Here is a 242,633-nt window from a genome sequence, read left to right as displayed (position 1 = left end):
AAACCTGGGGGCAGCCTGATACCATGTCAAGGTCCAAGGGAATCATGGGGCTGGTGTCCAGGTGGCCAGAGCCATTGGCCCCCCTCCTGGGGACAGACCCACTGCCCTATCTTTTTTTTTTTTTTTTTTTTTTTTTTTTTTTTTTTTTTTTTCTTTTTTTTTTTTTTTTTTTTTTTTTTGAGTGTCAGCTTTCTCATTTTATTTTTTTTTTTTTTTTTATTTTTTATTTTTTTTATTGATTGTTCAAAACATTACAGAGCTCAAGACATATCATCTTTCATACATTTGACTCAATTGGGTTTTGTACTCCCCAAATACATAATACAGACTCACTTCTGTTACATACTCACATTTTTACATAATGGCTTATTAGTGACTGTTGTATTCTGCTACCTTTCCTATCCCCTACTATCCCCCCTCCCCTCCCCTCCCCTCCCATCTTCCCTCTCTACCTCCTCTGCTGTTGTTCAATTCTTTCCCCCTTTTTTTTTTTTCCCCCCACCCCCTTGCCCCTCATAACCTCTTATAATTTTGTGTATCACTGAAGGTCTCCTACCATTTCCATATGTTTTCCCTTCTCTCTTGCTTTCTCTCCCCCCATTCGTCTTAGTTTACTGTTAGTCTTTTCCTCATGCTCTTCCTTCCTGTTCTATTCTTAGTGGCTCTCTTTATATCAAAGAAGACATTTGACATTTGTTTTTTAGGGCTTGGCTAGCTTCACTTAGCATAATCTGCTCTAATGCCATCCATTTCCCTGCAAATTCTATGATTTTGTCGTTTCTTAGTGCTGCATAATACTCCATTGTGTATAGCTGCCACAATTTTTTTATCCACTCATCTATTGAAGGGCATCTAGGTTGGTTCCACAGTCTAGCTATTGTGAATTGTGCTGCTATAATCATTGATGTGGCCGTATCCGTATAGTGTGCTCTTTTAAGGTCCTCAGGGAATAGTCCAAGAAGGGCAATAGCTGGGTCAAATGGTGGATCCATTCCCAGCTTTCCCAGGAATCTCCATACTGCTTTCCAGATTGGCCTCACCATTTTGCAGTCCCACCAGCAGTGAACAAGTGTGCCCTTTTCCCCACATCCTCGCCAACACTTATTGTTGTTTGACTTCATAATGGCTGCCAATCTTACAGGAGTGAAATGGTATCTTAGGGTGGTTTTGATTTGCATTTCTCTGATTGCTAGAGATGGTGAGCATTTTCTCATGTGCTTGTGGATTGATTGTATGTCCTCCTCTGAGAAGTGTCTGTTCAGGTCCTTGGCCCATTTGTTGATTGGATTATTTGTTATCTTATTGTTTAATTTTTTGAGTTCTTTGTACATTCTGGATATTAGGGCTCTATCTGAGGTGTGAGGGGTAAAAATTTGTTCCCAGGATGTAGGCTCTCTATTTACCTCTTTTACTGTTTCTCTTGCTGAGAAAAAACTTTTTAGTTTAAGTAGGTCCCATTTATTTATTCTTGTCATTAACTCTTGGGCTACGGGCGTTCTATTAAGGAATTTGGAGCCCGCCCCCACAATATGTAGATCGTAGCCAACTTTTCCTTCTATCAGACGCAGTGTCTCTGTTTTTATATCTAGCTCCTTGATCCATTTTGAGTTAACTTTTGTGGCTGGCGAGAGAAAGGGATTCAATTTCATTTTGTTGCATATGGATTTCCAATTTTCCCAGCACCATTTGTTGAAGATGCTATCCTTCCTCCATTGCATGTTTTTAGCCCCTTTATCAAATATAAGATAGTTGTAACTTTGTGGATTAGTCTCTGTGTCCTCTATTCTGTACCATTGGTCCACCTGCCTGTTTTGGTACCAGTACCATGCTGTTTTTGTTACTATTGCTTTGTAGTACAGTTTGAGCTCTGGTATCGCTATACCTCCAGATTCACACTTCCTGCTTAGAATTGCTTTTGCTATTCTGGGTCTTTTGTTTTTCCATATGAATTTCATGATTGCTTTATCTATTTCTACAAGAAATGTCTTTGGGATTCTGATTGGCATCGCATTAAACCTGTAGAGAACTTTGGGTAATATCGCCATTTTGATGATGTTAGTTCTGCCTATCCATGAACAGGGTACATTTTTCCATCTTCTGAGATCTTCTTCTATCTCTCTCTTTAAGGTTCTGTAGTTTTCATTGTATAAATCTTTCACCTCTTTTGTTAGGTTGATTCCCAAGTATCTTATTTTCTTTGAGGATATTGTGAATGGAGTGGTTTTCCTTATTTCCATTTCAGAGGTTTTGTTGCTGATATACAGGAATGCCTTTGATTTGTGCGTGTTGATTTTATATCCTGCCACTTTGCTGAATTCATTTATTAACTCTAGTAGCTTCTTTGTAGATCCTTTTGGGTCTGTTAAGTAGATTATCATGTCATCTGCAAATAGCGATAATTTAATTTCTTCTTTTCCTATTTTTATGCCTTTAATTTCTTTTGTCTGTCTAATTGCTCTGGCTAGTACTTCGAGAACTAAATTGAATAGAAGTGGTGATAGAGGACATCCCTGTCTTGTTCCAGATTTTAGAGGGAATGCCTTCAGTTTTTCTCCGTTTAGGATGATGCTAGCCTGAGGTTTAGCATATATAGCTTTTACAATGTTGAGGTAAGTTCCTGATATCCCTAGTTTTTCTAATGTTTTGAACATAAAGGGATGTTGTATTTTGTCAAATGCTTTTTCTGCATCTATCGAGATGATCATATGGTTCTTGTCTTTAAGCCTATTGATGTGGTGAATAGCATGTATTGATTTCCGTATATTGAACCAGCCTTGCATCCCAGGGATGAATCCTACTTGATCATGGTGCACAAGTTTTCTGATATGTTTTTGTATTCGATTCGCCAGAATTTTATTGAGAATTTTTGCATCCAAGTTCATTAGAGATATTGGTCTGTAGTTTTCTTTCTTTGAAGTGTCTTTGTCTGGTTTTGGGATCAGGGTGATGTTGGCCTCATAGAATGAATTTGGAAGAGCTCCTTCTTTTTCTATTTCTTGAAATAGTTTGAAAAGTATTGGTATTAGTTCTTCTTTGAAGGTTTTGTAGAACTCCGCTGTATACCCATCAGGTCCAGGGCTTTTCTTGGTTGGTAGTCTTTTGATGGCTTCTTCTATTTCTTCCTTTGTTATTGGTCTGTTTAAACTGTGTGTGTCTTCCTGTCTCAATCTGGGCAAATCATATGCCTTAAGAAATTTATCGATATCCTCGCTATCTTCTATTTTATTAGAATATAGGGTTTCAAAATACTTTCTAATTATCTTCTGTATTTCTGTAGTGTCTGTTGTGATATTGCCTTTTTCATCCCGTATATTAGTAATTTGAGTTCTCTCTCTTCTTCTTTTTGTTAGCATAGCTAAGGGCTTGTCTATCTTATTTATTTTTTCAAAGAACCAACTTTTAGTTTTATCAATTTTTTCAATGGTTTTTTTTGTTTCAATTTCGTTTATTTCTGCTCTAATTTTAATTATTTCTTGTCTTCTACTACAATTGCTGTTGTTTTGTTCTTCCTTTTCTAGGTTTTTGAGGTGTAGTGTGAGTTCATTTATTTGTTGGTTTTTTCTTTTTTTGATGAAAGAACTCCAGGATATGAATTTCCCTCTTAAAACTGCTTTCATTGTGTCCCATAGATTCCGGTATGTTGTGTCTGTATTATCATTTGACTCTAAGAATTTTTTTATCTCTTCCTTTATGTCTTCTGTAACCCATTGATCATTCAATAACATATTGTTCATTTTCCATGTGGTGTAGGATTTCTCCTTCCTTTTTTTATCATTGATTTCCAATTTCATTCCATTATGGTCAGATATGGTGCATGGTATTATCTCCACACTTTTATATTTACTAAGATTTGCCTTATGGCATAATATATGGTCTATTTTTGAGTAGGATCCATGTGCTGCTGAGAAGAACGTGTATCCACTTGATGATGGTTGGTATATTCTATATATGTCAGTTAGGTCTAGGTTATTGATTGTGCTGTTGAGTTCTATAGTTTCTTTATTCAGTTTTTGTCTAGAGGATCTGTCTAATGGCGAGAGCGGTGTGTTGAAGTCACCCGTAATTATTGTGTTATGGTCTATTTGACTCTTGAACTTGAGGAGCGTTTGTTTTATGTAGATTGCAGCTCCATTGTTTGGTGCATACAAATTGATAATTGTTATGTCTTGTTGGTGGATGGTCCCTTTTAACAGTATATAGTGTCCTTCTTTATCCTTCTTAATTAACTTAGGTTTGAAGTTGATTTTATTTGATATGAGTATGGCCACTCCTGCTTGCTTCCGAGGGCCATGTGAGTGGTATGATTTTTCCCAACCTTTTACCTTCAGCCTGTGTATGTCTTTTCCTATCATATGAGTCTCCTGAAGGCAGCATATTGTTGGATTTGTTTTTTTGATCCAGGTTGCTAGCCTATGTCTCTTGATTGGTGAGTTTAGGCCATTAACATTTAAAGTCACAATTGAGATATGATTTGTACTTCCAGTCATGCTTCTTTATTTATTTATTTTAGTTTGGCTAGTTTTACTTTTTTTGGTTATTTTCCTCCTCCTTTACTGAGATACCTCTTGTTGTTAGTTTTGGGCACTATTTTTCAATTCCTCTTCTTGTAGTATATTGCTCAGAATGCTTTGCAGTGCTGGTTTTCTTGCTGCAAATTCTTTTAGCTTTTGTTTATCGTGAAAGATTTTAATTTCGTTGTCAAATCTGAAGCTCAATTTTGCTGGATACAGTATTCTTGGTTGAAATCCATTATTTTTCAGCGTTTGAAATACATTGTTCCAGGATCTTCTCGCTTTCAAAGTCTGTGCTGAGAAATCAGTCGTTAACCTAATTGGTTTACCCCTGAATGTAATCTGTCTCTTTTCTCTGGTAGCTTTTAATATTCTCTCCTTGTCCTGTATGTTGGCTATCTTCATAATTATGTGTCTTGGAGTTGGTCTATTATAGTTTTGAATGTTTGGGGTCCTGTAGGCTTCCAGGATTTGGCAATCCATTCCATCTTTCATCTCTGGGAAGTTTTCTACAATTATTTCATTTAATATGCTGTCCATTCCTTTGGTTTGAATCTCTGTGCCTTCTTCTATCCCGATGACTCTCAAATTTGGTTTTTTAATGACATCCCATATCTCTTGAATAGATTGCTCATGGGATTTAAGCATCTTTTCTGTGTTGACTATACTCTTTTCAAGTTGATAAACCTTGTCTTCATTATCTGATGTTCTGACTTCTACTTGATCAAGTCTATTTGTAATATTCTCGTTTGAGTTTTTAATTTGGTTTATAGTTTCCTGCAATTCTAGGATTATAGTTTGATTCTTTTTTAAGATCTCTATCTCCTGGTAGAGCTCGTTCTTTGCCATTTGAATTTGTTTGTTTAATTCATTTTCAAAATATATTTTTATTGCTTGGACTTGCTGTCTCATGTCTTCTCTAATATTCCTTTCCATTTGAGTTAGGAATGCCTTGAGTTCTTTCCCTATCCCTGCTTCTGATGTTTCTATGTCCTCTTGTAGAATTAAGTTGTCTTGCATTGTTTGTACTCCTTTTTTCCCTTGTTTTCTCATGCTGTCCCCGTTGCTTTCCAGCTCTATTTGATTGTCGTGTTTCTGTTCTCTTCTATAGATTTGTTTTGGTTCTGTTTTACTCTGATGCCTCTCCTTAGTGTTGTTAAACTATGCCTGCTGACATGGATTCCACTGTGAAGGAAGATCCGACGTCCCAGCTCCAGTGACGACACTACTTTGCTATGACTGGCCCCAGTTCCTTGCCTGGGTGTCCTGATGAGGTGGTGTGACTGCACTGTCTCTGTTTGATTTCAGCTCCCAGTCGCGGCAGGCAGGCGGTCTCTAGCCGCCCAGTATCACAGGCCGCGGGCGGGTGATCGGTCACCTGTGGCCGGGTGTTCTCCTACCACCCAGCTATGCGGGCAGTGGGTGAACTGTCGCCGGCGGGCCTGCAATTTCCAGCTGCCCAGTCTTGAGGGCCTTGCCTCTAGCTTCCTGGTTTCTCCTGCTAGCCTTCTGTAGCCGCAGGGCAGGCCGCATGAATCAGTGGGCCTGGATCTCCGGGGTCCCACAGTTGGCAATTGGGATCCCAGGCACTCTGTCCTTTAGATTTTCCTGCTTGCCCCACCCCCAGCTCTAGCCAGACAGGTTTCCTTTTGGCTGCAGATGGGTGGGGGGGTTGCAGGTCAGGTGCCTCTAGTTCCCCCCTAGTCTTTATGCAGGCTCACTCTGATTCTCCCTCCCCCGGCAAGCCTAGGAGAGAGTTTATGCGAGTTCCCGATGTATGGGGGATGGGCTGAGTGCCACACACCTGTTTTGTTGTTGAGATCTGTCGGAGAATGGGTGGATATATCAGCTGCTCAAGATGCTGACTGCTGATTCCCTTGGTGGAGTGTCCGCTGCGGGGGATGGGACTGTACCGCTTCCTTCCCCGTCTAAACTCCCGTACTCAGCCCGGGGGGTCAGTGCGGGCTTGGCTGGTGGGATTCCACCTGGTCGCAGCCGAGCCTCTCCCTGCTTGCTAATTAATGGCTTCCCTGGGGCGCCACGCCTTCTGTAGCCGCAGGGCAGGCCGCAGGAATCAGTGGGCCTGGATCTCCGGGGTCCCACAGTTGGCAATTGGGATCCCAGGCACTCTGTTCTTTGGATTTTCCTGCTTGCCCCACCCCCAGCTCTAGCCAGACAGGTTTCCTTTTGGCTGCAGATGGGTAGGGGGGGTTGCAGGTCAGGTGCCTCTAGTTCCCCCCTAGTCTTTATGCAGGCTCACTCTGATTCTCCCTCCCCCGGCAAGCCTAGGAGAGAGTTTATGCGAGTTCCCGATGTATGGGGGATGGGCTGAGTGCCACACACCTGTTTTGTTGTTGAGATCTGTCGGAGAATGGGTGGATATATCAGCTGCTCAAGATGCTGACTGCTGATTCCCTTGGTGGAGTGTCCGCTGCGGGGGATGGGACTGTACCGCTTCCTTCCCCGTCTAAACTCCCGTACTCAGCCCGGGGGGTCAGTGCGGGCTTGGCTGGTGGGATTCCACCTGGTCGCAGCCGAGCCTCTCCCTGCTTGCTAATTAATGGCTTCCCTGGGGCGCCACGCCTTCTGTAGCCGCAGGGCAGGCCGCAGGAATCAGTGGGCCTGGATCTCCGGGGTCCCACAGTTGGCAATTGGGATCCCAGGCACTCTGTCCTTTGGATTTTCCTGCTTGCCCCACCCCCAGCTCTAGCCAGACAGGTTTCCTTTTGGCTGCAGATGGGTAGGGGGGGTTGCAGGTCAGGTGCCTCTAGTTCCCCCCTAGTCTTTATGCAGGCTCACTCTGATTCTCCCTCCCCCGGCAAGCCTAGGAGAGAGTTTATGCGAGTTCCCGATGTATGGGGGATGGGCTGAGTGCCACACACCTGTTTTGTTGTTGAGATCTGTCGGAGAATGGGTGGATATATCAGCTGCTCAAGATGCTGACTGCTGATTCCCTTGGTGGAGTGTCCGCTGCGGGGGATGGGACTGTACCGCTTCCTTCCCCGTCTAAACTCCCGTACTCAGCCCGGGGGGTCAGTGCGGGCTTGGCTGGTGGGATTCCACCTGGTCGCAGCCGAGCCTCTCCCTGCTTGCTAATTAATGGCTTCCCTGGGGCGCCACGCCTTCTGTAGCCGCAGGGCAGGCCGCAGGAATCAGTGGGCCTGGATCTCCGGGGTCCCACAGTTGGCAATTGGGATCCCAGGCACTCTGTTCTTTGGATTTTCCTGCTTGCCCCACCCCCAGCTCTAGCCAGACAGGTTTCCTTTTGGCTGCAGATGGGTAGGGGGGGTTGCAGGTCAGGTGCCTCTAGTTCCCCCCTAGTCTTTATGCAGGCTCACTCTGATTCTCCCTCCCCCGGCAAGCCTAGGAGAGAGTTTATGCGAGTTCCCGATGTATGGGGGATGGGCTGAGTGCCACACACCTGTTTTGTTGTTGAGATCTGTCGGAGAATGGGTGGATATATCAGCTGCTCAAGATGCTGACTGCTGATTCCCTTGGTGGAGTGTCCGCTGCGGGGGATGGGACTGTACCGCTTCCTTCCCCGTCTAAACTCCCGTACTCAGCCCGGGGGGTCAGTGCGGGCTTGGCTGGTGGGATTCCACCTGGTCGCAGCCGAGCCTCTCCCTGCTTGCTAATTAATGGCTTCCCTGGGGCGCCACGCCTTCTGTAGCCGCAGGGCAGACCGCAGGAATCAGTGGGCCTGGATCTCCGGGGTCCCACAGTTGGCAATTGGGATCCCAGGCACTCTGTCCTTTGGATTTTCCTGCTTGCCCCACCCCCAGCTCTAGCCAGACAGGTTTCCTTTTGGCTGCAGATGGGTAGGGGGGGTTGCAGGTCAGGTGCCTCTAGTTCCCCCCTAGTCTTTATGCAGGCTCACTCTGATTCTCCCTCCCCCGGCAAGCCTAGGAGAGAGTTTATGCGAGTTCCCGATGTATGGGGGATGGGCTGAGTGCCACACACCTGTTTTGTTGTTGAGATCTGTCGGAGAATGGGTGGATATATCAGCTGCTCAAGATGCTGACTGCTGATTCCCTTGGTGGAGTGTCCGCTGCGGGGGATGGGACTGTACCGCTTCCTTCCCCGTCTAAACTCCCGTACTCAGCCCGGGGGGTCAGTGCGGGCTTGGCTGGTGGGATTCCACCTGGTCGCAGCCGAGCCTCTCCCTGCTTGCTAATTAATGGCTTCCCTGGGGCGCCACGCCTTCTGTAGCCGCAGGGCAGGCCGCAGGAATCAGTGGGCCTGGATCTCCGGGGTCCCACAGTTGGCAATTGGGATCCCAGGCACTCTGTCCTTTGGATTTTCCTGCTTGCCCCACCCCCAGCTCTAGCCAGACAGGTTTCCTTTTGGCTGCAGATGGGTAGGGGGGGTTGCAGGTCAGGTGCCTCTAGTTCCCCCCTAGTCTTTATGCAGGCTCACTCTGATTCTCCCTCCCCCGGCAAGCCTAGGAGAGAGTTTATGCGAGTTCCCGATGTATGGGGGATGGGCTGAGTGCCACACACCTGTTTTGTTGTTGAGATCTGTCGGAGAATGGGTGGATATATCAGCTGCTCAAGATGCTGACTGCTGATTCCCTTGGTGGAGTGTCCGCTGCGGGGGATGGGACTGTACCGCTTCCTTCCCCGTCTAAACTCCCGTACTCAGCCCGGGGGGTCAGTGCGGGCTTGGCTGGTGGGATTCCACCTGGTCGCAGCCGAGCCTCTCCCTGCTTGCTAATTAATGGCTTCCCTGGGGCGCCACGCCTTCTGTAGCCGCAGGGCAGGCCGCAGGAATCAGTGGGCCTGGATCTCCGGGGTCCCACAGTTGGCAATTGGGATCCCAGGCACTCTGTTCTTTGGATTTTCCTGCTTGCCCCACCCCCAGCTCTAGCCAGACAGGTTTCCTTTTGGCTGCAGATGGGTAGGGGGGGTTGCAGGTCAGGTGCCTCTAGTTCCCCCCTAGTCTTTATGCAGGCTCACTCTGATTCTCCCTCCCCCGGCAAGCCTAGGAGAGAGTTTATGCGAGTTCCCGATGTATGGGGGATGGGCTGAGTGCCACACACCTGTTTTGTTGTTGAGATCTGTCGGAGAATGGGTGGATATATCAGCTGCTCAAGATGCTGACTGCTGATTCCCTTGGTGGAGTGTCCGCTGCGGGGGATGGGACTGTACCGCTTCCTTCCCCGTCTAAACTCCCGTACTCAGCCCGGGGGGTCAGTGCGGGCTTGGCTGGTGGGATTCCACCTGGTCGCAGCCGAGCCTCTCCCTGCTTGCTAATTAATGGCTTCCCTGGGGCGCCACGCCTTCTGTAGCCGCAGGGCAGACCGCAGGAATCAGTGGGCCTGGATCTCCGGGGTCCCACAGTTGGCAATTGGGATCCCAGGCACTCTGTCCTTTGGATTTTCCTGCTTGCCCCACCCCCAGCTCTAGCCAGACAGGTTTCCTTTTGGCTGCAGATGGGTAGGGGGGGTTGCAGGTCAGGTGCCTCTAGTTCCCCCCTAGTCTTTATGCAGGCTCACTCTGATTCTCCCTCCCCCGGCAAGCCTAGGAGAGAGTTTATGCGAGTTCCCGTTGTATGGGGGATGGGCTGAGTGCCACACACCTGTTTTGTTGTTGAGATCTGTCGGAGAATGGGTGGATATATCAGCTGCTCAAGATGCTGACTGCTGATTCCCTTGGTGGAGTGTCCGCTGCGGGGGATGGGACTCCACTGCCCTATCTTTACCCAACTCCATCTGCATAGTAACCATCCACCCTCCACTTACAGCTAGTCCAGGCCATGCTACCCTTCCCTGGCCCCTTCCACCTATCCCTGAAAAACTCTCCAGGCCCCTGCCTGGCATGGCCCATGCCCTTCCCACCTGCCAACCATCTGCAGCCTGAGGATGCTGACCACTCCCATCCCCAGAAGGTCCCTTCCCAGAACCTTCCCCAACCCTCCTGAGCCCCTGCCCAGGAGGGGCACCCAAAATGGAGAGGCAGCTCCAGGATGCCCTCTGTGGAGTCAGGGAACCCACCCTCCCCTTCCCCATCCAAGAGGTCAGTGGATCCCTGGGAAGCCTCACAGTTGGAGCTCGGCACAGAGTGGTTCCCACCCCTCTGACAGATGCTAGGTTGTCCTGGGTCACCTCAGCTGGGGACAAAGGGGTAAACCTCTAGATGCCAAGAACTTGGGACCACCATATCACACCCCCACATCACATCTGTCCTGACACTAGCCTCAGCTGCCAGGTAGAGGAAAGCCTGAACTGCTCCTGGTGGGCCAGAGGGACAATTATGGGTGATTCTGGTCATATCATGTGTCCACAGGACCAGCCCCACAGCCCCTGCCTGGGAACAAGACAGGCCCATGTGCTGCCACAGCCCGTCTGGGCACACAGGAGCCAATACAGGGCACCCATGTGGCTCCCAGCTTGACCTTGGAGTGAAGGAACAGGGCAGCTGGTCTAGGCCCAACCAGGGCTATGGGTGGAGGGGATCCCAGGGTACTGAATGCGAGAGCGAGAGGAGCAGAGAGGAGGCGCAGACTGGTTTATTGCTCTATCAGCCAGAATACAGGTGCACTTCCCAACACAGACCCTGTGTCCACCCTGCAGAGCCGCTGGTGGCCACTAGGCCCTGGGTGTGGCTTTGGGGGTCTGGGTCCCATCCCTAGCCTGGGGACAGGCAAGGCTGTGCCCAGTAGGAGCAGGACACAGGCCCAAGTCCACATCTGTTTCCAGAGCCTGGAGGCTCCTGCAGGCCAAAAGGGACAACCCAGAGCTTGGTCTCTGAGCTGCCCCTGGCCAGGGCTCTCTTGAAGGACTTCAGTGCATCCAGCATTGTAGGCATTGTAGGCACTGTGGTCCTCTTTGTTGAGGACCAAAGTCCAGTGAGGTAGGAAGGGCCCAGGACAGAGGGCATGGAAGGCTGAACCCCGAGCTCAGAAGAGCAGGTGCTGCTGCCCAGCAGGGTGCAGGCCCCATGCTGCAAGGACAGCACAGTAAGAGTGCCCTGGCCTCCCTGTCTTGCCAGGGTATGTGGCCTCATCCCTGGGAGGGGCCAGGGGCCTCATCTCCATCTGGGGGAATATGCAGAGTGACAGTCTCTCCCACAGACCCAAGCTGACCATCTGGGTGGAAACCTCCGTCTTGAAGCTGCTCTGCCTGCCATCTGTAGAGTGCTGGACCGGGGTGCAGTAGGAGGTCCAAGGAGCACTGCCCACAGGCCCAGCTCGGACCCCTCGCACGTGAAAGGACAGGTCCTCAGGGCTGTGGACCTGGGATCCCGTCCTGAAGAAGCCAGGTGGACCCACATGTCTGGGTGGGCGCCCCACGTTGAGCAGGATGGGCTGCCCCACGGTGGGCTCACTGATCTCTCTCTGGAGCACGGAGACCTCACAGGGCATGTCGTCGGAGGTGCTGCTTACTGGGCAGCTAAAGGTCTCCCCTGCCTGGGGCACGTAATCTTCCAGGTCAGCCAGGGTCAGCACACGATTATTGTGTGTGAGGATCTTGGGGTCACGGCTGCAAAGGCCATCCGTGTCCTGGGGCTCCTCCACCACAAAAGGGGTCTCCCCATCACCCTCTCCTCCTGCCCACTCCGTGCTGCTGTCCCTGAGGGAAGCCCCAGTCTCCTCTGGCTCAGGGGTGACTGCTCCAGAAGCAGCCCAGTCCACACTGCTCCCAGCATCCACATGGAAGACGAGGGGCTCCCCAATGCAGACCACAGCTAGACCCTGGGCATGGGGCTCCTGGTCCAGCTGCTTGTTGTTGGAGTTGTTGGCGTTGGGGTCCCCACCTGGCGTCCCACCAGGCAGTGTGAAGAGCAGTGCCCCCATGCCTCTGGGCATCTCCCTGGTGGGAGACACAGCCTGAGGACCCGACTTCTTCACTGGGACTTCAACAGTCTCCTCAACCTCCACCCACTTGGGCTGGGGCCCTGTGCCCCCTGGCAGGGCTCCGGAGGGGGCCTCAGCCTCCATCATGTACAGTGTGGGCACAGTGGGCTTCCGGCCTGGCTCTGTCTCAGGCCTGTGAGGTTGCCTGGACCCCGGCAGGAACAGCAGGTCAGGGGCCAACAGAACTGGCCTCTGTGGGCTGGTGGAGCCGCGGGAAGGAGAGCGGGAGGGGAACTTGCTGGGGGATCGTCGTGGGCCACGGGGACTCTTCACCACGGTGGTGATGGTCTCCTCTCTGGTAGGGGAGAGGGCCCAAGAAGAGATGGGCACAGAGATCTGCAGCCTCACCCAGCTCCAAGCCATAAGCACATGCCAGAGACCAAGTTAAGGTACAAACAGGTGAGGAGGGTGAGTGTGCAAACTCCTACACATGCTCTTCAGCCCCACCTGCAGAGCCCCTGGCAGGAAGCCAAGGAAACCAAGCACAGTGTTTCACATGGCTAAGCTCAAGTTCTGCTCTGCTCAAGACATGTGGAGGCACCTAGAAGGCCCATGCTACATCACCCAAGCTGAAGCCTCTGGACACCAGGACTGCACTGTCTCCCCGTCCCCCTCTTCAGCAGGCTTTCTGCTCTGTACCTCAGGCAGGGTGCCCAGACTGCTACCAGGAAGTGCCCGCATGCCGTGAAGTCTTTGGCAAGTGACAGGCTGCTGGCCTGTGGCCTGTGCTCCTGGCCTCTGGATCTAAGGCCAGTGAGGCCCCATCAGGCCAAGGGGAAGATGGCTGAACACTGAGCTCCACATGGCCATGTCCCCCGCCTGGCTGGCATCTCCCAAGGTGGGAGGGGCAGAGCTCAAGGCCAACAGCTCAGGAGTGCATGCTGGGAGGGCCAGCGACTCTGCAGCCCTGGCCTGTCTCAGCAAGGGCCCTCAGTGGTTCTGATCCCCTTTATAGGCATGGACAGGGGGAAAGGCTCAAAAATGCCCAGATCCAAGGGTCAGCAATGCACTGGTTAGCCCAGATCCTCCTCTGCTGCCAGTGATCCTGGCTCTAGCAGGTGCTGAGGTAAAGTGGGCCATGAGCAGGGAGCAGGCTCCAGTTGAGGGAGGCAAGTCCATGGTCAGGACTTGGTGCTTTGACCAAGGCACTGCCTATCTCTCTCTCTCTCTCAGCACTTATTTTTATTTCTTGCTCTAACTTCGGGGCTCCAGGAAGAGTTGCTCCCAGGGACGGGCCCAGAGACACATGGGCACCCTCAAGGTGCACAGCAGTGATGAACCCTACATTCCCTATCCCTTGTCCAGGAGGAAGGGAATCTCCTACTCCACTGACTGGTGGGGAGGTTGAGGCTCCTGGTGGCCTATTGAGGGCCAAAGCTGAGGGGGCACAGCCTTCTCTGCAGGACAAAGGTGGGTACTTCCCAGAATGTTTCTGACCCCCAGTCCCCCTCAGGTTGCCTCTGAAGCTTCCCAAATGGGATCTGGCTCCATCTCTACAATGCTCCCCCTGTGGAGGGAAGGGAGCAATAACCTGTCTGAGGCCCTAGAACACCTGCTTGTACCCAGGATGGCACTCTACCACCCAACTGTTCCCATCTGTTGGGTGGCACAGTAGGAGAAGCCTACTTCTGGGGAGAAGGGAGGTCAGGGAAGAGCTAACCCAGGGCCTCATCAATTCTGATGACAGAATTCTTCTGTAGCACATCTACCTTCAGGCCCTTCTGGCGGCTGCTCAGCCCCTGAGGAATGGAGGTTTCTATCCTGGAGCATCCCAGCCTGTAACTTATAAAATCCTCAGCCAGTCCTGCCTACAGCTCCCCACACCTCCACCTGCATACCTCCTCTGCAAGTCTCCAGGACTGTCCAGGTCATAAGCAAGCCTATGTTCTGTGAGTTCACCCAGCTCTGATCCCCCAAGTCAGCTCACCAACATGCCCAGATTTTCTACAGCATGAAGGTACTGAAGGACAAAGAGCCCACGGGCATGGCTCTGGGGAAATTGGCTCTCAGCTGACTTCTGGGAGCCACCCTAAGCCTCATCACTTCCTTGAACCTTGGTTAGGCTTGGGTTTGGAGACTGCTAAAATTCCTTCATTTAAAAAAATTTTTTTTAGTTGTAAATGGATCTTTTTATTTTATTTATATATTTATGTGCAGTGCTGTAGATCAAACCCAGGGCCTCACACATGCCAGACAAGTGCTCTACCACTGAGCCATAATTCTAGCCCCTAAAATTCATTTCTTAAGCTGCACTAGACACTTCAAGTACTCAACAGACACACGTGGCTAGTGGCTGCCACACTGGGCAGTGTAGAGAGAATACTCTCACCACTGCAGCAAGTTCTGTTGGATGATACCGTCCCAGACCTGGGGTACCAAGGGATAAGAGTCTGTCTCTAGTCTTCTGAGGGAAGTGGCTCAGTTCCAGCCCCACCCTAGTGGTGCAACTCTGGTGAGCCATTGTGTTGTGTGCAGAGCAAGAGAGCCATGACGTGTGGAGGGACCTAAGGCCACGGCTGTGTGAGAAATCTGCAAGGCACTGGTGGCCAGAAGTGAGCCAGGCTGTTAGTGCAGCCACTGCAAGTGGCCAAGACACACCGCAAGGTTCAGGAAGGTTAGTGGCATGCAGGGCACTGCAGTCCGAGATGGGTTAGGAACACGCCTGCACTTACATGATGACGGTTTTCTTGGGGACTTTAGTCACCTGCTCAGTGACTACAAAGAAAACAGTCAGAATAGCAAGGGTTACAGAGAAGCCAGTGCCTGGGGCTTACTCCCTGATGGCACTGCAGTGCAGCCATCTGCTGGGCTTAGGAGCACTGGCCATGTGTCCCTGGGCAGTCTGTTTCAGCTAGGAGGTCCAGTATCCTCAGCTACAGACAGGTGAGAGCATCTGCCCCGAGGGGCTGGGATGTGACAGCAGGCACCACAAGGATAGCCCACTCTCTCTCCTGAGCACCACAGGGGCTGTGGGGAGAACGAGCTGGCATCTGTTGCCTACTCAAAAGGGCCCAGGCTTTTCCTCATGCTGACATAAGCCTGTGAATTCCTCAAACATGTAGCCCAACATAGCCCTGAGGCCTAGGGAAATGGAAGAGTAGCTTGTGGCCATGCAGTGGGCCACCAGCCACAATGGGGCCAGGATGGTTGATACCTTTGCCACAAAACAAGTTCAAGTCCAAAAGGTGTCTCCAGGGGAGAGGGACACAAGAGTCCTGAATGTGGACATCTGAACCCCACGCATGTGGTGAGTGGTCTCCAGGGGAGGGGGCACCAGAGTGCTGCATGTGGCACATCTGAGCCCCCTGCATGTGGTGGGTGCCTGAGGTCTGAGTGTGGAGGTCAGCTGTTTCAACTGCGTGGCCTTTCCTGGTTTTCGCAGCTGTTGCCCTTACCAAAGCCAGCCCATGGGGCCTATGTTTCCATCTTGCTGCTGGGGACTGGAGTTCCAGGGAGGATGAAACTCATCTGGAACCAGGCAGCACCTACTCCCAACCACCTTGAGGCCTCTTCCCTTGACCTCTGGGCAGGCCTGGGCTTGACTACTGCATGCCATCTCCAGGCTCAGCAGCCCTCTCACTGCTCAATGGGAAGGTGGAGGAGGTGGCCAGCAAAGCCAAGTGGCCTGTACTGGGACATGGTCCCACATCTCCTGGACCAGGGGACTTTCTGCTTCACTGCACTGCAACACTGAGATAGGCTTTCCCTAGGCAACTTATGGCATTTCAAGCTTGTCTCAGATGATGAGCATAAGAATTAGACACTGTCTCTGTGTGTGTGCATTGGAGGTCACACTGGCTACATTTGTGTGCCTGCACATGGATGTACCTTGCATACAAATGTGCACACAGGTGTACTTGTCTGCACACATATGCATGCTCAGACATGCTGCACACACATTCACACACACAAGTGTGTATACATGTATGTGCACATCAGCACATGTACATGTGTTTGCTCAGGCTTGTGTTTATATGTGTGCATTGCTTGCACAGGCTGTGTTCAGGAGTGTGTGTGCATTTATATGTGTGCATTGTTTGCACAGGTTGTGCTCAGGCTTGTGTGTGTTTATATGTGTGCATTGTTTGCACAGGCTGTGCTCAGGCATGTGTGTGTTTATATGTGTGCATTGCTTGCACAGGCTGTGCTCATGTGTGTATGCATTTATAAGTGTGCATTGCTTTCACAGGCTGTGCTCAGGCATGTATGCATTTATATGTGTGCATTGCTTGCACAGGCTGTGTTCAGGTGTGTGTGCATTTATATGTGTGCATTGTTTGCACAGGCTGTGCTCAGGCAAGTGTGTTTATATGTGTGCATTGCTTGCACAGGCTATGCTCAGGCTTGTGTTTATATGTGTACATTGCTTGCACAGGCTATGCTCAGGCAAGTGTGTTTATATGTGTACATTGCTTGCACAGGCTGTGCTCAGGCAGTGTGTGTGTGTGTTTATATGTGTGCATTATTTGCACCAGCTGGGCTCAGGCATGTGTGTGTTTATATGTGTACATTATTTGCACAGTCTGCTCACGTGTGTGTATGCATTTATAAGTGTGCATTGCTTGCACAGGCTGTGCTCAGGCATGTGTGCGTTTATATGTGTGCATTGCTTGCACAGGCTGTGTTCAGGTGTGTGTGTGTGTTTATATGTGTTCATTGTTTGCACAGGCATGTGTGCTTATATGTGTGCATTGCTTGTACAGGCTGTGCTCAGGTGTGTGCGTGTTTATGTGTGTGCACTGCTTGCATAGGCTGTGCTCAGGTGTGTGTGTATTTATGTGTGCTTTGCTTCCACAGGCTGTGCTGAGTCATGTGTGCTTATATGTGTGCATTGCTTGCACAGGCTGTGCTGAGGCATGTGTGCATTTATATGTGTGAATTGTTTGCACAGGCTTTTCTACAGGGAAGTGACTGATGGCGGGAATAGGAATCCAGTCAGGAAGCTGTATGTATTTAGACTAAGTTGGGCACAAAGAGGGACAACCTGTGTGCCATCTGCAGGCAAGCTCCTGTGCACAGAAGGACAGGAAAGCCCAGGGCCTCCACCTGGGTCCTCCCTGGCAGGGACCCGGCTTACTGCTCCATCTTGCTGCTCCAGGACACCTTGGGTTGCTAAGCTGGCACTTTATTCATGGTCCCCAACTTCCCCAGACCAGCTGTGGGCCCCAGTGAGTCTGCCGTTACAGGAGGGCTGCAGCCATGCAAAGCAGCATCCTGGCCTGGTGCAGACACTCAAGCCAGGTCAGTGCCACCAACAGGAGACAGCCAGGGCCCCTCTGGCTGCGGAGCCACTGGTTAAGACAAAGCATCAGGACAGGATTAGGAAGCAGGAGGCACAGGGCTCTGATTGCATGGCCTTCAAGAACCAGCGCTCAGTGATGTGCCTGGCCCCAGTGGGCTCTGGAGGCCTGCTCTTCACGCTGACACCTGCCTTCTTCCAGAAAGGGACCCATCGTGACCAACTAGAGAACAGCTGCAGAGGACACTCCTGCCCCAGTGAGAAGGGCACGTCCCCAACCATGAGACACGCAATGCAGAGGAAGTGGACAAGCCGGTGGCGGTAAAAGCATATATGTATGGTGATACTGTCCCCGGGTTGTGGGACAGTATTATGTCACGGGTCCCCAGGAACACAGGTCCAATATGGCAGGTGAGGGTCACAAGCCCTCACACAGGGACTTGCCCTTGGAGAAAGAGTCCATGAGGGCCACAGGGGCTTCGAAGTTCCTAGGGTTGGGATCTAGGGCTTTGGCTGGCCGGGTCCTCTGAAGGTCCAGAGGGACAGAGACCCTGTGTGTTGGTCCCTGGGATGGACAGACTGCAGTGGGAACACTCCACAGGAGCCTGTGCTCAGGAATTGGACGACACATTTTCCAACCACCCTCTTGTGGAAGCTGTGGCTCCACAAACATGGGTCCAGCCTCTGCTCGATGGCCCTAGGTACAAGGATTCCCCACCTGCCAAGGCAGCCCTTCCAGGGGGGCAACTCCACCTGGGAGCCAAGATATATAACAGTGGCCCTCCTCCCATCCTGGTGGCCTGGGCACTGGCTCACCCAGATGGGGCCTTGTAGGAGTGACTTGTGACCCTGGGAGTGACCTAGGCCAGGGCAGGGACACTAAACCACAAATGCTCTGGCCTCTCTAAGGCCAATTCAGCCTGGTGGGAAAGGGCCAGACCAATATCTGACTCTCCACTCATCAGCTTAGCCCTCAGTGGAGACGCCCTTCCCCAGATGTCCTGCTGTCCTGCCCTCTGCCCTCAGTGTAGACGCCCTTCCCCAGACATTCTACTGTCCGCCTGTGCCCTCAGTTTAGACGCCCCTTCCTCAGACATCCTATTGTCCTGCCTCTGCCCACAGTGTAGACACCCCATCCTGAGACGTCCTACTGTCCTGCCCTCTGCCCTCAGTGTAGAGGCCCCTTCCCCAGATGTCCTACTGTCCTTCCCTCTGCCCTCAGTGTAGACGCCCCTTCCCCAGACTTCCTACTGTCCTGCCTCTACCCTCAGTGGAGATGCCTTCCCCAGACGTCCTACTGTGCTGCCTCTACCCAGACGCCCTTCCCCAGACATCCTACTGTCCTGTCGTCTGCCCTCAGTGTATATGTCCCTTCCCCAGACGTGCTACTGTCCTGCCCTCTGCCCTCAGTGGAGATGCCCTTCCCCCGACGTCCTACTGTCCTGCCCTCTGCCCTCAGTGGAGATGCCCTTCCCCAGACGTCCTACTGTCCTGCCCTCTGCCCTCAGTGGATATGCCCTTTCCTCAGATGTCCTACTGTCCTGTCCTCTGTCCTCAGTGTAGACACCCTTCCCCAGACATCCTACTGTCCTGCCTCTGTCCTCAGTTGAGACACCCTTCCCCAGACATCCTACTGTCCTGCCCTCTGCCCTCAGTGTAGACGCCCTTCCCCAGACGTCCTACTGTCCTGCCCTCTGCCCTCAGTGTAGACGCTCTTCCCCAGATGTCCTACTGTCCTGCCTCTGCCCTCAGGGGGAAACCCCCTTCTCTAGAAGTGCAGCCCATCCCAGCTGCTGCCTGCAGGAGGCCTGTGTGACCACTGCCAGGCAGGGTGCCCTGGGTCAGAAGTGACTCTGTGGGTTGTCCTGCAGGCCAGGGTCAGGGCTCACACTTCCCCAACACAGAGCAGCCTTTCCAGCACTCATTCTGGGTTCCTGGCCACCTCTGCCTGCCCCACAGGTGCTGAGACCACGTGGCCTGCAGCCTCTGGGCTCCTCCCCACAGCCTCCTCTTCTAGCCAGGTCATCTGCCCAAGATGCCTGCCCAGCCACCCCTGCAGGAAGTGCACCCGCTCTGAGACATGGTGGGTCTGCTGCCCCCCAGTCCTGGCTGGCTGTGCAGCTGTGACACAAGGCTCAAGCCTGAGGACCCACCTAGGCAGCATGGGCAACAGGCTTGGTGGCACCTACCTTCTATGGCAGCCACAGTCTGCTCCCTGTGGCGCTGCTCCTGGGCCGGCAGCACAGCGCTCTGCATGTACAGCTCCCCACCACCAGGAGTGGAGCCAAGCCGGTTCACCAGCTGCAGGATGGACAGAAACCACTCAGGACCCCTATCCTCAAGGGACATAGCTGTCTCTCGACCACTCTGGCGGTCTTTAGTTTTAGGTCCCCACTGAGACTGTGTCCCTCAAAGGGGACAGGGCTCCCAGCCAGGGCCTCGCCCAGGCATCTTGCACTGTGCAGATGGCTGCTGGCTGTGTGTGGCTCTGAGCCCCTGAAGTGCAGAGCTGGCTGGGTCTCCCTGCTTCCTGGAACTTGCATGTGGGGCCCACATGCAGGAGGCTGGCCTCTAGACAAGAGCCAGAGACTGGAGCCTGGGGCTCTCAAAGGCCCTGTAACGGGCACACACCTGCTCAATGTCACGGTGTGCCAGGACAGGCCCTGAAGACCAGAGGCTCAGACTGGGCCTTGCCTTCAGGAGCCCCAGCCTTGGGCCTCTGGACAATGAATAGGGACAGGGCAGCTCTTCCTTCTGTAGGGTCCCACCTATGTGACACCAGGCAAAGGTGGAAACTAACACTACTTTTTACATAAATGGATGAAAATTGAGGTCAGCACTGGGTTCCCTAGAAAGGCAAAAACCAAAGGGCTTCTTTGAGAGGGTGGGAACAATGGCAGGTGGCAGGGCTCAGCCTCGTGTGGAAGAGGAGCAAGGCCAGACATGGTGTGGTGGGTTGGGGATGATGGGTTACAGTGGCCTGGTGTCTCCGGGCCTGTGCCAAGGGCCCAGGCCCTTCCCTTGTCAAGCCCCAGTGGACAGCTGGCCATGAGGCTCCTTGCCCACCCATCTTACCTCGCATTCATAGTGTCCCAGGTCATCCTTGCCAGCTGCTCTGACCACAAGCACCAGCAGGCCGCTGCGGGGCTCACTCAGCATCTGGTACTTGTTGCCCGTGGTCAGCAGGGCCCCATCTTTGTACCACCTAGAACCCGTCACAAGAGTCCATGAGGCAGGGTGTGACATTTCCTGTGCTGCAGAGCCGCTGCCCTGGCCCAGATGCTATAGTCCTTGGTGAACCCACCCTCTGGATGCCCACATCCAGCTTGGCCATGCTATCTTGTGGCAGAGGCCCCATGCCCAGTGGGTCTCAGCCCCACAATGCCCTCTCTTCAGTGATCAGACAGTCACTGTGCCCAGCCCCGTACAGCTGCACAACCCTTGTGTTGCAGACAGGAGCCTGAAGCCCCTTCCCTGGTGCCCCACCATGTGCTGGCCCACCTGATCTGAGGGTGTGGGGCACCTTCGATGGTGCAGGTGAGCTGGGCATCCTCTCCCTCCACAAAGGGTGAGGCCCGGACCTTGTTCACAAACCGTGGCGGGACTGCAGGGTGGAGAGACACAAAGAGCCACTCTGATGGAGCTGGGGGTGTCCGAGCCCCCACATTCTTCCTGAGCCCTAAGTGAGCCATTGACCACATAGGGCTTCCACCCTCCCATGCCTGCCTGCCTGCCCTTCTCTCCCACCCACACCCAGTCCCTCATCACAGTGAGCAGAGGGATGGAAGGCCCTTCCACCCATCCACCAGAGCCACATGGTGGGCTTGGTCAGGGTGTCTCCCTGCCCCACGGGCCTCCAGGCTCACCTTGCACCAGGATCTTTCCCAGGGTGCTGGCACTGCCAGCGGCGCTGGTCGCAAAGCACATATACTGGCCAGAGTCGACCCCAGTCAGGTTGTCCAGGATGAGGGTGCAGGAACCATCTGGGTCTTCGATGAGGATGTGGTGAGGGTCCACTTCCACTGGCTTCCCATCTAGAAAGGAGGAGTGAGGGCTGTTGTCAGGCAGGGACCTTGTAAGCCTGCCCAGATGGATGAGAGGCTGGGGCTGGTCTGTACCTCTCTGGGTCTGTCTCTGTTTCTCTCTCTTTCTCTCTCTACCCTCTCTACACAGAGGGTGTGGCCCAGACCTCTGTCTCTGTGTCTCTATGTCCACCTTGGACATTAGCTAGAGGCAGGGCCAAATGAAGAGACCTGAACCTGACAGAAGACATCCACATGGACAGCTAAGTCCATGGTCACCCCACCGCCCCAGTGTGACTCCCTGCGGACCTCCCATGTGCTGATCACGCCCAGCTCCCTGGCTATGGGCCCATCCTCACTCAATCCCACCAAGCCTACAGCTACATACATAATCCACTGCCTAACACCCCTTCCCTCCCACCCATACCTCATCCCTCATCACAGCATGCAGAGGGATGGAGGGCCCTTCTACCCATCCAATCTGCAGGGGGCTTCGAGAAGGAACTCAAATTTCCATGGCTGTGCTGGACACAGGCACCAGGCCACCCAGTTGTGGACAGGGACCTCTGGGTGCCATGGCGATGATGTCTGCATCTGAACTCTGGCCTGAAACTGCACGTGACTCTGAGTTCACATAGTGGACCCTTAACACCAGCCTTCTGCTCAGGGGGAGCCAGGCATCCTGCTGGTCTTCCTGAGGCCACTAGTGCAATGTGCCCTTGTTGACCCAGGGGCTGCTGCAAGTGGCATGGCCATTTGGTTTGACAGTTAACCAGCTAAGCTGGGACAGCTCCACGCAAACACCTGGCAGTAAAGCGTGGATGCCACACCCCAACTTTCCAGCCTTTGCGTGGCTGGCAGAGGAAGTGCCAGGCCTTGCTATAGCACAGAGGCAGCCAAGGTAATGAGAAGATGAATCGCAACTTGATATCCTTGTATGGCCATCAGAAATGGTCAAAGAGAGCTGGCTACTAGAGTGGTCACCACCAGCTCTATCTACTTGCTGCCCCCATGGGCCCAGGTTGTAGGCACATACATAGGTCATGCAAGCCCAGCAGCTCCAGATGGGTGGCTCCGAATGGGGTGCCCTGGGAGCGCTCCCCTCCTGAGAGGTGGGGCCCCAGCAGAAGTGAATTCAGTCACTGAGGGCACTGACTGGAAGGGATGGGTGCTGGTCTCCAGAGGTCAGCAAGCTGCTATAAAACCAGCCTGGTCCTGATCCCCTGTCTTCCTGTCACTGCAACTGCTCCTTCCCCCTGGCAAGACTCCCAAGAAGTCATGAGGCCACCAAGGGGAACCCCACCAGATGGCACCATGCCCTTTGGACTTTCAATCTGAAAACAATCTCTTCACTTTATAAGTAACCCAGACTCAGGTGTCTTGTTGGCACATCAGGAAATGGACACGTCGCACGTTCCTGAGACAGACCGTTTCACGGCTAGAGCCCTTGATGAGTGAAGCGTCCCCTGGGTCTGGGACTTATCCCCTGCCAGACATGGCTGTCAGATACCACTTTTGAAAATCAGCTCTCAGCATGCAGTGGGGCTTTGGAGGAAACCAGATGCCCAACCCAGTGAGGCCTTGTGATCTTCCACTCAGGGATAGGCCAATTGGACTCCCTGAGGAACAAGAGATAAGGGCTGCCCAGCATTCATCAAAAGGAAGAGAGCTTTGTGAATGAGTGGATGTCCCCCAAGGGCAGGGTGGGCTCTGCTCTCCACTCCACTCCCTGATGCAAGGCAGCTGACTCCATGAGAATCTGGATCCAAGGGTCTCCACTCATGGGCTTGGGTTCGCATGGTCTAGCTAAACTGAAGCCCACTGACACGGCAGCTCGCTAGCCTCATCACCCAGGAAAGGAAGCTGGACTCATTCATTGTTTTGGGGGCTGGCCAGAGCTCTTGGCACTCCTGGGCCCTCTCTGCCTGGCTGCCCTTCCTCGCTAGCTTTCTGGGGTCCCTCCCATCTCTCTGGCTTGCCGCCCCTTCACTTATGTTCCTCACCTCTCTGACTCTGTGAATCCCAGATCCCAAGCCTTGAAGCCTGCCTTATCTCTTCACACTCATTCCACATTCAAACTGACCTCAGTCTCTCTCTCTCTCTCTCTCTCTCTCTCTCTCTCTCTGGCACCAGGGATTGAACCCAAGGGCCTTAATCACATCCCAGCCCTTTCTACATTTTATTTAGAGACAGGGTCTTACTAAGTTGCTTAGGGCCTTGCTAGGTTTCTGAGGCTGCTTTGAACTTGCATCCTCCTGTCTCAGTCTCCTGAGCTGCTGGGAATGTTTTGAGGGCTGTGCACTAGACCTGACCCATAGTTTCAGACACACTATATGCCAAGGACCTGCCTGCCATCTCTCACCTCCAGCCAGACATCTCTCCTAAGCTCTAGATTTATTCTCAAGCTATCCCCTCCATAACCACCTGGAGCCCAATGGGTACCTGGATTCTTCAAAATCTCACAAATCTGGGTTTCTTTCCTCCCTGCCCAGCTCAGAATGTACCAGCCTGCCTCCCTGTGGGTCTGCCCCACCTCTGTGAATAGGACCAGTGGCCTCTGGTGTCCACAACCCCTGTGCTGCTCCCTGGATGCCATCTCTCTTCCACACACCCCATGCAACCCATCAGCAAATCTGGCTGGCTCTGCCTTCAAAATGCATCCAGGATGCAACCATGGCCACCACCAACATGATGCCATGTCCCTAAGCAGGCCCTTGGCACTACAGCCAAGGTGAAAGATGACAGATCTGAACCATGCCCCGTGCTGCTCACAAGACCATGGGGTTTCCATGTAGTCAATGCTCCATGCTGCCCAAAGGAATCATGTTGATCCCTGGCACCAGCAAGGTGCCTTGGGACCCGAGAACAGTCTGCCAGGGAAGAGCCTCGGATTTTCTGGAACCTTGGGCCACAAAAGATGGGCTAGCCTAGGGGTTTGTGGCTCAGGACCAGACTGGACACTCTATTTTACAATGGCATTCATGGAGGAGGCTCTGGCCCATGCTAGCCTCTATACCAACTAGGAGATTCCTGGTGGGTGACCCGGGCCACGCTGGCATCTATGCCAATGAGGAGATTCTTAGTAGGTGACCTGGACCACACTGGCATCTATGCCAACAATGAAATTCCTGGGGGGATTCTCAGGCCATTCTGAGAATAGGTGACCCAGGCCATGCCAGTGTCTATGCCAACGACGAGATTCCTAGAAGGTGACCCAGGCCATGCTGTGTCTACACCAATGAACAGATTCCTGGAGGATGCTCCAGGCCACGAAGGCTTCTATGCCAATGATGAGATTCCTGGTGGGTGACCAGGGCAATGCTGGCATCTCTACCAATAATGAGATTACTGATGGATGCTCTAGGCCAAGCCAGCACTACGCCAACAAGATTCCTAGTAGGTGACCCAGGCCATGCTGGCATCTACGCCAATGACAAAATACCTGTGGGTGACCTGGGCCATGCTGGTGTCTTCACCTTTGACGAGATTCCCAGTGGATGACTAGGGCCATGCTGGTGTCTATGGCAGTAACGAGATTCCTGGGCCACACTGGCATCTACACCAATGAGGAGATTCCTGATAGATGACCCAGGCCACACTGGCGTCTACACTAACAATGAGCTTCCTAGTGGAGCTCCATGCTGTCTTCTATGCTAACGTGAGATTCATAGTGGGCTTCAGGCCATTAATCTTGACTTCAGGAGGACTAGAGCCTGAGGTCAGCCACATGAGTGGTCAGCCATGCAGGTCTGACAGAGTTCCAGTGACAAATGCTGACGTCAAGTCTCATTAAGCCTCCTGGTTGGCATAGGTCTGTTTGTGTTCTCAGGTGTCACTGGGAGAAGAAGGTGCTCTTCCTCACTGCACTGGGAGCAGGAGGCTGGGAGCTCATAAGTGGTGACACTGGACCCTCCCGAAGTGCTCTTCTTTTTTCTCAGGGGCTGCAGTCTTGTCTTTATGCTGAAGTAAACCCTAACCCTGAGCATAATAGCTCTGAACTCCAAGACCTTCTGGTGAATCACTGAACCTGAAGGCAACCTTGGGGACCAGTGAACTGGACGTCAGAAGTGAGAGTGGTCTCGGGACCCCAAGCCTATGGAGGTGCAGGAAGTGAGGATGGTCTCGGGACCCCAAGCCTGTGGCAGTGTCAAGTGAGACGGGCCTGGGAGACACCTGACTTCCCTTGACCTTGGCAGCTCCCATCCGTGAGCCACGTAAGGCCTGTGCTCTGTGACCCTGAAGGCGCAGTGTGATCAGCACCCTTCCTGGCCCATTAAGTTTACAGGCCTCTCCTGCACCCAGGTGCCTGCCTGTGGCCCCCTCTGTGGTCCTGGTGCTCTCTCGGCTGCCCTCAGGCATGTCTGTCTCGGCCCTGTGCTGACTCCTCACCCTGCTCATTCCCTTGGGTGGCCATGGCACCACCTGACTTACCTGTTCACTGTCCATCCCCAGGATGTTTGCCCTTGAACAGGCCTGGACTGTCTCTTGTTCCCCATGCCCAGCCCACTGACCAGACCCCATGCTGTCCTCAGCCCCCGTGCAGCCCACCCCTGGTAGGGGTTCATGTGAAGGGTCAGTCTGTAGGCCCTAGCAGGTACCCTTGTACCAGCTGACAGTAGGCTTGGGTGTGCCAGTCACGCGGCAAGCCAGCTTTACAGTTTCCCCCAGCTCAGCCGTGCAGTCAGCCAGTTCCTCTTCAAATTCCAGAGGACCTGAGGACACATGTGGGGGTCTGAGGACTTTGAGGGTGGGATGTCAGGCCTATGTCCCCTGGGTGCACCCTGGCAAATTGCCCCCAACAACAGCAGTGGCCTCACATCCAAGGGCCTGGTTACTGACTAAGCTGGGTGTGGCTGCACGAGGCAGGGACAGACCAGGGTACAAGACCATCACACCCAAACATGACCTGGTCAGATACTCCAAGTCTGGAGCTATGCCATGTCCCCACTACATCCCTTGTGTCCCAGGGTCAGCTCAACACCTGCTATGGGGCTCCCTGGGAGGCCAAAGCCATTGGTCCCTCAGCTAGATCTGACGAAGGGGAGAACCAAGCCACCAGTGCAGAAAGCAACCCATGCCCACGTGCCCGGCCTGGATGCAGCCCGCTGGGCATCTAAGTGATGTTCAGGTCCCCACACCAGCACAGCACCAGGGACACTCACGCCACACAGGCAGGGCCAGGCGCTGCTGGATGCTGCTGATCTCCTTCACCCAGGAGTGCTTGATGATGACTGTGCACGCCTGCAGCAGGTACTTGCGCACAGAGTCCTCCCGCTCATGCCACACCTCGAAGGCAAGGTCGTCCCCTTCCACCTGGTCGTTCAGGTCGATGCTGCTTAGCTGTTGAGGGGTGCAACATTAGTGGGAGGACAGAGCTAAGCATCCCTAGACAGACAGGGTCCAGTAGGGCTATGCCCAGGTCATCCCAGAACAATGGCAAGTTCTGCTCCAGTGGCCACCCTGGAGCCCAGGAACAGGGAAACCTCCACTGGCCTGCATGACACCCCCAGCCCCTGGCACCACATACCTTCATCATATTCCAGAACACATAGCTGAAGGTGTCGGTGTGCGAGTTTCGTCGGGGCTTGCAGATCATCAGGTGGTTCCGAAACAGGAAGACATGGCGATTGTGGCCCTTCCAAGGCATTCGGGCTCCTGGTGAGCCCTCCCACACAATGAAGTGGCCCTGGGGTGTGAGTAGATGTGGTTGGACTGTGGTTGCCTGGACCCATCCCTGGGCGCAGACCCCAGGGTCATCTATGAGCCCAGCACCCACAAAAGCCACACCCCACCACATGGCAGCAGACACAAGTCCCCCCACCTGGCGGATGGGCTCCCCCAGGGCCTCCAGGGTGCCGGGGTAGTTCTCCATGAGGGACACGTGCAGCTTGTTCTCAGCACGCTGGGGCAGCGCTGACACGACTGCGTAGGCCTGCTCCAGAAGGGCGCAGTTCTGCTGGTTCCGAGCCTTGTTGTGGATCAGCTCCTGAGGCGGACCAAGGGTCAGGACCCAGACCGCTTCAGCCCCAAGGCCTGGCCTGGACATTCAGGGCTGGGGCAGGACAGGGCTTCCCACCTTGAGCAGAGCCTGGTACTTCTGCACCCGCTCCACCGGCTGCTCCAGGTAGTGCTGCAGTGGTGGTGGCAGTGGCTGCGAGGGGTCCCCAGCAGACAGCATCTCCTCAGTGCATTTCTGTAGGCACCACAGGGCAGGTTTCAGGCAAGAAAGCACAGCTCCAGTTAGGGCATCCTGACAGTAGAGGACATCCCAGGGGCACTCTCACACCTGGCCCTGAACCTGGACAATGGCTGTGTTACCATCTAGCCGGACGCATGCACAGAACTTGGGCAGTGAAGTGGCCAGCCCAGGAGCACAGAGCTACAGGGCTCAAGGGTCACTGGGGACTGTGGGGAAAGAGATCAGGGAATATGAACTAAGGCCATGAGCACAGGACAAGGGCTAAGCCACAGGGGACTTTCAGGTCAGTGAGTTTTCTGGTGGGAGTCAAGGCCAGCACTAGGCCTGGGAGTAGCCAGGGAGGGGTACCGTGGCCAACGCCATGGAGCCAGGCATGGGCACCCTGTAGAACTCCTGGACTGGCGTGCTGACAACCATGGACTCTGCCTGCACACGGCCCACCAGGAACTCCAGGTACTTCTCAAAGGCTTCCTGGTTCTTGATGAAGCACATGGCCACATCATCATCTGTGTCACAGCGATGCAGGTCCTGCAAGAAGCTGCCACAGAGAGGGACAGGGTCAGGGACAGGGTCAGGCACAGCTCACAGCCCAGTCCTGGGCCCTGTCCTTGAGAGGCTATGGTTCTTGCCCAGGAGTGGGTTCTGGGTCTGTGAGACTGAGTATACTAAGCTGGGTGTGCAGACATGTGGGCACGTACAGAAGTGCATGGGTATGTACACTTGCCCACGAGTGTGCAGATGTGTAGTATGTGAGCATGTATATGTGGGTACATGCATGTACATGTGCACGTGTGTGGGTGCATGTGTGTATGCATGTGGCTGTGCATGTATACACAAGTGTGCAGATATGACCATGCATGTGTGGCATGTGTGTATAATATGTGTGCATGTGTTTGCCTGAATGTGTCTGTGGATGTGCACATGGCACACACATGCACTCAAATTCTTGTGTGAGTGTGCAAGAGTACATGTGCATGGAGATCAGCATGCATGTGAGTGCACATATCTATGTGTATCCAGCATGTATGTACATTTTTGTACAGGATTCACATATGTATGTGTGCACACATGTACACTATGTGCACACACATATCAAGCACATGTCCATGCACATTTGAGGCTGGGTGCGTGAGCATATGTGGTGTGCACATGGGACTTCCCGTGTGCCCGTGTACATTCATGTGCATGCACATGGGCCTGTGTGAGTGCTCATGGGTGGCAGGTATTCTTCAGCCTTCAACCCATATGGCGAGCGTCTGTCACTGGGGCATCACACAAGTGGGATGTGCCCATGGGTAAATCGAGTTCCTACCCCAGCTGCTGAGTGTCACCCTCCACGAGGCCTGACCCACAGCTGTGCGTGCACCTCACATGTATGTGTGTGGCCTTGCCTACCTGCTGTGGAAGCGACTGATGTCCTGTACATTGCGAAAAATGACTGCCTTCTGGCTGGCCACGGCTGCTGGTGCTGTATGTAGTGGCTTTGGAGGAACTGAAGCTCACCCACGAAGGTCTGCTCTGAGCTCAGCAGTTCCTGGATGACAGAGCTGGTGGAAGAGTGGCATCAGGGAGTGCCCAGCAGCTGCCCTGCTCCCACTGTCCCTAGTCTCCACATGGGGACTAGGGACACATGGAGAGCTTGCTCCCTTGCACTGCAGTTAAATGGGGTTCCTGTGATCAGGAGCCTGTCACCCAGTTTCAGAAAGTGGGTAGGTGGTGGAGCAAGGGCACCACCTCTTCCCCAGGAAGCCCTCCCGAATGAGGCTCTGGGAGGGCACAGCTGCAGAAACCAGGGGCAGGACCGTGACCCAAGGAGGCTCACACAGCTTCAGCAAGCACAGGTCCCCCATGAAGAAGCACGGCAGAATGCCAGCTGGCCCTTGAGGCCCAGCAGCCAGCTGTGGCTCCACTCTCAACCCTCCCCAACACATACCTCAGCCTGGTCTTGTACTCATCCTCGGACATGGCCTCGGGGAATTCGGGGGCCTCACTGGGCCCCCACTCAGGAGACAGCTATTGAGAAACAGGAGTTTGTTCCAGGGCACCAGTTTGTTCCACCTCCTCTGTGGCCACCGGGCTCCTGTCCCTTACTTCCAGGGTTCTCTGGCGAAGGGCCAGGATCCCAGGGCCTTGGCACCCTCCCCCAGCTCCGGACTACCATACCTTGAGCCTCTTGTCCAGGTAGGCTGGTGACACACAGCCTTGCCTGGAGGGGCTGGACTTGGTGGGCTTGGTGTGCACAAGCCAGTGCAGTGGGTAGGCTGAGTCCAAGACCTCCACATACTGGCCTTCCCGCAGTGTGATGGCATCCTGCTCGGCCCCCAGGGGTAGGTAGTTGGCCGTGGCCACATAGATATCAAAGATCTGATAAAGAGAAATGGGCCTAAGTCTTGGGGCCAGAGGGGTGAGGCCTGCCAAGGCCCCCCATTGCCCCCCACCTCTGAGGAGGGATAGGTTCTCCCAACCCCCTAAAACCCCCAAGAGCACAGAGGGGAGGGTGCTGAGTCCAGGGGTTGAAGAGGTACCCAGTCCAGGGCCACAGGGCAGGAGCCCCCAGGGTCACTCTGCACAGATGGCAGTGAGAGGGCTGGCTCCTGCCAACGTGGATGGGCGCCTAGACTGTGGTTGCTCACAGCACCTTGCTGCCCACTGCCCCCTGCAACCCAAGAGGTGGTGGGCTCTGGAGGCAAAGGTGCACTCTCCACAGATGGCAGTGAGAGTGACATCAGAGGTAGTGCTCTGCAGGAACCCACGTGCAGAGACCCTGCCCTCTGCTCTAACCTCTGGTGTCCCTTGGTGTCTCTGGGGGTGATGCCCCTCCCTTGGTAGCACCAGGCCCTTGCAGCCCCCCATTGTCTCTTCAGCAAGTCAGGCCCCAAGCCCTGTTCCTAAGGGTCCCAGCCCACCCACCTCTCCTTGGGAGTCCCCATCCTCTGACTCTGAGGATGACTCCTGGACGCTGGAGGAGGGCCGCGACCGTTTTGCCGGGGGGAGGTGGACGGAGTCTTGGACTCCTCATCACTGTCACCTCCAGGCACCTGCAGCTTGGCTGGGCGAACACAAGAGTTGTGATGTCCCTGGAAGGCTGTCCCCCTACTGCCTACCACCCAGCCAGTCTCCAGGGCTCCCAGGCACAGAGTCCTAGCTAGGCCCCATGCGAGGACACAGGGTCCCAGCCTCCCCTGTGGTTGGGGAGGTCCCATCCTGGCCCCCTCACCCTGTGTGATCTTGGCCGACACCATCTCAGTGATCTGGGAGGTGAGTTTCTGTAGGAATTCCTCTGTACCCACCTCAGTGAGGGACAGGTGGCTATGGGCCTCCTCAGCCACCAGGGCCTCCCCTGGGGGAACAAACACAACACTGTGGGGTCATGCTTCCCCCAAAAGTTCACTGCAATTCTCCTAGGGGCTGATGGTGAGCAGGAGACCAGGCCCTGGCAGGGAGACCATGAGGTGGTGCCAGCAGGAAGAGACCAGTGAGGTCAGCAGGATGCAGAGCCTGTGACCAGGGATGAGAATGAAGGGAGCGGGTCTGGACAGAAGAGGCAGCAAGTGGCCAGAGAATGGCAAGCACAGCTAAGGGGCAGCAGGTGGCAGGCAGGGCTGCAGGCAGATGGTGAGGGAGCTGAGGACAGGGCTGGGCAGGGTCCAGCCTGGCATCAGGCTTGAGGCAGGGTTGGGGCTGTGGGGGCCAAGGTGACTTTGTGGCTCTTTTTAACATAGCCCACTGGGCATGGGCCCCCTGACCACAGAGGTCAGAAATAGCTCTGACTCCAACCAGAGCTGGGAGCTGGCCATGAGAGGGCAGGAACCTAGAGCCCAGGCTGCTCAGGTCCAAAGGGCGGCCTCCCCTGCACCCAACCCGGGCATACCTTTCCTCTGCCCAGCAAGGTCGGTGAGACCAGCAGACTCTGACATCTGTGCTGAGATGGCTTGGGTGGTCCTGAGGGGAGGAGGGGTGTCCTGCAAGCCCAGCTTGGACCCCACCACTCTGCTCCCCATAGAGGGGGGCCTAGGGGCCAGGACACCACAATCAGTGGCTCCACACCAGAAGGGGCCCATAAAAACTTCATTTGATAGTGTGGAGAAGCTGCACAGGGAAGGGGGTGGCCACCCACAGGGCTACACCACCCTAGCCCACTGGGTAAGTCAGTCAGGGCACCCACTCACCCCTGTAGGAAGGTAGAAATGAGAGCCTCCTTCATCTTCTCCTGCTCCTCCTCCTTGGGCACTGTCCAGAGATCCAGGGGAGCTGTCAGGACCAGTCCTGTACTCTGATACCTTGAGTCCTGGGCTGGGACCCCTACCCAGGACATCTAGACCACCCTGGGGGCCCTGCCTGCACTGTCCCTAAGAAGCCCTGGCAAGGGTCTGTGCCTAAGCGCCCACCTCCCTGTCCACTCTCAGCACTTGGTCACCCATGGGGTTGGGGGACAGGCCTGCCCTCCAAGCACCATCGCTCAGAGGGGCTGAACAGAGGGCTCTGGGCAGGGCCTGCAGGCCATCTGTGCACCATGCAGGCAGGGCTGAGGTTCCAGGCCAAACTGGCCTGCACCACTGGGCCCAGACTGCTCTTGGGCTCTGCAGGAGAAGGATCACAGGTGGGTGAAGGCCATACATCCCAAGCTGGTCCCTCACCACACCCAGGCTCCCTACTCACTGCCTGAGACATGCAGGCTGGCAGAGCAGAGGGCCTGGCCAGCGGCCTTGGTGGCAATGCACGTGTAGGTGCCCTGGTGTTGCCGGCCCACATCTAGCAGGACCAGGCTGTGCTGCTGAGCAGAGCTGGCCATAGTGTAGCCTGGGGTGTTTGGGCCAATCCACAGCACGCCTCTCTCGGCCTCCTCCTTGAGCCAGTGTATGGTGGGGGCCTGGCATCCTGTGGGCAGGAGAGGGCTCAGTGGGTACACAGCCCCACTGGCTATGGGCCTCCAGAAGAGGGTGCTTGGCAAGAGTGATATGAGGGGTGGAGCAGGAGGCCACGCAGGGTGGCATGGGTGGACTGTGGGAGGGTGGCATGGGGACTCTGGGGGGGTGATCTTTCTCCGGGGAGTGAGGATGCCCACCTTCCACCTTCACCGAGAATGTGATGCTGGAGCCCCTCTTCACTTTCTTGGGGGTGAACCTCTCTAGGATGCGGGGTGGCACCAATTGCTCACACACATCTGGGAGAGCAAGGACAGCCATGGAGACACCCGGCACCCCTCCTTCAGCTCCCACGTCCTGATGTCCTTGTTCTGGGAACCCCAGGTAGTTCTCTGCGACCTGTGCCTGTGGCCCCAGAGAGCCCTCTTCCTGCACCTCCACCGCTACCAGGCCCAGGGCTGGTCCACTCTGGCCTCACGCCCACAATCCACCCAGCCTCTGTCTGCCCACAGGGCCATCTCACCTGATGCTGACTTCTCTTCTGGTTCATCAGGACCTGAAAAGTGCAGAGGGAGTCAGATGTGCAGCATGCACAGATTCCCTTGCTTCCCTACATGTGGGAAGGTCCTGGTCCTACTGCCCAGTGGGGGGACCTGGGCATGGCCCCACCCATGGTCAAAGGTCCATTACCCTGCCTGAAACTTTGGCCGGGAGGCCAAAGAACTCACACTCCAGTGTACATCCGTGTGACATCCCCACCCTCCCTGTGCCCACTGGGAATCTGGGGCCCCGCCTAGAACCACATGGGCACTGGGAGATGGCAGCTGGGGCTGCACCCTGAGAGGCAGGAGGAGGACCCAGCAACAGTCTCTCCGCAGGACCAGTATGGGTCAAACTAGGAGTCAGCTCTCAGTGCTCAGAACGTTTGGGAAAATAAAGACACAGGAGTTTTCTTGTCAGAGCTGCCACTGGGGCTTTGTGCAGGTCTGCTGGGCCCAGTGTTCGTCCGCTTCCCCCAAGAGCCTGCTCATCACTCAGGGCGTCCAAGCCCCACTGGGCACCCGCTCCTGTGGGGCAATTCTGCCATCTGTGCCACTGTGCATAGGGCAATGGGCTGGGCCCCGGCCTGATGGGGCCTGGCATGCAGTACATATGGCACTGCTCACTCCTTCAGGGCACACACCTCGGACCAGCAGATGGGCAGATGAGTAGGCAGCACCAACAGCATTGCTGATATAGGCTGCATACTGGCCCACGTCCTCCCGGGTGACAGAGACGATCTCCAGGGTGTGCAGTGTCTTCTTGTCAGCCATGAGAATGTGGGCAGATGTAGACAGGGGCTGGCCATCTTTGAACCAGTACAATCTGGGGACTGGGTAGCCTACCCCATGGAGGAGAGTGGTCAGCACACGACCATTCTCAATGGGCACTATACTCTTTCGATGGGAGACAGACAAAGGCCCAGAAAAGAGGTTGCTCAGAGGCCAGCGAGCCTCTGGTGTGGGGGTGGGGTGGCAGCCTCTTGTTGCCCAGCAGCAGGCACACATGACCTCCTGACCTCCACTGGTCAGGCCCTTCCCACGTGTGACCAATGGGAGACAGCTCCTGGCCTCCCTCCAGCTACGGTGCCCACTCCCCAGCACCTCACCTTTCACTTTGAGATGAAATTTGGCCAGGCGTGTACCAGGGGCCACCTGGAGGTCCCTCAGCTCCTCCACCACCTGGGGCAGCTGCCCCTCATCTGATTCGGTTCCCTCTTGCTCCCGGCTGGCAAAAAAGACAAATAAGGGGGTAGCCATAAAGTGGAGCAGGCTGAGGGTCCAGGCAGGAGGGCCCACGGGGTGAAGGTCAGAGGCAGATAGGTTTGAGGTTCCCTGTATCCTGAGTGGAGGAGCAGAGGGACAGAAACGGACAGGGTCTGACTGAAAGCTGCAGGCTTGGGAAAGTCAATCTAAGCCACCCAGTCCAGATCACCACTTCCCGGGAGGCCCTGGGCTGCTGTCTGTGTGGCCCCACCTAGACAGGTATCCCTGGGCACTGAAGTAGGATGAGGTCTCCGTGGCGTCTGTGGCAGTGTTGTAGTCTGTGCTGGTCACTGGGGAGGAAAAGTGAGTGGAGGAGGCTCAGGACTTTGGGATTTCAGGGGGACGCGCCCTCCTGGGCCTGCCCACCCCTGCTGTTCCCAGCCTCGTTCTTCCACACCAATAACTAACTGCAAGCCTCTTAGGCCCAGCACAAAATGTCATATGACCTGAGTCTCCAGAAACAGCAGACAGGGACAGTGGCAGAACCTTCTGGTTCCATCCCACCAGGGCATGAGAGGTTGGAGACACAAGCCTCAAAACCAAGAGAAAGAGACTTGAATTTCTGGCCAAGAAGGGGCAACAAGCTGGACTTCCACCACTGTGGGCCAAGCGAGAGTCCCCAGAGTGCCCATGCTGAGACGCTACCCCAGCAGGATGGTTGGGAGGTGGGGCTCTGGGCCTGGGGCCAGTGGGAGCTGAATGGCAGCTGCACCTTAGCCAAGGACCCGAGAACCCTGGCCCTTCTTGCCACGTTCTCAGTGACATTCAGGTAAAATTGGGGGACTTTACAAGATTTCTTAGACAATAAAACGGAAGAAAATAGTCTTTTACAAATGGTGTTAAGAAAGAGTGAACTTGGAGCCTTACCTCAAACTCACAAATTCCCTCCAAGGGAACCAAAGACCTCAACTTCAAAGCTACCACCAAGTTTCCAGAAGAAAGCACACATGTGGGTCTTTATGACTCACATCAGGCAGCACTTGCATACGTGTGGCAAAGCCCAAGCAGGCAAGAAAGAGCAGAGACCCTAGCCTTCATCAGGCCAGACACAGTGCCCCCAAAACATGGCCAAGAAAGGGAAAGACCGAGGTCATGCCTCTGATGCAGCCCGGAATCAGAAACACGTGAAGAGCTCTTTCAGCTCTGGAAGGAGACCAGCCATCAGTGCCCACCATGCCACAGCTCCAAGCATGCCTGTATGCAGGGGAGCCTCCACCACGACCCCACACACACCAGCAGCAGTTCTGTGGCCAGGGCACCTGCCAGCTGCATGTCCTCTAGCCCAGCTCAGCTCTGACCCTGTTTGCCTGGGGACAGGCAAGACAACCTGCTTCAGAGGCTAGTAAGAAGCCCAGGCTCCTCGCTGGGGTGGACCCAGTGGATATAAATCAGGACCCATGGTCTCCCTGGGGCAGGATTAACCTGCCAGGGCAGCTCACAGAAGCCAACCAAGGGTCCTGTTGCCTAGGCTGAAGGTGTTTTAAGGACACCTCAGGAGCAGCCAGATGTGAGATCATGTCGGGCAAGCTTTGGTGGGCACAGCCCCTGCTAGCACCTCTGTTTCCATCAGGCCGAAGTTCCCTGAGGCCCACAGCCTGGGCACCCTACTCCAGCTGTGTCACACGCCATCCCCAGTGGATGGGGTGGGGCCCTTTCCAGGCTTCCTGTCAAAGCTTGGTCTTCCTGGCCAGCCTGCCCACCAAGGCTACAGGGACCCTGTAATTAATTGGTGTCTATTTGCTAATTAATTAGACACCAGTGCTACAAGTTCAAGTATGGGGGTCAGGGGTCAGGGCGTGCTGTGAGGGTGGCTCTGCAGTGCCTGGGCTGGGGGCAGTTGCTTGGAGGGTAGAGGGGCCTGCTAGATCCCTGCCTGCTTCAGCCCAGGTTCCCCACCCCTTCTCTTGTGCCACAATGGGGTGGGGGCTGGAGCTCTCCTCCAGGAGAGGCAGGCACTACAGATCCGGTGTCTGCTGGACCCAGTCCTGGAGAGAGCCATCACCCCCTAGCATGTTTTGCCTGCCTTGTCTTGACTGTTCTCGTGACTGCTGGGCCAGCTGAGGGCAAAGCAGGGAGACAGTGGTTGGATGGAAGGAAGAACTTCCCAGTTACCAGGGGGCCCTGTTGCCTGTTGCCCTGGAGTGTACTCAGAGCCTCACTGACCACATGTATGGGCTGTGCAGCCTGGGAATCCCTCCTCATGTCCCCCTTTCCACCTCTTCCCAGGGCCCCCAACCATGCAGGTGACCATTGAGGATGTGCAGGTCCAGGCGAGTGGTACGGCACAGTTTGAGGCTGTCATTGAGGGGCACCCACAGCCCACTGTGACATGGTACAAGGTAAGAGCTGGCCCAAGGAGGCAGGGTGGGACCCTCAGAGGCCGGAGGCACCTGTGTGTGCATGTGTGTACGAAAACCGCACCACACAATCCTAGCTGTGTGGCCCCTCCTGCAATCCCCAAGCCCATCATGGCTGGGCATGGGGCTGGACCTGGGGCCGACACACAGCAGGTGCCAGGGAAGGGCAGGTGGGCCTGATGCTGGGATGGGCTGATGGCGTCCTGGCCTGCTGGTGTTTCAGGACGGTGTCCAAATGGAGGACAGTGCCCAGCTGAGCCAGCAGAAGGATGGCACCACTCACTGCCTGCTACTGAAGGATGTGGCCCAGCAAGATGCAGGCGTCTATACCTGTCTCGCACACAATGCTGCTGGCCAGGTGCTCTGCAAGGCGGAACTGCTGGTCCATGGGGGTAAGCCGCAGAGCCTCCCAGGCCCAGGGCCGCTCGGTCTCCACATGGCATCCCCAGTCCCCACAGGGACCCCAGCTCAAGGTTCCCATGGGCCACAGACCCAGGCCCAGGGAACAGCTTGCCAGCTCCACAGTACTGGGGACGAGGGCCAGGGCAGTGCCTTTGCCGTCCTAACTACCTTCTGTGCTGACCACAGGAGACAGTGAGCCAGATTCAGAAGAGCAGAGCCATTGAAGGAAGCTGCACTCCTTCTACGAGGTCAAGGAGGAGATTGGCAGGTACACTCCAGCCCTTCTGGCCCCGGGGATGCCCAGGACCTGTGGCACAGCGTCACCATCCTGATCCCCCTCCCTCCTCCCCAGAGGCGTGTTTGGCTTTGTAAAAAGGGTACAGCACAAAGGAAATAAGGTATTCTGTGCTGCCATGTTCATCCCCCTGCAGAGCAGAACTCGGGCCCAGGTGTACCAGGAGCGAGATATCCTGGCCACGGTCAGCCACCCACTGGTCACTGGGCTGCTGGACCAGTTTGAGACCCGGAAGACCCTCATCCTCATTTTGGAACTGTATCCTTTCTTCTCCTGACCCCTTGGGGTTTGAGGAGGGGTACAGTGGCCACCAGGCTGGGGATTGGAGGAGCATATGCTCCCTGGGCCTGGCAGGTTGTGACGGCCTCAGCCCACCTTCCTGTGGCCAATGCTGTGTGACAAGCAGCCCTGTTCTTGACACTCCTGATGGTATTGGGCAGGGGGTTCTTTCTCTCTGAGGGTTGTCCATGGGGGTCACCAGGCAGGGTCAGTGGTTGAGCTGCTCCTGAGGGTCCAGATGTCCTCGGTGGAGATGGCCAGGGGTCTCCTCCCATGGGTGACCTCTCAGATGTCAGGCGAGGTGTATCCTACACAGGTTACTCCAGGTCTTTGCCCACTGCCCATAGGTCCCTGACTGGGGTCTCAGTGTGGAGGGCCTTGTGGCTGGATCTGTTCCTGTGTTCTTGTCTCTCCCCTGAGGAGGGATTTGTGCAGACAGGCCAGGTGCCCCCACCCTACCACTGCCCTGTGGCCTCAGTCCCTAGGCAGCCCCCCTCATCTGGGCTGGATGCTGTCTGGGGTTCCAGGGGCCCATGGCACCTCCCCTCAACCTGAGCACCAGTACCCCACCCTTGAGACCGCAGGAACCCTGTCCTGGCCACCTCCTGGTGGGTTCCAGCCTCAGCTGCTTTCCTTGACCAGGCCCCAGGTGCTCATCAGAGGAGCTGCTGGATCGCCTCTTCAAGAAGAGAGTGGTGACAGAAGCCGAGGTGACCCTGCACCTGCCTGCCACTGGCCTGAGCTGCATGCGGGTCCCAGCCCCACCCAGACACAGCTGCCCCAAATGTGGCCCAGGCCCCGCCTCTCTGGATCCCAGGCCCCGTGGCTACCCAGGCTCTGTGCCCAGCTGCACTGCCTGGCTTCCTGCACACCTTGCTTGTTCCTGGGGATTTCTCTGGCTTTGGCACTTAGGGCTCAGGGTGCCACCTACCCTTTGGCACTTAGGGCTCAGGGTGCTACCTCTCCTCAACCCCTTTGGGCTTGTCCCAGGTGCTAGACTGGGGCACTCAAGCAGGATGAGTCAAGGTGGAGGGCCGCGGCCCCTCCCTGAGCACAGCATTTGCCACAGGTCAAGGTCTACCTCCAGCAGCTGGTGGAGGGACTGCACTATCTGCACAGCCACGGGGTCCTCCACCTGGACATAAAGATTCTGTCCCTTGGGCCCCTCCAGAACCTGGGTGGGAGAGGGGAGCCCTGGGCCTACAGGATAGGAAGGGACAGGCCTACCGTGTCCAGTTTCCTTGACAGGACTTGCTATCCTGCAGGGACTGGATGCACTGCTAATTGGCAGCTCATCCGTGGGCTCTGTCTGATCTACAGAACTTCTAGTTTCCCCCTCACCCCCCTCTCCCATTGTGGCTTAGCTTCTACAGATCAGAGAAAATATTTGACCTTGGATTTTTAATCCTAATTTTCAACTCTGTAGAAGAATTTGGCTCCAAACCTTTCCAATCAAAAGGGTGATTATCTCCTCCATGGGACACAGTCTCCCCTTTAGATACAGCTGACTTATGGAACCAGACCAGAAATACCTGTCACTTTCACAAATGGAGGGGGAGAATGGCTCTACCACTGCCTCTGGGTCCAAACCCATCACTTTGGATCCACTTTTAAGAAATCTAATATCCAGTATGCTAATGAATTATTTTCTCAATTAATTCCACTAATTAGTCATCTATTCTTGCTCTGCCAGAATCCCTATCTTTTTACCATCTAATCATTCATTGCCAACAAGCCACATATTCTACCTCCCTAGAGGGATGCATTTACACTGGGTAAATAAATGGTTAGGGTAATCTCATGCTGCCTGTTCCAGCTTCCCAGATCCAGTTCACAGTACCAAACATCAATATTAACCATCAAGGGAAAATATGCTTCTTTAAATAATCAGGAGAGAATCTCCTACTCTATCTGGAAATTTCTCTGTTCTGCTAGTTCAGTATTGGCAGTCAACAGACAATGGCACTCATTACTACTACAATACTAAAAGGCATTTTCCCTATAGCTAAACCATCATCTCTGACACCCAAATAATCAGAATTTTTTAGCAGAATTTAGTGTCCTTGCCTCACCCCCCAACAGCATCTTCTGCTCATTTTTCGCTCAATACTGAGGTTTTATCTGAGTTCCATGGTGATGCCAAGACAGGTAAAGATATTCTTTAAATCTTCCACCTACTCCCTTCTTTTCTGAAACTTACACATAATCAATGTTTTTACTTATTTTGAAAACTCTCATGCACCAGGTATAGTGATAATAGCTTTAAAAAGCATTTACCTACTTCCACCCTTAAATCTTTATGGGTTGGGGTTTGTACCCCCATTTTACAGAGAAGAAAAGCTGAGGCTCGGTCACCTGCCCAAGGTCATCCCGGGCAGGGGCTGGGATCCAGGTTTGACCTGGATGTCCTCTGTCCTCCGCTTGCTGGGTTCTCACAGTGCGTGCGGGCGGGGTGCGCTCCTCGGGACTGTCTTCCTTGGAGGACGAGCCTCTGAGAAGAACCAGTCCCCTTCCCTGTCTTCACCACGCTCCCGCCACTTCCACCTGGCAGCGGTTCCCGGGAGACCCTACTCACAGTCCCTCCTCTGGGGCCAATTCAAACTTCCCCTCCTCCGTCCCTAAAGCAGGCACCGGCTGGCTGACACGAGGAGCCGCCTCCTCCCCGCCCGCAAGGCTGGGAGCCGGCGAGTGGAAGAAAGGAGGGCGCGGATACCCCGCTTCCCTGGGCTCGGACTCGGGGGCCAGAGGCGGTACGACGCTGCGGGGGAGTGGGCAGCGCAGGCGGGCCAGGGGTCGGCGGGACCCGGGGACCGGGGAACCGGAGACCCGGCGCGGGAGCGCGGCTCGGGCGGGCAGGGGGCTCCGGCGCCGGGGGAGGATGCGCGGGCGGCGGGGCGCTGCCGCCGGCGCCAGGTCGGTGCGCCGAATGCCGGGAGCCGCGCCGGGGCGGGGGGGGGGGGGGGGGGAAGGGGTCCGCGGCGCGGGGGGGGGGGGGGAAGGGGTCCGCGGCGCGGGGGAGTGGGAAGGGGTCCGCGGCGCGGCGGGCGGGGCCCCGGGGCCGGGCGCAACGGGCGGGAAGGTGCGGCGGCCTCAGGCGCGCCGGCCCGGGTCGGGGTCGGGTCCCCGGAGGCCCCCTCCTACCTTTGCCGGGCGCCACGTAGACGGAGTAGAGCAGCGAGGACGAGAGCGAGAAGAAGAACAGCGCGGCGAGCAGCGAGCGGCGAGCGGCGAGCGGCGCGGCAGCCACAGCAGCCCCCGGCGGGCGCACATGCTGCAGCCGGGCGGCCGGTCGAGGGCCGGGCCTGCTCCTGCCGCTCCCGTGCGCCGCCGCCTGGGCCTCGGCCGCCGCCTCCCGAGCCTCGCGGACCGCCACCGCCGCCTCGCAGATCCCAGCCGACAGCCGCGGCGGGCCGGGCCACATGAAGTGGGCGGGGCCGCGCGGCCCGGAGCCAGCGCAGCGACGGGGGCGGAGCGGGCGGTCGCACAGGGGCGGAGGGGCGGGACCAGCGCCGCCCGGCACCATCGCAAAAGACCTGCGCTCGCTCGCCACCCGACCCCGTTGCCCCCGCGGCTGAGCAGCGGCTTTAGGAAGCTGTTAGAGGTACAGTAGTGAAGGATAAGTCTAACCTCACTCTTGAGGGTAGTGGGTTAGAAGCACAAATGTACTCCAAGTAGGCCATGTGGTACAGGTGCCATGGACCATATGTAGCTGCCCAGCACCTGAAGTAGTGTTAACTGAGTAGTGTTAAATAGTGTTAACTGAGATATGCTATGAGTATAAAACACTCACTGGAATTACACAAAGGATGTAAAATTCCCAGTGCTATTTTTTTCATGCTGATTGTATCCAATCACATTACTTTGAATATAGTCATCCCTCTGTATCTGAAGGAGATTGGCTCCAGGACTCATCCCAAACTAAAAATCTGGGAATGCTTCTATCTTTTATATAAAAGTATTTGGACATAAACTATGCATATCCTCCTGTATGTTTTAAATTTCCTTTAGATTTATAATACCCATTATAAATTAATATTATGTTATTATATATTTACATATTATATTGCATTGATTAGGGAATAATAATAAGAAAAAAATCTGCACATGTTCAATAAATATGCCATTTTTTCCCTGAATATTTTTTAATCCTAACTTAGTTGCAGAAACCACAAGTATGGAGGGCCAACGCTGTTTGGTCAGACAAGATGTATTGTTAAAACTGATTTTCCCTTCTCCCTTCTGCTTTTCTGCACTTGGCTACAGAGACCTCTGGTCACAGGCTGCTTACATTCCATTTGTACTTGAAAGAGGTACAGCTGTATCTACTCTACAGGATGCTCCGGATGAGTGGGGGTTCCAGCCACGGGGACAGAGAAGGCCTGCAGAAGGATGTGACAACAAAACTGTCATTTGGATGGCAAGTAAGATTTAGGCCAAGAATAGGTCAGTGGTGGGGTTGGAGGATAAACTTGAAGGCAGAACAGGGTATTTAGAGAAGGCCACCATTTGCAAAGTCAAATCATCATGATTTTCATTTATTAAGTAGCAGGTTGCAGCCACTTTTTAAAAGTGGGCTTTCTCTTCTAATGCAAGGCTTTGATGGCCCCTTTATTGGAAGCCTGGCAGCAGAAGGGTGGGCCTCAGTGATGCCAACTTCCCCCACATGGGCTATCCCCCCTCATATCTTAATATGAGATAAAGCTCATTTTAGGAAAGGGTAAATTCTCTTAGACCAGAGGAAGAATAGTGACATTGAATTAGCTAGATAGATGGCAACAAGTAATCTGAGTGATTACCTTGGACTTGGGCTGGGCAGGCACGTCAGCATTGGCTGGAGGACCTCTGATCATGCAATTTATCCTCATCCATGGAAATGAATGTGCACTTAAAAGTTCCAGGAGAATATTTTAGTGAAAAACAATAGAAAATTTTAAGACAGATTAAGGTTTAGTGTCACAGAAGATTATAGTGTGAGCAGACTGTCCTCATAGGGATCAGTTTAACTGTTCACAACAGGAGGAGATGTGAGCTGCAAGGATATTTGACATGAGAAACATGAATTTTCCCTCTGAGTGTTGACTAGCATTTGCAAGTACCAGGAGATGAGATATGAAATGTACTGTCAAGCATTCAGTGTTCAAAATATAATGCATTATTTTAAGTTGAATTTTTTGTTTTCTGAGATCCTCATTCTCAATTTGTCTACCTCTGGGATAGATAGATTGGCCTCATATGGTGCCTTCCCAAACCCTAATGGCAAGCTGCTGCAGCAAAAAAAGGATGGGGCTTTCCAAAGCCACTTACTCCTGCCTGTTCCTTGCCTCCCTGGATTAGAGGCAGAATGGTAAGGCCAGCCCCTCTGTAACAAGTGAGGGTCATTGGCTTACTCTGTCCAGTAAGATTTGGGCATTAGTGTCTAGGGAGAATGTTCTCCCAGACAGAAGAGCCAAAGCGCTACTGGCAGGGAACCCATACCCTTTTCCTCCCTACCTCCTCCAGCCTGGTGTCCAGAAGGAGGACACACATTCAGCAACAATGCAAAATGCTTCCATGAGGTCGGCAAAGGGCAACTTTCCCCAGATGCCCAAGGCACTTTCTTTGTCCCAGTGCATGGACCAAGTTTCTGAACCTCCCTATAATTCTGAAGGGGAAAATCTTGTAACAGCAGGGACCCACAGATCTGAACCTTAGTGAAATAGTTAGGGTGTCACTTGTGGAAGTGCAGAGGACCTGTGACCATGGGCTCTCAAGCTAAAATCAGGATGAAAAGTGCAGTTTTATAGAATCCTGTTTTAGCATGGCCTGTTAAAGCCAAAGTACTTAGAATTTAGAGCCCAAGACTTACTTACTATTGCATGACACAAGCCTCTGTGGTGTGGCTTCCCTTCCCACATCTGAAAAACAATTAATGTTAGTTTTAATACTTAAGCCAAGAGATTCCCCCCGCCCCAGCCTACTCAGACACACCATGTGAGTGTTCACTGCTGCTCTTCCTAGATCTCATGAATGTCTTGCAGCCCTCCTCTCTAAAGTCCAGCTTTCTCTGGTCATGACCAAATATGAGGTTTTGCTCAAACGATATTTATTATATGAATCAATGAATGAAATAAAACAATTGAATGTGAAACACAGAAGAGTTTTTTTTCTGTTTTTTTATTGGTTGTTCACAACATTACAAAGCTCTTGACATATCATATTTCATACATTAGATTGAAGTGGGTTATGAACTCCCAATTTTACCCCAAATGCAGATTGCAGAATCACGTCATTTACACATCCACAATTTTACATAATGCCATATTAGTAATTGTTGTATTCTGCTACCTTTCCTATTCCCTACTATCCCCCCTCCCCTACCCTCCCATCTTCTCTCTCTACCCCATCTACTGTAATTCATTTCTCTCCTTGTTTATTTTCCCATTCCCCTCACAACCTCTTATATGTAATTTTGTATAGCAATGAGGGTCTCCTTTCATTTCCATGCAATTTCCCTTTTCTCTCCCTTTCCCTCCCATCTCATGTCTCTGTTTAATGTTAATCTTTTCTTCCTGCTCTTCCTCCCTGCTCTGTTCATAGTTGTTCTCATTATATCGAAGAAGATATTTGGTATTTGTTTTTTAGGGATTGGCTAGCTTCACTAAGCATAATCTGTTCTAGTGCCATCGATTTCCCTGCAAATTCCATGATTTTGTCATTTTTTAGTGCTGCGTAATATTCCATGGTGTATAAATGCCACATTTTTTTTATCCATTCATCTATTGAAGGGCATCTGGGTTGGTTCCACAGTCTAGTTGTTGTGAATTGTGCTGCTGCTATGAACATCGATGTAGCAGCATCCCTGTAGCATGCTCTTTTAAGGTCTGCAGGGAATAGTCCAAGAAGGGCAATAGCAGGGTCAAATGGTGGTTCCATTCCCAGCTTTCCCAGGAATCTCCATACTGCTTTCCAAATTGGCCGCACCAATTTGCAGTCCCACCAGCAATGTACAAGTGTACCCTTTTCTCCACATCCTCACCAGCACTTGTTGTTGTTTGACTTCATAGTGGCTGCCAATCTTACTGGAGTGAGATGGTGTCTTAGGGTGGTTTTGATTTGCATTTCTCTGACTGCTAGAGATGGTGAGCATTTTTTCATGTACTTGTTGATTGATTGTATATCCTCCTCTGAGAAGTGTCTGTTCAGGTCCTTGGCCCATTTGTTGATTGGGTTATTTGTTATCTTATTGTCTAATTTTTTGAGTTCTTTGTATACTCTGGATATTAGGGCTCTATCTGAAGTGTGAGAAGTAAAAATTTGTTCCCAGGATGTAGGCTCCCTATTTACCTCTCTTATTGTTTCTCTTGCTGAGAAAAAAACTTTTTAGTTTAAGTAAGTCCCATTTGTTGATTCTTGTTATTAAATCTTGTGCTATGGGTGTCCTATTAAGGAATTTGGAGCCCGACCCCACAATATGTAGATCGGAGCCAACTTTTTCTTCTATCAGATCAGAGTCTCTGATTTGATATCAAGCTCCTTGATCCATTTTGAGTTAACTTTTGTGAATGTCAAGAGAAAGGGATTCAGTTTCATTTTGTTGCATATGGATTTCCAGTTTTCCCAACACCATTTGTTGAAGATGCTATCTTTCCTCCATTGCATGCTTTTAGCCCCTTTATCAAATATAAGATAGTTGTAACTTTGTGGATTAGTCTCTGTGTCCTCTATTCTATACCATTGGTCCACCCGCCTGTTTTGGTACCAGTACCATGCTGTTTTTGTCACTGTTGCTCTGTAATATAGTTTGAAATCTGGTATCGCTATACCGCATGATTCACACTTCCTGCTTAGAATTGCTTTTGCTATTCTGGGTCTTTTATTTTTCCATATGAATTTCATGATTGCTTTATCTATTTCTACAAGAAATGCCGTTGGGATTTTGATTGGCATTGCATTAAACCTATAGAGAACTTTTGGTAATATCGCCATTTTGATGATGTTAGTTCTGTCCATGTACAGGGTATATTTTTCCATCTTCTAAGATCTTCTTCTACTTCTCTCTTTAGGGTTCTGTAGTTTTCATTGTATAAATCTTTCACCTCTTTTGTTAGGTTGATTCCCAAGTATTTTATTTTTTTGAGGATATTGTAAATGGAGTGTTTTTCCTCATTTCCGTTTCAGAACTTTTGTCGCTGATATACAGAAATGCCTTTGATTTATGCATGTTGATTTTATATCCTGCCACTTTGCTTAATTCATTTATTAGTTCTAGTAGTTTCTTTGTAGACCCTTTTGGGTCTTTTAGGTATAGAATCATGTCGCCCGCAAATAGTGATAATTTAAGTTCTTCTTTTCCTATTTTTATGCCTTTAATTTATTTTGTCTGTCTAATTGCTCTGGCTAATATTTCAAGGACTAAATTAAATAGGAGTGGCGATAGAAGGCATCCCTGTCTTGTTCCAGATTTTAGAGGGAATGCCTTCAACTTTTCTCCATTCAGAATAATGCTAGCCTGAGGCTTAGCATAGATAGCTTTTACAATGTCAAGGTAAGTTCCTGTTATCCTTAGTTTTTCTAATGTTTTTAACATAAATGGATGCTGAACAAGGGGAATGACAGCCAGGGTTTGTGGCGCTGTCCTCATGGGCTGGGTGCTGTCACTGGCAGTTCACATCATGATCTCACTTAACCCCATGCTGCCCAGGTGCATCCCTTGGCCCTGCTCGCGGGTTCTCCTGCCTCGCGGGGGCTGCACTAGGATCCACTACGTGGGTTTGTTCTGTGGATTCAGCAAGTTCACCCACGAGGTGCCAAGCTCCAGGGAACCGCACAGTGAAGATCGGCTGTCATTTTTTATTACAATCCCTCAATTCTGAAGCCCAAAAAAGACTATGAAAACCAACAGCTTCCACCAAGTCTGATGCTACGACTCATTCTAGGACAAATCCCGGGCTGCTCTGAGGCTACTTGGACTCTCGTGGAGCCCTAGTTTGAATAATCACGAGTCACAGAAATGGTGATGGAACACGGTAGGATCATAAACCTCACCCCCCCCTCTGAAATCTAAACATGTCTAAATTTGGAAACAATGACTTCTGCCCAAAGATTATGGACTTGTGATACCAATCCTCATGACAACCCTTAGGCCAGCCCTAGGAGATCTTTATTTTGTAGACAAGGAAACAGGCTCCTGACAAGGAAACAGTCCTGACATGAATCTTGTTTTTCTTTTGTCATGATGCAATTTGCCCAAAGCCACCAAACTAGGAGATGGATGACTGAGAACTTGAACTTGGGTGGGCTGACTCCATGGGTGTCTAGGTCCTTTTTCTTAGGGGATCGCCTGGTGCCCCCATTCTGAGGATCAGGGAGGCCCTTTGAGCAGGAAAAGGCTTGGTGACTCCTATCCTGCCACCAATGAACTCTGAGTGACCTTGACAAAGCCCTTCCTCCTCCCAGGACCTGTGCCTCCTGACTTGTAAAACAACTGACAACACTGTCTTTGAGGTCCCTTAGCTGCTGGTCACATTTTCTCTACAGCCTTTGAAGAGGAGTCCCGCCTGTCACATTGAAAGTAGGCATTCAGACCCTTGGGGAGGTGCAGTGGCGCCAGGTCCCGTCCTGGAAATCCTTTGAAATGTCAGGCTGGGCTGGGGGAGTCTATGGGATGGGGGGTAAGGAGCAGGCAGAAAGAATTCTGAATGTCCCTTGATTCTGAGATGCAAGTGCCACGTCATTGTCTCCACCCCTTGGTGAGTGAACCTGCCAAGGACACTGCCTTCTTACTTTCCCAGGTTTCTGAGGCTATTTCAGCAAGAGCCAGTCGTGCCAGATTGAATGGATTTCTTTCACACACTTAAAAGAAATGTAAAACCCAATCGTTCCACTGTCTTTTGAAGTTTTATTACCTAGTTTTGAAATGGTGAAAACTGGCCCAAGATAAACAAAATTCAAGGACAATAAAAATATGTAGGAAAAATAAGTTGGTCCCTCTCGGGGACTGATGTCCCCCTCCTCAGAGGCACGCCCAGCTGTACATCTCCTTCCCCGAACACTTTTGGGGTCTGTGAGTGCTGTTGGGATGCTCTGGGCAGCAGGCACAGAGCCACACGTGACCTATATGTGCATGATTTCCACATAAGTACTTGGGCTGTCAAGGAGTCCCCATGGATGCACTCAGGGGCATGTAAATCCAGAGAACCAGATTCTGTCCTTCCTTTGCTCTGGCCATTGTAGCAGTGAGACTTGTGAATCCTGACACTGGGTGAGTGAGCACCATGTGCAGCAGGAGTGTTCTGCAAGTCACCTCTACACCAGGACAATGAACAATACCGAAGAGATCGTGAGCGACATGATCCCCTCCCACGGAACTGAATGAGATGGATTCCCCACTTCAGCTTCCCCTTAGGTGACACTGCCCATGGCCCCCCAGTGCCACCTGACACCTGTCCTGGGAGTGCGGGGCAGTCGGGGAGTGGTCTGCTTGCAGCTGCAGGACCTTACCTCTATGGGGGGCTGGGGGAGCCTATGACCCTGAGGACACTTGACTAGGGCTTTGGCAGCTCTCACCAGTTGAAGTCCTGGCGTAAGCTTGTAAGCTTCGTTTCTTTAGGGTTGATCTACTTCCACATTTGCAGGAAAGCTGGGCCGGCTGAGTGATCGGATGTGAAAAGTGAGTGAAAGAGAGAAATCCAAAGTGATTTGAATGTGGTTTTTCTTTCTTTCTTTTTTTTTTTTTTTTTGGCTTAAGCAACCAGTTGTTTAGAAAATGAAAAAAAATCAGTTTGGGGGAATCAGAAAGCAAAAGTTCAAATAAAAAAATTGAGGTTCCTATTAGACAGCTTCTGGACAGGCAATCCGGGCATCTATTATCTCCTCTCTTGCTGAGAAGTCCATCACACATTTGTAGGTTGTTTTTGTACTTGTAGCCAAAAGCTTCCCAACAAATGCAGTATATGCATATGTGTGTGTGTGCACGCGCGTGCATGTTACACACACATATACATGTAGATGTCTCTCTTTTTTTTAACAGTACTGGAGATTGAACCCAGGGGTGCTTTACCATGGAGATACATCCCCAACCCTTTTTGAAAATTTTATTCTAATTTGTTACATATGATAGCAAGATGCATTACAATTCATATTACACACATATAACACAATTTTTCATATTTCTGGTTGTACACAATGTAGAGTCACACCATTCGTGTCTTCATGCATGTACTTAGAGTATTGATGTCCACCTCATTCCACTGTCTTTCCACCCCCATAATCCCTTCTTTTCCCTCTCTCCCCTTTGCCCTATCTAGAGTTCATCTAATCTACCCATGCTCCCCATTCCAACCCCATTATGAATCAGCCTGCTTATATCAGAGTAAACATTCAGCATCTGTTTTTTTGGGGGGGATTGGCTTACTTAATGCAGCATTATATTCAACTCCATGCATTTACTTGAAAATGCCATGATTTTAATCTCTTTTAATGCAGAGTAATATTCCATTGTGAATATATACCACATTTTCTTTATCCATTCACCTCAAAAGAGCATCTAGGTTGGTTCCACAGTGTAGCTATTGTGAATTGTGCTGCTATAAACATGGATGTGGCTGTGTCCTTGTAGCATGCTGTTTTTAAGTCCTTTGGGTATAGACCTAGGAGTGGGATAGCTGAGTCACATGATGGTTCCATTCCCAGTTTTCCAAGGATTCTCCACACTGCTTTCCATATTGGCTGCACCAATTTGCAGTCCCACCAGCAATGTGTGAGTGTGCCTTTTCTCACATCCTCACCAACACTTATTGTTGTTTGTGTTCTTAATAGCTGCCATTCTGACTGGAATGAGATAAAATCTTAAAGTAGTTTTGATTTGCATTTCTCTAATTGCTAGAGATGTTGAACACTTTTTCATGTATTTGTTGACTGATTGTATATCACCTTCTGAGAAATATCTGTTCAATTCCTTGGCCCATTGATTGGGTTATTTGTTTTTTTGGTGGTAAGATTTTTGAGTTCTTTATATATCCTAGAGGTTAGTGCTCTATCTGATGTGTGTGTGGTGAAAATTTGCTCCCATTCTGTAGGCTCCCTATTCACCTCACTGATTGTTTCTTTTGCAGAGAAGAAAGCATTTTAGTTTGAATTCATCCCATTTATTGAGTCTTGATTGTAATTTTTGCGCTATATGAGTCTTATGTTGATGATTGGGCCTACTTTGAAGTCTCTGGTTTAATTCCTAGGTCCTTGATCCACTTTGAGTTTTGTGCATGGTGAGAGATAGGGGTTTAATCTCATTTTGTTGCATATGGATTTCCAGTTTTCCCAGCACCATTTATTGAAGATGCTATCTTTTCTCCAATGCATGTTTTTGGCGCCTTTATCTAATACAAATGTAATTATGTGGGTTTGTCTCTGGGTCTTCCCCAACCCTTTTTAAAATTTTTATTTTGAAATGGGTTCTCCCTGTGTTGCTCAGGCTGGCCTCGAAGTTGCCTCAGCCTCCTGAGTAGTTGGGTTTACAAGGTGTGTGCCATCGTGTCCAGCTCTACACATCTGTCTATCTGTCTATCTATCTAAATACGCCTGAGACTAGTCAACAGCCTGGCCTCTGGGGCAGAGAGATGGCAGGAGGATGGGGGACGGAGGGACAGTTGGGAGACTTACTTTTTCTAGGAATTTTTATTCTGCTTGAATAAAGAAGCAGCAGAGCCATCTGACCTGAAGCTGGCCTGGCTAGAAGGAGGCCCCCAGGGTCAGTCCTGTCCTCTGCCTCTGCTGGGTGATTCCTCTGTGTCTCACCGTGGCAGCTCTCTCTCTCTCTCTCTCTCTCTCTCTCTCTCTCTCTCTCTCTCTCTCTCTCAATATTTTTTAGTTGTTGATAGACCTTTATTGTATTTATTTGTGTGTGTTACTGAGGATCGAACCCAGGGCCTCACACATGCAAGGCAAGCGCTCTACCACTGAGCCACGATCCCATCCCCCATGGCATCTCTTTTGACTGAGCATCACTAAGATTCCCTTGGCCAAGAAAACTGTGCACTCTTCATTCCCTCCACTATGGAAAGTCCTATGTGGTTAAAGCTGCAAGTCCTGAATGGGGGCCGTGCCGCTTGGGAGCCTGAGGCAGGAGGATCACAAATTCAAAGCTAACCTCAGCAACAGTGAAGTGCTAAGCAACTCAGTGAGATCCTGTCTCTAAATAAAATACAAAATAGGGCTGGGATGTGGCTCAGAGTGTAAATGTCCAGAAGTTCAATCCCCAGTACAAAAAAAGAAAAAAGTAATAGTCCTGGGTGGTCCCCAGACGACACATCTGCCCCACATCTACTTTCTTTTGTAATATCAGATTCGTGGGACCCCATTAGACCTCCAGGAGCTGAATCCGATGCAGTCACACAAGAGTCTTTATTGCAAGCTTGAGCCTGGACTCACAACCGTTCCCAACACAGCAGTCCTAGGGAGTGAGTCCCAGTCCTTTGTTCAGTGAGATTTTATAGGTTTTGAGGGGATACTCTATGCATAACAACAACATACAGCAAATCATTCCAAACTGCGGGAAAATCAAACAACTCTTAACATTGATTAGCACATTCACTGGCGGGAACAAGTTGGGTGGGGTGATTGGTTAGTACAAGAAGGGGATTCCTTTGAACTGGTGGGTTTAGGCCATGAGGGGAGTACGTGCTAAACTACATGGTTTCCCAACATGTTATCAACCACCATAAACTACTGGGGGGTCATCTGGCATCCCAGGTATTTCCCTGTCTCATGCTGTTTGGTGATTGCTAAGAGGTTGCTATGGGTCCTCACCTAACCTGAGTCAGGGACATCTGGCACTGCAGATCTCTCCTGCAAACAACTCAGCAGGGTGGCTATCTGCCTAGAAAAGCTCTATGGATTTTTCCAAGGACAAGGATCATGCCCCCCCTTCCTCAGGACAGGCCTTGGGTACAAGCTGCTGTTATTTATTTTCAAAAAAGGAGTCACATTAGTTTCTCACTTTCACTTAAGGACGAGAGCTGCTTAGGACTCCAGAGAGGTCTGGGTCCTACCCCAGCTCCATTGTCACGTCACTGATGGTAGTGCTGTGTGTCTTTGGGGAGGTTATTTACCCCTCTGTGTTTGGGTTTGCTCCTCTGCAGCAGCTGTCTTGCAGGATGGCTGGAAGTGTCAGCGCTGTCCTTCAGACTGGAACGTCTCCCCAAGGCCTAGGTGTTAAAGTCCTGGTCCCTGGCGTGGTGAAGGTGTGGGTGACTGAAACTTTGTGAGCTCGAGCCTCGCGGGAGGCCTCTGGTCCCTGGGCATGCCCTTGAAGGGGACTGCGGGCCAAGCTCTGCCCTCTTCTCCTGTTTTTCACTTCCTAGCCCTGAGGTGAGGGTTCTGCTCCAGCATCGGCCTCCATCATGATGCGCCGCCTCAACAGCTGAGCCCACTGATCATGAACTGAACCTCCAAAACTGTGACCAAAACAAACCTTTTCCCTTTATAAGCCAGTCATCCCAGTTATTTGTTGCAGTGACAGAAAGCTGATCAACACAGTCGGAGACTTGGTAGGTCTGAACTGTTGGGCTCTCTGCCTCCTGGCAATCCATCAATCAGTCTGCTCCCGTTGCTCCCACTCCCACGCCCCCTCCTCTCACTGGGCCTTCGCATATGATGTTCCCTCTACCGGGAATGTTTTCCCTCCCTCTCTTTGCCTAATTAATGACCACTTATCCGTCAGGATCTCTAACACTTGACTGCAACCTTCATGAAGGCAGGCCTATTTTTGTTTCAATATATAATGCACCTGGCGCTTAGCACCACTGGCATTCAGTCATCATTCACTGTTCACCGTGTGAGGGAACGACTGCATGAGTAAATGAAGGAAGAGATCCATTATTGCTAATCTGCTCAATCAATATCCTGCAAAGGAAGATAGTAGATACCTATCTCCTATCACCATGGGGACTGAGGGCATGCATTTAAAGTGTGTGGGGTGGTGCACACCTGTGATCCCAGCTACTTGGGAGGCTGAGGCAAGAGGCAAGTTTTTAGCCAGCCTCAGCAACTTAGTGGGTCGTTATTACTTATTATTATTTCTGACAGGTATCCAGGTGGCTTCCTGGTGGCTCCAGCTCTCAGCCCTGCTCAGATGGGAGGCCCCTGCAGTCCCTCCACACCTTCACCCTGGCAGCTGGTCCACTCACCCATCCCAGCAGCCTCAGTCACACTCCACAGGAGAGGACTGTGCCAGTCCTGAGGAAGGGAATTCTTTTTTTTTTAAATATTTATTTCTTAGTTCTCGGTGGACACAACATCGTTGTTTGTATGTGGTGCTGAGGATTGAACCCGGGCCGCACGCATGCCAGGTGAGCTCGCTACCACTTGAGCCACACAGGGAACAGGAAAGAGGAGCTAGGCAGGCCAAGAAACCCAAGTACAGGGACGGAGAAGCACCATCCGCTCACTACAAAAGGCTGAGTTCTCCTAGTAGAGAGCATCTTCTTTTCAGAAATAGAAAGAAAAGTGTGCATCCAGTGGGGAAGCGACAGAGAGAATGACCAGAAAAATACACATGGCTCCTGAACATGTCGAAAGAATGCTCACAGAAAACGAAATGCAAACTAAACTACAGAGACGCTGCCTCCCTCAGCGAGGCTGGTGAAATCAGGCACCACGCACTTTGCTGCTGGGGACGTGCATGGTAGGGCCAGTGTGGCACCATCTGGCAGTGTCAATCACCACTACGGAGATGCACCTGTTGATTCAGAAAGTCCATTTCTGGTCATTTATCCTGCAGGATATGCTACAAAGCATAGAACAGCTATGCTTTGTAACATTGTTAAGGTAAAAAGAGGTGGGGTAGAGGCTTGGGGTGGGTTAGAGGCTGGGGGTAGGTTAGAAGCTGGGGGTGGAGTAGAGGCTGGGGGTATAGCTCTGCTGTAGAGCACTAGGCCACCAGTTCTATCCCCAGCACCAGAACAGAGTTTGGAACAACCCAAATGTCTATCCCAAGACTAGTTAAACAAATTACAGTTTATCCATAAAATTGAATGCTACATGGCTATAAGAGGAATCAGGAAAGTGTAAATGCACTGGCACATTATAGGAAGGGCAAAGCAAGATGATGCTTCTTGTGTACCAGGGTGAGAGAGGAGAATCTATATTTATATTTACTTTTTTAAAAAATATTCATTTTTTAGTTGTAGTTGGACACAATACCTTTATTTTATTTATTTATTTTTATGTGGTGCTGAGGATGGAGCCCAGGGCCTCACACGTGCTAGGTGAGAGCTCTACTGCTGAGCCCCAGCCCCAGCTCTTATATTTACTTTTATATGCATGAAAACTCTGGAAAAATCCACAAGAAATGAACAATAGTGGGGTGGGGCTGTGGCTCAGTGGTAGAGTGCTCACTTAGCATATGTGAGCATTGGGTTCGAAACTTAGCACCACATTAAAAAAATGAAATAAAGATATTGTGTCCACCAACAACTAAAAAGAAATTTAAAAAAGAGAAATGAACAATAGTGGTTAGCTGTGTGTGTGTGTGTGTGTGTGTGTGTGTGTGTGTGTGTCATGAGAGACTTGTAGAGATGGGAGTCAGTTCAATAAAAAATAAGTGTGGGATGGGGCAGGAGTTGAAGCTCAGCAATAGCGCACTTGCCTTATACGTGTGAGGCACTGGGTTCGGTTCATAGCACCACACATAAATAAGCAAATAAAATAAAGATCCATCAACAACTAAAACGTAAGTGTGGAAGTTGATTTATTTAAACTGGATTTAACACACACAATCTCTCTCTCTTTTTCTCTATCTATACACACACACACACACACACACACACACACACACACATATATATATATAAATGTTATTGAGAAACATTACCCATAGCATACAATGAATCCATTTAAAATATACAATTAAAAAATAAATAAACATAGGATTCAATGCTTTTTAGTGAATTCACAGAGTTGTGCAACCACCATCAAGTTTAGATCAATCAAGTTTAGAACATTTGCATCACCCCCCCCAAGAAACCCCACACCCGTTAGCAGCCCCCCCCACCTCCCTGCATCCCCCATCCCTAGATGACTACTATCTATAGATTTGCAGATTCTGTACATTGCCTTAAATGGACTCACACAATCTGTGTCTTCTTTCACCCAGCATAAAGCTTCCAAGATCATTCCCATAGTAGCATGTGTCAGTTCTTTCTTTCTTTCTTTCTTTCTTTCTTTCTTTCTTTCTTTCTTTCTTTCTTTCTTTCTTTCTTTTCTTTTCTTTCTTTCTTTCTTTCTTTCTTTCTTTCTTCTTTTTTTTCTTTCTTTCTTTTTCTTTTTGGCTGAATATTATTCCTTTACACTGACATAACACATTTATCTGTTCATCAGTCAATGGATATTTGGTTTTATGTTTTATGTTTTTGTTTTGTTTTTTGGTACTAGGGATTGAACTCAGGGGCACCCCGACCACTGAGCCACACCCCCAGCCCTATTTTGTATTTTATTTAGAGACAGGGTCTCACTGAGTTGCTTAGCACCTTGCTTTTTGCTGAGGCTGGCTTTGAACTTTCAATCCTCCTGCCTCAGCCTCCTGAGTCGCTGGGATCACAGGCCTCGGCCACGGTGCCTGAAGTCAATAGATATTTGACTTGCTTCCACTTTTTGGCTGTGATATCCAATGCTACTCTCAACTCTCATGTATGGTTTTTCTGTGGACGTGAGTTTCCATTTTTCTTGGGTCTACACCTAGGAGCAGAATGGCAGTCAGGGTAGCTGATTTTAACTGTTTGACAAGCACTAGTTTATTTTCCAAAGTAGCTCCATGATGTTGTTACATTTCCCCCCAGCAGGGCAGGAAGGTTCTAATTTTTTGATACTTTTTACTTTAGTTTCTGGTGTCCTGCTGGGGTTGCGGCAGCCCTGGCATGGTAAGCATGAGCTCTACCCCTGAACTGCCTCCCAACCCAGGCCCTGCTTTCCTTTGTGCACAGCATCGCTGTGTGAACAAGGTGTGGAAGAGGTGCAGGCAGGCAAGCCAGGCAAGGCTAGGGCTGGGCCTTCTTTCATTTTTTTTCTCTAATATTGATGGTTTCATTGTTGGTGTGTGCCAGGCCAGCCAATGTCACCCTGCTGTGCATCTCATGTCTCGTTTTGAGCCCCCTCTTTTCTCATAACATTATAAATATCAATTACCGACACACAGGAAGTTCTAATTCATTCATTGTAACTGCTGCATGGTGTGCCACCAAGTGACCAACCCATATTTCATTCACCATTCCCCAGGGATGGGATTTCAGCTGCCTGCAGTTTTTACTGCCGAGCTCAACCCTGTGCGGGGAAGGGGGGGTGGGGGTGGGGGTGGGGTGGGGTGGGGAGGGGGGGCAGCCCTCTATGGCTCTTCTCTGCTCACTTGGCCAGAGTTTCTTTGGAGCACATTTCTAGAAGCAGAGTTTCTGTCAATCTCTAGATGTGAGCTGGTATCTCATTATGTTTTTAAGCACATTTCTCTGAATACTTCTGAGTGGTAGCAACTTTTTATACGATGATGAGCCCTTTGGGTTTCCTAGTCTCAACAAAATGCCTTTTGAAATCCTTTATTATTTGTGATTGGACTGATGCTTTCTCTTCATATCTCTCTCTCTCTCTCTCTCTCTCTTTTTGGAAGGGGTAGGTACTGGAGATTGAATCTATGAGTGCTTTACCACCGAACAACATCCCAGCTCTTTTTATATTTTTTATTTTGGGACAGAGTCTCCCTAAATTACCCAGGCTGGCCTTGAACTTGCGATTCTCCTGCCTCAGCCTCCTGAGTAGCTGTTACAGACTTGTGCCACCTCACCTGGCTGGAATATTGAACTCTGATGTAGGCAAGTGTACTATTCTTCCCCTCATAGTTTATGTTCTTTGTGCCTGGTTTAAGAAATTCCTTTCTTGGAGTGGGGTACAGCTCAGGGGTATAGCACTTGCTTAGCTCCAGCACCACGAACAAACAAAAACAAACAAATTTCTTTCTGTCTCAGTTAATTTAAAGATATTCTGGATTTGCCTTCCTTAAATCATCTCAGAGCTTTTGAAGACAAAATTTTTAAAAGTATAATGTGGTGGGCTTGGTGGTGTGTGTGCCTATAATCCCAGCTACTTGGGAGGCCCAGGCAGGAGGTAAGTTCAAGACTCTCCTGGGCAATTTAGCATAACCCTGGCTAGACAATAAAATCGCATTAATGATGCCAGAGGAATCTGTAAGATGCTCTGAAATGTGCTTCTTTGGCATATGGATATTCTTAGTTAAAGGTCACTGAGAACCATCAGAAAAGCTTAAAAATAGGAACCACATTTTCCTTTTGTAGAGGAAATTTACATCGATAGAGGAAATTTAGTCACTTTCCTTTAAATTGCCTCCCCTCACCCCCCCAGTAGCCCCCAAGCCCTTTGTTCTATGTTTAGCACATGTTGTCACTGAAGCCCAAGTTCCACTCACCCCTGAGGTCAACAGCACTGGGAGCTCCTGCGTACACGTGATGGATGCCCACGTTAATGAACTTGTGTTCCTGCTTCTTGTTAGTTTATCTTGACTGGTCTAGTTTAAAGCGTCCAGTGAGGAGCCTCAGATGGGTAAAGGAAAAGCTTTCTTCTCTACAGACCTCGAGCTAAGGCCAGAATTGTATTCGCTGTCATGTGGGTTTGATGGATGGTGGCTGGGCTCTGGGATGTTAAGACCCTGGACTCGATTCTCTTTCCCTGCCTTTGATCAACAGCCTTCATTCCCGCTTGTGACCCTGGGGCTTAGTTGGGCCATAATTCCCCGCTCTGGCCCCATTTCAATGCTCTGGCTGGCTCAGAGCCCTCCCCTGGGACTCGTGGGACACTTGTGGGGAAAGGGAAAGAGAAGCTGAAACAGCTGTTGCTCCTTCCTGAGACCGTGACAATATCTGATTCCTTCAGACACCTGCCACAGCATACTGTCCTTGGCCAATCGGCTTCCACTGTGGCCACAGGGATGGCCTTTCCTCGAAGCTGGGTGCTATCTGGAGCTCGGTCCATCTCCTGAGAGTCACTCGGTGGTGAATGAACTGGGCTTGGCTTTGGGTTGTCAGCTCTCAGGGACTGGGTTGGAGAAGGGGCCATGGGTGGCTTCAAAATGGGAACTTCCCATGGAAACTTGCCCGCAGCTTCCACCTCTACTGACATTTCAGGATCTTCCTGGGCCCCTTGCATTACTTTTAAGTCCCTACCACATCCTATTAAGCCTAAGAAAATTGCCTCTTCACGTTGTCAATAGGTGCAATTAGATACAATCATCTGAATCCAGAGGCAGTTGATTAATACTACATTTTGTAGACATTTTAATTAAACATTGGTTAGTTTCAATTTTATAGTGTTTTGGTTTTTTTTTTTTTTTTGAGTCAGTCTTGGTCTCCAGGTCTCCCATATCTTTATGTGTCCTTGAAATTTTCACACAGTCAGGCTCTGACTTATGGAGTCTGATGGTGAAACGGTCCAGCCACCAACGTTCATCAGACCAGACTGACCAAGATCCTGATAGCCACAGAAATGCCAAGGATTCCCCAAGCACCTTCCTGGGTTTAAAATCATGGGCTGCTTCCAAAACCCTTTATACAGAGTAAGTGGATATTGCAGAGATTCTTTCTCCCCTTGGCAGAATCAAGGAATCTTGCTGGACCCCTTCATCTGTGTAAGATCTTGGAATGGGGTCTGAACCCCCTTCTACGTACGGATAAAACCACAGGATATTTGCAGACTTTCAGATTGTGAGTACAGCCGTGGCCTGTTGGCTAGCCTCCTCCTCTGGTGAGGGGCATATTTAGAGAATGGCCTCCTATCTCTCACATCCTGAATGCACACAGAGTCCCCCAGGTTCATACCATGGGATCCCAGATCTAAAAGAGTCGAGCAAATGAACACCTTCCTCTTGGCAGAGTTGTTCATTGTGAGGAGTTCTCTCCTGTCTTAGGATTGCCAGTGTGGAATCTGCTTTGACAAAAGGTCTCCACAGCCCGTCTCTGTCTGTAGAAGTATGAAATACAATAAAGCCTCCTCGTTATGAAATCACGAAACACTCCTGAGTACTTCCTGAGGATAGAATTTTGGGGTCATAGAACAACTTCTTCTTGTATATAGAATTTTGAAGAACAGTTAATCATGGGATGTTTGCAGAGCCCCTTCTTGTGCCTTGAGTTTTGTTCTGTTTGCAGACCGCCTCCCTGGGTAGGAAATCATGGAACGTCCACAGAACCGCTTTCCTAATCATGATGGAACATCTGCAGAGCTTCCTCATCTGTGTGGACTTGGAATGTTAGCAGAAACCCCTTCTGTGTGGAATTATGGGAGGCTGATTGAGCTCTCTGCCACATATGTGCTCTGGGAACCCTGACTGAGCCCCCAACCCTGTAGGAACTCCTGAAATGCTGACTGAGTCCCCAACCATGGAGAGACTCCCGAAATGCTGACTGGTCTCCTGGTGGTGTAGAATCACAGGCTGATACTTAAGGACATTCTTCAGTATAAAATCTTGAAGTCCTCAGGAGGGCTGGAAGAAGAGAGCAGACATGGGCCATGGCTGTGCTCTATTACATGTTGGAGAGAAGCAGAGGATACAAAGTGCGTGGCCAGATCATGGAGGGTCTTAAAGACCAAATGAAGGTTAGGAATAGTTCTACAGACTATAAAGAGCCACCAATGTTTTGAGGTAGAAGAATGATGTGATGCAAATTATATTTGAAGAAGCTTGGGGCTGGCTAGCTCCGTTGGTAGAGTGCTAGCCTTGCATGCACAAGGCCTTGGGTTCGATCCCCAGCACCAAAAACAAAACAAACAAATTATATTTGAAGAAGCTTAATCTGGTAAGAGAAATAGATCAAATAAACTGAAGGGTGGTAGTTTATAAAAATAATTTTAAAGACAAAACAGAAAATCGATATTTACTAAGTACAATAACCTATTGTAAATACTTTCATGAAATAAAGGCTCATCCTCTAAAGTGAGGCTCAGCAAACAATCACCTCTGGGCAAATCTGGCCCACCACTTGTCTTTGTAAATAAAATTTTATCAGAACAGTCATGCACATTTGTTCATTTACTGTCTATGGTGGCTTTTATGCTACAATAGCAGATTTAAGTAGTTGTGCCAGGGATTGTACAGCTTGTTAAAACCAACAACATTTACTATCTGCCTTTTACAAAAGAACTTGGCTACAGAGCTATAGAAAACTAAGAACAGGGCTGGGAATGTGGATCAAGCGGTAGTGCGCTTGCCTAGTATGCGTGCGGCCCGGGTTCGATCCTCAGCACCATATACAAACAAAGATGTTGTGTCCGCCGAAAACTAAAAAATAAATATTAAAAAAATTCTCTCTCTTTAAAAAAAAAGAAAACTAAGCAAAAAATTGTAAATGACTTAAATAGACCTCATCAGAAAAATGATTTTTAAAAAAGTGTGACCTAGTTATATGATAAAATATTATATAGAAGTAGAAATAAATAAACTCAATTTTCATGTATCATTATGGATACATGTTACAGAAATGATGTCAAGAGAAAGCAAGTTGCAGAAGAGTATATTTATATTCAGTTAGGATAGGCCAGGTTATGCTGCAGTAACAAACAGCCCTGATATCTAAAGCTTAAAACAATGTTTTCTTTCTTGTTCATGCTATGAGTTCATCGCTAGTCCAAGGCAGTTGGAGGATTCCTTTTCATTCTAGAACTCAGCTGCTCTGTAGAACATGATGGTTATTTGGTAGAGAGAAAAGAATGGCATAGGACCCACTGACTTTTATAGCTGCTGACAGGAAGTGATAAGTGTCCCTTCTGCTCTGAGTCTCATTTCTCCTGAGAGTGACCGATTAGCCATAGCTCAGCTTTAGGCTACCAGGGTGAATCTCAGGGTAAACCACTGCTCAGCCTTCAGGAGTTCTTGGCACTGGGAGCCCTTGATGGCTGCAGTTATATGCATGCTTGTGCTCTTTATCTGCTGCTGCTCCTGGAGTTTGAACTGATGGGATGGACAGAGAGGCTGGGGACAGGGAAGCTCCCTTGGAGGAAAGTCTTGGGAGAGGTAACACTCGAGCAGGAAGCAGAATTCAAGTCTGTTTGACGGAGGGATTGAGCAGTCCAGGGAAGGAATGAATGAAAAACGAATACCCAGGTGAGCTGGAAACTTAACTTGGAGATGAAAAAGGAGCATGATGGGGGGAATTGAGACAGGGACCCCGATATCTTTTTTCTCCCTTCTTCCATTAAAAAAAAAAAGTAACCTGTAATTCTAGCTACTCAGGAGACAGAGGCAGGAGGATTGCAATTTTGAGGCCAGTCAGACCCTGGCTCAAAATAAAATAAAATAAGATAAAAAGAGCTAGGGATACAGTTCAGCTCCTGGATCAGTCCCCAGTACTGCCAAACAGGAAGAAAAAGAGGGAGAGATGTAACAGAGGTTGGTCATCAGTATTTAGTCTGGATGTAGCAAGGCCTCCTTGTCAAGGCCTCCAGAATAGACCAGAAATTATAAGGATATGATACGATTGCTAATTTACTTGTTCTTGCTGCCCCCATTCCCCCACTGGAAATTGAACCCAGGGGCAGGCACTGTACCACCAAGCTTTATCCTTTTTATTTATTTATTTTTAAATTTTGAGACAGGGTCTTGCTAAATTGCCTAGGTTGGCCTCAAATTTGTGATCCTCCTGTCTCAGCCTCCAGACTTGCTGGGATTATAGGCATGTGCCATCACAGCCAGCAAGGATAACAATTGTTGAATTCAGGTGGAGAGTGTACAAATGTGTTGTATTTGTTCTTTTTTTTTCTTTTTTTTTTAAAGAGAGAGAGAGACACACACACACACAGAGAATTTTAATATTTATTTTTTAGTTTTCGGCAGACACAACATCTTTGTTTGTATGTGGTGCTGAGGATCGAACCCGGGCCGAATGCATGCCAGGCGAGCACGCTACCGCTTGAGCCACATCCCCAGCCCTTGTATTGTTCTTAAAAGTTAAAACTTTTCTGTGCATCTAAAAATATTTCTTAGACATGGGTGTTAAAAAGGGTTATTATATTGGCTTAAGAAAAAGTATTCAAAATCAGATTAGTTTAGAGAGTTTGGTTCAGGGCCTTTCCACCCTAACCTCACCTAATCTACATCACATCCCTGTGGGGTAGGTGGCACCGGGTGGGGTGCTTTTCACAAATGAACAGAAACTCAGAGAGATAAGAGGTTTGCTCAAGGTCACACAGTAAAGTTTAGGCCAAGCCGAGAGTTGAACCCACATCTATCCAAATCAAAATTCTCTGCTTCTCTTTTTAAAGCCTCTTCTCTCCCATCCCATTTCCCAGGGCTGTTGGATAAGGTGAGACCCATGTGCATTTACCATGTGTCAGGCATTGCATGTATCAGTCAAATCCTCACAACAATCTCATATGGTCATTACTAATGACATTCCCATTGTATTAAGGTACAGAGAGTTTAACTAACTTGCTTAAGGTCACAAGCTAAGAATGGAAGAGCTGGGAGTTAAAGAACCCCAGCAGTCTGGCTGTATAGCCTCCCCTTAAAAGGGTCAAGTTAACAGTGGAAAAAGTTCAAACTGCTTTAGGAATATAGAGTAGGATTAATTTTGGTTCTCACAGAATCCCTGAAAAGTTCCCCACTCCTGGCTTCTGACATATTCCAAGACAGGGCTCTGGTTTCAGATGTGCCCACATGGGGGACACTTGCCTCTTGGATTCATCTGGGAGCTTCTTGAAGATGGTGGGGTGCTACTGTCACTCCCCATGGGTCTCTAGCTATTGCTCACTGCCTTCTGAGGTGCTCTGGATCAAGGCTGGTCTTTAGATATGGTCCCGTGCTAAAGTGATGGGATAGGGCACCAATTTGCCAACAGAATGAGCTGCAGGGTCCAGAGAGACCACTGAGGCAGTTTACGGCTCAATAGTCAAGGGCCTGCCTTCAGAGTCAGGCCAGTTTTGCGTGGAAGATCGTGACTTGCTTCTCCTTATAGCAATGTCAGTTTCCTCTTTGGTTCCCTGTTCTGTGGGATGTGCACCTGTCTACAGGTCTCCTACTTTACTTGCTGGCCTTGGGTTCAACCTGGGGCCAGGGTGGGCTTTCTCCACTTCAGGGCCTTTGCCCTGCTGTTCCCCCTGGTGGCACTGTTCTGTCCTCACTTGTGGCTGGCTCTTTCTCACCCTTGGTCTCAGCTGATATCAGCTGCTTAGGGAGACCTTCCTTGTCTACTGTAGCCTGCTGCCAACACATCCTCCTGTTTTATTTTGCTCATATCTGTTATTAGTACCAGATAATTATTGATTGACTTGCATTTATTCTCCTCCACATGAATATAAGTTTAAATAAGACAAGAGATTTAATCTGTTTTGTTCTCAGCACCAACAACTGCATCTGGCATCCAATAAATAAATAATGAATTGATTGAATGAATAAATAAACGAATGAATGAAAGCCGAGTCCCCCCAAGAATTACAATCCCAGTTCTTCTGCTGCAGTGGGCTATCAGACGGTCAGACTTTGCAGATGGCCCCTTGGCCCCCTTCTTGAGGAGCCCAAGCGCAAAGCCGGCTGGCTCTTGAGAGACGCTCCCTGCAAGCCTGGGCGGTGGCCCTGCGGGGAGAGGGGCTGTCGTCACTTAGTGACGCTCCCTAAAGCCGCTGTGCGGCCTCGGGGGCGACTGGGGTCGGCTAGCGCGCGGGTCTTTTGCGACGGTGCCCGGTGGCTCTGGCCCCGCCCCTCCGCCCCTGTGCGACCGCCCGCCCCGCCCCCGTCGCTGCGCTTGCTCTGGGCCGCGCGGCCCGCCCGCTTCATGTGGCCCGTCCCACGGCGGCCGTTGGCTGGGATCCGCGAGGCGGCGGCGGCGGCGGCGGCGGCGGCGGCAGCGGCGGCCCGCAAGGCTCCGGAGACGGCGGCTGAGGGCCAGGCAGCGGCGCACGGCAGCGGCAGGAGCAGGCCCGGCCCTCGAGCGGCCGCCCGGCTGCAGCATGTGCGCCCGGCGGGGGGCTGCTGTGGCTGCCGCGCCGCTCGCTGCTCGCTGCGCTCTTCTTCTTCTCGCTCTCGTCCTCGCTGCTCTACTCCGTCTACGTGGCGCCCGGCATAGGTAGGAGGGGGCCTCCGGGACCCAACCCCGACCCGGGCCGGCGCGCCTGAGGCCGCCGCACCTTCCCTCCCGGCGCGCCCGGCCCTAGGGCTCCGCCCGCCGAGCCGCGGACCCCTTCCCCCCCCGCCCCCCCCCGCCCCCCCCCGCCCCCCCGCCCCCCCGCCCCCCCGCCCCCCCGCCCCCCCGCCCCCCCCCGCCCCGCGGACCCCTTCCCCCCCGCCCCCCCGCCCCCCCCCGCCCCGCGGACCCCTTCCCCCCGCCCCCCCGCCCCCCCCCCCGCCCCGCGGACCCCTTCCCCCCCCGCCCCGCGGACCCCTCCCCCCCCCGCCGCCCCGTGGACCCCTTCCCCCCGCCCCGGCGCGGCTCCCGGCATTCCGCGCACCAACCTGGCGCCGGTGGCAGAGCCCCTCTGCCCGCGCATCCTCCCCCTGCGCCGGAGCCCCCTGCCCGCCCAAGCTGCGCTCCCGTGCCGGGTCTCCAGTCCCCAGGTCCCGCCGACCCCTGGCCCGCCCGCGCTGCCCACTCCCCCGCAGCATCGTGCAGCCTCTGGCCCCCGAGTCCGAGCCATTTCATACAGAAAAGTAAAAACTGTAAAGGTCTCATAATACCAAGGTGCTGGTAAGCAACAGAAATTCTCATACCTGTGGGTAGGAATGCATATATTTTCCTCATAAAAGTCTTATGAATCTTTTATGAGATTTATTTCTATATATTTTTCTTATAAATGATATTTCAAAATCTTATATTATGTGTTGTTCTCTGTGAGAATGAAATTGATTTTTTGGTGATTGTTGTACTTATGTTTAGCAACTTACCTGAACTGCTATAATACAACTAATGAATTATCTATAAATTCTTAGGATTTTCTTTATAGATAATTGTATCCCTAGTAGGTAATCCTAAGTTTGTTAGCTTTCTAATGCTTAGTCTTTTAAAAATTTGTATTTATCTTATTTTGCTGCTGGAACCTGTAGCACAATTTTGCTAGAAATAGAGATAGCAGGCATCTTTATGTTGTTATTTGTTGAAATTTTTAATCTGTCCTTTATCTGATTAAAAAAAAAACAATTGTTGAGTGCTTTCCTGCATCATTTGAGATAAATACGTTTGGTTTTTCCCTAGAATTTTCAAATATCATGAATTACATGTTATTCTTTTTGTTGTAGTTTTCAATGCTGGGGATTGAAGGGCCTTGTACACGCTAGGCAATTGCTGTACCAGTGAACTACATTCCCAGCACTTATGCTGATTTTTAAATATAATATATTTGCATACTGAGAATGAACTCAATTTTGACATGTTTTTATACATTATTAAATTTTCTTTAGAAAGGATATACATTTATGCTTCTCACTGGGTTCATAGTTGAGATTGGCTTATGTTCTTCCTTTCTCATGCTGTCCCTGTCATATTTTATATGCATTTTTAGATTTAATTATAATATACAGTGTGCAAGTCATTACAGCTTCACAAAGTGATCACATTTGTGTAACAAGAAAGAAGCAGAACTTTTCTAGGACACCAAGGCCCCTTCATGTTCTCTTCTAATCAGCACTGTTTCCCTGACAGTAACCAAAATCCTAATTTCTAACACTTTAGTTTTACCTTTTACTTTAATGTTATAAAAATGAAATCCTATATTTGAGGCCATTTTAAAAAATAAATGTTCCTTGTTTGAGGCCATTTTAAAGAATAAATGTTCCTTGAAAAGAATGTGTTTGTTAGATTCAGGATTCCTTATAGGTTCGTTGGATCAAATTTTTTTATTACATTGTTCTTACTAATGTCTAAAAATTATTTTTATCAATTATTATTTTATTAAATCTACTGTTTCACTTGCATATTATTACTTTCTTCTTGTAATTTTATATACAGATTTAGAATCACCATAGTTATTAACCCACAGCTAATTTTGAACTTCTTGTCCTAGGTTCATGCTTTGAATATCCTCAGAGCCTTGTTTAGAGATACACCTCTAGGAGAAAATATCATTCCGTATGTTGCCGATGGAGCTAAGGCTGCAATTCTGGGTTTTACCTCACCAGTCTGGGCAGTGAGTGCTTTTGCCATTTACTTTCATTGATTTAATTATACCTCTGATTAAGTTTTAATAAACCTTTCACTGGATGATAAAAAAATATATATTGCATTTTATCAAGGAATTTCTCTAGGGAATAAATTCTTGGATCAGACTATATTTTGATTCTTGATGTTTTATGGCTTCATTTTATCTCTTTTGTTGGTTTATTAGACTTAAGTCTTTTATTTTAGTGCAGTAAGCTATAACTTTAACTTATCACAGTCTACCCTTGAGTGATATTTTGCTGTGCCACTTAAAGTATAAGAACTTAATATTTTGCTTCCCTTTTCTTCTTCTTATCTTGATGCTGCTATTGTTATACATTTTACTTTTTTGTGTGTTGTAAGCCTACCCTAGGTTGTTATTACTTTTGTTTAAAGTCAGTTATCTTTTTTTTTTAAATTTGCCATTTTAACCATTTAACTTGGCATAAGTGTATACAGTATTCATCACATTACACATTTTCAGAACCTTTTTGTCATCCCCAACAAAAGATCTATACTCATTAAGTTTTGACTTCCTGTATTTTCTTATCCCCGGTAACCTCTGTAATACCTTTGGATTCTATGAATTTACCTGACCTAATATCTCTTATAAGTGGAATCATAACAATATTTATTAATTTATATTTGGCTTATTTCGTTTAATATAATGTCTTTAAGTTTCAACCAAGTTGTAACGTGTCAGAATTTTATTCCTTTTTAAGTCTGCATAACATTTCATTGTATGTGTGTACTTTATTTTCTTTATCTACTCATCTGTTGATAGATTGTTTCCACATTTTACTTATTATGGTAATTCAGCAGTGAGCATTAGCATACAAGTTATCTGAGTCCCTGCTTTCAGTTAATTTGGGTGTATTATAGGGTAATTCTATGTTTAACTTTTTGAGGAACCATCAAACTCTTCCATAGACAGTATTATTTTACGTTCATATCAGCAATGCACAAGAGTTCCAATTTGTTTAAGTCTTCACTTAGGATTTTCATTTTTTAAAATGATAGTTCTTCCTGATGGGTGTGAAGTGGTATCCCTTTATGATTTTGCTTTGCATTTCCCTACTGATTAGTAATATTGATCTAGAAGCAGACCAGCTCTTTCTTAGTATCTTAATGTATCTCTTTTTGGATGTTGTAGATTCTGTATATCATATGTTGAGTGAGTGGTACCAATATATTCTATCAAAAGTTGAAAAATCAAGCACAAAACATTAAATAGAAGTCTAAATATTGAATCACTTTTTTTTCAATATAACACTGTCCAGAAACCATTTGACTTAGAACTCTGTAAAGACTGTGAGCAGTACCTAGTGTACTTCTTAGATTTAAGAAAGGAAACTTTCATGTGTCTTTTTTCATGATTCCTTGGAGAAACCCTTATTTTTTTTCTCCTATGTCATTGTGTCTTCTAGAGTAAAGGACAATAACCTATGATTCATAGGCGCTTGACATGTGGCTTTACAAAAATGCTTGGCAAAGGGGAGGGGAGGAGCAAAGAACCTAGGTCTTAAACCCACAGAGTGGTGGGGTGTGGTGGCGCATGCCTGTGATCCCAGCAGCTTCGGAGATCTGAGGCAGGAGGATTATGAGTTCAAAGCCAGCCTCAGCAACAGTGAGGCATAAGCATCTCAGTGAGACCCTGTCTCTAAATAAAATGCAAAGTAGGGCTGGGGATGTGGCTCAAGTGGTTAAGTCCCCCTGAGTTCAATCCTTTGTAACTCCCCACCCACAACTCCCACAAACAAAACAAAATCCACAGAGTGGAGTATTTACTAGACAGGCAGGCTTTCCAATTAGTAGGCTGCACAAACCATTCCGTACCAATATGATAAGCCTCTAATTGAGATTCAGTCTGTTGCAGTGGCTGCCAAAGGCACAGACTCCCAGTGTGAGGAACACTCCTCAAGGTTGCCAACATTTGCCTAGACAATTGGGCATCTTCTTGTAAGAGATGCAGACTTTTGGAATTGTGTCTAGGAGCATTGCATAACTGCCCTTGAAGGCACAGCGTTTACCTTTTACATTTATAGGAAGTAGAACAATACCCGTATACCATCAGTGTAATCAGAGATGTAGGAATGTGGCTTGATCATCAGGAAAATTAGAGATGGTAAAACTGATTGCCAACAATATTAATATTGTTTTCTTCAAGTCTAATCCAGATAATACAAGAAATATTTTCTGTGAAAGGGCTTTAGCAGTGTGAAATGTGGTGATTTTCCCAACTTTTTGCCAAAGCCAAAAGTGTCAGAAACAAATGATTCCTTTGTGGAAGTCCATTTGTGAGACCCAAAACAGTAATGCATATGCCTGAAAATTTTTTTAAAATAAAGGAAAACATAAGAGAAACCTTTAAAATGAGTTACCTGTTAAGCCACCACAGAGTTATCATGATTCTGATGCATATTTTTTATCCTGTGAGTTTTATGCATGAATACTATCAATATCCATATATATATCCACAAAAGCTTGTAATAATATAAATGCTTATGATAATTTTATTAACTGGAATCTTCCTTTTGAACACTGGTTTTATAGGAATATTTTGTTTCTATTTGCTGTTCTTGCTTTGTCAGACAAAGTAACATCATACCTGTGACAATCTATACTGTTGCCATAATTTTTTTTAACTTTATAACAACAGTTTCACAGACTCCAGGCATAGCATTGGCTGTGTTCAGTTCTGGTGATGATCTTCTTGCTTGTAGAGTCCTGAGCAAGCATGGGACTTCATGTGGGGTGGGAGGGAGCTCATGTTGCCATATGCTGATTGCTGTATTTCCTTTCTTATGAAAACCTAATGAAATTATAAGTCAACATAATCACCGGCTATGAAGAAACCTTCATTTTACAGTAACAGTTTACTATAGCATTATTTGTTGAAGTCATTTTAAAGGGTGTTTTTCCCCTAGTGCTTGTGAAATATGGTTTGATTTACAGAAATTTGATTTGTGTGCATCCTCTCAGGAATATATTGTACCTAAAGCTGGCGACATCTGTATTTTTGACTTAATTGTTTTTCGTGATAAGTTGGAGAGGCAAAAACCCAGGTAAAGTGAATTATTTGCAGTAAAGGGCCATTTTTCAGAGAGCATTCATGTATAGATTTAATGTGTTTTTACAGATTACTGGCTATTTGTATTGAGACCTTACAGGTCTTTCAATCTTTGCTACTTGGTTGGAATTTTTTAAATACAGAGAAAATGTACTATTGTAAACATTGTAGGCATTAGGCATACCTACAGTGTAGTAGATGACATATTAAGCACTGGAAATACTAATATAAATAATGTACCTGGCATCATTTATATTACATTGATTAATTTCAGTAAACTTTATTATACTTCATATTTTATATATAAATAAAATAAGGCTAAGAGACGTGAAATACCTTTGTCTAAGAATGTGCAACTATTATCTGTCTGACTTCAGAATCTGAAGTGTGGTAAAGCAGTTTTGTGTGTGATAGGATTGCAGAAAAGGTCATTTTAGCTGATTTGTAGGGCTTGGGCCCTGTGTCCTCAGAAAGCAACTGGAGGTAAGTTTTTATTGAGTGGTACAAACCCAGAGCAGCAAGAATGAAAGAAAACAATAAATAAGGCAAGAAAGGAGGAAAGATGCTACCAAGTAGGCCCTAACCTTGCAAGTAAACTGAGCTGGTTGTCTTGTCACATGGTACATCTTCTACTACGTGAAACTACCACCTCTTAGAAGAGTCCCATTGCTTGTTTCTTGTTGGTCAGAGTTTACCCCTTGGGGCATTAACCCAACTTGAACAAGTGTTGGCATAAACACTTGAAATGCAACTGTGATTCCTTCTGCTATTGAAAAGCCTATTGAAAAATCCTTCACAAGGGGGTTTTATAGCAGGGAATGATGGGTTTTTTATTAATCTAGATAAATGGGGACTTGATTCTAAGGTGGCAAGAAGGAAGGAGGAAGACCAATCAGGAAGCTATTATAATAGTTCTGCCAAAAGGTGATGATGGCCTAGAATAGAGAAATGTTAGTAAAGATGGTAAGAAATGATTATGTTTGACGTACATTTTGTAGATGAAGTTAGTTTAGTCAAAATTTAAGTTACATAAAATGACTTATAGATACATATGCATAGATCCTTAGAGTTTTCTGGGCAGTTGTTCTTTTAAAATAGAATCTGATTCTCTTTATTATGTTTAGTGACTGTTGGACACCTGATTGCCTTTCCCTAGGCAACTCTCAGCCTTTCCAATAGAGCTTGCCAAGCAACCCAACTAGGGTCCTCCTATGACCCATCCTGAGGTTATATTTTCATCTAGAACAGTTTTATCTTGCTTCTCTCAAGTCAGTTCTGATTCACAGCATGCAGGGGATATCAGAGGAATATACAAAAAAGACACTTTCAGATCTTCCTGGCAGCACTGCCACGGTTACTTTGTGTCTTGTTGGCACCAGTGACTCTGCCCTCTGGCAGTTGTGAAGTTGCTATGAAGGTTCCAGGCTTAGGGCTGTGTAGTCTTGAAATCCAGCTGTGCTCCACTCATCATGCTATGTGCCTTGGAATGGAGCTTCATTTACTCAGAGGAAGAGGTACATTTTTCTAATTTACTTATAGATGCTGTATGGATTAGTGGAAACCCTTTCTTTACTTTTGACCTCTCATGGGAGAAGTATCTTACAGCTTTGGAAGACAGTTACCAAGAACTCAAGTATTGCTGGTCTTCTCTCCTTAGAAGCCCAGAAAATATGGCATGGTTTTTCTGGATTATAGGTGTAGGATTTCTTCAAAGTCACATGGCTTAGAACTCAAATCTCATTTAATTTTTTTCAAAAAATGTCTCTTTCTGCTCTAAACCTGTATCACATACCCTGGACAGAATATTAAAATGTTGTATCTTGACCCTATCCTTGACTGCCTACTAGGGGTGTATGGTGTGTCAGTGATCATGCTACATAGCAATTGCACAGGGTGGGCTCCCCTTTCATATTTTTTGAATATTTGTTAAGGGAGTTTATATGTTATGTAATTAAAAAATGAGTGTACATATGTGCTTGTACACACGCATACAACCTGGTGTAACCTAATTTTCTAATAAATTAGAGCTAATAAATTCTTCTCTTATACAAGTCTATATATAGAAGCTTTCTTATGCCAAGAAAGAAAGAAAAAAATTATCTATTCAATGAATAGAAGAGAAATACTTTGGTAACAGTTGTCACTTTGCAGCTGACTACCAAGTCCCTGCCAACCATATGTTGGAGACTCAGTGAAGAAAGAGGTAGAGAGCAGGAAGTATTCTGGTTTTCCCTGATAAAAAGAATTGTTTATAGGTAGAATTACTTGACAGTTGTTCTAATGTCTGCATTTTCAACTTTACCACTAATTCTGTCTTTAATCTTTTTTTAACTTGCATACTCCTTCATTCATTTTTCCCCAAAGGAATTTGCTTTTATTGTATTACTGTTGCTATAGTTTGGATCTAAGAATTTCCCCAGAGGCCCATGTGTGAAAGGCTTGATCACCATCCTGTGGTACTATTGGGAAGTAATAGAACCTTTGGGAGGTGGGGCCTATTGGGAGGAAGTTAGGTCATGGAGGCGTGCTCTCGAAAATCCTTTTGGGACCTACACCCCTCCTCTCTTTTCTTTTGCTTTCTGACTCCCATAAGGTAAACAGTTGTGCTCTACTACATGCTCCCTGCCATGATGTTTTGCCTTGCCACAGTCTCAAAAATAATGGGACCAACTGACCCTTTATAATAACTATTTAGTGGTCTGTTTTTTAACTTCTACAGTTTTAAAACAGTATACATATCAGCATAGGAAATCAGCTAATGTAACATGTAATGAATAAAGGGCAAAAATTAAATGATGTTTAAGCAGATGTAGAAAAAGCATTTGACAATAATCTAATTCCATTTCATGATTAAAAACACTCAATGAACTAGGAATGGAATTTTCTCAACCTGATCAAGAACAGCAGTGGAAAACATAGCATATACTTACTGGTGAAAAACTGAAAGCTCTCCCTTAAGATCAGTAAAAGGTCAAGGGTATACACTCTTGCCACTTATGTTCAGCATTACATTAGAACTCCTAACTAGGGCAATCAGGCCAAAATAAGATGTAATAAAGGAAGGTGTAACTGTTTTTATTTTCTGATGCCATGATCTTTTATGTAGAAAATCCTAAGGAACACACTCACATAAATTAGAGCTAATAAACAAGTTCAATGAGGTGGCTGAATACAAGATAAAAGTATCAAAATCATTTTTACTTGAGCAATGAATAGTTCAAACATTAATTCAAAAAGAATTTTTAAAAAAGAATAAAAGAAGAGAAGAAAATGTATGGCATATGTACACTGCTGAGGGCCATTGCCAAGTAGGAATGACGATTCAAAATCCTTGCCAGCGTACCCCATGTTACATGGACTTCCTTTGAAATCCGCTGTGACCTTGCATGTGTGTTTGAGAAAGGTGACCCTGCTCAAGGTGAACGAGGGTGGATCCAGGTTTGAGGAAGTATCCTGCAGGTTTGAGGAAGTATCGGGGCTTAAGATAATTTGGGTTTAAGGCATTCCCACTTTAAGACAATAGGGGTTTTAGGGAAGTTGGAGGTTGAAGATTATTGCTGCTGGGATTAGGGTGTTCCTGCTGCGTGTTCCCATTGAGATTCAAATTGGATTTGGAAAAAGCCTCTGTGGAGTAGGTGATTGGGGGTGGCGGGAGATTGGAGCAGAATGTGTTAGCTGGAGGCCGGTGTGAGTTCTGGAATAAAGAATTGCTATTTGAATCTACAAAGCTGTGTAGTGGCTCATGATTCAGTGCCAGCCGAGACACTGGCAGTACACAATGGAGTTCTACTCAGCCATCAAGAAGAATGAAATTATATCATTTGCTGATAAATGGATAGAACTAGAGAACAACATGCTAAGTGAATAAGCCAGACTCAGGGAGACGAGGGTCAAATCTTTTCTCTCCTGTGTGGAAGTGAAGAGAAATAAGGAATAATAAAAGGGAATCTGATGAAAACAGAAGGGAGAATAGTATAATAGAAGAAAGTCATTGAGGGGCAGGGTGGAGTGGAGGAAGACTAAATGGACTAAATTATGCTATGTGCTGTATGCATATATCACAATGAGTCACAGTTTTATGTATAATTATAATGTACCTATTAAAAATTAAATAAATAAAGGTAATAAAATAAATAGAAGAAAGATCAGTAGAGAAAGGGGATTCAGGAAAGGAGGAAGGGAGGGAAAGGGGAAATCTAGAGAATGAAATGGAGTAAATTACAATATATGCATGTATGTACATGTCACAAAGAATACCACTATTATGTATAACTATAATGCACTAATAAAAATATAAAGAAGAATAAAATACTTTAGAAATAAATTTAACAGAAGATGAGGCTGGGGTTGTGGCTCAGTGGTAGAGTGCTTGCCCAGCATGTGTGAGAAACTGGTTCTATTCTCAGCACCACATATAAACAAATAAATAAAGGCCCATCAATAACTAATAAAAATATTTTTTAAAAGGAAATTAATTTAACAGAAAAAGTGCAACCTTTCACACTGAAAATCTGAAAACATTATTCAGAGAAATGCAAGAGGACCAGATATCCCATGTTCATTATTGGAAGATGTTCTATCATTAAGATGATAATATTCCCCAAATTGATCTACAGATTCAACATAATTTCTGTTAAAATTCCATCTGAATATTTTTTTGGCATAAATTAATATTTTGGTCCTAATATATGTTAAAAAAAATACAAGGGTCCCATACTAGACAAAACAATCTTGAAAAAAAGTCAAAGGGCTCATAGGCCCCAATTTCAAAAATTACTACTAAGCAGTAGTAAATTTGATTATGGATTTGACATCAGGATAGACATATAAATCATGGAATAGGATTGATTGTCCAGAAATAAATCTCCACAAAAAATTTAAAAAATAGTGCTCAAAGATCAATGGAGAAAGAATAGTTCTTTCAACCAATAGTACTAGTACCATTAGATAGCTGTAATGCAAGGGAATGAATTTCATGTTTGAGGAACTAAAAATGGATCAAAAATCTAAATGTAAGAGCTATAAAAATTTTAGAAGAAAACTTGTGTAAGTTTTTGTACCTTGGAGTGGGTTAACAGTGTCTTAGATACAACACCTAAGGTACAAGCAACAGAAAATAACATAGGTAAATTAGACTTGATCAAAATTAAGAATATACAGAAAACTCTTAGAACTCAATAATAATAAAAAGACAACCCAATTAAAAAAATGGACAATTCATTTGAATATATTTCCCCCAAAAAGATATTCAGATGGTCAATAAGTACATAAAAAGATGTTTAGCATCATTAGGGAAATGCAAATCATAGCCACAATGAGATACCATTTTGTACTCACTAAGATTAAAAAGATGGACAATAAAAGTATTGAGGAAGATGTGCAGAATCACAGAATTGGTGAAATTGAAGCCCTAATATATTGCTAATCAGAATATAAAATGGTACCACCATTTTGGCAGTTCCTACAAGCAGAGTTACTGTAATAATTTACCATACTACTTCTGGATGTATACCTAAGAGAAATGAAAACATGTTGATACAAAAATTTGTGCACAGATGTTTTCAGTAGCATTATCCATAATAGCCAAAAAATGGGAAACAAGCCAAATGTCCCATCAAATGCTGAACAGATTTAAAAAATGTGATATATCTCTATTATGGGATATTACCATAAAAAGGAAGAACATATCAAAAAATGTTAGAATATGGGTGAATCTTGAGGATATTGTGCTGAGTGAAAGAAGGCTTACATAAAAGGCCATCTGTTTCATGATCCTATGTATATGAAATGTCTGGAATAGGCAAATATTTAGAGACAGAAATAGATCAGTGCTTTCCTCCTATGGGTGGAGGGAAAATGATGACTAATGTGTGCAGGGTTTCATTTTGGGGCTGTGAAAATATTGTTGATTTAGTGGTGATAGTCTCCCACTTTAGAAATATAGTAAAAACCACTGACTTGTATACTTCAAAATGGTGAATTTTACAGTATGTGTATTGTATCTCAAAGAAGGGAAAGTCATTTTTAAAATATTAAAACCAAGTATCATCAATTGATTACTTTTGGAGGTTTGCTCTGCCCTGAATGGAAAATTGGTTAATACATGCAAATAATTCTGTATTGAGTGAACAGGGTAACCAAATAGATGATTAGGGAAAGTTTTTAAAATTTTTTCTGGGAATGTTAAGTAATTAATGCAGAAGTTCTGATAGAGTATCACCGTTTTGCTATATGTATCAGAATAGGTATTGATCATAATTGGCTACTAAATGGAGGAATTTTATAATGGATTTCTTGGTCTGTTTGAGCTGGTATAACAAAATGCCACAGAATGGGTGACTTATAAGCAGCAAAAATTTATTTCTCATAGTTCTGGAGGCTGGGAAATCCAAGATCGATGTGCCAGCAGATTCAGTGTCTCATGAGGGCCTGCTTTTTGGTTCATAGAAGGTGCCTTATCTTGTAAAAGGTTAAAAGGGGCAATGGATCTCTCTCTCTCTCTCTCTCTCTCTCTCTCTCTCTCTCTCTCTCTCTCTCTCGTCTCTTTAATATGAGCATTTAATATCCCATTTATAAGGGTAAAGATTTCATAACCTAATCATATCCTAAGTACCCCACCTCCCAAAGCCATCACTTTGAAGGTTAGGATTTCTACATATGTATTTGGGGAAGGAGGCACAAACATTCAGCCTATGCAGGATGGATCAAGCTGATAGTATTGATACCCATTGGTTCATCTTTTTTTTTTTTTTTTTTTTTTTAATTTAGAGACAGGGTCTTACTAAGCTGCTCAGGCCTCAGTAAGTTGCTGAGGCTGGCTTTGAACTTGTGGTCCCCCTGCCTTTCTGGGATTACAGACGTGTGTCACTGCACCCGGCTCCATTTGTCCATATTAATATTACTAAAATGCATTATCTGTCTCCTGCCCTCAGTCTATTGATTAAAAAAAAAGAATTTTATTTCTGTTTTGTGCCTGTTCACTTTGTGAAACAGGCCCCTATGGTTTTGTTTAAAGTGTGTATTCTCAACATCTCCAGATGTTTAACTTTAGTGCATCTGGCAGCCTTTGTCAGAGAGTTTGGTTTAGGGCAAAATGGAATTGTGTTTCTGTTGTGTTTTGTTTATTTTTTTGTTATTACTTGTGGTGCTGGGCAAGCACTCTATCACTGAGCCCTACTTTTAACCTTTCTTTTTGTGTTTTATCATTGTTATGATTTGAGGGAAGTAATGGTGTCCTAAATGTCCTTACCAAGCCTTCTGAGACTGGGTAAGATAATCAAGACCTGTGCTAGGCAGAGGTGATACTGATATTGACAGGATGGATCTATTTGTTACAGTTTGGGCATATTAGGCAGGGCATGTAGTAGGGACTCCATTAATGTTTGCTGACTATTGAATGGACCTAAGTAGATCTGTCCAAGATTAGGGTTTCATTGCAATTTTGGTATGAATTTTATTTGGACTCTATGGTCATTTTTCCACCACCCCTTTTCTTTAATTTGTTGCCAACATTTCAAAATAGTGAGATTTCACATAAAAATCATGTTTCTGGCTTCTGTTAAAAAAGCAGAAGATCTGGCAACATTAGGCTTGCATTCCTTCATGGCAGCTAGTCAGCTGAAGCTGAGCAGGGACTACATTAGACACAGTCCACTGCTGCCTCTGTTGCTCCCTGCTTCTACTGGGCGTTTGAGTTTGTGACCCTTATGCAATGGTTTCAGGAAGTGGTTTTCTAAATCTCAAGTTATTACTTTTAAAAAAAAAATCTTTGTTTATTAATTTATTTTTGTGTGGTGCTGAGGATCAAACCCAGTGCCTCACATGTGTGAGGCAAGAGCTCTACCACTGAGCTATGGCTCCAGCCTGCATTATTACTTTTAATGACTTTTCTGATTATATTGCTACTTAACATACCATATGATCACTTACCTAATTAGAAAATAAGCTCTATGATGGCAGCAATTGTGTGTCTTCTATTTCTAGGTATTCTCTGTGGTGCTGGTATATTGCCTTGCACACCATAAGGAAGGCAAGTACATACTTAAACCTCTCTACTCTGATTTGGCAAGGTGATTGAGGAAGACCAATAATGCTAGAATATTCAAGACATTGTCGTGAAATTCCAAAGTATCTTGATGCATTGGCTTGGAAAACATACTCTGTAGTGTCTTGGAGAAATGATCCAAGTTTATTAACATTATTCTTGCCTCTTGTTTTTATTAATCAGTTCTATCATATAATTTTAGGGTTAATATCCCTTGGCTATATTATTGGCATTGTGAAGTTAATGGCATTTGGAATATTAAGTATTTTCTTGACTATTTATTACATGGATTCTTTGAAATTAAGTCTTACAAGTATTTTCTCACAGGAGGTAAGTACAGAAAAATAAGTGAAAAGAGTTGAGGTCTAGAATAATCGTTGTCAGGAAGGATATGAAAAATAGTTTTTTTTTTCTTAAAGTACTGTTTGATGATTCAATTCAAGGACAAAATGAAATCAATTGATAATATTAGAATAGGAAAAAACTATATTGTGTTTGGAGTTAGGGCTTAATTTAAGAGTTCATTGAGTCAATTACTATTAAGTTTTTTTTTTTTTAAAGTTGTCTCATTTTGTGAAAACAAACCATGTTTTCTTTAGTCCTACACTAGCCAATGGTATAATGATTGGAATACCTAGTTGACCATTATACATGTTGATTTCATGCTATAAATATTCCTTGACCCATATTGTGTGTTTATTTTTATAATAGGTGAGAAATTCATCCACTCTTCTCTTTAGTTCCTTGATCACAAGAATTTTTGGAGTTAAAAGGGGAAAGGACGAACTTTCCAAAACAAATAGGTAAGTAAGCTTCATCTAATGCTAACTTTTCTTTTTACACAAAATTGTCCTGGCCAAAAATAATTGTCGAAATTTTGCTTACTATTACAGATTCATCTGTAGCATAAAACTATAAAAATGGTATAATGAATTAACCTGTGCTGCCAAATTCTAAATCCTTGGGCAAAAATATCAACTGATTACAGTTGACCTTTCAAATCAACAAATATAAAGCAAGGAAGCCAGGGCTGAAATATAGACTTGTTTCTCACTGCAGTAACTATTCTTTTTTCTTTGTGTCTTCTTCAAGTATTCCTGAAATGTCCTACATTCTTTTTTCCTGATGTGTTATCGAGTATTTACTATCTGTGCAGTATCTTTAATCATATAGGCGAAAGTTTAAAAGATTGTGAAACTCTTATCAGAACACCTTCCAGACTACCTGTGCATTCATTACTCTCCTAAACGAAGGGAGAAAGTTGGAGATGTTGACTGTGTGAAATAAATAATGCATTTACTTTTTGGTCTTTAATTTACTCTGTTTTTTTTCAGTAAGGCTTTTTAATGTCTGGAAGGAAATCTATGGAACCATTTTGGTTATTATTATTATTATTTTTTAATATAATGCAGAAGTTCTGTTTGTTCTTAAAGAGAAGCTTTGGATAGTTCTTCAGCATTTGAGGATTTAATAGTAGTGTAGTTGGCTTGCAGCTGTTAACACTAGATGTCACTGTCGCTGCATGTTTAATTACTCCCTTAAACTTTTAGAATCCAATTTGACATACAAGTCATTGTCTTAAGGACCTAAACATGAATTCAAGCCCAGCTTCTCTCTTCCCTAAACAAGTTACTATGCTTTTGCTTCAAATTTAGATTTTAAACTGGTATTTATTAAAATATGTCTTCTTGTGATGAAATTAAGTTTTAAGAACTAAAAGATATGATGAAATAATTTTTTGATATGCTTGTGGTAATTCTAGTGAAACCTGCTGTGGTGGTTCTGGAAATTGCTACTTATCAGCCTGTAAAATTCACCAAATATTTCAAAGAAAGGTAACTGGCTCTAAGTTTGAATCCCCTGAGTAAATGCAGGAATACTAAGAGATTTTTTTTCTCCCCTGAGTTGTATTTTTAAAATAAATATTACTACTTTGGTAGCATGATTATAATTTTTACTTTATAGCCTGTTATTTTTTTTAAATATTTTTAGTTGAAGATGGACACAATACCTTTATTTATTTATTTTTAGGTGGTGCTGAGGATTGAACTCAGTGTCTTACGCATTGTAGGCAACTGCTCTACCACCAAGCCATGACACCAGCCCCTTTAGCTCATTCTTAAAGTAATTTTTCCTGTCATTAACTGAAAATTACTAGTATTTGTTTTTTTTTAACTTTGTCTAATTTGTTAATAATTCTACAGTGTGCTTAAGTTTAAAATAGTTGTATCTTTTTATGAGACCATGATGATGTTTAGTAGTATGAATAAAATATGATATTAAGTAACAATTAAAGTTAATGTTAAAATTGCTCTTCTTGAATGTGTACATAAATTTTACTGTGCACCAGAGAAAAATGATCATTAATTTCATTTAGGTTGCAACTAAAAGAGGATAGAAGAATAAAAGGGCGATGAGATCACACAGTTTTACCCTTTTAGCTAAAGTCACACTGATGGAAATTCATTTCTTTTGAATAGAGAAGATTACAAAATTAATAACTTTCCTAGAAGAAGGGAAATGGAATATTTGTATAATTATTTTGACTAATGGTGGAAAGTGAAATGAAGGAATTAGGAAGTTGATATTTTACTTAAGTGTGGTGAACATTTTTTAGTAAGAGCCTGTATTTCAATAATCAGAAGACTGGCATGTGTCATCTCCTATACAGGGTTCTCTTTTCTATTTAACTCTTGAATTATCAGTTTCTTGGCAGGTCTTCTTAGAAGTTCTGCAAAACATTTAGTTTGTTAAATTTGCAATTGTTTGTGATTATTCTACTTTTGTAGTTTATTTAATTTTGTCACTTTTTGTTGAAATATTTATATACCCATTTTCTACATATTAATTCCCCGAAAAATAGGACCGTTTCCATCTATTCTTTGTATATATAAAGGGCACTTTAAGAATGCTACTTACAATGTCTTGTTGGGTGATTACTCAGTCATCAAATAACTAACCTCAGCTGATGACACCTCACAGCCAGTTAAATTTGCTTTCACAACCACAGGTTGTTCTGCATGCAGTCTTGCAAATGTGTGCTCTTGGTCAGAAAGGAACTGAACATAAAAAGAACATCTGCTTTTTTTCCATCTAGTGTGAAAAGAATGTTTACCTTGGAGTAAATAAACTTGGTTTCTAGGCATTTTGCTGCCACTGGAGATGACCTTAGTAGAGTCCCTTATTCACTCCATACTTCAGTTTCTCAATCTATATGACAGGAGTAGTAAGATCTAGATTTTATCTTCATGGGGTTATTAAGAGTCTACAACAAACTATTACAACTTTATTATTAATTTTTTTAAAAATTGAAGTCCTAAACAATTAGAGATATGGTTTGCTGTTTCTGTCTGTTGCCTTGTTGTTAGACTGTGCCTTTTGAGGACAGCACCAGGGTCAGAATCCTGTGTATCTGGTACCTTGTATACTGTCTGGTGTGTAGGAAGCATATAGAAATACTTGCTTAGTAGAAAAAGTAAATTTTATTACTGGGGAGGGATGGATAAAAAGTTTGTTTTCTACTCCTGCCTTTGTTCTCATAAAGCCACAATAACCAACGAGGTTATCCTTTCTGTGCCTTGAGTTTCTTCTTGCTCAAATAAGAGGTTGGGCCAAGCCTGAGGTGTCTTCCCTCTAAAATATGAAGCTGAGACTTTATTTAATGTTACTAGAATTGCATGTTTGATAAAGTGCCAATGCCTTAGACAGTACCTGACACATAGTAGGGACCAGAAGTTTTCATTTAATATGTGGAGAAAGGACCAGGGGTCTGCCTCTCTCTATGAGTGTGTGGAATGCACTTAAGATTGAGCTTTTGAGCCCATTGGTCTGATCTAGATGTGTTCTTTGGATTATGAACAGTGAGAAAATACAAGGTTTACAGTCATGTTATTACACTGTAATTTTCTAACACTCTTTCCTTTCTGTTTGTTGCCATTTAACTGACTTAGTCTTACAGAATGAATAATGGATTCCATGTAAAATCGGAACATGCATAGCCCTATTTTCTGGGGAAGGTGCTGTGCTTTCTGCTTTTCTATAGTAGCTGCCATCTGTATGTGAATGGACCGTCCTTGATAGCTGCTCATTCTTTATAGGGTAGCAGCTAAACCAATTGCATCTTTAACTCTGGGTCCCTTGTGTGTCTTAACCTTCAACTATGTTAGTTGCAGCTAAGTGGCAAGTGCCAATATATAGTAGTCTGAGAAGCCTTATTTTTGACTTTGTGGAGTGTCTGCTTTGCCAAAACTTCATACAGGTGCTCAGTGTGCAGAGTTAAATAGTATTGCTTTTACATTTTCCTTTTGCTTAAACTCAACCTGTGAGCCAATAAGAACTTAATGATGAATAAGTACTTACCTTGAATTCAGTTTAAACATGAGGGCTCCAAAACTTGGGCTTTTGAGCTTACAGTTCAGCTGGGGAGAAATAAACTGTTACTTGTGAATCAGATGAAAATAGAAGATATCATATACTAATCACCTGCGCAATGTGATTTGGGTAATGAATGCCTTGGACATCTGTAAATGGAAAAAATAGAGTGATGTATTTTGGGGGAAATAGTATTTCTTATAAGGCTTTGGGGATGAGTAGATTTAAGGTCATGAAATAGACTGAAAAAGAGAAATGAATAAATAATTTTGTTTACTGTGTTAAGTGCAATTTCTATTCTGTATTATTAAGAAGAGCTCATATTCAAATTAAGAGCTTAGTACAGTTTACTATAATTTAAGAAGAAAATGGGTTTGTAAAAGCATCACTAGATCCAAATAAAATAATTTCAAATGACTGTATTGGGAGATGTTAGATTTATTTTATTTTCTTGGACATAAATGACAGAATTATTAGAATTATTTTTCTTAGTGGCATAGGTCTGGAGGAACCCTTCAAGGGGCATCTAACTCAGCCCAACTTCTTGCTTATCGGCAGATTTTGAAGCCATTTCCAGACTGACTGGCTTCTTTCCTGTTCTTCGTGTTTTCTAGGAAAAGAGATTCCACAAGTTTCTGTGGTTACCCACTCCATTGTTTAGGAAAGAATTGGTTTTTCAAGACTAAAATTGAGAGCTTTAGGGCAATTGAGTTTTTTATATTTTAGAGAATGTAATTATTAGAATTCAGAATAGCTTATTTGCTTTGAACCACATAGAAGCTTGTAGTAAACACTTACCTATTTGGCCAAACTGAAAATTGGAATTTTCTTTCACTGGGTCTGGTATAATATTAACATCCTCAGACCCAAAGAATTCTCATTTTCCCCATTGAATAACGTTCATTATGTTTTCAATCTGCTGGGTACTAGCATGCAGAGATGAATCAGAAATATTCTGTGCCTAAGGGGAACTGACAGCCCAGTGAAAAATATGGCAGCTATCTGTTGCTTTGGATTCTGTTCAACTTACCTTGAGGGAAGGGAGAAGTTTTGTAAGGCAGATGGCATGTCTTTTAGTGTCTTTTGCCTATTCCATGGTTGGCTTGTGCCAGGCCATTTTTATGTGTCTAATTTAACTTTCACGAGATCCCTGCAAGGTGAATAATATCATCATCACCTTACAGTGGCGTAAAACCACAGGGAGTGAATTTTAGTTATTTGCCTGCTGTCGTATAGCCAGAAAGTGGCAGGACTGGAACACAAATTATTTTCATGTACAGGGCACTTATTTATCAATACATAGAGCCTGTCATGAGTAGTATTTTACTTTTTTGGTGTATGTCTTTAGATTTTACATTGCCCTAACTGTGGGAGACAAGCCACTTCATTCGTTCATTCAAAGTCTGAATGTGGACCAATAATCACACATTTTTAATATGGTATGTTGATTTCAGTGGGGGTGGGGCGCAGGGGAGAAGTTTGCTTGAGTTGACTCTAAGACCCTTTCTGTGGGTGTTGGAAGACAATATGAATTATGTAGTTTTTTTCGTTCGTGGATTTTATGTTTTTGGTGGGGAGGTTATTAGAGCAGTTTATTGCAAGTAAGACAAAGGCAAGAGAAAATACAGTATACCCGATAGAGGGGCAGGCAGGTAGGCTATGGATGAGAATGCCCATAAGTATTCTTTTTTTGAGTGAGCCTCACTGTTTTCATGTATATAAGAGATGAGACAAGAGTAGGCCTTAAAGTTTCTAATATTATGCTGTTAAACCAGAAAGGTAAAAATCATACTTTTCTGGTTGGCAAGTAGGGAATGAATTAAATTAGCCCAGGAGGTTATCAGTTTTACTAATAAGAAATTTACCTTTTTCATAGTTAACTCTGTAAAACTCAATTGTTTGGTGCTATCGAGAGGGGATTTGGGGTTTACAAAAATTCTTGGCTGTGGTTCAATTTCTTTTAGACTTAATGTTTTACAGAATCTTTGGTTACATTTTTCACATCTTTAATTAAAATGACATAAATGAAAACAATTATTATTTGTTTTTATTTTCTAAAGGACCTAAAAAGTCACCCAATCCCATTTTCATTTAACAGATAAGAAAATTAAGGTGCAGAAAATTAAGTGATTTGCTCAAGATCACAAAGCTAGCATTAATATAATTTAATGGTTATTTTTAGCTTATAGGATGACTAGAACATTTGAAAAAAATATTTAGAAATGAAGTTTCTATTAGCAACAATAATATTCATTTGAATTTAAATGATTCTAATGTGGAATATGAGGTTCATTCTCCCAAAGAGGCACTTTACTTGTCAGAGGATTTTAAATAATAATGATTTAAAGTTAAGAGCCCCATGATTTGATATAGTCTGGAGGTGTCATTCATGCATTTACCACAGATCTTTGTAGAACATTCAATCTGTTGCTTTAGCCAGGGTAGATAAATGAGTATTTTTGGAGACTGAGAAGTACAGTACAAGTCTTGTGTAACCTTGTTGAGATGGTCTAGTCAGAATTAAGTCTGTATTGACATTTTTGTTTACTGGAGAGTTTCATATTTCAACGTTTTGTTCATTCATAGGTTCATGGATTATAGGTAGGAAGACCACAAATGAAATTTGTAACCAAAAAGAAGTTCTTGAAAAGAAATATGTTCATGAACTTAAAGCGGGAATTACTCATTGTATGCTTAAATATTGACTCTTGCATGGACCAAGTAATCTTTGTTCCTTAGGACTGCTTCAGGCCATTGCCCTCTCTAATAACTGAGGCATTGTTGCTCTCGTTTGAGCTTGTTCTATGGAGTCTTGGCAATGCATGCATCCTCTTTCTGCATGTAAAAGCATGAGTAAATATTTTTTCTTAGCTTTGATATTTTTGTAGCTTACATTTTATATGAGCCAGACTAATATAATGTAATACCAGGATTACATAATTTAAGACGTCAGGGTTGCTTCCAGGGCTATGAGATAAAGTATTCATTTATCAGGAAGTTTACAAGCTGTATTTGTTGCCCATTCACTACCTGTAGAGAAACACCACAGAGCTGTTTTCCAAATGAGAAAATGGAGTCAAAGAACTTAAGGCCAGAGGGAATGGTTTTCTTAGAACTTAAGTTAACATTTATAATTTGTTCAGAATTCAGTCCTAGTAACTATTGATTTTAGTAACATATAGTTTTGAAATTCCAGAAATTTCCAACAATTGTTGTTACACACAAAACTATTTTTGATAAAAATATGATCAATAAAATTTTTTATGTGTGTCTAATTTAACCTTCACGAGATCCTTGCAAGGTGAGTAATATCATCATCACCTCACAATGGAGTAAAACGACAGGGAGTGAATTTTAGTTATTTGCCTGCTGTCATATAGCTGGAAAGTGGCAGGACTGGAACACAAATTATTTTCATGTACAGAGCATTTATTCACCAGTACACAGAGCCTGTCATGAGCAGCATATTACTTTTTTGGTGTTTGTCTTTACCGTTATTAGAAGAAGATACTTTCCATTTTCCTAAAGTCATGACATGGGGAAAGTAGCACCGCCAGTCTGGATGATGAACTGGTCAGCAGGCTGAGGACCTAATCTGTCAGACTGTGGTATGTGTACTTATGTGTTTGCTTATAAGTGGGGAAGGAGGGGAGGCAAGTAGTGAAGGGGGAATAGAGTAGTAAACACCTTTGAAATATAATAGACTTTAGGATTCACTAGAAGTACTGAGTTCTGTACCTTGGGCTAGATGTCCTAGTAAAAAATTAAGTAGCTATAGGTGGACACAATATCTTTATTTTATATTTGTGTGGTTAAAAAAATTAAGTAGCATACTCTTGTCATTGTCATTTTTCATCCCTCAAATAATAGCTCCATTTTTTAATATTTAAATGTAAGTTTGAAATAGTTCAGACTTAATAGTAGTTAGAATGCTTTTGGATACAACTAATAAAAAACCCAAATCAGAATTTAAACAGGGAAAAGTTATTACATATGTAACCAGGATGTTTTAAGGGGGATTTATTTCTTTCAGGTTGAAGCATGTGTTTTCTCTGTGTTTCTACTGTGCCATCCTAGACGTGAAGGCATGGACCAAGGGGGCTTTCTGGATGGTTACAAGATGGCTGCTATTATGTAGATGTTGGAGCCATCCTCCAGATATTAGAGTTGAAACACAATATTTAGAAGCCGTGTTTCTTATTTCTTTTTGAAAACAATGACACTTCCTCCTGTGTGTGTTTCTATGTCCCCACCTCCACATCCTACAGGTTTTTATTCACATATTATTGACCAAAGTTAATTTTTAACATGTCCCAGCTTAACCCGGGTGGGGGAAATAGATCTGCCATAATTAGCTTAGACAAATCAGGGTTCTTCAGTTGGGCCTGGAATATATGTTAGCTCTTCCTGAAGCACATAACTAGTCTGAGAATGGTAAATTCTAAAAGTCAAGTTCCATTAAAAGGAAGGACAAGGTCGGGGAAAGAGTGTGAATTAAGCAATGTGTGTTACTACATTGATGTCTGATGTTCAAGGTCATCTCAAAAGCATTGAAAATGTTTTCATTAGGAACAGTGATTTAAATATAGGAAGATAATAAATATATTTTAGCCTAATATGAAAATTTATTTCCTTTACATATTTCCTACATGTAGTTGTAAAGAAATATGAAATAGTACAAGGGTCTAGATATTCGGTTCTGTATAATTCATTCTTTTTAATTTTTTTTATTCTTTTTATATGACAGTAGAGTGTATTTTAACACTATACATACATGGTGTATAGCTTATTCTAATTAGGATCCCATTCTTGTGGTTGTACATGATGTGGAATTATACTGGTCATGTATTCGCATATGAACATAGGAAAGTTATGTTCAATTCATTGTACTGTCTTTCTTATTCTCCTCTCCACTCCCTTCTCTTCATTCTCCTTTATCTAATCCAATTGAACTTCTATTCTTCTCCTCTCCACTTTCCTTCACTGTGTGTTAGCATCCACGTATTAGAGATAACATTCAACCATTGGTTTTTTGGGGGACTGGCTTATTTCACTTAGCACGACATTCTTCAGTTCCAACCATTTACCAGCCAATGCCATAATTTCACTCTTCTTTATGGCTTACTAACATTCCATTTTGTATGTATACCACATTTTCTTTATCCATTCATCTGTGGAAAGGTACCTAGGTTGGTTCCATAGCTTAGCTATTTTGAATTGAGCTGCTATAAACACTGATGTGGCTATAATTCATTCTTGTAAATAGCTTGCATTTAAAAAATTTTCATGTAATTTCTTAGTCCATTTCATGTTGCTATAACAGAATACGTGATGCTAGGTAGTGCATAAAGAAAGATTTATTTGGCTCATGATTCTGGTGGTGGAAGGTGGTCCAAACAGCATGGTGCTAGTATTCTGGAAAAGTTCCCTCCCCCACACCCATGGCTATCACAACATGGTCAGGAAGTAGAAAGGAAACCAATGGACTGCGTAGAAGGGCCAATTGCATGGTGTGGCTTTACTTTCCAATAGCCCAGTTTATCAAGAAATAATTCAGTCCCATGAGGTTTGACCTATTCCAAGACATCATTAATCTATTCATGAGGGTATAAGTAACCCTGTAACCTAGTTACCTTCCATGAGGCCCTACCCCTTAAAAGTTTGACTACTCCAACATCATTTTATTGGATACCAATCTTCCAGCATATGTCCTTTTGAGGGATAAACCATATCCAAAACCATAGCACCCAGAAACAAAGTATATGTATGTCTTCACACATGAACCAAGTTTTGTAAAACATTAAAATAGAGATTCTGAATCCAAGCTTGAAAATGCTCTTTGACATTATGAATTATCTTCCTGGTTCACAGCTAATCTCTAATAAGATAACAGTGTTAACATGTTTGTTATCACAAACTCTGGTTTACTTTTGGAATTTGACCATATATTGGTTTTCTTATCATAAGGCCAAATAGTGTGAAGTCAAATGATCTTTCTAAATTTATGGGAATTGGCATTTAATTATTTTTGTTTCTGTGTCAAAAATCCCTGTTCTATTTCAATTGAATGTGGTATTTTGATGTGACTTTTTTGGCCTCTGAACTCAAATTAGGCCAATTGTTCTGAATAATCTCTCTTTCTTTTTCTGTCAAGTTTCTTTCTTTTCTGTCCTCTGAACTCTAACTGCTTTGTTCTCTACAAACTGCCTCTATAGAATTGGAACATGAGGCTGTCTGCGTCAGGGCAAACCAGCTGGGCTTGACAGAAGTTAGGGTTAGATTAGCTTCATTTGACAAGGATCAGTACGTCTGATCCAGTTGCTAAATTTGGAAGACTAGAATTTTCCATTCTATAAGCACAATTCCATGACATCTTGCCTTTCTTTTGCTCTTAAGACATCTTCATCTTAGTTGTATCTATTTCTACAACCTCTCAAATCTGAATAATTGACTTAGATCCATTTAATGGTCAGCTACATACCCCTGTCCCGTAATTCACTTGATCCCCTCTGTCACCCCTTTAATCAAAGCTTTCCTATGCCTGTGGTTCCATTTCTGTGTAACTGGTGTCCAGGTTGGGCATTCTGACATTTTTTTTCTTCATCATTCATTCAGCAAGTATACGAGGTAGGTTCAAGCACTGAGGGGATGAGGGGATGACACACATTTATAAAATAGGATGCAAATCTCTGAAGAACAATGGAAGAGGAGAGGCAAGACTTGGACTCAACTGTAAAGTTACCTATAAAGCAAGGTGGGAAGCTGAAGGTAACTGTGGACTTTGCTCTTCCTCATGGGAAGAGCCTCACTCCCGCTGCACTGTGCAGACGTGGCTGTAACAGAGCTCTTGCTAATGTCTTTTAAACACACTTTCTCCCTGTGTCTCTTCCAGTTCTTCCATTAATGTGGGAAAATCTTCCCTCACCTTTTGTTTATATTGCTGCTAGAAAATGTGGTCAACGCAGAGCAATATTGGTGCTCTGCCTTCCCTACCTGCATTTGGAAATGGAATTATGTGTATTAAAAATATTGTGTCACTGACTTCTAAGGGTCACAAGTGCCTAGTTTCCCCCAGAAACCCAGCACAGGTCATCTCCAACTCCTTAATGCTTTAATTGAGAACTTTCCCTGAAGCTTCTATATTTCAGAGAAAAGAAGTTCTTTTAGTGGTGTTCTCCTTGATTGCTTTCCAATATTTCAATGAACTAGTTTTCAATTATTTATCATTATAAAAGTATATTGTTCCAGTGGTGAAGTAAATAACTTCTGTGGGCTACCTACAATGCCACCATTTATAATATCATGTATTTCATTTGCCATATGACTATAAGTTGTGGCCTTCCACCAAGGAACATACTGTCCCTAAATACTTGATTGTGTATATCCTTCCTGTTTTCAGCCCTGGCTCCATTTAAAATTATGCCCTCATGCATTGCCAAACTGGTTGGCTTGTCCATGAAAATTGAATCCCGTGGAATCCCTGGCATTTTCTGTGGACGTTTCTTCCTGCTCCCCATTAAATAGAATTTTTAATGGTTTTTTAGGGCCTTCTGTATAATAACCCTCTCTTCTTTCTTTCTTTCTTTCTTTCTTTTTTTTTTTTTTTTGGTAGTCCTAAGGACTACACCTGGGCTTCATGCCTGCTAGGCAAGTGCTCTACCACTTAGCTGTATCCCCAGCCTTCTTTATTTTTTATTTTGAGATAAGGTCTTGTTAAGTTGCCAAGGCTGGGATCCTCCTGCCTCAGCCTTCCAAGTAGCTGGGATTACAGTCATGTATAGTGACACCTGGAGTAATGTCACTCTTCATAGAATTATTTTAAAAAATCACAGTAGCAGAAGGAATCATGTTTCTCAATTTACCTTAGTCTGGAATGACTTTGAGCACCTAGCCTGATATCTATCAATAAATATGTATTAACTATCAACTGTATACAGGGCTTAGTACTAGGTGACACCAAAAAAAGATCTAAGAACAGCCTATTCTCACGGAACATATAGTGTGCTTACAATGAAATAAACTAAAACAATCAAGGAACAGGTCAGTCTTATTGTGAAGTGTCAGCAATGATAAAGAAGAAGAGAGAGGAATCAAATATTATACCATTGTTCTGGTATAATCCAAGAGGCGAGCATCTGAGGATTCTTCCCGTTTTTCTCTATGGTATATGTGATATAGCTCATGTGGTAGGAAGTGCTTAGAGGTAGGCCAGCTCTTTAAGGAGATTTCTCAGAGGGACTCCCTGATTTCTAGTGTGTATTCTTTATAATCAGAGGTACTCTGTAATTGGCAATATCTTATTCTCTATGGGGAACAATAAATGATATGTCAGAGTATTTTCTCTTCTCCTTGTTCTGTGTTTTTTGATCCGTTTACTTAGAAAAATCTTGAATCTTCAGAGACCTGGGTGCATTTGTGAATTAAAAGAAAACACTGGTACATTTTCAGTAGGTCTTTGGACTCCCAAATCTTTTCCTACACTCTTTCTTTTCCAACAGTCAGCCTTGTTTTTTGGTCCTTCAGGTACTTCCTGGTTTCAGTGCCATGGCTGAGTTTTCTTATAGTCAAAAGGTTTGCTTTCCAACTAGCATCTCTCCTCTTTGTGGCCAGTGTGTCAATTTGACATGGGGTAGTTAAGTATGGGCAGAACCTTGGTGGGGGGAAGATGATGCTGTGGTTTCCAGGACTTCACTCCTACTCTTCTGTTTCACTCTTCTTCTCTCTTTGTATGCTGAAAGTAATATGTGCTTATTAAGAAAAATATGAAAAAGTTACACAGTTTTATTGTCTTCACCTAGGCTATTGCATTGCAGTTGTCATTTTGCTGTGTTTTCTGGACCTTTTTTTAAATTCATGAGTATTTAGTTTTTATAAAATGTATTTGTAGTTATTCTACACACACCCTTCTTTTTTCACTGGTAGGAATCACTTTTCATTTTTGTTTGATAATTTATAATCCTCCTAGTTTAAAAAAAATTAACAGACTGCTGTGTATCTTTGTTTATAAAGTGTTTTAATGTGTAAGCCTCTTTCTGCAAGTAGAGTCTCCTGTGTGTGATTTCTAGGTCACAGGACACGACTTGTTGTTGCATTCTATACTGTTAGGTTTTACATATTGTCATATTTCTTTTCTTTCTTCCTTTTTTTTCAGAGTTCTTTATTTTATAATTTATTTATTTTTTATGTGGTGCCGAGGATCGAACCCAAGGCCTCACTTGTGCTAGGCAAGGGCTCTGCCACTGAGCCACACCCCAACCCACAAGTTGTCATATTTCTTTTTTTTTCTTAAGAGAGAGTGAGAGAGAGAGAGGGAGGGGAGAGAGAGAGAGAATTTTTAAAAAATTTTTTAGTTTTTGGCGGACACAACATCTTTGTATGTGGTGCTGAGGATCGAATCCGAGCCGCACGCATGCCAGGCAAGCATGCTACCTCTTGAGCCACATCGCCAGCCTGTCATATTTCTTAATAAATTAATTTTCTTGAAAAAACAGGTTCCATTTCACTTCCAGTCACACGTTTCACTTTCCATTTCACATAGTATAAAGTTTATTGCTCTAATTGGCCTTTTTTCTTTTTAAAAGAGTTATTTTTATTTTAATCAACAATCTTGAGCATTTTATCTGATTTTTCCCCACTATAGATAGTGATGCAAGGAATATTCTCTCATGAATTTTATCTTTGTCCTTTTTTTTAAAAAAATTTGTTTTTTTAGTTTGTAGTTAGATACAATACCGTTATTTTATTTATTTATCTTTATGTGGTGCTAAGGATCAAACCTAGGACCTCGCACATGTTAGGTGAGCACTCTACCACTGAGCCATAACCCCAGCCCCTGTCCATGTTTTTATGATTATTGAAAGGGAGATTGCTGGACTGAAGAATATAAACATTCCATGAAACTAATAGCCAAGTTTCTTTTAACTGATACCAATTAACACATTTACCAGCATGTGCAATCTTCCTAGTACTAAGAGTAAGCATTTTTTAAAAATATTTATTTTTTAGTTTTAGGTGGACACAGTATTTTTGTTTCACATTTATGTGGTACTGAGGATCGAACCAGTGCCTCATGCATGCTAGGAGAGCACTCTACCATTGAGCCACAACCCTAGCCCCAGAAATAAGTATTTTTTTTTAGTGCAAATTTCAGGGAATGTGAGAAGGAAAAGACCTTGGTGTTTCAATTTACATTGCTTTTATTACTAGGGAGGCTGAACATTTGCTCAAGTTATTTGTTGGTTAATTGCATTTTCTTCAGCTTTGCTTTCAAGGCCCTTTTCACCTTATCTCGCATTATTCAAACTTACAAATATTTATTAAAGCCTGCCAACTACCTTCTCCCATTCCAAACATATACCCACACACTAATCAAGCTAATCTCCCTATTGTTCCTTTGAATGTTAAGCTTTTACTTTGAGTGCTTTTGTTCATGGTTTTTCTGCTCCTAAATGCCTGCCTCTCCCTTCTTCTTAAACTATGCTGATTTCCATCCTTGGGTTCAGTCCAATGGTCTTCCTAAAACTGGTTTTCTGGAGAGCAGACTCTGGGGCTGCAGCTCTGTAGTAGTCCATACTGCCTTCTTCAGGCTCTGCCCTAGGAGCAGGCAAAGAAGATGAATGTAGAAATAGGCATGTCTACATTTGATTTCTGGTGTAAGTGACTTAGTCCCCTGAGCCTCCATTTCTTTGTCTCAGCATCCTTATAAAATGTGAATGACAATAGAGTCTGCCTCTGGAATTGTGAGGAGCAAATGTGATAAAGCTAAGAGGGCCTAAGGCTGGTGTAGAGGGCCTAAGGCTGGTGCTTAGTATATAGGAAACTCTCCTTTAGTGCCCATTGTTTTAATTGTCATCTCAGCATTTGTTGTTTTTTTTGTTTCATAGGATTCTCCTGTACCACCCCAGAGGCTGTGTACTGTCTCTTTCTTGTAAATTAGTTATGTACTCTCAAGTGAACACAAGGTTCTAAAGGGGAGGGATTGCATTTTAAGTCTTTGCATGTCCTAATGCACTATGCTGCTTGAGTATAGTTGGGTAGCTTTGGTAGTGGTGGAAATTAGAGGAAGGCAGTGATGAGGACCTCATTTTCAGCTTTTCATAAGACCTTTACTAGGAGAACTTTCTCCTAGGGCCTTTTAAAAAATGTTAGCTTTTGTTGCTTATTCAGCCAACTGGAGTTACTCAGTAGAAAATGTTTAAGAGATCCAGATTATACCACCGGATTTCACTTTTCCATATAGTGTTTTAAAGTGTTGTATTCATTAGTATTTGTGAGAGGGCTGGGGATGTGGCTCAAGCGGTAGCGCGCTCTCCTGGCATGCGTGTGGCCCAGGTTGGATCCTCAGCACCACATACCAACAAAGATGTTGTGTCTGCCGAGAACTAAAAAATAAATATTAAAAAAAAATTCTCTCTCTCTCTCTCCTCTCTCACTCTCTCTTTAAAAAAAAATTTGTGAGAAACCTATGGTTAATGTAAAGGGGGTCCAGCGGATCATCGGAGGGAGAGACCACACAAGAGACTTACTCCATGCAATTGACAAAAGGGGATTTATTGGGGATCCATTCCAGTGCGCTGGGGCTCTGTGCTCACTCAAGGAGGGAGAGCAGCCCAGAGCCCAGAGCAAAGGTCAAGCAGAGCTTAAGTACACTTTTTGGAGAGGGCGGTGGGCTTTGCATACATCAGAACAAATCATCATGAGGTGCGGGGAAATTGAACAACAACTCTGAGACGTGATTGGCAAATCCATTGGCGGGAACAGCTCGGGCAGGGGTGATTGGTCATTCCTAAGCGGGGTACACATTCAAACTGATTGGTTCGGGCCCTGTGACAAACTGCACAGGGCCTTAGGCTAAATGGCTAGTAGGGTGTTGTCTTAACTATCTCAGGAAGCTGGGTGTAACAGAGGAACTCAATAATAACCTAATCTTTTACATTTTAATTCAAGCCTTCCAGCTTAGAAATTTTACCCTTTCAGTTAATACCACAAGAAGCCATAAACTAAACCAGATTCTTTCCCCTTTTAACTTTCACATGCCCTGGATTAATGGCAATGTTACTCCCTCATTTACACCTGGTATCTCCTAGCATTCTCAAAAAGCTGAAACAATGATTCATGTTTAGTCACTGTGTAACTGGCTATTTTCATTTATTTAAAATAAAAATAACAAAAAATATCCCGGGTAAAGATCTCCACGTATTTTAGCTAGTGACAGATGCTCTGATCATTATTTCTACTTAAGTCAGGCATTTTTTACATACACCTCAAGCCTTGCAATTAAGCTTTATGTCTTTCCAAGCATAACAGTTAACCAATAAACCAAAATATCAGCCTGGTCTGGCTTAGCTCAGTGGTCTTTTGATTTCTTCCAGTCTGTTTGATGTGGAGGCTTATTGAGATTTATCTACTGAGCTGTTCATAGTTTGTAGGGCTGGGAGCATTGACTATATTATATAAGATTCCATTAGTGACAGAAGAGTGTGGACAGTCTCTGCAGTGTAGATAGTCTAGCCAGTTGTACTGGTCATGATTTTGTTGAAATTTTTAAGACTGTTGTCGAGCTTTTTATTAAATACTCAATGGTTTTTCTTATTTCCCAGTTTATACTCCAAGCCTCAAAGCAGATGTGCTTTGATTGGTTCAATTTAGTAGAAAGTTTCTTAACTTTCAGTATGCAGATTTAAAAACTTTTCCAGTTATTTGGACTAGTTATCATCAAGGGAAGTAAAAATAGAAATATATAGTAATCAATCATAAATATTTCTAGATGGGGAGGTAAACATCATTCCATTATATTGTTCAAGGTGGAAACAGCATTGGCATATCCAACTTTATAACAAAGCCTGCAGAGGGCTTTCTTATACTTATCTTATGTATTCCTAATAGGAATGTTCAATATGGAAAGTATTATTGTTCTCATTCTAGATGACACACTTGGAGTTTAGATGATTAATTTGCTACATGCCTCATACCTAGTGTGAAGCAGAGCTGGTGTTTGAATTCAAATGTGACTCCTAACCCAGTTATTTTTCCATTACATCAAAGTTTTTTTTTGTTCAATAATATACAGTATTTCTAAAAGTAACAAGAGTTTTGCCAAGCAGTTTTCCAGTGGTTTAATCATGTCCTCTTTCCTGAGAAGTTGAGTAGAATTACTCATGTATACCCTGCAGGAGATAAAAAAAAAGTGTCATATTAGAGGAATAATGAAACTTATCCATTTTTTTCTCCTTTAGTTGCTTCATGTACAGAATTGGGAAACTACCTGTAGGGCTTTTGTTTGATTGAGTAAGTTAGGAGTTGGCATGAGCAAATGCATGTTAGCATTCATTTGCTCATGTAGGTTTATTGACGTACTCCTGTGTACCAACAATGTGCTAAGCATTAAAAGGCACATAAGTGGAAAATCTTTGCTCTTAAGCATCTCAGAATCCAGCAGAGCAGATATGTTCCAAAGTACATGACCATAGTACGGTATGGAGATGGCAAGAAGAAATTTAAAAGCTTGAAATGGAGATAAATGGTATCTCTCAGACAGGCTTCCTATAAGAGTCAGGGTCTGAGCTTGAAAGATGAGTAGAGATTAGCTAGATGAAGAAAAACTGTGTGGAGAAAGGGAGCCAGGAGAACAGGTGTGGCATAGATGGGTTGGTGTGAATGTGTATCTTCAACCCAGGCTTTCTTGAGCACTTTAATGTGAGTACTCATTTAAAATATTGAGTCATGGAATTATTCTTGTGGGATATTTTGCAAAGAACTGTGTTTTAAAGAACCCATTTTGGAAAACTGGATGGACCAAGTGGTGAGAAAAGAAAGTTGTGCTTTGGGGAAAATTGAGGCAGGCAAGGAGGATTGAGAGGGATATTGATTACAAGAGAGAGTATAATAGTAGATTTGATAGGACTTGATGGAAAATGAGGGGACCAGGGAAGAGGAAAGATAGTGGAGTTTTGGCTTGGATAGTTTCTGGGACCATTTGTAAAGGTGAAGATTTAGAAAGAACAGATTGTTGAGGGAAGATTTCAAGTTCAGTTTTGCAACTATGTTTTGAGATACTGAGGCATGTGGAGTGGGTCATATCCATTTGGCAGTTAGATATGTGAGTGGAGTCTGGGCTAGATGAAGGAGTCATCTGTGTGGAGATGATATACCGTACCAAGAGTGAATGAGATCACCAGTGGGGTGAGGATAGATGCCAGGAGACATCAGTAAGTAAGTGATGTGTGCAGGAAAAGGATCTGTCAGCTCACAAGCATTTCAATAATCTAAAATTGTTTGGGATATGCTTTTCTGTTTCAAGATCCATCAGTTGTGTTTTATTTTGTTACAGAGTGCCTGAATCCACCCATGAAGGAAGTCTATTCTGTGGATTTGCCCTCTCAAGATTCAGGGTAGTCGTGGAGGAGGTGCTTCACCCACACCCTAAGCTCGCCAAGGAGCACAGTGTGATTCCCACCCAGCCCTTCTGAATTCAGTGGGAAAGGTGGAGCCATCTTGCATTGTTAAGTTTTTGAGTGTTGGGTTCCTTAAATGTAACTGGAGAAATAATGAAAGAGAAGTAAGTATTCCACTGGATTAAATGAATTCAATGGATTTTAATTTTCTCGATAAACTGTTATTAAGAAATTGTTTTGGAGATTTACTCCCTGAGTAGTATTAGCTAACCTACATTTTTCATTTGGATAAGTAGTTCTTTAATTAGAAAGCAAGATTGGAGTAATAGTTTCTCCTTGCTTTAAATAGTGTAGAGAAGATATGTGAAACTGCCAAATGAAGGTTTTCCTCCTCACAGTGGTGTGAAGCAGGGAAAACAAGAGGAAGTTATAATGTTAGGGGAAAGGGTTCTCTTCATCCAGTGTACCTGCCTTTTTTTTTAATTATTATTTATTTATTTATTTATTTATTTATTTTATTGGTTGTTCAAATCATTACAAGGCTCTTGACATATCATATTTCAAACATTAGTTTCAAGTGAGTTATGAACTCCCATTTTTACCCCAACTACAGATTGCAGAATCACATCGGTTACACATACACATTTTTACATAATGCCATACTAGTAACTGTTGTATTCTGCTATCTTTCCTATCCTCTACTATCCCCCCTCCCCCCCATTTTTCTTTTTATCCCGTCTACTGTAATTCGTTTCTCTCCTTGTTTTTTTTCCCCCTTTCCCCTCACAACCTCTTATATGTAGTTTTTTATAACAATGAGAGTCTCTTTCCATTTCCATGCAATTCCCCTTTTCTCTCCCTTTCCCTCCCACCTCGTGTCTCTGTTTAATGTTAATATTTTCTTCCTGCTCTTCCTCCCTACTCTATTCTTAGTTGCTCTCATTATATCAAAGAAGACATCTGGTATTTGTTTTTTAGGGATTGGCTAGCTTCACTAAGCATAATCTGTTCTAGTGCCATCCATTTCCCTGCGAATTCCATGATTTTGTCATTTTTTAATGCAGAATAATACTCCATGGTGTATAAATGCCACATTTTTTTAATCCATTCATCCATTGAAGGGCATCTGGGTTGGTTCCACAGTCTAGCTATTGTGAATTGTGCTGCTGTGAACATCGATGTGGCAGTATCCCTGTAGTACGGTCTTTTAAGGTCTTCAGGGAATAGTCCGAGAAGGGCAATAGCTGGATCAAATGTTGGTTCCATTCCCAGCTTTCCCAGGAATCTCCATACTGCTTTCCAAAGTGGTCGAACCAATTTGCAGTCCCACCAGCAATGTACAAGAGTACCCTTTTCCCCACATCCTCGCCAGCACTTGTTGTTTGACTTCTAATGGCTGCCAATCTTACTGGAGTGAGATGGTATCTTAGGGTGGTTTTGATTTGCATTTCTCTGACTGCTAGAGAAGGTGAGCATTTTTTCATGTACTTGTTGATTGATTGTATGTCCTCCTCTGAGAAGTGTCTGTTCAGGTCATTGGCCCATTTGTTGATTGGGTTATTTGTTGTCTTATTGTCTAATTTTTTGAGTTCTTTGTATACTCTGGATATTAGGGCTCTATCTGAAGTGTGAGGGGTAAATATTTGTTCCCATGATGTAGGCTCCCTATTTACTTCTCTTATTGTTTCTCTTGCTATGAAAAAACTTTTTAGTTTAAGTAAGTCCCATTTGTTGATTCTTGCCATTAACTCTTGTGCTATGGGTGTCCTGTTAAGGAATTTGGAGCCCGACCCCACAATATGTAGATCAGAACCAACTTTTTCTTCTATCATATGCAGAGTCTCTGATTTGATATCCAGGTCCTTGATCCATTTTGAGTTAACTTTTGTGCATGGTGAGAGGAGGGGATTCAGTTTCATTTTGTTGCATATGGATTTCCAGTTTTCCCAACACCATTTGTTGAAGATGCTATCCTTCCTCCATTGCATGCTTTTAGCCCCTTTATCAAATATAAGATAGTTGTAACTTTGTGGATTAGTCTCTGTGTCCTCTATTCTATACCATTGGTCCACCCACCTGTTCTGGTACCAGTACCATGCTGTTTTTGTTACTATTGCTCTGTAATATAGTTTGAAGTCTGGTATTGCTATACCACCTGATTCACACTTCCTGCTTAGAATTGCTTTTGCTATTCTGGGTCTTTTATTTTTCCATATGAATTTCATGATTGCTTTGTCTATTTCTACAAGCAATACCATTGGGATTTTGATTGGCATTGCATTAAACCTATAGAGAACTTTTGGTAATATCGCCATTTTGATGATGTTAGTTCTGCCTATCCATGAACAGGGTATATTTTTCCATCTCCTAAGATCTTCTTCTACTTCTCTTTTTAGAGTTCTGTAGTTTTCATTGTATAAATCTTTCACCTCTTTTGTTAGGTTGATTCCCAAGTATTTTATTTTTTTTTTGAGGATATCGTGAATGGAGTGTTTTCCCTTATTTCCATTTCAGAAGTTTTGTCGCTGATATACAGAAATGCCTTTGATTTGTGTGTGTTGATTTTATATCCTGCCACTTTGCTGAATTCATTTATTAGTTCTAGTAGTTTTTTTGTAGACCCTTTTGGGTCTTCTAGATATATAATCATGTCATCCGCAAATAGTGATAATTTAAGCTCTTCTTTTCCAATTTTTATGCCTTTAATTTCTTTCGTTTGTCTAATTGCTCTGGCCAGTGTTTCGAGAACTATATTGAATAGAAGTGGTGATAGAGGACATCCCTGCCTTGTTCCAGATTTTAGAGGGAATGCCTTCAATTTTTCTCCATTCAGAATGATGCTAGCCTGGGGCTTAGCATAGATAGCTTTTACAATGTCAAGGTAAGTTCCTGTTATCCCTAGTTTTTCTAATGTTTTGAACATAAAGGGATGCTGTATTTTGTCGAATGCTTTTTCTGCGTCTATCGAGATGATCATATGGTTCTTATTTTTAAGTCTATTGATATGGTGAATAATATTTATTGATTTCCGTATATTGAACCATCCTTGCATCCCAGGGATGAATCCTACTTGATCATGGTGCACAATTTTTTTGATGTGCCTTTGTATCCGATTCGCCAGAATTTTATTGAGGATTTTTGCATCTAGGTTCATCAGAGATATTGGTCTGTAGTTTTCTTTCTTTGATGTGTCTTTGTCTGGCTTCGGAATCAATGTGATGTTGGCCTCATAGAATGAATTTGGAAGAGCTCCCTCTTTTTCTATTTCCTGGAATAACTTGAAAAGTATTGGTATTAATTCTTCTTTAAAGGTTTTGTAAAACTCCGCTGTATACCCATCCGGTCCTGGGCTTTTCTTGGTTGGTAATCTTTTGATTGCTTCTTCAATTTCATCCATTGATATTGGTCTGTTCAAATTGTGTGTGTCCTCCTGACTCAGTCTGGGCAAATCGTATGTCTTAAGGAATTTATCGATGTCTTCAGTATCCTCTATTTTATTGGAGTATAGGTTTTCAAAATAATTTCTAATTGTCTTCTGTATTTCTGTAGCATCTGTTGTGATATTGCCTTTTTCATCCCTTATGTTAGTAATTTGATTTCTCTCTCTTCTTCTCTTTGTTAGCATGGCTAAGGGTCTGTCAATCTTGTTTATTTTTTCAAAGAACCAACTTTTAGTTTTGTTAATTTTTTCAATAGTTTCTTTTGTTTCAATTTCGTTGATTTCCGCTCTGATTTTAATTATTTCTTGCTTTCTGCTACATTTGCTATTGTTTTGCTCTTCCTTTTCTAGGGCTTTGAGATGAAGTGTGAGCTCATTTATTTGTTGGTTTTTCCTTTTTTTGAGGAATGACCTCCAGGCGATGAATTTCCCTCTTAAAACTGCTTTCATTGTGTCCCATAGATTCCGATAGGTTGTGTCTGTATTTTCATTTATCTCTAAGAATTTTTTGATTTCCTCCTTTATGTCTTCTGTAACCCTTTGATCGTTCAGTAACATATTGTTCATTTTCCATGTGATATTGAATTTTCCCTTCCTTCTTTTATCATTGATTTCCAGTTTTATTCCATTATGATCAGATAAAATGCATGGTATTATCTCCACCCCTTTATATTTACTGAGGGTTGCCCTATGGCATAATATATGGTCTATTTTTGAGAAGGATCCATGTGCTGCTGAGAAAAAAGTATATCCTCTTGATGATGGTTGATATATTCTATATATGTCGGTTAAGTCTAGGTTATTGATTGTGGTATTGAGTTCTATAGTTTCTTTATTCAACTTTTGTTTGGAGGATCTGTCCAATGGTCAGAGAGGTGTGTTGAAGTCGCCCATAATTATTGTGTTGTGGTCTATTTGATTCTTGAACTTGAGGAGAATTTGTTTTATGAACTTCACAGCACCATTATTAGGTGCATAAATATTGATAATTGTTATATCTTGTTGTTTAATGGTTCCTTTTAACAGAATATAATGTCCTTCCTTATCCCTTTGGATTAATTTAGTCTTGAAGTCGATTTTATTCGATATGAGGATGGCCACACCTGCTTGCTTGCGAGGACCGTGTGCATGATATATTTTTTCCCAACCTTTCACCTTCAGCCTGTGTATGTCTTTTCCAGTCAGGTGAGTCTCCTGGAGGCAGCATATTGTTGGATTTGTTTTTTTAATCCATGTTACCAGCCTATGTCGCTTTATTGGAGTGTTTAAACCATTAATGTTTAGAGTTACTATTGATATATGGTTTGTTCTTCCAGCCATGTTTGATTATTTATCTCTTTTTTTTTCAATTTAGTTTGTTTCTCCATGATTTGCTTTCCCCCCTCTGTCTGTCTTTACTGAGGTACTTCCCACTGTTGGCTTTGGTTATTGTTTTTCATTTCTTCCTCGTGGAGTGTTTTGCTCAAGATGCTTTGCAATGCTGGTTTTCTGGCTGCAAATTCTTTTAGTTTTTGTTTATCGTGAAAGATTTTTATTTCGTTGTCGTACCTGAAGCTTAATTTTGCTGGATACAGGATTCTTGGTTGGCATCCATTGTCTTTCAGTGTTTGGAATACGTTGTTCCAGGATCTTCTTGCTTTCAGCGTCTGTGTTGAAAAATCCGTTGTTAACCTTATTGGTTTACCCCTGAATGTAATCTGTCTCCTTTCTCTTGTAGCTTTTAATATTCTCTCTTTGTTCTGTATATTGGATATCTTCATAACAATGTGTCTTGGCGTTGGTCTACTGTGATTTTGTATGCTCGGTGTCCTGTATGCATCTACAATTTGTATATCTGTTTCCTTTTTTATTTCTGGAAAGTTTTCTGTAATTATTTCATTTAGTAAATTACTCATTCCCCTGGTTTCAATTTCTATCCCTTACTCTATCCCAATGACTCTTAAATTTGGTTTTTTTATATTATCGCATATCTCTTGTATGTTTCTCTCATGATTTTTAACCATCCTGTCTGAGTTGGCTAGACTCTTTTCAAGTTGGTATATTTTGTCTTCATTATCAGATGTTCTGGCTTCTAGTTGCTCCACTCTATTAGTGATACTCTCATATGAGATTTTAATTTGGTTTATAATTTCCTTCATTTCTAAGATTACTGTTTGATTCTTTTTTATAGTCTCTATCTCCTGATATAGATGCTTAACTTCTTCTTTTATCATTTTATGTAATTCCTTCTCAATGTGTTCTTTCGCTGCTTGAATTTGCTGTCTTGTGTCCTCTTTAAGGTTCCATTCCATCTGTCTAAGGTGTTCCTTGAGTTCTTTATATGACCACTTTTCTGATGACTCTATGTCGTTCTGAATATTTGGGCTGTCCTGTGTTGTTTGCACTCCTTTTCTTCCTTGCTTTTTCATACTGCTCATTTTGCTTTTTGTTCTGTTTGACTGTTGAGTTACTGTCTACTCCTATAAATTTATTTGATGCTTGGGAGGAAAGGTATTAGCAGGGAAGGGAAGAAATCACCAAAGAGAATGAGAGTAACCAGGTAGAATTCAAGGAAGGGGGAATAAGAGAATTGAAAAGAAATGGAAAGACAGAGGAAGAGAAGAAAGAGAAAGAAAAAATTGAAGATTTAAAAGAATTAAAAAAAATAACATAGTAATAATAGAGATGAGGATTAAAATTAAAAAATAATATAAAATAAAATAAAATGAATTTTAAAAACACTTTTTTTAAAAAAAACAGCAACAACAACAACAACAACAAAAACCCAACCACAACATCCACAAAAAAAAAGAAAAAAAAATTAATAAATGCAGTCTTAGAGTCCGATTCACTATTCTTCCATTAGGTGAAGCTGTGCCCACCAGGCTAAGCTTCTCTTCTTAGTAGGCGGGAGCCTGTCACTGTGCAGCAGCTTTTCCTCCCGGACTGGGCGGGTCTGCTCACCGGTAATGCTCACCACAATACTGGCTACACGCCAGGTCTGCTGCTCCTGTGTGCCCTGTTTTCATGGCCACCTGGGCACGCTCTCCCTGTTTGCCATTCCCTGGAATCCTAAGTTTGTAGGGCTTGGGGTTGAGGACCCGCGGTGAATTTGCTTGCCCTCTGGTAGTCACGCCCCCGGAAACTGGTGCAAGAGACCTCAGATGTTACCTCTGGTGGGAGTTCCGTGCGGTGGGTCCCGCGCCACCCCTGATTCCCCCGTGCGGGCAGGGCTGTTCGAAGTGCCCAGTGGTCGGGACTATTTGTCCGTTTGCCGTGTGGTCGGGGCCCTTTGCAGAGCCCAGTGGGCAGGAGTTGTTCACAGGAGCGGGGTGGGGGTGGGGGTTGGGGGTCGTGTGGTTTGCAGCTCTGAACCGGCTGGGGGTGGGATGGGGGGGTGGGGGTGTTGTTTGTAGCGTCAAACCGCCAGAGGCATTTCACAGACTCAGGCCTGCGGGGGCCCAGTCCGCCGCGGCCGTACGTTTGCTGCAGTTCACTGCAGTTCGGCCGCGGCCGGCGGGATTGTGTCCCTGATCCGCGTTGCATAGATTCACTCGCCTGAGACAAACTGACCCCTCCCACAGACTTACTAGTTATCCTCAGGTCTCCTTTCAATGGAATATTGTTAGAAGTTCCTCAGCAGGTCCCATGCAACTGTATTTATGTGTCTCTCTGATCCCGTTACTGCGGAGGTACAGAAAATGCTGCCTGCTCGCCGGCCGCCATGTTGGAACCCTCCAGTGTACCTGCTTTTATCTTCAATTCTGGAAGTCTCGATGGAAGGGTTTTTTTACCCCCTTATTCTTGTCATGCTAAGAGTTGCATATTTTCTGGCAAAAAGTTCATTACTGGCTAGGAGTGCACAAGAAATCCTTTACCAGAGAATTAAGTAAGCAGAAGTGTGTCAAAACAAATATTCTAGTTTGAAAATATAGTCCTGCAGGAGGGGCGGGCATGTGTGGGTAGTGGAGGAGGCCAGGGCATGTTCTAAGATTGAGTATTTATTTCATAAGAATTCTGTGTTCTGAAGGACTGTTGTTTGTAGGAACTCTGGAGGAATCAGGATTGTGCTGCATTAAATGTACTGATGAGCACGGATAGTTTTTCTGGGATTTGGGGTTTGCTCTTGTGTTTAGTGTGCAGCTCATATGACAGCCTTTACTATGAGCGAAACATTTTGATAACAAATAGCCTTTTAAATTTAATTCAAGAGGCATTTAACAAAACTTTTGTTTACATGGAAAAACTCTGAGGCTTGAGAATATTAAACACACATAAACAAACATGCACATAAACACCAGTCCACTTCATAAGCATTTATTTGGCTAGGAAATGCCAAATTTATGTAACTCCAATCTTAAAAGTATTTGTTGATTGATTCTAAAAAGCAAAACCTTGTTTTTCCTTCTAACTTTTCCTTCTACCTTTTCCTTGTTACTTTAAAAAAATCATCATATAAATGAATAAGAGCATAGACTGGGTAAATAGAAGTTTTGTATACTTCCTTGCTATATAGTTGCTCAAAACAACTACTAGAGAAGTCACTTTTCAAATTGGAGAAACATTTTTTTAAGTTAGCTGACATTTTCTTTTTTTTGTCAGTACCCACTGGGATGGGTGTGGGCGCTAACCATGTTAAGTAAGTTCAAGATAAAAGTTATTGCTTGCAGAAATGGACTTGAGTTCTTCTACAGGATTTCCTGACTGTATATTTACCTGCAGCTGACATTATTTTCTGAGAGAATTTTTAAAATAAAATATACTGCCTTGTAATATTGCAATAAGTGATCACACATGATAGAATGTATAGATAAAAATAAGCCCTCAAAATAATATTAATAAAATACAGACCCTTCATTCTTTTCTCCTTTTGGCAGATTTTAGGTCTGTTGCCATAAGCAGTTCAAGGAACACATGCTTGCATCCAGAGCACTGGGAGGAAGTCTGCCTGCACTTTGATTCCCTGATTTGATACATGTTAGTTACTGGAAGAAAGATGAATTAATGTAAGTTTCTTTAGTTTTAGTAACTCAGAAGAGTAAAAAATTGTTGAGGGCTTGAAAAGATCATGGTGCACCATTGGAATTTGACTTTAGTAAATGTAACATTTGTTTTCTAAAGAATTATAACAACATACTTAAATTCCAGAACAGTAAGCAAAATAGCTTAAGTTCACTGACTTGAAAAAACATTCTTTTATACTGCACGGTTCTAAAATAAATACTTAAAAGAAACAGAGAACAAGCCATTCTATCTTGGATTTCATTTTCCTTCAGATAGAACAGCTAGAACAAACATTCTTGCTAGTTAACATTGCCTGTGTTTTTATGAAGTTAATAACTGACCTGTCAATCATGCCCTATATAAATATGGTAGTTTAATGCTTTCTGTTTTAGAAGCACTTTTATTTACAAGAGCTGCCAGCCAAGATTTCCAAAGGACTCCATGGGCTTTTTGCTTTGATCTGTTTTGAGGGCTGGTCTCTTTATACCTGTTGGTTTGCTCTTTATGATACCTTTGTGTAATCAGGTATGGGGAGAGCAGATGTGCAGAATAAACACATCTTAAGGAAACCAAAGCTCAAGAAAAATCATGTAATTATGAACCAACAGCTCTAGAAAAGAGAGAGAGAATATTTTCTTAAATCAACTTAGTTGCTATTATGAGAAGAGAACAGATGTCATGATATTCACCCCAGAGAAGCCTCAGCTTTTCTTTTAAATCTCAGCTTCTAATGGATGGAGGTTGTGTGTGTGTCCCTTACCCCTTAAATTTGTAACTTGCCGAGATGTTGCAGCTCTTCTCAGTTGTCTTTTACCTTTGACCTTTTTTCATTTCCCTAGGAAATGTTTACCACATGTCTCTATCCAAATAATCATTGCTCAGTGGGAATCATTACCTTTGAATTTTGAACTGGAAATGCCTTTTAATGTTTAAAGGAGGTTTCAAAACAGGAGAGCTTTGGATTAGTTGTTTTAAGATTTTGATTTTTGACTTCCCCAGCACTTGAGGGTATTGAATGCTTGATTCAATTTTTTTTTTAATCCTTCAGAATGCCATACATATTAGTCAGTGAATGAAAGAATGATGGAAATAAAGAGAAACCAGAGTTCTTGGTTCCAGAATAACATATTCACCTTTCAATTAATTGTAGCCCTAACAATTCCTATGCATTATATTCACATATTACTTTTCTTTAGGAATCTGAATGTTTGGACATGTTAATTTGATTATTTTAGTTTGATTAAAACAGTTTCCCTTACTTTTTTTTTAAACTAGGAATTTTATCATCACTTAACTGAGCTTTAGGAGGAAACGAGATTTCCAGGCATTCAGAGCTCCACTACTTTGGGAGGTTCTCTTTATGCATTTTGTGTTGATTTCGCTGACATTTTTTGGTCAGCACTTTTATCCTTTTGTAATACTGGCATCAATTTTAGATTTCCTGTGGAAGTAAAAAGCAGGTTTTTTATTAATCAGTTTTCTCCCTTCTTGCTCAGAAAACTTTCAAACTCTAGTCTTTTAACAGTTATTGCATTTTATTTTGTTTCTAGTTCATATTTTTTAAATACTGGTATCTCTAGGATAACAAAGTATAAAATGCAGCCCCAAATACCCTTGGTTCAGCAGCTTTCCTCAGATAATCACTTGCCAGAGTCAAAGTATTTGGTGAATGTAGAGGTATGTTAAAGCCAGGTTTTAAACTCTTGTTTCCTCTGCAAAGCCTTTGGGGTCAAAGGTGGGAAAGCTCTGAGGTTGCCTGGAGCCAGTGCACAGGAGCGCAGTCTTAGTTGTGCTGCCTGCATTGAGGCAGAAGGGTATATAAAACTCTAAAGGGTATAAAACTGCCAAAATTATGGTTTAGCATCTTTGGGCCTTTGGTTGCAGAGCCCTTTGTCAGAAATGGTTGTTGTAGGACAGTCAGAGATCAGGCCAGAGAAGCAAATTAGGAGTAAACTAGGGCAGGACATGCTACAGACAACAGGGAAGAAACTGCCTCTACAATGCACCCAGGGACACTCCTGAAGTCGCATGGGTCCACTTAGTTGGCAGATTAGCTGAGAGTCCCCTCCAGTGTTTTTCTTTTGCATTCATCCAAGGTTCAAACCTATAATTAAATTTTCTGAACAAAGACCCTATTAACCCACACCATCCAGACTGATGACTAACAGCTCTTCCTTCCAGGTACATAAAGAAACCTGTAATGCTTAAAGGAAAATAAAGACCCTAGTCAGGTTTGTGGGGGAGGGTGAAGTGATGGAGTAGGTGTAGGAGGATTAGATTTGCCTTTCAGAAGTCATTTTTTAGTGCTGTTTAAAATGGATCTTTCAGTAGTTATAGCTCTTATTCAGATATGTATGATTTACTGCATGATCTAAAACTTAGTCACAGTGATATGACTTTATTTAAATATCTATGAAAATATGTTGGTTTTTCAACTTTTAACACATTAAAAAAAATTTGCTCTACTTCTTTTGTGTGGACAGTGTAGACTTACATGAAACTGTTTAGGGAAGACCCAAACACAGTTCATTGTGATACTTCTGGGCCACATCATCAAGTGTCTTACCAGTAATTGGAAATAATTCATTAGTTTGGAGTTTGAGGTCTCCACAGTCTGGCCTGCTCTACACCAGAGCCTTTTGCTGTAGCCTTCCCCACCATGGCTGCCTTACACATCTCTGCCTTAGCAGTGTGTCAGTCTCTTCCTTCTCCACACATTCTCTTCTTCCTCCTTCAGCCTCGCATGGCCCAGGGAGAGGTGATTCCCATCTGTCCTTCAAGACTGAAGGGCACCTAGAACAGTGTAGGGCTCTTCTCTGCTTTTCTCAGTCTGCACACATCCTGGTGAGTCCCACTCCTTGTGAAACCAGCCTTGCTGAGCGTCCCTCTTTGGGCTCTCCCCAATTGATTTGGCCTCCAGAGCAACAATCTACCACTTCTCTGGCTCTTAGAATGCCAGCCTTTCAATCTGGTTTGCATTTTTTTTGTTTTTCCATTCATTTCTGTCTTATTTTTTAAACTTGATTTAAAGTTCCTTAAGGCCTAGAATTATGTCTTTCTTATATGTGTGACTATGCTTCAGAGCACTTAGCATAGTACATAATACTGGCTTGTCAGTTGGTTGATGGTTTGGTGCGTGTCTCAGTCCCAAGGCTTGATGTATTTGCTGTCTGTAAAGATAGTGAGCTATTTTCAGAACCACGGGTACCTTTGTACCAGGTTTATTTTTTGGCTTTGAACTTGGTAGTGGAGATGTTAGGCCCCAGTTCTGCCCAGAAAATCTGTTTTCCAAATTTTTGCATGAACAGAATGGTGTTACAGTCACATCCTGGAGCAGTTTCACCTGGGCACTGCCAACTCTTACTTATGCTGACTGGCTGACCTGTGTTGAGTGTTCCTCAGATCTTATTTCAGCTTTCTGGGTTATTTTTATTTTTAATTAAAGGAAAGCTTATTTCTAAGACTTTCTTGGACCAAAGGCAAGTGAATATTCATTAAATGTTTACTTTCTTGACTTTAATTTACTTCAGCAGGTGATAACTTAGGTAGGATTAGGCCTTGACAGTGATATGACAGGGTCCTTGTTCATGGTAGTTATTGACTTTTCCAGTATTAACCTTTTATATATAGCACGAAGCCAGCATTCTGGTGTCCAAACCATATAAGGAACTGGCTTTCTTTTAATTTTGTGTTTTGAGTTTGAGGAAGATGCACAGTATGCCAAGTTGGGACTTTCGAGACTTCAGTGCTTAACTCATTTGATGCTGAAAATTACTGGTAAAATTATGACTTTTGCCAACTGTAAAACCAAGTCTAAGTAGTGAATGGCCTGGTATGACTAACACAACATGCTTTAGGCCTCTGAAAGCTTAGACCAGACTCTGAGGTTTTCATAGGCCATACAGTAGACAATACTTCACATTCACATAGCATCTTTTCACACTGCTGTATTTATTCATTCAGTAAGTATTTTTTGAGCACTGGCTAGGAGCGAGGCATTGTCCTAGGTTCCTGGGATATAATGATGAGCAATCACCAAATATTCTACTTCTTTGCTATTATTTTGACGTTAATTTCTAGTCTGCTTCCTCTTACTAGAATGTCATCAGCTCCATGGGGAGGAGTTCTTTGTCTTATTCCCTGTTGTATCTCAAGCACCAAGGGCCGGGTCTGACAGAGCAGAAGCTCAGTATTTGTCAAATGTATGAATGAAGGTCTTCAAGGAAGGATTTAAGTGTTGCCATGAGAGCATGTGGGAATGTATGTTAGAGCACATGGGAATGGTCTGGGGCATCAAGGAAAACACCCAGAGAAAGAAGTAGATAATGGCAGAGAGGAAGGCCAGGAAATGTTTGCCTGGGAGAGAGTGAAGGTGGGGGTGACCGCTTCTGTGTAAAAGCCTGGGGATGAGGTGTGCACAATGCAAGGAGGGACAGCCCGAGGTGAACAGAAGACCTTGTTAGCCAGCTGAGAGCAAAGAAAGTATTTCAAAGCACAGGTATAACAGGATTAGCTTTGTTTAGTATAATAATTTAGACGGCTGCATGGATGATACACTGTAGCTGGATGAGAAGTAAAAGTTGAAGACTGGGGACATCCATTTGTTTACTTGGATGGTTTTGTGTGTTAGAACAGTATTGAGTAAGATACCCAGATTTTGAAATTTTGTGCATCAGTATTTTTTTTTTTAATTTTGAAGATCAACATAGAGAATCTTTTTTCTTTTTGCTTCTCAGACTTAATACTTTCAATTGTCATAACTTCAGTTTCATTGATCTTTCTTCCTCCTATTCAAATATGTCTTTGAATCCCTGTAATGTATTTTTCATTTTGGTTACTATAACTTAGTTAATATTTCCATTTTGTTAGTGTATCATTTTCTTGTCTTTGCTCATGTCTTCCTTTAATTCTTGGAGCATCTTCTTATTTTTTGAGCCACATTCCCAGTCCTTTTAAGATTTTTTTAAAATTTATTTATTTTCTTTAGGTATATATGACAGCAGAATGCATTTTGATTGTATAGAATGCATTGTACACAATTGCAGCACAACTTTCAGTTTTTTGATTGTACATGATATATTGTCACATCATATATATATATATATATATATATATATATATATATTCACATCATATATATATACATGATGTATTGTCACATGTACCTAGGATAATAAAGTCCATCCCATTCTACCATCTTTCCCACCCCCATATTTCCTTCCCACCCTCCCTTCCCTTTTCTTTACCCAAAGTTTCTCCATTTTTACATACCCCCATATGGATCAGCATCCACTTATCAGAGAGTAGATTTAGCCTTTGATTTTTTGAGGATTGGCTTAATTCGCTTAGCAGGATAAACTGATTCTTTGAGCATCTTTTTAATTTTTTTTTGTAGTTGTAGATGGATAGAATGCCTTTATTTATTTTTATGTGGTGCTTAGGATTGAAGCCAGTGCCTCACACATGCTAGGCAAGTAGTCTGCCTGTGAGCTACAGTTCCAGCCCTTCTTTGAGTATCTTTAAGTCAGTTGTTTTAAGGTTTTTCTAGCAAACCCACCATCTATATGGTCTTTCTCAAGGAAAGTTTCTGTTGTGATGATGTTGTTTTCCTTTGAATGGGCCACACTCTCCTGTTTCTTGGGATTTTTCTTTTTTTTTTAAATCTGGACATTTAAATCTAATATTGTAGCTCTAGAAATCAGATTCTATCTCTTCTCCAGAATGTGTTGATTTTTTTTTTTTATTGTTGCTGTGCTGGAGATTAGCCTGAAGTATAAGTTTAAGTTCTTTTCAGTTCTTTTTCAACCTGCACCTTTTATTGGATGTGTGTGGTGACTTTCTAAATTTCCTTGTATATGTAGTTGCTTTTTAAAAAATGTCTGACTTTCAATAGGGCAAGAAGTAAAAAATGAATGGGTAGAAAAAATGAATGGGTAGGTTAATGAAAGAAAGAAAAAGGTCTCTGGCTCATTAAATCTCCTAGATTTTTCTTCAATCAGAGGAGGAGGAACTTGATTAAGTTGGGGGAGGATTACAACAATGGCTGCCTGCCCATGGGTTTGTGTCTCTAAAATCAGAGTTGTATCTGTCAGTAATCAGTATGTAGATCCTCAATTTTTGGACAGAGTTCTTCTTGTCCTATAAATTTGTGCAGGCTCTCACAGAGAAGATCTGTAGGTACCTGTCATGAGACTGGTGCATAGGCAGGTGCTACAATGCTGTGAACTGAAACTGGCCAAAATTTACTACTCTCCAAATCTTAAGGTTGACTCCAGAGTTTCAAAATACTTACATTAGATACATTCTGCCAGTGCATTTGTTGTCTGAGGAAACAAGTTCCTGGTGTTTCTTACTCAGCTATCTTCCCAGAATCCTCTCTTCATTTTTTTAAAGAGTTTTATTTTTTATTTTTATTTTTTTATTATTTCATTTTTGTTTTTAACTATTGGGATTATATTTGAGTAAAGTAGTCTATTGCTTTAAAGCTTTAGAAAACAACAGCCTTGGACTAAACTAGTATGTTCATTCTTGTGCTTAACTCTTGTCTGAGCAGTTGTGACAGGCAGAGTAATGGCCCCTAAAGAGACCAAGTCTTAATTCCTGGAACCTGTAAACGTTACCTTGTATGGAATAGATGGAGTGGGGTGTTTGTTAATGTAACTAACTTAAGGGCCTTGAGATAGGGTGATGTATTAGTCTATTTTTTTTTGTTACTACAAAGAAATACCTAAGGCAGACTAATATTTGGGAGGCTGAAAGTCCAAGTTCAGGTGGCCCAGTTGGTTCCGCTTCTGATGAGGGCTTAATCGTGGACAGCATGAAATGGTAGGGAACATGTGTGGGAGCCAGAGATCACATCACCAAACAGGAAGCCAGAGAGTGATTAGGGGTCTAGAGATTGGGCTTGCTCTTAACAACTCTCAGGAGAGTTCAGGGTTTTATGAATTCTGGGAGCAGCTACTTAATATTAATATCCTTAGGACCTTCCATTAGAGCCCCCACCTCTTAAATAGTGTCTCAGCTCCCACCTTGCCACATTGGGACCAAATCTCCAACACGTGAACCTTTGGAGGGTAATATTTTAAAACTATATCCAAGCCATAGCAGGTGACTCTTTTGAATAATTTGGATGGGCCCTAATGTAATCACTTATAGACATGAGGTAGAGGGAGTCTTCAGAGAGAGAAGAGGAAAAAATGGCATGATTGCAGAGGCAGAGATTGAAACAATGCGACTTCTTATGGTTTGGATATGAGGTGTTCCCCAAAAGCTCGTGATCCTGGAATGTTCAGAGGTAAAATGATCAGATTATGAGAGTTGTGAGCTAATCAATGGATTAATCATTTGAATGGGTTACTAGGTGGTAGCTAAAGGCAGGTAAAGGTTGGAGAGGGTGGGTCACTAGAGGTGTGCCCATAGGGATTATGTATTCTGTCCCTGGCTCCTGCTCTCTCCCTGCTTTCTGGCTGCCATCAGCTGAGCAGTGTCCTTCTGCTACACCTCTCTGCCATAATACTCTGCCTCACCTTGGGCTCAGAACAATTGAGTTGACTGTGGACTAAAACTTTGAAACCATAAGCCAAAAATAAATGTTTTCTCCTGTAAGTTGTTCTGGTTAGGTATTTTGTTCAGGAAATGAAATCTGATTAACATAGCTATAAGCCAAAAAGTGCTGGCAGATACTAGAAGCTGGAAGAGGTAAAGATAAGATTCTCCAGTAGAGCCTCCAGAGGTGTCATGCTGACACCTTGATTTTCATACCATTGACTGCTGGCCTCTGGAGTTGTGTTCCTTATTATCAGCTTTTCTTTTATTTATTATTACTTTTCCCTGAAGTTTAACACAATGCTTTCAGTTTTATGACTATTTCACTTACATATTGCTGCATAACAAACCATCCCTGAGTTTAATGGCTTAAAATAGCAACAATTTATGATTTCTATATTTTTCTTGGCTGACTAGATTCAGCTGGGGGTGGTGGTGGTTTCTTCACTGTGTGATGTCCTATGGAATCACTCAGAAGCTTCATTCATTTGAGACCTCAACCAAGGTTGGAAAGACCAAGATGACTTCACACTTATGTGGCTGCAATTGGAATTGCGGGCATCAGTGACTGGGGACTGACCGGGCTTTAAGAGGATAAACATGGAAGTTGCCATGCTTATTAAGTCCTAAGCCAGAACTAACACAGTGTCACTTCTGCTGCTTTCTGTTGATTAGAGCAGATAACAAGGCATCCCAAGTTGAGGAACAGGGATGAAACAAACATACAGAAAGGAGGATTGTGGGGCTGGGGATATAGCTCAGTTCGCAGAGTGCTTGACTCAAATGCCCAAGGCCCTGGGTTCAATCCCCAACACGAGTAAAAATAATAAATAAATAAATAAGGAGGTTTACACAAGGGAAGGTAGGAATTTGCCAGTCATCTCCAGAAAGTATACAACAGACTGTTTAGAAAATGGACTTCAGCAAGAAACATTTTTTTTTCTTTCTTTTTTTTTAAATATTTTTTGGTAGTTGAACACAATACCTTTCTTCCTTCCTTTCTTTCTTTCTTTCTTTCTTTCTTTCTTTCTTTCTTTCTTTCTTTCTTTCTCTCTTTCTCTCTTTCTCTCTTTCTCTCTTTCTCTCTCTCTTTCTCTCTTTCTTTCTCTCTTTCTTTCTTCCTTTCTCTCTCTTTCTCTCCTTCTCTCTTTTTCTCTCTCTCTCTTTCTTTCTTTCTTTCTTTCTTTCTTTCTTTCTTTCTTTCTTTCTTTCTTTCTTTCTTTCTTTCTTTCTTTCTTTCTTTCTTTCTTTCTATGTGGTGGTGAGCATCGAATACACAGGGCCTTGCACATGTGAGACAAGTGCTCTACCACTGAGCCATAACCCCAGCCCCTTCAGCAAGAAGCATTTTCTAAGAAATAATTTCTGGTGTGAAAACAAATCCATAGAAACTGCCTAAATAGAAACCTGCACACATGAGGCGTTTAAGAGATGCATGTTTTCTCTGGGTTTACCTGTAATCCCTGTGACTTGGAGGCTGAGGCAGGAGGATTACAAAGTTTGAGGCTAGCCTCAGCAATTTAGCAAGAACCTGTGTCAAAATTAACAGCTACCAGTGAAGTGAGTGCAAATATGTTTCTAGGACTGCTTCTGGACCAGTGACTTTCTTGGCAAATGGCGGAGCACTTCCAGAACTAAAACCTTTCACTCCCTCCCTGGATATGGTATTGTGATAGCCAGTTTAGCCATTTGGAAATTCCCTATCTTGAGAGCAGCTTCTGAAAGGGAAGGGTTACAAAAGCATTCACCAAGTCCAGCAATTTCTCAGTCGTCTGCAGAGGATTAGAAGGGAAATGAAGAGACTGGGAGGACAGCTAATCCGTCAGCACTTAGAGACCCTGGGGCAGATCCTTTCCTGGGCTTCCTACATGGTTTTCCTGTAGCTTAATAAAGGGACTTCCTGGTAGAACCACTGCTTGGGTACAAGGGCTTGGTTTTTCGTTTGCTTTTTTGGTGCTAGGGTTGAAACCTAGGACCTTGTGTGCGATGCTCTTTACTCCTGAGCTATGTCTCTAGCCCAAGGGTTTTATTGAGTATGAGATTCTGATTGTGAGACTCCTGATTTCTTTCTAATCATTCTTTTCAGTTTCATTTCATTTCATTTAAAAGAAAATTCTTATGTAATTGTTATTCACTCCTTCTTTTACTCATTGCTGCTCTGGGGAATATGTGATGGTGTTGCCTAGTCAGAGGTAGGGATAGGATTCCAAGAACAGAGTCAGAGATGTTCCTCCTGGAGAGGTTCCAAAGCCAGATTTCTCTTTTATGAGTTGTTTCTATTTTTTTATTTTGCATTTGATCATATCCTTTGAAATGCTTGTGTGTGCTTTGTCTTCCTTTGTAGGTTTGTTTCCACTTGGAGGATGTTGTTTTTCTTAAGATGAGCTTGCTATTTTATCAGCAATCAGTGTGGCAAGGAGACAGGCCCTTTTGCTGATTTCTGTCCTCTGAGTTGGTTTTATTAGCCCAAATCTAGGGAGTTGCTCCGTTTTAATAGTTTATTTGGTTTCTATTTGAAACACCAACTGAAAAGCTCTAGGTTTTTGCCTTTAGCCATTGTTTCCATCTAATGACTAGATTTATAGTGTTTGCTCCATGGCCTGTGAATAAGTCCTGTCCTTTTCAAAGCTGGGCATCACCTATGCCTTTGCTGCTGTTGCCCAGCAGTTCCTCGAGCCTGCAGGGTTTTGTTTGCCTTCTCTAGTTTTTTCCTTTTATATCTTTGTGAGTTGCTCCATTGATCTTGGTTCCTGGGATGATTGAGAATGATGTGGGATGTATATATATATAGGGACTAGGGGTGAAAATACCTTCTTTTTCCTTAACACATTTTGCAAATTCTTTGTTTTTTTCATTGCATAATTGTTTTCATCATAATAATGCTTTTGTTATGAAGCATATACTTCTGGCATTTTAACTTTTTCTGTTTATGGCCAATCTAGGTTCTTTGACTGGGTTATGAATTAAATTTACATAAGACAGATTAGCAGGACAAATGCTATTTTAATTATGTGCATATACATAGGAGAGTCCCACAAAATATGAGACTGGGCCAGATGACCGCAACTTATGAAGTTTCCCAAGCTCCAGAGAGGAACAGGGATCAGGGATTCTGGGGAGATGGGAACAAATATAGCAAGGTGAGAGGAGAAATTATATAGTGAATAAAGACTGTCTTGTGTGCAGATCAGCAGTGTCTCAGGTAATAAAAATTGTCTCTGAGCAGCCCTCTTCCTGAAATAGATCCTTTCACTAACGTAGATTTCCTTTATGGACAGAAATTATTTTATGAAAGCTTTTTAAAGTTATTCCTGTGACTGTAGTTTCTCTGAATAACCAGATGAAAATATGGCAGTGAAGCGTATGTGGTGTGGGGTGTCTGATCTGTCCTCATACGTATAGTCATACTCTTGGGTGGGATTCCCTGGGCCCAGCAGTTCTCCCTCCCGTTGTGCCTGTGTATCCTCCCTGGGGGGCTAGGGGTTTGTGCACCTCTTTCACAGTCTGGCATCCTCAACTTAAAGCTGCCTTATTCTCACCCTGTGTCCTGGCTTGTGTGTTTTCACCTATGTCTGCCTGTTTATCCCATTTACAATTTTTGGTTGTCTTTTCTCTTCCTGGGAGCTTGGACTTACAGAGGTTTAGCTTTTCCCTTTTGGTTATCACTTCTATTGTTTTCATGAAGCTGCTGAACTAGTTTTGACCATATAAATAAACAGGTTTGAAATGGCTGTCACTGGAGTATTCACCCCCAGGGCTTGTTATATCTTGTGGTGGTAACATCAGTCTGTTTGCTTGTTTGGATGAAATCAAATTGAACTGTTTATAAACCTGTGAGACAAGCTTTGTCTATTTGTGTTTAAGAAAATGTCAAGCCCTGGCAGGATACTCAGTTTATTGACCCGAATGATGATTCTGAATGCCATTAGATGTGGCTAATTGTGAGCTTCATGAAATTATTCTGTTCCCATCTTCATCCTAATTTCTTTCTCTTGGTCTGTCTTAAGGACTCTGTCCTTTTGTTTGCTTCATGCAGTAAGTTTGCATTGGATACAGTTGTGAACTGGACATCATACTTAGTATCAGAGAGACTATGGAAAAAACATTAGTTAGAATCTCTGCCTGGGCCCAATTTATCATCTGGTGGGATAAATACACAAACAAAGAGGAAGTTCAGTGTATGACATGCTGCAAGTTCTGTGATGGGGAGAGCACAGGTTGCAGTGCAAAACCAAGGACAGGTACCTAACCCAGATGCTGTGGTTTGGATGTGGTTTGAGCATGTCCTCTAGGGGTTCATGTGTGGGGAGCTTGGACCTCACTGCAGCAGTGTTTACAGGTGGTAGGACCTTTAAGAGGTAGAGCTTAGAGTGAAATCATTTGGGGGTACTGCCCTCAAAAAGGATTGAGGTCATTCTCCAAAGAGTGAGTGTTGTAAGAGTGAATATGACCCCCAAATCACTCTCTGGCTTCCTTCCTGGTGTTTTAGAGAAAGACCTCTTATCACAACAGAGTTAGATTGAAGCCGGTGGTGGGAAGCAAAAAGGGTATTATAGCATCTGGGGCAGTAGCAGTAAGGATCGAGAGAGGTTGACTCAACAGACCTTCTGGAGGTAGAAGCAGCAAGATTTGCTGGTTGATTGTGCATGGGGTGTTTCGTTTCTGACTTGGGGAGTCAGATGGCTACTGGGTGGGTAACAGTCACTGAGAGAAATAAAAGGGCATTGAAGGATAGGTTTGAGATCAACCATATTAGAAAATTTTTCTTCTCTAAGTTTATTTATTCATTTATTGCCAAAATATTTTCTGGCCCAGTGGCATTTATGTAATATTGTGTTGTGTATCAGGAGGGACGTGAAGAAGTGTGAGTTCCAGTCTTCAGAAATTCAGCCATAGTTGAGGTAGCAAGGTAAACATTTAGTGAGTGACTGTTGGGTCAGCAGTTTTCTACGCTCTCTCCCTGCCTTGTCCATCTTCTTTGTTTCTCTGTGTCCTGCTCATAAACTTTTCAGGCCAGGCACAGATTTACATTTAGATAGGAGAAATAAGTCCTGGTATGTGATCGCACAGTAAAATGACTATAGTTAAAATAATGTATACATATTTCAAAATAGCTAGAAGAGAGGATTTGAATGTTTCATCATAAAGAAATAACTTGTTTGGAGTGATGGGTAGATATGCTAATCATCCTGATTCGATCATTACATAGTGTACACATGTAATGAATCATTGCATTGTATCCCATAAATTTGTATAACTCTTGTGTCAACTAGAATTTTTTTTACAAGGGAAACTTTCAAAGCCAGTAAAACATAAGTGAAGCTGCTTAGCTTGGCATTCACATTTTTAAGAAACTTTTGCCAGTCTACCTTTTCTACCTTCTCTTGTCACAAAGTCCTTTTGTCTTACATCCAGCTGGGCCTACCCACTCTGTTTTATCTTGTTTTTAATTCAGTGTTACTAGTATTTCAAGGCTCATCTTGTTTTCCCTCTTTCCCACAAAACTTTCCCTAACCTTTTTACCCCCAATGATATGTTTTCCAACTCTGAACTCTTATTATAAACATCATTCATTTGACCCTGACATATATATCTTGTTTTCTAAACAGATTTTAAGCTCCAAGAGCAGTAACTATCTTATATTGTTAGTTATCTCCCACAGGATCTAGTACAGTGCTCAATAGGAAGCTTGTAGGTACTTTTAAAAAATATTTACTACCTTTGTGAGAAAATTACAATCTAATGATAATTTTAATTAAGTAGCAAGTGAAAAACAACAGTCAGGATTCAGAGGAGAAAGATTCGTATATGACCTAAAATGGTACCGTGATCTTAGCCTTTTAAAGTAAGACTGTATTACAGACCTGTATCCAGGTATGGTCACACTGCCTATAATTCCAGCTTCTCTGGGAGGAAAAGGCAGGAAGATTGCAAGTTTGCAGACAGCCTCAATAACATAGTGATACCTTATCTCAAAATAAAAAATAAAAAGGGGATGAGAATGTCCCTTTGCGGTAATCTTCCCAGGTTTTAATTCCTTGTACAAAAAAAAAGGCAGACTCATAGACACCCCCAAACCTTTGAACTACGTCCACAAAGAAGCACTATTGTAAGTAGTGACTTTGCATTCAGTGTGGCCATAAAAACAAATATAGCCATTGTTACTTGGAATCTGTTATTAGCAGATTATCATTCTAAGCTCTGTATTCAAGGTGCTGTAGACTTTTGGATTTGAAAGTTATAGATGAGTGAAGTTTGAATTAAGTCCCTAAGATAACAATATCTCAGGGCTGGGGATGTGGCTCAAGTGGTAGCGCGCTCACCTGGTATGCGTGCGACCCGGGTTCGATCCTCAGCACCACATACCAACAAAGATGTTGTGTCCTCCGAGAACTGAAAAATAAATATTAAAAATTCAAAAATAAAAAAACAATATCTCCCTGTCCTCTACCTCTTGGGGCTTTTTATAATACACATAACTGTTAATATTACATATCTTTCAGGCACAGTATGTAAATATTTAGCCAAGTCTTTAGGAGCTTTTGGCAGATACAGAGTTGAGATGATGCTCCCTGGCAAGCACACAGAGCTCAGCTCTTTTGTTTGTAGTAAAGTGGAATCCTGGTCTTTCAAGTGAGTCGAATCAGAAATAGGGTCTTACAGGATGGAGGAACCTAAGAATGGTAGTCTTGAAGAACACCTCCTATGTTCTCAGAGTGCTCAGATGAAGTTAAAATTCACTTTAGAAAATAATTTTGGTTTTCCTTAAACACTGATAAGTGCATAGTTAATTCTTGAAAGTCCTATGCCATCTAGCATGGTGACAATGATTTTAACAGTATATAGTCGGTTCTCTGTATATACAAGTTCTGCATTCATGTATTCAACCAAGGATAAAATGAAAATATTTTGGGGAAAAATGCATCTGTGCTGAACATGTTCAGGTTTTTCTTCCTATTAGCCCCTAAACAATACAGTGTAACAACTATTTACATAGCATTTATATTGTATGAGGTATTATTAATCATCTAGAAATGAATTAAAGAATACAGAAAGATGTACATGGGTTATATGTAAATACTATGCCATTTTATATAAGGCATCTATGCATTTGGGACCTGTGGGGGTCCTGAAATAAACCTACCCACCATGAATACTGAGATACAACTGTGTACTTTTGAAAAAATGTTGTCAAAATCCTACTTAGCTTCTAAAATAATTAAAATATCCACCAAATGTTTACCTTTGAGTAATATACCTTCTTTATATATATATATATAATCTTCCAAGATAAACTAGTTGGTAAATATTTGATAAGGTATCTGAATGAAGTAATTTACTATTTGGGACAGTTAGCTTTAATTCAGCTGTTTTAGTTGAGTTAGTTGTTTTAGTTGTTTTAATGACTTCAATCTTCAATAGTAGTTCTGCAGCCCTTTTTCATGGCAGTATTGTGGTCAACAGAGCTAGTTACCTATCAGGACACTTTCTTAATCAAAGTGCGAGAATCATATGATCTGCACATGTACAATTGCTTATTTTTCTCTCTCTCAATCAAGAGATACCAGGCAACTAAGAAGTGGCTTATTCCCTTAGACATTAATAATTGAGTCCTCAAGAGGACATGTCCACTGACCTTTTTAGTTGTATATGAAGAGTTTCTATTGGGCAAGTGCATTTAGAGATCCTTCTGTGAGTTGTGATTTTGATAGGTATGTCCATCTTTACATTGAGTTCATCTTTTGCTTATTGATTCATTAAAGTTCTTTATATATTTTGGGTATTGATTATGTAACTCTTAGATACATTTATTATAAATTATCTCCTTAATTGTGACCTGACTTTTATTTTTAATTAAAAACAGTTTTATTATGAGAATTTTCAACATATGTAAAAATGAAGAGAGTAGTATAATTGACCCTTACATACTCATCACTTGGCTTCAGCAGTTAGCAACATTTTGCCAATCTTATTTCCCCCATTTTTTACCTTCTCATAAAGGAGATTGCAGATCCATGTCATTTTTTTTCCTGTAAATTTACTCATTATGTATTAATGAGTGATAAAGAAGTTTAAGAAGAAATACCACCGTCCTATGATCATGCCTAACGAAGTTAATAATTCCTTAATATTCAAAATTTCCCTTTTGTTCTATAAATATCTTTTTACAGTTGATTTATTGGGTTGAGGAGGAACCGAAACAACTTCCACACATCGCTTTTAGTCTTTAAAATTTTTTTTTCTTTTCTTCACTGTACTGGGGTTTCAACCCAGAGGCATTCTACCACTAAACTATGTCCTCAGCCTTTTAAAAGTTTTTATTTTGAGACAGGGTCTTAATAAATTGCTGAGGATGGCCTTGAACGTGTAGATCTTTCTTTCTCAGCCTCAGGAGCAGCTGGATTACAGATGTGCACCACTGTACCCAAAATATTTTATAGATAGTATGTATGCTTCCTAATTCATGAACCCTTTAGATGCATATGTCATTTTTAGTAATGCTGAGGTTGATCAGTGGATTTATTGCAGATTGTGTCATCTTGATCTTTTTACAAAATTCCTTTCACTTAATAGTTTTAGCGTCCATCATTAATCTCTGCCTAGACTCATTAGTTTGTTTTCTTTCTTTTATCAGGTGTTGTAAAATGATGATTGTATAATTGTATTTTCTCTCAACATGTATTAGCTGGATGCCCCTCTACCCATACCCTCCCAGTACTGGGTGCTCTACCACTGACCTACTTCTGTAGACCTTTTTCATTTTTTCTTTTGAGAATCTCACTAAGTTGTCCAGGCTGGCTTTGGAATTGAAATCCTGCCTCAGTTGCTGGGAATATAGGAATGGGCCACTGCACCTGGCAGAATTCTTTTATAAAGGAACTATTTTTCATCAATTACTTGTTCGTATATAATGCAGGTTTTTTAGGGAATGTAGGAAAATGCTTTTATTACTAATTTTCTTCATTTTAACTTTCATAATATTAAGTTGCTGTCTTAGCAGCCTCTAGTAACCATATGGTCAGCAATTTTATGTTAGTGTCCTGAACTCCAGTAACCACAGGAAGTATGAAGAGAGACAGAAAATACCTGTATGCTCAGTAGGTTACATCACAGGAGTGGATCTCAGAGTTAAGGAACCAAAATCTTTTATAATGGGTAGTATACATGTCTGCCCTTTGCTCCAGATGGAGATATTCTGTCTCCTAAGGCTATTCATTACATAAACATCCTTGAATAGAGTCCAAAACATAAGTAGCCATTGCCTTACTTTTCAAGATGTGTAGTAAGGAGAATTTTCTCTCAATTTTATCCATCCCTCATTTCTATACTATCTTGATTTTTGCAGAATTTTCCCTTGAGTGCGTCATGCTGTCAGCTCTTTTGATTAATTTGACTGACAAATTGGGACTAAGCCCATTTATTTTATCTCATACAACATTTAGTTTAGGTTACTGTCAACAGGGATCCAAGCAGCCGGATAAGTATAACTTTCAGTATAACATCAACCATGCCCACCGGCATCTCAGATCCAATCAGTTGCACAAATTTAATAAGCCAATAGAGTCTTTGGTTTTCTCTTGAATTTTCTGTATTGACCTTTCCACTTAGCCCAAGGCATTAATCTAGATAGCTTAAAATGTATTAGTGATTGCACAGGGTTTGTCTTAACATGTAAATTGGAAGTCAAGGACAGTTTTTCATCCATAAGAACCCTGTTCATGATTTGAAGCAAACCTGAGTGACCTCAGTTGAGGTACAATGAAGACTTCAGTTGAAGTCAGATGACAAATATGTTGTTTTTTAATTTAAAAAAAACATGTTTTTTTAAATTGGAGGACTCTCATAGTAGTATGTGTAAAAATTGAGTGACTTACATCTTTAGAAAGCTTCTGTGAATAACCAGCATGGCCTTGTTTTGAAGTCATCTTCACAATCATTGGAGGGCACATGATCAACTGGTGGCATTCCCTTAAACACTTGAAAGTCTTTTACAACTGCCCCTAAGTGCATATTTTGAGGAGTGAGGCAAGTTAATGCCTGCTTTCAAAAAAGAAATACAATCCCAGGACACACATGATGCCCCTGTAAAAAGATAGCATTTGGACTTTTTGGAGCTCTCCAGGATCCTTCCAACATTACCTAACAACAAGCTCTAAATAACAAAAAACTTTAGAGTTTATCAGTGAGTCCAAGTAATTAATTCTAGTCTTTGGATTTGGAGATACTGCTTGTAGGTGGTATGTCTAAGTTGTTTTGTTATACCACCAGCTGAGAGGCATTCACCTCCCTCAGACAGTGCTTGAGTGGTGGCCTCAGAAAAGGGGAAGACATCCGGAGTTTTTGACAGGTGTTTTGCATAGAAGGGTCAGCCATTGGAGGCAGGGCCACTATGTACAGTTTTTGATAGATTTTTCAGTAAGGTTAAGGGGAAAGGAAGTCAAATTGTGAGCAGATGGAGGATGACAGACCCAGCAGGTGAATTTAAAGTGGTCACAACAGTTTGGGAGAGACATAGCAGAGCATTTTCCTAGGTGAGGAAGACTGTAGGGGCAGTTTCTTTCTTATTTTTTTTTAATTATTAAAGATATTTATGGTCTAGGGTTGTGGCTCAGCTTTAAGACTCTCGCCTAGCATGTGTGAGGCTCGGGTTTGATCCTTAGCACCACATAAAAATAAATAAATAAAATAATATAAAGGTATTATGTTCAATTACAACTAAAAAAAATTAAAAGAGATATTTATTATTCCCGATTGCATAATATAGGTATAAGTGCCAGCTACAGAGTTTCTGTTTTGTGCTCTGAGTTATATGTATGAGAACCCTACACTTTCTTCTCATTACAGTCTGTGTCCGTACCTGCTAATCTAAATCCAGCAAGGAATTTATATGGTGTGACACAGTTGACTTTATAGAGGATGCTTCTTTTTGCTGCTTCTGTTTAAAATTTTTCTTCCACGATATCTGTTTTCTGCTTTTCCTTTTTTTGGAAACTGATTTTTTTTTCCTCCTGTAGCAGTTTCAAATGACACAGAACATTGGCATTCTTCCTTCTGTTGTATCTTCTAGGGTCAGGGATGTTCCCCTCCCAGGTGTCCAAGTTGTTCTCCCTCTACCTCCAGAGAATCAACTGCCCCACTTCGTAGCGTCACCTTTCCCCCATCATTCTCTACTGCAGCAAGGCTTTTTGTCTGGAATGGTCATGTACAAGAGGGGCAAGAAACTTTTATAAAACTCCACTTTATCCCACTAGGGCTACCAAAGGATCAAGGAATGAATCAACAGCGTACTCAAAAAAGTGGTTATTATGATACAAAACTCAGCCTCTGGAGAATTCAGATGTGGTTGAACAGAATGAAGTTTGAGTCTTCTGTACACCCTTTGGCTAGAGTATGCAGAGGATGTACCAACTAGGCTGTCTCAGGATATCCTTACTGGAAAAAAGGAAGCAGGCCAGGAATAATCAGGACAGAGCCATAAATTTCCAAAATAGGGAAAAAACTTTATTTATTATTTGTTATTTTACTTTATGGCTGTTTTTGAGTCTTCAATTCAATGGAATTATATTTTATATATAGTAAGAGGGCAGGATCCAATTTTAATTTTGTTAGATAATCTATTACCATACCATCCTTTTCTATAATCTGCAGTATCAGCTTTTCTGTTAATCAAGTTTCCGTGTATGTGTCTGTCCTTGTGCTCTTGATCCTTTTTTATTGGCTTAATAATTGTCCCCACACTGTCCTAATTACTAAACTTTTCTAATATTTCTGGCTATCTGATTGGTGAGTCTTCCAACCTTGTTTTTTAAAATTATCTTTGCTTTTCTTAATTCTTATCGCTTGGTGTGTCTATATTAATTTTGGAATCTGCTTTTGTTAGATCACTTTCTCTATCTCTCTCTCTTTCTCTCTTTCTCTCTCTCTCTCTTTCTCTCTCTCTCTCTCTCTCTCTCTCTCTCTCTCTACACACACACACACACACACACACACACACACACACACACCCATTACTGTTTTTATTGGAATTGCATTGTCTTTATAATCAACTTGGGGAGAATTTCATCTTTATAATATTAAATCTTTTAAGCCATGAGCACAGCACACCTCTCCTGTTTGAGGAACATCTCCTTAAAAACATGATATACCAGTGCGGGGGGGGGAAGAACCTGACTTCTCTGTCACCCTATACACAAAAGTTAATTTTAGATGGATCATAGACCTCAACATAAAAGCTAAAACCATAAAGCTTCTAGAAGAAAACAAGAAATGTTTTACTTTGAAGTAGCCAGAGATTTCTTAGGCCATGAAAAGCATGAGACATAAAGGAAGGAAAAGAAGGTAAAGTATTAGACTTTACCAAATATCTAAAAACCTCTGCTTATCAAAAGATTTTAGGAAGAAAATAAGTTAGCAAACTACAAACTAGGAGAAAGTATATGCAGTGCATAATTATGACTATATAAGAAAGGAAAGAAGCAACCTGTTTTTAAAATGGTCAAAAATCTTGAATAATGTTAGTCAGCATCTATATATCAGAGAGAACATTTGACATTTGGTTTGGGTGAATTGGCTTATTTCATTTAGCATGATAATATCCATTTCTATCCATATACCAGCAAATGCCATAATTTCATTCTTCTTTATGACTAATATTCCATTGTGTATATGTAACACATTTTCTTTATCCATTCATCTGTTGAAGGATACCTAGGTTGGTTCCATAGCTTAGCTATTATGAATTGAGCTTCTGTAAACATTGATATGGCTGTGTCACTATGGTATGCTGATTTTAAGTCTTTTGGATATATGCTGAAGAGTGGGATGACTGGGTCAAATGGTGGTTCCACTGTAAGTTTTCTGAGGAATCTCCATACTGTTTCCAATAGTGGTTGCACCAATTTGCAGTACCACCAGCAATGTATGAGTGTACCTTTTTCTCTATATCTTCACCAACATTTATTGTTACTTATATTCTTGATAATTGCCATTCAGTCAGGGACCATTTTATTTCACTGACTACATTTGGCAATGTCTGGAAATATTTTGATTGTCATGATTGGAAGGAGGAGTGTCATGCTATTGGCATCTATTTGGTAGAGGCCACAGAGGCTGCAGGGCACAGGACATAAATAGCCTGCAGTGCACAGGATGTTGCTCCGCACTGCCCACCAAAACATAGGGTTATTTGGTCCAAAATGATTAGTACCAAGGTTGGGAAACCTTGTTCTAGAACCTACCCTTATCACCAAAGCTGAGTCAGCATCAATCAGATTTTTGACTGTACACATAGTCCAAATCAATGGCTCAGACTTGGCATTTTCACATGTTAAGTATTTCTTCCTGACAGACTTAGTATCAAATTTTCATAAATATATGTAATCTGGGCTGGGGATGTGGCTCAAGTGGTAGCGCGCTCACCTAGCATGTTTGCGGCCCAGGTTCGATCCTCAACACCACATACAAACAAAGATGTTGTGTCTGCTGATAACTGAAAAATAAATATTAAAAAATTCCCTCCCTCCCTCCCTCCCTCCCTCCCTCCCTCCTTCCTCTCTCTCTCTCTCTCTCTCTCTCTCTCTCTCTCTCTCACACACACACTCTCAAAATAAATAAATAAATAAATAAATAAATAAATAAATAAATAAATAAATGTAATCTTAAATTTGGAGTTAAAAGTCCAGAAATCCAAACATGTCCAAAGTCAAAATTATATGTATCATTTCTGTTAAATTTAAGTTGCTATAGGTTTTGTTTTTAACTTGCATTAAGTATCCAAATAAATGACCTCTGTCACTGTTCTTTAAAGTGTATGTGAGGGGAATGGATCAGGGGAAACACATGATAGTAATTGATCTTTTTTCTTTCTCCACAGAATGACAGGCAGAGAGTTTTTCTCTCATTTCCCAGAACTCTATCCCTTTCTTCTCAAACAGCTGGAAGCTGTAGCCAGTACAGTGGACAGGTAAAAAGTTTTTCAGAAGCCCATGATGATTTCTTCTGTTAAGAGTTATTTTCTGCCAGGTGCGGTGGTACAGGCCTATAATCCCAGCAGCTCAGGAGGCTGAGGCAGGAGGATTTCGAGTTCAAAGCCAGCCTCAGCAAAAGTGAGGTGCTAAGTAACTCAGTGAGACCCTGCCTTTAAATAAAATACAAAACAGGGCTGGGGATGTGGCTCAGTGGTCCAGTGCCCCTGAGTTCAACCCCTAGTACCACCCCCAGAATCCCCCATAAAAGAGGGCTTCCAGTCTCATCAGGGCAGTTAGAGAAGTTCATCGTTGCCCTTTCAACCACACCCTATCACTGGTAGTGGGATTTTTAGTATGGACATTAGAACATGTGCCATTATATTCTGCCAGGGGTATTTGCATATTGTGTGAATATATGTGAATAGTCTGTAATAGGAAAATAAAATTATATCAATGAGTTTTTCTTCTGTTTATGATACATTTCCTCATATTAGTAGTTTGTGCAGACAGACTTTGGCCCTAGTATGTTCATGCCTTAAATACATTTGGACACCAAAAGTTTCACATTTCATACTCAAGAGTAGTAGACTCTGCTTAAGCAAATGACTGACTTTGAGAAGAAAATCATGTGCAAGAGCCCAATCCCTGATTTTTCCTAGAGTTTTTTCCCTTTTGATGAATACTAGGAAGATATGAAATGAATGGAGAAAAAAGTGAAAAAAAAGGAAAACTCAAAAGAGTCTCACTTCATATACAGAATTAATTAATTACTTAATGAGAAAGGGTTTGAAGATAGTGCCTCAATTATTAAAGTTCAGATCTTTTGTGTACATCCACTTTTTTTTCAGTGATCTGGGGCAATTGGACCATCACCCCAGCATGTTCCTGTTACTTTTGGTGCTGGAGAGACTGCACCCCTCCCCGATGGATGGCACCTTTTCTGCTCTCAGCATGGTACCTTTTGTTCCCTTCATTATGAGGTAGTATCATCCTAAGTGAAAATACTGGGGGTGGTCATGGGAATTTTGTGAGGATATTTCAGTTTGTTTTTATTTCAGAAATTATTATATAATAAGAGATGTTAATTAATTAGTTTATGTTTTTCCTTGGGAGGGCTCTTGGATAGACAGGAGCAGGAGGCTTATTGCCCCTGTCCCAGACTACCCTCCAGTGTTTTAGTGGAAGGTTCTTCTCTCATGGGTGCACCCACTGTGTAAGTAGTGTTTTCCTTGGAGACATGCCTGCTAATGGGTGTGTGGTACTGATACAAGGTACTCTTTTGGAAAACATAGCCTGGATATTTGCATTATCCCTGTGTTGAGCTCACCCAGCATGGTGCAGACTTGCTCCTGGCATATAGCCCCTGTTGAGCAGTTCAAGAGGACATCAGGACACCTGGTTCTTCACTTGGAGGAATGTGCTAGGGCATGCAGGGGTGGCTTGTTGATGGCAATGCCATGTAGTACAAGTTCCCACTCATCTCCTTCAAGCTTGGAGTGCCTAAAAAATGAAACATGAACATAGAATATGCATGGAATTCAGAAACAGGCTTTCCTGCTTCGGGAGCCCATGGCCCCAGTTTTCATTTTGGATTAAACACCACAATAAGCAGGCCTTCAAAAAGTATTCACATTTTCTTGAGAAACACTCTGGAAGCCTATAGTACTGGTTAACTTTTACCTTTCTGCTTACTTCTTGACAAAACGGCAACTTCATTTTATTGTATCCACTGAAAATTGAAATGGACTTGGAGCAGAAGGATAAGAATACCAAACTCAAGAGAGTGTGTTTATTATTTATGTGGTGCTCTGGGTTCTACTTCTGGTTTCACAGAGCCGACTTATGCAGTTTATTGTGAGAAACCATTAAACATGAGATTCTGACGTGTGATTGCTGTGGCCATTTGCTTGCAACAAGTCCTGGCTGTGGCTCTGTTATCTTTGATCACAGAGATGACTCACTCAAGCGGTTTTGTTTCCTGATACACAAAGTTACCAGTCTCCTTCATTCAGCATTTGGTGATTCATTTTAGGAATTTGGGTGGTCAGTTTTACTTTCAGGTTCCCTTTTATGACTATCTGGGGGAAAAAACCCAAGATATAGTTTTAGAAAGTTAATGTAAGGGGGAAACGCAGAGAATCCCAGTGTACATTACAAACAAAAATATGCCATGGAGGGCTGGAGATGTGGCTCAAGCGGTAGTGCGCTTGCCTGGCATGCATGTGGCCCGGGTTCGATCCTCAGCACCACATACCAACAAAGATGTTGTGTCCGCCGAGAACTAAAAAATAAATATTAAAAATTCTCTCTCTCTCTCTCTCCCCCCCTCTCTCATTCTCTCTTAAAAAAAATATGCCATGGAACTTGGTCATCAGTCTGTGTTGAAAACATTGTTTGCAGGAGTTTTTTTTTTTTCTTTTTTTTTTTTTTTTTCTATCAGACTATGATGTGTTGGATCCTGGAAGCCACAAATTACTGCATTAAAAATATCTTTCTAAACTTATTTGTTTACATATAATCAGAATGCACATACTACTTATTATCTTAAAAGCAAATATTATATACAACAAAATTGCATTAATATAGAAAATTTAAATACTACTTTGGAGCTACTGTACTTAGTGTGTTTTTTAAAAAAAACAAAAACTAAAAAGACACAAAGTAAGAAGTTTTTAATCATATTGTCCTGATGAAAATGTTGTAGTCAATAGTTGCTTTCTGCCTGAATACAGGTTTATAGTGCACCACCAGAGGAGAAGCTCTGCAGTGGATTCCTTAGTTGGTCAGTAGGCTGGGATTCATTGAGGGTACATGTGTCATAAAGCAATGTTTCTCAAATTTTAAGTTATAAAGATACCACTTGGGAATCTCATGAATTCTGATTCAGTAGAGTCTGGGATGGGCCTGAAAATTGGCCTTTCAAACAGACTTCCGGGTAATATGATCCTGCTGGTCTAAGGACCACACTTTGAGTAGCGGGATTACATTTGGGATATTAAACATCATCAGAGTCATGTACATGAAGACATTTAATAAACTAGACAGGAGTAGGGTCACACTTGGATGTACTTGGTTAGGCTATTTAAGGAGTTTTATAAAAGTAGATTTTGACTCAGGAGTGTAGAATAAGCAAAGATGTATTCTGAGCAGAGAGGTCATTAGAAAAAAGCCTGCTTTTTTTTTTTTTTTTTTGTTTACCATGACTTCTAGCAAATTGCGCATCATTTTGCTTTTCCAGTACTAAAGGTTAGTTGATTGGGTTGATCAGCCATATGTAATCAGACACACATCTGTGGGATGGTGGTCCATGTCCAAATACACTCTTGTCCCTTGACCAACTACTGTGGTAAATGGAAGGAGCCTAGATTAAAATTAGAATATCCAGTTCTGAGTAGCATCAATTTGCTATAGCAACAACCTATGCTACCCCAAAATGTTCACTGGGGAGATGAACTATAAGTGGATCTTTAAAAAATAGCAAATTTGATAAAATTGCACACATTTGATTTAATGACCTCAGAGAACATTACTCATTAAGAATGTAAAAGATTGATTATGAATCCTATTATTCCAAAGCAATGTTTGTGGTTCTGATGAAGACTGAGCAGTTTTGATTTGGGGTAGCTGTTGAAAATATGGATGTACACATGGGAAATAGGTGGAGTTTTATCTTGATAGCATCCTTAATGGGAACATAAGTACTTAGAAGAGCTCTCATTAGACCCAAGGATACTCTGAATCTAGCTAAAGAGAAAATTTTCAGGTAGTGGGAGTTGCACAGTTGCTTTGACCATACTAAAGTGAATCCTACAATGCAAAGTCTATTAAAAGCCTAACAACAGCTTTTATTTCCCTTGATTTATGTATGCTTACCTGCTATTTCTATCCTCTCTGCATTGCTAAATACCATTTGTATTTTTAGTCCTTTGCTCCACATTTAAGAATATATCCAAGATTAAGGTTTTTGTTGTTGTTGACTGAAATCTTAGAAATCTCTGGTTTGGATTTTCTAGTTGCGTGTATGTGCTTGCGTGCACACAGTTATAATTGTTGCAACATCTTAGGGACAGAAATAATAATATTAATCCCAACATTTTGTTTACAAATTTTCTTTAATCCAGTGTATTTTATGTGCCTGATGTTTTGCTGGATCCAGGTCCGCAGTCCTTTAATATACTAATATGATAACTCCGATTTAGGACTATTCACCCTTCAGTTGAAATACCACAGAGCATAGTAATTCATGTTTTCAAAGGAAATGTGTCTGGCTTTTTGACACGCTCACTAGTGCCCACTGTCTGGGGCTTTCTAGACACTAGAAGTCTTTTCAGAGACTAAAATGTCTCCTGACATGCATCTTTGAATTCCTTTTCACAGGCAAGTTTCAAGTTTCCCTTGCAGAACTGTAAGAAACCACATATGCCCCAAACCTAGGATCCTGGAGTCTTGAAAAGAGCAAAGACCCAGGACTCAAAAGACTGGGTTCTGTCCAGGTTCTGACATTTACTAGTTGTGACACTTGGAAAAGGCTCTTTATTCTCTGCAACAGCCTGGTGATCTGTTTGAGGGAGCTGGGGCAGTTGGGAAAGTGGCTCTGTTGCTGAAAACTGAAATTGGAGCATCTGATTAATATCTGTGTAGAAACTCTGTCGTTGCCTTTCATTTGCTTTTGTGGTTGCTTTTAAAAGGTCTTCCCTCCCACCCTCAGCACTACACCTTTGGGCTTATTTTCATTACAAATGACTTTCAGCACCTCTTTTTCCCAATCCATTTTAGTCATTGTTCTCTTAAAGAAGTTTTCAGTGAAATCTACTCTTTTTCTGACAAACACTAAAGTACAAATAGCAATACAGTCTTAAACACATGGTATAGGGATTACCTATAGGGACCTATGTAGTAGAAACTTGTTAAGATGAAATATGAAAATCTAGCTGACAAAGAATGGAAAAATACATGTTTTATGTATTTTTGAAATATTTCATGGAAACTTCCTCTCTTATAAGAGAGGAAGGTGGGAATATAAAAATTGAGAAAAAGGATGGGAGAGGAGGGGAGGAGTAGTGGGGATAGGAAGGGCAGCAGAATAGAATAGACATTATGATTGATGTATGTACATTCCATGTATGTATTATATGTCAAATTACATTCTGCTGTCATGTATGACTAAAAAAAAAATAAAAATGAATCGTATGGTTAAAAAAAAATCCTCTGCAAGATTACAACCCTCCCCCCCCAAAAAAAAAGAGTTGATTTTTTAAAGATTGTGTCATTGGGAAGTAATATTGACTCTTGTTTTGTTTTCTTTGAAAGTTATATAATTCAGGTATTACCACTTTAGTCCTTACCCAGGCTATGAAGTGAAACAGCTCATTTTCCACGGTAGTGTGTTGGGGCTTTTGCAGGAGGCAGTAGCTGACTTCTCCTTCTATTTGTGATTGTAACACTGGAAACTCTCCTTCAAGATTGCACATCACATTTCTATCGGCCATATTCCCAGCATCCTTGTAGATAAATAAAGGACAAGATTTTTTTTTTTTTTAACAGAGAAATAAAGAAGCAGAGTGGCTACAGCACTGCTGAGCTGGAAGTCAGAAAAGTCCTCATTTTCTGTCCATCTCAGCTCCGGATCACCTCCCCTCCTCTATAGCCTTTGTCATTAAACCTCTTTTCTTGCCATTCATCACAACTGTAATGTGCTATCATGCTCAGTCTCCCCAAGTAAATCTTAATCTCTTTGCACACAGAAATAGTTGTGGGGTTTCTATGTTTTTTTGTGGGTTGTAGTACTTTTCTATAATTTGTTCAGGTTTGGATGCAGAGCTAGACAGAGTCACGTAAAAATGAATCAAATTTTGAAATTGTGACTTTTTGTCTGAGCAGTTGTGTATCTCTGAAGTACACAAGGGATTCCTAGTCCTACTATATTAGAGCCACATTTTGTATCCCACTGGTTACTAGTTATGTAGAAAAGAGGCCCTGATAATTTTCATATTTTACCTGGCTTTTGAGGAGTATTATGTTCTAATATAAGCTCTGACATTTTGTTTATATTGTGACTTCCCCTCTTTGACCCTGTTTCCTTTTCTGTCAAATTAAGATATTGGCCTTGTTGTTACCTAGGTCTGCTCTGGCCTCATGAGCCTGTGACCTGAGACCTTCCTGGACTGTAAACTTCTCTCCCCTGATTGCTTTTTAGGTACTCCTGTGGAAGCCCATCTTTCTGTCCCCTGCTGCATGTTTTAGAGCCATATGAGAGAAGCCTGGATTGATAAGAGTAGGAGAGGGGGTATTTTTTCTGTTTAAAATCATAGAATTATAAGTAAGCCAAAACAGGTGGGAAAATCCTCTCAGATTAATGCAGCTTGAATGGAAGACTCATGCAGGAGAGCCCTGTGTGCTTCAGGCTATAGATCAGTGTGATGGGAATAAATAATTCTGCTTATGAAATAGTGCTCCTAAGTTTGCTTATTAAGAAAAATTTTAGAGAGAGGAAGGAGTTGGTAGTATAATGGAGAGAGAGGGCACTTCCTTAAATATATTTCTTCAATATTCAGTTGATAAATGTGTATATGTAATTTACGTAGGGCAACAATGTATCCTTTCAATACATGTATACATGTATACAGAGTTAATAATCAGATCAGGGTAAGTGGCGTATCCACCACCTTATGTTTCTTTGTGTTGGTAACATTCAAAATCTGAGAACAGACTTTTTCATCCTGCTTTGGCATGTCTCTGCTAATAAACTAGAAACTCCTGAGGCCAGATATAGGTAAACTGCTAGAAAAGAGACATCGTGGCCTATGAGTGAGACCACATACCTGTACCCAGATAAATGATGTGCAAGTGAGCCCAGAATCATGTCAGTAATTTGAGGAAAGTGTAGGATGGGAATGTTATGCCTGGGGCCTACAGAAGGATTTTTCACTAGAAAGGAAAATATTTTATTAATGACCAAACCAGTTGTGTTGATATCAGACTGGATCATTAAATGTATCACTTGCAGAGAACTAGTAAGGATTCCCTAAGAGTAAGTCATGCCTGAGTCACCTCATTGTTAATGGGATTACTAGGATGGTGGATATAGACAGTGCAGCTTTATTTAATATTTGATTTACTTAAATGAAAACAGACTAGATTGCATGTTTATCAAATTTGTGTGTGAAGTAAACATTACAGGCAAGGGAATAGAAAATCAAAATAGTTTTCAAGCATAGGCATGACAAACACAATTTCAGCCTTGTGGCCGTTACCTCTGTGTGGCTATTACTTCTGTGTGGCTGGAGGGGAAGGGTTCAGTTGAAAGCCATATACTCTAGTTTCCATTTAATTTGTGATGTGTTGTTTTTGTTTGATTGTTTATATGTCTGATATAGTCCATAATTGAAAAGTAATATTCAAAATAGCTTTAGATTGATGGGCTGAGACTATCAAGATAACATTTAATAGAGATATGTATCATATTCTGATTTTTTCAATTAAAAATCATACACATGCAAAATGAGGGATATCTGGCTTCATGGAAGTTTTTATGAAAAGTAAACAACAAAAAAGTCTTGTGGAATGGGATTTCCTTGTGACCTGTGACAATTGTAGTGTGACAATTGCCACTTTTTGATAGCAGAGGCAATAATCCCCCTGAACTCTGTTGCTTAAACTAAACCCCACATTATTCTGTTTATTATTCTGCTCTGGGATCCCCATTTTAGAAGGGTCATTGATAAACTAATATTTATCCAGGGGAGGTGACCAACATAAGGAGGAAGCTAAACATCTGGAAATCATTAGAATGGAGAAGACTTAGAGGCAACGTGGTGATTGTCTTTACATACTTGATTGTCTTTACATACTTGAGGGCAGAAGGCACACAATTTCTTTCTTTCTTTTTTTTTTCCTTCTCGATAAAATAGTTGGAGATTTCAGCTTTTAATATAAAAAAGAGTTCTGTGAAAGTCAGCCTTCTCCATCAAGGACATAAAAATTTTCCTAATGCTGAGCTGTCCATAGTGTTTGAGGAAAACTGATCATACGTTGAGAATATTTTGTGAAGGGTTTCTGCAGTGTGTCTGTATTTGGGTTAGATGACTATCCAAGGCATCTATTTGGGATGTCTTATTTCAAAACAGTGGAACCACTCGGAATTTAGTAGATTCTAAATGGGCAGTGAATTACATGATAGAATCTTCCTTTAATGGAAGCATATTTGATGCATATTTGCAGATTTTTAAATGGATCTTCAGTTTCCCAAAGAAAGGGGTGCAGTTTTTAACGTGGCCTGCAAGGTTATGGTGATCTGCTCCTAAATGGTGCCCTCCAGGAATTAATTCACCTAAATTTAGCTTCTAAATAACTTCTATAACTTTGTTCTTAAAACATTTTTTGGCCTATGTGATGTTATGTCTGAAAAGCATTCCTTATTAATTTAATTATCTTTTTTTTGTGTGTGTGGTTGCTATATTTTTCTCTATTCCAGATGTTGGCTTAAGCCACATTTGTTTTCTGAGAAGCATAAGAAATATCTGAGTCTTTGAGAAGTTAGAGATGCTTTTCTGAATTGATTGAAATAGATAACTCTTTGTGGTCCAAACTTACCAGAGGAACTTTTTGAACGGAGATCACTGCAGAGAGAGTAGCAGAGTCCTCAAGCCTTGCCCATTACAAAAGTAGAAACACTCAAGAATAGGGCTTTCCCAGTACTGTTAATGTAGAATATCCTCTTCCCCCAGCATAGAATTCCCAGACTCCACCCTTCCTGTGGTTACCACTGATTTCCAGGAGGCTTAGGGAAACAGGGTACAGGAAATGAGTCTCCCTACACCATCCTCATTTGCTAAGAGTTGTTGGTGAAAGAAGGAACCTGCTACCTCATCAGTCTGGAAACCCTGACCTCTGGGTTTAAGTAGTGTGACTGTGTGACACCAGGCCAGGCTTTGGGCCAGATGTCAAGGTGAGATGTTCATTTCTGCTCAAGGGGTTTTCAGTTGCTCACTTTTCCTCTTTGCCTATAGACTAAATTATGCCCACTCTTTTTTTTTTTTCCACAGACATGTCAATGACCCCAGTGTTAGTTTCTTTGAGGCTGATTGTATCACAGGGACATATATTTGAAATAAAGCCATGAGACTTTGGTGATGGCATTTTAGGACTTAAATAAAGAAGACATAGAAGCAGCGTTTGGAAGGTTCTTTCCCAGTGCTGGTGGAATCACACTGGGCAACTGCCTACTCTGCCTCCTTACTGTGGCTCTGCCTAGTTTTTATTTGGAGAGCTGTGCTTGTGGCCTTCCGAGTTCTATGTAGCAGTAGCTGAGGTTCAGCATGTGAAATGAAATCATGTTTTTTGTATTCTATGGCTGTTTGCATAAAAATATATTCTGTTGTCTGACACCAATTTTTTTTCCCCTCTCGGTTCCTAAAGAGGGCCCAGCCAATTTCATCTCTGATGACAGATCTCTTTAAGACCTTTTTCTAAGTATGTCTTTGAGCAAGAGGAATGAGGAGTTCACCTCTTATGGAATGCATTGACAAAGCAAGCTAGAAAAACAAAACTTGTAGGGAAGAGCTTTTCTTAAATGTTATCTGTTACTTTAACAGGCCAATTCAGGTCATGTTAGAACAAGTTATTTGATCTGCAAACAATCTCATTCTTAGGTGAAATTTCTGACAATGATGATAATCTGTGGCCTATTGCTGCCATTCACTCTAAAACTTAGAATCCAATCAGTTGATTGTTGGCTAAACATTCCTTGTGTACTTAGTGGTGTTAGGTCTTGGGCAAAATGCTAAGTAAAGAAAAAGGTCTTCATCCTCAAAAAGAATATCCAGTCTAGCTGGTGAGATAGAACAACAGCCTGTAGGCCTGACCATGTATATTAACCACTTCCTTATAGGATATCTATCCTAAGGATAAGGCTTAGTGGGTTCCAGAAAGTCCAGAAAGCTTCCTCAAGTAGCAGAGCAGGGGAAAAAAGGAAATTCAGCTTGCCATCTCGAGGACTTTTAGAAGTCACTCATGGTGATTTCATGTGAGAACAAAGTCAGGCCATGCACTCTGCAGACAGTGGGGCCCAACAAGGGGGAGATTGTGATAGAGCTTTATGATTCATAACTTGGAAGTCATCATAAAGAGCTTTGCTTCTACTTGAACCATGGGTGACCCAAGAAATTCACAAAAATAAATGGCTTATTGTTTAACAGGAGAAATCATTGATATGGAATAAGAACAGTATTTGCCCCAAAGATGGCATTTTACTCTTGTGGGAATACTGAATAGTAATGGGGGAAAGTTTAAATTTAGTAATATTAAAATTTTTAAATGCTTTAGCAATATTTTTCCAAAAGGAACTGTCATTTTCTTGGCCATAAATATTTTCTCAAAAATAGTAGACAAGGTGCTCAGCAGGCATTTTAAATTCTAACTTAAGAATTTCACAGTACCAAGTTCCAAATGCTGACAATATGCAGTTTTTTATCCTATGTAGTAGGGATCATTTTAAGTCCAGAAGTATATATGTATATTTTTCTTTTCAAACAGATATGAATTAGGGAATAAATAGGCAGACAAAGATTAATTATAGTAGGCTTCAAATGAAGACATGGAAAAATAACATTATAATATGTTTTGGTTATCTTTCCCTGACTGGCATAGTTTTTTTCTACTCTGCTTCTGAGTCTTGACCCTTGCTAGACTATAGTAACCCTCCTGCCCAACCTCATTCTCAGGGGACAAGTTCAAAACCCCCACTGGTGCCTGAAACTATAAAGTACCAGATCCTACGTGTACTATGTTTGTTACTATAATACCACACACTATAGCTGTAACTTGAATTGTGGCAGAAAAACTAGCATGAATTTCTTTTTTCTCTCTTTACAGTTTCACAGGGACTACTTCATTTGTTCTTATAAATCTTACCACCAACCTGATTATTCTCTTTCCTTATTAAGTTGAGAACTTCTACTTTTTAGGAATCATCTTATCTTGGGCATATCTGAATTTCAAGCATCACTGTTGTTATGACTTGAACACAAGCACTCATTACTACCATGGTCAGTCTGATAAGTGAGGTGGCTGGCTGTTCACAGGTGGGTAGCATCTATATTGTGGATATGCTACACAAAGGGCTGACTCATGTCTCTGGTGGAACAGAGCAGGGTTGCATGAGATTTATTCATGCTATTCAAAATGGTACACAAACTAAAACGTATCAATTGTTTATTCCTGGAATTTTCCATGTGGTATTTTTGGGCCATGGGTAACTGAAATTGCAGAAAGCAAAACCTTAGCTAAGCAGGGACTCCTTCATTTATAATCTAGTTAAAACAAGCTTCATTAGTCACATTGGCTGGACTAGATGCATTGTGACCTGCATGCTTTTGCTTGTTCCTCCTTAGCTTATTTTTCTCACTCACCTGGAACATTGAGACATTCCGCTGCTTGTCTCCCTCCAAGCCAGTTACAGACATCCTCTTTTTTATAGTATATGTTCTCTTTTTTATGTTTATGATCAAGAAGTTTATTTATTGGCATTGGAGAATGTTTGCACTATTGCATGACTACATGAATTGAAAATATGTAAAATATATATGAAATTGGATGGACCCCTCTCATGAAAGAGAGAAAAGAGTAAATGGTCATAGGTCAGCATTAATAAGCATTTGTTTTACCATGTGTTCTCATCTCACTTGAATTTGTGACCATTCTTCATCACCATTAAATATATTTACTGAGGGCCTGTTCTGTGCCCTTGTCTAACATCCTGGGTCTCATCTCTTGTTTGAAAGAGAAGAGAGGTCTGCAGTCCATCTTCTGTGGTCAGATGTTAGAAAAAGTTCTGTGTTCATAGGCTCCTACTTCCTCCCCTCCTAATCATTCCTCAGACTACTGCAGCCAACTCCTTCTACCACTGCGCTGAAACTGTATCTAGAAAGGTGAAATTGTAGTGACCTCCTAGTTAAAAAAGCCATTGGATGCTTTGCAGTCATCTTTTTTGGTTTGTATCTGGAGTTGACACTATTGCAAACTTCCTTTCATATGATACTCTTTCCTCAGTGACCTTCTCTGGCCACTTCTTTCTGCTTCCTCCTGTTGCCTTTCAGATATTGATGCACCTCTTTGTCTTGCCCTCAGCCCACTTCTTTTTTGATCTTATGCACTCTGGAGTTGCCACACACCTACACTGATAAGTCAATTCTAGATCTGGAACTCATAGAATCAAATGAAGCTTGCCCACCCCCCTGCCCCCCACCAACTGGGAATTAAACCAGGGGTACTCTACCACTGAACCACATCCCCAGCCCTTTTATTTATTTATTTATTTTTTGGAGACAGGATCTCACTGAGTTGCTTAGGATCTTACAAAGTTGCTGAGGCTGGCCTCAAACTTGAAATCCTATTACCTCAGTCTCCCAAATCACTGGGGTTATAGTGATATACCACCTATTGGACAGCTTCTTCTGCCTGTGCCACAGGCACCCATAAGTTAGCAGTTTCAGTTACCTTGGCACACTGAGGGCTGAACATCCAGTCCTCTCCTCGTCACATGTAATGCCTGACATCACACTCCATCCACCTGGCAGAAGTTCCCTTCTCCAAAGAAAATGATGGAATCTGGACTCACAGAGGCTTCTCCACCGTAACTGACTCCTCATGCTTGCTCGGTTTTCTTTTCTTTTCTTCTCTTCCTTCTCTTCCTCCTCCTTCTTCTTTCTCTTCTTCATTTTTTTGTCCCTCTAGTGCTGGGAATGGAACCCAGACCTGATGCCTGCTAGGCACTGTACCTCTCAGGGCCACTCCACCACTGAGCTACACGCCCACCCCTCCTGCCTACTCAATAACAAAGGAACATTTGTCTTTAAAAATATATATATCACTTTCTTCCCAAAGCCCTTTAGGGAGTGTGAAATGATTTTTTTTCTTATATTGATTATCATCAGTTTGAGGTAGCAAGTGGCAGGCATTGGTAACTTTCTTTGGAGATAAAAAAAAAAAAGATGACACTCCAGAGTCCAGAAGGAATAAATCTAATGTGTCCACAGTGAAAAAATGACTGTGGAAGGAATCAGGGACTATGAGTCACTCACTCAACAGGTATTTATTGGGAACATCAAAGTGTCAGGCACTAGAAAAATGCAGTGTTGAGTCAGACCCAGGGTTCTGTCATGATGTGCTGTGACACTTCTTGTCCCTATCTTTTGTACTCTGATTTTTTTCATCCTAATTAGTGATTAATGATAACAATTAGCAAATGTTTACCATGGGCCAGGCACTGTTTTAGAACCTTACACATACTAACTCATTTAATCATCACAAAAGTCACTGTGAGCTTATTATCATTGTTATTATTACTGAGGGAGGGCAAAGTCTGGGCAGAAGAAAATTAGAAATATGCCCTACCTCAGTCTGCTGGTAAGTGATAAGGCATGGATTTGAATCCAGGTGATCTGACTCTAGAACCCATCTGCCATTGTCTTGGCTATCCTAACTCCTCACCCCATAGCAAGTCCTTCCACTAGCTATCCATGATGCTCTGTGATGTAAGACAAGCTAGTTCTCCACGTGCCAGAGTTAACCTGTGGTTTTAAATAACAAATATTTAGACTTTTCTTTCTTGAAACACTTGCCCCCTTGGGCATTGCATTGGCAGTGGTCTCTTTTTCTATCTGAAATCCACAGAAAAAGAAGAAAAAGTTGCAGTTAGGTCCAAGTGGTTGTGACAGGTTGCTAAATAAAACTGGCTTAACTGAAGTTCTGAGAATTTCTTACAAAAGAAAATTTCCTTAGTATAGGAAATCATGGGTCATTGCAGTTATAAGTGTCTTAGTAAATAGAAAATGTGGCTTGAGGCTAAGAAGCATAAAATCTTAATGAGATTATTTGTGGGTTGCTATTTATGCATACCTTTTAAACCATTAAAAAATGTTTCCTATCTGTCTTCAGTGTGTCATGTTAAGTTTCCACTGTTGAAATCTTACATAATTTTTGAGAATCTCCAGAGTTGCTAAAAGGAAAGAAAAAAGCAATAGTAACAAAAATTTATGTAGAATTTGAATTTACAAAGTACTTTCACATACAGTAACCTTTCTGATCATCCCTGTTTTTATTCTCTTAGAAAATAGAATCACAAGGCTTTCAATGAAAATTTATAAAATTACCTATGTTTTCTTATATGGTAATTCTGAACTGATTTGGAAAAACTCAAATCTGAATCAGTGATGTGTTTAAATTACTAATGTTACTCCAAATTGCAGGTAGTAACTTTGAGGAACTTCTCTGACAGATACATGGCAGGAGCATTTGGCTGACCGTAAGGTCTATGAAGTGGTTAAAACCTCCTTTGGTTCCTTAATTTTGAGTTTTCCTTGTGCTTAGTCCCACTTCCCTCCTTCACCAACTTGAGGTGAGGGCACACTGAGGGCGAGGTAGGCTCCTCTGAGGCTTTTGGCAGCAGGGAGAACACTTGGCTAGGCCATTTTGCCCCGACTACCAGCTACAAGAAATCAAAGATTTCTCTCAGCTGTAGATGAAAACTCTTAGACACATAGGAAAACTTTATATTTCTATATAAATATCGTGTGTGTGTGTGTGTGTGTGTGTGTGTGTGTGTGTGTGTATAGTTGTAGATCGAAACAATGCTTTTGTTTTTATGTGGTGCTGAGGATTAAACCCAGGGCCTCACACTAGGCAAGCACTCTACTACTGAGCCACTACCCCAGCCCCCATAGGGAAACTTTAGTTCAGCCTTAGAATGAAAATTAGGCATGACCCTAGTAGTGAGATTTTCCTGCTCAGTATATAAAGTGAGAGCATTAATAAAGTATATATTTGTATGAAAGGTGCTGCTCTATAAATAAATCTGCTCTTTTTTGATTATTAGAACTGTACAGGAAGAAGTCATCTGTTTTGGCACAAACTATGGAAATATATCTAGGTAGCCAAGGAAAAACTGAATTGTTACTGAAGGATGTGTCACACAGAAAAGAAATAATTTTCAAAGCAGTGGCTGGAAACTATTTTCAAACATGAATCTAGGGAGTCCCTTGAGCTGTCTGTGTGGGTGATGGGTGAGTAGTATTGGTTTGGTTCTTGCCGGGCTACTTATTTATTTATTTTCCCACAAAGACTCCTTCTTTCCTGTGAAATGAGAGTTGAAGGTGCAGCTCCATTTCAGTGTAGATTAAACAAAAAGTAGAATTTATTTATACTTACTATAACTTGTATAAATCTAGTGAAGAGAAACAGGTTTTCTTGTTAAGCTTCAGTATTATATAATTAATATAATACAATTATTTTCTTTAACCTTTTTTTAAAAACTACATGATTTAAGATATTTAAGAATTTAATTCATAAGAGATTGAAACTGGACATAGGAGAAAGACTAGAGAAGGATCAGCATTCTGCTACCTGGTTGAACACATCTCTAAAGTGGCAGCCTTAGAATACCATGTCCTGATAGAACTCCCTATTGAAAGCCAGCCAGCAGAGCCACTTCTTTATGCCCTACTCCTTACCTGAAGCACTGTGAATTGTCACCAGGGCCCTGAGTATGAACATAGGTGACTCCACAGGATTGCTACTCAGCCTGACAGAAGGGAACTAGTGTCACTGGGCAATCCACACTCTGATTTAGAAACCCCAGGCTGTGGGTTTGGAATTGGCCAGATACCCTGGCTCAACCTTGAATAAATATTCCTGAGGCCTAAATAGGATAGGGAATTCAAAGCCCTATTTTTCCCAAGTTCTTCCATAACTGGGAAGAACTTGGCTGCTTGTTGTGAGATTTAAGTGGAGAGGCCATGTTTTGGAGGGGAAACAAGGCATCATTCTTTACTATAAATTAATTCTCCCATAGCAGTTCCCTTTTCTCTTAGAAGTGAAACCATTAGAGGGGCCAGATCAAACCCACTCTAGTCATTGACCAGGGCCAGCTTTATCACACACCCTGCCCAATGTAGTAACAACCTGTGTGAAATGACTTGAGAAATCTTAGGCAGTGCCCTCTCCCCACCCAGATATCTCAAATGCAGCCTTCATCTTAAGCCAGGTCTTAAAGACCCAGGTAGACTTTTATTCTTTTAGTATTTGGATTTCATCCCTTCTAAGAAAATGGACATCACAGTGGGAGGTAAATGACTTTTATGTTATTATAGTCACTTATGCCATGATATAAATTAGTTTAAGTTTCTTTGGTTTTGAAAGAAAGATAATTAGATGACTATGGGGAGAAGGTGCAGAATTGGAACAAAGGCGGGAAGCACAGTCATCACTCTTGTGGCCTGGCTGAGGACTCTGTGACTTCTTTCCCATTAGAACTTGCTTCTATGCTTTCAGGGAAACAGGGCATCCTATTTTCCATTTACTTCTCCCTTCTGTCAAACAAAGACTTGGAGGTCTTTTTACGGCTTTGACTCTTCCTTACCCCTTCTAGATGTAGTTCCATTTCCTTTCCAAGATGAAAGCATGTCTTTGTCCCCTCCCAGAATAGTTCCAGGCAGCAGAACATAGTGAATCCTTCCAGATAAAGAGGATGCTTATAAAATGCCAGATTGTTATCAGAGAAGCAAAGTGAGGGGAGTCAAGTCCCTACCATTAATTACCTCATTACAGCTTTGTTTATATCCTGTTCATTTGGGGCATGTTTTTCTTGGACAGTTTCTTGTCTGTGTTCTGAACTGCAGTCTGAAGTTTGCAAAACTCCCAAAGGTCAGGAAATAGTGGGTTTCTTCTTTGCTTAATGGCAAGGAAGAGAAGATCAAAGTTTCTATCTTCATCTGGAAGGAAATAGACAAATGCTTGGTTTGGGCAGCCTATTCCTCACCTCAGTAGACAACTATACTGTGCTGATTGAGCTCTGGCTCTGAATATTGAGGAGGTTACCTGGAAATAGAATGGCATTTATCTCTGTGAAGCCATGAGCATCAAGCAGTGATTGACTGTATATCCAGACATTGAGGCTGGAGTCCAGTTGAATCTAAAGTAATACTACTTGGTAGTTTTAGTAAATATACTTGATGCCACTGAACTGTATTCCTAAAAATGGCTAAAATGGTTGACAAAGTTATGTTTCTTTACTAAACAAGTTCATATCTGACCTCATGTTGTTTTATTCGGTTTGGTCTGCAGCCAAACCCATCTTTGCTAACAAGACTATGGACATAATTCAACCCACCCTCTCAGCTCACTGGTGATGTGGGCTTCTGAAGACCAGAACATTGTGTTTTTCATAAGACAAAATCCTACAAGCATGTTATCTGGTAATATACCTGCAGTACGAATTTGAAGAATAAAAGAAAGAAAAAGCGAATAAGAGAATATACCTCATTCTAAATCATGAAAGTTAGTACTTATTAACTCCAAAAGCCCTCGCTCAGAGCTCCAATGTAAAGTGTCTTGTTTTTACCTTGTGTGCATGTCTCCTGGTTCATCACTGTCATCACTTGAAGTTAGCTGATAAAGTCAGTTTGATTTTTGCAGGCGCTTGCTCATATTTAAATTTAGTATTTCCTTAGAAGAGGCTAGAAAAATGAGGGACTTAGGGAAAAGTTAAGGTAAATCTTGAAATATATAAAAGCTCACTTTGAGTGAAAACTAATTAAAAACAAGCCCTGGCCTTTTCATAGGCAAGAAAAAATTGGAATGGCGACAGGGGATGTATTCTTTAGGAAATAAAAACTTTGCCAGAAATAGCACGGGTGGTTAAAGGAGTCTGGTGTGAAAGTTGCATCGTTTAAAAAATAATATATCTTTACTTTCTTCTTGACTAATGGTTTTGTCAGAATAACTGTTTAGATAATAAATGAAGTACTTGGAAGTGGATAGGGGAATGAACATTTCTGTGCCTTGTACTAACTGGTGATACAGATTATAAACTAAATGATGCCAAACTTCATCAGTTTATCCCAGATCTGCACACTAGCAAGCTTAGTCAAAGCCGTAGAAATCTACTGAGGAAATCATGAAAATGAATGGAATTGATCCAGAATGTTTTAATTTTCTTCCGAAATGTTATATTTATTAGACCTTAACACCCCAAAGTTAAACAGTATTGAATTTCACACATAGCACTTTATTTGTAATCTTAGGTTAAAGGTTATGGCTTTGGCATGACTGAAGAATAATGACTCATACATTTTACACTGACTTTATTTTATTTCTGATAGGCATAAAGGAGAGCTAGGGAGTAAGATGATAGTGCATTAAGGCTGAATTTATTAGTTGATTGGACACAAATGGAAATACAGAATGTCACTTAATGTTTTTTTGTTTCTGTTGACATTTGTATGTATACTTTGGGTGAAGACTGTGAAATGCTAACTTATACTTAAAATGCAATGTAAAATATCTCTTGACTATTAAAATTAGGAGTGAGAATTAACAGTGATTTTTTCTAATAAATGTCTCAAACTATACATAGCTAAAATCTTATCATGTGGACATTTTGGAGAATGTGACCAGTACTCTGCATTTAAATGTGCCCCATCTTAAAATATAGTCATCATGAAATTAATACATTAAGGCATGGTCACAATCCAGGAAAAGACTTGAAGGTAATATGAGTCTCCCCATAATTAGTAACCTAATTAAATGCTAGATAGCTTCAGCTTTACAATAATGTACCATGCTTCTGAACAAACATAACACCACCACTGAAACTGTATACTTGTAACACTAGTACATTTTAAATTAGTGGCAGGGTACGTGTGTGTGCTCATTTTTGTTTCATCTTTGGACTTTGCACAGCTGTTTCCATTGTGCATTCATTTGGACTATATCCAGTGAGGACAGTCACTGATTTGGCTTGGTTTTTTCAGAATTTGGGATGATTCAAACTGGTTTGAATCAAAGTTACCTTTTTGCTATGGAAAAGGCAACTTTGGGGGGTGTTTAATATATAAAACTGGTTTAATCTACTCAAGAAGAAGAGAAAATCTGTTTTACCTTAATAGCTCACATGGAAAATTGTACCACCAAATGCAGATGAGTTTATTGAAGACGGTCCATCAGATTTGGCATCTCTTGGTTGAATAATTTGAGTTGTATGTACACTTAAAAGTAATACAGCTGAATTTTTTTTAATATATATTATTGCTCAATTCTTTGATGGTAAAAATGCCTTAGAATTGGAGTGCATCAGTTTCAATATTAGTGTAGGCTTTCTTTCTTTCTTTCTTTCTTTAGTTGTACATAATACCTTTATTTTATTTATTTATTTTTGTGTGGTGCTAAGGATGGAAACCAGGGCCTCACATATACTAGGCGGGCGCTCTACCGCTAAGCCACAACCCCAGCTCCTAGTGTAGGCTTTTGAGTTAGAGGCACCTGACTTTGAATCCAGCTTGTTCACTCACTTCCTTTATGAGCTTGGGCAAGTTACTTAATCTCTCTGAGATTGTCTAGAAGAGAGCATGTGGAAGCTTCAGAACATTGTCCTAAAAACATTTTTGGTTTTTAGTTCTTATGTGATTATTAGGACTTAAGTATTTATTGATTTGATTTTTTAAGAGAGCACAAGGAAAAGTTAATTCTGGTTGGAAAAGTTTAAAAGAAATAACTGGACTTGTTTAATCTGAGGGAGAGAAGACAGGATGTTCCAGAGATAGGGCTAGAGGAAGAGAAGAGAAAAGAAGACAGGATTATACCTCAACTTTTCTAGTGGATATGATAGGATTTTCTTTAAGAACAGTTTCAGTGAGGTCTGACATACACTGCACATGTTTAAAATGTATAGTTTGATAAGTTTATATACAACCTAAAACCATCACCATCGTCAAGATAGTGAACATATCCTTCACCCTTTGTAGTCCTTACACAGCCACTCCATTGCTGGCATTGGCTGTTCCAGGTTCTGTCACTCTAAGTTAATTTGCACTTCTTTGTATTTCATGTAAATTAAATCATACAGTACGCGTTCTATTTTGTCTGACTTTTTCACTCAGCCTAATTATTTTGAGATTCAGCCATTTGTTACAAGTACCCATGAATTTTTTTTCTTTTTATCATCAAATAGAATTCCATCATATTGATCTACCATATATTTATTTATGTACTCAACTGTTTATTTATGTACTCAACCATTTTAGACATTTATCTTGTATCCAATTTGGGACCATTATAAATGAGTTGCTATGAAGATTTCATGTACAAGTCATATTCTAGACGTGCTTTCATTTCTCTAGAGTAAACATACAGAAGTGGAATGGGTGAACTATATGGTTGGTGTATGTTTAACTTTTTAAGAAATTGAACAATTTGTTTTCCAAGGTGACTGTATTATTTTACATTCCCACCAACAGAGTATGAGAGTTCCAGTTGTTCCATGTCCTAGCCAACACTTCGTGTGCTCGATGTTTTTCATTTTAGCCTTTCTAGTGAGTATGTAGTTATGTCTACTTGGGGTATTAATTTGAACTTCCCAAACAACTGGGGATCTTGAGCATCTTTTACATGTGTTTATGTTCCATCCATATATCTTCTTTGTTGAAGTGTCTGTTTAGAGCTTTGACCCATTTTTTTTTTTTAAAGAGAGAGTGAGAGAGGAGAGAGAGAGAGAGAATTTTTACTATTTATTTTTCAGTTCTCGGTGGACACAACATCTTTGTTGGTATGTGGTGCTGAGGATTGAACCCGGGCCGCATGCATGCCAGGTGAGCATGCTACCGCTTGAGCCACATCCCCAGCCCCTGACCCATTTTTTTTTTAACTAGGTTGTTTGTTTTGTTATTTTGAGTGTATTCTGGGACCAAGTCTTTTAGGCATAGATTCATTTATTTCTCTGGCATGTAGAACCAGAAAAACAAAATTAAATTATAGCAAGAAGGAGTCTACTTACACAGAAGGAAGTACTTTTTGACTGTGGCAGTCTAAACGTGGGCATGGGTCAACCAAAGGAGGATGTAAAACTTTCCCTGGACTTATTTTAAAAAGGGCTGGCTGTAGTCTATTTGGGATACTGTAGGCATGCAGAAGTATGACTCAGTTTACCTAACTGAAGTTTTCATTTGAGAGAAGATATCTTCCCTGGGATGGGTCTCTTGCTAACATCTTAGTATCCCTTGCTCTTTTGTGCTATTTTTTCCAGGCAAAAGAAAAGTGCAATTTCTTGGGATTTTTCAAGACTTTTCCTGTACTTTATGATTTTTAAAAAGTCATTCTTTCTGATTTTAGCTTGAAGTGTTGCTACGAAATATGAGGAAGGTCATTCGGGGCATTAATTAACTTCAGCAAAAACAATTGCAATCTCTACAGAGCAATCATATTAAAAGAAATGCTCAAATTTCTCTCATCCAGCAGTAGCACTAATCATTGTTTTTGCTGATGGTATTGGACAGATTAATTCAACTCTCTGTAGAGGTAAAATAATTAACTAGATTCTAGAGAGGAGGTTTTCTGTGATTAAAGGACTTGGGTTGTTGTGGCCCTTGGATGGGGAGAGTCAGGGGTGCTTTAATGACAGGATTCCAGTGGAGCTAATGAAAGGTTTTCCTGTATGTAGAAAACACTGGTCATTTGTTCTCCAACTCCACAGATTGCCCAAACTGGAGGATGTTGGCTCCAACTATAAGGAGATTGAGTATGGTTAGTGTTAGGCATAAAATTTTTATTATCAGCATCAACATTATTATGAGATTAAGCAATGGAACAAGTCAAGAGAGACCATGAAGATATGTGAGAATAAAAAAAAAAAAAGATAGCCATCTGCCTGGACTGTTTAAATGCCCATTGATTTATAGGATCTTGTTATTGAAGGAAACTGTAGAGATCACTTCTCCTAAAATAACCTTTTACAGAAGGGAATATGAGAGGACTAATATTTTAATTTTAGGATGTTGCAAAAGTAATCTCACTTAAAAGAGACACAAAGTGAACCATGTGTTTCTGCTTCATGAGAAGGTTTCACATGACCAAAATAGTCCCTTAAAGCTGATGACTTATTATTTTTTCCTAAGCCCATGAAGATTCTGACCTATGTTTATCTTTGCTTTTCATTAAAAATATTAAAGATTTTTATTCAGGCATTTTGAACTTCTCTCTAAATAAATATGATACTTCAAGTGACTGAAGGGTAATTTGACCTGAAGTGATCAATGATGATAGAGGACAGCAGGGGACATTGCCAAATCCTTTGTGGAACCTAGCCCAGTATGATATGGGTTCTATATTTTGAAGAAAGATTACAATTTGGTGGATGCCTTTGGCTCAAAGTCCTGTGACTGATTTGCCTTTTAAAAGGTAGTACTTTATAAAGCTGTAAGGCTTTGTTTTGTTAAAGACTAATTGGATTGGTAGAAAACATATTTAGGCTGTCAATTCATTGTGAATGGGGTCTGCAAATACGAATTCTAACCATTGGAATTAGTGGGCTAAATTGCTTGTAAAGGATTCCACATCCACAGTCATGACAGAAAGAAATCAGTATAAGGCCTTTTATTTGGTTGTGGTTATGTTTTATTTGGACTCATCATTTTGTACATGTTCCCACTAAAGTGAAAAACCAACATATATTTATATAATGTTGTGTACTTGTTGTATAGGGTTTATCTGAGTATAAAAGTGGGATAAAATACTTAAAAGTATCACCCCATGATAACCAATGGATTTATTTTCAAAATTGCATTTGTTGTTGTCTAGGCAAAAAATGATGAAAAATTTAAATGAAACATAATTTTCATACTTCATCTCTGTTTTGATAAGAATAAGTAATAAGGGATTAATATACAGAAATCATGCATCCTTTCATTTATTTAAGAAATATTTGACACAGTGGGCATCATGCTAGGCACATGCCTATAATCTCAGGATCTCTGGAGGTTGAGGTGGGAAGTTCACAAGTACGAGGCCAACCTGGGCTATTTGGTGAGATCTTGTCTCAAAATATAAAGTAAAAAGGAGCAGGGAAGTAGCTCAGAGGTAAGACACACCTGGGTTCAATCTCCCTTACTGCAAAACAACAATAACAACACAACAAAAAGTGTTGGGGATGCAGCTCAGTGGTAGAGTGCCCCTGGGTTCAATTCCCAATTCTGCACAAAGAAAAAGGAAGAAGAAGGAGGAGAAGGAATATTAGTAATTCCGATTTTCTGTGTGTGGGGTGGGTACTGGGGGTTGAAACCAGAGCCTTGGCATACTAGGCAAGTGCTCTTCCACTGAGCTTGAGACAGGTTTCTCTATGTTCCCTCAGCTGCTCTTGAATTTGCTATCCTCCTGCATAATTCTCCTGAATAGATAGGATTACAGGTATGTTTCACTATACCTGGTTGTAATTCTGTTTTGTGGCTTTTTATCCAGCCCCCATACTGGGGATTAAACCCATGGCCTTGCACATACTAGGCAAGTGCTCTACCTCCTGAGCTACACCCCCAGCCCCTGGCTGTAATTCTAAATAATTAAAGCACATTCTTCCAAAAGCTTTTAAAAATAACTACCACACTGTAAACCTTTCCCTTTCTTTGGTGGAAAAATTCCCTTACTTTATTTTCTTGCACTAAAAGGAATGGCATGAATGCTAGCAGCCATTATCTCTGTGACCTTGTGTCCTTGCCACATTATGTGGCTGAGTGTTGTGCCCAGTTCTTGCTACATTATGTATAACCATAGAAATGTGAAGTTGTGTTGCAATTGTGTACAATGAATCCAAATGCATTCTTCTGTCATATATATCTAATTAAAATAAATTAATTAATTTTTAAAAAAGAGAGAGATATATCAAGGTGATGGAAACCACTTCCCAGCTCCTGGCAGCTCCCATTTTCATAGCCTAGAATTTATATTCTGTGGCAGATCAGCCTGGACAAAAGCCTTGGTAACTGAGAGCCAGAGTCAAGGTGGCCTCAAAATCATGCATCTGCTAAGGCCCAGGCTGCTGTTTAGCTTGTCCCAATTGGTCATGCACTGAAGTTTTAAAATATTCTATCATGGCTTATTATTGTCAGCATAAAATGTCACTGCCATAAAAGTATACTTTAGAAAGGTTTTAACATGATGAAGAGTCTTAATTTTTAAAGAGCAGTATTACTTTTGAGCTACTTGGTAGGTCCAGAGATTTACACTAAACATTCTACCTCAAAAGCATAATAGGTTATTTTTTTTGTTTTGTTTTTTAATATTTATTTTTTTAGGTGTAGATGGACACAACACAATGCCTTTATTTTTATGTGATGCTGGGGATTGAACGCAGGTCCTGCCTGTGCTAGGCAAGCGCTCTACCACTGAGACACAATCCCAGCCCCAAAAGCATAATAATTTTTGCTTTATTTTGTTTGTTAGATCTAGAAGGCTTTCCACCCAGACTTCTGGAGATGTACAGTTTTTAGCTCAGTACTCTCTACTGTTCTTACTTTCCCCTTAATACCCAAATGAAGGGCTTTAGAAAATCAAACTTGAAAAGTCCTGAACCCACTGCTTTTCTAAGAAATATATTTAAATAAGGAAATTCATGAGCTGTGCAGAGTGCACAATTACAGTAAATGCAACTTTTTTGAGTTACAGGAAAGGAGCAATTAGTTCAGGTGGTGGTAGATCTTTTGATGACTTGAAAATGGGTATAGGAAGGACAAGTAGAGAATCTGGCAACCTTGACCATTGCTGTATTCTCCAAGAATGCAGAGAATGGTTTTAGGGATGCCCGGAATTGCAACATGGTTAATAGTACCAAAACACAGAGAATGACTGCCTTTTCACATTCACTAGATACAAACTTATTTTTTTTAGTATTTCTCTTTTTTATACATGTATATGTATATACACATGCTTTTAAAAGCACATGCTTTCCTCAATACAAGATTTAAACCACATGAAAAAGAAGTCTGGTGGAATATCACCAGAATCAACAGAAAATAGATTTGGACTCTGAACCCAGAGAATAGTCAGTAGGTGCCAAAGAAACCCCAGCTTCCTGCCCCTTGTTGCAGCTCATTTGGTGAGGAGGGAGAAGGGTAGGTGTAGTAAGCATGAAGAGCCTCTTTGGTACAGGCAGGGCTGTTTCCTGGACAGTTGTTGAGACAGAACACTGGAGAAAAATAGAGAGAGTGTATATATGTTAATGGAGGTTTTAAGTTTTCACATTATTCCACTTACTAGATTTGATAATAGCTACCACTTTTTGATCACTGTCTGATAGGCATTGTGTTTTACATGCTTTATCTCATTTAATTTTTACAAGGCCCTATGTGGTATATGAAGAATTTAGAAAGTTTACTCGCTTGTACAGGGTCACACAGTAGTAAGTGGTAGGACTTGGATTTAAACTTAGGTCTGCTGGATTCCAGAACATGTTCTTGACTCCTGTCCTGTGTGCTCTATGAAGATCCTGTTTCTGCTCTCAAGATTATTTCATTCTAGTAGACATGATGGCCCGAGGGACACTGTGGGAAAGGTAGATGAGTCCTCCCCTGCTCTGAAAGCCAACTGTTCAAGTGCAGTACCTGCACAGTAATTGACTCTGAGGTCATTCCTTAGCAGAATTCAGATGAGATGTTTCCCAAGGATGCAAGGGTGAAAGGACATTCATTGCAAGTGTTCAGGGAATTACAGATTAAACGGTAGTTGGCTTGACAAAATAAATATAGGAAGAAAGTTTTTTTAAAAAACAAACAAAAACCAAAATGAGCAGTATGACCAGGAGGCTGCTTAGTCTTACCCTACCTTCAGCAAAAGGGTCATCCCAATTGTGGGTTGCCAGTGGGTGACCATTTCCCAAAACCAGGCAGCCATACCATATGAGAAATATTAATGATCAGGCATTCTTGAATTCCCTCAGTAGGTATCGTGAGGGTAGTCAGACACAGCTTATTTGAACTCAGCTCAGCTCCCAAAGTGCTAACTTTCATTAAGTCGAGGCTCCTGTCCATGATCATCTGAACTTTGGGGACCTCTACTATATAGAGAGTATAGCCTAAAAATCAAAGCTCAGCACTGGAGGTAGGGTCTTGGATTAAGGAGGAACCAGGGGAGCATTAATAATTATGTTAGTGAGGAAGAGTCGAAGAGGATATTGGCTAGAGCCTGAAACCAACTAAGACTTTCAAAGACTGAGGTTCCTGTGGGTACTTAGCGGATCTCCCTATAGGTTGGGTGGGCAGAAACACTTTTGGTGCTCTGCAGCCACTTAACCTTTGAATTCTTTAGGAAAGGAACAATTCAAAGGGTGAATGTACAAGGGGAAACACCTTATAAGTACTCCGCTGCGCCCTGTGAAAGGGGAAATTAGAATGGTCTCGGCAGAATAGTTCTCCTGTGCTCAGAATACTGCATTCTAAACTTGCCTGGTATCTGAAGTGTTAGGTACAAAGGTTGGAAGCATGATATATACCTTGGTACTCTCTCCTCCAGAAAGCCATTCCAACTCTCTCTCCCACTTCCCTTTGTTATCCTTCTCCATAGCATGTGTGTCTCTGTGGGTACCACAGATTTGTGACCAGCATGTATTCCCTGAGCTAGTGGTTCCCCGTGAGCAGTGTCCTAATTCCATTGTTATATCACATGAAATAGAGCACACACCTGACTGCCACACTGTGTGGCCATCCAGTGTGTGCCAAAGAATCTGGGGATTCTTGACCTGGATAAACTATATGGGAAAGTGTGTGTGTGTGTGTGTGTGTGTGTGTGTGTGTGTGTGTGTGTGTGTGTACATATACATGTTCATAAGTCTCTCTTTTGAGGAAGTCCATAGTTTATATTAGGCTCCAGTGTGTTTTCATAATCCTGAAAATGTTTATAAAAAACTGAACTTATTTGGAGATTTTCCATATTCTTGTAAATGAATGTGTGTGTATGTGTTTGGGAAGGTGGATTGAACTCAGGGGCACTCGACCACTGAGTCACATCCCCAGCCCTATTTTGTATTTTATTTAGAGACAGGGTCTCACTGAGTTGCTTAGTCCCTTGCTGTTGCTGAGGCTGGCTTTGAACTTGGATCCTCCTGCCTCAGCCTCCCAAGCTGCTGGGATTATAGATGAGTGCCACTGCCCCTGGCATGAGCGTGTGTTTTTATATCTGGTAGATACTTTTATGCTTTCTTAACTTCCTGTTGTGAGCAACAGCTTGGGGTAGCCAAGGAACTCTCCCTTGGAGCCATGGATCACAATTCTGTCCTGGGCACTGCTGCTTACACATCCTGGCAGGGGGTCTACCTAACCTTCCTGATTTTTATCTTATTTTTCACCTGTTAATTCCCTCTTGTCCTACAGGAATGTTGCATAGTAAAGAGATTACAGGTATACAGGCATCTCATAAACTGCCAAGAACTATACAATTGCAGAATACAAGTATTGTAATTAAAAATACATCATTTTTCTTGTCACACAATGCCAGGATAACAAATATGTGATTAAAATGAACATTGGGCCAGGTGTGGTTGCACAGGCCTGTGTTCCCGGCTAGAGGCAAGAGGATCACTTGAGCCCAGAAGGTCAAGGCCAAACTGGGCAACATAGCAAAACCACATCTTAAATAAATACATAAAGTGAACATGGAATGAATTTATTGGAGTGAGAGACTAGAAGTTGAAAGGCATTAGTATCTGCATGTCTTGTAGGCTTTGTAGATGCCCAGAACGGTCTTAGAGTACACACAGGGCTATTGAGGAAATGATTTTCAGACAATGATAAAAGTTTATAAGACCTTCAAGACCTCAATTTGTTTGCTTTACTTTACAGAAGAAGTGGAGTCTGGGAGATGGAGGGTATTCTTTTTTTCAGAAAGGCTGTAGATGGGCAGGGGATATAGCTCAGTGGTACTTGCCTGGCAGGTGTGAGGTCCTGAGTTCAACCCCCAGCAGTGCAGCACAAACAGAGGCTGGAAGCTCTTCCTCATCATTGTTAATAGAGGACAAAAAAAGAATCTGTTTGTCTTCATGTCATCAGTTTATTATCATATCTTTTTAAAACAATGTAGAATTACCCCATGATTTTAAATCTCTCTTTGGGGCTACCTAGAGGCCAGCAGTTCAGCAGTGTGTTAGCACTTTGCAAGCCATGGGCACAGTGCATCGAAACAACTTTGTGTTTCCAAAGTACCTTCTTGGAGTGCTTCCTGGAGAGCACATCAAAGGGCTGGATGTAGATTACTGCACGCCTCTCAACTGGACTGAGACTCAGAGGTTACTGGGACTTGCCAACTCAAAAAACTCAGTGTCCAAAGCAGAGTGAAAACCCAGATGTTCCAATTTTTTATCCTGGTAGTCACTAGGTTCTAAATTTTCTCACTACTCCAGCTCCCTCCTCTCAATAGCTTGCAAAATGGTAACCTGGAAATGTGTTTTTGCTTAGTGTATATATATTTATATATGTAAATCCAACTATCATCTAACCTTCCATTTAAACAATTTGTACTAGAAGGAAATTTGAAATTACATTTAATCATTGCTTTATAATTAATGTCATTTAATTAAGTATTACTTTAAAAAATGGCTTCTTTCTTCTTTGGCAATTACATTACCTTTTGAGCAGTTCTGTTTTGCTTTTTAACCAGGTTATGGGGTTTAGAGAGTACCCTAGTATAGGGTATCTGAAAGCAGAAAGTTCTGGCACTTTTCCCACTTTCCATTCTTTCTCCTGTATGGATGCCAGATTCCTTTGGGAAATCATCATTTGCAAAAGGTCAGGAGCAAAAGGAGGGGCATTCTTGAGTGTAGGGTTACTGCTAATTGGAAGCTAAACATCTGTAACCATGTCAGAGTTATTTGTATTTGAAAGGAAACATTTATATATAAGAGCCCTTTCGGTAACATAAAACACACTATAACACAGAGTGTGTGCATTGGAGGGGTGGCGATGGGGTGGGGAAGGACAGCCAGAGAAGCTTCTGACAAATGACTGTGCTGTGCTGAGTGAGGTCACTTGCTAATTAAATCTCAAAGCATTTTCAGAGTATTTTCTTTTCTTTGTCAAATGAAGTTTTCTTCCCCCATAGGCCAAAGCAAACATTTTACTGTGTTTGCCATTTACAAATGAAACATTTCACCATTTTAATGGAAAAATAAGGAGAAAATGCGTGTGTGTTCAGAACCTAGTCAAAGACCAGTGGGAACTCTCTAGTTTTCTTCTAGAACCTTAGCTCTCAGCGTCTTCCCATGGTATGATGTGAGACTGGTTCTTCCCTTCCCTGAAACTGTGTGCCCGTGGGCTTCCTGATACACCTACCCTTTCAGGAAAAAAATCAAACTGTTTTCCACCTGTGCCTCTTTCTCCTTTCTTCCTAGTTTCTTCTTAGAATAAAATTTCTTGAGAATTCCTTTGAAGAAAGTCGAGAATCTACCCCTTTCCCCCGTAGAGTCTACCACCTTCTGTTTTTTCCCACCCTTGCCCTTGGCATCTAAGACATTTCTGTAATTTTTTAAAAATTGGATGAAAGATCACAAAGTCGAGAGAACTTACTTAAGCTAGGACCTATCATATTGTATGAGCTACAACTGCAGCCCCCAGACCTCTTATTTTTGGAGCTGTTTTCTGAAAGAACTTGTATCCTTATTCACAGACTGTTTGAAGCAAAATCCAATCAAGGTTTTCAAACAAATATTAAATGTCTTCGTGCAATTAACTTAAGCATCCTTTTCTTCTGCTTACCTCTCATTCTGTTATATTTGATAATTAAACTTTCCCAGTTCACGCAATGAAAGGTGAGGTAGCACTTTTGACCACTGTAGGGTGGTCAAAACCTGAAGTTTGGGGCAGAAATTTCAGTTTGAAGGATGAAACCAGTCAGGTGGACTGATTTCAGATTTTCAGTAGGACCCAGTCCTGCCTTGTGTGTTTTCTAGTTCCTTATTTGTGTGTTGCTGATCATGCTCCTTTTTTGTATGGTTTTCAGGTGGAGTTGGCATGAACTTAAAAGCAGCAGATACTGTTATTTTTTCTGACAGTGATTTTAATCCTCAAAATGACTTGCGGGCAGCTGCCAGAGCTCACCGAATTGGCCAGAACAAGTGAGTGAGTTAGTCATTGGCACCTTTCTGCTCTGTTGGCTTGCAGCTGTGGATTGGGGAGGAAGGTGGACCGTGTAGTCCTGACAACAGTGCCACGTTGGAGTTAGAGTCCACTGGGTTTGAACCCCGTTGTGCTGCTGGCTTGTAGAGTTATGTTGGGGGATCAGTGGTCCCATGATCAGTTCAGACTCACTTTGTTGAAAAGAACAGTTAAATTCCAAAATGATTAGAAGAAACTTAGAATTTATTTAGTTCAAGTTTCTCATGAACTAAATTTCAGTTTAAAAATGAAGTTAAAGCCAGTGGGTGCACATGCCTGTAATCATTATCAGCATGGGAGACTCAAGCAGGAAGATCAAGTTTAAAGCCAACCTTGCAACTTACCTAAACCCTGTCTCAAAACTTTTTTTTTTTTTAAGGCTAGGATTATAACTTCATGGTAAAGCTCTCCTGGGTTTGATTCACAGTATCACAAAGAGGAAACAAAGTTGTGTTCAGCTACCCTTTGACTTGAGGTAACATGCCTGCCAGGGGTTATCCTGGCTACAGATGAAGGCCCAATAGTGGTCACTTCATCTTCCTTCCTCTTCCTCTTTTGGGGAAAAGTTCAGGAAGAAGTTGAGGCCAGATTTCTCTAACAAATGCTCAGGTCCCAATGAGCAGTGTCCTTTTCATTGTTCCCTGAATGTGGCATTTGGTTTTGCTTCCTTTTGGGTGTATTTTCCTGGCATGCTTTTTTCCCCAGCTTTGCAGACTTCAAACACTGCTCTCATTTGACTCCCGTACAGGGCTGTGAAAGTCATCCGGCTGATTGGCCGAGACACTGTGGAAGAAATAGTTTATAGGAAAGCAGCCTCCAAACTGCAGCTCACCAACACGATCATAGAAAGAGACCATTTTACTCTGGGAGCCCAGAAACCTTTGGCTGATCCTGACCTCCAGGTAAAATGTGTTCTTTTTAGAGTCTCATGATTTATAACCAGTACTATCTTTGGATGAGAATGCAAATAAAAAGGACCAGCATTAACCACCCATTGTTGCAAATTACACATTTTTTTCATTGGCCTAATTCTTACCTAACTACATGCAAGGTGCCATACAAGCTAAAAATGAGGGTGGCATTTAAAGGTGGAGAAAATACAATAAAGAGAATGAGCTTTGAACCATCTAACTTGGATTGAAATTCACATCTTATCCCTTATTGGATGTATGACTTTGAGCATGTAACTGAACATCAAGGATCTAATCTCTTTATGGCTTCTAAAGATGAGTGTGCCACGAGTTACCTCAGAGAGAATTTGTTTAAGTTCTTTTTTTTTCTTCCTTTTTTTTTCAATCAGTGATGATTAGTTCCATAGCTCCTCTTTAATCCCAGACGCTTTGAGTAGTGACTTACAGTACTCATTCCATACTCAGAGATGAGTGAACAAGATTAGGAATTCAAAATTATGCCATAGGATATAGGGATGAAAGCACTAGAGTTAATTTGTTGAAGAAGGAAAAATTAGATGGGAGTCAAATGCTGTCTTAGAATATCCTAGAGAACTCTCTTTTGGTAGGAGGTTTAGAGTTATTCCTTAGCAGCAGCCTTTGAGATAAAATTGAACCTGTATTATAATATACCCCAAGTCCTTCTGAGGGATTAGATGCAGAGAGATCAACCCCTAGTATCTAGTATGATTCAAGCATGAAGAGAGTAATAAATGTCTGAGAAAAGGTAGTAGCTGTGGGAAAGTCTGCTGTAGGAAACTGCAGAGAAATGACAGGAGTTGGCTATTGTTTTGAGGCAGGCAGTGAGAGAGAGCAAGTTCCAAGATGGCTTTAAGCCTTTAAGCCTGAAAGATGAGAGTAGAAAGTAGGAAGATAGGGATAGAAATTAGAAAGATGAAGATAATGTAGGCTTTAGTCAACAGAATTTGTAGTAAAAATCAATATACATTATTGTTAGAGGGAGACTCAGAAAAGAAAGGAATTAGAAAAATTTGCAAGAAAAACCAGGCTTTAAAAGGATCAGCTTATCAAACAAAAAATTCAAGAGGTATATGAAAGGGAAAAAATTACACAGTATTACAAGCAGAATCATCAAATTTACAACTAGCCCAAGCATGAGTTTAAAAATGGCAGTTTTCTCACATCTGTATCTTTACACATCAGCATTGCAGACAGGGAAAGCGCTATTTTTGTTAGGGAGTCACTCACCTGCAGGAAAGGGTCACAGATTTGGGGGTACTAGAACCCGAAAGAAGAACCCTAGGTTTTGTTTGTTTGCTTGACTTTAGTTTATCTTAGAGAGTAACTGGAGTCTTTGGCCTTTTGTGTTTTGAGTCTTCTGCATGCTCATCTGTCATGGTGGCCGGGCAGGCTGTGCATTTTATTTTCACACTATTGAAGAGGCAATTTCAAATGGAAGGTGAAAGCTTGAGAGAGAGGTGCGTGTACACTGTAGGTGTCTAAATATACTTCTTTACAGGACCTTGGGAGAGGAGCTCATCATGGGCTGTTGTGAAGGCACAGGCGTCAGGAGTTAGAGGAGATGCTTCCCCAGTGGAGGGAGCTCCAGGCATTCAGTCAGGGGTTTCCCTGTGGCATTAGCTGCTAGCACATCATTGTGAAATGCACAGGCACAAACTCTGCCATGGGACCAGATCCTGGGGCCAGTACAAACTATGGGCTGGTGGAGAGGACCTCGGTGGGACTTTCTGCCCAAGCCATGGCAAGAAATCACACTCTGGTTCTGTCTTGATTCTTTCCTCCCCACCAGACTGTGAGTTATTTATGGTTGCCAGGAACCATAAATAACTTGTCACTGCCTTGTCTCAAAATACAGCAGGACATTTTTTTAAGTTATTAAAAGAATCTAATAGTAAAAGACGTGGTTCTGGTTTGATAAATCTAAGCAGTATAGAGCAGTGAAGTCCTGAAAAAGGAAAGCAGGTTCCTTGTTTTAGAAGGAGAACACAACAGAAACAGAGAACAGATAAAGATGCGGTGAACACTTATTGAATGCGTACTGTGTGCTAAGCATTGTGTGACGTGCACTTTTTCCAGTTGTTTTAGAAGAAGAATAACAAAAAAATGAGATAGACGTTGTCTTTACCTCCATCTTAAGAAATTTTCCAAACATCAGATTCATGACTCTAATCCGAGCACTCTTTAACTTCCAACTACATGCTCTTAGTTACTATAATAAAGTGGTTTTCATTTAAAAAATGGGTAGTTCCTTAAAGACATGTTGTGAGTGAGCAGTAGCGAGGGAAGCCAGGAGACATAGTCCAAGGAGTGGAAGAGGGAAGGGTCCCAGTATGGACTGAGCCTCATCATAAATACTTGGCTTTCTTCTGTTTTGGGTACTAAATGCCAAAGCCATTTGGCTTGGTTATATATATGTACACCAAAGTTAAATATAAATATAACAGGTATGGTTTTGCTTAGTTTTTGTCATAGTTTTCATCTCGGGTATTTTCAAGCTAAAGTTTCCAAGTTACAGAATAGGCAATCTAGAGATAATTAACCAAATCTAAAAGGGCAAAATGAAAATGAAGTCCCATGATGTGGATCCCAATTGGTTCAGAATTCCTAAGAGATAGTACTTAGGGAGGTGGAGAGTTGCAAGTAGCAAATGAAAGCCAGGTAACACTATCTAAGATTCTGGTTCCTGTAGCCATAGGAAGTAGGCTCCCTAGGGGGAGCAAGAGGGCAGGATGGGGAGTGCCGCAGGATTATCCAGGGAGATTGAAATTGAGAAAGGGCTTTTGGGTCTGGTGATCAGGGTGGTTATGGTTTTGCCAAAGTGGGTCCCATAAACCACTGTAGTATCAAAGCGGCTTGGCAAGGACAGGTGGCAGCTCATGGTGAGATGAGGTATTCAGTGGCACCTTCTCTTTATAAGAGTTTGGCAGTGGGAGAGGTAAGAAGGTAGCCAACAGGTTCTCTGAGTTCTCTTAGGACTGCTGGAAGTGCCTGTAAAAATTGCTGGTGAGAAGTGCTATAGAAGATGCTGGAATCATTTTATCTGCCCCCACTCCTCAAAAAAATTGGAGGCCCAAATTTTTTTTGGTATTGTAAATAATTGTCAAAGTCAACATCTCTGATCATCATTTATCACCTCTCTGCTTATTCCTCATCCAACTTCAAAACAGCCTGGCAGGTGTCATTTGTGATGGAAGAGAAGAAAGTCCATCAGGGAAAGAATTACCTGGGATCATTTAGACACTTAGCAAGTCACACATCCTCATCTGTGTTTTCATGAGAACTAACTGGGTCTCTCGTTTTCTTCATTCAAGTTGAGTGACATACTGAAATTTGGCTTGGATAAACTGCTGTCCTCTGAGGGGAGCACCCTGGAGGAGGTAGACCTGGAGTCCATCCTGGGAGAGACAGAGAATAGCCAGTGGGCCTCTGATGCCCTGCCTTCAGCTGGAGGAGGGATCAGAGAGCAGGAGGAAGGAAGTGAGTTGGGGTTAGGTGAGCCAGTGACTCCATCACCTCAAGGTAGGGTGTGAGTGAGATGCGTCCCCACGGGAAGTCCTGTGTCCTGCTCTGGGACCTTTCTTTCCTACCCAGCCCTGTAGTCATCTGATGACATTCTTAAGGCTTCCTGGTCCAAGAACTGCCAGAGTAATCCTTGTTCCCTTGAAGCTGGACTTTGAATCCAAGTGATGATATTAATGTTTATGGTCCTGTCAGTCTCAAGGATTAAATTTGAACCTTTTCTCCCTTGACGCAGACATCTTCTCTGGAGTTTATTTGGTAAACCTCCTATCTTTATGATGGTGCTTTGCACAGTGATTCCTCTTCTCAATAGTAGAATGTATTTTAAATTGCAACTGATATTTATGGACATTTATTGTGTTCATCAACAGTACTGACTATGTCATGTGCTTTAGGTCGTTTAAGACCCATGAGGTGGGGGGCTGGGGTGGTGGCTCAGCGGTAGAGCACTCACCTCGCACGTGCAAGGGCCTGGGTTCAATCCTCAGCACCACATAAAAACAAAAGTAAAAATAAAGGCATTGTGTCCAACTTCAACTAAAAAAATACATATTAAAAAAAAAAAGACCCATGAGGTGTAGGAGATCATTTTGTCTTCCTTTTTCTTTTTTCTCAAATTTGGTGTCCCCCCTCTCTCTCTCTCTCTCTCTCTCTCTCTCTCTCTCTCTCTCTCTCTCTCTCTCTCTGTCTCTCTCTCTCTCTCTATATATATATATATATATATATATAATTTAGTTGTAGATAGACAGCATGCCCTTATTTTATTTTTTTAATGTGGTGGCTAAGGATCGAGCCCAGTGCCTCACACATGCTGAGTAAGCACTCTGCCACTGAACTACAACCCTAGCCCCAATATTTATCTTTTTGTCCATTTTCTGTTCTGAAATATTTGAATTTCAGACTTGAAAGGGTTTTTTTTTGTTTCTCATGATTATTTTTAAAATGACTGTTCTCCTGTATCAGCAAGAGGGAGTCAGTATGGGCTGGTGTGAGAGGGTTTTACGGACCTTTTAAAACATTTTTATTCATATATGACAGCAGAAAGCATTATAATTCTTATACATATAGAGCACAATTTTCCATATCTCTGATTGTATACACAGTATATTCACACCCAGTTCCTGTATTCATACCTGTACTTTGGATAATAATTATCACATTCCACCATCATTAATAACCTCATGCCTCCTCCCTTCCCCTCCAACCCCTCTGCCCTATCTAGAGCTTGTTGTTCCTCCCATCTCCCACTCTCTATCCCACTATGAATCAGCCTCCTTATATCAAAGAAAACATTCAGCATTTGGTTTTTTGGGATTGGCTAACTTAGCATTATCTTTTCTAAATCCATCCATTTACCTGCAAATGCCATGATTTTATTTTCTTCTATTGCTGAGTAATATTCCATTGTATGTGTGTGTATGTGTGTGTATACACACATACACACACACACACACCCTTCACAGTTTTTAATCCATTCATCTATTGAAGGGCATCTAGGTTGGTCCCACAGTTTAGCTATTGTGAATTGTGCTGCTGTAAACATTGATGCATCTGTGTCCTGTAGTATACTGTTTTTAAGTCCTTTGGATATAGATTGAGGAGATGGACAGCTGGGTCAGATGGTGGTTCCATTCTCAATTTTCCAAGGAATCTCCATACTGCTTTCCATATTGGCTGCACCAATTTGCAGTCCTATCAGCAGTGTATGAGTGTGCCTTTTTCTCCCACATCCTCGCCAACACTTATTGTGGTTTGTATCCATAATAGCTGCCATTCTGACGAGTGAGATGAAATCTTAGAGTGGTTTTGATTTGCACTTCTCTAATAGCTAGTAATGATGAACATTTTTCATGTATTTGTTGACTGATTGTATATTATCTTCTGAGAAGTGTCTGTTCAGGTCCTTGGCCCATTTATTGATTGGGTTATTTGTTTTTTTTTTTTTTGGTGTTTAGCTTTTGAGGTTCTTTATATACCCTAGAGATTAGTGCTATATCTGATGTGTGAGGGGTAAAGATTTGCTCCCAAGATGTAGGCTTTCTATTCACCTCACAGATTTGTTTCTTTTGCTGAGAAGAAAGAAACTTTTTAGTTTGAGTCCATCCCATTTATTGATTCTTGATTTTAATTTTGGCACCAAAAGAGTCTTATTAAGGAAGTTGGAGCCTAATCCCACATGATGGAGATTAGGGTCTACTTTTTTTTCTATTAAACGCAGAGTCTCTGGTTTTATTCCCAGGTCCTTGATACACTTTGACTCGAGTTCTGTGCATGGTGAGAGATAGGGGTTTAATTTCATTTTGTTGCATATGGATTTCCAGTTCTCCCAGCACCATTTGTTGAAGATGCAATCTTTTCTCTAGTGCATGTTTTTGGTACCTTTGTCTAATATAAGATAATTGTAGTTTTGTGGGTTAGTCTCTGTATCCTCTGTTCTGTACCATTGCTCTACCAGTCTGTTTTGGTGCCAATACCATGCTGTTTTTGTTACTGTTGCTCTGTAGTATAGTTTAAGGTCTGATATAGTGATGCCCCCTGCTTCACTCTTCTTGCTAAGGATTGCTTTAGCTATTCTGGGTCTCTTATTTTTCCAGATGAATTTCATGATTGTTTTTCTATTTCTATGAGGAATGTCATTGGGATTTTGATTGGAATTGCATTAAATCTGTATAGTGCTTTTGGAAGTATGGTCATTTTGATAATATTAATTCTGCCTATCCAAGAGCAAGGTAGATCTTTCTATCTTCTAAGGTCTTTTTTTGATTTCTTTCTTTAAGGTTCTGTAATTTTCATTATATAGATCTTTCACCCTTACTGAGATTCTTAATTCAAGAGTTCCTTCTAGCCTGGCACAGTGGTGCACACCTGTAATCCCAGTGACTCCAGAAGCTGAGGATCATGAGTTCAAAGCCAGCCTCAGCAAAAGCGAGGCACTCAGTGAGAACCTGTCTCTATTAAATACAAAATAGGGCTGGGGATGTGGCTCAGTAGTTCATGCCCCTGAGTTCAATTCCCAGTACCTCCCTCCCCACCCCATCCCACCCACCACAAAAAAGAGTTCTTTCTCTCATCAATACAGAGAAGCACAGTGGCTTCAGTAGGGTGCTTCCTTTACTGGTAGGGAAAGGGCTGGGTGAGGCTTTTGGTTTTGTCCTTCTGAATTTTCTCCCATTGCTTCTCTCTTTCTCCCTGCCATAGACTGTCGAAGGCTGTCTGCATTACCCCTTTCTCACCCGAGGGCAGAGCGTCCCTAGATGTCTGACTGCATCTCCTTCCAGCCCTTCCTTTGAATTCCTAAGCAGCCACTGCTCTGAACTACCAATCTCAGTCATCCTGGGGTGACCTCATTCTGAAAGATGAACTTCATCTGTCTGGCACTGCTAGAGCCCCACTGTCCTGCTCCTGTGCAGTCTCTGTCTGCCTCCCCAGACCAGTGAGGGCTTCAGAGCTCAGCTGGTTTGGGATGTTCATTCTCTGTTTACCTCAAGTGGAAGTTTATAGTAGTTCCCGACTCCTAATTTTGTGGTAGGCTTAGATTAGGGGTGGTTTCATTATCCTGTTGACTGGTGTGGTTTTTATGGAATATATGGAGAATTCAAAATCTAGGCAATTGGCATTATTTTACAGAACACAGTTCTTGGACTTTTCTTGTGTTTTATCTTTAAAATTTGTTATGATACTATCACATTTATATTCTTCAAGAACTCTTTCTTGTTCTCAGCTTGTTGTTTTAATCGTATCCTATTCCCATTTCAAGGATATAATATCCTCCCCGAGGACATTTATTATAGCTTTTTAAAATATATCTCAGGGAGGATATTTATTATATCTTTTCAGAAAGTGTTACCCTGCCCACTGTATTATCTCTTTTTCCTCTATTTGCTTTTCCTTCTTCCTCCTCTTTTAAAAAGTTTTGTTTTGGAGTCTCTCGTTCCTGTTAGCAGTTTATCTGAAACATCTGGGTCCTCTGATCATCGTGCTGGTGAAATTCCCCAAAGCTGACAGGCAGCTCTGTTGTGAACAGGTGGGTGGCCTTTGGGCCTCATGCCAACAGCACTGGTTGGCAAGCCAGCTCTTGCACTGGGGGAGTCAGATTTGAAGATTTCACTGGACAACTCATTGTATCCTAAGACGAGTCCTATACCATTACAGTGAAATTGGTGGTTTAAATTGGAAAGACAGGGAGCTGAGGGCACATGGTGCTCTTGGTGTTTGGTGTGCTGATCCTCTCAGTTCCTCCATACTGTGGTGCCTGTGCTTGTGCATCTGAGTTTTTGGAGGACTGAAAGGGTTTCAGTTCCTGCAGTCAGCCCCAGCTAGATACCAGTGTTTTGGTTCCACAGCTCTTTTGAATCTGTTGTCCTCTTCTTATCCACTTTTTATCTTCCAAAGAATTCGTGCACTGTTTCATCTACCATTGCCTCATATATCTTTTTAGAAATCTGTGTATTGTCCTTTAGCTGTTTCGGGTGAGAGAAAAAATAGATGTGTGTGGTCATATTTTTAAGTTATATTTGATTACCTTAGTACCAAGTTTCCACCCTTTTCTGTACTCATCTAGATTGACTTTATTTACTAGAACAAAATAAAATTGCAGTGTTTTCAGAAAGATAATTATATATCTCAGTCTACCTACAAAAAAAGTTACATTTTTGCAGACAGTTTAACTGTTGGATTCTCTACTTGGATAAAAATTTGGAATGTTGTCTTCGATGACTGTCTTGATTCTCTTTGTGGTAGATGGTTCCTCTGTCAGGACCCAGATGAGGGTCTAGACCTGTGGGATCCAGCTGCCTCTTCGAAACAGAGTGAAGACATAAAGCATGGTTAAAAATAACAAATGAATATAAAAGAGGAGTAGTTAGAGCAGCCCATTCACAATTAAGTATAAAGTAAGGTTGCTTTATCTTTAATGCCAAGTTTTTTAAAAAGCACAGTTATATGGTAAGCTGAGCATGCCCAGAAACCTGCCTTGGGAGCATGTGCAAAACCTAGCCCCGCCCAACTCCTCCTTTGAAGGTGGAAATGGAGTTGCCCTCCCCTTGAGCCGGTACTGGTTAATGGAAGTGAACCAGGAACTGACAATAGGCTACTGCCTTCCCATTTGTTTGGCCAGCGATTTACATCATTCTGTCTCATCCAGAAGGTGTAAGATTTCCATTGCAAATAGAGATTGTGGAGAGGGGTCAGCAGCTGGACTAGAGGAGTAAGATGTTACTTTTCCTGGTGGTCCTTTGGATTTTGCTTCGCTTTCCAACGCCCTGTGCAAACGGAAGCATGGCTGATGGTTCTTAGGAGAAAAATACATGAATAGTCTTTTAATTGGTTCCTTGATCATTCTTTTCTCTTTTATTACAATTTTAGCTTTTAAGTGACTCGGCTGCCTTCTCTACTATTTGGTCATGAATTTCTTTTTTTCTTTCTCAACAAGGATTGTTCTGGGGACCCAAGTGCTGTCAGCTTTTATAAGGAATGTTGATTACTTTATATGAAATAGGATGGAAGGAGGTTGATTAAACCCTGTGAAATGAGAGACAGTTGGGGAATTCTGGGAAAGATGGCAATGGACAAAGATTAGTGGGATCACAATGTACTTCTACAATATTTGTGAGAGGGATGTGTGAGATAAGGATCAGATTTTTTTTAATAGCATCAGGTATCAACCAGCACTAATGAGTGAAAGCTAAAGGGAGGCAGCTTGAAAGTCTTTGCAAGAAAGGATTTTGTTCATAACTATGACTTCACAAATAATGACTCTCCCAGGATTCTCTGAATTTCCCCTCTGAGAGTGGACCATTTGAGTAGAACCAGAGTATCAAAGAAGAAATTTTAAAGTCTAGTAAAAATTTATATGTGGATTTTTCAAAATGCTACAAATAGTTGATTCTTTGCTGTCTTTAAACAATATACAGTAATCACAAGAAAAGTTCCTTCTGTTCTTTGTGTCATTAGTTCTTGGCCTCACTCAAACCTAAGTGATGATGTGGAGGAAGAGAGCACACAAGATAACATGGCTATTAGCTTCCAGTTTAGAGGCTTGTCCTGGCGAACATTTCTTCTCTTTTCATGAGGTATAAAAATATAATCAAAACCCATCAGGACAGATTTTATATGGCTAAAAATTCATGCTTTCATGAAAATAGGAAAGAGTATTTCTGATTTTTCTTAATGTTTTCAAATACATCTAAATAGTAGATAGAAAAGACAGTGGAATGAGATTACCGTCATTACCCTAAGTACACATATAAAGACACAACTAGGGGCTGGGGATGTGGCTCAAGCAGTAGTGCGCTTGCCTGGCATGCATGCAGCCCGGGTTCGATGCTCAGCACCACATACAAAAAAAGATGTTGTGTCCGCCGAGAACTAAAAAATAAATATTTAAAAATCTCTCTCTCCCCTTCCTCCCTTCCCCCCCCTCTCTCTCTCTCTTAAAAAAAGACACAACTGATGTGACTCTGTATACAACCAGAGATATGAAAAATTGTGTACCATATGTGTAATATGAATTATAATGCATTCTGCTGTCATATATAACAAATTAGAATTAAAAATAAATAATTTTTTAAAAAAGATTTTAAAAAGTGGGAAAATCAGAAACTAGTATCGTTCCATGCTGTACATATCACTTCCCTTTCTCAAGTACAATCTGGCACAAAATGTGTTGAGAAGAGATTCCCCTCCAAAAAAAAAAAAATCCACTGGGGCTGGGGATATAGCTTAGTTGGAAGAGTACTTGCCTCACACGCACAAGGCTCTGGGTTCAATCCCCAGCACCACCAAAAAAAACCCAAAATCTGATATTACATCCAATGGCATGAACAAGATTTAAAAAGCCACATAACCATAATGAGAGCACAAAGCACACAAAAGGCTTTCTAGATTCCAATCTAGAAAAAAAAAAAACATATCCCAAGGAAGGAGAACAATGTTCTTGCAATTACTTTTCTCTAAGGAGTGTCTTAGTATGCTGATGAATGACCTTTTTTAACCCCCAGCACTGAGGATTGAACTGAGGAGTGCTCTACCACTGAGCTACATCTGCAGTCATTAATGTTTGTTTTGTTTTTATTTTTCTTGAGACAGAGTCTCACCAAGTTGCCCAGGCTCTCCTCAAACTTACCATTCTCCTACTTGTCAACCTCCTGAGTAGCTAGGATTATAGGCATGCACTATTGTACTGGCTACAAATTATATGTTTTTAAATCAGGAAATTGTCATTTAGAGAATATTATTCCCATAAGTTCTTTCTATATAAATTATTATAGAGCAAGCTTCACACAACCAATTGAAGAGACATTATTGTTAATAGATTATCCTATATTGTAGTTAATTGTATGGAAAAGAAACAATGTAGCAAAAATGAAATCATAAAAACAAAGAGATTTCACATAGTAATGTAGATTAAAATGTCATACAACTATAAATTCCCCTAAAATGCATAGACCAAGATCCTACCCAAGATTGAGACTTGAGGAAGGACTGACTGTATCCTTTAAAGGCACAAACTCATTTTTTCTTCTCTGTGGTACCCTGTGCCACACTGTAAAGAAGCCCAGGCTATCTTGCTGGAGGGAGAGTTCATTTGAAGAAAGCCCCTGACATATGAAAGACCACATGGAAAGGGAGACTACATAAAGCCAACAGTCAGCACCTTAGTTCCGGACATACAAAGCCATCTCAGACCTTGTAGTCTAAATCAGGCATGTGCTGTATGGGTGAGCCTAGGTGACACTGGAGCAGAACCTTGGTTAAAGTCTTGACTTACAAAAGTATGAGAAATAAAATGGTTGTTTGTTTGGTAGTGGGGATTGAATTCAGAGGCTCTCGACCACTGAGCCACATCCCTAGCCCTATTTTATATTTTATTTAGAGACAGGGTGTCACTGAGTTGCTTAGTGCCTTGCCATTACTGAGGCTGGCTTTGAACTCTCGATCCTCCTACCTCAGTCTCCTGAGCCACTGGAATTACAGGTGTGCACCACCACTCCCGGCAAATGGTTATTTTTTAAAGCCACTAAATTTTGGAATTTTTAAAAATATAACAATAGATAACTAAAACGCTGTTTATTGATGATTTGTAGTGCTTTTATTTAATGACCAGTTTTATTAAAGAATACCCCATTTATTTCTACTGTGATCAGCAAACAAACTGAAATTCAATATTTAAAACTTTTTGCCAAGAATATAACCTATCTTGCAAGTTTCCATGAGGACTAGAAAAGAATATATATTCTGGAGTTGTTGGGCATTGTCAGTCAATGTCAATAAGGTTAAGGTGGTTGATAGTTTTGTTCAGACTATTGTGTATCATTAGTGATTTTTTTTTATAGTGTTACTATCAGTTGTTAAAAGGGTGTTAAAAATTCAAAGTATAGATTTGTCTCTTCAGATTTGTCAGCTTTCATATATTTGGGGCATATAAATGTTTGGTTGTATGGTGTCATGTTTCTGTGTTCTTAAAAACACATTATGGTATTATGAAATGTCTTTCTTATCTCTTATAATACTCTTTATCTTGAATTAAATTCATCTGATGTTAGTATAGCCTCTGCATTCTTCTTGGCTTACTATTCATGATGTATTTTTATCTATTTCTTGTTTTCGTTCTATTCATATTTTTATTTAATGTAATTAAATAAAATTACATTAAATAAAAATTAAATTTTATTTAATTTATCCATGAGCGTTTAGCTTTATTGCTTTTCATTATTGTTTTAGCAATGTTTCCAGGAATTATGAAATGCATTCTTTAATTTATCACAGTTTTCATAATTTAAATTGTGATACTTTCTCACATCTCCCCAAGTCCTTTGTGCTTTGTCGTCATACATATTACAGCTGTATACCCTATGTTTTTTACCTTAGTCATGTTTCCAAGAAATTAAAAGAATAAATATGTATACATATTTCCTTTTATATTTACCTACATTTTAGTATTTCTAGTACTTTTCATTTCTGTTTATGGTGCATTGTCTTTAAAAATATCTACCCCAAATTCTCCACATTCCTGTATCATGTTGCTTCTCTCATTATGAAGTAATATCTATTTTCCCACCCGCTGAGTCTGGGCTGGTCTTTTGTCTTGTTTTAATGAACAAAATATATTTTTGGTGAAAGTGATGCCATGCCAATCCTAGACCTAACACCTTGGGAAGGTATATACCTTCTACTTTTATCCTCTAGAAATCTAATCAACAAATAAAAAATTTTAGAATGACTGAATGACTAAAAGCATTTGAGGAGATAAGCCTGACCCAACCAGTTGAGCTAGCAGACATGTAAACAAAGCTATTTTGTCAGTTCTACCTTTGGTTAAACAATCCCTGCTAAAGGAAACCACATAAGCACTAATAAATACCTAGAGCAAAGGACCCATCAGAAAATTATGTAAAGCCAAATCATAGAATAAGGAGACATAACAAAGAATTTTTATTTTAAACCATTAAGTTTATTACACAGTGAACTAAAACACACAGTGCATCTGTTTCTACCTGATGGATCATCTCCTTTTATCCTGAAGAGGTTCTTTTAGCATTGTTAATAGTAGAGATCTATTGGTATTGAATTTTCTTACTTTTTATTTATTTAAAAATGTCTATTCTGCTTTCAGTTTTGAAGAGTATTTATCCTGGATTAGCAGTTCTTGTCTTCTAGCACCTTAAACCTTTCCGTTAACTTTAATCTCTCATTTCTGATAAGAAGTCAGCTATCATTTTAGTCATTTTTACCTATGTGTAACACACCACTTTTTTCTAATTGCCTTCAAGACCTTTTTCTTCCTAATTGATTATTTACAGTTGACTCTGATGCATCTAGATGTGATTTGCTTTGTAACTAACTTTAGTATTCACTGAGTTTCCTAAATCTGTTAACATCTTTTTTGTTAATTTGAGATAATTTTAGCCATCATTGTCTTAAATATTTTTTCTTTACAATTTATGCCTCTATTCTTCTAGAAATCTAATTATATGTATGTTAGGTCACTTTGTCCTGATAGTAACCAAGTCTCTATTTTTTTCTTTCTGATTTTTAGACCAGATAATTTTTATTGGTCTATCTCCAAGTTAACTTTTTGCTGTTTTTGCACTATATAATCTGATGATAGATTTGTTTCATGAATTTTTCATTTCAAATACTATACTCTTTATTTCTTTTAAAAGAAATTTTTCATTTATATGTTGACACCCATATCTACTTATTCATTATGATTAAGCTTTTCTTTAATTCCTTGAAATTAGTTATAAAAACTTTATAATTTTTTTTTCTGCTAATCCTAACATCTGGGTCAGCTCACGGAACTTTTTTTATATGTAACATTTTCTCTTGTGGTTCTCATTTTTCTATCTTCTTTGCATTCTGGCAAAATTTAATGATATTCTACATGCCTATAATCCCATCGACTCAGGAGGCTAAGGCAGGAGGATCAAGAGTTCAAAGCTAATAAATTATGCATGGCACACATTGTTTAATTTTGCATGTAACTTCTTTTTAGTGCATCAATGAGGTTTTAGTGACATTGTCATCCAACACTTGGCCTTTGTTGTTCAGGGAATGCCTTCATGATTTTAATACTGGTTTTCCTATTCAGACTGTGGATTGGGTTTGAATATACTGTTATCAACCACCTGGTCTTTTAATTACTCATCCCAGTAAACTTATAGTTTGTGAAGCATTTGTTTCTCAGATTCATGACACTGTTAGAACCTGAAGTAGTAGCTGATGGGTATCTGTGAATTCTTTTTTTTTTTTTTACTTGTAGTAGATTGTCTGAAACAGGCATATTCTCCTCTGTGTTTATCCAAACCTCCCTGTCATGTGCACTACAAGTTACAATTTGGAAGTTACTGTATTAAAATTCTGTCTGTTCATGGTTCTAGAAGAGTGATGTTCTCTCCCAAACACTGGTTACTACAGCAGCATTTTTAATGTTGTAAAATAAGAATAAAGGCTCTGAAGGCCAAAGATTTTAAAAAGTCATTTTACAAATGTTACGTTAAATTAAAACTGAGCTTTGCTGTAATACTGTTTTCTCTTCAAAATGTGATGGTACAGGAAAGGTGTTATATGAAGGGGTGGTATTGCAGGGGAGCATTTTATATTGAAGAAGTAAAAAAGTTATAATATTTATAATTTTGATGAGTTTATTTTTATAGGGAAGATTTTTCTCCCCTGAAATTTTTTCTGGTATAGCAAAATGTTTCCATTATTAAAAATTGAAATTGTTAAAAAAAAGAGTTCAAAGCTAGCCTCAGCAACTAAGGGATGCACTTAGCAACTCAATGAGACCCTGTATCTAAATAAAATGCAAAAAAAGGGCTGAGGTTGTGGCTCAATGGTTAAGCACACCTGGGTTCAATCCATGGTACCAAAAAAAATTTTAAATTATATTCTGGTCATTTATAGATGATACATCATAGGAAGTCTGGATTATATTGTCTTCCTATAAAGGATATTCTGTTTTATGTGTCATGCAGGCTAATTACTGGTGAATTGTTTTGATCATATTAGATTTGGTATTATTATTATTATTATTATTATTATTATTATTATTATTATTATTTGGTACCAGAGATTGAACTCAGGGTACTCAATTACTGAGCCACATCCCCAGACCTGTTTTGTATTTTATTGAGAGACAGGGTCTTGCTGAGCTGCTTTAGCACCTCGATTTACTAAGGCTGGCTTTGAGCTCGTGATCCTCTTGCTTCATCCACCTGAGTCACTGGGATTATAAGCATATTCCACCTCGCCTCACTAGGTTTGGTATTTTTCTTTATTTCCATATTTCATGGTGCATTATACTTGTACATAATGGTGGTATTTGTTGTTATGTTTTCATACATATGTACAATATAGTGATAAAACTTAGCCAATATCATTCTCGAGTATTTCTCTTTTACCTGCTTTCCTCTCTCCCCTGATCCCTTTCCTCTATTCTACTGATCTCCCTTTGATTGTCATCAGATTCCTTTCACACACACACACACCTTTCTTTTCTTTTTTCCTTTCTGGCTGCCACATACATTTTCAGCATGAATCAATTTTGATTTCAAATTTAGGTCTACCATTTTCCCTTTACTCTTTTGTGTGTGGTTCTTTTTGCTAAGGCTTATTCCTGAACTCTTAATTAAGTACCTGATATATTAGTGAAGCTGTTGCAACCTGACTCTGCTGGAAACCATTTCTTCCAACATTGCCATTTAGCATCATCTTCAGTCTCCTTTATAGCAGTCAAACTCTGCTAAGCCTTAAAGAGTCTCATCTGGTACATTCCTATCAAAAATGAATTTCCTCCAGGCTTTTAGTATTCTCTCTCTAACACACACATAATTACATTGCACCCACCATAAATAGCTCAGACATTCTTGTCCACAAAATTCCAACCACTATGATAATCTTGCACTTTGATAATTTTCTCCTTAACTCAGTATGACCACCATCTTACTTGAGCTTCATCTCCCTAATTGTGTTTTGTGCACCAGGCCTACAGTCATGTCTGAAATTAATACCTGAAAATGTTTAGTTTTTCTAGTTTTATACTCTTTTGTGTCAGGAAAACAAATCAAGTACATTAGATCTATAACAGTTTCAAGTAAAAATACTAACTTACTTATATCTTTGCCCATCAATAGTGGTAGAGACACTTAGGTCAACTTACATAGAAACTGCAACATCTTATATACTCAACAACAATTTCATTGTCCATGGAACGAAAAATTAATTGAAAGAGTAAACCCAAAATGGATATCTGAAAAATAAACTGGTCAAAATTAGTAAGACAATCAGACTTAAATAATCATATATTTTACCAATAGCACTAGCTTAAAAGTATGAGTCTACAATAACTAGAAAAATACATGTTAATGGCTAGAGTCATAAAATTTCTATTATGATAGGCAGTCTCTTATGATGCTTTAATATTATATGATAGTTGTGAAATGATTACAAACTAATAATGAACATAATCTATTTGAAGATTAAAATGTTCTTCCCTGTATTATCTACAAAGTTTAGATAAACCTCAAAATGCCCTGGAAAAGAAATTTCTTAAGTCTCATCAAAATGAACTGCCAGGTTTTTTCCTACATTTGACATGACACAGTGCCAAGATTTCTAGTTCTGAATACACACTTTCTATAGGGAAGAGACTTTTATCTTGGCAATTAATAGATCATTTATCTCATTTCATACAGCCAATTTTAGTCGTAAGAAAAGAAATGTTTATGTATTTATTCTGCTGACTTTAATCTATAATCTAATCAGGGATCAACAAACTTTTCCTGAAAAGAGACTGATAATAAATATATTAGACTTTGTAGGCAAGTCTTCATTGCCACTCAAGTGCCAGTGTAGCACAAAACAGCCTAGACTGTGGGTAAATAATATAAGTTTCTGTGTTCTAATAAAACTTTGTTTACAAAAGCAAGTGTTATTGTTGGACATCGTGGTGTGCTCCAACAGTCACAACTACTCAGAAAGCTGAGGCAGGAAGATTACTTGAGCCTAGGAGTTTAGGCCAGCCTGGGAAATAAGAGAGAGGGGGGGGAGGGAGGGGAGAGAAGAGAGAGGAGAGAGAGGGAGGGAGAGAGAGAGAGAGAGGGGAAAGAATGAAAGAAGGAAGGAAGGGAGGGAGGGAGGGAGGGAAAAAAGGAATAAAGAGAACAATTAAAAAAAACCAGTGTCAGGCTCATCACTGTTCCAGAGTATTAATGTTTATGCTCACAATAGATGTTTGGCTAGGCTGTATACATACATACATACATGCATACATGAAAGCAATTCTGTTCTTTTGTTTGCTTTCTTTTATTTTTTCCATTTTTTTGTTGATACATTATAGTTGTAAATCATGGCAGTATTTGTTGTTACATATTTCCACATGCACAATATAACACTCCAGTTTGGCCTATATCATTCCCCAGTATTTTCCCTTCACTCCTCCATCTCCTGGTCCCTTTCCTACACTCTACTGATCTCCTTTTGATATTCACTTTCTTTTCCTTTTTCCTCTCTTGCTTCCACATCCGAGAGAAAACATATGCTCCCTTGATCTTATGAGTTTAGCTTATTTTGTGTAACAGAATGTTCTCAAGTTTCATCCGTTTTCCAGCAAATGACATAATTCATCTTTATGACTGAATAAAGCTCCATTGTGTGTATATGCCACATTTTCTTTATTTATTCATCCTTGATAAGCACCTAGTTTGGTTCCATAGTTTGGCAACTGTGAATTGTGCTGCTATAAACATGGGTATGCATGTACTACTCTAGTATTATGACTTTAATTCTTTAGGATAAACATTGAGTAGTTGTATAGCTGGGTTATATGGTGGTTTCCTGCCTAGTCTTTTGAGGAACCTCCATACTGATTTCAATAGTGGTTATATTCATTTACAATCCTATCAACAGAGAAAAAAGTGTCCCTTCTTCTCCATATTCTCTTTAGCATTTATTATTGTTCATATTCTTTTTTTTAAGTAGTTGGACAAAATACCTTTATTTTTATTTATTTATTTTTAATGTGGTGCTGAGGATTGAACCCAGGGCCTTGAACGTGCTAGACAAGCAATCTGCTGGGGTTTTTTTTGTTTGTTTGTTTTTAAGGGCGGGGAGAGAGAGAGAGAAAGAGAGAGAGAGAGAGAGAGAGAGTGAGAGAGAGAGAGAGAATTTTAACATTTTTTTTATTTCTTAGTTTTCGGCAGACACAACATCTTTGTTTGTATGTGGTGCTGAGGATCGAACCTGGGCCGCGCGCATGCCAGACGGGCGCGCTACCACCTGAGCCACATCCCCAGCCCCAGCAATCTGCTGTTGAGCCATAACCCCAGCCCCATATTGTTCATATTCTTGGTGGCTGCTATTCTGACTAGAGTGAGATGAAAGCTCACTGTAGTTTTGATTTGCATTTCCCTAATTGCTAATGATGTTGAACATTTTCATAGATTTGTTGTCCATTTTTATTTCTTCTTTTGAGAAGAATCTGTTTAATTCATTTGCCCAATTAAGCTAGGTTATTTGAGGTTTTGGTATTAAGTTTTTTAAAGTTTCTTATATAGTCTGGATATTAATCCTGTGTCAAAGAGTAGTTAGCAGGGCTGGGGATGTGGCTCAAGCGGTAACACGCTCGCCTGGCATGCATGCAGTGCAGGTTCAACCCTCAGCACCACATACAAACAAAGATGTTGTGTCCGCCGAAAACTAAAAAATAAATATTAAAAAATTGTCTCTCTCTCTTTTTTTAAAAAAAAGAGTAGTTAGCAAATATATTTTCTCCCATTCCGTAGGTTCTTTCTTCATGTTACTAATTGTTTCCTTTGCTGTGCAGAAGCTTTTTAATTTGATGCCATTCTGTTTATTAACTTTTCATTATTTTCTGAGCTTTAGGAGTTCTAATAAGAAAGTCATTGCCTGTACCTATATGCTGGAGTCTCAAACCTATATTTTCTTCCAAGGATTTGCATAGTTTCTGGTCTGATTCCTGGGCTTTTGATCTCTTTCAAGTTTGTACAGGGTCTAGTCTTATTTGTCTACATATAGATAACCAATTTTCCTGGCACCATTTGTTTAAAGCCTGTCTTTTCTCCCAATATATTTTTGGCATCTTTGTCAAGAATCAGATGACTGTTAACTGTGTTGGATCTTTTTCTGTGTCTTCTCTTCTTTCCCATTGGTCTATGTATCTGGTTTTATGACAGAGCCATGCAGTGGTTATTTCAATAGCTTTGTACTATAATTTGAAGTCAGGTATTGTGATGATGCCTCCAGCTTGCTTATTGAATTAGAATTGTTTTGGCTATTCTGAATATTTTATTCTTCCAAATGGATTTCAGGACTGTTTTTTCTAGGTCTGGAAAAATGACATTTATTATTATTATTATTATTTTAAATTTATATATGACAACAGAGTGCATTACAATTTATATTACATATATAGAGCACAATTTTTCATATTTCTCTTTGTATACAAAGTATATTCACACCAATTCGTGGGTATTTTGATGGGAATTGCATCAAATCTGTATGTTGCTCATAAAACCAATTTCAAACATATACAATCATATTAGTAGTGATTTTAGTGTCCAGAAAGAGATCTACTAAACAATAATTACTGGGCTGGTATGGTGACTTGTAGTCCTAACTACTCAGAAGGCCAAGCCAGGAGGATTGCTTGAGTCCAGGAGTTGGAGATCAGGTTAGGCAAAATAGCAAGACCCCCATCTTAAAAATAATAATAATTACTGATGTCAAAACACATCTCAATCATTATGATAGTCACTAACTCTTCATTGTTTTCCTTGAAACTCTAATATACAATTAGTGAATGTCAATTTAGGACTAATTGTGCTGTTTTATAGAGGAGAAAGCTGATTATAATAGTAAATGAAATCAGCTATCATGAACTGATTTGTGTTTATTTAATTACAATTATCATGCTGATGACTCTACATATTAAGTCTCCACCTATAGTCCCCTAGGTGCTAATTTTAAAGATATGAGTTTTCATTAAAAATAAGAAAAGAAACCCCTCCATATGCATTTCAATAATTCAAATTGTATTATAATTTGACTATTAACACAAGGGAAAATCAATGCAACTAATTCAGATTTAAATTCAAGATTACACAGTGCAAAAGAGGGAATAGTCTTGGAAAGGGAAGTAGAAAAATGTAAGATTCCTCTTAGAGGTCAGAAAAAAATAAATTAAAAAATGTGATTTTTTTTTAAAGGTAGTGTTAACTTGAAGTGGAAAACAAAAAGCAAAAATCCTTTGAAGCAAAGTGAGTTGTGTTTACAAGGACCTTTGAGTTTCTTTGATGTTTTAGTGATTCTGGTTTTTAAAATGTTGATTTGTGGAGGATGGGCACAGGGGATTGAATCTAGGTGCTTAACCACTGATCCACATCACCAGCCCTTTTTTTACATTTTTCTTTATTTTGACGTAGGAAATCCATAAATTACTTAAGGCCTTGCTAAATTGCTGAGGGTGACTTTGAACTCAATATCCTCCTGCCTCAGACTCCAGAGCCACTGGGATTACAATGTGCATCATGAAGCCCGGCCTTAAATGTTGATTTTATAATCCTTTCTTTTTAGCTGATAAGAGAAATTACAAAATACAGAATACTTGCAAACTACAAAATATAGGATACTTACAACTAAAGGTGCTTTGTTAAATGATCAGAGTTTAACTAACTCTGCAAGTGACTCTCAAGCAGTGACTCTCAAACTGGGAGAGTAATACTAGTCTTATCAAGAGAAGTTTAGAAATGCCTGGGGGCATTTTGTTGTTGTTTCACCATCACTGAGGAAACTACTAACATTTTTTGGCCAGGCCCATAGATAGTATATAACCTTCAGCTAGTAGGAACAGTCCAAACCAAAGTACCAATAGAGTTCTATCAAGAAACCCTGGTGCAAAGAAGTAATCTACCAAGGAAAACACAGTTGCAGTTAAGTAAGAGAACAGAGCAGGTGCCGGGTGCAGTGCTGCATGCCTGTAATCCCAGTGGCTCTGGAGGCTGAGGCAGGAGGATCATGAGTTCAAAGCCAGCTTCAGCAAAAGTAAGGCCCTAAACAATTCAGTGAGACCTTATCTCTAAATAAAATACAAAATAGGGCTGGAGATGTGACTCAGTGGTCTAGAGCCCTTGAGTTCAATCCCTGTTACCAAAGAAAAATAGACCACCCAGGTGACTTGTTTGTACCAGTAGGTCTACCTAAAACGAAAAGGGATTTTATGCAGTCAAATTTTTTTATTATCCATTTAAATATAATTCTTTATTTCTTTATGTTTGTCAAGAAGTAAATATATTTAAGATAACAATGAAAAATAATAAAAGAATGACAAGTATAGGAACCTAATGATGACTTACACTTTTTGATTATAGACTTGAGATTCATCTAAAATGACAATGCAATCCCTAGCTATTGCAACAGAAATCTTAACCTCTGAGTGAAAAAAAAGAGGGATGTTGAGATACCTTCAATCATCTTTTCTCACTTCTGCGTAAGTACCAAGAGAGGTTGGCCAAAAATATTTTAAAACCTAAAACATACTATTAAACGTGGCTTTTCTTTAAAATAAGTGCAAGTATATGATATGGCCTGGTGTTAATTTACAATCCCTACTTTCTTATGCTGCGACTGTCTTTAAATGTGCCCAGTTTGAACTGAGATGTGCCATAAGTCAGATATCAAAGACTTATTATGAAGAATGTAAAATAACAGTTATATTTTTATTTTGATTACAAGTTAAAAGGATGACATTTTAAATATATTGAATTATGTAAAATGTGTTATTAAATGAAGCTCATCTGTCTTATTTTTTAAAATATGACTTCTAGAAAATTTAATTTACATGTAGAGTTAATATTATATTTCTATTGGTGGTTCTAAGGGATCAGTGAGAAATAAGAGAAAGATCATGTTCAGATTCTCTATTTCATCATTTGGGTTTGATGTCATTCACTGATCTTCTTATGTATTCCAAACCATTTCAAATTTCATGTGGATTTGGGTAAGACTGAGCTTTCATACTAATCACAGAGAACTTACTTTCCCATATATGTTTGTTCAGTGTCCCCCACTGAGTATAGTCTTCATAATAGTGTTTATGGTCCTGTTTCTAATTTTATACTGCATGCATCAGTTAAAATGCTGAAGATTCAGGAGGGTTTGCTTTGCTTCGGTGTATGCTCTGGTAGACTATATGTTATGCCGAAGAACATATTTTCTCCTCCACTCTCCCTGTCTCCTCCAAGAGGTGCTTGTGATCTTCCAAGCACACTTTGGGAGGATGTTATCAGCCTTACTTTGTTTCAGTGAGAAGAGAACAGTTTCCAGAGTAGGAACTATCTAAAAATGTCTCCTTAGTAATGAAAGCATTTATTGCCAAGACTTTTGTTGCTTTGTCAATTGTCTATATTGGCTGTAACCGCCAGGATTTTGCTGTTTAATTATTTAAACCACATAAATGGGCAATCTTTCATATATTATCTCTATTTCTTCTTTAAAAATGAATTATAAAATTTTAACTTTGACCCATATTTGTATAGATGAAATATCTGAGACTCAGAAAAGTTAATGATTTGCCTATAGTCACACAATTAGACTTCTGACTACAATCCTTTTGGCTGTATTCCTTACTTCTGCTGTTGTTCTGGTAAGGAAGTAATTTATATTTCTGAAAACTAAATGGATAAAGCCCAACAGTGCACTGTGGAAATTGAGATGTGCAGGCCACAAGTCACCAATGTCTGTTCTGCATTTATTTCAACACACCAAATATTTGACCTCCGTGAAAAGAATGCCAAGGTAAATTAGGCAGAACCAGAAACAGGAACTCATATACATGCCATATATTAGTGGCAGTTTCAGATGTTTGAGTTTCTTTCTTTGTACAGTTGAAAGTGGAATAATATTTGTCAGGGCTAGACAAACAGTAGATGCTGGCAGAAGACCTTGCCTTGTATATGACTCACTTCCATTAGTACAGTACAGTTCGACATGACTTTTTAATTGTGGGGAGTGCCTCAGCCCTACTCATCATGCCCAGCCTAAACCTCCATCTTCCCTGGATTTAAGGACAAGATACTTGTTTAAATTCCACTTAAGTTATATGATCCCTTTACTTAAAGTCTAATATTTTATGCATTTTTATTCTATTAAGTCTAAATCCTTATGCTTGATTTTCAAGGAATTTCATAGTCTGACATAAGCACACAAATATGTCATCCTTTATAGAATCCTTTCCTCTTAGCAAAATGAGGTGTCCTTACTGTCCTTTAAACATACTTCTTTCTGCTGAGTCTTTTATGCTGTTTAATTCACTTGCCTTTTATTCTCTTTTTAGAATCTGAATCCTATGTACTTATCCAGGTCTAGCTCAAATCCCAAGACTCATCCCTTACTTTTAACTCTTTAGTGTTTACAATTTGTACCAAAATACATTTTAGTATTTATTTTGTGGCAGGGTAGGGCCCTTGCCACCCTCCCGCTACACTAACTTTTACCAAGGAGGAAACTGGTGTTACCAAGAAAGACCTGTTTATAATTTAGGAGTTCCCATTCTCGAGATTATAATGAGGATCTAGAGTCACCTCCACCCTTGGAGATAGATCCAAGATTGGGGTCCTTCGGCACAGGTGTAAAGGTTGATCCATTGCCTAAATCTCTTACATTGGCACAGAGGATGATGTACACACACACACACATACACACACACGCCAAAACTCAGGAAGGAAGGAAGGAAGGAAGGAAGGAAGGAAGGGAGGGCGGGAAGGAAGGAAAGAAAGAAAGGTGGGTGGGCGGGGGGGAAAGAAGGAAGGAGACCCTTTGAAATCCATTGAAAAATGATACTGTTCTGGTCAACCTCACAGAAAATGGATATTTCTTGTCATTTTCTGACTTACCATATTGTGACCAAGCATAGTGCTATTATTTTATTTTTCTACTAAGACCTTTACTAGGATTCACCTGGTTTATAACTTTCTACCTTTAAATATAACTGAATCTGCTGGAAGGTGGTGGCAGAGTCTGTAATCCCAGATATTCAGGAGGCTGAGGCTGGAGGATCGCAAGTTTGAGGTAAACTTGGGGAACTGAGCCAGACTCTGTTTCAAAATAAAAACTAAACTGGGCATGGTGGCACACATCTGTAATCCCAGTGGCTCAGAATTGTGAAACAGGAGAATTGGGATTTCAAAGCCAACCTTAGCAACTTAATGAAGCCCTGAGTAACTCATTGGGACCTATCTCTAAATAAAATACAAAAGAGGGCTGGGGATGTGGCTCAGTGGTTTAGTTCCCAAGAGTTTCATCTCTGATAGCAAAAAAAAAATTAATAATAAATGAATAAATAAAATAAAAAGGGCTGGGGATGTAGCTCAGCAGTAGAGCACCCCTGGATATTTGTACTAGGGAGTACAAAAAAAAAAAAGAATTTTCAATACATATTACTTTTTGTCTAGTTTATTTCATTCAGAATCTCCCTGTTTTTGCTATTATCAATAGTTCTTTATTCTTGCTAAGTATGTTTCCAAAATTTATTATCTATTTTCCTATTGATATACATTGGGGATTTTTTTTAAGTAAACCAGGTTATATTTATACAGTGGAAAATTATTAAGCAATGAAAATAAGAAGTACATTCACTTTCAACAACTTGGATAAATCTTATAAAAATACATATGGAGCTAAAAAAGCCACATACCAAAGAACACATGTGTATGATTACACTGTATAAAGTAACAAATCAGCCAAAACTAATCCTTGTTATTAGAAGTTAAAATAGTGCCTACCTCTGGGGGAGTGGAGGGAATAATTAGGGGAGCAATGAGAAAGGGCTCATGAAAGTGCATTTGATGTCCAATTTCTTGACCTGGGTTAGGGTTCAGTGGATATGTTTACTTTGTGATAATTCATTGTGCTATACGTGATTTTCTTTTGTCTGTTATATTTAATAAAAGAGAAGCTCTATTAACAGTAAAAAAATCAATCTCTACATTCATGTAATAGTTAGTAATCAAATGTCTACTATATGGTTAATATGAGTATAAGGGTTCTGAGGCATGTAAGACAGACATGTTCCCACAGTCCAACATTGGGGATTTTTTGACTATTACAAATAAAACCACCATGAATAGTTGTGCACAAGTCTCAGTGTGGATGTATGCTTTTATTTCTCTGGAGTAAATATCTCGACAGATGTGATTTAATTTTTAAAGCAACTGCCAAACAGTTTTCTAACAGTTTGTGCCATTGTTTATACTACATGTTATAGTCTGCAGTTCTAAGAGAGATACCATAGTCTTCATCTTTGTCAACATTTGTTATGATGAGTCTTAAATTTTGTCCATCCTACTGTATGTGTAATAACATTGCAGTTTTGATTTACATTTCAACTTATGTTGGATATCCTTTCATGTGCACATTCACCATATTTGTGTCTACTTTGGTGAAGAAAAAAAGTCTTCTGCCCATCTTTTCAAATTGGGTGATTTTTCTTATTAATAAGATATAAGAATCATTTGTATATCCTAGATATCATTCTCTTGAGAGAGATATGTTTTGCCAATACTTTTTCCTAGTCTGTCAGCTTACCTTTCCATTTCCATAACAATGAATATACAATAGACAAAGTTTGTTGTTGTTGTTGTTTTTGGTACTGGGGATTGAACTCAGGGTCATACCACCACTGAGCCACATCCCCAGTCCTATTTAGTATTTTATTTAGAGACAGGGTCTCACTGAGTTGCTTAGTGCCTCACTTTTGCTGAGGCTGGCTTTGAACTTGCAATCCCCTTGCCTCAGCCTTTTGAGCCACTGGTATTACAGGTATGCACCACCACACCCAGCATGAGACAAAGTTTTTGAGGAGAGAGAGGAAAAAAGAGAGCATGAGGCAGAGAGAGCTAGTTAGTTTTAAAAGCCTCTGCCAAGCAGCTTTTTATATTTTCTTCCAGAAGTTGTATAGGTTTAGCTGCTACATTTAGGTCTGTAGTCTATTCCTACCAGTAGTGTGTGAGGGTTCCCATTGATCCACATCCTTGCCAACTTATTATTATCTTTTTGATTATAACCATCTTGATAGATGTGAAGTAGTATCTCACTGAGGTTGTACATTTCCCTAATGGTGCTGGGTATACTTTCATTTGCTTATTTGCTTTTGAATATTTTCTTTGGAGAAATGTCTATTCTAATTTCTTGCCATTTGTCTTTTCATATTGAACAATAAGAATTGCTTGTATATTCTAGGTAGTTATATTCTAACTACATGAATTGTAAATGTTTTCTTCTATGATTGTGTTTTCACTTTCTTCGATGGTAGCCTTTAAAAGTTTTAAATTTGATGAAGTTCATTACTTTATTATTTTTTCTTTTGGTGCTTGGGCCTTTGGTGTCTTAAATACAAAGTCATTGTCTACCCCAAGACTTACCTATGCTTTCTTACATTTAGTTTTGGTTCTTACATATATATGTGTTGTCCATTTTGAATTCTTACATTTATGTCTGTGGTCCATTTTGAGGTAATTTTTATGTGGGGTAGGGCTTAACTTAATTCTTTTGCATTAAAGACTATATCATTTTGAAATATATTTTCATTTGGAATGCAATTCTAGGATATCAGTTTTTTTTCTTTCAGAACTTGAAAATGTTGATGTACTGTTTTCTGGTTTGCATGGTTCTTGAATGAATTTTGACATTTTAGTTTCACTCCTTTGTACATAATGGTATCTGTTTTCTGTAGATGCTTTTCAATTTTTTTCTTAGCCCTGGTTTTAAGCATTTAGTGTAAATTTGTGTCATCTTTATCATTTTTCTTATTCATTGAGCTTTTTGAATCTGAGTGTTCATCAGATATAGAACATTTTTATTTATTATTTCTTCAAATGTGTTTTTCCCACCTCTTTTAGGAACTACCGTAACATATATATTGGACTGGTTGAAGCTGTGCATACTGATGCTTTGTTCAATTCAGTCTCTTTCTCCGTGTTTGATTTTGGAGTCTTTATCACTGCATATTCAGTTTGCTGATATTGACTTCTTCAATGTTGAATCTGCTGTTAATCTCATTCAGTGTAATTTTCACCTTAGCCATTGTTTTATCTGATTTTATCTAATTTTATCTAATTCAGACATTTTTATATCTTCTTTTTCTCCTTTACATGCTTATGCTTTTCCATAGCATCTTGAACATATGGTATACAACTGTATTAATTTCCTTGTATAATAACTCTATCACAGTGTAATTAGTGATCATTTTTATTAATTTTCTTTTCAACATGGGTTATATTTTCCTCGCTCTTTGCATGCCTCATACATTTTTATTGGATTCCAAACATTGTGAATTTACCTTGTTCAGTACTGGATATTTTGTATTCTTTTAAATATTCTTGAGCTGTGTACAGCTTTTTGCTGAACTATCTTGGAAACATTTTGTATTCTTTTAAATATTCTTGAGCTGTGTACAGCTTTTTTTCTGAACTATCTTGGAAACATTTTTATCTTTTTAAGATTCTGCTAGACAGGAGTTACCTTAAATCTTGGGCTATTTTGTCCCTTTTACTGACTAGGTTACTTGATGCCCTTTTATTATAGATTTTCCATTCTAGCTGGTGATTACAAAAATTGATCTGCATGCCAACAATCACCACCACCTTCCATTCTGTTCCTTTCTGAAGGTTCTTTCTCTGGCCTTACATGTGAGCCCACTGTTACATAGCCGCAGACTTCAGGGGAACCCTCCATAGATGTCTAGAGAGGTAGTGCATGTACACACTCTCCCTGCCTCTGCAGTTCTCTACTGTCTCCTTTATTCTGCTCTGGGACTTCTAGCTGCATCGGTCTTTTCAGACTTTAAAATCCATCTCTTCAACTCAGGAGATTTTCTATTTGAGTTTCCCTTCTCTGGGTGTGACCTGAAAAATTCTTTCCAGGGAGTAAATTGGGATAATCCTAGCACTCATCTCTCATGCCTAACTTTATCTTAGAGGTCACTCTTATGCTGCTTATTATCTAATATCTGAGAACTGTTGTTTGTATTTTGTCCACTTTTTTTTCCAATGTTTCATATGCGAGGGTAAATCTGTTGCCCCTCTTGGAGAGATTTAGTCTTCCATAAATGTTTAACACTATTCTCTGGCACATCATTTACAATAGATGAGGTTCTTCCTGGTAACAGCAGCGGTAGGCCTACTGAATGCTCCTAGGCAAGTGCCTTCACAAATTTCCAATGGTATATGTTATTATGCTGCCAATTATTTGTTTCAGATATGTTTTTCTTGTCTCATTTAGATTGTACTCTGACATTAGGAACCCTTCATATCTTAGAATTTTATGTCCCCTCAACCCAAACTGGTCACATTTATCTTTAACAATTACTCAACCCTTACCCCGTAAGAATTCCCTTTGAGGTATTAAAGAATAATTCACTTGAGATTATTTATCTCCATGCCAACAATCACCACCACATTCTATCCTGTTCCTTTTCTGAAGGTTTTTAATATAACCTTATATTAAACATGTTAAACATCAATGCCACATATTTAAATGCTATGAGTAAAAGTGAATGCTGATTCATCCACTAATTGTATGTATCCTGGTAGAAAGAACTACCACTACCTTATTGTGGCCAGTTGAGAAATTTTCTTCTCATTATCCACCAGACTAGTTAATATGTCTTTAAGGCAATAAGTTTAAAAAATAATACTGATAAATCAAAATATTGAAAACTCTACAAACTAAGCAGCTAGTTCTTCAGTAACTGGAAGCACTGACTATGCATATAAAAGTATATCTGATTATGAGTCAAAGTAAATATCAAGAAGGTAATATGCAATTAGATCATTTTGCTCTTCTGATTTTTCCACCAATGAATTATCATTAATTTCTATTCTACAATAAGAAAAAATCTAAAACATACCATATTCTATAATAAGAAAAATAAGAAAAAATTAAAACTAGTTTTAAAAGATCTACTTAAATATTCCAGTATCATGTAACCAAACAACTACTCTCCACACAAGTATGTTTTTATTCAACAAACACATTGAGGGGTACATTCCTGGAGTTGAGGATGCATGCTGCTGAGAGGTGGACCTTAAATGCCTTGTTCTCATAGCTTATTTCCTCTCAGTACTATTTATATATGGGGGCTTAATAGTTAATATATGTGTTTAGGTTAATAGTGTAGTATATTTATAATATTATTGGAACCATGAGTTTATCCATCAAATCATTTGTTAACTCTCTCATACATTCTAGGCATTTCCCTAGTCACTGATGTAACAGTAGTGAACAAAATAACTAATTTCCTGCTCCTGTTGGAAATTGTGTTTGAGGTTGGGTCAGAGCAGTCAAGTAGATAAACAAATGTAAGGCAAGTGGTAAGAGAAGTCTAAAGTGGTAAGGCAAGTCTGAAGAGAAAGAAAGGCAGGGTAATGGGCTTGATAGTCATGACAAGAGGCTATATTTTGTGTAGGATGGCCAGGAAAAGTCTTTATCACATGAAATGCCACTGTTACAGAGACATGATAAAGTGAGGGGGTAGTTAGCTAGTTAGATGATTTGGGCAGTTAAGGTTGAGGCAAAGTTGCAAGTGTAAATGCTCTGAAGCAGGGGTGGGATTGGTGTATTTAAATGGAACTAACAGACAAGAGAAGAATGTTAGGAAATGGGGAGAAGAAGATGAGAGGAGTCACATTGAATAAGAACAGTCCATAATAAGGCAGGGCAATCCATAATAAAGTCATGGCTTTTTTTTTTCCTGATACCAGAGATTGAACCCCCAGGGGCACTTAAACACTGAGCAACACCCACAGTCCTTTTTAAAATATTTTATTTAGAGATAGGGTCTCACTGAGTTTCTTAGGGACTCACTACATTTCTGAGGCTGGCTTTGAACTCAGGATCCTCCTGACAGCCTCCTGAGCTGCTGGGATTACAGATGAGTACGACCAGGCCTGGCTAAAGTCATTGCCTTTTATTTGGAAATGGGAAGCTATAGGAAGATTTTGAGCAGAGAGACACAATCAAATTTATATTGAAGAATATCACTCTAGTTGCCATCAGGACAATAGATATTGGGGAAAATGAGGGCAGAAGCAAGGACAGAAGAAGGCTATGGGAATCATTCAGTTGACTTATGATGTGGGTTTGGCCTGTATATTGGCTTAGCAGATGCAGAGGAGTGGTCAGATTCTGGGCATGTTTCAAATGCTTATTTGGAAAGAAGGAAGTCAGAAAAATAAATAAATAAAATGCTTTATAATTTATATCAAATTCTAGAAAATGCAAAACAATCTATGATGACAGGAGATGTTTGGAGACAGCCCAGAAAAGGAGAGGGGAGGGATTACAAAGAAGGATGAAATACGTTTTTGATTTTGGTGATAGTCTCATGGGTATATTCATGTCAAAACTTATCAAATCGTACACCTTAAATGTGCAATTTATTGTAGGTCAACTATATCTCAATAAAATTATAAAAATAAAGACATAATATTGTCTAATGGACTGGAGTTGGAATGTGAGAGAAAAGAGATCAAAGGTGGTTTGTAAGTTTTGGGCTTTGAGCACCTGGATAATGGGAATTAAATTGTCATTCTTATTTCTGAGATAGGGAAGACTGAAAGCAGATTTTGAGAGAAAAATGAGTTCAGTTTTCAACATGTTGTTAGAGATGCCTACTAGATACATTTTATAACATAATAAATACATGGTAGAAAAGAAATGAAGAATGACTCAGATAGACAGTTTCTCTGTATGATCCACTGGTTCTCCAGAAAGTGCAGAAGTACACTGGACCAACCGGGACCTCTCATGGCCCCTGTAGACAAATGTTTGTGCACACCTTTTTTTCCCATCGTTTTCTTTATTTAACATTATGAACATGGTGGAATACATTCTTTTTTCTAAGTTTTAAAGATTCAGTTAATTTGGAGAAACAACTGATGGGTTCATTGTTGGAGGTTGATGAATAACCTTAGCAGAGACTATAGTAACAAGCCCTTGGTCACAGACAAACGAGAATGGCTCCACCCAGGATGGGAGCATTGCAGACACTCTTCCTTGGGCTGGCTAGCTTGTGCCTTTTCCCCCTTAACTGTACATATCAGTAATTCAGCTATATTATGATTTAAATCAGATTTTGCTCCTCTTGTCAGAAAGTACAATTGCTTGTTAGTTGATAGGTTGTGATGAAAAGGAGTCTACTCCTTGGGCTTGATACTTAGCTCCATTACTCACTGGATGTGTGACTGCCTCAATTTACTCTAAAATAAGGATTGGAATAGGACCTACTACTACTGTAAGGTACTATTGTTATGAAGATTAAATGAATTGATATGTATAAAACCTTCAGAATAACAACTGGACATAAAGAAAGCATTCAAGAAATGTTAGCTACTAGCTTTCTTCTCTGACAATCGGTTTTGTCAGTTGGTTCCCACTAAGTTGTGGACTTTTTTGGACCAGGACCAGATATCTTGTCTTTTGATTTTCATTCACTCCCACACCATGCTAGGGCTTTGTCCAGCGTCTGGCATGAATGGTAGCACAAAATGAGAGTTAAAAATATGCTTTTGAATTAAATAATTTCTTCCCTTACGGATAAAGAATCTCAAGATCTTAGCCTGAAGACTAATGTCCATCTCTCTGCCCCCACCTGTCCCCGCCTTAAAAAAAAGCAGGCCACTGTCTCCAGTTTACACCCTCACTCACAGTTCCATTCACCTTCCCCTTTCCTAATCAGAGGGATCTTGGGGTGGGGCTTCAAGGAACCTCTAGGAGTTTGAAGGGGAGGGAGCCTGGAACCATAGACTAGCTGTGACAAGTCAGGGGTGGGATTTGGTAGTTCAGAAAAGGAGGTACCAGACCAGGAATGGGGGATGGGAGTGATGGTGGAGTGGGCTAGTTCAGGATGAACCAGAAATGAGACGTTGAGGAAAGCCAGAAAGGACCAGTTGGCGGGGGGGGGGGGGATGGGTGGGTGACTACTAGAATCATGTGGAGGGTCGCTTGTGAGGGCACAGAAGCAAAGGCAGGTGATTGGACGAGAAGGAGAGTCCTAGTTGCCAAGGCAGCGACTAGAGGAGAAGGTCTTCAGTTGAGGAGAAGGTCTGGACTAGAGAAGGACGGAGCTCCAGCTCCGTGTGTTCTCCAGTAGAGTCTGTGGACCGACCCCCAGATATCCCTGCTGAAGTGTCACCCGGGAAAGGCTTAAGCCTTCCCGGGCGCCACCCCTCTGCGCTTGGCTACCCACACGCCCCCTGAGCCCCACCTCCTACGCGCCCACAGACGCCCGCCGCAGCCTACTTCACCGGCTCACCCAGGTGACCACAACATGGCTGTGGCGCAGGTGCTGGTCTTCTGGCTGTTCATGGTGCTCTTCTGGCTGTTCGTGCTGCGGCCGAACTGGCGAGTGCCGGGCCAACCGGACCCAAACACCGGCCAGCGCTGGTCGAAACACAAACTCTGTGCAGACGACAAATGCAGCAGTGAGTGCGCAGGCGGGTGGGCAGCCCAGGGTCTCCACTGTGGCTCTTTGGGGCCGCATGGGGCTCCGATCTCCCGGTCCCCAGCCCCGAGGGCTGGGTGAGGGGGGTCGCAGGATGACGGGTGGGGAGCAGGAGTGACAGAGCCTCGGGACCCTGCGTGTGTCCCCTCTGGCTCTGCTGGCGCCCCAGCCAGCCTGCTCGGGTTGTGGGGGGCTTCGACTCCCACTTGTTGCCAGCGTTTTATTTTTCTCTACTGATGAGGCGGGGGTTGGGAAACACGATTCCCCAGGGACAGCTCTCAGTTTATTCCCTTCCAGGATTCGACTAGGATCTCAGTGGGTGATGGGGTTGTGCCCACGCTGTAGCAGAGCGCTTTTCTGCCCCCTCTACAGGGACCTGGGCCGGTGCAGTATCAGGGCAGATGCTCTCCAGGGCTCAGTGGCCCTAATTCCCGCGGCAGGTTGATGGTGGGGCTCCTTGGGAAAGGCTCACTGGCCCCTTTGTCCTTTTGCTGCACTGGGGATTGGGCTGGTTTTGCCTTTTAACAGGGACTAGAGTTTAGGCTTGGGAAGAGCACCGAGTCCAGGCACGCAATGTGTTCCAAGGTCTCGGCCCCGACTCTGCTTCAATCCTGTCATTTCTGTGCATAGAAGCCTCCCTTCATATTTGAGGTAGGGTAGCAGGTGGGCCAATAATCTTTTGCTTTTGAAAGAGGCCAAGGATCTGCACCAGCCACCTGGGAACTGCAGCCTCTTCTGTGCGCAGGAATCGGACAGAATTGCTTCCCAGTCCTGGATTGGAGGTGGGCAGTGGGGAGGATGTAGCCATTCAGATTCAGATGAAGAGGTTTGTTGCAATAACAATAATAAATACCCCAAGATTTTTATAAGCCAATTCAGTTTTAGACTCAGTCACTAGTGTTGTTGGAACCTCTTTCCTCTATATATTTACTGGCCCAGAATACTTCTTATGGACTCCCGCTTGGTTTCTAGTAACCTTGCAACTTGATGACCGTGTTGTCCATAGATTGTAAGCAGTACATATTTTAAAATATTCATGCTAAAAAGGCCAAGAAGTTTACCATTGAGCTCTTTATGCCTAAATTGGTGTTACCAAAACCAAATTTTGTAATTTGAATTGTTTGTTCCACTCCAATAAAGAAAAAAGATGTCTCCAATATATGTTAAGAAGTTCCTAGAGGTAACCCTAAGGCTGGAATAAATAAACACTCAGAGAAGCAAAGCAGCTGCCATGATATTTTCTTTCATTTTTGCTATTCTTTGCTATTGAGCGCTATCCTACGTGGGATACCTGGACAATCTCATCACTGATGCTTCGTCAGTACTAAGACATGGTGTTGGTTAGGTTCAGTGGGGTAACATAACTTGAGAAATGGCCTGTGTCCAAACAGATGTGACCAAAAACAACAGGTGGGTCTGTGTTGTGTTGTAGGAAGTAGTGAGGTGTGTATGTAAGGTGTCCTTGTGTGTCTTCCAAATAAGTGCTCCAAAAAAAAAAAAAACTTAATAGGTGCTCCATAGTATGCATTATGTTGTCACCTAATATATTACTGATTTATAAATCCTCTATGACCTAAGGGGGAACAAGAGAAACATTGCCATTTCCACTTGTGATGAGAATTCCCCACCTTAAAGTGTCTCTCACCTTCAACTTGGCCTCTTAATTATATATGAATTAGGATGCTGACAGTTCTGAAAATAGTCCTATTTTAGCTTCAAAAAAACAAGTTACCCTCTCCAAATCTGTGTTTGTTCCTCAGACATATATTTTTATAAAACAAACATTCTTGTGTATTTTACTGCTAATTGGCTTTTAGAAAAAGTGTTATTTCCATTTCTTTGTGCTTTTTACATACATCTATTGTCCATTTCATCTTAAATCAGAAACTGTCTATTTGGTCAACCAAAAGAAAAATGTTGCTTCTACCAGTTTCTAGATCAATTGTGATCCTAGTCCTGCATTTTAAGCATGAAGGTATTGCCTGACCTTTTCTCATGGTTAAACTTGTTCCTTGTCAGATAGGATACCCACTTTTGATTTTGTTTATTAAAAAAAATACGAATGAGGATGTTTTGAAACAATCTTAATGTTGGATATAGTCAACAATATTTGCTCAGAGAAAATATATTTCCTGGTTATTTACCCAGATCCTGAACTCAGAGACAGCAACTCTGCTGCAAATGAAATTGACAGTGTTTACGGCTGCATGGTAGCACTTGCAGCCACTTAAAGGTAATGTCTTTTAGCAGTTAGTTCAAGTTAATTAACCCCTTGGGGGTTCCTGGATATTCTAACCTCTTCCCTATTACCTCTGCATGAAGCCATACTTAAGCCTGTCCATGTCTACACTTGGATTTACATATTTGCAAAATGAAGCTTTCTATGATTATGAAACAGAAAAAAATTGAGGCCTGCAAGAACCAAGAGTTTCACTGAAACCAGCTATGGTTGGTGGTAGCCACTTTGCTTTTTATTTCTCAGCACAGAGAAAAATAGAGAAGCTTCCTTTTCCCTCGTCTAATTGCAGGGAATATTGTATTTTATAGCAATAAAATCTAAGGATTTTAGATACTTTGAGCAGGTGAATTAAAAGTGATTCCAGAGAGTACTGGAAAAACTTGATTTTTGTTCATAGTGGGATTCATATTTCCTGATGAGTCAATATGGACTGTGAAAAATCAAATCCTAATGTTTGTTTTTTCTTTTTTCAATGTTCATATACAGTGTTAATGTATCGAGGTGAAGCTGTTGAAGATTTCACAGGACCAGATTGTCGTTTTGTAAATTTTAAAAAAGGTGACCCTGTATTTGTCTACTATAAACTTGCAGAGGTATCACCAGAACTTTGGGCCGGAAGTGTAAGTAAAAGTTTGACAGGTGTTATATTCTTACTTTTGATGGGTAGCAGTGTAGATTTAAATGACTGATTTCTTGGGGTCTTTGTAGAGTTAACCTGACCTCTTTGCCAGGCCCTGTGCTCCTAACACACCTTAGGCCTGGCACAGCATAGAAAGTCAGGAGACTTTCTGAAACAGAACTGAACTGGTTGTGGTTGCTACCCCTCACATCAAGTTCCAGAAGGCTCTACACATCATAAAGGTCGTCATGGTGAAAACCTGACAATTCTTAGCTTTGCTGCTTCAAAAGTGAAGGATTCATGGACATTAGAGTTAATCCTGTAAATTAAGTCTGAGATAGTAACTCAGGCATGCATATTTAAAGTTGATTTTTTTGTGTATTTTACCTAATCATTTGTGCTGTTTTTACTCTAAAAAAGCAGAATACTATGTTCATTGTGTGCTTTTTTCCCCCCTTTTTTTCTTTTTTGCAACTTCTGGGTCATCCATTTCCTGCTTTTCCTATATTCTATGCCTGAAGGTTCCCCCAGGGGTTCTACTTCCAGCCAGTTGTATGGATCTTCTGATGAAAGACATGACATTGTTTATATCATGCTTTGATATTTTAAATGGGGAGATTCACTAGGAGTGTCCTCCTAGTGGCTTATGAGTATTGTCCTTTTCATTTAAAAAAATGTAATATGTGGATTGTTTACGTAAAATAGTAGCAAGGGTCTTTGATGACTGTAGGAATGTTCCAGTTTAGAGACATTCCGGGTTGCATCCTTGAAAGTTCTCACCGTAAATAAAACACCACACAGCAGAAAATAAGACAGAAAATAAGAGTAATCCCTATGGAAAACTAGTTTCATTTTGTTGCCATTTCTGACTCTTAGGGAATGATCTTGAAACATGGTGCCTCTAGGTACAAACTTTATATTTAGACAGAGTCCCAGTTGCAGTACTCCATATAAAGAACCATCTATTGTTTCTTTCAAGTATACCAAATAGGATTGGTAACCTTTAAACTTGGAACTGTTTTTCCATGTACCTAAGTGGCATTTTTCATGTAGTAGTCGTCTTTCTTTCCTTCTTTGAGCTTTTGGATAAATGGGCTTGATTTGCATTGTCTCCTCTCACATTGTAGCCTGTTAACTCTGTTCATCCCTAGGACTCTTGCCATTCTGGGTGGCAGCACTCATCCTGTCTTCCTGAGGAGCCCTGCTTTCAGCACCTGACCAGAAAGGATCTTTGCCGACTGATGAGTGTTTGGGTGGCACCTTGTTTGCATTGCTCCTCTGGCATTCATTTGTCTTCTTTGCCTTCAGTCAGGTTGTGTTTTATCTTAGCTCCATATGAAATGAAAAACTCAGTTAGGAAAGGACCCCTGTCTAATCCATCTTCCTTTCGAATATTTCCTTTCAGGGCAGTGGCACTTAAGTACATTTGTTCTGATAGTAGCTTATGCAGAATTTGTTCTCTTGTGGCAGTTCTTGGCTCCCCACCCACAAATCAAATCAATAGCACCTTGGCAGGGATGATGTATGGAAGCAAAATTAGATATAAAAATTATTTCCAGTCATGAGCCTCCATGATTCTGCATCATTTTTTTTTTCATATCACAAGAAATGGGATACCACCCAGTGTGTAATTATGGAGCTTTATATAATCTATGGTCTCATTTGACACAGATTAAGAAGAGATAAATGTGTTCCCTTTCTCCATACATCTCTGGTTTCTTTCCCTTTTCCAAATTTAACCTTAATAGAATTTTCATCAGAAGGGAAAAGTGTATTTCCCCTCAGACTCACCTCTCATGTCATAAGTGTTATACTTAAGAAATTAAAAACTCTTTAGTTTTCAAAATGATTCTCCTTTTGAGTTTTCAGTTTTCATTCTGCAATGTTGTTGGTTTTCTAGAGTCTCAGACTTTATCTGCAGTGATGAAACTTTTAATTGCTCCGTCTTATCTAATCTTCATGGCAGTATTCTACCACTAATACTGGTTCTCAGATGGTTTCTAGATATAACAAGAACATTCATGAATGGGGATATTTTAGAGGTAGTGATAAGATGCCTTTTTTAATTTTCTTTTTTGGGCATTTGATTTGCCTATCAGTTTCCTTTAATTATTGGCAAGAATCTTCTGTTCCTTTTAGTCAGTAGTTAGTAATAGGAGTGTCTTTCTCAAGGGGAACTTTATATACCTTTTGTACACTTTATGTAACTTCATATAATTTAAATGTTGGTGCTGAAAATAAATGGGGTTCTTTTCTGCAGAGGATTTATTTTGGGTGAAACTGAAGCTTGATATGTGGTTTCATATGCATTATATTGTAATTTTATTTTCTTCCCTGCTGAGTGCCATTGTCAAGTAGGAATGACGCTTCAAATTTTCCTTGCCAGCGTACCCCATGTTAAATGGATTTCGCTGTTGACATTGCATGTAAGATGACCTTGCTCAAGGACCAAGGCGGATCCTGGTTTAGAGCTGATCAGGTTTGAGGAAGTATCCCACTCCTTAGGGTGTTTCCGGTTTAAGACAAAAGGAGTTTTAGGGAAGTTGGAGGTTGAAGATTATTGCTGCTGGGAGTAGGGCGTGCCTGCAGCCTGAGTTCTCCTGGAGAAAAAGTTTTTAGGAGGTGAATTGTTTGGGAGATTGGATTGCCCCTGAACCTGTGTGGAGGCGGTGTGAGTCGGGAATAAAGAATTGCTGTTTGAATCTACAAGGCTATGAGTGCCTCCTGATTCTGTGCCCAGCCAAGACTGCAGCATTAATTTTCTCCCCCCTTCTGATTAATTAAACAACAAGCAATGTGGCTAAAGGACCGTGCCTGGTAGGTTGTCCAATTCAACATATGGTTCTTACCTGTCATGGGAGAACTGACCTTTAGACGTCAGTTTCCTGTCTTGGGTTGAATCCACTGCAACCAGATCAACCCGTCACTGACTACCGGTCCAGCATTCAGCCATGCTTGTGGATAGGCCTTAAGCACCAGTGTGTGTGGGGGGGTGAGGTTCTTGCCTCACCTCTGTTGGCCCCCAAATTTAACCTTGGTGCCAGTGGGGGGGTGAGGTTCTTGCCTCACCTCTGTTGGCCCCCAAATTTTAGACCATCACTAGTAGAAGGGAGGAGGATACAGAAATGCCACGACACCAAGCCAATTGACGGCTCCTTTGGAAAAATTATGTCACTGGTGACACCATCAGCAAAGATGCCAGCATTACCACAATTAACATGGGGTGCGCTGGCAAGGAAATTGCATCACTGGTGACACCATCAGCAAGGATATGCCAGCAGTACCACAATTCGCTGTACCAGACGATAGTTCACAATGCATGCAACTCATATATAGTCCAAGCAAGTTCTGCAAGCAGTTCAAATCGGAGGAATCTATCAATATGTCCATTTCCTCCCAAAGTAAATCAAGTCCTTGATTGAGCATTACTTGTTGAGTTATATTCATTGATGCATCAGTTTATACAGTTTACTGTGATAGCTATCATAGAAGCTGTAGTTTGGTTTTCTTAGTCTTCACTGGCACTGGGATGGAGATGGGAATTCTGGCAATGATGTTAAAGAGACATTATCCTGAACAGAATTATTAAATATAATGAAAAGGAAAAGTGAAAGTAAACAAACAGATCTGTTAATCACCTTTAAAAACAATAGTAAGCAAACAGATCTGTTAACCACCTTTGAAAACAATCATTAACAGCTGTTTACCTAATTTAGATTAAACCACTTAAATCACGTGAATAAAAAAAAAGAAAATTCGGATCCATTTTTTCATGAGCGCTCCTCATATAAAAATATGGACATACACACATACTGACATGCAACACAAAACAGTGCACTCATAACATACAACACATAAGACAATAATAACAGCCTTGTAGCTTTACCTAGGTAAAATCTCCATTGCAATGTTTAAAAACTCCACAGTCAAAAAATAAAACACAGTCAAAAAACAAAGCTGATCAGAAAAACATTAACCTAGGTTTGTATGAGCTCAAAAAATAAAATAGAACTTTATGATGTGGGAAAAATGCAATAATAAAATAGATATTGAAAAAAGGCACCGTGGTTAATCACTGTCGCAGATGTAAGAATAGCCAGGCTGGAGCTCTGGATATCAGCTGTTATGGATTTGAGTCAAATTATCTTCTTTTTGGTCTGTAGAAATTGTTTTAGTTAGTGTCTCTGGAATCTAAATCGGCTGCTGTTCTCGCTGTGGAAACACAAAAACAGAACCCCGACTCCAGACAAACACTGGGTCAGGAGCTTTCCAATGTCCTGTTAGAATATCTTTCCAAAGTACCTTAGGCTTATGTACATTTTTTGGATACATATGTCTTTCCGCAGCATTAAGTCCTGATGAATCCAAATTTTAAAAGTTTAGAGTAAAAAAGGGGTTATTTTAAGTTTATCTTTGGGGGATATATACCCCTTTAAGATCCTTTTAAATTTAAGTCTTTCAAAAGCATTTTGCCTTAGTTTTTAGAATTACTTTAGTCCTTTTAATTTTTAGATGTGGTTTGAAACCATAGTTGTCTTAGCCCTTTGTATTTTCTATCTGATATACCTTTACTTGACATTTTTAACCATTTTCTATCTTATTTCTATCTTCTAGTTTTCTTCTAAGGTTTTTATATTTACCCTTAGTTGCTTTCTTCTCTCCTAGTTTTCTTTCGTTTCCTATTTTGTGGGTATAAAATTCTTGTCTTTCTACATCTTTTTATCTTCCTATATCTTTATCTTTCTACATCTTCTCTCTTTTTTTTTTACCTTTTTGTACTTCTGTTTTTGAAGTTTTCCACTTCAAATTTTTAATCTTCTTTATCTAAATCTTTTATCTTATTATCTTCCCATTTTCATGGGTTATATTTTTTTTTACTCCATCATGAAGGCATCTTAACCACCTTCAATTTAACCTTTTAAAGCTTTTTGCAATGTACTTAGACATTTTACAACATTTTACTTTACCAAACAAAGATTATCTCATCTCCCTCTTTTTAGTTTAATAAGTACATTTTAATAGTTTGATGAGTAAAGCAATCTTTTTTCCCGCCATGAAGGTATCTCAACAACCTTCAATTTAACCTTTTAAAGCATTTCCTTTATCATCTATACTGTACTTTTAAATGTACTTTTTCACCACCTACAGCTTCACTCTTTTAAACGAGGCTTAGATTTTGTTTAAATCGCTTAATATTAGTTTATATGGCTGCCCTTCAACCAAAGGCTCTTTTTTACTCCATTAAGAAGCTTTGTCTCAATCTGCCATGTACAAATACCTTTTTTTCTTTCTACCTTTCTCAAGCTTTTAAATTAAATCTAGTTTCCTCAAAATCTTTTTAAATGGCATTTTACAACTTTTCACTTTACCACACAGAGATTATCTCAACTAGAAACATTTCTTTTTCCTTTAACCTTTTATATTATAATATATTTCCACATCTTGAATCTTTTTATATCTCTTTTTTAACCATTAACCCTTTTTATAAATTCACATTCTAAAATAACCCTTATAAAATTCTCCACTTTAATAAGATGAAATACTTTCATGTTTTTTAAGGTACTGTTATACTGTAATTGAAACCCAGCTGAAACTTCTTATACTCTCTGTATATAAATTACACATGATAGAATCTTAACACTTAGTAACCTTGTTTCAGCAAAGACACAGACCAAAGCAATATTAAACATTTTTCCATTTGCCAATTTATGAAAACACACATAATGTTTAAATATATTACCTTATGGAACTTAATAAGTAAAGAGTACTTGATTTCATATTTAGTGATTGATATTTTAACATTTTAGCTTTGTAAATGAATTAGCTGTCTGTAAAAACCAAGACAAGTATAGTGAACAGAACTAGCCATCTCTTTCTTGTTGAAGAAAAATCCTTCTACAGGATACCATAATGGTCCCATTGATACACTTAATAACTCATCTTTATAAAGCCATGGGCTACATTTTTGTATTGTATCAACATATGCCATAGTTTTTCTTGGTCTTACTGGGGTATCTCCTTCCTCTAACAATTTTTCTTCCTCGGAGGCGAACAACTTCAAACCTTGAGTCAACCATTTTCCTTAGTTTGCCTGAGAAAGTTCTAGGAACAGGCCACTTGAAATGAAAAAAAAAATAAATCAAAACAAGAACACATTGTTTTTTGAAATGGTCACCCATTTTTTTGCTCTCCTTCAGGAGCGAGCAAATTCACTTACCCCCAAGCTTCAGACATCCCACGTACGGGCCACCATAATGCCGCAGTCTTGGCTGGGCACAGAATCAGGAGGCACTCACAGCCTTGTAGATTGAAACAGCAATTCTTTATTCCCGACTCACACCACCTCCACACAGGTTCAGGGGCAATCCAATCTCCCAAACAATTCACCTCCTAAAAACTTTTTCTCCAGGAGAACTCAGCAGGAACTCAGGCTGCAGGCACGCCCTACTCCCAGCAGCAATAATCTTCAACCTCCAACTTCCCTAAAACTCCTTTTGTCTTAAACCGGGAACACCCTAAGGAGTGGGACACTTCCTCAAACCTGATCAGCTCTAAACCCGGATCTGCCTTGGTCCTTGAGCAAGGTCACCTTACATGCAATGTCAACAGCAAAATCCATTTAACATGGGGTACGCTGGCAAGGAAATTTTGAAGCTTAATTCCTACTTGACAATGGCCCTCAGCACTCCCCAAGTGCTTGTAAAAGTAGATTTGGACAAAGCTAGGAAAGCATATACTATGAATACATCTGCTATAGTGGTAATACATTTTAGAGATTTTTGTATTGTTTTTACTTATTAATTTTTATGACTGTTGTGTATTGGTTAAGAAAGACATAAATATTGGTTTATGAGCAATGCTACAAAATGTACAGGTAAATTCTTGCTAGAGGTTATTTGGAATTGCATTTATAACCAGCTTTGATTTACATAGTTTTAACCATATAGTATCCAATAATCTTCTATGCAGATCTTTTATTTACTTCAGAAGTCTTAACTTTATATGCTCTGTGTTGAGAATTAAGCTAAATGTAAAAAAGAAAACTTCAGTGGTTGGAAATGTTGCTTTAATAGTTCTGTACTTAATTTTTATTTGAAATAATAATCTCAGTGTAATTGTTATAGCAACTTTCTTTCTTGGTTATACCATATATCTATCTATTATGTGTATATTTCCTGCCACTTCTGAGAAATCTCTTATTTATATTCCTTGTACAGAATTTATTTGATATTTGTCTCTTTTGCACTATAGGTTGGCCATATGTTTGGATACTTTCCAAAAGATTTCATCAAGGTAGTTCGTGAACATACTAAAGAAGAGCTACAAATTCCAACAGATGTAAGTTATGGATTTCTTTTTTGTTCTCAATTGTAAACTGGCTTATAAATCCATCAGTTATATTCAGTTAACTGCTTCTGAATGTTTTATAATGTGTTTTGGGGGCAATCTAACATTTGTGTGTCAGATTTTCATTTGAAATCAGACTACCTGTAAAAAAAAAAGTTTGAAAGGCATTTTAGGGTGATTATATTATAATCTGAGATTTGTCTAATATATTGAAACAGATATTCTAAGAGGCAAATAATTTCATTTTACAGGCAAAACTCATTGGATAGTTATTAGACATTTTAAGTATATTTAGGTTAAATTAATAAACTCTAACTTTTATACTAGGCTAGAAATATGTACTTACAAAGGTTTTCTTATTCTTAGTCATATACGGGATCATAGTCATGTTATAGATTTGGAAAAGGGGACCTGAGCGTTTCAGGTGATGTTCAGTCTCAGATCTTTTAAGGCCCCAACTGCTTCCTTTATACAACATTCCTGTATGGTGCTCTGACTTAAATTGATTTTGTGACTGAAAGGATTTCGTGTTCTAGAATTCTCACTTCAGCTGATTATTTTCTAGAGTTTTAAATTGTATAGTAATTGATGCCCACCAACACTGAAACATCTTTGGGCAGCTCTTTGTAGTGGCTGTAGAATATGCAAACTGCTAGGCTAGGACAGTTCTTAGATTAGATGGACTGAATGGATAAAGTCATCCTGTTTGTTGTTGCTGTTCCTAAAATTTCTTTATAATCTCAGGGGCCATAAAATCAGTTCTGTTGCTTGTTGGACTTCATTGTTGGTAAAGAGAGTTCTTGGGATTTAAGCTGTGACAGCAGTTCACTGATTACAGAGAACTCATTTGTTTTGAACTCTGCCTTCTCATTGTATTTCCCATTACATGCATCCCTCATGGCTTAGAAATGCATGTGATGAGGAGAGGAAATCACTCATCCCTACTACATTGAACTGCCTCCCCCACCCCCGGAACCCCCGCAGAATATTATGAAGATTTAATTAGGAATGGAAATTTTTTAAAAACATGTCCATTCATACTATGGCTCCTTTTATATCAATTTGCTTACTAGTAGCAAGAAGGAAGACTAGATAATATACACATAATCCTGAGAGAGATCTTAGTGACTGTGAAACCCTGATGAAGAGAAAGGTGTATACCTTGTTGAATCTTGTTTTCAGTTTGTTCTTGTGGTAATAATAATGTGAGGAACCTCCTTAATATCATTCTTTATTCCATCCAATGTACTTGTATCTCAGTAAGATACTTTAAAACTGATTCATTTTTCTCAATGCTGCAGGATCTTCCAGCTTCTCCTGAGCAAATGATTAAGAGTTAAATTTCTGAAACATAGGTGTAGATATTAAGAGCTGGAGGATCCTATAAGTGATACCTTGCCTTTCCCTACTTATGTTCAGAGCAAATTGAGAGAGACCCAAGAGTCAGGCAGTTGGAGACCAAATTGTCACCATTTTTACTCATTATGCTTTTTAAAGAATATGACCCATGTTAAAAAAAGAAAGAAAGAAAGAATAGACTTTCTAACACTGTAGTCTAGAAAAAGACAGATTTACTCAGCCATAGATGGAGTTAGGCAGTGGGGGTTGGAGGAGGGTAATCTGGTTGACCTCAAAGATTCTTTAGAACCAATCCTGAATTTGGGAGCGTGGATGAGTTTGCTTTTGTGATACTTTGTTATTGACACATTAATGGTTTTCTTTTCCTTACAGGAGACAGATTTTGTTTGTTTTGATGTTGGAGGAGATGATTTTGATAATTATAACGTAAAAGAACTTCTAGGATTTTTGGAATTGTATGATTCTGCAAATGAAGATTCTGAGAAAGCTATAGAAAAAGTGGGACAATTTCCTGAAGTCTCCCAGGATGTTGAACCTGAACCTAAACCAGTAGTAGCAAACTCACAACAAATTGAAAGTGCATTCTCAGAAAACACTGTGGATCTTGAGGAACAATTTTTGGCTCAGAAGAACCATCCTCATGCAGATAGTCAAACAGATAATGCTCAGGGTGAACAAACTTCACTTGAACTTTTTGAAGAAATACTACCAGATAAATTGAAAGTGCCAGAAAGTGAAAAAAACAAAACCAGCAACATTTCTCAGGTCTCAAACGAACAGGAGAAGACTGATGCTTATAAACTTTTGAAAAAAGAAATCAATCCTTATCTAGAAACCAAAGAAAACAAACAAGAAATGAGTATAATTTGGAAGATTTTAAAGAAAACTGAAACCACAGCCAAAAGGGTAGACATTTCTCAGGTCTCAAACGAACAGGAGAAGACTGATGCTTATAAACTTTTGAAAAAAGAAATCAATCCTTATCTAGAAACCAAAGAAAACAAACAAGAAACGAGTATAATTTGGAAGATTTTAAAGAAAACTGAAACCACAGCCAAAAGGGTAGACATGATGGACAAGGAACAAGGTGATATGGAAATGGGAAAGGTGGAAAGTCCTCTGGCAGATGAGGCTTCTTTATAAATTTGACTGTATAGTTCAGTCATCCTTTAAATGGGATGAAAACAATTAACCCTCCCGTATCCTTGCCCAGTTGTTCTCATGGGCTCATGCCAGGACATGGAGGGCAGTGTTGAGGTATCTGGAACTGTGTGCTGAGAGGGAGTGCTGATCATTGGGCTTAAGTGGGGGTAGATAGTGTCATCCATCTGGCTCAATGCATTCTTCTCCCTTGTAGAGATGCAGCCACCCCATGAAGATGATTTTCCTAAAGAGAACACAAATCGTCTTAATAGAAATCTTCATGAAGAGCCAAACCTCCTGCGTCATCATTTTAATATGAACCATCCTGAAGAGCCCAGCCTCTTGAATCAACCTGTGACTGAGGACATGGGTGTTTCAGAAGTGTCTCAGATCCCAAATACTGAGAAAGTAGACCCAGGTAAAGCTTGCCAATTTTTCTCTACAAAGTAGAGGCATTACCATAATGAAGGCTTTCAAGGATATTTGTTGCCAAAGGTACGAAATAGAGCAGAGAGTGATATAGGTACATGTGAGTTCAAAAAAAAAAATCTTAAGTGAGAGAAAAGCAAGAATAAAGATGACTAGAAATCAAAAATAGGCCAGAGACTGTAACTCACCTAAAAGCAAATGTTTAGGTATGACTAGCTTGTGTAAACCATTTACAACTAAAATATTTTTCTTCAAAGGCCTTATGCTCTAAAACTGTAGTTTTCAACCAGACCAACAGCACCAGAAACTCTAGGGGTGGGACCCACAATCTGTGTTTAGCAGGCCTTCCAGGAAAGTCTGGCCTAGTACAAGTTAGCTTGAATAATCACTGTTCATAGTCTCATAAATTCTGTGTTTTTCTTCCCTTTTCTTCTAAATGGAATATAATATAGCTCAAGTCCTGTTTTGACTTGCTTCCTGGACATGGTAATTAAACTTTTTCAAATGCAGTCAATGGTCCAGATCTTTATACTATATACTTACAGCAAACAGTACAGAACTGCAATCGATTTTAGATTGACACTTACGAATACTTCATCATAGTGCACAGTATCCAGTGGGAGATGAGAAACAATTTTTCAAAAAAATCCCCAATAATGGCATCAACAGCATTCTACTTTTGTGTTGCTCACTCTCATTTTATCAGTAAATTAGATGATGACTAATTGTTTATTTTAATCCATCCAGTGTGGTGCTATGAAGCCATAATTACTGTATTTTGTGTTTTTAAAGGTTCTGGTCTGTAAGCATAGCTATAAGCATTATCCTGCACCAGTGCAGGGCTTGGCAGCACTGATCTGAACCTCCCCCCCACCATCTGCACACACAGAGTGTAGGAGAACTCATAGCAAGGGGGGATTCAGTTAATTTGAGAAGGAATAACATATGAGTTCTCCCATTTTCCAGAAGACATTGCATCCATATATGAACACTACTGACTTCTGAACTGTCTTTAACTCTATAAGGTTATGAAAATGAATCACGCACCATTACGATTTGTTATTTTCATGCTCCAAAACTTTCAAGAATAGGGAAAACTTGACTTACAAAATTAAGAATGAATTATTTCCCTGGCCTTTTAAGTTCCACCACAAAATGATGTCAATGACCTTTAATAGGTAAAATCTTCCCAAATGTCATTTAATGTGTCTCAGGTGCTGAGATGCTGAGCCAATGGGGCAGACTTCACCAGCAGTCAAATTCATAGACCAATAGTGAATGGAGGGCCTGGGGTTGTAGCTCAGTGGTAGAGCGCTTGTCTAACATATGAGGCACTGAGTTTGATTCTCAGCACTGCATACAAATAAATAAAATAAAGGTCCATCAAAAACTAAAAAAAAAAATTAGGCAAAAGCTTAAAAAAATAGTAGTGAATAGAATCTCAGGGTTGAGAAAGACCTTAGAGGCAACTGGTCCAACTTCTTAATAACTGCATGCTGGACTCCTGCTGTTTAATCAAACATACCCCAGGCTCATGTAACTCATACTGAAATTCCACCCCTACAAGCTCTCAGGTCTAACTGGAATTCTACCTCATTCACAGAGCCTCAATGCAGGTCTGTACCCAATTCCCTTTAGTCTCTCTTGGTACTACTGTGTTCTTTTTAAATAGTTGTCATCTGTCCATTCAATAAATAATTGTTGAGTATCTCTGCCAGGTGCCAGATACTGTGTTAAGCCTTGGCCCATTCCACCTGCAAATCTGCAAACCAAGACTCCCTCTCTTTCAGCTTTCCTAAAATTTTAAACACAAAGTTTCACCAGCACTAAATCCATGTTTTTTGAATGTGACCCTGTCTATATATCTCTGGTTTTAAAATTTTTCCTTGAGTAAATATTGTTCTGGTAGCAGTTGTATGGCCATGGAAGTAGTGGAGAGTAGACTGGAGATTGTTCATTTTATAATTGAAGGGTTTGACAGCTCTAATTAGGATTTTGAAGTTTTCTTCTCTGTTGTGTTAATTGTCTTTAGGAGAGCCACATATTCCAAGCACTGTGACTCATATATTTAGTGAAACACTCGATGAATATTGAAACTGAAGAGAGACAATTCTTATTCTATAGCATAAAATAAAATAGCAATTTCCCCTTTCAATTTTAGAACTACTTATAACAGAAGGTACTCCTGTTGATGCTGCTGATACAGAAAACCAACTAGAGATAAAGGTCAAAGAGCCAGCAGATGCCACCCTTTTGGACAACATACTTTTCTTGTTATATTCATTCTTGCTTTATTTGTCTAAGATGGTAAGTTTGACATAGTTTCTTCAATTAGAATGTTGATTATTTATTAGTTTTTAAGTGGCTTCTGGTCATGAAGTGAAAAACTTAAAATGCCTTCATGAAAATGACTCTTGACCCTTTGAGTAGATAGCTCCTGAAACAAAAGCCATAGGGGTGTGGCTTTAATGGCTACTTGGTTTAGCACATGAGGAAGATTTGCTGTCTACCAAGGCTAGACATTTGCACACCTGTAAAAACTTGGTTCTTCCCCTCAGAACCTTTCATTCTGGCAGGGAGATAACAGCATTCACTTGAAACACAGTAAGATAATGGCAGAAAGAGAGGTATTTATTCGATGGTAGAACATTATTGTCCATAAATGCATTTATTATGGTTGGAAGGGTGATCAGTAAGGTCAGAAAGTGGTTGAGATGTGTTTGAAGCACAGGCAAAGGGCAAACAGGAGTCTGACATGTGGTTTGTTGTTGATTAGACAGGCTAGGGTGGTGGGGGAAGCTGGCAGTCAGAAGAAATGTGTTCAGAGAAATGGAAACATGAAGAAAGGATATTTGGGGAGGGCAGGAGAATGTGAATAGTTGGTGTTGTAAAGTGTGAAGTTGGAGGGGGATGGGCCTGTTGGAGAGGCCAGCAAATCTTAAAGGAAGTCATGAGCCAAAGTAGCATTAGACCATTAATAGTGGGGATCCTTAGAAAGTTTTAAGAATGAAAGGAATTAGGTTAGATCTGTTTCTTAGAAAGAGTCACTTAAGGCTGATCTTTCTAAAGAAAATCATGATCCAAACAAGACATTTAATCTGTCTAGAAGCTTATCTAAGCATTTTAGGACTTACCTCCCCCCTATTGGTATTTGTTGATATTGGACTTTTAAGAGTTTAATTATAAGAATGAGAAAGCTTTTAGAGGTTGGAGGATAAGATGGTCCTAGGGCCATTGTGACAGTAATCCTCCTCAACTGAAGTTATTTCCTGTAGGTTGTGTTATTTCAGAGCTTGTGTAAGAAAGATGATGTTGTTGTTTTCCTTGTAAAATGTGTAGATTTTGAAGCCAGGTAGATCTGGTTTCAAATCCCAAGGTTATCATTTAGACGTTTGGGCAAATAACTAAACTTTTGAAAAAAGTTTTCCTCATCTGAAAAATGTAGATAATGCTTACTCCAATCATAAGAATTAAATGATTTGACAAGGTAAAATGTCTGGTGAGGTGTCTGGCATTTTGAAGGGTTTTACCCCTACACACGCCCTAATTCTCATGTAGACAGTCAGAAGGTGGTATAAAGACAATGAATACCTGGGGAGGAAAGACCACCAGGATGGAAAAGATGTGGTGGGGAGAAACAAATCATTTTTCAGTTGGCTCCATGTTTGTTCATGATGGTGGCAGCCACCTGGGTAAGGGGTATGTACGAGCCAGGCAGTTAGAATAATTATATTTCCAGTGATTAAAGCAGTCTTCTACAGTCATAATTTGATTATCAGAATGAATCAGCATCACTTGGAAAGTTAACAGCCTCATGATATGGGAAGGATTTCTTTATTCATATTTTTTAGGTATGCACAGAGCCCTCCTCTAGGTCTAGGTCAGGGGACATGAATGTGGTGCAGGTATGGTCAGTGATTGTACGGTGATAGGTAAGACATAGACGTGAGTGGCAAAGAAGAGGCACAATGTTAGGAGACTGATTTGAAAGGAGATTTCAAAAAGGCATTTTGATGGCCCAGTATGTACAGGACATTGTGCGAGGACTAAAAGAGTCTAACAGGTGTAAGGTATGATTGTGATTTTTGAAAGCCTTAAGAAAAGGACTTAACAAATATATGCAAAAATTATGAACAAGTCAATGTAAAATCTTAAACAAGTAGTATGATATCTGATAGGACTGGAGAGTAATAGGCTCTGATGTGTTTGGGAGATGTGCACCAATCAGATTCATTGATCAATGGAATCTTAGCAGAATCTTAGTGTTAGAAGAAACCTTGGAAGGCTGTTAGTCTAGTTTCTCACTCATTGCTGTTATTTTCTTTACTGTGGCCCTGACGAATAGTTATGAGGCCTGTACACCAGTATTTCCTAGCATGAGTCACTCTCTTACAAGGCTATATGTTCTTCTGTTGTCTAGTTCATCCTTGTATTGACTCCAAATTTTCCTCCACATGATTTCCTCTATAAAATTGAATTCTTTTCTACATAGAAATCCTTTAAATATTTGAAGTTATATCTTAATTTAAAAATTATTTTTAGTATTTTTATCATGGAAACTTTCAAATAAGAGCAGAGAGAATAGTAGGGGACTATAGATAACCATAACATACTGTATATTTTAGAATACTAGAAAAAAAGATTGTGAAAGTTTTACCATAAAGAAATGATGTTTGAGGAGGTAGATATATTTAACTGATTTAAACGTTACATAGTGTATACATGCATCAAAATGTCATGTTACCTACTTCAATAATTATAATGTTTGTTTCTATGTACTAGTTAAAAAATAAATTTAATTAGAAAAGCTTTAAATAAAAGCATAGAGAATAGTATAATGAACCCACGGGCCATCACACAACTTAACAGTAATTCCTTGAGAGCCAATATCAGTGAGTTTTTTAAATTTGTTCTAATTGGTTATACATGATAGCAGAATGCATTTCAATTCATTGTATATAAATGGAACAAAACTTTTCCTAGTTGTACACAACACGTGTAGTCCTACATGTACCTCGGGTAATGTGGTTCATCTCATTCCACCATCTTTCCTATCCCTCTGCCCCCTCACCTGTCCTACCTCCTCTTTGCCCAAAGTTCCTCCATTCTTTCCATGCCCCTTACCACCCACCTCACCCCCATTATGGGTCAGCATCCACTTTCAGAGAGAACATACAGCTTTTGGTTTTGGGGATTGGCTTACTTCCCTTAACCTGATATTCCCATTCACCCGCAGATGCCATAATTTTTTCTCTTTTAATGCTATAAGTAATATTCCATTTCATATATGTACCACAGTTTCTTTATCCATTCATCTGCTGAAGGGTTGGTTCCACAAAACTATGGAATACTTCACAAATGTGGGTGTCATCCTTGCTCGGGGACTATGCTGATTTTTTCTGTATTGTTCCAATTTTAGTATATGTGCTGCCAAAGCAAGCACACTCTGAGTTTTAACAAATGTAGATACCCATGTAAAAACTACCATAATAAAGATATAGAACAGTTTTTTTTTCTCACTAGAAAAGGGGTTTCCTTGGGATCCTTCCCAGTGAGTGCCTTCACCACCTGTTCCAGGCAACCATTGATAACTTTTTTTTTAAACTATAGATTCATTTTTCCTACAGTATTGTTTCATATATATGCCACTATAAGTGGACTCATATCTAGGAGTGCAATTGCCTCCTACGTTTAATGTATGTTTTTGTCTTATGTGATACTGTCAAGCCATGCTAAAAAATGACCACAATCATTTTATACTTCCACCAGCAATTTAGGAGACTTCCACTTGACTTCATCTTCACTAGCACTTGGGCCATTCTAGTGGGTATGTCTTTGTGAGTTTATTTCCTGATAATTAATGATATTGAGTGAACATTTTTTTTCTTTTGAGATAGGGTCTCACTAACTTCCTTAGGCCCTTGATAAGTTGCCAGCCTCACACTTGGGATCTTCCTGCCTCAACCTGGGATTGATTGCTGGGATTACAGATATGTGCCATGATGCCAGGATCAAATAAATCTTCATGAGCTTGTTGACCATACTGTTTTTGTACGTCAACTCTCTCTGGCTAGCTGGAATCCAGACTTCTCCCAGCTCAGTGCCAACTGTGGGATTGGTTAGCTTATAGTTGTTCTTGGCCCTCACAGGTACTGCTTAGAATGTAGCCCCAAACTGAAGACCACCTCCATGCAGATTTCTGGAACTCTTTTTCTTTGTGGCTCCCATGTTTCTGGTAGTTTTCTCTACATATTTTTGGCTGCTTAATCTCCTGGAACTCTGGTCTCTCTCTCCTCAGTGAGACTGTTGTGCCCCATTTGTGTTCCCCTTTTCAAACTGAGGTCTAGAGGGTGCCTCCAGGTAGAATGCTCACCTATTTGTTCTCCTGCTCTTAGGGGTGACAGTTGCATGTTCCTTGTGGCTTTCTATCTGAAAAATAGCTCTTTAAAAATCTTTTTTTGACTGGGCATTATGGCACATGCCTTAATCCTAGTGGCTCGGGAGGCTGAGACAGGAGGATCACAAGTTCAAAGCCAAAAGTGAGGTGCTAAGTAACTCAGTGAGACCCTGTCTCTAAATAAAATACAAAATGGGACTGAGACTGGGGATGTGGCTCAGTGATCAAGTGCTCCTGAGTTCAATCCCTGGTACCAATATATATATATATTCCAACTTTCTGGTTGCTTTCAGTGGGAGAACAAGTCTCATATAAGTTACTCTCTATTGATTTCTCCTTTTGTTGTAACTTTTTGCAATAATTGAAAAAAATGTTTGTGGGACTTCTAGGATATATTGTAGTTTGGGTGAATAAATGACATCCCCCTGGTACAACAATTTAACCTGTTTTCTCTATTGCCTTTTTTTTTGGTGGTGCTGGGGATTGAACCTCGGGCTCCATGCATTCTAGGCAAGTGCTGAGCTAACAACCTCAGCCTCTCTCTGTTGCTTTATATTTCTTGGAAATTGGTAGTCAGGTTTAGGTTCAATTCTGTTTCTTATGAAAATTTAATAGGAAATTATTGCATTGACATCTGCATGTCCTCTCCTTTGATGTTGACTACTAGTCAACAGTGACCTTGGTGAGATTTGCTAATATATTACAGGTTGCAAAATAGCAATGGTCTGAATTGCTGGGATTTTTCTTTCTTCATTTAAAGGCTGGGATGCCTATACAAATAAAAATTTATGATTGATTATTCTTTCTTTTTTTTGGTACTGGGGATTAAACTCAGGGGCACTTGGCTAGTGAGCCATATCCTCAGCCCTATTTTGTATTTTATTTATATACAGGGTCTCACTGAGTTGCTTTAGCAATTCACTTTTGCTGAGGCTGACTTTGAACTTGCTATCTTCCCTCCTCAGCCTCCCAAGCTACTGGGATTGCAAGTGTGTGCCACAGCGCCTGGCTATGATTGATTATTCTTTACACAGATATTCGGTTTGTATAGTTAAGGCAGGAGATAAACATTTGATTCCTTTTCTTCATTTAAACACTTTTCAGAATAGTAAGGTATTATTCTAGCATTATCAAATGATACCCAAAGGGGCTTTTGAAATCTTTTTAACTTTTATTTAAGAGTCAATATGATGTCATGCATTTAAAAATATTTGGTGTGTTTAATCCAGTTAGGAATAGTAATTGTTCTTATCTGATGCTCAATTTCTCCCCCTTTTGCCTTGTAGAAGCCTCTTTATCTTGGCTCCTGGGACCCTTTGCCACCACCTAGTGGTCATTGTTACCTGTTTCCCTTGCTTTTGAACTATGAGATGTTCCAAGTTCATCTTAAACATTCCCTGTCCAGACCTTGAAGGAACTATTTCTCTAAAAGAACTTTGGTTTCTTTCAATAGGAAATGGTATTTAGAGGCTACATTCCAAGTACTAGGATTGCTTATTGCTCAAATTGACTGTCATTTGTAAGCCTTTTTAGTGAACAAAGCTCAGAAATATGTGGGGATTTTTGATCATGTCATTTAGATAATTCCCATGAAAATTCAGGATGTTAGAGAGATTTTACTTCACTTCATCTATCTTAGATTTGTGTTTTCTTTCTCTGATGTTGGAGTTCCAGTTTTCAATAACATAAATATAATTGTTTACAGTCTTGTGCCACTTAATGACATTTTGGTCATTAGTGCATAATAATGGAGCTAAAAAATTCTTGACACCTAGTATTTTTAATCTTTTTTGTGTTTTGATATGTTTAGATATATAAACATTTACAATGTTACAATTGTCTACAGAATTCAGTATAATAATATCTTATAGGGTTTTATCCCCAAAGCGATGATATACCATATATGAATACCTACGTGTGGAAATGGCTATATTTTCTAGGTTTGTATAAGTATACTCAATGATGTTTACACACTGAAATTGCCTAAGATGTGTTTCTCAGAATTTATTCCCATTATTAAGCAACACACGACTATATTTATGTTGTTTAAAATACTTTCAGGAATGTATTCCTGAAATGAAATGAAATTCTCTTGTCTTTAAACTATATCCCACTAAGGTATGTTTGAAATAATTCATTTCTGTGGTTTGTCACCAACATGATATCACAGGTTGTTTCATTTTTGCTTTCAATATTTAGGTGTTAATTTTTAAAGATTTTTTTATTTATTTTACAATTATTTAAATATTTAGAAGAGCCAAAGTTAATTTGTGAAAATAAGTTGTTTCTGTTTTCTGGTACTGGTGATTGAACCCAGGGCTCCTATCCACTGAGCCACATACCTAGGCTCTTTATTTTTTTATTTAGAGATAGTTCTCACTAAGTTGCGTAGGGACTTGCTAAGTTGCTGAGGCTAGCTTTGAACTTGTGATTCTCCTGCCTGATTTTGAAAGAACTCTAGCTTTTGTCCCAGTTCTGTCTACCCTGATATTACTCTCTTTTAAAATTTATTTCATTATGCATTCTGCTATTAAAAAAATAAGCAAATGAGAAAAGGGATATGCAGCTCAGTGGTAGAGCACTTGCCTACCACACAGGAGGCCATGTGTTCAATCCCCAGCACCATAAAAAGAAAAAGAAAAGCAAATGATTTTTACATCTAGCTATGATAGATTTATATAGGTACTGGCTTCACCTTCCCAACTGAAGCAACTAAAATAAATATGAAAAAAAACCCACAAACATATAAAATTTTAAGATCCAGTAACATTGAAGATCAAGCAACAAAGAATGATTCTGGAAACATAAAGAACAAATGCTATGAGCTCTTTAGTTGCCCCAGCTTTTACTATGTTAAGAGATTCCCAAGCCATGACAAAGAAGGGGAAGTCAGGCAGAACCAGAGGATACCATGAATTGAGAGATGGTGCTGAGATTCCAGGAAAACCAAAGTGACTAGAATTCACAGGGTGGAGTACCAAAAGAAGGTTGCTACATTGAGAGACAATTCTGGAAATCTGTGAAAGGCTCTCTGAGTGTTCAGCAGGGTATTGATCTGCACATAAGTGTGATGAAACTGCTTAGCAAGTCAGAGAAACCATCTTAAGTGATTAGAAGGAACAGGTCTTAACACAGGGACCAGAATAGCACCTGGAAAAAACTATCTAAGGAAGTTGGGTAGAATAATCAGAAGGGTGTTACCTCGGACTGACTATTACAATTTATGTCATACCTAACAAATATTCAGACCCAAGAGAATCAAATTGTTTCCAGTAATTTAATTGTATACGAAATATTAAGAATAGTAATTCGTAATGTATGGCATCGATTCAAAGCTTACCAGGCATGCAAAGAAGCAAGAAAAATACATTCCACAATGATGAGGAGAAGAATCATCCAATCAAAGCCAACTGAGAACTATCGGAGATGTTAGAATGAGGTAATGGCATTTTTTAAAAAGTCATTACTACTATATTTCGTGTGTTAAAAAGGTAAAAAGAGATATAGAAGATATATTTTAAGAAAATCAGACTTCTAGAGTTGAAAATATATGATAAACACAGTGGATGGGATTAATGCCAGAATAAGCATTGTGATGAAATTGTTAGTGAACTTGAGGACATAGCAGGAGAAGTACCCCAAATGAAACAGGGAAAATTTCTTCTGTTAAAGAAAAGTGAACCAGAGCATCAGTGAGCTGTGGGACAGTTTCAAGTTGAGCTATGAGAGGTATTCAGAAAAATATTTTAAGAAATGATGGCCAAAAATTTGTGAAAACTGTACATCTGCAGATCCAAGATATTAAATGGGACTAGAGTACAAAAAGCATGAATAAAGCTATATCAAGGTATATTATATCATAAATAAATTGCTCAAAACCAGTGATAAAGAGCAATCTTAGCAGTTAGAGAAGACATTTATGTAGAGAAGAACTAAGGATGACATCAGATTTCTTGTCAGAAATTAGGCATAAGAGAATATAGTGGAGTGATACCTTTAATATATTTGAAGAGTAATAATGTTGGCCGATAATATCATGCCCAGTGAAATATCTTTCTAAAATGAAGACTTGTACTGACATACAAGCTGAAAGAATTCACCTACACTTGCACCAAGACAGCAGATGGAAATAATGGAATAAAGGAGTAAAGAACACTGAAAATGGTGACTGTGTACATAAATATTTAAAATAATTTTTCTTATTTGAACATTTTAAAAAGTCATTGACTGTTTAAAGACAAATATCAGTGTAGTACGGGACTTAGAAAACATGTAAAGTAAAATACATGACAACAGTATAAATCTCAGAAGGGTAGTAACTATTGTAATGTTCTTATTGAATATGTGAAGTAATATAGTATCATCTGAAGGTAGATTGTGACAAATAAAAGATGTATATTCTAAACCCTGAAGCACTAAGATTAGAAAACAGAGTTATAGCTTAATAAGCCAATAGAGGAATCACTAAAAATACCGATAGTGGTATTTCTGCAAAAGAAGACAGAAAGAAAAGAAAAAGAACAAAGAACAGAAGGAACAAATAGAAGATTATATTAAGCTTACACCTATGCACGGCAGTAATCCTATTAAGTGGAAAGTATCTAAATACATCAGTTAAAAACAGAGATTGTCATATTGCCTAAAGAAGCAAGACCCAAATAGATGTCTAAGGGAATAACACTGTAAATAGAAAGACACAAAGAAGTCAAAATTAAAATGATTGAAAAAGGTATCTCATGTTAAACACTAGTCAAAGGAAATCTGGAGTAGCTACATTAAACCAAAAGAGGTTGTGGGGCAAAATATATCATCAGGACTAAAGAAAGTTATTTCCTAATGATAAACGAATCAGTCAAGATTATATAATAAACCTAAATGCTTGTACTTTTAATATTAGACCTTCAAAATACATGAAGTATCAAAATTGATAGAATTATGAGGAAAATGATGAATCCTATAGATTACATTTAGAGATTTCAATATCCTCTCCTCAGCAATTGGCAGAAAACGAAAAATAAAAGTAAGGTTGTAGAAAGTGTGAATGACATAATCAATCCATCCATTTGAAATTAATTGACATTTATAGAAAACCCCCAAGGAGCTTAGTGCACATGGAACATTTACCAAGATAAACTATATTCTGGATCTTAAAAAAATTATCAGTAAATATAAAAGTATTCAAAGTCAGGCAAAGCTTATTCTCTGAACACAATAAAATGAGAAATCAATAATGGAAAAATCTGGAAAATTCTCAAATATTTGAAAACTTAAGTGCCAGGCTGCTATCTGCTATCTATCTATATCTATATGTATATCTGTATCAATCTATCATATTTATATATTTGGTATAAATGAACAACACAGTATATTTATTTTTATGTGGTGTTGGGGATCGAACCCAGTGCCTCACACATGTGAGGCAAGCACTTTACCACTGAGCTACAACCTTAGCCCCCACTGCTAAATAATTTTTGAGTCAAATAAATCAGAGAAGAAATTCATATTTTGAGTTGAATAAAACTGAAAACAACATATCCATTTGTGCAATGTCACTAAAGTGTCATTGGAAAACTTATAGCACTACCAGGCCCAAGATAGCTTTATTAAAAAATAAGTCTCCAGTCATTGACTTAGTTCCTACTATGAGAAACTAGAAAAGGAAAAATAAGTTAATCTCCAAGTAAGCAAGAAAAAAAGATATAATAAAGACCATAAGTCAGTAAAATTTTAAAAAAAGGAAAATAAGAGAAAATCAATGAAACCCAAAGCTAGTTCTTTAAGATGAATAAAATTGATCAACATCTAGTGAGGGAAATAAAAGAGGAGACACGGGTTACCAATATTCGCAATCAGAGAAGGGATATCACTACAGATTTCACAGATACTAGACTGATAATGGGGATATTATGAACAGTTTATGTTAATTAACTTGACAATTTAGATGAAATGAAGAAATTCTATTTAAGCCACAAATTGCAAAAGTTCACTCAAGAAAAACAGACAATTTCATAAACCTTGTTGACTATTAAAGAAATTGAAGGTATAGGTAAAAACCTTTCTACAAAGAAAAAAATATAAGACCAAGATAGCTTTATTGGTGATCCAATTAAACCTTTAAGGAAGAAATGATACTAATTCCTAATAGTAGTAGTAATACTAAACCCTTGTAGAATATTAAAGCAAGGAAATATTTCTCCTATGAATCCAGTGTTATCACTACACCAAACCAAGACAAAGATATAATAAGAAAAGAAAACCACATACCTCTCATGGGATCTCCAATGAATCTGTACAGAAATTCTAAACAAAAATTTAAGTCAAATACAACAATATGTAAAAGGAAAATACATCATAGACAAAAACTAGACGGATGATGGGGATTTATGTCAAGAATCCAAAATTTATTTAACATTTGAAAATCAATGAAATTTACCACATTGATGTACCTAAAAGCACAATCTTTGTGTTTAGCTCGAGAGATACAAAACAAGCATTTAAAAAATATAGCAGAGGGGGGAAATGTTGGGGAGTAATATTGGCCAAATTATATTGTTATTTTGTGTGCATGTACAAGTAGGTGACAATAAATCGCATCGACATGTAAAAAAAAATCAGCCCTGATAATTATTTAAAAAAATTTTTTAGATGTTGATTAACTTTTATTTTATTCACTTATTTATATGCAGTGCTGAGATTTGAACCCATTGCCTCACACATGCTAGGCAAGTGCTCTACCACTGAGTATCAACCCCAGCCCCTCAGCATTGATTATTGATGTAGAAAAACAAACAACAAACTAGGAATAGAAGGGAGCTTAAAACATCCTCTGAAAAAATGCAGCTAACCTCATACTTAATGGTTGATAATTGAATACTTTTCCCCAAGATCAGAAACCAAACAGAGATGTCTACTCTCATTACATCTATTCAGTATTGTACTGGGGTGCAGTAAGGAAATAGCTAGTATACTAAGGCAAGAAAAAGAAATAAAATGCACTCAGATTGGAAAGGAAGAAATAAAATTCTCTTTCTTTTCAGATAACATGAATATATATAGATACAATCTGGTATAATCTAGAAAAAAGCTATTGTAAGGTTGACAGATAAAATTTACATCTAAAAGCAATTATATTTTCTATATATTAACAATGAATAATTAGAAATTGAAATTTTAAAGATTTCCATGTACAATAGAATAAAAATATGAAGTATTTAAACATAAACGTGGCAAAAACTAAAATGTATATATTAAAAACTATAAAATATTGCTGATAGAATTTAAAGAGAACATAAATGGAGAGATATACCTAATTTATGAGTCAGAAGACTAAGGTGTCCATTCATCCCATTTTAATCACCAGAGTCAACATTATTCCAATCAAAATCCCTGCAGAGTTTTGTAGAAAATGACAAGCTGATTGCAACGTGGCTTCAAGACTTAATCTAGGGCTGGGGATGTAGCTCAGTGGTAGAGGACTTGCCTAGCATATGCAATGTCCTGTGTTCAATCCCTAGTACCATACAAAGAGGAAAAAAAATATTCTAAAGCTACAGTAATCAGGATTGCAGACAAAACATATTGAAACAGAGCCAAGAATTCAGAGATAGATACACAATATATATGGCAACAGTCATTGACAAAGATGGAAAGACAAGTAGAGAATGGAAAGTTTTTTCAGCAAATGGTACTGAAATTACTGTATATTTATATGCAAAATATTGATCCATGCCTTGCATTAGACACCTGAATTAACTCACAGACTTAAATATTAAACTCAAAACTACAAAACCTCTAGGAAAAAAAATAAGAGAAAAATTTTCGTTGAACTTAGGTTTGGCAAAGATTTCTTAAATTTGACAACAAAAGCATTAAAAAGGATTTGACAATGTGGGATTCATCAAACTGAAACCTCTGTAATTCAAAATACACTTTGAAGTCAATGAAATAGTCAAAACACAAGCTGGGAGGAAATTACTGTAAAGCATTTATCAAGACTTGCATCAAGGATATATGAAGAACTCTTAGAACGCATTAGAAAAAAATATAGTCCTGTAAAATAACACTTCATCAAAGAAGATAAACAGATAGTAAATACATTAAAAATGCTTGACATAATTATCAGGGAAATGCAATTTTGAAGCATAAGAGTTACCACTACACACTTATTAAATATCTAATATTAAAGACAATTGTGCTGAGTGGTTGGAGAAGAGATGGAGGAACTGGATGGGTACACATCTGGTGGGGATATAAAGTGGTAGAATCACCTTCTTAAAAAGGTAAACATACACCAGTCATATCCAACCATTCTTTTCCAAAGAAAAGATAAGTTATATAGCAATAGGAGGAATTTTATATCAGTGTTCTTGGCTATTTTATTTGTAAAAGCCCCAAACTGGAAAAAAATCCAAATGTCTATCAATAGATGATAGACAAATTGTGGTATGTACATGTAATGAAATGCTACTCAGCAATAAAAATAGATGATAGATAAACTGATGTAGATGAATCTCAAATTATGCTGAATAAGAGAAGCCATAGAAAATACAATATATTATCCCATACACATAAAACTTGAGGAATACAAAGCAATCTATTAAGATAAGACATTTTGCTGGAGGAATGGGAAAGTGGGGGGCAAGAAAGAAGGGTGACAAAGGGCAAAATTACCTAGAGAATGAGAATATTTTTGGAAGTAAAGGATGTGTATATTATCTTGATTATAATGGTGATTTCATAATTTCATGTTAAAATTCATCAAATTGCACACTTTAAATACATGTAATTTATTGCATGTCAGTTTTACCTCAAAGCTATAAGAAATAATATATTCATCTTTTTTCACTTTCTAAGATACAAATAGTATTCTATAAATATTTTTCTCTACTTCATTTTTAAAAAATGTATTCCGGAAACCAGCTCTTAGCAGTATTTAAAATTATTTTCTTTCTTCTTTGGTTTATTCAACAACTTTCATTGATGACGGTTGTTTCAGCCTTTTGTGACCATCTTGTATTGTTATAATTAATGCTTGAATAACATAGTTTTGTAAATACAAGTTTTAAACATTTGTTGTTGTATTCCCAGTATCTTTAGAAATTAGGGCTGGTGGACTATAGCTCAGCAGTAGAGCACTTGCCCAAGATACCCTTCCCCAGCACTGAAAAAGTTAAAAAAAAAAAAAGTGGGATTGTTGAGTTAATAGGTAAATATATAAGCAGTTTTGGGAGATGTTGCCAAATCTCATTCATAAGGGTTGTATCATTTTGTATACTTATTAGCAGTGTCTGAGAATTTGTATTCCCCCACATTCTCTCACCTACTGAGTATGTTGTCAAACGTTTGGATCTTGCCAATGCAAGTGAGAAATGGTGTCTTGGTGTGGTTTAATTTGTATTTTGTTCATTATGAGCTAAGCAGAGCATGTTTCCATATGTTATAGCTATTTGCATTTCTTTTCCTGAGATCTGTTTATTTCTTCAGCCCATTTTTGTATAGGTTTGCTGGCCATTTTATTTATAATGTTCTTTATATTTCAGGAACATGATTCTTTGGACAATAATATGTTGCAAATATTTTTTCTCAGTTTGTCATTGTCAAACTGCGTGTGTGTGTGTGTGTGTGTGTGTGTGTGTGTGTGTGTGTGTGTGTGTAGCAGGTTTAGATACAGCCAGGAAAGATTTTTTCAATGAGGCAGGTTTTGCCCACTCATAATACATAGAAAATTTCACTTAATATTTTCTAGTACTTGTTTATTTTCTATTTTTACATTCATGTTTCTTATCCATTTGTAGTTTATCTTTTGAATAAGTAGAGAAAAATCCAATTTTATAATTTTCCATGTGGTAACGCTACTTATTAGAAAGTCTATTTTCCCCAAACTAACTTTTATTGTACCCCAAATGTCCAGTTGGTTCTGTTTCTGGATTCTCTATTCTGTCCCACAATCTCTATGTATTCCTGGGCTTGGACGAGGGTACATGAATTAATTATATAGTCTGCCCTCCCTGTACCTTTCATTGCTCTTCTTTTTCAGTGCTTTCCTGCTTATTCTTGTTCTTTTGAATTGACTATATTCAATTTGACGACAGATTTTTAAAGATCCACAGATGTTCATTTTCTCCCCAAGTTAAATGTCCCCAGTTTCTTCAATTTTTAGCACGTGCTTTTCGGGCTATTCATGATTCTGTTTTTTTCCACAAGTCATGCAACCCTAAAATGTGGCATCCAGAAATGAAGCCACCGGAGTGGGGTGATAATGACATGATTCCTTAGGGTTAGGCTTTTTTAAAAAGAGTGTCATCCACAATTGGAGAAAGTAACAGGACTAGAGTGAGCAGGGAAGGAAAGCCCAGCAGTAGTCTTTTAGAAGGGAGCAGGAGAAGCTTCTCCTCTTCTGTCTGCACTTTTGGGGCAGGTAGGTACCTGGTGTCTCAACACGTTGACAAAAGGGTTTTGCTCTGGGAGGGGCTGGGAGGCCTGACTTTCTCCTTTTTCCTAGTCTCTGCCTATAATCCCCTTCTGCTAGTTCCATGGCTTCCTCCAGGGCCTTCTAAATCGCCGGTCCTCTCCTAGTTCCGGGGACAGGTGAGCCTCTTTCCTTCTGGAGTCCTTTCATTTGGACTCTTCCGCTTGGCTCTACTGGCGCTGTCCCCCACCGGGCTCCGCAGTTGGTTCTTCCCGCTCCCCGCCACGCCCCTTAGCATCCTCTGTCTGCTCACTTGCAGTTCACCCAGGGGCTTCCTCTGATGACGGGTTTCACGTGCCTTGGGCGGAAAGCGCCTGTGGTGGAGGAAGGCAAAGTTCACTCCCAGTACCCGCCCCCTGCGCTGGGTCCTACTGAAGTAGGAAACGGTGAAAGAGAGGGTCCTGTGCTGTTCTGCAGGGAAGCGTCGCTTCCACTCAGCTGTCCCTACACCATGGACTCAGTACCTGCCACTGTGCCTTCTGTCACTGTTTCTCTGGGGGACCCAGAGCTCCTGGGACCCCTGTCGGGTGGCTGAGTTCTGGCAGAGTGGGTGCACTGACTGTCGTGGCGACGGAGAAATGGAGTGTGTCAGGCCCAAGGCAGGCAGGACGTGACTGTATGGTTAAGCGAGGCCGGTGAGAGTGTACTTGAGCTTTCCCCACTTGCACTTTTTTTTTGACGGAATAGAGGTGACAACCTCATGGTATGTTCTGAAATGCAGCCAACAATCCAAACAGCTAATGTTACTACAGGTCTTTTCCCTAAGGAGACTGCTGGGGAATTGGGCCCAAGTGACAGTTATCTCCTATTACGTGTAGAGGGCGGTGAAAACAGGGAAGAGTAGGCAGGTGTTTACTGCACTGCCTTTGAGCAACCATTTAAAATTAGGCTCTGAATTTTATAGAAGGATGTTAAATTCAGAGAAGTTTATCTAAGCCAGTTTTCAAGAGTTGTCTGAAATTACATGTCACGTATCTGTATATAAGAGTGGAATGGAAGTAAGATTTAAAATCTTATACATATATCGTCATTGTTTTTATTTGTTGCCATAAAATTAATTAGTTCTTTCATATATTTAAGTTTTGTCTTAAATGAATATTTTAAATTATAAAAACCAGGTTATCTAAGAGAAAAGAATGATCCAGAGGGATTCTAGCCTGGTGTTAGACAATGTGATGATATAGGGCCTATTACAAACTGGAAATGTATGCTCAATTTAAAGTATTTAGATTCGGGCTGGGGTTGTGGTTCAGTAAAGCGCTTGCCTAGCATACATGAGGCACTGGGTTCGATCCTCAGCACCATATAAAAACAAAACAATGTGTCCACCCTAAAACTAAAGATACATAAATAAATATTTTTAAAAAGTATTTAGATTCATTATACTTGAAAACACTGGAAGCGAACAAAAAATATGAGACTGCCAGTATCCTCTCTCTTGAAGAAGCTATTGGAAAATATTGAGGAGGTGGATTTCTGATGAGGAAGTTGATTTAGAATTGCCATGATTCTTTGTGACTGTTTTGTTATAAATTTAAGGTTTCCCATTTCTTCTAATTTGTCTGTTTAAGCTGTTTACTACATTGCCTGATGATACTCAACCTGTGCCTGATTTTTATGGACTACCATGGAAGCCTGTAGTATTCACTGTTTTCTTTGGGATTGTATCCTTTGTCATTTTCTCTTGGAGAACTGCTTTTGTGAGTAAATTAACTTACTTATACCTTAGCACATAAGCACAAGGATTATTTTATATAGTCACTGCCCCCCCTTTTTTTCTTTTTCAATTGCTAAAACACAAAATAGTGGTTTAAGTCAAACTAACATTATAAAATAATTTAGTGTGGGTGCAGTTGGTAGAACTGGTAATTCTTACAGCCATCCTGACCAGTAGTTTCATATGTATCAGAAGTCTTAAAAGTGGGATAAAAGATGGGATAGGTTAGATAAATATCCTTTTATGTAGCATATATGTCTAGTAATCTATCTTAAAGAAATAACTATGCTTTGAAGATTTTGGTAATGTTTTTCAATGGAACAGTGTATTAGATTGAAGACTTAGCACAACATAATTCATTTAGGGGTTATTGTATGTTCGATTAGTGGAATAGTAGGCAGATTTATTTATTTCAAAGCTTTGAGGTACAGAAAATGCTCACAATTAAATGTGAAGTGGGAAAAAAAGCAGAAACTAAGATTTAAATGTTGATGAACTGTATGTTAATATAAACATACAAACAGGGGGAAATGCTGCAAAGAAATACAGTAAAATGAGAAAAAGGAGATGATATAATTTTTCCAGTCTTTTGTATAAATTTTTCCCAGATTTTATGATTTGATCATATGTACAGAAAATACCTTTTTATTTGGAAGTATAGATTATGTGTTGTCCAAAAATCCATTAAATGTTTTGTTCATTAAGGTTTTTTTTTTTCCTGAGCAGAATTAGTCTATCTCTGTGTATGTGTGTACATATATGTATAAGTGTGTGTGTGTGTGTGTGTGTGTGTGTGTGTGTGTATATACACACACATATATATATATATATGCGCTTATACATACTTATGTTTGTACTGTAGGTCATTCTGTTTCATAGTTATTTAACATAATTGGAAGAAAATTATTTTAGGTAAATGGACTTTGCATATGAAAAGCCTAACAGTTAAAGAGGCCAAAAACATTGGATACAAATCTTTTCAAATCTGAGTGTTCTTTTTCTGATTTCTTAATTATTTCAGACATATCATTGTTAAGATAAGTTTCCTCTCCTTGTACAATTGAGTGTAAAATCTCTTAAAAAGTATTCCCTTCTTAAATAGAAGAATTGTTTGCCTGGATTCCTGTGAGGAATTTTCTAATCTCATTGAACTTTTTCTCAGCTAAAAGTAAAAAGGAAATAGAAGGATAAAGAGAAGGGAAAAACATGAAAACATTTTATATTTCTCTCTCTTGTTTCTTTCATTTCAAGAACCCTGGTACCTGTTTCTCTTTTCACTAGGTTATGTGGGATGTGGTTCCTAGCTTGTTGCTCCTCAGTTTCAGCATTTGACTTTAAAACTTTAGTCTCCCTACCTTAGATGACTGCTTTTATGCTACTTCCCATTTTCCTCTGTTGTCATTTTGAGTAAAAGGTTAGCAAGGCTATGACATTAAAGAAATGTTCATTTTTTTCTGTGTTGGAGTTTTCTGAATGCAATTTCCTGTTACGAAGATCCCCTGGATGATCCGTGGACACATCTGAATATCCCATCACCATTTATAACATTTGAAAGGACAAGTAATATGCTAAGTTACAAAGAAATTTAGTGATGTTTTAAAAAAATTTCTGCTTAGGTTTTATTATCAGGTAGTTTATTGCTGTTTTTTGGAAACGATTGTTTTTGTCCTTTCCAGAATATGTTAATTGTCATTTCTCTTATTGCTTGTGCATTTTCTTCAAGCAGTCTTTCCTTTCAGATTTCTTGCTATATATTTAGTGGTTTGCAGAAATAAGATGATGTAGCCTCTTAGTTTCTAAATTCAGCCAATAGCCAAATTTAAATTGGAGTTCTAAGATGTTTTCTGGTGAGTGAAAGTGGCATATCTTAGTACAAAGATTATGCATTTAATATTGTTTCCTCAGATTTCTTTTGAATAGTCATTGTTTCTAGACTTTATCCTGGTTATTTAGAATTGTCAAGTAAATGATTTTGAGTATACACACACACACACACACACATACACACACATACACACATCTTTGCTGTGAAATAAGGTACATATCTTAGTGTTTTTATGTCAGAGGCTATTTATGAAATATCACTACCAATTAAATTTAAAAGGCTTGTTAACCTTTACTTATTTTTAATCCTATAAATTATTATCCTGAACCAGAATGTTATTAAATTCTCACTTGGTTATGATTCTGACTGTTGTTTTAGGAATGCTGTTTCTATTGAGCAGATGTTTGACATCAAATTTAATCTTTTTTCTCTCTTCTAGGTAAAAGATAGAGTATATCAAGGTAAATTTTTAGGTTTCTTAAACTTGTAATAACCCTTTGTATTGGTGTTTGATGTGTGTTTTATGTATGTTAGAAGTAGATACAGTGACTTTTAATGTCTATTATCTTTTTTACCTCCTGAAAATTTTACTATTCCTAGGTTGCTAGCATGTATAATAGAGTAGATGATGATGGTTCCAACTCTGAGATAGGAGATAAAGAGGAGGAACAAATTGTGGATAGGGAGATGATGATAAGTTTTAATTTGGGGCAGATTAACTTTGAGTATTGATGTAATGCAGATGTATTACATTTGAAGAGTATTTCTATGCTAATGATTTAATCATGCATTAAGTAATTGAGTAGATAATTTGAAGAATGGTAATGTGAATCAGTATGTTTTCATTTCTGTTTTTCTTTGCAAAGAATTAAATGATTCCATTTTCGGAAAAGAAAGTGTTTTGAGAAGGGGGGAATATCAAGCTACAACACTTTACTGTATTTCCCATCTGTGAAATAAGCTTAAATTGAAATATCATTTTGGATGGGAAGGGTTCCTGGGATTGAACTCTGGGGCACTCTACTGAGCCACATCGCCAACCCCCTATATTTAGAGACCAAGTCTCACTTAGTTGCTTAGTGTCTCGCTCTTGCTGAGGCTGGCTTTGAACTTGGAATCCTTCTAGCTCAGCCTCCTGAGCCACTGGGATTACAGGTGTGCACCACTGCACCCAGCAAAATATCATTGTTCTTATATTTTTCTTAAATTCTAATAATTTTTATACTCTTATTGCTAATAAGCATAGATTGCTTTTTAAAAGCATAATAGTTATGCTAAGAAGTATTTCCTCATAGTACCATATAACATGTCTTTGCTTTTAGTAGATTGAGTAATTGAATTTCATTTAGTGATTGTAATAATCTTGTGTATTTCCCCCTTTTAGTCAATGAACAGCAAATTTCCAAAAAGGTGAACAATTTCATGAAAGAAAATGAAGAACTAATGCAGAAATTGTCAAATTATGAACAGAAGGTATAATTATTTTTTTCTTTCTTTCTCCCTTGGTTCTAGCTTGAATCATTCCTACCTGTTTTAATTTAAAAATCATATTTTAAAATTTTTGTTTCATTATTTCCTACAAATCATCCAAATTCTAAACAGTCATATGTATTAAGTACTACTTTCTTCTGGAAAGGGTCACTTGTCTGGAAGTAACTTGTATGGTAGCACTATAATTTGTGTATCTTAATTCTGAATGCTTTATTTACATAGATGAAGGAATCAAAGAAACAGGTTCAAGAGACCATGAAACAAAATATGATTCTTTCTGATGAAGCAACTAATTATAAGGTAAAAATCCCTTCTTTGGGGGGAATTACATTCTAAACTCAAAAGTAAATGTAATGAGTGAGTAATCTTGACACCTTTTTTTTCCAGGATAAAATGAAGCTTCTTGAAAAAGCTAAAGAACTTCTGGATGAGGGAGCTAAAAGTCTTCATGTTATGTTAGAATCTGAGAGAGAACAGAAAGCTAAGAATCAGGACTTGGTAAGAGTTTTGCTGCTAAGTATTACTGCAATTTGGCTTTTGAAATATTTTGTAAAATTGGTTAAGTTGAACTTAGTCCAGCTGTTAACTAAAGTAAGATTAGGAGTCAAGGAAGTTGAACCCACTTCTGCCCATTTTGTGGAACTTTTAAGTACTGATACAACAACTTAAAAAATTTTTACTTACATATTTCATTTTCAATTTCTATAAGTTTCTGTAATTACATAAAAGTTGCAAAAGATGGTAGAGAGTGTGTTCTGAAATATCCTACCCCCAAGTAAGCTTGATCACCTAGCTGAGGTAGTATTTATCAGATTTCTCCACTGTAAAAATTCTTTCCAATCCTTTTCATATTGTATTCTTTGGAAGTTACCATGCACAGCCCACAGTTAAAGTATGAAGAGTTACAAGCTCAGGATGCAGCTCATGGTAGAGCACTTGCCTAGCATGCATGAGGCCCAGGATTCAATCCCAGGCATTGCAAACAAAGATTGCAGATTTATGTCCACTTCCTTAAGGAGCAAGTATCTTTATAATTTTTTTGGAATTCTTCTGTATGTGAGATTAGTCTATTCTTCCTTAAATTTTATCATTTTTTACTTATGATAAGAAAATTTTAAAAATGATCTTGGGAAATTTTTTTCTCTATCACTAGAAAAAAAATACTAATTTGAACTGGTTTACTTGAAACAGTAATTAATTAGTTAATTTTCTATGCTTTAAAACATTTTATTTACTTATTGCATTATGATTTTCTATACTTGAACTTTTTTTCTGGTTATCTCATAAACAGTAAGGTTGTGGATGCCATGAAATATTTATGACTTCATTTTCCCTCATCTCTTTCAGTTTTTGATTTTTTGCTTAGTCCAAAGCTGGATCCCCTGCATTTACCTGAAATGTAATGGGATGGCTTGACAAAAATTTTGTTGTGTTTATCTTTTTTAGTATATATATGTATGTGTACGTACACACACACACACACACACACACATATCAGTATTTCTACTGAAATCCTAATGCATATTTTGTGTTCTGTTTTCACCTGGCAGATAATGGAAAATAAGAAATCTATAGAGAAGCTTAAAGATGTCATTTCAGTAAATACTTCTGAACTTTCAGAGGTAAAGCTGCCAACTATTGCTAACGGATATTAGTACTACATCTTAGTTTTGTTGCGGACCAAAAATTTGAGGTGTGCTAAAATGTGCAAAAAATGAGAACTATATGATGTCTTGTTTGGGAAAGTATAACTTTGTTTCTTCTTTGGAATTAATTCACTAACTGTAGTGTTTTTCATTAGCTTCAAATTCTCCTTACTGAAGCTAAGCTTCGTGAAGAGAAGGTGAAGTTGAAATGCTGTCAGCTTCAGAAAGAAAATACCATGCTTAAGAAGGAGAAAGAGCAGGTAAAGAAAATTTGATGTCATACATAATGTAAACTAGAGAAGTGAATATCATTATCTTGTATCTTTCTTGGATCTGTTTCTGAGGTAAGGAATTTTCATGTAGGACCTTTTCTAGATATGCAAAGTTTAAACAATGCTCCCCAAATTGAGTGCATATATATGGTCTCCATCTGTTTTGGATTTTTGGATTATTGCTTTTCTTATCAAATGTCAATCAGTTATTAACTTGCATAGCCTCAAAGAAACTTTTTAAACCAGAAAATTAAGTATTTTATGATCCTCTTTTGAATAGTTACTCATTCACCGGCCAAGGGAAGATTACATGATAAGGAATCTAAATTTAGGAGACAGTCATATGTGCCCAGCCATTCCTGCTGGAGATAAATTATTTGAATTGGCAGCAATTTTCTGGGGAATGCAATAAACAGGCTCAACTTCCTGATAGCTCTGATGTTCTTACTGCAGCTGTGAGAGTTGGGGCCACTCTGCCCTCTTCCTTAACCAAGGTCTCAACCCCCTCGATTGAGGCAGGCCACCGAGGAGTATGGCTCTCTATTTCTTTGTCTAAGTCTTGTAGTCCTGATATATCCAGTGCAGAAACCCCTCCCTAACCCATAGGAATTTATGTGTTTTGACTTTTCAGTTGCAGCAGGAAGTAAAAGACTGGAGTACATCACACGCTGAGCTCAGTGAACAAATGAAATCATTTGAGAAGACCCAGAAAGATTTACAAGTAGCTCTTAGTGAAAAAGATGATACTATTAAAGTAAGTTTATACTCCAAATACATGTTTCATCTCATGAATTCTCCTGAAATCTTCTGAATTAAAATCGAGAGTCTTCCAACCTTTTGCTTCTTTTCTAGGCTTTGACTAATCACATCACACAGTTGAATCGGTTTCAATGTGAATCTGAATCTGAGGATCAAAGTCGAGATGAGTCAGATGAATTAACCAATGGAGAGTTAGCAGGTAAGATCAGTCTCAGGGAGGTTGAATCCTTTTTTGCTTTCCTGTCTTTAATTAAGTATACAGATGCCACTTTTCAGCTGGCTTAATTTCTTCTTAAGCTTCAGGGTTGTAGACACATATCACTGGATCTATAGATATGTCTGTTGCATTGGCAGAGGTGGGTTGTTGGGGTATAATGTAGCAATAGGCATGTGAAGAACACTGACTTTTTCTATCCTATTGAAAACTAGTAAGTACACTGCAGCTACAATAGTCATATCCTATACCTCTAAGTATTGAACATTGTACAGTAAGAGAAATTTATTTCTTAACTTATGCAGATGATACTTGATTTTGATACTCATCATCTCTATGGCTCTGTGGTTTTAAGGTCCACAGTCAGTCCAGAGGCAGTTGGAACCATAAACTAAGGCTGTGAGAACAGAGGCTAGAGACTATCAGAAAGCTAGAGAGGGAGTGTAACAGTGTTTACTGATGAGGAAAATATTTCCAGATATTTTCTCCCAAGTTGGATATTGCTTACATAGCAAGTATTTCAAACCACACCTGGTAGTAGATTCAGGGAGAAAATAGAGGATTGAATCTTTCTAAACAAGACACTTATTGCCCAGGTGAAGATAGATCTGAGAGAGAAGAAAAGCTTTTATCTTACAAGAATAGCATAGATAACATTTTAGTTGTGCAAACTAGAAATTCACCTTTTTTTTTAAGACAGACACAGTACTTTTATTTATTTTTATGCTGAGGATCAAACTCAGTGTCTCACACATGCTAGGTGAGCACTCTACCACTGAGCCACAACCCCAGTCTGAAATTCACCTCTCTCTTTTTTTTTTTTAAATCTAAGCTTGCAATTCTCTTAAAAGTCATTAGTCTAATCAGTATAATTATTTAATTGATTTTTTTCTTCCAGTGTTTGAACACAATCATTCTTTAGTTTAGGGAAGTTAGGAGAATATAGAGTTAAAAGTAAGGAAAGAAAAAGCTAAAGTCTTTTGTTTTTTAGGTGATCGGAACGAGAAGATCAAAGATCAAATTAAGCAGATGATGGATGTCTCTCAGGTATAGTTCTTTGTAAGAGTCCCATAGTACCTGTGAATTCTTCCTGTGCCTTACTTTTAAGAATACCTCTCTTTTCTGCAATTTTTAGACAAAAACTACAATATCAGTAGTTGAAGAGGATCTAAAACTTTTACAACTTAAGCTAAGAGCCTCGATGTCCACAAAATGTAATCTAGAAGGTGGGTTCTTTTTGAGAAGAAATTGCCATGTTGGAAAGACTTAAAAATTTATTGGAAAGATAAAGAATGGCTTCTTGCTTTCATGCTTTTTACTTTTCTTGGCACTACTCCCTCAAACAAGTTCTTAAGTCCTTGTACACATATAGAGATAAGCTGTTTTATCCTTTACAGACCAAATAAAGAAATTAGAAAGTGATTGCAATTCACTACGGTCTTCTAAAGTTGGACTGGAAGAGGAATGCAAAACTCTTAGGCAGAAAGTGGAGATTTTAAATGAACTCTACCAGCAAAATGAGATAGCACTAAAAAAGTAAGATTTCCATTGTTTGTTATTGTTATCATTGTGTGAACTAACAGATAATTTTATCTAGTAGAGATTTGTCTTTTTTCCTTTGTGTTTTGTTTCCTATAAGTTGCATTTTTCTTTCCATCATCAGTCTTAAGAGTCCTGAGGTAGTTGGAACCATAAACTAAGGCTGTGAGGACATCGTAATCAATTGTCAAATTCATATGAAGGCAAGAAGTTGTAAACTGGTATTAACAGTCACTGATGTGGAAATACCTCTCAAAGATCTAGACCCTTTCTATGATCCCACTATTTATTTTAATTTCCTTTCATTGTGATCAGTTATGTAATTCTAATATTTTGAACTTGTATCTCTAACTCTGGACCTTTAAAAATACTGAGTGTTTTGGAATGACATGTTTTAGTAGAATAAAAACTTCAAAAAGGAATAATATTTACTTATTGATGGTACAAGTTTTGGACTTGAGTATCTCAGATGTTCACACTAAAAATTGAACTGTGGCAAGGATTTTAGGAGTTACGATTACAGAAGTACTTGCTTGTAGTATATATTTATATATTAATCTTCTCAGTGTGGAGCTAGTTATTTTTTGGAAGTTCATTTGAAGTTTTTAATCCACAAAAATACTTGAATTCTCTAAAAATAGTTTTTTTTTGTGTCAGATTTTATTTGTTTGCACCTGATTTATTAACAAGATATATATATATACAGACCTTCTTATAGACCTAACTATTTTTAGGTATTTTGACTTCTGTTGCCTAATTAATGCATTAAATATTGAAACCTTTCCATTAACTTTTCTAAAATTCTGTGATCTCCAAGCGACCTTTTTAGAATCTCAAATTTTTGTTCAGGCCAGTTCTAAATGCCTGGCCTGTTTCAAAGAAACATTTCTCATTTTATCACTTTTTTTTTCAAAAGAACACTTGTTTTCTCTGTCCCTACTAGTAATATGAATGACCTAAATGGCAATTAATTTTCTTTGTAATGCAGTTAAATTGTAGCACTATTTTCCTCAACTCCTCCAAAATTAATTCAGTCATCATCTGTGGTTTGTACTCTTTTTTTCTCATCCCCAGGTACTATGTTAGTTCATGCCTGTGTCATATTTTCTGTTTCTAACCTAGGTCATCTGTCTTCATTCTCCATTATTTATATTTTTATATAATTTATTTCAAATTCTTAGTAATTTTCTCTATAGCCGCTTGAGTGGACTTTCTAAAATATAAGTCTGTCCATGTCAATATGTGCCTGTGGTTTATGAAGAATTTGCTTTCTATTTGATGACCTGTTCTTTTTTTCTTCCTTGTATCTTTTTAATAGTTTAAATATTTTTAATTATTTTCCTCATCACCTGTATAAGCTTGATGTAATCATAAATTATAATGGAATTATAATTATATAATTATAATTATAATTTTATTCATCTTCTCATAATTTAAAGGCCTTGGTATATATTCTGGATTTAATAAAAACCTGACATAGATTAATAGGTTTATTACTTGTTTTTATGGGCTTTAAGTAGCTCCTGAATCAGATAACTGTTGTGGCATCGTATGTTAGTACTTCATATACTTTGAACTCCACAAGACATTCATTCAATTTATACACATATTTAAAGTTTCTGTAGTTCTGCATTCTACACTGTTGGTTTCTTATTTGAAATTATTTTCATTCTATTTGAACATTGTCCTTTAATGATAGATTTGATTAGTGTATCAAAGTAGTACAAGGATAAACAGAGAATAGTATTTTATCCACTAAATATTGCTACCTTTATAATCTGTATTAGGTTGACATGAACTTCATGATTAGAGTTAAAACCAGTTTCCATTTTTAAAGGATCTTTCTTTTGGCTACTGAATTTTGACTGTTAACTTAGTTTTAGCAATTTGAAAATATCCAATTAATTACCATCTGTTTTAATTTTTTTTCTTTAAGGAGTCCATTATCATTGTTGTTTGGTCTTATCTCCCTCCCCTAGTTCCTGTAGTCATTTCTCTCTTTTTTTAACAGTTGTATTGGGAAGTGCCTAGGTGTAGTTTTCCCCACCCCACCCACTTTTTCCTCTTGCAGTTATGTTGCTTGGGACCATTAAACATTTCTTGAATTTTCGAGTCTTTTTCTAAATGTTGATTTTACCTCATTCTCTCTTCTGATTATAATAATGCATATTAGAATTTGATTTCCCCTGCCTCCTACATTCTGGATTTACTTCTTCTGGATATTTTCTTCTGACCTGTCTTAAAAGCGGTAGGATTTATTTTACTTCCCAAATCTGATGTTAAAATCATTCATTGAGTTTAGGATTTTAAAAAGTTCAGGGTTTAAAATATTATTTTAGTTGTAGATGGACATAATATTTTATTTTATTTTTTATAGGATTTTTTTAAGAGAGAGAGAAAGATAATTTTAATATTTATTTTTTAGTTTTTGGCGGACACAACATCTTTGTTTGTATGTGGTGCTGAGGATTGAACCCGGGCTGCACACATGCCAGACGAGTGCCTTACTGCTTGAGCCACATCCCCAGCCCGACACAATATTTTATTTATTTTATGTGATGTTGAGGACTGATCCCAGTGCCCCATACATGTGGGGCACGTGCTTCACCACTGAGCCACAACCCCAGTCCTATTTCAGTACTACAGCTCAAACCCAGGACCTTGAGCCATGTGCTCTACTATTGAGCTACCTCCCCAGACTCCTTGCTCTTTCTCATAAGGGACTAGTGTCTTACTGCTTTCCAAGCTATCTTTAATCTCATCATTCTGCCTCTGCCTCCAAGTATCTTCGACTGTATGTAGGTCACCACACCCAACTATTTCTTGGTTTTATAGTTTCTAATCCTTTGACAAAATTCATAATCTTTTTTTTCCTCTTTTGTGGTGCTGGGGTTTGAACTCAGAGCCTTGTGCATGCAAGGCAGCACTCTACCAACTAAACTATATTCCCAGACCTGAAATTCATAATCTTGACTTTACTTTTTTGACTATATAAAGCACAGTGATTTTAAAACATGTGCGGTTAACCCCATTAGGTGGTTTCCTTTTCTGTGGGATTTTTTCTCACAGAATTTTGTCTTATGGAGTGCCTGGTCAGTTTTGATTGGCTAACATTGTTGTGATAATTATACATGAAATTTGAGGACTAAGATGAAGTTATCTTCTTATAGAAAAGTGTTGAGGTTACTTGAGTAAGATTGTCACTTCAAACTTAGTCAGCAATTAAGATAATTCAAAAATGACTTGTCTTTTCAATGTTTCAGTATTGTTCCTTTTGGATTTTTTGCCTGTTCATCACTTAAGTGTGCAGTACTTTCTAATCTAAACTCAAAGGCTAGGGCTTTTATTAAGGGTCCCTTTATTTGTAGCCCCAAACACTTCTTTTTTCCTCTAAGCCCAGGAATTTGATGAAGGCTTAGTTCAGACTCATTATATCTTTGTGTTATCTTCAATATGTGGGTAAACCTAGGAGAAAAGTACCTTAAAGTGCCAGCTTTACTTGTAATTCTGAGATTCCTTTTTCTAATGGATCTTGGCCACATACATATATCTTCACTGCCTTTTTAGCTTGTATCCTTTCAAACACAATTTTATATTCTTATAAAGATGTTTTGATTGTTCTTAGTGCTCTCAGACTAACTCTTTGGTAATTGGAAACAAAATTCTCTCTGTCCTTCAAGATTCAGTTTTCTCCATATTCCTTCTTAAGCCAGTGGGGAAAATTATTATATTCCTTTAGGCGTCATTTATACCTGAAACAGTGAGCTCTTTTATTCTTTAGCATCTTACAAGGTAACTAGTATATTATAGCCACTCATAAAATACTTGCTGAAGAATTAAATGAGAAGCTATATAAGAATATATAATCCCCTTTTTCTATTTGGTATCAATAATCCTTTTTTACTATAGTTCTCCTGATTTATGGAAAATTAAGTTTCAAGTTAATTATCTTTTGAATTGGAACTATGGCTAAAGTAGTACAAGGATAGCAGAAAATAGTATTTTTAAAATCATTAAATGTGGCTACCTTTGTCTCAGTAGATGAACATCTTGAGTTTCATGATCAGAGTTAAAACTTGTCAGTAGATAATACTCTGATAGTGGGTCAGTGGTTGACAGACATTATCAAAACTCAGATTTGTCTTTTTGCTTAATTGCAATTCTTTTGAAATATATATCTAAAGTGTGAAAAATGTTCTGTGGCTAATTGCATAGCTAAAAGACATATTCTAGAAGATTTTTTCTTTGATTGACTATATCTTTATTATGGTACCAGTCTTGGATTGAGAAAAGAGTTTCTCCATGACAAAGATATACTTAGTGTCCTACCCATGGCAGAAACGAGAAAAGAATTATCCCTTGCTTTATCCTAATATGTTTAATTATGTTAGGTTTATCAGTCCTGATCTTCCACATTGAAGTAAAGTGAGTTTTTATTATCTTACACACAGGAGACTTGCCCTTGGGGCACATGTTGTTTTCACATTTATTTTATTTACTGGTAAATAGAGAATTAAGAGGAAAAATTAGAAAATGTAAGTGATTTGCCAGAGTTTGATTTACGAAATTGCAGGTTTGAATTCCTATTTTATGTGCCTAAGCATTTTATAGAATTGTGGGAAGTGATATTCACAGAGAGAAACTTTTGATTTGATAACTGGCTTTATTTTAGGAAAGTGAGCCAAGAAGAATATGAGAGACTAGAAAAAGAGCAGCAGCTGTCAGCTGCAGATGAAAAGGTGGTTTCCGCTGTACAGGAAGTTAAAAATTACAAGTGAGTTCAGTTTCTAAAGGAGGGTGTCAATGTCTAATAAACTAGTGGTGGCTTTCTTTTTTAATCTTTTTTTACATTATGTAGATAGAAGAAAATAGCATGGAAGTATAAATAACGAGAGGATATGAATACATTCAATTCACACAGGAGAAAAAATAAATTTCAACTTTACAAATGAAAAATGTTAACAAAAATTTACTTATACCCAATGGGCAAGACCATAGGGAACTTGGTCAATGCAAACAGTTCTGGGGGTTTTGTATGTTGTAGTAATTCTTTAAGAAATCAGTTTGCTGTGTGATGTATCAAGACCCACAAAAGTGTGGCATTTGATAGACCTTGGAAATCTTTTATGGATATAATTTGAAAAAAAGAAAAAAAGTTTTAAGGAGGAAGATATTTCTAGCAGAATTACTTGAGAACACACTGATGAACAGTTAAGGAAATTATAATTTATCATTCAGAATCTCTAGCAATTAAATGATAAAGAAGTTATTAGTATTGGGTCTTTATTTTATTTTATTTATTTATTTATTTATTTTTGGTGCTTTACTACTAAGCTACATCCTTAGACCTTTTTTTTTTTTTACTTTGAGACAGGGTCTCAGTTGCATAGGTTCCCACTTAATTGCTGAGACTGACCTCGAACTTGTGATCCTCCTGCCTCAGCTTCCTAATCATTGGGATTACTGGCATGTGGCATTGCACCTGGCCTGTAGTATTAGTTTTGATCACACTGGATTCATATAACTATAGAAATGTTTTTCTTATGTATGATAAAGTCTTTAAAAGTATAGCTGATGGAATAAAGGGAAAATGGTCAGAAATGTTTCAAATGTTATTCAATTGTTGTAATTCTTAGGTGGAGAATTGAAGAGATGGAAGAAGCATTACAGAAAACCAAGCACTCGTTTAAAAACCAGGTAGTAATTAATACTGTCCTGTAGTTGCAGAATTTCTTGATATCTAATACAGACAATTATAGGCTATTATAATGAGTCCCTAAAAACATATTTTTTAATGTATTGTCTTTTTCAGATTGCTATGCATGAGAAGAAAGCTCATGATAATTGGGTAAGATTTTTTCCCCCTTTTCTTTATTTTGTGCATAGCCTACTGCTACTGAATTTGAATATTTTCTCTTTAATAGCTCAAAGCTCGTTCTGCAGAAAGAGCTATAGCTGAAGAGAAAAGGGAAGTTGCTAATTTGAGACAGAAGTATGTGATTTTGGTATCTTCCTATATGTTTTATAGTGTTTTAAGGTTATGCTAGATATTATCTATGAAGGAATAGATTGCTGTTTCATAATTCAGTCCATTCTTTCTCAATATTCAAGACTATTGGAAATGACCCAAAAGATCGCAGTGCGTCAAGATGAACCCGGGATTGTAAAACCTATGCTGGGAAGACCAGATTTACAAAATCCTCCTCAGAGAGGTAGGGGGCACTTTGTAAAAGGAGCTATTTTATTTCTTGGTGCAGAATGTATGTAAATTACTTTTTATTTCTGTGTGGTAATGGTTATGAAATAATCTGAATGATTTGCTAAAGCAGGAGGTGAGGGTTGGTGTCAGGGAGAAGGCTGCCTTAAAGTAGTAAGGTCTTTAGGTCCACTGAGCCATAATGGCTCTTTTGGTCCATCCCCCATGAGTGGTGGAGAATGTTCCCCTCCACTGACAGCAGAGCCAGCTGGGAGACCTCCTTCTGCTACTCTTAATCAAAAAGATATGCCTAGAAACGGATTTGGTGAGCATTCACATGTTGCTTTATAGTAAACTGCTTCAAGGTTTTTTTTTCCCCTTTTGAATATTCTAATGAAAACATTGAATTTGGGCCTGTACAATATATAGAAGATAATTTCTTACTTTATCTTAGTGAATGTTTTCTGGAAAATCTGTTCTAGAATAGAAAACATTTTTTTTTCCTGGAGGTCCCTGTATTGTTTTTTTCTTTTAAATTTTACACTGCAAAGTGTAAACCTTTATCTTTAAATTAAATCTCTATGGTGTTCCTTTCCCAAATATTATAAAAGTAGCCTTAAACTTTATGTAGCATTCATATTTCCAACATGAAATACTGAATCTTATTTCAAATTCTAAATAGGACTGTAGTCTTGGTAAGATTGGAAGTCAGGTTATACAGACTAAAGAAAAGCCAGCCTACACATACTTTAAGTCTATAGCTTAAAGTTTAGGACCAGTACTTATTAATCTCCTGTTCTATCAACCCAAGGCAGTTCTTTATTTTACTTAAGTCTCTTCATAAATTGTGATTTACGTATTGGGCAACCCATTTAAAAAATATTTTTAATTGTAGATGGACATGATATCTTTATTTATTTTTTAAATGTGTGCTGAGAATCAAACCCAGTGCCTCACACATGCTAGGCAAACACTCTACAACTGAGCTATGACACCAACCCCTGGGCAACCCATTTTTCATGTTGCTTTCTAGTTATTGTTGAACCCTGACCTGTCCACCAGTGGTTTATTTCTTCTGAAAAATACATACAAGGGCTCTGATCTTTCTTTCCCAAGGTCAATGGATGGACCTTTACCTCGTACTGGTCTTCTGAGGCATCTGGGAAACCCGTTGCCTCTGGTAAAGGGACCAAGTAATTTCAAAGAATCTGTAATTGTGGATGGAGGATTTTTATTCTTTTCATGTTAGAATAGTCTGAATCCATTCTTTGATCTCTAACAGACTCAGGATGTGGTCCAGCTCACATGAACAGCAGCTCCAGAAGTTCTTCTCCAACTAAGGTGACGAATGAGGGCAAGGTAAGTTCTGTAGTTACTGTGAATCATGTGGTCATGCAGGAATATGTAGCTTTCCTACAGTACTTGCTCTTTGCTTTATCCTTCTTTGTGTTCTATTTGTACTATCCCATTTGTTTTTTAAAAAGCAAACTGTTCCCCAAGAACCTGAGACCCCCTCAGTCTCCACCCTTACTTCTTTGACTGAGCATCCAGTTGGAGTAAGTACTTAGAGGTTGAGAACTGAATTGGGTTTTATTCTGTGCATTTATGGGAAGGATATTCAGAGCATGACACTGATCTTGTTTGCTTTAAACTGCATGCAATATTGAGCTTACTTTTCTCTTTAACTTGGGAATGTTGCTTAAGTGTGTACAACTATAATGAACTACAGAATGTGAAAAGTTATCACTCTAACTTTATATGGTGTTTTGAGTTGAATGTTCTAAGGCAAAGTAAATTCATTATAAATTATATAATTCATCATTTTTATTTTTGTTTGGAAGAATGTTATTTAAGAATTCCTCCATTTGTGCAAACCCTATTTTGAGTGATTTGAATTAGATTGGTATCAGATTTTCTGTGAAACAATGATCATCTGAAATGACCTCTTGAGCCACTCCCAAGAAATGGTCTCATTTGTTCACATAAGTGTATTCTCTTGTAACTGTGTTGCTATTATATCTAGTAGGTCTTCTGCAGCTCTATAATAAAATACATTTTTAATTGTTTAGTTTCAAACCCACTACTCATAGGAAATGATAAATCAATATCTCAAATGGTGTACAGTAAATGAAAGTAAATATTAAAGGCTTGTCTTCCTAATTTGTGTATATAGCACTGTGATGGAAAATACTTCTCAAGTTCCAGTGTATATATATTCCAGGAATATACATCTCTGGAGAAATCTAAGGGCAGCTTAGATAAGACCCCAAACCCCTTTGTAGTAGAAGATTTAAAAGAGAGCAAAGACCCATTGTTAGAGAGGAATAGAGGTGGGAAAAGCATGGCTTGGAGGCAAACCTGGGATTGAGTTCTTTAATATGCAGTGTGGCCTTCAACAAATTATGATATCCCATTTGCTTTTGTTCCCTCTTATTTAAAACAAGACAGTCTACTTAAAGATCTCAGAGGTTGAATAATATATGAAAGACTTACTGAAGATATAGTAGAATAGTAGCTATTATTACATGAGTAGAGAATGGATTTTTCATTTTATTCTGTTCATTCTTAATATGGAAGTAATGAGCTATTGTGATGAAAGGGAAGTGATGGGGATGGGGGGACTCCCTTTGAAATAGATTGTAGTGAATACAGCATGACATACTGGTCAGAAATCACCTCTGTTAATAACCCCTGCCAGTCCTCTTGCCTTTCCCTTTCCTGTGCAGATATAATCAGTAACAAACTGCTCCCTCTTGTGGCATCCTTCCAACTTCTGTAAGCTGTCAGTGGGAATACACAGGAGGGGTGGGTAGAGTTTTGTTGCACTGATGGTGTTCTCTGGACAGGTTTTGGGTTTTAGCTTTTATAGGTATTGGTACTTTGTCTTAATACATAGGAATTTTAAAACTTTTAACTGCTTTCAAATCTTAAATTGCAGGTTCATATGGCTATGAAAGGGCCCCCTCCTTTCTCAGGGGTACCCTTCATGGGACCCCCGATGGGACGGCCTCCACCACCTCCCATTTGGTATGGACCGCCACTTCAGCTCGGTGGGCCTTTTGGGCCTCGGCCAATTCCTCCACCATTTGGTATGATGATCTGAACAGTAGTGATTGACTTATAAATCACATTCATCTTCCACTTCTATTGCTTGCTAAAACAGTTGGTTGCTATCTCGGGTCTTAATAATGAAAGGATAAAGCTGAGTACATTTTAACTTTTCCTCCAGTTTTCTGGGACATATGGGACACTACATAATCTTATACTGAGATAGGCAATAGCTATCTCTCATAGACAAGGATAAGGGGCTATATACAGAAAAGCCAGAAATATTACTTCTGCAGATGTTTGTTGAAAATCTGTTGATATGTACTGCAATAGATGGAAAGGTGGATGAGACGCATGCCATAACTTAAAATTTTGTCACAGATATGAAAATCCTATAACATAAAGTTTGTAATCACCCATAATGGAAGCATAAGCAGTAGGTTATAGAATATAGAAAAGGAAAAGTCAAACTCTCCTTACCTTGAAAAAAGTCAGAGGGAAGTGTTAAAGAGGATTTAACAGTTACCTAATAAATGTTCCTGGTTTAATTAGGTGGCTGTGGAAGGCCTTTTCCAGGAGGGCATGCGTGCACCTTGATTCTGATGGCATGTGTAAAGTCCATGCTGAAATACTTCATGAATTTTTAATGGATACAGTAATAGATAGTGAGATTTCCTTTTATCAAAATTTCTTTGATGTAGTAAAGTTCTTATTTCATAATCTATCATCTTGTCATGGTAATACTTCCAAATATAAATGGAGCTCTTGTGAGATAGAAATAATTCTGCAATTATATAGTAGGGAAAGAAAAAAGACAAGCCTGGAGCTAGGTAGAGCCATGTTAAATCCTTAATATGTTGCTTCATGGCTGGTTGGTCAAAGGCTATAACCTAAACTTGTTCCATCTCAGTTTGCCTCATCTGGCAAGTCAGGATGTTCACCAGCTGATGTTCTAGGCTTGGGAGAAATTAAAGACTATATTAACATACTTGAAATCACCCTAGTTCAGAAATTTCTGGTATTTACATAACTTCCTTTTTATTTTCCAGGTCCTGGTATGCATCCACCAATAGGCTTCAGAGAATATGCACCAGGTGTTACACCTGGAAAATGGGATTTGCCTTTTGACCCTCGTGATTTTTTTCCAGGACCTGCACCAGCACCATTTAGACCTTTAGGCTCATTTGGCCCAAGAGAGTACTTCATTCCTGGTGCCCCATTACCACCTCCAACTCATGGTCCCCAAGACTATGGGCCACCACCTGCTGCAAAAGACTTAATGCCTTCAGGCTTTAAAGATGAAACTCCACCTAATTCTCAAGAGTAGTGAGGGCTGTTCACAGGCCTTAAAAACAGGGCCCATAAAATTAACCTCTGACACTTAATCAGAGTTAAAGGATTATTGGCTTCAAAATATAAAAGTTTATTTTAAATGGTTTATGTTTTCAGAATGAAGCTGCCTTGGTGCAGTATACATTTTGAGCCAAAATATTTTCCCCCTAAATATCCCCCACTTAAGCTAGAGTATCCTTCCAATTTAAAAATGTGCAATAAGGAATACCTTTGTTTTAGTTAATGTAGCATATACAATTGCTAAATGATTTAGAATGTCATAATTATGGACATTTCCTGTGGAAATGCTTTAAGAACATGTATTTCCATTATCCTATTATTAGTGTATTCCAGTTGATAACAGAGAAATGGTGTTTTATAAGCTTGATTTTTTTTTCTCTTTCAATATCTGGTCGCAGAGACTGTTGGGCTAAAAATGTTTACTCAAAGATCATAAACATCATTTTCCTTCTTGCTGAAGTTCTTTGTTGTAATAGTTCATAAAAATTGTTTATTAATATTTCCCAAGTGTCTGTTGATTCATTGGATCGTCATGAGATTTTGTGCCATTGGGGAAGCATGTAAACGCACTCTCAGAACTGAAGATAGTGACTTGGCAGCATATTCCCTGTTGCTCACTGTTAAGGAGGCTGGACCTTGGTCAACTGTGGACTTCTACAGAGGATTTCTTTTACTTGTGAGAAGTCTTGTGGCTCTATTTTTGTAGCACATTCATGTACTTTTTTCTAACCACTGTCCATGTGAGAATGCTTTTCTGAGAATGAGTTTACATTAGTAGCAAGAGCTACTGCTTTTGCCATTATTGCATTGTAACAGTAAAATATAAGGTGGTATGTTGTGTCTATAAAAAATAAGGAAATTTCTTTTTAAAAATGTACACAACACACTCTTCTCTTTCCCATACCTGCCCACTGATTTTCAAGGAATATGATAAAAAAATTAGAAAAGTATAATCCTCTAAGAATGAATGAAACTCTAAGGCTTATAATGTCTTTACTCAGCAACTACGGGCTGAATTAAATTCTTTTTTTTTGATAGATACTCAAACATATTTTATTTAAAAAACAATTAAAGCAAGTCCTGGATCTGTAACTCCTGTCTTTAAAACAATGTTTCTAAGAACTAGCTCTCCAGAACTGTAATTTTAATTACGGCAATTTTAACAGTACATTTTAAGAGGTTTAAGATTTAAATAAAATTATAAAAGCCTGATACTTTTGTTTACTGCTAGACCATATTCTTCCATTCTTTTAAATTCTAGAAAGTAATAGGATTGTTGAAACCTAGAACATAACATATCATTGTTTTTTTATGTCCCCTAAGTATTCTCAAAATAGGGGCAAAAGCTTCAGTGTGAAACAAAATCTCTGTGAAACAAAATCTCTAAACTACTGAAGATAACTCAGAATAAAAATGAATTCTTCCTAAAGGACTCAAATTCTATCTACATAACCTCCATTTAATATTAGAAGCAGCAGCTGTGTGTAAGAGGAAAACCATATAATAGCTTATGCCATTTTTAACCATGTAAAATAAAATTTAAGTCACAAACACATTTTGAATGTATCTTTCAACCTCTACAGGACACAAGGCAATGCTGAAGTTACTTAACTTCTAATTTTAAAATAGCATTTAAATAAAGGTGATGTCAGCTAGGAAGATAGATTTTCAAGAAAAGGCAGATTTATTATTTTATTCAAAGCAACAGTAGTTTTCCCTCTAAAGCCTTTTTTGTATTTATTCTATTAGTAAGTTATAATGCATTCTACGTAGTTTATCTGAGCAGTTCTGAACCCACCCATAGTTGCCTCTCCTTACATCCATCTGATTGATTGTACCACTTCTGTAGCAAAGCCCAAGGTAGCTGCCCATATACAGGTTGTGTAGAGAATACTGTCCCTTGATTCAAGTATACTTTTGTATCTCAAAAGTTTTAGAAGTCCTCTCCAGCAAGTTGTGTTTGAATTTAGTTACTAAAATCATTTCATTTGTGAAGCAGTAGTGTTTCAACCTGAAAGTATTATTGCTATAGTTGTAATTATTGTCCAGTAACTCATCTCCTCCCACACTAGAAAGTAAATTTAAACAACTAATTTGTGAGATACAGATTGCTTTGTGTTAACTGCTTCAAGATAAAATCACCTTTTTTTTGGGGGGGGAGGTTTGGTCATTCAGGTCTGAATTAAAGCTAAGCTGATGACAATGTTCAATTTAAGTTTGTTTAATGCTGATGAAAGACATTCATACAAAGCATCCTCTTTTTTTTTTCATATAACCCCATTCTTTGGTGGAAGCTGGGGTTGTGGCTCAGTGGTAGAGTACTTGCCTAGCACAGGCAAGGCCCTGGGTTTAATCCTCAGCACCACATAAATAAATAGAGGTTAAAAAAAGCATTCTTATGTGAAGGATGCTAAATGTTTCTTCATATAAATTATCACTTTGAGAGGCTGGGGTTGCATGTGAGGCACTGGGTTTGATCCTCAGCACCACATATAAATATAAAGGTACTGTGTCCATCTACAACCAAAAAAAAAAAAGTTTGTTTTTTTTTAAATTATCACTTTGATATACATGTTTTATAGTATGAGAGAACAGAAAGAACAATGTATCCGTTTTGCTACATTTTAATAGCAGATTTTAAGGGAGCAACATCAAACATCAGTAACATCAAACAAAAAGGTACTGAGTACTCCACAGGGTACAGACTGCTGCCAAGCACCTTGGAAAGTTTACATGACATGGAGAAGATGAGGCCCTTCTCTTGAGAAGTTTACAGTCTGGAAATTTTGACTACTCAGAGTTTCAGTTGAGTGAACATTTTATTAAGGCAAATTCTTCATTTCCTAGAACTACTGTAGACTGAACTATTTTTGCACTTGTGAAATTAACCCAATCCAGATGAAAGAAAAGACTAAATTTGGTTGATAATTCTTTCAGGCTCATATAGTTTTATGAGTCTAGTAAACAAAACTGACCTAACAGACAACTGAAAAATTAAAGACTAGATCTCTTGAAGTGCAAGGGCTAAAACAACTGTTATTTGTTTTAAAAAGCAAACGGATGGTATGATTAGGGTTTACACTAGTTTAAAAATAGGCCAAGTATTGCATTCCCTTCATGCATTGTTCATTTAAAATAGTGAATATTAAAATACGTGGGTTCTACATGTAACCCACAAAAAAGCTCCTCACAAATCTTTATGTTCTGTGTATCAAATATGCACCTTGTGTACTATGAAAGTTTTATTTATGTCTCATCAATTTAAAAGTAATGTAAATAGTGAAATTATAATAGGCTAATGACCTGCATATTTTTATATGAATGTCAATACATCTAAATAGGAAATAAATGGCAGTCATATC

General features: G+C 40.7%; 3 protein-coding genes and 1 non-coding gene across 20 annotated transcripts; 1 reads left to right on the top strand and 3 right to left on the bottom strand.

Annotated features, from left to right (window-relative positions):
* Positions 1 to 19,027: 19,027 nt before the first annotated feature.
* Positions 19,028 to 29,356, bottom strand: LOC144370377 (obscurin-like). 3 transcript variants are annotated; one of them, XM_078031131.1, is made up of 11 exons: positions 29,221 to 29,356; positions 28,174 to 28,363; positions 27,703 to 27,819; positions 27,448 to 27,612; positions 27,154 to 27,312; positions 26,789 to 26,966; positions 26,225 to 26,338; positions 21,471 to 21,638; positions 21,106 to 21,208; positions 20,680 to 20,809; positions 19,028 to 19,905 (listed from the first exon to the last, which is right to left on the bottom strand). In XM_078031131.1, exons 2-11 carry the CDS (start codon positions 28,315 to 28,317, stop codon positions 19,627 to 19,629), a joined length of 1,557 nt encoding a protein of 518 aa, XP_077887257.1. In that variant the 5' UTR covers positions 28,318 to 28,363; positions 29,221 to 29,356; the 3' UTR covers positions 19,028 to 19,626. The 3 variants fall into 3 exon arrangements, 2 of the variants coding, with proteins under 2 accessions (XP_077887257.1, XP_077887258.1); XM_078031132.1 differs by lacking the exon at positions 26,225 to 26,338 and having other exon boundaries at positions 19,029 to 19,905; XR_013430357.1 differs by lacking the exon at positions 21,106 to 21,208 and having other exon boundaries at positions 19,792 to 19,905.
* LOC144370525 (obscurin-like) lies at positions 29,241 to 41,351 on the bottom strand. The gene is made up of 13 exons (XM_078031332.1): positions 40,970 to 41,351; positions 34,707 to 34,785; positions 34,339 to 34,457; positions 33,214 to 33,246; positions 32,891 to 32,989; positions 32,485 to 32,703; positions 31,995 to 32,055; positions 31,697 to 31,767; positions 31,043 to 31,165; positions 30,736 to 30,874; positions 29,989 to 30,189; positions 29,759 to 29,838; positions 29,241 to 29,372 (listed from the first exon to the last, which is right to left on the bottom strand). The coding sequence occupies exons 1-12, from the start codon at positions 41,349 to 41,351 to the stop codon at positions 29,760 to 29,762; spliced, it is 1,605 nt and encodes a 534-aa protein (XP_077887458.1). The 3' UTR covers positions 29,241 to 29,372; position 29,759.
* A 22,422-nt stretch (positions 41,352 to 63,773) lies between these two features.
* On the top strand, positions 63,774 to 239,773 carry LOC144370376 (transport and Golgi organization protein 1 homolog). Of its 15 annotated transcripts, none has more exons than XM_078031116.1 (34): positions 63,774 to 63,912; positions 65,843 to 65,965; positions 77,802 to 77,893; positions 95,791 to 96,018; positions 125,695 to 125,784; positions 126,637 to 126,742; positions 155,588 to 155,702; positions 156,491 to 156,644; positions 159,986 to 160,151; positions 191,936 to 192,069; positions 199,320 to 199,406; positions 201,147 to 201,861; positions 202,132 to 202,335; positions 204,508 to 204,653; positions 220,783 to 220,911; positions 223,193 to 223,214; positions 224,138 to 224,226; positions 224,467 to 224,544; positions 224,632 to 224,742; positions 225,795 to 225,866; positions 226,046 to 226,150; positions 226,794 to 226,916; positions 227,015 to 227,120; positions 228,127 to 228,182; positions 228,271 to 228,361; positions 228,533 to 228,671; positions 233,347 to 233,448; positions 234,311 to 234,371; positions 234,487 to 234,522; positions 234,599 to 234,666; positions 234,786 to 234,886; positions 236,153 to 236,229; positions 237,809 to 237,959; positions 238,968 to 239,773. In XM_078031116.1, the coding sequence occupies exons 7-34, from the start codon at positions 155,599 to 155,601 to the stop codon at positions 239,243 to 239,245; spliced, it is 3,705 nt and encodes a 1,234-aa protein (XP_077887242.1). In that variant the 5' UTR covers positions 63,774 to 63,912; positions 65,843 to 65,965; positions 77,802 to 77,893; positions 95,791 to 96,018; positions 125,695 to 125,784; positions 126,637 to 126,742; positions 155,588 to 155,598; the 3' UTR covers positions 239,246 to 239,773. The 15 variants fall into 15 exon arrangements, with proteins under 15 accessions (XP_077887242.1, XP_077887241.1, XP_077887243.1 ...); XM_078031115.1 differs by having other exon boundaries at positions 126,637 to 126,768; XM_078031117.1 differs by lacking the exons at positions 125,695 to 125,784; positions 126,637 to 126,742.
* LOC144370663 (U6 spliceosomal RNA) lies at positions 207,683 to 207,789 on the bottom strand. The gene has a single exon (XR_013430548.1). It is a non-coding gene; the product is annotated as a U6 spliceosomal RNA (small nuclear RNA).
* Positions 239,774 to 242,633: the final 2,860 nt, after the last annotated feature.

Source organism: Ictidomys tridecemlineatus, chromosome 14 (genome assembly GCF_052094955.1).
Source record: "Ictidomys tridecemlineatus isolate mIctTri1 chromosome 14, mIctTri1.hap1, whole genome shotgun sequence".
Lineage (NCBI taxonomy): Eukaryota > Metazoa > Chordata > Mammalia > Rodentia > Sciuridae > Ictidomys > Ictidomys tridecemlineatus.
This window is presented reverse-complemented; position numbering and strand designations above follow the sequence as displayed.

Coding starts and splice junctions, on each gene's coding strand:
- LOC144370377 (XM_078031131.1), bottom strand. CDS start 28,317: ATGTGCTTCATCAAGAACCAGGAAGCCTTTGAGAAGTACCTGGAGTTC. Junction 26,967..27,153: donor TGTTCTGGAATATGATGAAG/GTATGTGGTGCC, acceptor ACCCCTCAACAG/CTAAGCAGCATCGACCTGAA. Junction 21,209..21,470: donor GGGAAAGATCCTGGTGCAAG/GTGAGCCTGGAG, acceptor TCCACCCTGCAG/TCCCGCCACGGTTTGTGAAC.
- LOC144370525 (XM_078031332.1), bottom strand. CDS start 41,351: ATGGTGCCGGGCGGCGCTGGTCCCGCCCCTCCGCCCCTGTGCGACCGC. Junction 32,056..32,484: donor CAGCCTGCATGTCTCAGGCA/GTGAGTAGGGAG, acceptor ATCTCTGGACAG/TGCCCAAGGAGGAGGAGCAG. Junction 29,839..29,988: donor ACCTGGACAAGAGGCTCAAG/GTATGGTAGTCC, acceptor GTTTCTCAATAG/CTGTCTCCTGAGTGGGGGCC.
- LOC144370376 (XM_078031114.1), top strand. Junction 220,912..223,192: donor TCTCTTGGAGAACTGCTTTT/GTGAGTAAATTA, acceptor TCTCTCTTCTAG/GTAAAAGATAGAGTATATCA. Junction 224,545..224,631: donor ATGAAGCAACTAATTATAAG/GTAAAAATCCCT, acceptor TTTTTTTTCCAG/GATAAAATGAAGCTTCTTGA.